This window comes from Patagioenas fasciata, chromosome 12 (assembly GCF_037038585.1).
Source record: "Patagioenas fasciata isolate bPatFas1 chromosome 12, bPatFas1.hap1, whole genome shotgun sequence".
Taxonomy (NCBI): Eukaryota; Metazoa; Chordata; class Aves; order Columbiformes; family Columbidae; genus Patagioenas; species Patagioenas fasciata.
Genome location: NC_092531.1, coordinates 5237542 through 5491253, shown reverse-complemented (window position 1 = coordinate 5491253; position 253712 = coordinate 5237542). Strand labels below are relative to the sequence as shown.

Below are 253712 nucleotides of genomic sequence, written 5' to 3'. Positions count from 1 at the left end.
GGCATTTCTCGGTATTTGAGTGAGGCTTCCTAGAAATTTCATGTGAAATAATTCAGAATTATGTCCTGGGGGAGCTTGTTTTGTATCATTTACATTAACCTATGGCTGTACTGTAAATGAAAAGTTTCGGAAGGGACATCTGGAGTCCCTGCAGATCTGAAATCCTCAAAGCGCCATCTCAAAACTCCCTTGTTGGAAACAAAGAGCCGAGAAGCTCAGGGACCTGTCCAGGCAAAACACCTCCTCCATTTGCTTTAATAATTGTGTTTTTCTCAATTCTACACCCCCATAATAATGTGTCTGGGCCTGTTTTAATGCACTGGATCGCTCAAAAGCTTAAGCTGAGGCCTGATAGCCGGATATTTCTAGAACCTGATCCTGCTTCTGTCCCATCCTCTGCAAAAAGGTGAAACATCACTCCTCTCTTTCCGTGTCACACGTGCAAACGCAGACTTGGCCGCCCGGGCTCGGGGATGTGCAAAAACCCCAGACGCGCGGGTTCGGATCCTTCTCTGTGCACACCAGGTCTCTGCTCAGCGCGGCTCTGTTCCCGTGCCCTTGGATTCGTGACGCTCGTCTTTTCTTGGCCCGCAGGAATTCGCCGGCTCGGTGGATCCGCCGGGGCTCCCCGCTGCGGTTGCAGGGTGTTCGCGCTCCGCGTCGCTTGCGGACGGAGGCAATGGAAGGAAGCTTTCCCTGCGGATCTGCCCGCCTTGCTCGCAGCCCGGGACTGCAGCGCGGTTTGAGGCTCCTCTCCGCAGCTTGTTAACCACAAGCCAGCCCTCAAGTGGCTGATTTTCTGAAGATGAGCTCCTTTATATTTTCCAGATACTGCTAGAACTGTTCTCTGGGTAGTTTTATTATGGATGTATGTATATATAGGTGCTTGTCTCCTAGAAGCCTGTGCTTTATGGATATTTTCCCAAGTGATGTCGGTCAATTATTTATTCACAATATGGATAGCTAAGTTGCTTCATACAAGATAACCTTGCGATCCTTTCCTGTTTCAAACCTGCCAAATAAACCTTCCTCTAGTGTTTCAAAGTTGGCTGTGTTCTGGTTTTTTTTAGGTGTGATTTAGTTTACTCTTACCAAATTACATTCTTTATTTGAACCAACCTCAGAAGTCACTTCTCGGGCATGGGGAGGGGGAGAAACGTATTGGATTCTGGAGGAGTTGCGAGTTTAACTTAGTGGATGTGATAAGAATGAGAAAAATGCCGTGAGCTCTTTTACAACCACTACCTTAGAAAGAGACTCCAAAGCTCCCGAGTTAGATCACCTCTAACTCCGGTAGCAAAATGGTGGAAGGAAAATAAAATCGGTGTATATCATGGAATTTCCTTTTAAGATAGATGCTGAATGGCTGTTGTGTTGCAAAGGAGACTGCAAACCCTTTTGGGGGTTGTCGCCGCGCGTCTGTAGCCCTGGGTGGGATGTGCACCCACGTGGGAGCGGGGACAGGGCCGGGAAGGCTTTGTGTGCCCATGAGGGGGGTGAGCAGGATCTCCAGTGCGTTCCGTCGGTTTCTGGGTGCCCAAGGTGCCGTTCCCCTCCCCTGCCCGCGTCTGCCCTGCGGCTCGGCTGCGGGGGTGTGTGCGGCACGTCGCTCGCCAGCATTGTTATAACAGCCGTGGAAAAACGGGGCGAGGGTTTGTCAGCTCAGAACACGTCCAGATGCCAAACCTTTTCATACCTCTTACCTCGCCGTTCGCCTCATTCCGGGGAATTTGTATTGAAACACAAAGAATGGAGAGGGGAAAGAGAGGAGATGGAGACAGGAAAAGGGCGTCCCCGGGCTCTGCGCGGCGGGGGACAAACACCTTTGTGTCGCAGGTGACTCCAGCTGGGTTCATCCGGCTGTGTTGGCCAGCGAGGGGAGTCCCCAAGAAAACAAATGCTTTGTTTTTCAGTACCCCCACAGCTAAAAATATTTCTGGAGACCTCGTTCCTTTGGGAGACCAAGGCGAGGTGCACAGCTGGGCTGTGTCCCTGGTGTCTTTATGGATGGAGCAGCCTGTCCTGGGGCTCCGGTTCCAGCCGCCAGGTGAGCCCAACCTCAGGAAAGCTCAGAATATTTCATGAGAAGGAACTTTAGAAGATGCCCGTCAAACAGCCGAGGAAGGGATTGATGTGCAGGTCATCTGTAACACTGACAAATGGATTCATGAGCTGCCCGCGTGGAGGATGTTCACGAATACAGCACCGAAAGCTGGGGGTACACGTGTTGCTGGGGCTCACCCATAGGTTTATAGTAATAGAATCATTTTGGTTGGAAGAGACCCTCAGGATCATCGAGTCCAACCTTAACCTGTTTAGGGTACGGATAAAGGTCTCACACCTGTGGGAAGTGACATAATGGCCTCACTGCAGCCCACAGCTCCCATGGGACGGACTCAGGAATCCTCTCAAAGGGAACCTGGCGCTTGGATAATTTGAATTTGAGTTTTTGGATAGCGTCCCCTTTGGCCGGCCCTTCGGGAGGGAGAGGAGGCGGTTTGGGGTGGAGCATTGTACAAAATGCCGTATAATGGCTCTGCTGGGCGCTCAGCCTTGCTCTGGACATTGAGAAATTACCCGAGACCCGCGGCATTGGCAGAGCAGTTCTGGCCAAGAGTGGGTCCCAGCGCGGGTGTCCGGCCGGGGAATGCTGCACAGGGGCTGTTCCCAGCCCGGACCTGCTCTCAGCTTCACCTTCCAGCCGCGGCACGGAAAGCACATCCACCCCCGCATCCCCGCGCCGCAGGAAGGGCAGCGGTCGTGGGAATGGCCCGGGACGGGAGGATGAGCCCTGCTGAGCACAGAGTGCGAAACAACAGCCAGCACTGGGCCCTTGTGGCCAGGAAGGCCAATGGTACCTGGGGTGGGTTAGAAGGGGGTGGTCAGTAGGTCAGAGAGGTTCTCCTGCCCCTCTGCTCTGCCCTGGGGAGACCACACCTGGAATATTGTGTCCAGTTGTGGCCCCTCAGCTCCAGAAGGACAGGGAACTGCTGCAGAGAGTCCAGCGCAGCCACCAAGATGCTGAAGGGAGTGGAGCATCTCCCGTGGGAGGAAAGGCTGAGGGAGCTGGGGCTCTGGAGCTGGAGAAGAGGAGACTGAGGGGGGACTCATTCCTGGGGATCAATATGGAAAGGGGCAGTGTCAGGAGGATGGAGCCAGGCTCTTCTGGGTGACAACCAGTGACAGGACAAGGGGCAATGGGTGCAAACTGGAACACAGGAGGTTCCACTTGAATATGAGAAGAAACTTGTTGGGGGTGAGGGTGTCAGAGCCTGGCCCAGGCTGCCCAGGGAGGTTGTGGAGTCTCCTTCTGTGCAGACATTCAAACCCGCCTGGACACCTTCCTGTGGAACCTCAGCTGGGTGTTCCTGCTCCATGGGGGAATTGCACTGGGTGAGCTTTCCAGGTCCCTTCAATCCCTGACACTCTGGGATTCTGTGTGACACCAGGCGCAGGGCTGTGGGGCACAGGTGTCACCAGCCCGGGCTCGCGGTCCCTCACAGGATGGCATCGTGTGTGGACACGTCCCGTGCCCGTGTTCCTGCCCCTCTCCAGGTGTGGCTGCTCTGCACCCCTCGTCACCCCTTCCCTGCTCAGCCGTTGCTCCCACCAGCTGTGTCCCCCTCTGAGCGGGCGCTGGGTGCTGCGTGAAGCAAAGAGGTGGATTGTTATGGGCCAGCTGAAATGTCCCGTGTGCCTTTTAATATTTTCCTCCTTTTTATTAAGTGAGGCACCTTCTCTGGCTACTAAAACCTCTGCGTACTTGGGAAATGATTAAAGTGCCACTTCTGGCTCTGCCAGCAGGATTTTTTTTAAGCATTTTAAAAACTATTTGCCAAGTTCTGCTCTCAGTTGATTGAAAAATGGCGTGTTTTGGAATTCCTCATCCCCCAAATCTCTCCCAGGACTTTCTGGGGCCATCACCGTGCTCTCAGAGCCCCGGAACGTGGGTGCAGCAGCATCCTGCCCTTGTCCCCAAGCACGGCCTTGTCAGGCACACTTGGCCCATGGCCCTGTGTTTTATTTTAGGGAATATTCAGCTCAGCCACCACCTCCCAGCTGTTTCGCTCAGTGCATTTCCAGCTCCCTTCTCTCTCAGTGGGCTGGATACGTGCAGGGAGGGGGAATTATTTGGGGCAGGAGTCCTTGGTGGGTTTCTGATTTTGCTCCTAGTCTGCTCGGTGTTTCCCCAGCTGGTACCGGTCACTGGGGGTGTCCAAACGCGGCTGCGATGGAGCAGATCCAGGCATGGGAGTGATGCTGAGGGGGCTGCACCCCATTGCCAGAGGCGAACAGTTCATGTTGGGGATGTCCCAGGACCAAACCCCATGGCCACCCTGCTCCCTCTGCGCCCCTTGGTGTCACTTGTCACCCCATCCGTTACCTGTTTTTTTGTCTCTCTTGCTCCTCCATTCCCTCCAAGTAGTGATTGCATTTTTACCACTTTCTGAGGTTCATATCAGCTCCCGTGGCCTCGCAGGGGCACAGACGGCAGGTGCGGAGCGGGACGTTTCCTTGTCCCAGGAAGGGGACACCAGGAACAGCGACACATCTCACTGCTGCTGGCGGTGAAAACAGAGATTGATCCATTTAAATCCCACCTGCTGACACCTCAAACTTTGGAGTCCCGGAAATATTTTCAAGCATTTAACACTAAAGCAGGTTCCTCTCCTCCCCACCCTCCTTCGCCCCCCCAGGCAAGCTCCCGTGGGAGGACAGGAGGCCGCGTCCCTCGCTGCGCTGTCGCTGTGCTGTGTCTCCCCGCAGCGGCTCCGCGCTCTGCCCTCGCCGTCGGACGCGGCGCAGCTTTCCTCGCGGCGCGACGGTTGGGGTCACTCTTTCACAACCAGCGGTTTCTCCTGAGCTCGGTGCTGAGCTCCGAGCGTTGCATCCCATTGATGTGCCAGCCGGGGTTTCAAGCTACATTCTCTGGAAGAAAGCGGGGTCAGCAATATCTTTAATTTTAAATAGCGCAGCCACGCAGGAATAAACTTTTTACATGGCCTCAAAAGCTTGAGAAATTAGTTTTCAAGCTCCATGGGCTTGTCTAGGTCTGCATCCAGCGAGGGAGGTGGGATGTGTTCGTCACCTGGCCTGTGGTCGGTGGGGCGGGGGCGATGTGGCTTAAGCTTGCAGTGTGATCCCCAGGTCTGGCACACGGGCTCACGCCGCCGTGTTTGTCACGGTCACCACAGCCTCCTGCTTGGCGCCCCAAAACTGCTGCGGTCCTGCGGCAGGGGGAGTGTGGGGTGAGGCCAGGACCGTGCCAGCATCCCCATGGGGAGGGCTCATGGTTTCTCCCCGTGACAGACTTATAGTTTATTCTTATAGGGCCAGTGGAAAACGTAATTAGAAAGCAGGAAAAAATAAAGTCATGGCTGTGCCCTGGCTGGCATGTGCTGGTGGCAGAGATGGGGGATCTCCCCACAGCTTGCTCCCCATCCCTTCCCTCACCTCTGCCCATCTCAGCCCCTTCCCCAGCTGCTTCCCCCACCCTGGCAGCCCCAAAAACACCTTCTTGGAGTGAGGGGGGCGCAGACCCACCAAACCCATCCCTGTGGCTCCCAGCCTGGCTGGGGAGAGGGGGCGATGCCACCGCAGTGCGTGCGTCTGGCTGTGGTGGGCACAGGGGGGCCGGGCTGAAGCCCGTGGGCTCTCCCCTGGCGGCGAGGGGCTGGGGCATCCTCAGGGGGTCTGTCCCGTGTGAACGTGGCCTCTCCCAGCCCGCCCGGGGCACGCGTGGCCACGTGGGAACGTCCTGTCCCGGCCGAGGAGCTGGGGGAGGCCGGCGGGGAAATGTGGGGGTGGGAGCGAAGCGTCACCCGGTGCTGGGAACCGACCGCAGCGAGGAGGGGTCTTCAGGGAGAGGTTTGGTGGTGGTGAGAGAGTCCAGCTCGCCGTGGCCGGCTGTGTGACCAGCCAGGCGTGCCAGGACCGTGCGTGGCTGCTGCTGGCGCTGGGTGGCAAAGCTCTGCTGGGAAGCACCGAGCAGCCGGTGGGGCAGGGAGATGGGGTGGGGGGATGGCACAGCCCCATGGGCCACCCTCTTGCATGGCTGTTATTGCTGGAGGAAGAGGAGCTTGGAGGAGACGTGCTGGGGCTGATTTGGGGAGCAGATCACCCAAGCGCGGGGTGCTTTGCAGTTTCAGGGTGTCTGGCTCGGGAGAGGACGTGCCAGTGCCGAGGAGCCAGCCGCAGCCTGGCACCGCGAGGGAGCTGTGAGAAGATGATTTGCTTTATTAACAGTGTGGCGGGGGTCCCATTGCTGAGCGTGGTCCCGGTGACACCCTGCCAGCACACCCCAGGGGACATGGCTCTGGCGATGCCCTGGGCCTCGCGGGATGGCCAGTGCAGGGTGGCACCGGCCGGACGCTCCTGGCCTCGCGATGTGGCAGGGAGGTGTGAAGTGCCCTATTTGCTTGGGCAAAAATGTTTCCCCGTTTGGATGTGACCCTTACACAGGGGCAGCCCTGACCAGTGCTGCCCTCTCCTCGCATCACACGCGTTCTATCAGCCGTGGAAAACCATCCTCTTCCAATGGTGCTGGCACGCGGGGCCTCGCTCCTTCCCTGCGTGGGTGCTGCCGCCTGGGGCTTTCATGGGCGACTTTCTGCTGGCCTCCTCGAGCCCAGCAAAATCATCCTGTGCTTCTTTCCTGCACCGGGCAAACACTTGCCATGTTATTCATTAACCCGGTTAGTCACATAGCCGTAGCGCTGGACTCGATACTGTTCACCCACTCCTGTCGGCTCCGAGGCACCGCAGCTCCATAGAAGAGAAGTTTGCGCTGTCGGCTGCCCCGGGACGAGCTGAAACGCGGAGGGCAGTGGCGGATTTGCGGGAGGTGAAGGAGCCTGGAACAAGCGCTCGGGGGCTGCAGGGCTGTGGGTATCCCCAAAGCCAGGGTTTGGTTTGGATGCGAACGTGGTCGGCTTTTGGTGGTGCCCTTTGCTGCCGCATGTGCCGGCATCACCGCCGTTCCTTCCGCCTCGCCGAACGGCAGCCGGCCCGACACGGAGCCTGTTTAATTCAGCAAGTCATAAATTCATAATGCTTATTTACCACGCAGGGCCATGAATATTTGATGGTGGACACCGGCCCGCTGCAGCGCGGCTCGGGGAGGAGAAGGGGCGGCTGGCGGGGGGCGGCGATGGGGCTGCCCGGGCCAGCGTGGTGGTGCCGAGATGGGGCTGGAGAAACGTGGGCTCCTCCTGCAGCCCCGCAGGCCGGGATGAAGCCGCGATGGCTCTGCCGAGAGATGCGTGGGGGCCGTTTCGGCAGCTGGAGGCTGTCAGGTTGCGGAGGAATGAAGCGGGGAGCTGGGCACCGAGCGGGCAACCCGGCCATGGGTGACGATGGGGGAAATTTGGAGACCTCGTGGGGGCCTTGGTTGTCCGGAGGGTGTCCCAGGGACGCGGGGGCTGCCCCATGCGCGCTGCTCGACGCCGGCTCCGCTCGGCAGTGGTTCAGCAATTAGCGCCGTGAACTCGGGAAGCCCCTTGACCCCCGACCCTGTCTCACTAATTGGCCGCGGGAGGAGCGAGGGTAGGGAGGAAGGCAAGGAGAAGGCACGGGCGGGGGAGTTTAGCCCTGCAAAGACAATATTTTGCAGTTCACTCCAAAAAAGCCTCTTCCTGCTTATGGATCTCGAGTGTTTTGCCCAGCGTAAGCAAAAGCCGTCACGGCTGTCAGCCGCCCCGCAGCTCCTGCCGGGCCCAGGGGCGCCGTTCTGGCTGTTCTGGGGGTCTGCTCTCTCCTGCCTTCCCTTGGCCCGAGCTCTGCCCGCCCTGCGGTGCACAGGGAGATGGAGGGAGCGGGCATGGGCTGGAAATGCTGGGACCCTATGAGCCAGTCCAGGCTCCCAGCAAAGGGCTGCGGTGGTGGGGGGAGAGTGTGTGGAGTGGGGACAGTGAGTGGAGTGGGGGGACAGTGTGAGGAGTGGGAACAGTGTGAGGAGTGGGGACAGAGTGTGGAGTGGGGGGACAGTGTGTGGAGTGGGAACAGTGTGAGGAGTCGGGGGACAGTGTGAGGAGTGGGAACAGTGTGAGGAGTGGGGACAGAGTGTGGAGTCGGGGGACAGTGTGTGGAGTGGGGACAGTGTGAGGAGTGGGGGACAGAGTGAGGAGTTGGGGACAGAGTGAGGAGTTGGGGGACAGCATCAGAAGTGGGGGGACAGTTGTGGAACAGTGTATGCAGTGGGGGACAGCATGTGGAGTGAGGGGACAGTGTGTGGAGTGAAGGGACAGTGTGAGGAGTGGGGGGACAGTTTGGGGAGTGGGGGGACAGTGTGTGGAGTGAGGGGGCAGTGTGTGGAGTGAAGGGACAGTGTGTGGAGTGGGGGGACAGTGTGTGGAGTGGGGACACTGTGTGGAGTGGGGACAGCATGAGGAGTGAGGGGACAATGTGTGGAGTGTGGACTGTGTGGAGTGGGGGGACAGTGTGTGGAGTGGGGGGACAGTGTGTGGAGTGGGAGGCCCCTGCTGCGATGTGGCAGCTCCAGCCGGGCGCGTGCCGCAGGTTGCCATTGCGGGGGTCGCAGCTCGGAGGTGCCCGGCGGGTCGGTGCCGTCCCGGTGTCACCCAGCGGGTGCTGCCGATAAGGTGCCCCCAGCGCGGGAGCCGCGGTGGCACCCTCTGGCTGAGTGGCTCAGCGCTCCCCGACCGCGCTGACACAAAGCAGGCCGGCCCTGTGACAGGTCTCCCCTTTTACGGCAGCTTTTATCTGCCCCTGGGGAATGTGGCTTCAGCGCCGGCTCAGCCCACGGCAGCTGTGCCGCCTTCCCTCCTGCCGCCCCGAGTTTCCCAGCAGCACATTTCCCGGCCCTGCCGCTGTTCCCCCCAGATGCAGCAGGAATTAAAGCCCCTTCCCATCACACAGGGGTCCTGTCCCGGGCGGCTTCGCTGGCAGTGAGGAGAGCACGTGTCTGGTGGTGGCTCGCAGCTCAGCTCGGGGACACCGGGTGCACCCCTGGGTGTTGCACCTCAAACCTTTCCTCTGCCCCGCAGGCTCCCCCAGCTCACACCTGAACTCTTCTCCCGGGACGTGACTCCGTGCACTCCCCTGGTTGTGACAACACCGGTGCCGGCAGAGCTGCCGGCGGGGCTGTGGCTTAGGGGATTGGGGAGCGTGACCCATGCGGGCAGCTCTGCTTTAATTTACAGTGATGGATGTCTGTGGGCCTCACGCTAGAGCCTGTTCTTCACCGTCCCTGTGGTCGGCTTCCTCCTGTTCCGCATGGAAAGGACCAGATTGCTGCGGCTGGTGTTGCGAGAGGGGTTTCCCATGGTGGTGTGCGCGTCCTGTGTGCCAAACGCTGTCACCTTCCCCCCATAGCCACCAAAATGTGGGCAGACAGGGCAGGAGCAGAGCTGCTTGGAGGACACAGGTGGCAGGGAGGTCAGCTGGGAGGAACTGGGAAGATGGGGTGTTTGCTGGGAGGCAGCTCCAAAGTGACGTGGAACGGATGGGTGGGCACGTGCGTGGGAGCAAGCTCTGGCTGCTGTCACACTGTGGGAAGACCCCAGACCCCTCCAGGACCGATGTCTTGTTGGTCACTGCTGTCCCACAGCTCTCTTCTGTTGGGCGTCCCCACTGGTGTCACCTGCTGTCCCCAGCAGCGTCCCTGCCCGACCGCACCGCAACCGCAGGGTGGCTGTTTGCTGAAGCGCTCAGCCGGCCCCCGGCCTCCTCCGCGTGCCTGTTCCTCTGAAATATTCATCGGCCTGTTCCGCGGGAGACACCGAATTGCTTTAAACCTCTCTGAATATTTCATCCCCCCCGCCCCGCAAATGGTTCTGCTGCTCTGCACGAGCTGGTGACGTCCCCGCGCTCAGATCCCCCGGAGATAAGCTGCAAAAAAGGGCAGGATGGTGTCCCAGGACCCTGCCCGCTTGCTGGGGTCGTGACACCACGACACAGCCGCCCTCTCCTCCTCCTCTCCCAGTTCAGGGCTGGGCAGGAGGAACTGGGATTACTGGGGCGCGGGTGGCGGGGCTTGACAAAGGCTGCCAGGCTTTGCACAACAGCTCTGCCTTGCAGTGTCTGACCGTTGCTTCGAGGCACCCGAGTTACTCATTATTCTGATTAATTTGTCAGCAATTTTGACCAAATAAGTCAAAAAACTGGAAAAGTATCTGAAGAGGTTCTTGCCCCTTGCTGTCCTGCCCGGAGCGGCGCTGGGAGCTGTTGCTGCTGTGCCAAGGCTGGTCGCCAGCCCCGCCGCTGATTTTGCTGTCTTGGGGACGGGGGACAGAGAGAAATTGGGGTTACCCACCCTGGGGGCAAAGAGAGACATGTCTGGCCCCATCCCATGGCCTCGCCCCACTTCTTGGGGGGCTCTTCTTCCACCTCCTGGCTCCAGGAGTTAAAACCTCCCTTCCAGCCTGGCGTCGCTCATGGAAAGTTTATATATAGCCTTTTGTTTTTGCCAGCATCCCCCTTGAGTTTAAATAGCTCTTCCCCGTCCCTGGTGTTGACCCCGGATGTATTTATAGACAGCAATCAGCTCTGTGCTCAGCACCAAGCAAACCAAGCTTGTGTTGTCCCCCCCGTGGGATGTCCCCCCCGGGATGCTCTTACATCAGCGTGGCCTGACGTTTATCCTCACACCTAAGGAGGAGGGCTCGGGGACCGGAGCGGGACTGCTCAGGGGGTTCAGAGCTGGAGTTGTGCCAGGCGGGCTGGCCGCACCAGTTCTAGCTGTGGAGCCATCATTAGGGTTCAGAGTGAACACCAGCTTGCATCATTAGGGTTCAGAGTGAACACTGGCTTGCAAGGACCGGCAGCGTTTCTCCTGAGACTGCTGTTTCATGTCTTTCATGTCGGGGAGGTGTGCACACAAAGCCATCCCGCGGGGTGGTTTAATTCCCTGGGGTTCATCAGGACACTCCTGCCACCTCCCCTCAGCAGCTCCCACCCCGGAGGTCCGGGCTGCCAGGCGGCCTCCCCTCCAACCTCGGCTCTTGACTATTTAAGGCAAATCTCCTCGCTGGACTTTTTAAACAAAACCCGGGCTCCTCTCGCTCTCCTCGTTTTAAATAACTCGCCTGGCGTAAACACAACGAGGCATAAGACGATAAATCAGGCATTCCCGGGAGCCGCCTGGCAGGGTGCGCGGGGGGCTCGCCAGACCCCCGAGCTTCGCGGGGAGCAATTTTTGGTGCCTGGAGGGGAGCGGACGTACGCGGGGAGTGATAAGAGGGCAAGAGGGGCTCTCGTGGGGCAGGCGTTCCCAAGGAGACTAATGAGATTACGGGACGAGAGGCGCTGCCGGGGCTGCCGGCGTTTGGGGTGAAATAATTAAAGATGCGAAGCAGTTTCCATCACAGCCCCTTGCTTGTTGTTCCCCACCAAAGCTGGAGTTTTCCCTTCTTGAAAATGAATTTTTCCTGGGAAGTTTGCGCTGGCGATGGGCAGTGATGCAATGGAATCGCAGGAATTCTGGGGCAAATGCCTGGACTGCAGGCACGAGCCCAGTGTGGTGGTCGTGGGGACACTTTGCACCACGGTGTGTCCCCTCCCGTCTCATCAGCCGAAGCCATCGGCAGCGACCACCTCTGGAAAATCAGTCATCGATCCTCGGTGTTTACGCGCTGTGGTTGAAGTAGAACATAAATAATTATAGCTCGTCCCAGGGACCGGTGCTTCCCATGATAAAACTCTTTGTTTTCTGTGGTTTCAAGGCTTTGCCAAACTTTAATCATGAGCTCAAGTCTTTCATGCTGGGTGTCTGACATACCAACGTACACAAATTCATCTAAACAGTCCCGTTTAAACAAGTCTGGCGCTTCTGCCACTGAGAAATGGGGAAGATCTATGGCTTTGGTTCGCTGCCAAGGCTTGAGGCTCCACGGGGTGAGACTTGGGGGTGCCCTGGGGATGGGGATGCTGTGTCCGGTGGGAACCCCACGCTCTGCCCAAGCCAAGGAGCCCTGGAAAACCCGGCAGGTCGTGCAGGCTGAGCTGCGGTGGGTGTCCCTGCGTGGGGATGGCACCGGGACGGGTGCTGCTGGGGTGCATTTCGTACCCTCAGCTCCTGGAGGGATGGCAGAGCCACGCTGCCTTCCCTTCTCCACCCAAAGACAGGATGGTCGGAGCCGCCTCTTGCGAGGCGACGCTTCACTGAGCTCTCATCCTCCCCTGACTTGCTAATCCCTCTCGTTATCCACATGACCGAGGAGCAGCCTTCGAAACGCCAGTTTTGCAGAGCAGGTTGCACCCTTGGCCAGCAACTGTCTCCAGGTGGAGACCATGGGTTCTCCTCGACCAGAGGAGACGGAAGGCTGGAGTCAGTGGGAGATCGTCTCCGTGCCACGCTTGGTAGGTTGGGATCTTCCCAGCATGCAGGGTCTGACGATGGAGAGACACAGGGTTGTTCCCTGCCCTTGAAGCCACCCATGGACACGTACCCCCAAGGTGGCCGAGGGGACCCTGTCTGAGCAGGGGAAGGGGTGATAAACGAGCTGATAAAGGGCTTTTCCAAGCTTGCGGCTGCCACAGAGAAAGCGCCGCATCCAGACCGGAGTGACGCTCGTCCCACACGTCCCCTCTCGCTCGCCGCTTGCTCCGTCAGGCTTTGGGGACCGCGGTGGCATCGGGGCCCGTTGCCGGCAGCTGCAGTGGCATCACGGGAGCCGGGCCGTGCCGTGGGAGGTGGGATTGCTCGCTTGGCTTTTGGGCCATTTGTTTTCCAAGTCAGAAGGTCATGTGTATGTTGGTCATGTTGCCAAAGATTCCCCCACAACAAGTCCTTTTGTTTTATTTGACAAGGTCTGCAGTGTGTAGAAGAGCTGGACATTAATAACCTTCGTGAAAATGGAGCGGTTTTTTTCTTGGGAGAGTTTGGGTAATGCTTTCTGTGGTGACCAGGGAACACATCACGCGGCAGGGCTCGAAGCTCCATTACAAAGGTGCCCGTTCTTGACTCTCTAAATGCTTAACAGCAAAGTTTGGGAGCATTTCTGCCCTCCAAATGATCCATAATGTCTGCTAAGTAGGTACAAAGATAACTTAGCAGAGGGTTAAGAGATACTGGGCTGGAGAAGCCACGTGGATGGTCAGAGATGGGTCTGCTGAGCAGGATGGGACATGGCTTCTCCACTTGGTAGCACCTGGTTGAGGGATCCTACGGTGGGCAACCTGGGTTTGCTGACACCCAGAGGTGCCTGGGCCGGGTCCTGGGCTCAGGGCACCGATGACATTGATCCTGTCTCAATGCCCCAGGTCAAGCCCCATCCCGTCCCTGCTGGTCCAGCCACCCCCATGGGCTGACGTTCTCACCGACCACCCTGCCAAAACCTCAGCCAAACAGCAGCAGAGGGTGGCAAGGGGCAGGATCTGGCCTGGCAAGGGCTCACCACGGCCACCGGGACAGATCTGGAGACCGTCGGTGCCACTTTGTCAGCGCCAGGTGCCAGATGCCAAAGCAGAGCTGCGCTCACTGACAGAGCGGGTGATAGCGGAGCTGGGGGAGCCTTCCCCCAAGGAGCTGAGAGCCCGTCCCTCCACCAGCACCAAACTCCTGTGCTTGGAGGGTGCCAGAGCACAGCAACAGGCTGCCCGGAGAGGTTTGGAGTCTCCTTGCTGAGCTCCAGCTGAACAATGCAGAGCATTTTGGCCCCCAAGAGCGCCACGATGGCTCGAGCCGCTCTCCTGGCTGAAGAGCCGTGGAAGGAGCTGCAGGGATGGACACGGAGGGAGCATCAGGATGGAGTCTGATGGAGTTGGAGTCTGTTGGAGTCTCCATCAGGGAGACCCTGATGCTCCAACGTGTCTGTAAGGTCTGTGCATGTTGCATGGCCCCGGCGCTGGGACCCGCTCGGCACAGCCGCGTTTCCGCCTCCATTAGGGACCGGCGATCGAGGTCCCTCGGGCAGCGGTTTGGTGCAGGAGGGTGCTGGAGCCAGGCGTGCAACCACGCGCTTGGCTTTCTCCGGGGGCTTTAACAAATTCCTGTATAAAACACTTACGCTGGTTTGCTCCCCTGTAATTAATACGCCCGGACAGTGCAAACGACACATTAATTATGAAACTAAAGAGATAGCAGCGCACTGTGCAAGCACTGCACAAGCAAGGCAGAGCGCTGCCCTTTTTTCCTCCGTATTTCATCTTCAAGGCGAAAAACCAAAGAGTTTCGGGGCAGACTAAAGTATTGTCTTCATTTCCTAGGTGAATAAACAGCAAAAGCCCTGCACGCAGCCGTTCTGCTTCCACCCGGAGGTTGCCAGCACGCTGCATCTGCAACCCATCAGGGGAAAGAAGCGCTTGGGTTTATTGTTCCCTCTCCTGGCTCCGACCAGGCTTTTCAGTTTGGCGGCTTTTTTTTCTTATTATTATTCAAATTTTATAAACACCATCTCTCCTCACCCCTTTTTGGTCCGAAGCCCAACTCAGTGGGTTCACGTCACGGGGCGCGGCGAAGTGTCCTCGGCGGCGCTGCCAGGAGCCGCTCGAAATGCCCATAAAAGCAGCTTTGCGGCGGTGCGATGCGTCTGAGCAAACATTTGCGCACCTCCGAGCCCTTGTCTCTCCCGGTTAGCTTCAGCTCGTCCTCCTGGGGGAAGGCCGAGCTGGAGAAGATGAGTGGTGACGTACGGAAAGGAATTAAAGTTTGAAAGCGCTCACCGCCGTCCTCCAAGCAGCTACTCCAGGCATGTGATGTTGGATGAGACCTGATGTTCCACCGCTCCTCGTCTCTGCCCAGCACCCACCGGGCCACCCGAAAACCCACGCAGTCCCCAGGATGGGGCTGTTTGCATCCCATCATTTGTTATTCAAATATCAGCGGTCCGTGGTGCTACTTTTCCTGCGAGGATTTCACCCTCTGCCCTTTAGCGGTGCTGCTGAATCAGTCCTGGGGATGTCCGGGTTTTGGAGGGGAAGGTTTTGGTTGATTTGGGGCAGGGAGTGGTTGCTCCGGGAGGTCGCTCTGGCCATGACATGGGGTGACCCGCTGCTCTCTCACCTCCGAGCATCCTCCCGTTGCTCTAGAGCCCTCACACCTCTTACCATGACATCGGTGACATGCTCCAGGGCTGCCCATCCGCTTCTCCAAGGAGCGACGTGTCCTGCAGCTATTGTGGTTAAATACAGCAAAAGAACTGGGACCAGCGGGAAGCTCAATGGTTTGGCTGGGCAGGAGCAGCTCTCCGCCCCCTGAACCTTTGCGGTGCTCAGGACCGGTGTAGCCATGCGGCATTTGGTCCAGCACAGGGAAGGGGTTGGGAGCTGCTCTTGAGCCTGGCCTTGGCCAAGTGCCATCCCTGCTGTTTGGCGACAGATGGGCCAAAGGAGGTTGTGGGTCTGGAAGGAATGGCTGGGTGGGCTCTGTGTTGGCACAGAAGAGAACCGGGAGGCAGGGGAACCACTGATGGGGACAGTGAGGGGTCACCAAGGAGGTGGGAGAACCACTGATGGGGACAGCAAGGGGTCACCAAGGAGATGGGAGAACCACTGATGGGGACACTGAGGGGTCACCAAGGAGGTGGGGGAGCCACTGACGGGGACAGCGAGGGGTCACAAAGGAGGTGTGAGAACCACTGATGGGGACACTGAGGGGTCACCAAGGGGCTGGGCTGGGTTAGTCTCATCACATGGAGGTTCAAAGGGGGTCTACTAGCAGCTTACAACTCCCAGAGGAGTAGTTACAAAGATGGTAGAGCTACACTTTCCATGACAGCAGCAGATGATAGAACATGGGGCAATAGCCATGGATGGTGGCTTGGGAGGGTCAGGTTGGGTGTCAGGGGTGGTGGGACAGACACCTGGAGAGGTGGGATTGCTCTGTCCTTGAGGCTTTTCAAGGCAGGACCAACCCAATCCAGTGCTGGTGGGAGTCCTGTGGGCTGTTGGATGGGAGACTCCAGAGGTGCCTTCCCACCACTGCTGGCTCTGACAAGCCTCCAGATGTTTGAGTGACGATCCATTCCAAAAGCAGCATCTCAGCCCTAAAGCCTTCTCCTCCCTGTGGCCAGAACGCTCTCTGAGAACTCATCTGAGGGCTTGCAAAGAGTCTTCAGTGACACTCACACGTGCCCATCACTCACCACAGCGGTGTCAGCCCCACGGCACAGGGGGGTCACCCGGCCTGCACAGCCTGCTTGGAAATCAGGGTTTCTCCACATCCCATGGTTAGCGACCTCTTTCCAACCAGCACTGCAAATCCCAGAATAATTAACCAGCAAGACCAAGGGCAGAGCAGCTGGGATGGACGGAGGGCTGTGCAGGGGGGTCTCAGGGAGGTGTGCGGCCTCCCGGGCAAGGACAAGAGGAGGAGAAGTTGGTGCGGGGGTGAGCAGAGGAAATCCTCCCTTTGCCGTACCTCAAACGTGTTGGACGTGGCACGGGAGCATCCTCACTGCCCTGGGACAGGCGCCAAGGCTCAGCTCTTGTCCCAGATCAGCAGCGAGAAACAGCAAAACAACCCAGCGCCTCATCCAGAGCATGGCACAGCCTGCGAGGGACCCACAGTACCCCCCACGACAACCACCATGAGTCCCAAAATGAAATTCACTGCCTCTATACAGATGGGTGAGTCCTGGGATCACAAAACAGACAGGCAGCAGATACAGGATGCAAGAATCCGACCAGAGAGAGACATCACTCCGTTATCACCTACATCCCATCTCCTGTGCCCGTGACCTGCTCGTTCCAGAGTGAGAAGGAGCCCTTGGAAAATGTGAAGCAACTGTGCGAAAACACAAGATTGCCTACAGGTGGTTGTTGTTTCAAGTCCCACCTTGATTTCTCAGCTGATGACAACCTGTTTCTATCTCAGGCACTTAAGTCACCCCCTCACTAGGACCTGCTTGATGGTTGTGAGCACCTCACAGCTTTTACTGCACTTTCTTGGTGAAATGTGGTCGTTTTTGTCATTTACAGACAGGACAGTGTGGCATCGGGGCAGGACAACTGAGGACAGGGACAGTCCCTACATGTGAAACAGCATCTTGGTGGATGTGGGGTGATAAGGACAGGGCCTCTGGTGCTTGGCCTGACTGCACAGGAAGATGCTGTTGGGTGAAAAGTGTTGGTGTAAAACACATTTCTGTAAAACCTGGATAAGCAGGGATCAAACCAGAGTGTCCCCTGGTCCTGCACTGGTTCCTCTGATGTGGTCGCAGATTGCAGCTGAGCATCTCCATGTGGAAGTGGAGAACCACCCAAAGTAAAAACCCACAGCCAAAACCACTGTGGAGACGTCCCAGTTTTCTAGCTCACCTGCACAAGCTGGTAGCAGTGGGTGTTTGTTTGTCCCACCGTCTGTCCACCCCGGGGGGCGGGAACCGTCTCCCTGTGCAGCTGGTTGGACCATCGAGGGCTCCATGTGTGAAGCACTCGCTGCTTTGGGAGGGGAGAGGCTGCCTGGGTGTGATGTTTATGGGGACATCAAAGGGACTTGCAAACCACAAGCTGCTCAGATGTAGAGATGCTGCCACCACGCACGGCCACACAAGCAGGACGCTTCTCCCTTGCCCAACAGCACCACAATGAACTCGCCTACGGAATAAACCACAGGTCGTGGCCACCGCTGTTGTCCCGGGGCGATGGATGCGGCAGCTCTTGGCTTGCGGCGGGGCTTTCCTGCCGCGGAGGAGGCAGGATGTTCCCCCCGTGCCGCTTCCCGGGCTCTGATGAAAACCCGCTGCTGCTCCCGACTTCCACCCTTTTGTGTCCTCCTCCGCAGGCTGCGCATCTTCTGACTCCCAGTCTATAGAAAGTACAAAAACCCCCCACTCTAAACACCCATCTTACGCAGGGTTTTGCTTAATTAACACAGGAAGCAAACAACCCTGGTCTTTGTCAGGGCGGGCTTGCTTCGAGTCTTTTCAGCACTTTCCTGGGAGTTATTACTGCGCAGGGACAGTTTTGGTGAAACGCAGCACCACCAAAGAGTGGAGAAAGCCCTCGCTCTGCTGAGGATCCGTCCGCGCTGGGCGCTGCGGGTGGATTGGGGGCTCTCGCTGTGGTTCAGCAGGGCTGGGTGGGTTCTTTGGGTGAAAATTCTCCCCAGAAAACACCCTGTAGGACAACATTGTCAATAAGTAAATTGGTTTATTAGTTAAAAAGGTGGGTTTTTTTTCCTCCTCTCTTGCAGGACCTGGCAGGGATTGGGCTTTCTCGCTTAGTGGCTTGTTACGCAGCCTTATAAAAAGGAATAGGCACTTTGCCGCTGTACGAGAACCTGACACACAGATCCACCGTGCCACACGCGAACGGCTGCTGCTGCTAAAAGCCCTAATGTAGAAAGCAAGGAAATGCAAAGCCAGTGCTCCTGGGAGGACGTTTCCTCCCCCCAAAACACCTCCTGCCATGAAACCCCGCAGCCCCACCGGCGCTTGCTTGAGCATAGGAACCACCTCTGGGATGGTGCCGCCTCCGTGTCCCCTCCAGTGCCGGACCCGCGGCTCCTTGGCTTGTGCCGGATGATGCTTGTGCACGGGTATGGCTGAGCTGAGGGTTAAATGTTCATGGGGAGGCTCTGCACAAGCAGGTGGCAAAGCAAATCAGAGGCTGGGGCTTGACCAGGGCGGCAAACCCAGGTGCTGGTGGAGAAATCAGCTGTGATTGCCCCAGGCAGGCTCACACCTCTTCAGGGCATGCACATGAGCAAAACGGTATCCCACAGCTGCAGGCAAATGGTCGCTCACAGCCAGTCGATTTTGAAGTGACATTTGGTGCAGCTGGGACAGCACAGGCTATGGGTGCGTTAGAGCAACTCCAGCCAGGAGGACACGTTGCTTTTGCAGCTCAGAGGGCTATGGAAGCATCAGGGCTGATGTTTCTCCTCCCTTTCACCCAGCTGTGGAGCTGGGGAAGCAGTGAGCACTGGGTACAAGCCACACTGGTGGAGCTGATGTGCCTCAGACCTCCTGAACATCTCCCAGTTGGTGGATTGACCCCAAACCCTTGAGGTTTTACACCTTTGCCTCACACAGAGAGCGAGCTGGGGGATGCATCGTGCAGGGACGAGCCACATACCCCATTTCTGCTCCTGTTACATATCCCCAACTGCAGGCTGCAGGAAGGCTTGGAACCTTTTTCATCCTCTCCAGCTGCCATAGTGGAGATGGGAATGGGTTGGGCTGCTCCCTGGGCATGGGGGGGATCTCTGTGTGATCCCTCCTGGGATCTGGAGACCCTGACCTGTGCCAACCTCCCTGCCAGCTTGGTTGGGATGAGGCTGGTTGGGCACCAGGGTGGGCAGGGGGAGGGGCAAGAAGATGGACATGCCTCAACCTCGCTCCTCTTCCCGGGCTCCTGGTACCCACTGGCTGGCTGCAGGGACATTGGGCAGCTGTCCCCAGGGAACCCCAGGCTGCTGTGCCTGGGCACTTGGGGCTGCGCTCCCGGGGGCTTAGGACCACTGTCCTGGGGTACACGGGGCTGTTGTCCTGGGGGATGTGGGACCACTGTCCTGGGCAATCTGGGCCATTGTCCTGGACTCATAGGGCCACTGTCCTGTGGGATGTGTGGCCACTGTCTCAGGCTTACAGGGCTACTTGTCTCTGGGGCTGTGAGGCCACTGTCCCAGGGTTATGTGACCCAAGTCCTGCGCTCCTGGGGCTGCTGTTCCTGGGGTTCAGGGGTTTCATCGGGGGTTACAGCTGTGCCGTCCCAGGGCTGTGAGGCCGCAGTCCCGGGGCGTTCGGACCCCCGCGGGGTTCAGCCGCGATCCCCCTGCCCCGGGGATGCCCGGGAAGGAGCAGCCCGGCCCCGCTGCGGGTGGAGAGGCCGGCGGCCCCTTTAAGAAAGTCGAAGCCCGAAAGTTCATCAAAGTTGAGAAAGTTTTTCGTGGAAAGGAGGAAAAAAAAATAAATTAAAATAACTCGAGCCCAACAGCAAAGAAAAAAAAAAGCCCCGCACCCCCTCGGGGGCCGGGCCGGGCCGGGATTGGCGGCGGGCGGCCCGGGGGCGGCCCCGGGCAGGCGGGGCGGGGGCGGGCGGGTCCCGGCCCCGCTGCTCGGTGCGCGGCGGCGGCGGCACCGGGAGCGGCGGCGGCGGCTGGGGCGCGTCGGCCCCGCAGCTGCGGCTCGTTGCGCTCCGCTCGGCCCCGCTCCGCCCGGCCCGGCCCTTAACAGCGGCGAGGTCCCGGGACGCCGCATGTGAGCCGGGAGGGCAGCGCCGCCCCGCACCGCCCCGCACCGCCCCCGCGCACCGGCACCGCACCGGCACCGCACCGGCACCCCCGGCCCGGCCCCGCGGAGCTCCGGAGCAGCCGGCACCACCCCCCCAACCGACCCCGGCACCCCCACCATGAGCAACCTCAACAAGGACACCGAGCACACCAACGGCAGCGGCAACGTCGAGGAGGAGGTGGGGACCGGACCGGAGCACGGCGGGGCTGGGGGCCGGGGATGGAGCGCGACACGGCGGGGAACTGGGGATGGGGCGGCGGGGACGCGGCACCGGGGACGGAGCGCAGCGCTGGGCTTGGGGAACCGAGGACGCAGCGTCGGGGCTGTGGCGTCGGGGCACCGGAGATGGGATGCCGGGGCTGGGTCGTGGGAGTCGGGGTGTGGAGCCGCCGGGGAGCCGGGACGTCGGGGCTGGAGCCCCGTGAATCTGGCCGGGAAGGGATCAGGCCTGGAGTGGGTAGGGCGAGCCCTGGCTGGGAGCCCCCTTGTCAGCCCGATGTCCCTCTAGCCTTGTGGGACAGGGGAATGGTGGATTTCTGCTTCCTCCAGCCTGGCCGAGGGGACAGTGTCCTGTCCCCAAGTCCTTGTGGCTGGAAGGCATCAGGCTCCCCCATCTAGGCACTGCTGTGCTAGGGACACGCTTGGACCATGGTGTGGGACACCTTGCCCTTCTCCCCATGTGCCAACAGCTTTGTTGGGCATGGAGGGCTGTTCCCAAAGTCCCTTCCCCTGGATGGCTGTTGTGAGCCAGAGCATGGACCCTATGCTGGGTGGGCTTGCGAGGGTCACTAGTCCACAACCGCATGCTGAAGCTGAGCTCGCAGTGCTGTGCGTTTGCCCTCGGAGGTGCTGGCTAGGTGCTGGCATCGCTGCCGGCACAGCGCCTTTCCCATCGCGCCCCTTGAGCAGTGGGTCACCAGCCGCTCTCCATCTTGGAGCTGGTGCTGGAAAACGCCCGGCCTCGGTAGCGTTTTGCTGCAGTCCTCCGCACCCGGCCCTTGGGACCGGGGAGGTGCTCTGCCCCCTCCCCTCGCTCTCCTCCAGAGCGCCGTGCGCTCGCACCGCCGCAACATGGCGCCTGGCTCCTTCCAACACCCACCGGGGCCGGATGGTCCCCGTGCACCAGCTGTCTCGGGGCCACTGTGGCCACTGGTCTCCGACCGTGGCATGGGGGGACCCGGCTAATGGGGTGGAATGGATCGGCGGGCAGCGGCCATAGTGTTTCTCTCCCTTGTGCAGATCAGGGCTTTGGTGATGCGATGGGACGTGGGTGTGATGCTGCTGGTGACACCTCCCAGCCTTACTGGGTGGCACTGGTGTGGGTGGGTGGAGAGGGAGCACCTGGGTCCCTGCACCACTTCCCCGGTGCGGGGAGGCTCGGTACCAAGGGGTTTCGCGGGCTGCGCACGCGTGCGCAGAAGACTCAATGCGGTTCCTTGATCCAATTATTCACTGGCCTGCAAAGCTCCCCGAGGTTGGTGCTGCTTGGCGCATCCTGGCTGCGTTGCTTTGGTGCATGGCGGGTGGTGGCTGGGGCAGAACTGGCCTGTTCTGCTGCCGGGTGGTGGTTTGGTGACGCGGGTGTTGGAAGTTGTTGCATTTTGGCAACCTGGAAATCCCAGCCCTTTGGGGAAGCTGGTCCTCCCTGGAGTGATGCCTGGTGGCTTGAAAACCAGATTAAAGATTGTATCCCTGGGGAATGGAGCAGGGGTTGAACAGAAGCAGCCCCTGCTCTCCATCTGGGCTGGGACTGGGGGGGTGTCGCCATCCCTGCTGGGGTTGCAGTTGGAAAGCCTCTCTGTGCCCAGATCCATCACAAATAATGCTGTGGGTGTTGAGCTGCTGGTTGGGCTCCACAGTGACCACTCTGAGCCCCCAGGAACTCTGTGAACGCTTGTTTTTCCTACACGTCCTCCCAGGTGACCGGGGGCCGTTTCTCACTGCAGAAGCAGCGAATGGTGGCACAAAGAGTGACCTTGTGTTCAGGGTCCCAGCATGATCTGGGGATCTTAACGCTACATCCCACCAAAATTCTGGTCTAGTGCTCCCCTCAATACAGAGCGATAAGTATGTTTGGTGCAAAGTTGAATCCTTCTGTCCCAGCAAACGCAGGGGGCTGCGCTGGAACATCTTCCCACACTGCGTGGATGACGCCGCCAGATCCTGGCGCTGCGGACACTCCTCCATTCCTCCCGCGAGGCTCCTTCGCCGCCTCCTCGAGTGTTTGCAGAAGGGCACGGTGTGCCCCAGATACGGCATGGCGAAGCTCCTAAATCCAGCCTTTCCCTTTATCTTATCTGCAAGCCCCTGGATCTCGCAGCCCCTTCCTGCCCGGTGACATGCGGAGGACAGGAATGCCTCTCGCTCCTCTTGAGGTCGTTAAGGGGAATGTTAAACAAACAGGGCCTAATGTCAGTCCCTGCTGTTCCTCACCAGACACCTCCCCAAACTCGATCCCTCCCCGCTCGCTGCTATCTTCTGTTTAGTTTTCCAGGCAGCTGCCGATCTGCGTGACAGCGAACGTCCCGGTGCTCCTGAGGGGTGCTGCCGAAGGTGCTGCGCACCCCCCGTTGCGGGCAGAGCTTTTTCCAGCAGCTGGAGGAGCTTCCTCGTTTACCACGAGCGCTGCGCGTTGTCTTCATGTCCTTGTTGCAATAAGGATGCCGTGCGTTCACCCTTCTGTCTTGGGTGTCTGATGCACAAGCGTTGCTTCTGCTGTGGAAGTTCATCCTTGTTCTCCCAGGAGGTCACTGGGAAGCTGAAGGTCTGTGGGGAGCGGGGGGCATCTGGAGCTGGCTGTGGTGAAGTCTGCAGTTGTCCTGTGTGTCCCCTTGGCCCCGTCCCTCTAGGCCAGTTTCAAGGGCACGTTTGCAGCTCCACAGGTGGTGGCGGCTGCTGTCGTGGTGGAGCTTGGACATCACGGACTGCTGGACGTGGACAGTGTCAAACATGAGGGTGTGCTGGGTGGGCAGAGCAGGAGACCAGGAGAAGCCACGGGGCTGAGCTCTGCTCAGGGAGGACCATCTTCCCCGTTGGCCCATGGTAAGGCTGCAGTGTTGCCCATCAGAGTTAGAAAACACCCCGTGAGGGGAGGCAGAAGCTCTTGGCTCCCAGACGGCCTCCTCGGTAGCAAGTACCTTGTCCCTGGCCTTTCTCAGCTGCCAGGACCGCCCAGGAATGGCAGTGGCGAGCAGCCCGTGTTACGTGCTGGATGTCTGTAGCACATCACGGACGGGTGCCAGGCATCTCTTGATTCCTGTAATCTCTGCTTGAGTGGACCTAGATACCTCTTGCATGCGTGGATTCTGGCTGTCTGACTTGAAACCAATAAGGTTAACATAATTTCTAAAGTCAAATGGCTCTGTGATGCCGCTCTTTGCTACAAAGAACTTGAGGGTGTAGTAGTTATGGCCACCACCTGCTAATCTGCTTGTACTTGGTCTGGTTGAACCAGGATGGTGCTTCAGAGCTGTTTTCATGCATGATACAAGTCCCCTCAATGTTAGGTGCATCTTTCTGCTAGTGATGGGTTGTTGGCTGAGCAAACACCCTGAAGCTGCCGTGCACGGAGGTTCTGGGAGCTGGTGTGTTCCCAGACCTCCTCTTGGTCCACCAATGAGTTGTTCGTACTAGAGGAAGGCTGTGGGAATTTCTTTTTGTCCTGGAGCCTCTGCAAATACCCTGCAAAGGAGCTTCCTTCTTTCTTGCCCTTTTGAATCTGAATTTCTTAGACATGAGTTTCAGTTGCTTTGAGCATCAAAACCCCATGATGGGGTAACTGTTCTTCCTCCTATAGCTGGTCTAGTAAATGAGACCCAGCTTCAGAAATTATTCTTCCTCCTTGGCTAATCTGAGGGGTTGCCAAGCAGAGCTTTCCCTACTCAAAATGAAGGGCTTTCTGGTGGTGCTTGCACAAGTTATGAAGGGCCAAACCCAAAGGCTCCCTTGCTAGCAAGGGACTCTGCTTTCCCCTCACCAAAATGGGAAGGATGCCCTCGAAGATGTCTGGAAGGCAGTTAAGAGTGGTTCAGGCTTTGCTGTCCTTCCTCGTGCCTCTGCTGGAGGAGCTGGTGCTGTGGGAAGTCGAGTACGGCTCTTGCTGGAGCTGGTAAGGAAAGCTTGTGGAGCCAGAAGATCCTTGGCCATGCCAAGTCAAGTAGACTTTGCCACTCTCTGATCATGGAGACTGTCTTGGACATCTGAGTGCCTGTAGTAAAGGCTTTGTCTTGAAGTTTCACCAGGGCATGAGTGTGGCCAGGACATCACTGACAGTGCTCAGCACCTTCTCTCCAGGAGCACCAGGCTGGGGTCCAGTAGTCTTCTCAGTTTTGAAGGTGAGCAATCTCAAAACCATGTTCCCAGAGATACCTGTACATCACAGGCCACCCCTGGAGCAGAAAAGCACCTTCTGCAGCAATAGCCACTGTTCCGTGAGGACCATCTGATGAGGAGGTGCCATGGGGCAGGCAATGACACCAGCACCATAAGGAGATGCGTGGCAGGTGACCCTGCCCTTGGTGTGGCAGAAGTGGATGCTGCAGGCTTGAAAAGGACACTTTGACCACTGCAGGGTCATGGCATGGTTGGGGTGTTGCCTGTCCCACCAGAGAGGAGTGTCTTGATGCTTTGGGTGGTGGCTGGATGGCAGGTGAGTGTGGAGCTCTTGGTGTCTCTGGGCTGGTGAGGCTTTCTGTGGTCCCAGGGCTCACCCTCTTGCTTGGACATGGGAGCAGGGATGGTGCTGAGGCTTCCTCTGTCTATCTGTCTAGTGAACATCATCTTCTGCACCCAGTCCTGTGGATGGGGACAAAGTGTTGACCTCTCCTGTGTGCCCTATGGGAAGGAACAGTTTCAAGCACAACTGGCCACTTGTTGTCCTGTGGAAGGGTGTGCATCTGAGACCCTGCCTCCAGCCTTGCCCCGGTGTGTCCAGTGGCTGCGGGGGTGGTTTTCTCTAGAGGACAGTTGTGTGGGACCTCACATGCTGGCCTTGCACATCGCTCTCCGTGGCCACTGAGCCCTGGATCACCTGGCTGCAGGCTGTGCTGGAAACCCAAAGACCCCGTAGGGCAGTCTGACCCACGCGGAGGATCTCTAGCCCTGCTGTGTTGCTCAGAACAGCCAATGGAAATGTTGCACCTCCTCGTTTGGGACGGTGCAGTCCCTCCTGCGCTGCAAAGGACGTGGTGATGAGTTCTTGTGTTGGTGTGGGGTCAGGTCTTGGTATGTGGCTATGTGTCAGAAGCTGTTGTCCTGGGGACCCATGACCCTCACATCTGCTTTCAGGGGCAGGAAACCAGTGTTTGTCTGAAAGTGGGACCCCCCTGGGTCACCTAGAGCAGTGATCTACGGACCTGGAGAGAGCAGCCAGCTCCGATGGGAGGTACTGGAGAGGGGAAGGAAGCTTCACCTCCTGGGGCTTCCCTGTCCTGGTGTCCTCCTGCTGTCCCCAAAGGTCCCTCTGTGAGGGAGGTGACACCACAATAACCACTGTCAAGGGCAGAGAGCTGCTGCAAGCTTTCAGCTCGCTGTCACTTGGGTTTTGTGGCAACCTTGTTTGCTGTTGGGCTCTGGAGGTGCCTGATGTGCTCTATGGGGCTGTGGCATGGCCAGTGGTGTGATGCCCCCAGTTGGGTTGGCTTGAGGAAAGATTCCTGTGTCCTGATGCTGTGGGTAGAGCAGGCAAAGGACTGAGAAGTGCCCAGGAATCGCCTTGTGGCAGGGCAAAGCGGAGACAGATGTACTTGCTGAAGGACGTGAGGTGGGAACGGACCTTGTGAGGATTCTGCATCCAGACTGATGCCCTTTGCTCAGGGCAGAGGCTGCCAGGAATTCATCTCATCTCTGTGTCTCCTGCCAGGAGGAGAAACGCTGGGCAGGAGGAGCTGTGCCGGGGCAGGATTCCCCGGTGTGAGAGCTGTCCCTGTGGGCGAGGTCCAGAGCTGCTGGTGCACGTCCCCAGCATCCCAAGGTCCCTGGAGCTGGGGGCTCAGCACAGCGGGCTGGGTGCTGCACACATGGATGCGAGTGTCCTTCAGCACGTTGGCTGGCATGCTCCTGTGTGTCTCTTCCAGCTCCAGAACCCCTAGTGAGGGGGGAAGCTGTGGTGGCATCTTCCTGTGCTGGGGACTTGATATCTGGGGAGTCATGCGGGTGGCCTCCTCATGTCCCAACAGCTCTGAACCCTTGCTGTGGCCCAACCCCCATGTGCCATCCTGTCCACAAGATCCCGCAGAGGCACGGGGACAGGACTCGATAGTGGGGAGTCTTTGGTGCAGAGCTTCCTCTGCCGGGACCATGGACTATTTTTGGGTGCTGCCCCGTTGCGCCCGGACTTATCGGTGCCCATGTGCTTCCTGGTGCCTCTTCCTGCCCCGACCGCAGGGGCAGCTGAGCCCCCTGACATCCCCCTGCTCAACACAGGGTCCCCGCCATGCTGGCAAGGGGCCGACCCTGATATAAGCGGTGTCACATGTGAAACGCTTCAGCCTTGGGGACGAAGTGTGTGTGTGCTTGGGCTGGTTGGTGGTCAGCCTGCCTTCCTCTGCTTTGGGCGAGCAGGATGTTGGTCCTTGGGTGCCTTTCATGCAAAAGACTGATTTTGGAATGAAATGCTTACGTGGGGGATCAGTGCTGCCCTGGGAGCTGCCTGGGGACATCAGAGCTCTGCCAGTGCTGGACTTGCAAGCTGCAGCCAGCTCTTCCAGCATCTCTGCTGGTGGAGGGGAAACCGAGGCACGGAGCAGTGAAGGAGCCTGTTAGCAAGCCCGTTCCCTTTGGGAGGCACATCGAGGCTGCCCTGTTCTCCTGCTGAGCTGTCCCCAGCGCAGATCAACCATCTCCCTCCCTCAGTTTTCCTCTTTATCTGTGTTTTCTGGGAGTTTGATGTGTAGAGAAGCAGAACAGCCCAGGGCTGGGTGCACGCAGCCCCGTGGCAGGAACCACGCTGGGTTGGTGACATGAGGGCACTGTCCAGTTTTTAAGACGCGCCATCGGGCCCCGGAGCATTTCCCTCCCCGCAGCTCTGTTTTGCAAGCTTGTCTCGCCGCTTTTCGCTGCCGTGCCTTATAAGTCCCGGCCGCTGGGGCCGTCGGCAGCCTCGCTGCATTCCAGCGGCCTCGCGTCAAGTGGCCTGGGCAGCATCGCGGTGGCCAGGGCTGGGGCTCTGTACTCCCCCACCATGGCTCTGGTGGCCCCGGGTGCTGGAGGGACACCCCCCTGGGATGCTGGGACCTCGGGGTGGCTGCCTTTGGTGGCTGCGGCAGAGCGTGTCCCCATCCTCGGCGGGATGGCGTGGGGTCCCTACTGCTGTGGCATAGGAAGAAGGCTCGGTGGGAGACGGCTTGTCCCCAGGGATAAATGGCACATAGCAGGGGGTGGCTTCTCCAAGAGGAGGGATGGCCAGTGGCACAACATGGATGAGGCTCCAGAGCACATTCCTGCTGTAGCTGTCCCCAGAGGTCCCCTAAGCAGTGGTGGTGAAGGCTGGTGTGCTCCTGGTGCGGGGAGCATGGCCCCAGGACACGGCTGGTTTTGGGGGGCTGTGGGTGATGCAGAAGGGGAGGCTCTGAAGCTGTGGATTGTGTCTTAAGCCCAGTGCTGGAGACCCACCGGAGCAGCCTTGTGCCAGGTGGGTGCTCATGCCTTCGGGTTTAACATTTCTGACATAACCTGAGCCTTGCTGGGCTGCAGGGCAGTATATGGCTCTACTTGAGACATTTCCAGAGCTCTTATTTAAAAGCAGACATGGCCGGGAGCAGTGGGTGTTGTAACAGCCATTGCTGACCTCCTGGCAGTGCTGGAGCTGTGGTGGGAAGTGGCAGGTGTTGCTGCTTGGTTTCTTTAAAGCCTTGGTGCTAAGTACCCGGCTGTGCTTGCAGTAGCGATGTCTCTTCTGGGAGACACAGCTGTGTAAGGACTGCTTGATAGCCACCAAGGACTTGAGCACTAAAGGAGTTTGTCCTTGTCCCTCCCCGCTGCTGCGTGGGAAGCTGTGCTGGGATCCTCCCTCCCTAAGCGATGGCCTGGATGGTCATGTCCCTCCTGGCACAAATCTTGTTTTCCATGGCTCTCCTCCATCTCTGCTGGGTGTTTGCAGCAGGGACATCCCCAGAGGGGGCAGGGACAGGAAAGGGAAAGTGTTTTCTGCAGGGCCCCCAGCAGCATCACCCAGCTGGGCTGTTGCAGCCCAGAGCAGCCCTGTCCTACTTCTCCCCATGTGTGCCTAGTGAAGATCTGTTGTCCTGGCTGAGATGCACTTGTTCTCACCTGGTACCTCACCTCAGGTGGCTGGTGGCAGAGTCTAAAGGTGACCATAAGAACAAGATATTCCTGGAGATCTGCTTCTGCACGATCTTCTCCAGGCTCCTGCTGGACATGCAGTTTGGCCCAGGCGGTTCCTGATCTAGCCCTGGATAGATTATTATTATTTTATATATATTGTTTTCTTTTGTCCTGTGGCTTTTCCAGCTGCTCTGTGGGGAGGCTGAATATTTACATGTCTTTGGTGGCAGGGAAAATATATTTAAACAAAACCTACCCCGTCTTGGCATGTTGGGTGCAGAGGCTGGGAACCTGGATTCATCAGCCCTGCAGGGTCCCCGTGGCCTCTTGGAGCCGGCAGGACTTGTCCTGCAAAGGGGTGGCTGGAGAGTCCCAGTTGAGTTAGCCCGCTGGAAGGTGCTTGTCCAGACCCGCTTGTCCTCACTTAGTTTCCTAATTCTGGGAGCAGAGGGAGGAGGCTGGACCAGGGTGGCCCACAGGGCATGAGATGCTCAGACCGGCAAGTTGCCTCCTACTTATCAGCCATGGCATAAGCCAGATCTCCTTTGCTTTCTGGTTGCTGCTGGTTACACCTGGTCTCAGACGCATTCTCCTTCTGGTTTACCCCACTCTGTCCCCCAAGTGTATTGCTCAGGACTCTCACCAGCCTCACCCTCACTTCCCTGAATAACCTGGTGTCACTTTCCCCTCTTCTAGATCCCTTATGGATGTGCTGAATTAGAGATCTCAGAAAACCAACCACTTGGTCTCATGGTTTCTAACAAACTCTTCTGAGCGGTGACCTTCCTTGGTCTGTCTAGAGACCCTTGGGGAAACTTCATTTGAAGACATTAGCTGGTGGCACGTGGTTGCTCTGGGGCAGTGCCAGCCCTCGGCAGGTGCTGTGGGTTGGCTGGGATCCCCTTTGCAATACGGTGTGTGGTGACAGGCTGGGCCTGGAGGCCAAGGGAGGCTTTTGGTCTGCGACAGAAGGTCTCTTGCTCTCGTCCTTGGCAGTGGCATGTGGGGCTGGTGTTAGGTGCTTGGTACGTCTGACAAAGGACTTTCCTGGGCGCCTGCGTTGTTCTGCTCAGGCGGTTGTAAATGCTCCAAGTAGCCGACTGCCCCTTCCCCGAGCAACCGTGCATCTTCCATTCTGCCACGCCTGTCGCAAGGACTTACCGAGTGACACATCACGGGACCACTTAGAGACCCAACAGGGATGCAGATTTCTATCTGCTTGGAAGAAACATCCATTCTGGGGGGCTGAGCGCACTCGGATCCTGAAATATTGAAAAGGGCCTGTGCTTTCACGTGGCTGAGGCACGTGCGTGCCGCCGCGCGTCCTCCCCTGCAAGACATGGCCGCGCGTCTTCTGGGAACGCGCTGCAGGCACCACTGCTCCGTGTAGCTCCTGCTGAAGCGCAAACGCTGAAGCCAGCAAGCTGAGAGACGGAGCCGTTGCGCGCTCGGTCCGGGTGTGAGGTGACCCTGGAGTGATGCATCAAATGAGGGGCTGGGTTGGGCAGGGAGGCTGTAGTGCTGAGCCTGGGAGATGTTTCTGGTGTGCTCCAGTGGGCATCCTGCTGCCCTGGATGGGGCAAAGTAAAAGCCGGGGTGTGTGGTAGGGCCAGCCATACCAAGGCATGACGGGATGGGACGGGAAGGGTGCCGGTGCTGGAGGGAAGGATGCTTGGTAGTTGCGTTGTGCAGCAGTCTTGAGATATGCCAGCAGTCTACCGTGTCTCAACATGCATGGAGAGCAAGAGGACCCCAAGATTTCCATGATCACTGTCCATCCTGGAGGGCTTTAAGCTGCCCCAAGTTGATGTGGAGGGTGTCTCTGCTCTAGCAGGACTGTGGTGGGCACAGCAGCACAAGGAGGTTTGTTTTCTCCTGTAAAGACGAGAAACTTCCCTACTTGGAGGAGTCTAAATCTGGCTGCCCCCAAAGAGCTACAGGGTGCAGAGGTTCTGCTGTGTGCTCTGTGTTTGCAGGTGCCCCCTGTCTCCAGCCCAGGAGCAGGGCAAGCATGTCCCGCTCACTTTGGTGGCAAAAGAGGCTGTCGGATACAACGCCCTTTGTCTGGGGAAGGGGAAACAGCCGAGCAAAAATTAAAATGTGGGAGCAGAGCGCTTCTGCCCAGCAAATGTGATGGGGTCACTCCAGACTGGGAACAGGCCAGGAGATGGGCTTGGCCTGTGGCTCCTGGTCCTGCTGCATGTTCTGCACCTCGGAAGCATCTGGCACTGTTTGGTGTCGTTCTGAGCACTGGGGCATCAGTGCTGTCCCATGACCTTCTTGTGGCTTCTTTGGGGCTGGCTCAGCAGGTGGCATCTCTGTGCAATGAAGAGTGAGAAACATAAAGCTCCAGCTCATAGTCTTCTGTCTTCTCTCTCCTGTCAGTACTGGCCGAGCTGTGGTTGCCATCTCCTGGTCCTCATTAACGATGACTAGTGTCTTGGTGACATCTGTTCCGCATAACTTCCCTTTCCAGCTCAGTGTTGATCTACAAGAAGTCTTGGCAGCTTCGTCATGCTGCTTGCTATGGAAATAGGCTGCTGGCCAACATCTCCCAGTGCTGGGAGAAGGTGACCACCATGGTCTCAGTGTTGAACAGAGTTGTCTCAGCCCATGAACCTTCAGCACTGTTTCTTCTTCCTGGATCCTTGTGTGAACTATTACAGATAGTCTGTAGAAGTTATCTGTTGAAATCTTCCTCCAATGCTGTATTTTTGCTTATTGCGCTGTGTGCATTTGGACTTGGTAGGTGACTTCTGCAGCTTGGAAAGAGCAGCAGCACTACATGGACTTGGTGTAGCACAGCTGGCTTTGGGCTGGCCACCATGGAACAAACTGCAAGAGCTGGTTTGGGAGCAACTTCTGAAGGGTCTGGTGTGTGGTGGTGAAGGAGCCTCCAAACAATATCCTGGGACTTTTGCAGAAGTCAAAAGATGTGAGGTATTTTTGAAAGTTGAGGGCTGTCTTTGAATGGGTAGCTGGAAGTGCCAGGTTGGGCTGGGAAAGGAGATCTAGTGCATGATCTGTAGAAAGAGTTAGAGAGACAACTGGGGTTTGTACTGGTCTCTTCTGGACCTTTGATATGTGTTAGTGCTCATGGCAGTCTATGGTCTTTGACTCATCAAAGTCCAGTCAGAGTGTGGGGCTGGTGTCCATGTCCTAATCAACCCAACCTAATCAATTTTTGTAAAGGTCTAAATCCTTTGTGGCAGGGAGGAAAGGACTGGGTGTGTTTCATCCTGGACAATGCTTCTAGATGTATAGATGAGGTTGCTAGGGACATTGTTTAGTGCTAGGCTTAGGTTATCATTGGACTCGATGCTATTGAGGGTCTCTTCCAACCCTAATGATTCTATGATTCTAGTGCAGGGAAGGGTGACCTGCAAGGCCACCTTTGGTGCAAGGTGGCCTACTCTTAATTGCACCTGGCTTCTCAACTGCGTTCCTTGGGCCTTTCAGTAGACCTCATTGACCTCTCTCCTAGGTCCGGACACTGTTTGTCAGTGGACTTCCTGTGGATATCAAGCCCAGAGAGCTCTACCTACTCTTCCGACCATTCAAGGTAAGAAGGTCTTCAGACTTGGTCTTTGGTGGGAAAGGTGCTGCCTTTTGGCCAACTTTGCGGCCAAGATCTCATCCAGAGGGAAGCACGAATGAAGTGGGAAGGTGGGTCTTCTGTGAGAGCTTGGGGAACCTGGTCTGAAACCAGTGTGGTTTCATGCTCAGCTGGTGAACTTCACCTGGAGCCTGTTGAAATCATGCTGTCTCCAAGCTTGGTGAAGGGCTAGAAAACAGGATTTGTTCCCAAAGGACTAGCTGAGATACCTCCTCTGCCCTTAGACGCTAATCTTAGTCTTCTGATGGGAAAGAGGAGACGTGTTAATGTACCTATTCCTGCTGCAAACCTTGCCTTGCAAAGGGTTTGGTGCTGCTGGAGCTCCTGGAGATGTCCCATCACATCTCGGTTGTAGCTCACCTCCTTCAGGAACCTGATGCTGACTTGCTTTCTTCCCTTCTGCAGGGTTATGAAGGGTCACTGATCAAGCTCACTTCAAAGCAGGTATCTCCTTCTTCCAGCTTGGGTATTCATGGCTTTGGTGTTGTGGGAGCAGATATGGAGCAGGAATCTTGGGCTGATGACCCAAGACTCTTCAAGCTCTGCTTGAAGGCCCTCTGCAGCTTTAGGTGGTCTCTTCTGCTTGCTGGGGACAGACGGGGGTGGCAGGGTAGTCATAGGAGCTGGAAGAGACGTCCAGACTGAAATTAGGGTTTTGTTTTGGTTTTAGCCCGTTGGTTTTGTGACCTTTGACAGCCGTGCTGGTGCTGAAGCAGCAAAGAATGCCTTGAATGTGAGTACCCAATGTGCTGGGAGGGCTGGGGGTCGTATGTCCTGCTGTGAGCTGGAGCGATGCTTGGCTTGTCCATAGCGTGGGAAGGGTCAGGGTGTTCCCGCTGTGCCCTTGAGTCTGGAAGCAAAATGGTCCTGGAGGATCCCCTCGGGGAAGCAGGAGACCTGTTTAAGGCTGACATCAGCCTGAGCAAGTGGATGTGAACTGTCCCGTGCTCAGTGTAGGTGAAGTTTCCAACCGCTGGAAGACTCCTCAGGGCCTCTGAGGGTGTAGGGAAAGAACAACTACTTATTTTTTCGAGTTGGTGTGCACCTCCTTACTCAGCAGCTGGCCCTTGATAACAGGACCCAGGCTGTCAATCCCGTTCCTTACCCATCAAGTGCTCCCACATGTACAGGGAAGAGTTGTGGGCTGAGCGATCCCCTTGTTCAAACGAGCGTGGATCCCCTGCATGTGCCAGACCTGTTCTTCAGGGAGCTTTTTCTCCGGTTGTCTGGGCTGAGCACCGTGGTGGGGGCTCATCCTACCTTGACTTGAGCTTGGAGCACCTGCAGCAGGCAGGTCTTCTCTGGGGAACCAACCCTTGGCAAATAGATGGGAAGAGGTGTTGTGGGCAGAGGTGGTTTCCAGGTGTAGGGTGAAACCCAACTGATGCTTTAATGAGGCATGTGGAGCTCAACTTGTGTTTGGCATCAGTTTTTTGAAGCTCTAGGTCAAGCTCACCAGGATACAAGGGTAGCGAAACAAGCTCATAGCAAAGCTGGTCTGTCATGAAGCCGTAGGACTTGCTTAGTGCTAGTGGCCTGGTTAAAGCTTCGCTTACCAAACGCCCTGATGTGTGGCAGTTGAGCAGAGCAGGTCCTTGTCCTGGACTCTGGCCTGCCACGACCTTTGCAGCCAGAAGGTACTTGTTTCAGACAGCAAACCAGCCTTCCCACGCTGCTGTTTCCATGGCAGGGCATGAGGCAGGGACAAAACTGTGTGGTACAGGCTCTTTAGCACGTTCACAATGTTTCCGAACTGCTGTGACTCAAGAAGAAGACTGGTCAGCATGACAGGCACACCCAAAACCATGTCCATCCCATGTGGCCCTGCAGAAGTCGGTGGGATCTATGCAGCAAGACAGGCTGAGCTGGTTTTGCTCTGCTGTGGACCTTGCCTTGGGCATTGGGGGACATCGTGGTGGCTCTGCCCAGCTGGCAATAGATGTTGCAGCTCCAGTATAGATGGGACCCCAGCAGACAGATCTTTCCTGACCAGTGCTGGTTGGTGAACTGCACATAAGGAGCAAAACTGTGTCTCATGTTGGAAGCAGTGACACTAGGCTAGCTAAACGTAGAAATACAAGCCTGTGGGAGCTTGAGTGTTGCAGTGAGGGGACAAAAATCTGAGCGTGTGACTGCAGCATGATGGTCTTGGTTCCCTGGTTGGGCTTTTCTCCATGAGTAGACACCACCTGTGCTTGGACTGGAAACCTCATCTCTGAGAGATTCGTGTGCTTTCTTCTGTGACAGGGCATCCGCTTTGACCCAGAGAACCCCCAGACCTTGCGGTTAGAGTTTGCTAAAGCCAACACAAAGATGGCCAAGAGCAAGCTGATGGCCACACCAAACCCCACCAACATCCACCCTGCCTTGGGTGCACACTTCATTGCACGGGACCCCTGTGAGTATGCTGCGAGGCAGGTGGAGGTCATGACTGGTCCAGCCTGGGAGATGCTGGGATGGGAAGGGCACTCTGAGTGCTCTGGCTGGAGTCTGCCCAGTGTGGGAGGACAAGCATGTTAGGGTTGCAGGAGAATGTTTGGCATCTGGTCAAACTTCTGGCCAACATTGGAAGTGTTGGGAGAGCAGGTTTAGGTTTGGTAGCTCAAGTGATACAAGTCTTTTAACTCCTCTGTAGGTGTGAAGTAGAAAGGATGAGTCTGGTGCTGTGCACCCTCAGCATAGCCTGGTGGGGCGAGTGTGCCCTGGTGGCACCAGCTTCATGCTCCGTGTGTCAACCAGCCTGCCCAAAGCCCATGTGGGGCGCTGAGCAGCGGTGGAGCGTGTTCCTGGCCTCTCTTGGCAGGGTGTTTAATTTTACACCTCACTGGAATGGCACTGCAGAGCTTTAGCTGGGGTTGGAAATGCAGAGCCTGTCCCTGAAGCAAGCTGAGCCGCTGCCACCTTGTCTCCTCCTGTCTAGATGACCTGACTGGAGCGGCTCTTATCCCAGCCTCCCCAGAAGCGTGGGCTCCCTACCCGCTCTACACCACGGAGCTGACCCCCGCCATCCCCCATGCCGCCTTCACCTACCCGGCGGCCGCCGCCGCGGCTGCTGCTCTTCACGCTCAGGTGAGTCGCTCCCCGCGGCCCGTGCCAGGAACCGGGCTGTCCCCTCTCCCCTGCCCCTGGTGCTCGCTCCTGCTGGTCTCTGCTTGGCTGGTTTGATCCTTGGCTCCTGGGCAAAGCCTCCTCCTGGCTGAAGTGCATGGGGGGCCCCCCAGCCCTGAGCAAACTGCAGGGGGGAGGTCGAAGTGGCAGAGAGCAGCTGGAGCTGGACAAGGATTTCTGACCCTGTGGGTCCAACCTGCTTCCCTGTGAGAGGCAGGCAGGTGGGGACAGGCAGGGCTCCATTTCTGGATGGCTTTGCTGGTCCCCATGGCTAGAGAGCCATGTTGTGGGACTGCTGGGAGGAAAACCAGCATGCCAGCAAGTAAAATAGCTGCAAAACATCCTCCTTGAAGCCAAAATAGGCTTAGCTTGGTGCTGGAGCTGTTGGGGTCAGCCAAAACCCACTTGGGCCAAGCGACTCCCAACACTTTTGAAGCTGGAGGGGGATGTCCTGCAGGAGATGAGTGACCAGAGCCTTGCCACAGTGAGGGACCATGATGGGATGGTGGTGTTAGCCACTGGGTGCAGGCTAGAGAGGGTCACTCTGTGTGCAAGCCAATGGAGATGCTGCTGGTGGTGCAGCCAGCTGCCTGGTGTCCCAGGGTGTGCTCGCTGACAGCTGGAGGTGTAGGGATGCCTGTACTGGTCTGAACTGGAATGTCCTGAGGCCAGCACTCCTGCTGAGGGTCCATGAAACCATGGAAGTGCAGAAGAAAAGGTAAACCAGAGAGGTGCCCTAATTCTGGGTTAAGGTGCTTGGTTTGGAGCACTGGTACAACAGGAGAACCTGGAGGCCCCGTCCCTGCCCTGCCAGGTGTTCCCAGCCAGCTGTGCTCTGCTTGCCTCGGTCTCTGCTCCTGCAGTAGCGCCAGGGGATGAGGGCACTGGGCCTCTGCACTCAGACCCCAGAGCATCAGGGCATAACCTCTGCTCTCTGCCCTGCCAGGCAGGGTGCTCAGCTCCGCTCTTTCCTGCTTAAATGGAAAGGAAGAAGAGCTGTGTCCCTTCACCTTGTCCGCTTGCCTGGTGGTCAGCTCAGTTGGCCCTTTGGTGTTTTCTTGCTTCTTGCAAGTGTCTTGACTGTAACTGTCCAGCTTTGACCCCAGCTTGTTTCCCAGAAGCAATATGGGTGTGAGCTCCTGGCCTACATAGGCTTGTTTGTCCTGCCCCTCATACGCTCAAAGGCCCCTGCTGCTTTTGCCCTTCTCCTGGTGAGCTCATGTTGGGCTGGAGCTCTTGCAGAGTAAGCAAGATGTACGTGGGGCCCAGGGCAGGACCAGGCACTGGCTGGCTCTTCCGGGGGCACCCAGAGCAAGGCTGCTTTTCCAGGTCAGCTGAGCCTCCACTGGGAGGGTTGTGGTTGCTGCTGTTCTCCAGAGGTTATCGATGATGTCCACACCTGAGCGTGCTCTTCTCCTGGGCAGCCCTGGAGAGCAGGTTCTTCCCATCCCTGTTATTTGTGTGCAGGGTGATGGAGCCAACAGCTGTTGCTGGTTGAATTGCCCCTGGCAGGGAGCACCAGGAAAAAACCTCTTCGGTCTGGCTGAGGTGGTTGAGGGAGGTGAAACCATCACTGCAGGTCCTTCAAGGATGGATCACCAGTGACATGGGGACCCTGAGCGTAAGGGTTAGATGCCAAAACTTATGTTGCATGGTAGGGGAGAAAACAGAGGGTATCAAGGATGGCTTCAGCCAGATCTTTTCCCTCTGGGGTCGTAGTTCCTGCCCTCCAGGTGGCAAGCTACTTGTTCTAGACAGACAGCTTAGCTTTCCAAGAGGTCTTCTGGTCTAAAGAAAGACCCTGAGGCTCCAGGGAGCTCTCTGCACGGGTAGGAATCCCTGCCCAAGGAGGTCTGTAAGTGGTGACATGTCCCTAAGCCAGTGTAGCCCCTCAGGCCGTGGCCATGGCTGGACCCAGCTCTCCTCTGAAGAAGAGCGCTTGGGCTGGCCAAGCAGTTAGAGCTGCTCCTTGCTGCCTTGTGCTTGAGCCGGCAGTGACCTCGCAGGAGAACTCCTGGTGCAGTATACATTACCAATAAACTTTTACGGGGTTAAACATTACTCGGGCTGGCAGCTCCGAGCTGCCTGATCTCTGGGCTGGAGCCCTGTCCCTCGCAGAGCCCAGGCAGGGTGGAGCGAGTCAGTGAGATGACTTTTGCTCACAAACTGCGCGAAAAGCTGTAACCTTGGTCTTGGTGTGCTGAGCCTTCTACTCTCACTGGTAGGGGCTGGTTTGCCTTGCTGGTGAGGTGGTGGGCACATGGGCTGTTCTCCAGGACAGCTACAGGTCTTCCTCCTGAGACTGGTGTCAGCTGGAAGATGTTCATGGAGATAGCCAGAGCTTTAGCAGCTCTGTATCCTTCAGTCCTGGGCTGGGTGTGAAGTTGGAGGTGGTAGCTAAGCCGAGAGCTTGTCACAAAAGACTTAAACCCGAAGTGCTCATCCCCTCATGGCTCTGTGTTCAAGTGGGAGAGGAGGTGGCCGCCCTCTGTGATGGACCTGTGCAACCTCCTGAAGAGCTGCCCGGAGGGGCAGGAGACGGTGCAAGGAGCTGTTGGTGAGCTGCTCGCCGATGAGACTGGTGGCACCGCCAAGCCATGGTGATGGTCCCTGCAGGCACCAGGCTGCTGTAGAAGTGACTGTGGCCTGACCCTGCACCCCTGGGAGCCTCTACCTGTGGGGACTCCACTGACTTTGACTGTCCCATCTGCCTTCCCTCCCTCCAACCCTCTCTCAAATCCCTCCTTTGATGTCCCTAGTGAACTCCAGCCATGATGCCAGCGCAGGCTAGCCCCGAAGCTCAGAGCTGTCCCTGGAGATGGGACACCCTAGTGATGCCTTATTGCAGCTAGTGGAGTGGCTGTCCCACAGCTCCATTCCTAGAAGTGTTAAGCATGATGGCAGCCACGTCTGGAAAGACTGGTAAGGTAACCATCTCTCCTCCAAGGTGCACCATGGGATTTGCAAGCTTCTGCCCATCTCTGTAGCCCGTATCTCCTTGGCAACCCAGTGCATGGGCCTCACGCTACCCACCCACCAGAGCCTGGGGAATGAGATACCAGGCCTTCTTTCTAACCCACGTCTCCAACTTGGCAGCACATGACATGGCGCACACAGCATGGCACCATCTTACATCAACTCCTCCCAGCTGAGCCAGGCTCAGCCAGGCCCCGCCGGTGGGAGGGGAGCAGCCCGGTTGAGCCGGGGCAGAGACAACCCTGCCGCTCGGCGTGAAAGAAACCCGGTTTCTCCCCAGCCACAACCCTTTGAGGGCAACCAGAAATACACCTTGACCTCACTCCTGGCACACGGTGGGGGAGGTGAGTGACGTGGTAGCGACAGCACACGACTAAATTCTAGCGGGCACGTTAGACAACAGCACTTGCCGGTCACTTTGTTCCAGAATTGCATACCGGGACAGACCCTGCCCTCAGTCATGGGTCTAATCTCACCTCTTTCCTCTCCAGTTACTGGAAACAGAGCAAGTTCCTACCTGGAGCTTGGCTTCTCTCTTTGCAGCCTGAAATGGCAGGCAGGACAGAGGTCTCGTGAGCTGTAATGGAGGGAATTGGCAGCCTGGGAGAAATGTGAGCGGTGTAGGGAACCGGGAGCTCGGGGAGAGGGAAGATGGTCTGGCTTAGGACTGGTTGGTGGGGGTATGGTGGCTGTGGTCAGCTCCAAAGGAACCGAGTCCTGGCTCACTTCTTGTGGTGGTTCTCAGTAGACAATTTTCCTCTGCGTGGTAGTCGTGGGGAAAGAAGCCACCAAAGGTGGGGGCCCAGGTCTGCCTGTGCCCTTGGAAGACTGTGAGTTGCAAAGATACGCAGAGCTGGTCTCCCAGGAAGATGGGGAGCACTTGATGGAAGGATAGAGACAATGATGTGGCTTGTCTTGTTCTCTTTGGGCTTGGTGAACAGTTCCATGTGTTGCCTGTGTGATGGAGTTGGGCTGCATTGTGTCTCTGATGTGAAACCTCTTGTTCTGGAGTGCAGGGGAGACACCAGGGACTACTGATGCTCCTGGGGCTCTTCTGCAATGAGATGCTTCCAGCTGTGGCAGCCCCCCTGAGAGCAGGACTTGCCCTGGAAAGCAGGGAGTAGATGCAGGATTGTTTCATAAGAACGTGGGTGAGGCTGGTGGTGGTTACCGCGTGGTGCTTGTAGGACACTAGGCTGACATGATGGGTACATAGAACCCAGGAGACCATCTGTGGTAGATGCTTCCCAGGCAGGGAGCAGGTGAGGGACTGAAAGCTGGCAGCTGCCTGTCTTTTTGGAGGTGGGATCCCCAAGGTGCCTTCAGAGCATCCACATTGCAGCTGTTGGCAGCAGCCTTGTCTGGAGGCTTTGAGGAGGTGGTGGAGGTGGACCTCTGAAGCTGGGACCTGTCCAAGTGAGTTGTGGATAGAAGGAGCCATTCTGGATCCATGGCTGTGGAAGAGCCCAGCAGGACCCTGAGGCTTCCCAGCAGAGCCCATCGATGGAAGGGGAGGTCAGTGCTCCAAAAAACCCCTTTCCCTCTTCTTTGCTGCTTGGGCTGGCTCAGAGCAAGCTGGATCTCCTAGGTGGTGGCTGTGGTTGTGGATGGGCATGAGGCGGATCCCAGTGGCTGTGGTCTGGTGCTGAGCCCGTGGAACTGGGGATGTGAGAAGATCTGCTGGGGCTGCAGTGCTGATAGACCCTTCTTGGGGTGGGAGGCTGAAGACAACGACAGATTTTCTGTACCCAGTGTCTCATTGCCTGTTTGGGGCTGTCCTGTAGGACTTGCCAGGATTATTTTTTATGGGCAATCTCTAGGCTTCTTGGAGATGTCAAGCACTCCTTGAGATCTTTGTGGCTATGATTTTGTCGTAAACTCTGGCGACTTGGTGCTGGCACAGGCTGGCCAAGCAGCCTGGAGCACGCTGTCCCCAAGCCAGCTGTGTCCCTCTGGCCAGAGAAAGGCAGGAGATGCTCTTAGGTCTTCCAGGTACCTGATGTGCAGCGATTCTCATTAAATCACACCCAGTGAGTGAATCAGACTGAGATGGTGTCGGAAGTGGCCAACACTGGTCCTCTCCGACTGGCTCAACCCAAATAAAAGCAGCACAAGCCACTTCCACTCTAGGAAAAGGAGAAGCACTTGTTCGTTGAGGTCTGTGAGATGGGTACATCTCCATGAGACACCTCAAGGCCCGGGGGCGCACAAGGCAAAGGGTGGACGCCTGTTGAAATGCTCCTTCTAAGCAACATGGTGGATCAGTGTCCATCATCTTCTGTGTGCCTTGCAACAGGGTGTGAGATGATGTGCTGATCCTGCAGCTCTCCCTCGCTGTAGTGGTATGAGGAGAGGAATCTGCTCCGAACACAGCAATGTTTCTTGGTGGTGGGCTGAGCTGCTTGGTTCTTACACAGATGCAAGTGTTTGGATGCTCATCTCAACCCAGACCCCTTGAAGGACCCTGGAGGTGGGTGGCTTGAAATGTGTGTCCAGAGAGCACTAATGGGTGATGTTGGTGCCTTTGGGTGCACCTTTGCAAGCTGTCCTTGCCGGCCCTGGGTTGTGTTCCTGCCAACTGTGTCTGCAGCTGGAGCAGAGCAGCTCTCGGTGGCCACCGCTGCACCTTGCCAGGGCTTGCACCTGGTGACCTGCAGTCTGGGGGATGTGGTGACCGTGAAGGGCTCATGGCTTTCAGGTACCCGGGGAGGTGGTTGGGTCCATCCCAGTTGTAGGGAGAGCTCTGAGCACCACCAGATGCTGGAGAGCAAAGACAAGCAGACCTAGAAGTGACTAAGGAGGAGAGGCAGGTCATCCAAGGTACAGGTGGCTTGACGATGGGTCTGTGTGCCTGGTCCTTCCTTCCTCTTTTTTTTCCTGCCAATGGAATTGCTCTCCATAAGGATGGTGGGCAAGATGGGATGCTTAAATTCTGAGGGTAACTGGGACAGTGGAGGCGGTGACAAGGAAAGTGGAGTGCCATTTATCTGCCCCATTTATCATTTCTGTGTGATTTTTGGGTAGTGCTGCAGCAAGGGAGAAGCTCTTCGCTTCCACGTTTCACCTGGCCCCTGGAAGGTGACAGGCAGAGGCATGAATTTCTCATTTCCAGCTGTTTTCTGGGCCAGATGTTGAGTGCGGCAGCATGAGGCTGGTGGTGCCCGTCTCATCCCTATGGGTGGGCCAGCAGGGCATGTTGGCCGTGGTGTGGCCAGACTCCTTTCCAACTGTGTCTCTTCCAGTAAAGGCCTCCCTTTCTCCACTTTCCTCACCCAGTGTTGGATGCCTCCATTCACTCTTTCTCAGCTCCCTCTCTGACAGATGTGGTATTTTGAGAGATAATGGATCTTCCAAAAGCCCCCTGAGAAACTTGCTTCCTACAGGAGCTCGCCCCGCTGGGTTGCGATCCCTCTTGGGACAACCCTACGCAGTCTCTCGTGGTGCTGGTCTCCTCCTCCAGGTGTCTCTGGGAGCTGCTCTGTTTGCAGAGCCTGGGGCAAAATAAGGTGTCTGAGACACTTTGAAGGATGCGAAGGGAAAAGTGTCCTGGCAGGTGCCGCTGTTTTAAAGAATGTGTCCTCTTGTCTGGCTGCTGCCTCCGACCTGGTTCTTCCCGTGGTTTCGGAAACTTTCCTCCTAGTGAGGGGTCATTCCTGCTTTGTCTCAACATGTCCTTAATCCTTCTGTGGGCTGGAAGCCCTGGCAGGTCAGCACGGCAGAGCATTGGCCTGTCCCCGGTCCATTGCATCTGCCCCTGCTCTGGGCTGAGCTGCTCTGGCTGCCACCAGCTGGAGGGGACATGGAGTCAGGCTGGTTGGGTTTGTGCATATGAGCGTCGGAGACCCACAGGAGGAAGGCAAGGGGAGGTGGCCCATCGGAAGTGGAGGTTTATTAGTGCCAGAGCTACAAATGGTGCGTGTTTGGGGAGAAAAGCAGGATTTCTGTTGCAACTCGAGGTTCTGGCCAGGTGTGGGGTGTGCATGTGGGGCAGGAGCTGGCTCAGATGCCCTGAGGAGGGGATGGAGACCCACCAGGCGGGGCAGCGGGTGGGGATGGCCGTATGGCGTGGGATGGAGGCAGCTCTCGGGTTAAGCCGGTGGCCCTGTGACCGCAGGGGGAGGTTCCTGCTGCTGCCGGGCAGGAGAAAAGGGCTTCCAGCTGCCGAGGTGCTGGAGCGGGGGAGCTGGCCAGGGAGGACAGCTGGCTGCGGAGTGTGGCTCTGCTGAGCAAGCACCTCCTGGTGACAGGGCTGGGGGGGAGTGTGTCACTCCCATCTGTGCCCTGGCAGCTGCTGGGGTGGCCCCGTGAGGTGTTGTGATGCTGGTGCCTGCACAGGGCAGTTTCCTGGGGGTGTCAGTGCAAGGAGGTCACGGTGCCCTGGGACAGCGTGGTGGGCGCAGGCTGGGGGGTTGAACTGGGTCCTCTCACAGGCCAAGGGAGAAGCGAAGACATGGTGTGTGTGGCACCAAGGTGGCACTTTGGGAAGCCGTATGAGGAGCGGCTGAGGTCTCTGGGTTTGTTCAGCTGGAGCAGAGCAGACTGAGGGCAGAGCTCATGGGCTGCAGGTTCAGCAGGGGAGCAGGAGGGGCAGGGCTGAGCTCTTCTCTGTGACAGTGACAGAGCCCAGGCAATGGCAGAAGATGTGCCAGGGAGGGTCAGTGGGACATGAGGAAAAGGTTCTTCACCCAGAGGTCCTGGACACTTAACAGGCTCCCAGGGATGTGTCACAGCCCAACCTGACGGTGTTCAAGAAGAGACTGGACAACGTCCTCAGACACACGGGGTGACCTGTGGGGTGTCCTGTGCAGGGACAGGAGTTGACTCAATGATCCTTGGGGATCCTTTCCTACTGAGGACATTCAGCAGATCTGCCCTGCTGAGGGGCTCCTGCTGGGACAGAGCTTCTGTGGACTTGTAGGGTTCATCCCTGGAGGAGCCATCATGAGAAGAGGGGCTCCAGGTCCCTGAGCTTGTGCTTGGAGCCGTTCAGTTACTGGCACCACAGCCCTTGTGCTGGAGGACTTGGCCACTACAGGTGGGTGGGGGCTTGTTGTCCTCTCCAGCTCCCGTAAGGAGGCTGCGCTGTCAAGGTCTTGGCAGTTTGCTGCGTGTCTCTGCGTGAAGGAGCGAATGTAAAGCTTCTGACTCTGCCCCTCTGTTAGGTGTTGGGCTTCTGCTTCTTGCAGTGGTAGAGTAGGGCTTGATGGGACCTGCTGAGGATGTGCCCAGCCTGGAGAGTAACCCGGGGGCTCTCGCTGAATTTCTAGATGTGCTGGTCTTCAGCGCTGTCTCTTCTGAAGACCTGTGTGCATCTTCTGGAGGTCTCCTGTAGTTGAGATTGGAAAATAGCCAGTGCTCCTCCTCCTCATTGCCAGCTGTCATCTCCACCTGGAGTGGCTTTCCTGATGTCCTTGCCCACTTATAGTCCGTGGGGGAGACCTGGCTCTGGCAAGAGCTCTGTTAGGAAGAGTCTGACAGAATCACCCTTGCTGGGCACAGCCATGTAGACTGAGATGAGCTGTAAAGCTCCTGCCAAACTGACCTGGGTTCTTGCTTCAAGAAACTCTGCCCGTCCTCATCCCAGGCTGGACGGGGCTCTGAGCACCCTGATCTGGGTGCTTATGGCAGGGGTTGGACTGGATGAGCTGTGGAGGTCTCTTCAACCCAAACCCACATGATGGTGAAGGGTACCTCTTAGTGCTGTGCACGGGGCTGGAGCTGCTCTGGGAATAGTGTTTTTTCCCTCTCCCCTGGACTGGTGCATGTGTTGGGAGGGGAACACCTGGCCAGACTCGTTCAGGGTGGTGTGGCAAGGGGGGCAGTTCATGTTGGGCTCTAAGGGGTTTTCTGTCTCTTTTCTATCCATCTTAAGAGTGAAGCCCATCACTCTGTGACCGTACCTGCCACCGGCTGGGCGGGAGGACGGGGGCGGCCGCGGTGTTTGAGCAGCTCTGGCTGCTCCTGCTGCTGGATCTGCGCTCAGCCAAGCGGCACAACCTCGTTTCCCATCCTCTCAGGCATGAAGCTGCTAACAGAGCCCGACCTGACGTCTGCCGGTCTTGGAGACCAAACAGGAGCATCTGCATGTCTGATGCTATTCTGCTGGATGCTGCCAGCTTGCTGCCTCTACTGATGGGCTGGGAAGTTTCTGTTCCCTCGTCTGCTCCTTTTGTCTCCATCTCGCAGGAGAAGGAGCAGTAGATGTGGCAGCAGCGACCTGCTGGGGAAGCCTCCCAGTCTTGCTGGTTGGCAGTTCTACCAAGTTCTTCCCATGATGTGATCTGCCTCAAGCCACTTCTGATGGCTGGATTGTGGCTCAGAAAACTCCATGGGTCTCTTGTGCCGTGGGAGCGCCAGTTCTTACCCCACGCGTGTCACGGAGAGGTTGTCTGGTTTAAATGCGCGGTCTTGAGATGCCTCCTCCTGCTGGCTGAGGATGGAGTGGCCACCACCTTGGGGTGCTACATGCCCAAAGGGACCTTTCTCCACCCTGCCCGAGCCTGCACAGGGGGAAGATGTAAATTTGGGGTGTGGGAGTGTGCTGGGGCTAACAGCCCCTCCTTGTGTGCACTTTGGCAGCGATAAATGTGATCGAGAGCTTGGTGGTGAGGAGCTTTCCTGGCTTGACCGGCGGTGTTCTGCGTGTAGTGAGCTGGGGCCAGGCATGGCAGTGAATTTGGGGTCTGTCATCTGGTTACACCAACAGGCAGAAAGTACTGGAGATGTTGGCAAGCCCTGAGATGGGTGTTAGCTCCCTCCTTGGATGTGTGGGATCCTGCTGTGCTCCGTAGGGCAGGACGTCCCGGTGCCGGGTGAACCTGCGCCTGTCCTTGCAGGGGCCACCAGTGCAACCCCAGGTTGGGGTGCTACTCAAGTAGTGTTTGGGGCTCACCATGGAGCCTCCCAATGCTGGAGACGTCTCTACTCCGTGTACCTCAGGTGTGGCCTGAAGGACCTGAAGGTTTGGGCTCTGCTTGACATAAACCTGGATCACGGATCTCTGGCGTGGCTTTCTCTTCCAGATGCGCTGGTATCCTCCCTCCGAAGCTACCCAGCAAGGATGGAAGTCTCGTCAGTTTTGTTAGTTTGTTAGTAAGTAAGTAATTATTCTTGGAGCTGGGTCCTTGTCTTGCTCATCCCTGGGTTCCTTGACCTCTTGTGGGAGGAGGGATGGGAGCTGGGGCTCAGCACCCAAGGATGCGGTTGGGTGACACTGGTGGGTGATGGGACTAAATCCACTGGGGAGCCCTCCAGGCCATGGGGTGGGGAAGTGGGGAGCAGATGGGGCCGGCCCTGCTCACCACCGCTCCTCTCCCGCAGCGTCTCCTCGGCTCGCGCTCCTCCTCCCTGCCCCTCGCCCGAGGGATGTGCCAGGGATGACGGCTCCAAGTCCTCTCGCTTCGGTTTGCGGACAAGGCGCCGGCCCCACCGCACTCCCCCTGGGGCTGCCGACGTCCCCCTCCCTGGACTGTGAAGCCGCCGCGGCCCAACGCCACGGGCTGTGCGCCGCCTCCACCCCTCCACCCCACATCCATCCCTACACCCCTCCATCCCCAGGACCTCCTCCCCGACCGAGCTTCGCCGTCCGGCTGCGCCGAAACCCGGCCGGGGGCGCTGGGTCCTGGGCTTCCCCGGGCTCGCCCTGCCCCAGCGGCTCGGCTGAAGGCAACGAAAGGCAAATGGGTTTTGCATGTTTTCTGGCATGAATTAAAACACTTAACTTGTGTCCGTGTGAGTGTAAGTTTGTTTGTTCTAGCGTTTGTGTAACCGTTAGCAACAGGTCTTGGCCCAACGGATTGATCCATCAAGGTTTTCATCTTGCTTCGGTGAAGACTTGGCTTTGAGAAATACTAACTGTCCTTGTCTCACCCCTTCTCCCACCTCCGCCCTCCCCTTCCCAGTACAACCAGAAGAATTTGAAAAATGGGTTTTTTTGTTGTTTTTTTAAGTATGATGCACTGGGTTTCTGTTCTCATCCATTCTTCTCCAGTTTTAAAGTCAGGGTTATTATATTAATTTTCTCTTCTTCTTCAGACTTCTATATATAGAACGGCTGTAAAATACCTAACTTTTTGTTCTTTTAATTTCCACCTCCTTCTGATTGGAGAGCATCCAGTCCTGCCAAATAATCAGCCATCCTTATGGGAATACCGAACAAAAAAAGAAGTACGAGTATTTTTGTACCATGTGTAATAAGGAAATATTTATGCATCATAAAGACTTTGTGTGTTTGTGTGCAATTAATTATTATTATTATTATTAAAGAGAAATTGTAATCCTGTAAGATAAGTTAATGTTTAGTTAAAAGCTTGAAAGAGAAGGGTTGTCTTCTGTACCAATGATTCAGTCAGGCATAGTAAATGAGAAATTGTGCAATTTTTGTTTTAGCATCTTATTGCTTGGTATTGAAGTGCTTTAAGTATTATATGACCATGGCTGTCTCGCTTGTATTAAAAGATTTGAGAATAAGTTGCTATATAATTGCTGATCCTATGAGAATGTGAAACTGGATAATATATGAAATGCAACAAAAAAAGAAAAAAAATATACCCAGAGGCTGCTGTGACTCTTTTTGTGTGGTGTGGTGTGTTTTCTTCTGGGGCTGGGCTGGGGTGGGATATTTTGGGTCTGGTGGTACCTGTGCCCCTTGTCCTGCTGCTGGTAGGGATGCAGGCGTGTGGGGGGCGATGCCGTGGGGTTGTGGCAGCTTCTTGTAGGAGGGCCCGTTGATGCCGAGCTCTTCTGGAGGCCCCTGAGAGGGCAAAAAGGAGCTTTATCTGGCTGTTTTTGTTTCCCCCTCCCCAGTGCCTGCGCAGGCTCAGGGCTTCTCCTCCGTGCCAGCGCCGCGGCGCGATGGCCATAGAAGGCAAAACGTCCTCGGCAGCATCGCCCCGCTCCTCCTCCGGCGCTGGGTGCCCTGCCTGCCCCTGCTTTTCTGGGCTTTATCGGTACCTGGTAAAGCGGCCGTGGGAACCGCAGCCCTGCGGCGGGGGGTGGTTGGAGCGGTGGGATGAAAACAGGGCTGGGTGTTAGCAGCGGGAGCTGCTTGTGGATGCGCTGGAGGCGGCTGAAATCCCAGCGGGGTGGCCTGGGGGGTATCCTGGCTGTGCCCTGCGGCTGGACTCGGCGTGTCCTTGTGATGGGGTGCTCCGAAAACCCTCCCACGCAGCTTCCCACCCACCCGGGGCTCAGTGTTTTCCTCTTTCCCCAGGGTTTTGAGGGCAGCACTGAGCAAAGGCAAAGAGCAGGAAAAAAAAGCAAAAGCCGGATCTAAAAATAGCCCCGCTGGCCACTGTGCCTGGGAACGGGCTCAGCTGAGCTCTGCTGCTCCGGGAAGTGACTCGCTGTGGGGCCACGGGCTGACCCAGCTGGAGCTGCGCTGCCAGCCCCTGCCCCACGGGACCCCCACCCACGGGCTGCAAAGCTCCTGCCTGGATCCCAGCTCCATCCCGCATCCCAGCTCCTGCCTCCATCCCAGCTCCATCCTGCATCCCAGCTCCTGCCTGCATCCCAGCTCCTGCCTCCATCCCAGCTCCATCCTGCATCCCAGCTCCTGCCTGCATCCCTTCTGCATCCTGCATCCTGTCTCCTGCCTGCATCCCAGCTCCATCCAGCATCCTAGCTCCTGCCTCCATCCCCTCTGCATCCTGTCTTCTGCCTGCGTCCCAGCTCCTGCCTGCATCCCATCTGCATCCTGCATCCCACCTCCTGCCTGCATCCCATCTGCACCCCACATCCCAGCTCCATCCAACATCCCAGCTCCTGCCTGCATCCCATCTGCATCCTGCATCCCATCTGCATCCTCATCCCAGCTCCTGTCTCCATCCCATCTGCATCCTGCATCCCACCTCCTGCCTGCATCCCAGCTCCTGCCTGCATCCCATCTGCATCCTGCATCCCAGCTCCATCCAACATCCCAGCTCCTGCCTCCATCCCATCTGCATCCTGCATCCCAGCTCCATCCAACATCCCAGCTCCTGCCTCCATCCCATCTGCATCCTGCATCCCAGCTCCATCCTGCATCCCAGCTCCATCCAGCATCCCAGCTCCTGCCTCCATCCCATCTGCATCCTGCATCCCAGCTCCATCCAGCATCCCAGCTCCTGCCTCCATCCCATCTGCATCCTGCATCCCAGCTCCTGCCTCCATCCCATCTCCACCCCACATCCCAGCTCCATCCTGCATCCTGTCTGCATCCTGCATCCCATCTCCATCCCACATCCCATCTCCATCCCGCATCCCAGCACCTGCCGGCTCCATCCGCATCTCACAGCTCTGCTCACCGAAGCGCAAACACCCCGGAGAGCAGCCGGGGCCTGGCGATGGGAGCGTGCAAGGCTTTAAATTATAGAGGAGATTTTTTTTATATATTAAAAAAAAGAAAAGCCTTTAGCACATGCATTAACATGGCCAGGCAATGAATAATTTATGCCCGGCTCTATTAAGCTTTTACACTGGGACCCGCGCAACACGGCTTGCCTCAGAGCTAAAGTAGGTCACGTCTGCTCCGAGGGTCCCCAGGCGTCCCCCCCGCCAGCCAGAGCGAGCGCTCCCCTTCTTCTTTCCCTCTTTTTGAAGGTGGGACAATAAATAAATCAATCTGGGAGCTTCCGGAGCATTTTCTCATGAAAATGCTGTGCTCCACCATGCCATGTGGTCCAAGTGCTGCAGGAATGAGCGCTTTGGAATCTGAGGGAAAAAGGCCTCTCGGCACGACCATGCTGGACAAACTGCCGTGGAGGGGGACAGGTCATCTAACACCTGTGGTCACCCATCCAGGGACCCGCTGGTCACGAGGGATCGCAGAGCTCCGGTCCTCGAGGTCGGGAGAGCCGACGCTCTCCTCATGGCCCTGCACACCCTTGCAGACGGTTAAGGGTACCCGGACGCAGCTCGGTCAGGCAGGTTGTGTGATCCTTTAACCCGTTTCTGTGGCTAACACCGGTGAGGGTTCAACTGGCTTCTGCAAAGGATCGAAATGGTTCCTGCAAACCCCAGCAACTTCCACCTGCTGGTCTGCACGGGCAGCACAGCCGCTGCCACCAGCTCCCCTCCCGAGGCATCCGTCCCCGCTCGGGCTGCAGGCTTTCCCCGTTGGATCCCATTCTGTCCTCTGGCTGGAGGACATCGGTCTCCAAGGACAGAAGCAGGGGTGTCTCCACACCTGAGCTCTGCCTTCAGTCCTGTTTGCCCATCTTGGATTTCATTGTTAAAGGACAAGTGAGAAACACGCCAAGGTACAACTGTACAGCTGCCAGCTGTTCCCCAAACGCCATCGCCTGTGGAACCAGTGTGACGCAACCGACATCACCTCGTCGCTGCAGCTCCAGCCTGACCTTCTGGATGAAGAGTTACACTGGTAGAAAACACTCACATCACGGCATTGGAGCTTCCCAAAAACTGTCTGTTCATCGCCAACATAATTAGAGGTGTGAATATCTAGTCTAAGATTGAATTTCAGCCACTCTGTAAAGGGTAATATTTAGAAATAGCTGGAATTTTACATAGACAAAAACTTCAATATATCATTAATCAGAAACAACGTCTGAAGACGAGAGTTAAACAATCACTCTGAACAACAATAAATAGTGTCTTGTATGATAAATTATCAGTTGGTTTCCTAGTCTGCGTATCAGGTACCACCTCCACTACCGGAGTAGCCAGCAAAACATTCTTAGAAACCCAAGTTCTGCAAGAACTTGCGCAGTACTCTAAAAACTGTGTTTAATATTGTGCTGTTCTGTTCTGAGTTTTATAGAGTAGCTACCGATTTAAGCAAGTCACCTACAAAATAATAAGATCGTTTTCTTCTTTTGTCCCCAGTACTTTTGGTAACAAATACTAAGCCTCTCTTTTGAGACTTTTAAAAAATCTCTCACCTTTAAAGGATACAAGACACAACCTCTATAAGAGCACAAGTTTGTTATTTATATTATCTCATCGTTTTTTTCAGCCAACAGAAAGACTTGCAAAAATCACTATTAAGATTTCACCTACACCTTGAAAAAGCATGACACTACTAATTCCCACACTGTACACCTTAAAAATCCATCCAGTATATTATTGGTTTTTATTTCTGGTGGCCTCCTTCCTCCAGCTAAACTCTACCCAGCTGCTCTGACCACTGATGTCCTCTCAGTTGTTGGCACCTTTGGCAGACATTAACAGCCACAACCAGGTTCCAGTGTAAGTTGGGGAATGACCTGTTAGGGAGCAGTGTAGGGGAAAGGGACCTGGGGGTCCTGGGGACAGCAGGGTGACCATGAGCCAGCACTGGGCCCTTGTGGCCAGGAAGCCAATGGGACCTGGGGTGGGTTAGAAGGGGGTGGTCAGTAGGTCAGAGAGGTTCTCCTGCCCCTCTGCTCTGCCCTGGGGAGACCACACCTGGAATATTGTGTCCAGTTGTGGCCCCTCAGTTCCAGAAGGACAGGGAACTGCTGCAGAGAGTCCAGCGCAGCCACCAAGATGCTGAAGGGAGTGGAGCATCTCCCGTGTGAGGAAAGGCTGAGGGAGCTGGGGCTCTGGAGCTGGAGGAGACTGAGGGGGGACTCATTCCTGGGGATCAATATGGAAAGGGGCAGTGTCAGGAGGATGGAGCCAGGCTCTTCTCGCTGACAACCAGTGACAGGACAAGGGGCAATGGGTGCAAACTGGAACACAGGAGGTTCCACTTGAATGTGAGAAGAAACTTGTTGGGGGTGAGGGTGTCAGAGCCTGGCCCAGGCTGCCCAGGGAGGTTGTGGAGTCTCCTTCTGTGCAGACATTCAAACCCGCCTGGACACCTTCCTGTGGAACCTCAGCTGGGTGTTCCTGCTCCATGGGGGGATTGCACTGGATGAGCTTTACAGGCCCTTCCAACCCCTCACATTCTGGGATTCTGTGAACCATGTCTCAGATGGCTCCAGAAACCACCGAAATTTCTGGCTCGAGCAGCTGCCACTCCCAGCTGACTTTCACGAAGCTGCAGCTCACGTCCTGTTGCTGGGATTTCCCTGGCAAATGTGCATGGACCAGACCAGCCCCGTGGGGTTGAAGAGCAGCTCTGCTGTGCTGGGGAGCATCACACGTCCCAGCTCTGTGGAGCCCCAGCCCAGTTGTGACTTGTAGCCAAATAAAATGAATGGCCAAGCATGGACTTGGTAACATAGCTCTGGAACAGGCCGGTTTGGCTGGCAGGTTCTGGCTTAACCAGGCCGGGAACATCACCGGGAGGGCAGAAAGAGCTGGGAAATGACGGAGAAGCAGCAGGGAGGAGAGAGCACGCTGCCGGTGCGTCATTGTGCATTTCCTTACCACACAGTGCCCCCTCGCAGGAGTTGTGCTTGGGTATTGCCACACTGACGGCTCCAAAAACACCTTTGCCATCCCCTGCCAACCACCCACTTCAGTTATTCCCCAACTGGGCAAGAAGACTGTAGGGACTTGGAAAGAGCATTCCCAAACCCCAAACAGCGAGCACAGAGGGACAAGGTGATATCGATACAACAGCACAGGGGGTCATATAAGTTTGGAGGGAAAAAATACTGATACAACCTGCACAATATCTGCTGGTGAAAAGGGAGAGGTATCTGGACCTGGACCAAAGTGATGGATCACAGCCCAGGGGGGCTTCAGGGGTCCAGGTGCTGCCGTGATGGATCCTGCACAAAAGCCTTTTATGTAACAGCGAGCGAATGACGGGAGGGTTATTAGTTACAGGAGTTACCTCCATTCTGATCCAAAAATACGTGGGATGGGGTCAGATCCTCAAAGAACAAAAGCTGCTCTGAACCCATAAAGGCTTCGCATGGCTTTGTTATCTTTCTGTAGTGTGATGGGGAAGGTGCTCCGGCTCTGTTGGGTCACGGCGCTTTGGAGATGCACAGTTCGGTGGGAAAGCCAGGAGGTGGCATCCGAGACCTGAGCACACGAAACCAGGACACTCTCCCGAGCTGAACGGGAGGCTGCCGCTTGGGACAGCGCAGAAAACATGCACAGATGTTGGCCTGCACCTTCCTCTCCTCCTTGGGCTCAGGTGCTTTAGTCAAAGAATCTCTGCATTAAGTTAATAAGAGGAAAACCTTTCTAATTTTTTTGGTCAGCTATAGCATTTTTAGCAAAAATACGCTGAATATAAGCGTGCTTGCTGAGGAGGGGGGTGTCCACAGCCCAGGCTGACCATGGTGGGACCGTCACCAGCACTGACTCTGGCCAGTCTTGGCTTGGTCCAGCTGAGCCGGGAAAACCCCCGAGGCTGGAGAAGTCCCTCTTCTGGGTGCCTCTGCCCAGGCATAGCTCCTGGTATGACTCATTTAACTAAAAAAGAAGAAAATTTATCACAGTCTTAGCTGATGACACAGTGATGACACATCCAGCTCTTCACCAGGGCAGGGAGGTCCATCCAGGCTTGACAGTGGCCTACCTGGTCCAGCTCTATTTTGCAAGTGAGGCTGAGGACTGTGATGGGTGGGAGCACCACCACAACCTACGGTGGTGTTGGGGCAGACAGCAGATGGCACTGGGACACCAGCTCGGGAGGCACGGAGCACGTTGGGGTGCCTGGATGGAGCAGAGGCCACCGCCAGAGTTGCCAATCTCAGGCCGGCATGGACTGTAGGGCAGTTGAGCAGACTGGGCAGGAGACCGGTTGGGCTCAATGATCCTTGTGGGTCCCATTCCAACTCAGGACATTTTATGAATCTATGACCAAGAAGAAAGAAACTGCTGCAGCAAACCAAACCCTTGGGACAGGGAAAGCAGGAGAACAACCACACCTCAAAAAAGTGAGAAGTGTCTCCAAATACACCCAAAATGCTCTACTCCCTTGGTCTGGGGCACTCTCAGAAGAAATCCCAGCTTCTCCTCTCTGATGCAGATAGTTTGGAGTCTCAAGGGTGTCTGTCCTGCTGCAGGAATCCACAGCTTTCCCCTTCCCACACTCGAGGCACAGCAGCCCAAGCACTCCTTATGTGGTGGGCTTCATCTCCTGGGCTTCATTTTGGTTGACACACTCCATCCATCCTCCTTGAAACCATAGTACCGAGTGGGAATTCCTGAAGCTCTCTGGGGGACCCAATCTCCATGCTGCTCACCCAGGAGTTTCCACGGGCAAGAGGAGGATGGTTGCTTGTGCCAACATGTGCCCTTTCTCCTTTGGCTTTCCTTGGCATCCTGCTGAGGACTGGGGTGGTTGCTCAAGGGTCTATAGGTGACAACATGGTCCCCCTCCTGCTCTCTTGGTGAGGTGGGTACCTGCTGTCCTCTGCAGGGGCTTTCCCTTCTCTGCTGGCAAAGAGAGCAAAGACAGTCTTCTGTCCACCACCAGTGGTGGGCTGAGCTCACATGGGTTGTGCTGGGGTTTCTCAGGAGATCTGCCAGCCCCACCAGAATGCAAACAGGGTCTGATCTGAGAGGGTGCTATGGGAGACCTCAGCGCCAGGGTGAGGGGCAACGGGCACAGACTGAAACACAGGAGGCTCCATGTGAACATGAGGAGAAGCTTCTTTACTCTGAGGGTGCCAGAGCCTGACCCAGGCTGCCCAGAGTGGGTGTGGAGTCTCCTTCTCTGAGACATTCAAACCCGCCTGGACTCACCTCTGTCATCTGCTCTGGTGACCCTGCGTGAGCAGGGCTGGGCTGGGGAATCTACAGAAGTCCCTTCAACCCCAACCAGCCTGTGATGCTGTGACCTGCTGGCCTCAGGGACTGGTGCCTTGGGTTTGTGACAAGGCCTCAGCTCACGCTACTGCCTGTTGGGTGTTTCCAGCTTGGAAATCACAGATACTTATAGCAAGTGCTGGAAATCTTCCTGCAGCCAGCTTTTCTGGATGTTTCCCCAAGGCACAGAGGTCTGGACCATGGTACTTCATGCTGCCTCCCTGGAAGTGGGACAGAGCTGCCCTGCATGGAGAAACAACTCACATCTTGTTGTCACTGACCTTCAGGTTACTGTGAGTTCTCAGCACCAGCGGCAGTGGTCGCGACTTGTATATGGCCTTCAGGGAGAGAAAGCTGCAGGGAACGCGTGAGCTTAGAGGGGCTCTGACAGAAGAACCTGAATGTTGCAGACGGCTGGGAGAGGCTGTCCGCTCTGCTCTCTCCACAATGGCCCCTGTTTCAGCCTGAGCTGGGTCATGTCCTGCTCCCCCAAGCAAGACGCATCACGGCTACCCAGCTCCAGGAAGACCAAGTAGCTGCCACCTCCTCCCTGCCAGGGACCAGGAGGTCCCTGTGCTGCAGGGTGGCCATGTTGGCGCAGGTGGATGCCAAGTGGTTCATCTCAGCGTCTGACCTTGGGAACAGGTCCTGCTCATGCAGACCAGCTGAGCCATGGGTGCCATCCTTGGCCAAAGTCAACACATCGAGCGCTGCTTCCGCGTGCTTGGCTCGGTGGGGCGCCGGAGGGGTTGATGGACAGCCTGATGAGGCATCCCTGCGTTGCAGGAAGCTTCATGCCTTCACCCGCCTTCCTGGCAGTCACCTGCAGCCAGTGCTTTTGCTTGCCAAACCCACACCATGAGGAAATATGGTTTCTGCACCAGAGGACCACTTCCAAAATACAGGAGTGAAGAGCAGGCAGTGGGACCTGAGTGGAGGCAGATCCCTGGGATCAGTTTTCCTTCCCGAGATGCTGCAGCACAAGGGTGTGAGCTTGTGGTCCTTGTGCTGTCCAGGAGATGTCTGTGGCTTTGGGAAGCAGCTGTCACCCCCACAGTCACCTCCATCTGGAGAAATGCACTCTGGGTCCCTGACCAGCTGGTGGGAACCCATCACCTCTGCAGAAGTACACTGCTCTGTCTGTGGGGCTACGACACTCAACAGAAACCTCTTGGTTTTTATCCTCATTCTTGGATGAATGAAAGATGAGAGGAAATGGCCTCAAGTTGCGCCACAGGAGGTTTAGATTTGATATCATGAGTGATTTCTTCCCGGAAAGGGTTTCTGGGCGTTGGAACAGGCTGCCCAGGGCAGTGCTGGAGTCACCATCCCTGGAGGGTTGGACAGACGGACATGAGGTTCTCAGGACATGGGGCAGTGCCAGGAGTGGGTAATGGTTGGACTCGATGACCTTGAGGGGCTTTTTCCAACCCAAATGATTCTATGATTCTAAGACCAGTTGCGATGAGGGCTTCACAGGGGAAGCAGCTGAGACCTTTGGGAATGGGAATCACCACCTGGCCTAATTGCCTAATGGCTCATTTCCGTAAGAAAACAAGTCCAGGACAAATCACTGACCACAGGTCAGGACTACCCTGTTCCTGAACCAGCCCTTGCACTTGTGTCCTGAGCACATCAAAATGCTGACAAGGACCAAATAAGATAAAATTCTATTAAAGTTTAATTAAATATGCACATTTTTGGGTTACTCCTCCGTTATAGGCGCTTAGATATGAGCTGTTACTCAGTAAGGAAATACTGCTTTTCCATGGAAGTTGCCACCTGTAGGTACATTGCCTGTAGGTTCATTGCCTTGAACTGAGCAGTTGGATATGGACTTCTTTTCTTAATATATACAAAAAAGGCTTACCTCCAAACCCTGGAGACCATTGGGCCTATTGCCTTGGTTTATTTTCTAAAAAAAAGAAAAATCTGAAAAATTTGTCTTTGTTACAGATTGAAAGGTTACAAGGGCATCTCTTTGGAAGACGTGCTGAGTTCATGTTATAGATTGGCTTTATTATACAGACACTGGAAACCTGCATCAAATATATGGAAAAACATCTTGCTGGCAGAATGTTAAAAACTGTTTTAGTATTTAACTAAGGCTAAAAATCCTTTATTAACATTCAACAGCTTAAAATGATGATTTTTTAATTTGTGATGCAGAGGTCCTGTGGCTGGGGAACAACCAACAGCCCCCTTGGGAAAATGGCTGAAATTCCAGCCAGATCCATGGGAAAAAATTGACATGGAGAGTGGTGGAGCTGCTGGAGACGGGACGGGACAGAGAACTGGGATCTCCATCCTTGGAGACCTTCACACACTCCTGGTGGGACGAGACCTCCAGAGCTCCCTCAAACCTCCTCTGATTCTTGCGATGTATGGGACATTGCAGAGGAGATGAGATGACTCTGGCTAAGTCTCTACCCACAATCAGTAGGAAGCAATTTATCACTTAATACATGTGGATAAGCACATTTTTTCCTTTAAAAAGTAAGTTTCTAGCTCAGAACAAAAAATACCTATTGTGTTCAGGATTACATTTATTATACTCACTGAATGCAACTGATGTTTTCCAGAGGGTTTAAGCATTTCTTAGTGTTCAAGCACGTCTTGGTGTTCACTTCTCATTGCACCTGCCCTTAGGAGAAAGCGCTGTATAAAAGAAAACTGGAAGCTAACAGCTTTTAAAACAGTTTATAATCTTAAAAAAGGTTATTACAAACACACACACAAATGAAAAGCCATTAAGTAAACCTTGGGTATCTAAAGAAAATACGCTGCGGTTAAGAGAAAGGCGATCTCCCAGAGGTGTGTGTTTGCGTACCGGATCAGCTGCGAAACGTGGGAGGTTCCTGAGCTGAAAGTGGCATCAAACGCTGGTGAGACTCACAGAGAACGGTGCTGGGTGAGCCCTGGAAAAACACAAAATGGGTTTTCTCGTGGTTTTCTGAGTGGGGTACTCAGAGCTATGGATCTTCCATTTCTGGACAAAGTCCGTGTCAGATCTGGAGTATCAGCAGATCCAAAGGACAGAGAGGAACTGGCCAAAGTCAAACTCAAGATGAGAAAGGGGAGAGTTGAGCCACCACATCTAATGCTTTTTTTGCAGTAAGCTGTGGAAAATCATATGGTTATAACTCCTTCCATTTAAATTCATGTTTTTTCCTGCCAGTATAACCTTACATGGACAAGGCAGGATGCAAGAAAGCATTTTGGGACAGTTGCAGGAGAAAACCCAAGTGATAGAGCACTGTTGAGGACTATGAGGAACATCATCTCCAGAGCCTGTGATAAAGGAGAGATTGTGGAGAGAAGACATTTCCCTTCCTGAGATAACGGAGCAGGGATGCGTGATTTTCCTTGGACAAGATGATCCACAAAACCATCCCAGATGGAACAGAGGAACCGACTGGGGGAAACCAGCTCCATGTCAACCCAACAAGCCATGTGTGGCCCGATTCTCACCTGGTAACTGATCTCAAGGGCAGACACTTCTCAGAAATGCAGAACTGGTATCAAGCAAGCATTTGCCTGTCTTTGTTTCCACCTGCAGAGATGTACCTTGAGGTGTCCTGACTTGCCCACAGGAATCCCACTGCTGCTTGAAGCAGAGCCTTAGAGCAAACACGAGCAAAACCAACCTGCTCTGTGGAGATTACAGGGCTAGAGAAATGTGCACACTCATCTCCAGCACCCAAAAGTGCTGTCATGTACCTCTCCCTCCCATGGATTTTGGACAGATCTCCATATCCCCTCTCCCCATCACATGCATCCCACTCTTTTGTTCTTTTTCTAGGATCTCCCGATACCGTGGATATTTCTGGTCACTATTAAAATGTGTATTAAATCTTTGTGGAGAAAAATGGTGAGCTGCCTTAAATAATTCTGAAAATGTTCTTTTAGGGAAGAGCAAATACAGACATTATAGCAGCACTGATGCTTGTGTGACTGCCATCGTTAGGAGCAAAGCTCAGGCTAACAAACGACAAAGCATTTTGGCAGGGAAATGCTACAGGGACAATTCAGTTCTAAATAAGGTCATTGAAATTAATCTTATAAGAAGATGAATATAGAAAAGTAAAATCGAATATGTGTTTTCCTCATTTTAGAACAAAACCCCCTCTCTGTGCCATGGTGTGTTGAAATCAAGTTTCTCTTAGTAACTGCACGAAGATCAGCAGCGGAGAGCAGAAGCCGTGCTGGTGAGTCAGGCGCATAGCGCAGGACCGAGGTCACGCTCCGCTCGCACATCGGTGGCCACTGGAGGTGCTTTCCAGCGTGAAAAAATGCAAAACTAAAGGACTGGGTTTCATTTGCCACAGATGAGCACTTTCAGAGCTCCGCGGGGAATTCAGCGTGTCTCTGTGATTCATGTTGTCCCTGGTCTTGCTCTCGTTCCTCCTTGCTTGCCTCAGCAGACCAAGCCCAACCCTTGTGGGTCAGCCTCAAGGACCACAGTGAAAGGCTTGCCCTGGAGATGCTCATCGTAGTGCCAACAGTGGCAACCTGCAGCAGCAGGAGGGTTTGGAAGAGCCGTGGGGACTCGAGGCGGTGGGACCTGAGGGAGGCTGAGCGCTTGGATGGTGACGTGGAGCAGCAGATACTCGTGTGGTCGGTGCTGCCTCCCATCCACCATCACCCCTGTCAGGCGTCTCAAATCAATCTTCAGTCCAACAAAAACAACCGGCAACTTGGCCCAGCTTACAGGAGCAACAAAAAATACCTGTGCTGCCTTCTTGGAGGGGAGAACATCCTCCACCCATGAAGCCGCACCGTGCCTTTCCCTTTGAGTCATCCTTGCCCACAGCAAGACCAGGATCCTCTCATCTTCTTTGGCTGAGGCCTTTTGGAGTTTTCCAGCAATGTGGGAGGGCCCCAGGATTGATTCACAGCTCCGTTTTCTTCCAACCACCAACTCTTTTGCATCCGGCTTCTCCCCAGCCTTGCTCCTCCAAAACCACAGGGTTCCCTTTCCCCATCGGCTGCTTCCCAGCTAAGAAACACAATCCTGGTCGCGTCCAGGTCAGGGTGGACTTCACCTCTGGCAGAGCTGCAGCTGCGCTGATGGGACAGGAGCCATCACGGGTGTCAGGGGTGTTTCCATGCTGCAGTAGGACACGGGGTCTGCAGGACTTCTCACTGGAGAAGCTGGTAGAGCAATCTCCATTTGTTAACTAGAGAATTGCCCCAAGGCTCGGGCAAGAAGCGTCTGTGTATGAAGAACTCTGATAAAGCCACGGACAAAAAACAAGGATTGTTCTATTGAGTGCCAGGTCCCGTGGTGACGAACATCTGTGAAATCATCTTTATTGTCCTGTTGAAATCTCCCGCCCCTCAGCTGGGGATGGGTGCGTTGGAACCCCTAGCAAAGCAGGGCTGGGGGAACAATGTTAGAAAAACTCAAGTTGCTTTTAAATCTGACTGCCGAAAGTGCTGCGTGGAAGGAGCCATCGCCAAGATCATGAAGGCTTTGGAGGACAGCTGAACGTGGCCACGTGCTCGCTTCGACTGAGATTTGAATCCTGCCGCACTCAAGACTGAAGTTACATTTTCTCAGTCACTAGTACATTATGGCTTTTGTGCAGTTCTAAATCACCAGCCACTCATAATTGAGAGAGAGGTTTGCACCTGAAAATAAGAAAATTGGTGTTGTCATACTTGCTGCTCCTTTTATGAGCTGAGCTAATTGTATTTTAACGCAGTGGTTTTCCCCGCCTCTGAGGCTACTTAGCACATCATTATCTTCACAAAGCCACCTGTAAATAACCAGTTCAAGGGAACCCAAAGTGCACTTTTAACCAGTCTTCTGAAAAATCTGACAACCATACTGACAAAAATGTCAGAAAAACAAATTCTCTGGCCCTGGGCTGTTGGCAGAGGCGATCATGGCTAACGCCGTAAGAACACCCGTGCGCAGAAACGAGCAGGTCATAGGAAGGAGTGGTGCGGCTCTGCCAAGGTGAGTCGGCAAAACAAACTCCGGGCAAGCGCTGAAGCGCCCTGTCGGGTTGGTTTTGTGCAGTAAGCGGTGAGCGGGCAAACAGAGGCACCCGGCGGCTCAGACCTCGCTGCCAGCGTGGGAGCGATGATCAGCTTTTTAACGCACGTGAGAAACGGGCAATGACTGCTGGGCCACGCAGATGTGATGGTGATAAGTGGGAGTGATGGACTCAGCCGCGGGAGCCACAATCTTGCAAGAGATGGGCTTAGTAATTTAAAAACCAGCTTCCCTAGGATCAGCAACTTCCAGCTCAGTCACTGCTTTGGAAGAGAAGAAAACACACGAGTGACTCAACCGTGAAGTCTCACGTGTAAGCCAACTGGTATGTTGGAAAGCAGAAGGGAATGAACAGGTTGTACTCTGCATCCTACAGACCAGTTAATTATCTGTAGCCTGCAAGTCAGGGCCAGACTTGGCACCTTGCTGGCCTCTGTCCATCTTACCCCAGGGCCGTACAGGATGGCCACCTGCCAAGGACTAAAAGAGCGGTTGCTGTCTGTGCCACCAATCCACCAAACAAGTCAAACGGAGCCTTTACGGGGTTTCTGAAGGCATCATCCTGTTTCTTTCTCAGCCCCAGGTTTTTACTTCTTGCCAGTGCATGTCCCCACCCTGAGTCAGCCAGACCCTCAGTGTGGGTCTCAGACTGCCCAATCCCCACAAAGACTGCTGGTGTAGCAAACCCAGTATAAACTACAACAGATCGCTTTTCATCTAAAAGGGACTCAAAGTAGCAAGGCTGGAATAGAAAAACAAGAAGTTTATACAAAGTTTCCTCCAGTTTTGTGGCCACGAGGCTGTCATTGCTTCCGGAGTTGGGTTTGGTCAGCTCTGTGGCTTTGAGCTCAACTCTGTGTGAGGTCGTTGATCCTTCTCAATCACCCCAACACCTGCGCATGCTCCTTCTTGCAGCTTCTTCTGGAGAGGCAGCTTCCCAGCTCCTTGTCGTGGCTCTTAGTCCTGGGCTTTCTCCCCAGCTGGGCTTGGCTGCTCCCCAGGGAAGGAGCCGATCACTCACTGCTATCCAAAAGGAACAGTGAGCGTGGTAAAACAGGTTGGCCAGAGAGGTGGTGGATGCCCTATCCCTGGAGACATCCCAGGCCAGGCTGGACAGGGCTCTGAGCAACCTGAGCTGGTGAAGATGTCCCTGCTCATGGCCGGGGGTTGGACTGGATGAGCTGTGAAGGTCCCTTCCAACCCAAACCATTCTATGATTCTACCACGTGCAAAATTAGGACAAGCAAATCACAGAGGGCTGAGAGTTGTCTGGGCAAACCTTGGAGATGATCCATTAGATTGATCTTCAGAGCAAGAGTAGGATGTATCACCATGCACATGCAGGTCACTTCAGCCATGCAGCAGCAGAGATGTGACAGCCGAGGAGTGTCTTCTGCCACTGGGAGAACATTTGTAGCCCACATGGTGAAATAATCTAAGCATTTATCAGTTGCAGTCCCATTGGTCTTCAGGTGGGTGCAGAAGATCTACCTCATATTCCAGCTGGCAGCCCAACACCTCTGGCTTGTGGCTCGATGGGTTGCAGCACACGCCCAGCCTTGGGAGGGCTCTTGCTCCCACATCCTGGCATGGCTTTCTCCTCAGCCCAACTCAAGCCAGATTTCCACGCTCAGCCTCCTCCTTTGGCGGCTGCTTTTCCATCGTATTTCTGAAGGAATGTCATTTGTACGTTGACAGTGGGCTGGTCAAGCCAAGCCCAGCGCGCTTTTCTAACCACACCCAGCTCTTAGTTATTTGGCCCCAAAAGGATGCTCCAGATCATTCCTGCTGCTCACAGTGTGAGGGTGAGTATGCAACTCCTACATACCTTTCTTAAAAGTAATGCATAGTCTCTGCCTCCTAATATCAACACCTTAGGAAAAAAGTCAGCGTCAGAGGGAACAAACGCATAATGAAGCCAATATGTGAGAATTCAGCAGCTTCTCACTTCCAGAGATGTCCAGAGAATGTGGGAACATTAGGAACATCAGAACACCTTGTCATGGTGGTTTCCAGAAACTGGAGATACTCCAAGACTGTTGAAAACATGTGGATGGAGAAAATCTAATCAATGGTCTCTACAGACTGGTAAAGAACCACCAAAGAGTGAAACAGCAGAGGGGTTTTTTGTAGCCCTCAGCCACACCGGGTAACATGAAAGAATCACTGAGGTCCGGGGATGCCCCAGCTCTTGCAGTGGAGCCAGGAAGCCCAGTGCTGTAGATGACAAGACCAGGAGGAACCAACGGGCAACTTGAGGGAGAAGAAGTCTGGCAGGAGTGGGGAATGAGGGAGCGGGTGATGTTTACTGGGTGGGTGTTAGCCTCGAGGGCAAGGAACTGCCTGTGACTCTGCAGAAGACCCTAAGCAGGCAAAAGAGTTGAGAGGAGAGAGAGGAGGAGGCCTTGAAGGAGAAGGGGACATTGCAAAGAAGAACATTTGAGGTTGACTGGAAAGGGTGAGATCTTCTCCAATGGTGAGATCTGAATGGTGCGATGTTCCTAGTGTTCCCATGTTCTTCTCCAGACAGCTCTTGAGGTAAGAAGCTGCTGAACTCTCACATATTTTCTTTGTTATGTGTTTGTTCCACCTAAAAATGACTTTTTTTTCTAGGGTTTTTGCATTAGAAAGTGACAGAAACTATGCATTACTTTTATGGAAGATAAGTAGGACAGGCTATTTCTGCCTCTAGGATATCATCTCAGGCTTATCAATGAGAACAGTCATTTAGCAGTAGACAAGAGAGGGACATGATGATTCTTGTTGGTCCCTTCCAACTCAGGACATTCTATGATTCTATGAATGGGAACCATGTTTCCTCTGTGGCTGAAGATGTCAAGGTGGACAGCGATGTTGTGATCTCCTTGGGTTGCTCCCTTCCCTTGGCAGAGCTGCTCCTCAAGTCGTTGGCAGTTTGGCCAGCAAGCAAACACCACACAAACATCTATTGTTAGATCCACAGCCTTTGGAAAGGAGTTTATTTGGCCTCAAATCCTGCCGTTCTCATCAGTAAGAGAGGCTTCTCCGAGTCCTTCTGATGCTTTGGGAACTGGGGGTTTGTACAGCAATCAGCCAGACATAAGGTGGCACCTGGGTTTGTCCATGTCTGTTTAATTTCAGAGCAATCTCTGGTTACTTTCTGCAGAAATGTGTGTCATGAGGGCTCTTTACTCCTGACATCCATCTGGCTCAGAGCACAGATTAGTGTTGCCGCAATCCACCCCGACGATTACCGTAGATGATGTGTAGTTGATCTTTTCCCTCCTTTGAGGAGAGCAGAGAAGGACAAGAGTGTCACACCTCTGTGTACTCAGGATGAGGTTAAACAAGGAAGAAAACCCTCCTGGGAGGATTCACTGCTAGGCTGTCCACCTTTCTGGCAGGACCACAGATCAGGGAACTGTTGTGCCGTCCAAGGCCTCCTTGGTGGCATTGAGCAAGATCTCCAGGTGTCTGGTGCTGCCAGAGGAAGGAAAAACCTGGATGCTGCGGTCATCACTTGACTCACAACTTGTCTTCTGTCTGTCTTTATGTTTTAGTCTCCAAGCAGGGCTCCTGATGGGTAGATTTTTACGTCCTACCCTCCCTGGATCCAGGAAACATTCAGGGGCCTGTCCCTGTTCCTGATGTACCCAAGTCCCTTCTGCTGGGGATGTTCACAGCATGCACCACCAACATCCATCTCATCTGCTCAGAGCTTGTTTCTTCTCTCAGTATTTTCCCCATGGGCCTTTACCCTGATGTCCTAAATAGTTTTTGTTTAAGTCTCAAACTTTTTTGCCCATATGGGCTATTAACACTATCCAAGGGCTGAGATTCCACTGGGGCCAGTACTTGCCCTCCCGTCTCAGAAATGTGGTCCCCATCGCATCAGAAACCAGAGCTTCACCCCCCAAGAAGAGGAAGTTATTCATTCCCCTGTCAGATGTAGCATTCATTTATAGCCCTGAGTGGCTGAATTTATTGTAAATAGGTGACCTTGTTTAACAAGAAATAATGTCAACACATTTTTATTAACTTGCCAAACAAACCTTGAGGGGTAGGGCAACAAACTCGTACCCAGCTTCCTTGCCGCACTTGATGTTTTTGTTTCCCCGTGTTTCCTCATCTTCAGAAGAAGTGTGGTTTATGCTTCATTCCAGAGTGCTTAGTTATTTGTGTTTTAAGATGTGTGTGGGTTATTTTTATAGTATTCCTTCGTACTGCTGGTGTTGAAGTTGGTGGTTGACGGCACGGGAATGTATTAGATACGGCTGCAAAGCAAAGCAAACAAATGACTGCAGCCGGTGCTAAAAAAGCCCAGGTGCTCCCAGGAAACAAACCCTGGGGAATAAAGCAACATGAGAGAGGGACAAAGTGCAGAAATCTCCCATCAACCAGAGCCTGGAGTATTGATTCCCGCTGAGAAGTAGCTGGACCTTCCGCATAGCCTGAGAGGCTGTAGCTTCCTCGTGCGTTGTGCAAGCTCTCCTGCTGTCTCTATCCCACCATGGTCCAGGGTCCCCTCTCTGTGGATCCACATCTCCCTCCAAGCCCCACTCGTTTTGTGCTCTGTTGTCCCGTTTCACAGAATCCCAGAATCCCAGGATGTCAGGGTTGGAAGGGACCTGGAAAGCTCATCCAGTGCAATCCCCCCATGGAGCAGGAACACCCAGCTGAGGTTCCACAGGAAGGGGTCCAGGCGGGTTTGAATGTCTGCACAGAAGGAGACTCCACAACTTCCCTGGGCAGCCTGGGCCAGGCTCTGACACCCTCACCAGGAACAAGTTGCTTCTCATATTCGAGTGGAACCTCCTGAGTTCCAGTTTGCACCCATTGCCCCTTGTCCTGTCACTGGTTGTCACCCAGAAGAGCCTGGCTCCATCCTCCTGACACTGCCCCTTTCCATATTGATCCCCAGGAATGAGTCCCCCCTCAGTCTCCTCTGCTCCAGCTCCAGAGCCCCAGCTCCCTCAGCCTTTCCTCACACAGGAGATGCTCCACAGCCTGTCCCCCAGGTATGAAACAGATCCCCCAAATCTGGCCTCACCTATCCTGCATGGACCTGTGAGGGCTCAAGCTGCCACCTTAATGATGATTTCAGAGAGGGCTTAAAAGACATGTAGATGAGGCTCTTAGGAACATGGTTTAGTGCTAGATTCAGGTTGTGGTTAGGCTTGATGATCTTGAGGGTCTCTTCCAACCAAGATGATTCTATGATTCTATGAACTTAGGAAAAGCTCTGAAAAGCATTCAGGCAGCTTCTCTGTCCTTCCTTCACCAAAAGTCACGGCCCATTCTTATGGAAAAATAAAAATATTAGAAGCCCAAAACATAGACGGTTGACTGCACTTGAATGACAGTCTCTGGGGTTGAACACGAGTACCATGGTGTGTGACAAGTAGCAGAAAAAAAAAAGAAAAAAAAGCCAGACACGAACAAGAAGGGCAACAAACATTATTAAGGGAGTGGAGCATCTCCCGTGTGAGGAAAGGCTGAGGGAGCTGGGGCTCTGGAGCTGGAGCAGAGGAGACTGAGGGGGGACTCATTCATGGGGATCAATATGGAAAGGGGCAGTGTCAGGAGGACGGAGCCAGGCTCTTCTGGGTGACAACCAGTGACAGGACAAGGGGCAATGGGTGCAAACTGGAACACAGGAGGTTCCACTGAAAGAGGAGAAGCAACTTGTTGGGGGTGAGGGTGTCAGAGCCTGGCCCAGGCTGCCCAGGGAAGTTGTGGAGTCTCCTTCTGTGCAGACATTCAAACCCGCCTGGACACCTTCCTGTGGAACCTCAGCTGGGTGTTCCTGCTCCATGGGGGGATTGCACTGGATGAGCTTTCCAGGTCCCTTCCAACCCAGACATCGTGTGATTCTGTGAAGATAATCATGTTTATGCAGATAGCTTGCGGGTGGTACACGGAGAAAGGGATGTTGCAATGGAGGGGAAGTAACATCACTGACCACTTGATTTCACCTGTGTTTGTAGCAGCGGGACTTTGTCCATATCCTTCCAGAGGGGTGTTGGAAGCCTTGGTTGACTGCGAAGTCCTGCAGAGCATCACTAAGATGGTTGAGACCGGACTACATGGCATCTGAGGAGATACTGAAGGAGCTGGACTTGTCCCACAGGAGAAGAGAAGGTTTCCAGGGAATATAATTGCTGCCTTCAGTTATGTAGAGGGACAATAAAGAGAAGGCAGATCCAGCCTTCTCTGAGATGTCCAAAGGATAAGAGGTAACAGGTCAAATTGCAGTAGGGACATTCCAGGAAAGGAAAGAATTCCTCATGGTGCAGCTGTGGGACAAGCCCAAAGACTTGGAAAGGGATTGCCAGCCATGGAAACATCACCACCAGTCTGGACAAGGCCCTGAACAACCTCAACATGGCTCTGAAGTTAACTCCGCTTTGGGGTTAGATCTTGGTGATTGTGTTTCTTTCTCCCACTTATCTTAATTCCATGAGTAAGGCTCCTGTGGGGCCAAAAAGGGTCAGACAGTTGGGTTTTATTTTGCTGCTTGATGCATTGCAGATTAGCCATGGGAGGACATTGGACTCTTATGGCCATTTAAAATGTGACTGCTGGTGTCTTTTGCTCATCTGTGCAGGGTGAATACCAGATTTTAATTCAGGCGGGAATTTCAGTAGGATATTGTATGGTTTAGGTTGCGGATTAAACATGAATGATTAATCCAGGTAAATCTCCTGAATTATACACCCAATTGCCATGTTGTGCTGGATCAGACCAAGAAGCAGATCTGGTTATAGTCCACACAGGCAGACTAACTAGTCTGGGGAACTGATACTAGTGCATGTCCCCCAGGAATGGTAGTAAGGGTGGAGAGGGAGCTGCCACAGATTTGGTAGTGTCTCGAGTAAAAGGTGGCCATAAAATCAGCAAAACTGTACTTGAAACCAAGGGGAATCAGAGCAGGCAACACTTAACAACGCCGTTGCATGGACGTGGTTGGGTGGGATTGACCTGGTCGTGGGGTGGCAATGTCAGAGCCAGCAAAGAAGCAGTACAGGAGACTTCAAAACACATCAGCAAGCAGGTCTTGCTGCTCCTAAACCTATTTTATAACCATATATGTCTGGGAGAACGTTTTGCTCCTGATAAGCTCTGGGGAGCAGGACCAGAGCCGAGGGCTCTCTGCTCCCACCAGCCCTGGATTCAGTCCCCTCTGTACGTGAATGTGAGCCAGTGTTTTAAGTCCTGGATGCTTATGTGGAGGTTTAGAGCTCTGCCACTGTGGCTTAGCAAATCTGGCTGACGTGGGGTGTTGTGGGTGTGTGAAGTGAGAGTTAATCATGGAGCAGAGCAAAGTTTCTGCAGGATGTGTCTTTGGCTTAGAAACCCTAAAACTCCACCAAATTGTCTTGGGTGACTACATGGCAGTTTGCACCTGGCGCAGCCTGCAAGGGTGGCTCACACCGCTGTGTGTCTCACAAATGCATTTCGGATTATTCCCTGAGCTGTACTCTTCCGGGGAAAATTAGGTTAAATATTAATTGATGGGATGATCCGAAGTGCAATGTCTTATCAGCATGTGAGGGTACAAGCAGGTGTGGACAAGGAAGTCAGCGGCTGAGGATGGCTTCTGATTAAGTTATAAATCTGAACTGTTCACATAACTACGTGTTTAGGAAATATGTGACTGATCAAATCATTCCATAGAAAAGGCTGGGTGAGTGGTGGCACATACACGCAGGGCTCTCTTGACCCAGAACAGAACAACAGCGCAAAAATTCATAACCAGGAGCCACAAAAACTCGCGGGATCGTCTCCTGCCCTCACCCAGCTGTCCGGGTGTTGGAAATGTTGTATCCCGATATATTCCTTGGTCTGCCTTCCCAGCAGAGCATCTTGTGACGTGCTCAGGGGACAAGGAGCAGGGGCAAGCTCTGTGGTGGTCACTCAAACCCCCCAAACAGCAAAGGAACTGCTTTGGCAGGGTATGAGTAAATATATTAAAATATGGATTGTTGATAGATATTTTGAGCTCTAGCCCTGTTACTATGTTCAGTAATAGAGACTCTTTATTTTGCGGGGGACAAAACTGATTCTTTTTCTAACTGTTGTGACAGGTGCTGGTGGGTCTGAACAGGCATCTTAGTATTTTCTGCATAAATCTGAGAGAAAACATTTGATCTAGCTGCTCAGAAATAGAATTGCTACACTGGGATGGGCAAGAAGCTTCAGAGGGACTTCAGGAAATCCTTTTTAGCGTAACTAAGGGTGTTTCATAACTTGCAAACAAGGAAAATACATGTTGAGTTTGACTGCTACAAGTGAACTGAGTTACAGTCACGTCAACAAAGCACCGGCTTCTTACCCAGCAAGGCAACAATGATCCCGATCACTGGCTAAAAAGGGAAACATATCTTTGTGGAGCTAATCCAAAGTAAAGCTGTTCTGGTGATAAGGATTTTTCTGCAAGGTCAACTTATGGTTATGGCACGATCTTGATGCGTGCTTGAAGGAATGTGAATGATCCCTGTGGTCAGTAAAACCTGGATGCCCATAAGCATAACTGGAAACGAAATGAATGCACCGCTAAGTCCTAAGTATGTTTTGTTTAGAGCTTTCTCTGGTTGGCAGGGAAGACAGCTTGCCAGACAGTCCTGAAGAAAAACAAAGAGAAATGGACCACGGGAAGAGCTTCAAAACTTGTTTTAAACAAAGATCTCTGAGGACTTGGAGCAGCTGGAGAAGGTCCTTGTGGTCTTGAAGCAAGAGCAGAGCCAGCCTGCACGCTGGAGAGAAAACACAGACGGACGTGGAGTGAATCTGATCCAGAAGGAAAGCGGGAAAGAGAAGGGGAGAAAACTGAAGACACAGCACTGATAGTCATGGCAGAGAGGAACGGGAGAGCTAGAGGAACTTGTTCTGCCCCAACAAAAAGCCACTTGCCTGCCCAAACGCTGGCAAGGAACCATCTTGCTGCAGGGCAGGAGCAGAAGCTGTGTGGCCACAGGGTCCTGTTGGCCGAGGACACAAAGAACCAGTCCCATCAGGTCCTCCTGGGAGAGAAGAGAACAGAACCAAAGCGCTTTAAATCACCAGCCCTCCCCGTCAGGGCACAGCAGCAGCCTGGGGGTGGGATGTTCAGTGCATCCTCTGCTGCGCAAAAGCAGATCGAAGCAGCACAGAAGCCACTTTCACAGCAAAGCCCATGGTAATTGCAACACACTTTTTTGGTTTGCCCAACACACCTGCCATTGGCCTGGTGTGTCCGATGCACACAGAGGAAATCTGGGCAACTGCAGAGCTTTGACTGAAGATCAGCAATATTGGGGAAGAGAGTTTATCATGAAAGTGAGATTTAGTGCTGCGGGAGCTGAAGATGACTCCTGTGACCCAAAGGAATTGCAGCAAGAGCCCCAAGTTCTCAGCTGAGCCCCACGTAGGTGCCTCCAGTGTTTCTTCCAATTTCGGGAGCCAAAGGGCCAGGCTGCACGTTGCTGCAGAGCTGTGGGGATTCACAGCGACTTCCAAGCTGGGATGCAGACAACGCAGACCGTTCGCACGGCAAGTCAGGCTTGGAGGCTGGCTGCAAATAAGCCCCAAAGAGGAGAGGTGCAAAGAGGTGCTTTGACTAAACAAGTGTGCCCAGCGGCCGGCATTGCACTGCTGTGTAAACCCTGAGTAAGGCGTTTCATCACGGTTTGAATCACACACATATTCCTGCCCTCAGAGTAACCGTGGGGGGGGCTCATGGCCACTAATTTGACCCTGGCTCAACTCAGATAAACCGGGAAAGACACCGACAGGCAGCAAAGAAATGCAGCAGCCCTTGGCTGCCCAGCAGATGGAACATCTTTGCAAGGAAAGCAAACACTCCCATTCATGCAAGCGGGAGGAAGCAATAATGTTAGAAGCACGGTTTATTTTTAGCTGGTTCTGGCAACTTTGCATGACATATCCTGTACTTTTTCTATTTTTCCAAGGAAGTCAAGCTTGGAAAGCTTTTGGCTTCAGACGGCTCTTAAGGAACACTGAAGAGGATAACCTCTTGAGATCTTTGCCAGCTCCATCTGCCGAGGATTCTGGGCAGAAAACCTCTTATCCCTGGAACCCAGAATCCTCGTTAATCTCAAGTGTTTCTCCTGATAAGCCGTTCTCCCTGCTGAGATATCCACATTCCAGCAATGCTGCGGCTGATGAGTCCAGGCAAGCCCATGGGCTTTCTTGAATCTTAGCCAAAGTGCACAGTGATGCATCGACTGCGGCTTCGCACCAGCGGCGGGATGACCCAAGACACTCCATTCTGCACAGAAACAGAGAAAACTAAGACATAAACTTCGCAGCAGAGTCAGTCATACAGCATTCTTTATTTTATCAGCGCTGGGGAGCTCTGGGAATCATTCTCCGTAAGTGCTCCAAGGACCGGATGCTCTTGCATTGCTTATATTCACATAATTTTTACATATGGATTACAATTTTTTGTAATTTTTACATACATCTATACTAAGAAATAATTGATCATAGTTGTAATTAATTTCTTACTTACATCTATTAATTGTTAAATATAAACTAAGCACTCTGCTTCTAAACGATATATTACTTGATCTTCTGTCTCCCTCTCATCCTGCAGAATGATCTAAAACTTGAAAAAAATATCCCCTCACTTTGCAGGTGGCCAGAAAGCATTTCTCTCATGCCAACTGGTTAATCGATGGGTACGTCTTTTATAACTTAACCACAGTATACGTTGATTTGGCGGCTTCTCTTCACTGTGTGCCCCGGGGGGAGGCCGGGCCAGCGTAGGGCCCGGGCCTGGAGTGTGAGCCGGGGCCTGGGGTAGGAGCCTGAGGTGGGGGCCTGGGCCAGGAGCCTGGGGCAGGGCCCAAGGCCTCGGGCCTGGAGTGGGGGCCTGGTGCCTGCGGCCTAAGGCCTGGGACTGGGGTAGCAGCCTGGACACGGGGCCGGTTCGTGGGTCCCGGCGTGCCCGCTCCGTGCGCGGGGGCGGCGCCGGGGCTGGCGCGGGGGCGGCCGGGGGCAGAGGGGCGGCCCCACCTTGGGAGGCCCCGCCGCCGGCCCTTGGACCCGGGCGCCGCGCCGAGCCCAGCCGAGCCGAGCTATGGCGGCGCCGGGGCAGAACCTGGCCGTGGTGGTGCACCGAGCCGGGGACCTGCGCCTGGTACGGGCCGGGGGGAGCGGGCCGGCCCGGGGCCGCCGCCGCTTGGCTGGGCTCGGGGCGGCGGCTGCGGGGCGGGTCCGGCGGCCGGGCTGGGTGATGACGGGGGTGGCTCCGCAGCGCGACCCGGGGTGGGGGCAGCCGAGCGGGGAGCGCCCCGGGAATGAGCCCCGGGGATGAGCCCCGGGGAGGGCGAGCGGGGCGCGTCCATCCCCCGGGTCGGTGAGCTCGGGGCGGGAAGGGCTGCGCCGCGCTGGGGTGGCCCGGGGGTGGAGTGGAGCCCGAAGGGCTGACGTGCCCCATGGCCAAGGGCCGCCCGGGCGCCGCCGGGGGTCACGCCGGGATGGAGGGGACGGGGAGCGGGTGCTGTTGGGCGCGCAGCCCGCGGAAAAGGCGTTCCCAGGAAGCAGGAGCGGAGGGTGACGCGTTGCCTCGCCCAGAGGCCAAGCGAGGAGCGGGGAGGATTCGGAGAGCGGCGTGTGCCCCAGCGCCCTCGCTGAGGGGGAAAGAGGAGGGGAGAACACTGCGGACACGGCACGGATGGTTGTAGGAAACAACTATTTTGCAAATACAATAGGCCCAGGCAGGATCTCTCGGCAAAGCATATTTTAATAATGGTTTTGCAAGACCGGGTGTTCTACCTGAAGGTCAGCACACCTAATAGGGCAAAAAGCCCCTGCTTATATCCCCCAAAATCCCGGCCGCAATTTCCCTGCCCCGTTCCCCACTGGTTGGTACTGCAGGGTTTACAGACTATCCCCATGTATACAACACCCTTCCCCTTATCCATCTATTTAAGATATGGATTCCTGGTGCTTTGGCTACACGTCCCCCTAAATTAACTTGTCAGTACAGGTATTGGTATGTATACAGGTATCAGTGTATATTGCAGGAAAAGACTGTGTTTTTCGTTAAGGATTCATAGTCCGATGTCTCTCGGTCCTTCCCCCCTGCTGGGGTCAGGCACCAGCTCCTCAGTTACGTAAAAACAAGAGTCCTTCGTTAAACCTTCCTTACAGTCCTGGCAGGGAGGAGCAGGAGAGCTGAAGGAACCTGTTCTGCCCCAACAAAAAGCCACTTGTCTGCCCAAACGCTGGCAAGGAACCACCTTCCTTCCCGTCTTGTTGTGGGGCCTTGGTTTTCGGTCGGTGCTTCAAACCATTTCTGCTTCTCGGATGTGCCCGGGTGCCGAATCGCTGCTGGAGACTGGTGGTGGTTTGGCAAGCGCTGGATGGGGGGAGGATGATTTACATAGGCAAACATTGACGGGCAGTTTTCCGTGCAAACAGTGCGGGCAGGAGGGCTCTGGGGAACGTGCAGACTTTGGATACCTCCCGCGGCTTGTTTGGGGGATGATTATCAGGGAAACTGTTGATTTTTTACCGTTCCTGCACAGATCAAGCGCCACGTGCCGAAGGCTGAGCAGTGTTCATGTGGTAATTCCCGTGTGGCTCCAGCCACCTTTGATACAACTGCGATTTCACTAGAAGCATGTGCAGCCCCACTTCTACTAGAAATAATGGGTGAGAATGGAGGTGGTCCCTCTAGTTCAAGAACACGTTTCCAGACCGCTGTGATTTACAAAGGCGTGTGGGATGTGAGGGTGGATTCTGGCTCCATTGCTGGTCTCTAAACCAACTTGCACCCAAATGTGTAAGTTTTCCTTGGGATATTCGTACTGCCGGAGACTTAGGAGGTGCCGTCGGTGCTCCCCTGGCATTACCCTCAGGCTGTCATCCTCCCCAGCTTCCCTAAAGTTTCTCTGCCACGCTGCAAATGGCACTCATTACATTGCCCTGCTGACCACATAAGGAGCTGAAACAGTGAACTCTGCACCTGTTATTTGAGTTATTGATTCCTAAAGATAGGTGAGATCATCTTCCCCGTAATTCCCACGCCCTTCTCCATTGCTGTGGACGTGCTGCCCATGGGGAGAGTCTCCATGACTTCAGTAGCCGACCCGCGTTAACGTGAAACTGCGTTGGCTTCATTGTTGACTCTTCTCTTGGTCTGAGGCGGTTGCCACGGGCTCACATTTGCTGCCTCTTGAGGATTTATTGTTTCTCATGCATGTACCGTATCCTCTCTTTACGTGTCTCCTTCCACAGAAAACAGTTGCTGCGTTTCCTTCACATCCTCCGTTCCGCCAGTTGCCGTCTCTGCGTTTCTCAGTGAGCAGCACACACATCCTGAAATGCTTTGGGGTCCAGTTTGGTCACCCCTTGTTTTCTGCAAATCGGTCCGGGGGATCCACTTTCCACCAAAACATCTGTTTTCCAGCGCAGCTGTTATTTAAAAACATAAAGGCATATTGCACGCTCATCGGACATTTTCTATGTATGAGGTTACATTTAGGTTGACTAATTTTAAAAAATGATGCTCTGGGCCGTGCCCTTGGTGGGACAAAACAAACACCCCAAAATACAGGTGCAGTTCTGAGCGCTGAGCTTTCAGTAGCTTGGGTTGTATTTTGATTTGCGCTCCAGCTGACACAGCGCGGGCCGTCCTGCCCGCTGATTATTCAGCAGGTGTTCTTTTTGTGCCGTTAAATTGCTGAAGTCCAAAGTGTGATTTGAGGAGTACTGCTGGGGTTAAGAATAGATTTAATTAGCTAAAACGCCAACCAGTGCTCCCCAAAAGTAGGAGGGGGTTCCCCGCTCTCGCTGCAGGAGGGAAATCTTGTGTTCTGTGTTGTGTAGCAGCTTCACCTGTGGCAGCGAATACGTGGAGGGCTCAAAGTGATTGTGCATCTCTCAAATCCAGAGATCAATTTTCTTGCTAAGTAGATGTTCTGGTGAGGAGAAATAATCCACCGTGGGCTCGTTAATGTGCGTGTAACAGATTTTTATTAAAGGAACTGTGTGAATAGGAGCTGCACTCAAAGGTCTCGCACTCGCTTTTGGGCTCTAAGATGCATGAAAATCTGTGCGGCAGATGGTTATGAAGAGTTCCTCGGTAGCTCTAATTAACTTTGGTGGGGACTCATTCCTGTAGGTGGGTGTTGTACTGTCCTGAGGTTGTAAAACCCAACGAAACTATGTCTTTATCTTTTGAGGCAGCTGCGAGAGTTCAGTGCAGGGTGACTCGGGGCCAAGTGACTGCTTTGATTCTGGTTTTACCCTTCATTCCGCAAGAGGATGTGCCTTTAAATGTGATTTACAGTAATATTTACAATTGATTTATACATTATTGCATAGTAAAATATTTCCTATTATTTATAATAATATAACACTTCAATACGAACATTTTCTAGAAACAGGTGGTTCAGAATCTTCCTGGTTACAGAAGGTGATTACGGATTTACCTGAGCCACCAGGTATTCCCATGGCCACACACAAACTGAATGCTTTTGTATCTTCTTTTTGTCCATAGGAAAACCGTCCGATCCCAGAACCGGGTCCCAATGGTAGGTCTGGCGATGACTGCTTCACTCTGCTTCTTTTAACAATCCCTTTGTTTTCTCAGTCTCTTTAGTCAGTCCCTGATGTTGTAAAGAGATACAATATTTCTGAGAAAGGATAAAATAATGCGAAAAAAGAATGTATGGTTGAAACAGGTAATGCTGCGTTTCCAGTTGAAAAGAAGAGCTGGAGCAGTGGCAGATATGCCCCTTAATCTGCCTCTTTCTGCTTTCTGTCTCATCAGTTCAGGTATTTCACATTAAATGGCTTTTGGGACATCTCACTGCAGGACTCAGTGTTAATAGACTGGGCATATGGGCTGATAACCTGTTTCCCTGAAAATAAGACAGAGTCTTATATTAATTTTTGCTTGAAAAGATGCATTAGGGCTTATTTTCAGGGGATGTCTTATTTTTCCATGAACAACAATCTAGATTTATTCTTGAACAAAAAAAATCCACATTTATTTAAACGTAGTCATGTGACATTCTGGAACATCATCATAACTCTCCAAACCTTGAACTCCATTGTGGATTTCTTGTGACTCTGTTTCCTTTAGAACCATCGGCCCCAATTTCTCATGTCCAGCAACAGCGCTTTCTTTAAATCAGCTCCTCTTGTCCATGTCACTTGCTTATAATGTCCAAATGTCAGTTATCTATCAGCTGTCTGCTTTTCTTGGCCAAGAGTCTATCTGTCCTGCTGTATTCTATTGCCAATTAATTTTACTTTATTCACATGTATAGCTATTTAAATTGACTTTTTAAACAAACCATAACTAGGGCTTATTTTTGGGGTAGGGCTTATTTTTGGGGTAGGGCTTATTTTTGGGGTAGGGCTTATTTTCGGGGAAACAGGGTAGGAATTCGATTCACTAACTGTCCAGGACTGAAATCGTAGCTTAGGAAAAGAAGAAAATTAAACAGACTTGCTCTTTTATTCTTGCTCCAGCAGTAGTCACGCCCCTCTGAGATTGTATAAGCTTTGCTGATGGGGGTCTTACCATATTTTAAGCTTTCCTGATTTGTATTTCAGCAGATGTCTCATGAACATACCACCCATCCTCACGCGTGCGTGTGCCGTTCCGCTACATTCATTTAATGCTAATAAATTCAAACGTTTCAGTGCCGCCTTGGCCTTTGCGCTGGGACACGGGGACAGCGCGCGTGTCGCTCTCCCGGGAAGGTAGGATCTTTGTAAGAACTGTGTTTCTGTTTTGCGGCAGAGGTGCTGCTGCGGATGCACTCTGTTGGGATCTGCGGGTCCGACGTTCACTACTGGCAGCACGGCCGCATCGGGGATTTTGTGGTGAAGAACCCCATGGTGCTGGGGCACGAAGCTTCTGGGACCGTCATCAAAGTGGGGTCGGGAGTGACTCATCTGAAACCAGGTACCTGGAACGAAAAGTGTCTTTCTATTTGTTTTCCTGCCGGTCGGTTCGTGAGAATGCGTTGATAACAGGTTGTGCTTTTTTGTTGGGTGAATTTATCTGATGTTCTGAGCTGCGAATTCCACAGCGTGACCGCCTCTGTTCAAAAGCTGTCACTGTGCTGGCCCCTGTAGTTTATGGTATTTCTTCAGTAGGCTTGATCCTGCGATATCTTGAGCTGCTCTCACTTGATTTTAATGCGAAGCAGAATGTCTACTGCTACGAGCTGCCTTTTAAAGTAGCTAGATAATGGGTCAGAACACACATACATTGCTTTTGCCAACAACCTGCTGTTAAGAGTTGCAGGGAGACCTTACAGATGCCCAGGTAATAAGATGTAGATCAATGTCAATGTAAATAAAGTGGTTTTCACTGCAGAAGAAACAAAACCAGCTTTGTATTTAAAATGATGGGCTGAGCATCACTGCTGAGGAGTGAAGCCTTTGGCTCTGACTCCAGCCATGGGAACATGGTGAAAAATTCCAATCGGTGTTAGGAAAGGGACAGAGGCTCAATCAGCGGCCGTTACCGCACGGCTGTGGGCAGGTCTGCTCTCCTTTCACAGAGAGATTAAAGAAGTGAAGTTTCCAAGGAGGAGGAGATCACAGAATCTCAGAACGTGAGGGGTTGGAAGGGACCTGGAAAGCTCACCCAGTGCAATCCCCCCATGGAGCAGGAACACCCAGCTGAGGTTCCACAGGAAGGGGTCCAGGCGGGTTTGAATGTCTGCACAGAAGGAGACTCCACAACCTCCCTGGGCAGCCTGGGCCAGGCTCTGACACCCTCACCAGAAACAAGTTTCTTCTCATATTCAAGTGGAACCTCCTGTGTTCCAGTTTGCACCCATTGCCCCTTGTCCTGTCACTGGTTGTCACCCAGAAGAGCCTGGCTCCATCCTCCTGACACTGCCCCTTTCCATATTGATCCCCAGGAATGAGTCCCCCCTCAGTCTCCTCTTCTCCAGCTCCAGAGCCCCAGCTCCCTCAGCCTTTCCTCCCACGGGAGATGCTCCACTCCCTTCAGCATCTTGGTGGCTGCGCTGGACTCTCTCCAGCAGTTCCCTGTCCTTCTGGAGCTGAGGGGCCACAACTGGACACAATATTCCAGGTGTGGTCTCCCCAGGGCAGAGCAGAGGGGCAGGAGAACCTCTCTGACCTACTGACCACCCCCTTCTAACCCACCCCAGGTCCCATTGGCCTTCCTGGCCACAAGGGCCCAGTGCTGGCTCATGGTCACCCTGCTGTCCTCAGGACCCCCAGGTCCCTTTCCCCTACACTGCTCTCTAATAGGTCATTCCCCAACTTACACTGGAACCTGGGGTTGTTCCTGCCCACATTCAAGACTCTACACTTGCCCTTGTTCTATTTCATTACATTTTTCCTGCCCAGCTCTCCAGCCTGTCCAGGTCTCTGATGGCAGCACAGCTTCCAGTGTCAGCCACTCCTCCCAGCCTGGTGTCACCAGCAAACTTACTGATAGTGTACTCTATTCCCTCGTCCAAATTGTTGGTGAATTTATTGACAAATGATGAGATAAGATGTGTATCACCGTCTCTGTGACAAGTGACTAAGCTGGGAAGTTGAGGAGCAGTGGGCTAGATGGCTTTTTGCTTCAGTCTGTCCTCCCAATGACTGAACATCTGTTGGTGGAGAGATTTGGCTTTGTTGGCTTCCTCTGCTGAATAAAAAGGGCTGTCTTGTATTCTTTGTGTACTTGCAAGTTTAACGTGGTCATACATTCGTTTCTTTAGTCCATCCTGCCTCGTGATTGCAAATGAATAAGTAATTTTTATCCTGTCTGGGCAGCTCCGTCGTAGGAAATTTGTGTAGGAACAATTTCTTCCCCAAAGGGCTGTGGGGCATTGGAACAGGCTGCCCAGGGCAGTGCTGGAGTCACCATCCCTGGAGGGGTTTAAAAGGCTTTTAAATGAGGTTCTCAAGGACATGCGGTAGTGCCAGGGTTGAGTTATGGTTGGACTCAATGATCTTGAGGGTCTCTTCCAACCAAAATGATTCTTGAACAAAAAAAATCAACATTTATTCAAATATAGTCATGTCATCACATTCTGGAACATCATCATAACTCTCCAAGCCCTGAATTCCATTGTGAATTTCTTCTGGGGGTGTCTGCATTTCTTGGTGAAGGGTCTGTCTGTCCCTGCTGCATTCCATTGCCAATTAATTTTACTTTTTTACATGTATAGCTGCCTGGACACTTTTTAAATTGACTTTATAATGAACTGTAACTAGGGCTTATATTTGGAGTAAGGCTTATATTTTGAGCATCCTTGGAAATCCTGAAAAATCATGCTAGGGCTTATTTTTGGGGTAGGGCTTATTTTCGGGGAAAAAGGCTAATTATTTACTGTTCCAGTTACTACAGATTTGGGAAAAAACCTGATCACCTGAGACGAGGGCTGCGTTTTTGCTGAGCACAAGGCAGCTGGGGAGCTTTGTGTGTGACTGAGCTTTCCTCTGTGTCTGTGCCTCAAACAGCGGCTCTTTTCAGTTAGTGGTGAAGATCTTGGTAATGAAGCCACCGTGAAGGGAGTGTTGGGAGCTTGGCTGGTGCGGCGGCATCACCTTTCTCAGCAGACGTCCCTCGTGTTTGTCTCGTGCCGGGGTTTCACACCATCTTCCCCGGTTTTATGTGACTCGTACCTATGTGCCCACCTTCTTCACTCTGTTTTTGCCCCGGCAGGTGACCGAGTGGCCATCGAGCCCGGCGTCCCAAGAGAAATGGACGAGTTCTGCAAAACCGGCCGCTACAACCTGTCTCCAACCATCTTCTTCTGCGCGACGCCCCCCGACGACGGCAACTTGTGCCGCTACTACAAGCACAACGCCAGCTACTGCTACAAGTCAGTCGGTGCCCCCTCTGCGGAGAAATATAGACTCCCCGGGAGGGATTAGCTGAAGGAATTGCCTCTTGGCCCTTTTGAGTGTTGCAGGGAGCTCTCTACCTGAACACAATGGGTTTTATTGCTTTCTGATGCATACATAACATGTTCAAGGCTTGAACGGCAGCCACTTTGCAAAGGGTTTGTCAGGCAGGTATAGTTTATCCCCTCTGCTGCCAGACATAAATAAACATTTCTCGTGTGTTTCCTGGGATGTCACCACTGCTTTACCCTCTAATTATTTTCCTTTTCCTATTTGCTCCCTCCTCTTGGTTTCTTTTCTGCTGTCCTTTTATATCTTCGCCTTCTTAGGACAGTGCCTGGAGGTCTTTGATTCTCTGAGCCGAGCGAGCTTTACTGCGGCTTTTCAGGAGGCACCGCGCTGACGGCTCACACCGCGCTGACGGCTCACACCTCGCTGTGTCACCTACAACAAAGTCATCCTGCTCAGAGCAGAGCAGGAACAGAAAGCTGTGTCCCTGCTACGCTGCTGTTTTGTGCGGCGCTGAGTGGCCCCGCTAAGCTGCTGGCGTTATGCGTCTGTTTTCATATCCAGCTCAGCAAACTGGAATCTCCTCTTAATTGTGGCAGGACTGACGCATTTGCTTAAAAGCAAGTCTGTGCTTAAGTACTTTGGCAAATACTCTAGAAACCTAAACAAACCTCTGCGATGTTATACTTGCATAAATGCGTTTACACAATGAGTTAAAAATAGTCCCAGGTCGTGGCCTCCTGAGACTGATCTACCTGTGGAGCTTGATCTTTCTCAGTCTGTGTGGAGCTGGTGCTTCCATCCTCAGGGTTGATCTTTGGTGTCTGCAGAGGGTCGGGAGGAGACACCTGAGTGCCCTTCTCCTGAGAGTTCTCGAGCAGGAGGCTCCTTTCAAAGCAAACCCCGAGCAACCGCTATCAAGAGGAGACGTTGGTCCGGATGGGACAAACTGCTCCCAGTCCAGACCCGCTGTCACTGATGTCCTGTGTGCTGTTAAAACAGCATCACAAGTTTTTGCTTGGGAGGAAGCGGCTGGTTTGTAGCTGTCTTCTTCCAGGGAGAGATCTGCTTTGAGAGATTGCTTTCTTCGATTTGAGCAAATATGACTTGGGCTATATTTTGTTTTCTTAAGCTGTGAAATGCAAAGCCTGAATTTGGTGCCCCTGGGTTTGAATCCGCAGGGCCGTGCCCATCTCATGCAGAGCTCATTCCCTGGCACGAAGTCACTGCCAGCGCGGATTTGCCGAGAAAAGATGATGTCTGAGCTCCGTGGGTTCTCACGCATTTGGGCGGGTGTTGTCTGTCCTTCTGCAGGCAGACAGACTGTGCTGGGCACTCCGAGCAGAGTGCTGGGGGTGGGATCGTGCCGCAAAGCTGCTCTCCCCATTGATGGGAGACCCAGTAGGGGCAAATGTGATGCCAAATGTGATGCCAAATGTGATGCCAAACTCTCAGGCAACTGAATGTTTGGAATCAGCCCTTCGGTGCCTCGTGGAGATAAGGGACGTACAGACATCTTACAGCTGCCTTCCCACAACTGTCATTTCCCTTATTTTGTGTTGGCCTGGCTGAGATCTGACCTCAGGCTTCCCAGGGCTGTCACAAAGACTTTCCTCGCAGACACAGCTCCCGGCACCGCGTGAGAGCCCACGCTGGTGGCTTTGTGGAGGGCTGGGTTTTCTTTCTGGCAGCAGTTCAGATGGCTTTTGCCCCACTCTGCTTTTTTCCACTGCTGCATTACGGTGCTGTTTGTGTCCAGAAGGTGTTAAACACGCACTGTACACATTTTCCTGACTGCTGGGATGCTTCGTGCTGGGACCAGATTGAAGCACTTGGTGCATCAAGGGAGGACATCCAGGGGGTGATGGGGAGACCTTTGCTCTCCATGGCATCACTATTGCCAGCAAGATGTTTTCAAAAAGCACGGAGCTGAGTGATTGAACCCAGATGAGGGGTCTGGGAGCTCAGTGGTGGGTCCCAGCCGCAGGGCAGCCTTCCAGGTGGTACATACACAACTGTGGGGTTTATTCCAAGGGTGGCAAAGGAGTTTTAGGGTTGACTCACCAAGTGCTAGAGAGATGGGGTGGGGAAGTTTGTCTTTGGTGCTTGGGCAAACCTCGCTGGTAAATGATTTAGGTGTCCTGGCTGCTGCTTCAGGGGGATATAACCACTTGAAATGCCTTCCAACCCTGCATTTCTCAGACCATACAATGAGAGTGTATTTCGCCGCTGTGGTTTAGACGTATGTTTGGGGTTTCAGTGTTTCAAATGTCATGGCTTTCCTCATCACCCCCCATAAACCTCTTTGGTGACTGTTGCTTGTGTCTGGTTCTTTCAGGCTTCCAGATAACGTCACCTTTGAAGAAGGAGCCCTTATCGAGCCGCTTTCAGTGGGAATCCACACCTGCAAAAGAGCGGGAGTCACTCTGGGAAGCAAAGTCTTTGTGTCTGGCTCCGGTACGGTGAGCATTTTCAGTCCCCGGGGGATGGACGGGGTGCTGCGCTCCAGCGCTGCGTTTTGCGCAGCCCAGACGCAACACGCGGGGTCTGGGCGTGCTGAGGGGGCAGAGCAGCAGGCACTGGTTTCCTTGCGGAGTTTCTCATGCAGCAGCAGCTCCTCCGGTCTCGCTGCCCTGGGCTCGTGGTGCTGCTGCAATCCCAGACACCTGGAGCCGGAGCCTCCTGCTGCCCGGGAACACGCTGAGCCCGCGGCTGCTGCTCTCCGCCACTTCATGTGTTCTCCCTTTGTACCCAGGACCAATTGGCCTCGTCAACGTGCTTGTTGCTAAAATGATGGGCGCAGCGGCTGTGGTAATTACGGGTAAGTCCTTTTAATCTATAAGAGTGTGCCTGTTTCCCAAAATACAACACTTAGACTAGTTCCACGTTATTCCTTCAAGGTAACCGCTGGGGGAGGCAGCCCATGCACAACGGAAAGTCTGTTCATGAATGGAGTATAACGTGCCTTTCTGGAGGGAATCCTAATTAACACCTTGTTCCCCAGGACAAGACTTTAATCCCCACTAATTGGGGTCTGTGAGAAGGTGCAGGTCACAGCTGATGCTTCTCTGTGAGGTTAGCGGACCAGGGTAATAACTTCTGCTTCCCGACACAGACAAGTTGTGCGGGCGGAGTAACCACAGTACTTCAAGGACAATAAACCAGCGGCTCACGAGTGGCCCTTGGATCAAGCCTAGAGACCTTTTTCAGACTCTGAGCGGATCTTTTGGGAAGAGACAGCAGTGTGTGACAAAGGTCCAAGTTACAGAAGCTCTGTTTGCTCCTGGCGCCTCTGATCACTGCCTCTTTGTTTGTTTGGGGTTTGGTTTGGTTTGGGTTTTTTCCATTTTGAGCTCTTCTAACCGCAGCTTTGTGTTTTGCCTTTGGCTCATAAGCCTTAAGGATCAGGTTTCATCTTCCCTGTAGTGCTTATAAACCTTGATTGTATTTGCTTCTGGTCTTCACCTAGGCATGCAGACCAGGCAACACAGCATATTTTACACCCTGTTTGGACCTATTCTTGGGAGGTTTGCTCTGAGCAGGTGTTTTCCTTCCTCTGGAAGTCCCAGGTGATGGCCTGGACGTGTTTTCACAGTCCTTGCTGTGTCCCGACACATTGTCCCTCTTTAATTCTTCTGCCCTTCTTCCTGCTGGGGTTCAATTCCCCTTCTCTTTGCCCTCCTACCGCAGCCCAGCTCCCTCCGGCTCTCCTCGAAGGTCAGGCTCTTCTTGGTGTACCTCGTCCAGAGGAACTGAGAGCTGGAGGAACCTGAGGAGGTTCCCAGGTTGAAGTTTCCACCTGGGGCTTGGGCAGGGACTGGAAGTGGCGTTTCCACCACTCTGATCCTTCTGAGCGGTGGTGACCCGGGAGGTGGTTACAGGTGGGACTAGACAACAAACTCAGGTTGTTGGGGCTTTTTTGAGCCAAAAACCCAACGTGGACCTTTCAGAAGGCTGTCTCTCCACCTCCCACGCTTCGGGCCAGGTCTGTTTTTGACCTCTCTTGCCGTTTTCAGGTTGAGAGACCACGTTCAGGTCGCACCCTCTTGCCTTGGCGGAAGCACTCTTCAGGAGTAGCTCACGTCAGAACCAAAGGCAGGTGGTTGCCTTCTCCTCCCTAAATCCTCTTGCTTTTGAGTCCAGGGCACTTCTCACTCCGCTCACCCCACCCTGCAGGCGTGTCCTTGGTGGACGTGATCAGTCCGGGCCTCGGATTGCGCGAAGCGTCGTCATTTGGGGATGATGGTTGCTGTAGCAGGAGGAGCAGCTCTGCCTCTTGAATCACACACGAGCTGAGCTGGTGCAGGGGCTGCTGTGAGCCCATGGGTGGGTGGGGAAGGGCTGGGTGAGCTGGCAGGGCTTGGTGGCGCTGAGGCAGCTGCTTCAGGGCTCCAGGTGATGGTAGGAAGCTCTTGGTACCTGGTTTGTAGGGTCAGCAAGCTCAGTGACACGGAATTAACCCCTTCTGATCTTTACGCCTTGGCCTAGGTAACAATCCTGACTCATAGACATCTCCCACCTGAGAGGTGCTTGGCGGAGATGCTCAGAGACACCCGTGGAGGTGCTGGCCCTGGTCAAATATTTGTACGTGACGCGAGCCAAGGAAAGGGTTTAGTTTGGCTCGTTGCCGCGGGGGATTTTGCTGCCCTTCTCAAGGAACTGCTTTTTGCCTCGGCTTTAGGAGCCAACACCCGCCAGGTGACTGTCTGCCCACAAAGGCCCCTCTTGTGCTTTGCTACCAGATTCTTTGGGTTTTTATGATGCGTTTTGTCTGTGAAGAGCTTTGGGCAGCACTTAAAGCTTGAACTGTTTGAGTTTGTTTTGACAAGCCGCACACAAATACAGGAATACCTACGGGAGCTTTTTCCTGACCAGGGGAAGACTCGCCTCCTGCAGCTTCTGCGGCAATTGTCTTTGTCAAGGAGTTTAGGAAAGTTACATCTCTGCCGAGGGGTTGGGTCCCTTCCCTGGGACCCCCAGAGAGCAGTTGACACCATAATTAGACGCTGATTTCTCAGCCCTACCCTTCCAAAGGCGGGTCTGTGCCAGAGCTTGGTGGTAAAAGCTGTTGACACTCCTGGTAACCTTTGCTCTTCTCCCTGGCAGGCTGGTGTTCTCCCTTTTGGGGGGTGTGTGTTGTATCTAACGGCCTGCAGTTGGGTGGCAGAAGATCAGTTTGTTCCGTGAGTCCTCATCTTCTCTTCCCTAAGGCCCGTGGCTTTCTCTGCTCCTCCTCCACTCCTGGTTGATTTTTATGGGCAACCTTCTCCTGTCCTTCTGCCTTCCTGTGGACATCGCTTAAAAGCTACTTTTCTCCTTAAAAGCCCGTAAAAGAGCAGCCTTAATCCCCAGCAAGTGAAGGGGCAGTTTGGGCGTTCATATGGCGGTGTTGGGATGTCTTGCCTCACTCTGTCACTAAAGGTGCTTAGTAATTCCTACCTAAGGGAAATTTCACCTTGTGTTGTCTCAGTGTGAAGTCCTGGGTGCTGGTGTCTCCAGAAACCCTGGAAGTGAAGGTCAGGGAAGATGAATCACTGGACATAGTTCAGCTCCTTTGTGGAAAAAGATCAACATAGAAAGTATGAGAGCTTCCAGAGTATTTGCCTGTTAAGTTGGCTTATAAACCATCACGAGAAGCTTAAGTGCAATTTAATAACTTCCATGGGAGCAGAGATAGAAGAACTCTTAATCTGGCAGCCAAAACTTTAATTAGCTCCAAGCAGCCAGGAAGTGAAAACAAATTTCTGCCTAGAGGTGAGATGCAACCTTTAATTGTATAACAGACCAGTTTCCCAAGAGCTGTGTGGGGTTCAGCCACGGGGAGGGTGCAGATCCAAACAACTCGGTCCTTCTTGAGACTCACAAGTGTCTGGAGCTCTAAACAACGTGGTGACCTTCTCATTTGATAACGTGCAGATCTGTCCGCTTCGTTAAGTGATTCATTAGGCCAGGTGTGCCAGGGTGGTAGCAGAGTTGGTGTTGCTGCCGTGTCCTGTGTGCCTCTCCAACCCCAGGACGTCCTTCCCGAGCAGGTCAGCGAACCAAAGGCCGACTATAGGTGAGATGTGGAGTTCTGCTGCCTGAGAGCAGCTTTTGTGGCCTGGCAGGACAGCCTGTCTCTCCTGTTGCTCCAACACACTTGTCTCTGGATGTATTTCTGCCAGAGAGCACAGAATACATTAGTGAGTGGGCAGATAGTACCGACGGCTGGATCCAGTGGTATCTGCTGCGCACGGGTGTTGTGAGCAGGGGACGTGGCAGGGAGTTTGGTGCGCGGTGGGAGCGCTGTGGTCTCCTCGCTGCACATGGAGATTTGGGAGACAGCAGCCACCAGACAGAAGTGCTTCTGAGCTCTTCAGGTGCTTCAGAAATAGCAGCTCTTGTGCCTTCCAGGGTCTCTGCGTGCAACTCTGCCAGCAAAGACCTTGAAACAGCAACCTGAGGCTCAGAGCTCTGCAGGGACAGAAGTGACTCACATCTCCTGCAGCCACAGGGAGCAGGACCCACCTCGAGGCTTCCCGGGTGACGCTGCCCTCAACTTTTCACCCTTGGCTTTTTCTCCTTCGCCTGCATTTTATGACTCTTTGTTCTCACTTCTTGAAGCTCCCTCCGCAGACCTCCTGGGTGCTCATCTTGCTGCGTGTCCCCTCCCCCGGCATCCCAACCGCTCCTGCTGCTGGCGGGGCCCTTCCACCGCCCATCCATCGCCCGTCCATCGCCTGTCCCGGTGGTGAGGAACGTCGCATTCACAGAGCAATGGGCAGGGCAGGTCCTCTGGCCTGGCTTCCTCCTGGCGCTGAGTCAGAGCGGCTCATGGCGGAGCATTGCCCTCTTCCTCTTTTCCCTTAATATTTCCCCCTACACCCACCTTTAATTTCCCTGAAGACCGTGGGAGCAGTATTTTCTTTGTGGTGAGTATGCTGTGCATCCTGGAGACAAATATGGCCTTGGCAAAGCATGATTTTCCAAGTCTTCAAGCCTAAGAGACATTGCCCGCCCTTCAGTCTTGGTTCTAGTAAATCTTGGCTGTTATTATACATGTTCCTTCAATCTGAACATCTTTTTGAATGCCAACACACTGTAGACCAGACAGCTCATGATCTGCTCTCATCTGGTACCATTAGAAGCAAAATGGGCATGTTAACGATCCTCTGAGCCCGACGTCTCTGGTCTGAAAGGCTCCTTGGTCCTGTGCTGTGTGTAGCCAGGTGATTTCTGAGCATCAGGGCGTAAAATCAAAGCAACTTTGTCTCTGCCTGGTGCCCTTTGAATCATAAAATAATTTCAGTTGGAAGAGACCCTTAAGATCATCAAGTCCAACCATAACTTGGGGAAATGCATGACCCGATGTTCTCATAGAAGACACCGCTTGGGTCTAGCGGTGATGGTTGTTCCTCTCCTTGGACGTTGCTTTGCATGGTGTGGGTTTTGTCTGTGAGTTTAAGCTCTTTGAATTGCACCCCCGAGCTTCGGCATCTCCCAAGTCTTTGTGTTGTCCTCATCACTTGTCCTTTTCTGCCTGTCGGGAAAAGCAGGCAGGTCTCCTCCCTGCCTTGTGTGTATTTGAGGGAGGGAGTGTAGGCCCTTTCTTTCCTCTCCTGGTTGTAGCTGTGAACGCATGTTCAGACCCCAGATCAATGTGCTTCCATCAGGGCCCCTCGATGGTGTCCTGCGTACTTTGGTCTGGGTGGTCTAGAGAAAGTTTTGAGCATGTACTGGTGGTCTGGAGCTTTCCATCTTCTCCTACCATGTAACAAATGCTCTCTTCTCTCCTGACATAGGTGAGAACTGGTCACCCAAGGAGGTGGCTCTGTTGAGACGGGAAGCAGATTGCAGGCTCAAGTCCTTGCTCCTGTCCTGCTTCATGAAGCACTCCAGCTCTTGCCTTGTTCTGTCTTTCCCCAGATTTATCCGCCTCTCGCCTGGAAAAAGCCAAGGAGGTGGGGGCGGATTTCACCATCCAGGTGACGACCGAGACCCCGCAGGAGGTGGCCTCCAAGGTGGAGGCTCTGCTGGGCTGCATGCCCGAGATAACGGTGGAGTGCACCGGGGTGCAGGCCTGCATCCAGGCTGGCATCTACGTGAGTACCGCTGGGCCCCGGGGCGCAGCAGCCATGCGCGTCCTCTTTCTGCAGCAAACAGCAGGTTATCTCCCTCCCCTAGCGTTTCGTTTCACTGAGCTTGGTGGGGGGGAGAGAAGGTGCTTGTTAGACAACAAGCAAAGGGAGGGAATTAAAGAGTTCACGCCTTTGCAGACAGCGTGGACATAACTGTCTGAATTGATGCTCAAGTGCTTTACCCCTTAGCAGCGACCACAGTGAGACCGAAGCACGCTGCACAGCCGTGTCAGGCAGCTGGAACAGGTAGGGCAGCAGCTTCCGTTACATTGAAGTTACTTCCAAATAAAGAGAATAATTAAGAAAATTAATGCCAGCAGGTGATGCAAGCAATTAAGGAGGGGGTGTTTTGCTGTCATGGAGGATGTGGAGAAGGTAGTGCAGAGTTTCACCGTGAAAGGACAGGAGACAAATGGGACAAGCTGCAAAAAGAGACATTCCAGTGGAGCATCGGGCTCTTGGTTTTAAATCTCTCCCGCTGAAATCTGGAAGTACTTTTTGTACTCCTGAGTGCGAGTCATTTATCAGAATGAGCTTTAGATACCAAAATCCTTCAGGGACTTGCGAAAGATTGCTTTTTAAGCCTTATTTATTGCATGTTTCAGGCTTAGGGCCTCCTGACAACATCCTGCCTCTCCCCAGCTTCTCCGCTGTGCCCTGGACAGCCCGTTACAGCCTCAAAGCGCGGCTAGATTTTATTGCAAAATAAAACACATATCTGTGTGTTTGTTCTCCAGGCCACTCGTTCCGGTGGGACCTTGGTGCTGGTGGGGCTGGGGCCTGGGATGGTGACGGTGCCCATGGTGAACGCGGCCGTGCGGGAGGTTGACATCCGGGGGATCTTCCGCTACTGCAACACGTGAGTCTCCTGCGGGGTGGCCTGATGTGTATTCTTGGGGTATTCTTGCTCTCCACAAGGAGAGAGGGCGCGGAAGAGGCTGGTTTTCCGTACAGTGGGTTGACCCCCATGTCACTCTGTGATCCCAGCACTGCGGTGCAGGCAGCGTGACAGATCCATCTTGCGTTTTTTCCTGGAAGAGCCTTGACCACCACAGAACTGTCCAGTTGGGTTGTCCCACTGTCCTATTTCACACAGCATTTGGTGCAAACAAAGGAAAAAGCCCAACAAACCCTTAATCTGCTGTAAGCAAGCGGGCCAAAATTATTTTTAAAATTATCATTAGTATTTGGGCCTTCAACTCATGTCCCGTAGAACGGGCAGGCCGGGTGCTGGGGGGTTTTGGAGGAGACATCTCTGGATACATCCGGAGCCGGTGTGAAGGTGTGTGTGCTCTGTGCGGATTGCTGAGCCGCACGGCTCGTGCACAGGTGGGTGTTTTAGTGTAATGAGAGCTGACCTGGCCTGAAGGCAGGAAAAGCTCAGCTGTTCTCTCCTTGGTCTTGCTCTCCGTGGGCAGAGCCAGCGTTGCGCCCTCGCAGCCTGGTTCCTGCCATCTTCAGAGCTGTAGTTTCTCCCTTGCGAGGCAGGAATCTCTGCTTAGTACGTAGAGGTTGTTTTCCAGTGAGGATTTATGAGGCGCAGTCAGGCTCCTTCTTAAGGAAGTGCTGGAGTCACCGTCCCTGGAGGGTTGGACAGACGGACATGAGGTTCTCAGGACATGGGGCAGTGCCAGGGGTGGGTTATGGTTGGACTCGATGATCTCGAGGGTCATTTCCAACCAAAATAATTTTGTTCTATTCTGCTTTAAAATGACAAATGTCTTTAAGTAGGTGGTTTGGGAGTTAGATTAACTGCTGCATCCCTTTGTATCCCCATCATCCCTCTAATTTGGCCCATTCAAACGGAACGACGAGGCAACCAAATCACATGAGTCTCAGCCCAAGCTGAGACTGGAAGCTGATTGAGGTTTTTCCTTTCATCTCCCTGCACCGAGGTGGTGAGTTTGGACTCCAAGCGATCAGTCTGCAAAGGAGGGGGCAGGGCAAGAGCAGCCCAGCAGTTTTGTTCATTCGCTGATTTGGTTGTTTCCCATGATTTTCACTCATTTGGAGGGTGAAGCAACTCCAGATCTCTGCATGTGGTAGTGCCTCCTGCCTCGGTGCCCAGCAGCACAAAGCAGTTGGCTTGTCCCACCTCCCACACAGAATCCCAGGATGTCAGGGGTTGGAAGGGACCTGGAAAGCTCATCCAGTGCAATCCCCCCATGGAGCGGGAACACCCAGCTGAGGTTCCACAGGAAGGTGTCCAGGCGGGTTTGAATGTCTGCACAGAAGGAGACTCCACAACCTCCCTGGGCAGCCTGGGCCAGGCTCTGCCACCCTCACCCCCAACAAGTTGCTTCTCATCTTTCAGTGGAACCTCCTGTGTTCCAGTTTGCACCCATTGCCCCTTGTCCTGTCACTGGTTGTCACCCAGCAGAGCCTGGCTCCATCCTCCTGACACTGCCCCTTTCCATATTGATCCCCAGGAATGAGTCCCCCCTCAGTCTCCTCTTCTCCAGCTCCAGAGCCCCAGCTCCCTCAGCCTTTCCTCACACGGGAGATGCTCCACTCCCTTCAGCATCTTGGTGGCTGCGCTGGACTCTCTGCAGCAGTTCCCTGTCCTTCTGGAGCTGAGGGGCCACAACTGGACACAATATTCCAGGTGTGGTCTCCCCAGGGCAGAGCAGAGGGGCAGGAGAACCTCTCTGACCTACTGACCACCCCCTTCTAACCCACCCCAGGTACCATTGGCTTCCTGGCTACAAGGGCCCAGTGCTGGCTGATGGTCACCCTGCTGACGCATAAGGCTCCCCCTCTAAAAGCTTGTGGGCAAAACTCCCCTTGGTTTCCCTCGCTGTGGAGATCACTGTTACAAAGCCAGGCTCCTCTGTGCTCTTTCCTTGGCGTGCCAAACTGGCAACTTCTCTCACCTCCTGCTCTGTTCCCCTGGCAGGTGGCCGGTGGCCATCGCTCTGCTGGCGTCCAAACAGATCAACGTCAAGCCCTTGGTCACCCACCGCTTCCCCCTGGAAAAGGCTCTGGAGGCCTTCGAGACCACCAGGAGGGGCGAGGGGATCAAAGTCATGCTGAAGTGTGACCCCACCGACCACAACCCCTGAGCCACCACCATCCCGGCCCCGGCCCTGCCACGCCGCCTGCATGGGACGCCAAACATGAGGCCGCCAGGTGCCAATGTCTGGCTGTTGCGTGTTTACACTGTCACATTATGCAGGCACTGCTTTGTAATAGAGCTAGAAAATCAAACCATAATGAGGGTGAATGGCACTGAGGGGTAGATACATCGTTAGGGTATTAACAGGTAACTGCAAACCAGAAGATTTAAATCAAAGTGCTGCTGTTTGTTTAGACAATGGTTCACACCGTTGGCTCTCCTCCAGCGGACCCAGAAGAGCCTGGTTCTCTGTGCATCAGGCAGAGCCGCCTGTGTGTCCGTGTGTCCGTGCTGCGGGAGGCGTCACCGGGCGCGGGGTGACGGGAGGACGGAGCTGCTGGCACTCCGCCTCCCCCCAGCTCTGGGGAGCCCAGTGTGAACACTGCACTTTCCAGTCGCCCCGTCCCTCGGGGGTGCTCAGTGGCTGCACAGCCCATGGAACAAAGCCCTGCACGTTCAGGTCGTTCTCTCCCTGCTCTTGGCAAACAGCAGAGTGTGAGCCCAGAGCTTTTTTGGAGAAGACATCTGGAGGCCAGCTAGGACCGTATCTGCTCCATGCGGGGCAGCGAGGATCTGCAGAGCCTCAATGGGGTGTGTGGGGGGGTAAACTGAGGCAGAGAGCCCTGTCCCGTGTGGCTCCCTGTGGGGCTGGGGGCACAGCTCGCCAGTGAGAAGTTAAGGGACAGCATCACTCAAAGGTTTTACCACTGCAAACGAATTATAACTCTGGGGGGATATCGGGCCTTCCTGCTGAGTTTGTGAGCCAAGAACCAGGTACTAGTGAAGTAGCAGGTTGCAGATAACAAAATCTCATCTTTAATTATGGTTAATTATAACACCAGGAGATCAGTCCCTTTCTTGGGCCGGTACTGAACTTTCCTCAATAAATGCTGCCTACCTGCCCTGTTTGTGTTTGTTCAAGTGTGGGTGGGTGGTTTGAAGGGGTCTCTGACTTTAGGGACCCTGCGGACCCCTGGGCTGAGTGTTGCAGATGAGCTCAATGCTGGCAGCACCGTGAATCCTTAAATGACCCAACTGCTTGTAAATCAAAGCCTGTGTTTATTGCAGACGTGACTAAGTTCATCTTGGCAGAGGTAGGGCCCTGCGAGTCTGTGCTCAGACATAACCCAGGGGAACTCGCCGCAGCAGCAAAGTGGAGTAAACAGGGTTGTGAGCGTGTCAGCCCGAGCAGGTAAAACCGACTGGGAGCAAGGCCAGCACTGTGCCACAAGGCTTGCAAGGCTCCAGGTCACCAAAACACAACCGCCAGAAGCGAGAAAATGTTTTAAAACTTCAATCAGCTTTATTTGAGCTCAATCACAGCCTGCGAGAGCAGCAGCCTGGCAATGCAAAGCCAAGCCTTGGTCAAACAAGCACCAGTGATCCCTGATCAAAGGGTGATGCTGCTGAAAGAAGCCAACGACGAGCTGTGCAAAGCCAGGGAAGGCTTGGAGCGCTAACGAGCGGGCACTAGTGAGCGCAGTGGTGAAGCTGAGTTTCAAAACAAGGGATGGTGGGGAGCTCTCTGGCTCCTCACCCCAAGTGCACGTCCCCTAGATTGCTGTGAATTGGGGGGGTGCAGGCACCAGGCTGTTCCCCAAAGCTGCTCAGAGCTGTTCCCCGTGTAACCCAGGCTCTGACTTGGGATTGATGTGCCAGAGCCAGGCTTGACTCAAACACCGGCTTTTCCAGACTGGGACGTGTCAGCCCAACCCCGGCATGGAGCTGCAGGGGTGCGTGGGGGCAGCAGGATGCTTGGGGTCACACCATGGCCGTGCGGGGTGATGCTGGGATGGCAGCACTGTGCTGGTGCACCCTGAGCTGGTCTCAGCATCCCAGCTCAGCCATGGGTGGGTTTCTCCTGGGGGTGGGAGCCCAGGGCCGTGACCACCTGGAGAACTGTCACAGGCGCTGGGGATGAACACGCGTTTTCAATGACTGCAGCCCGGGGGGTGAAACAGCACAGGGCAGGATCAGAAATTCTCATAGTGATGCGCAAAGTAGGTCTGGTCCTTCTTGTTCAGCTGCCGACAAGCCTTCTCCACGCTCTTGGTCATCCCGGGTGGGCCGCAGCTGAACACCCCGATCTTCTGCACCTGGGGAAGAAGGGACCAAAGGGCTCAAACCCCACAGCACCAGCTTCCCCCCAGCCCAGTTCCCCTTGGCCCTGTGCCCTCCAGCAGCTTTGGGCACAGATGATGACTCTGGCCTGGTCTGAGGAGGCTTTTGGGGAGATGGTCACCTCCCCATGGAGCTGCTGGGGCTATGGAGGAAGGATGGGACCACCCAGGGTCCCTGCCAGCACCAGTGTCTCGCTGGTACAGGGCATTGCTGACTTTGCAGCTCATCCCAGCTCTGCAGGCAAAGTGGCGTTCATGCCTCTCCTGACCTACCCTTGGTGTAGATGCCACCAAGGTCTCCAGGGCTGGGAGGACAGGTTGGGACCAGCTCCAGTCCTCCAGACTGGTGGGTGAGTGCCCCCCCCCCATCCCCAGCCAGGCACTGACCTCGGGGTGCACCTCCTGCAGCGAGTCGAAGAAGGGGACGAAGGGAGGGCGCCCGAAATGGGTGATGGAGCGCAGCCCCGTGAACAGGCTCTTGTTCAGCACCTTCTGGAAGTGCCGCTCGCAGATGTACTGCAAGAGACCAGTGCATGTCAGGTGGCCCAGCATGGCCCAGTATGGCCCAGCATGGCCCAGTATGACCCAGTATGGCAGCCTCCCCGATGGGTGTCCAGGCTCACCAGCATGGTGGTGCGCAGGTCGAACTTCTCGGCCAGCTGCGTGATGTAGATGTGCACGGAGACCAGGTCATTCCCGTCCGCCTCCTCCACCTCGCGGATGATGTCCGCCAGCCACTCGAACTGCCGCTGCGTGCGCGTCACCCAGATGAAGTAGATCTGCGGCACACGGGGACGAGGCTCAGCATGGAGCTGGCACGTCCATGGGGCTCCTTCCCAGCTGGGTCATGGGGGATTTTGCCCCCAACAAGGCCACAGCAGCAGGAGGCAACTGGGGAGGGCTCTTGTTCTCCAGATGCTTCCTCTTACCTTCTTACACAGCAGCTTGGAGCTGATGGATGACTTGAAGACCAGGTCCTTGAGGATGGATGCAAAGGGCGTCACCCCGATGCCTCCTCCCACCAGCACCGACACCTCGAACTTGTTCCACTCCTGGTGGCCCTCGCCAAAGGGCCCATCCAGATAGAGCTGGAAGGGGGACAGCCGTCAGTAGAGCATCTCCCTCCTCCACCTGCCCACATCTTGGCCACTTTCAAGGCTGGAGAAGCGCCACGAGCTGGACACAACCCATTGCTCTTGGGCTTGGGTCACAGAATCACAGACTGGTTGGGGTTGGAAGGGGCCTCTGGAGATCACCCAGTCCAACCCACCATTTTCACCCAGAACAGATGTCCCCGGAGGAGCAGCGTGGGGCTCACCTTGGGCATGTTGCCGATGAGCGCCAGGCTCTCCGGGGAGTAGAGCTCCCGCAGGCGGGTGGTCCAGGGCCCCGCGGCTCGGATGTGCAGGCTCAGCGTGTCCTCGTGCGGCGCCGAGGTCAGGGTGAAGGGGTGGTACTCGGTGGTGCCCAGGGCCACGCAGGCGATGCGCACCCACTGCCCCGACTTGTACTCAAAGTCCTGTGGCCGCTGGAACTGCAGGTGAGTGACGCCTGGGGGGACGGGGATGGGGACGTTGTTAAGGTGGAGAGGAAAAGCTGGGGAGATGAGCGGGCTCAAGGAAAGATGGAGCTGTGCACAGGGCAGGTGGGATGGGGCTTGGGGACAAGGCATGGGGATGGGCACAGGGCTCAGGGTGCTGGAGAAGCCGTGATGGGGCACAGCCCTGGGGCCAACCAAGTCTTCTGGGCAGCTAACCAATCCCCGTGGGTGATGGCCCAAGCTCCGTGCCTCAGTTTCCCTGTCTGGGGGGGAAAGGGTGGCACAGGGCACAGAAGATTCCTGCCATGCAGAGGTGCTGCAAAGGCATTGGGGCAACATACAGCCTGACCCACCAGCATGTGTGGGGACATTTCCTGGTGCCAGGGTCACCCACTTGCCACCCGGTTTGGGATCCGCTGCCACCCCGTGCTGGCAGGGCCGGCCGCTGCGTTCCCTGCACGGCTGCGGCCCCGCGCGGAGGACGCGGTACCTGAGGGCAGCAGCTCGGCTTTCACCACGCTGATCTCCACCTTCTTCCTGCTCAGGCTGAGCAGCTTGTCCGCACCGTAAATGAGTGCCGGGATGATGAAGTAGACGTGGAAGCGGGGCTGCTGGATCAGTGCGTAGCTGCCGTGGATGATGACCTGGGCGGGGAGCAGCTGCCATCAGCACCACACTCAGCCCAACAAGCCATCGCTCTGTGTCTGACTTGGTGGTGGCTCAGCAGCATCCAGGACTGCGGCCACCAGCTCCTTTGGTGACCAGGCTGCCCCACAGTCTCGTGATGCATCGGCCACCACCCCACCCTCCCAGCCCAAAGGCTTTACCAGGACGTAGAGCAGCACATAGAGATGGTGGGTGATCCAGAAGCCCTGGAAGCTGACGCGTCGGAAGTGGTGGGTGGCGAACACGTACATCACGGCCAGGATGACCAGCAGCAGCACTCCCGTCATGCCTGCGAGGGAAGAGGTTGGGAGGTCTCAGTAGGGATCAGGACAGCCCCACATGGGCTCCATCTGGAGCCCAGGGCAGGTGGTCTCACCTGGAATAGTTTGGAAGAACCACCAGTAATACTTCTGTGGGAGCTGTGACCTGGAGAAGGACAAGAGGCTGCAGCATGGAGTGGCCAGAGAAAACTCCTGGTTTCCACTTCCATTCCCATCCATGCTCAGGACACTCTGGATGGTGTTTAGAAGTCACCTACCCATCGTCTGTAAAGACACTGGAAAAGAGGCAGGACAACACGCTGAGGGGCGTGACTGAGAAGATGTAGACGTTCACTACGTGACCTGCGGTGTGGAGCACTGGAAGAGAAAAGCAGGAGAGAAAAGCATCACTGTTGCTGTGGGTGGAAATGTGGCAGATCCTGCTGATGCATTTGTCTCTTCTCCCAAGTAGCAAGTGACAGGATGAGAGGAAATGGCCTCAAATTGCGCCAGGGGAGGTTGAGGTTGGATCTGGGAACAATCTCTTCCCCAAAGGGCTGTGGGGCATTGGAACAGGCTGCCCAGGGCAGTGCTGGAGTCACCATCCCTGGAGGGCTGGACAGATGGAGATGAAGCTCTCAGGGACATGGGTTAGTGCTAGAGTTAGGCTGTGGATGGGCTATATGATCTTGAGGGTCCCTTCCGAGCAAAACGATTCTATGTGCCAGGGACCTGGCAATTCCTCCTCCTCTCTGGTGCAAAACTTCTGTGTCTCTCTGCACTCCATATGGGTCTTCAAGAGTCTGCCTGGTCCTGCTGTGCCATGATGGGCTGGTCCCCCTGCTTCAGCTGTGGTTCATGGGCCATGCATCCCCCAGCAGCCCACCTACCTGAGAAGATCAGGGCGGCCATGGCAATCCAGCGGTGGAAGTCCACGGCGGCGTCAAAGGGGATGTAGTGGTTGAGGAAGGTCTCCCGCAGGATGGTGATGAGGTTGCGGCACATGGTGAGCAGGATGTAGGAGTACATGAAGGAGATGCAGGCGGCCGATCCCCGGGAGATGATGATCCCCACAAAGGTGGTCTGTGCGATGCCAGTGCTGGGGGACGCGAAGGCGTAGTCTGGGGAAAGAGAGAGGAGAAGATGTCAACGTGGTCGGTGTCGAAGGCCATGACCCTTCCTGCAACAAGGGGACAGCCACCTGTGCCGCTCTACCAAGAAAAGGTCACCAGGGATAGGGCTATGTGGGGACAGGGGCATGATTCCCGGTGTCAGACACCCCAGAGCTGCTGGTGACAGAGTCTCCTTGGAGGTCAAGGGAAGTGATTGTCCTCCTCTGTGAAACTGCATCTTGGTACAGTGTCCTCAGTTGGGCATCCCAGTATGAGATGTGTCAAATGGGAACAAGTTCAGTGGAGGCCACCAGGATGGGTGGGAGCTGGAGGACATCACATAAGGGAAAGGCTGAAGGAAATGGGCTTGTTCAGGCTGCAGGAGATGGCTCGGGGAAGACCCTGTCACTGTCTGCAACAACTTAACAGGTGTTCCAGAGAGGAGAGAGCCAAATTCTTCCTCAGAAATGCACAGCAAAAGGATGAGAGGCAACAGCATGAGTTTCACTGAAGGAAATTCAGGTTTGGAGGATGGTCAAAAACTAGCACAAGCCCAACGAGGTGCGATGGGATCTCCAACCTCAGACCTCTTCAAACCTTCTCTAAATACGGCCTTCAGCAGCCTGATTCAGCTGTGAAATTGGGCTTGCATTGGACCAGAGCCTTCCAGAGGTCCCTTCCGACCTCAGCAACCCTTTGGTTATTCCAGGGAGGACCAGCCCTGTTGCCCAAAGCTGAGCCGGGACCTTTCACAGCCCAGCATGCCCTGTGCAACCAGCAGCTTTGAGGAGCCAGGCCTGCCCTGGCTCTCACTCACAGTAGGCTCTCTCCACGAACACGCCGGCGGTGATGGCCGAGAAGAGGACCACGCAGACAATATGGCGCCGGTAATTCTCAATGAAGCGCTTGAACTCCTGGATCTTCTGCTGGATTTTGTTCCGCTCGTACTTCTTCCGTTGCGCTTCGGTGTATAAATGCAGTTGGTACTGGTTCACCCTGGGAAAAAGAGGAGGGATGGTGTCATCTCAAAGTTACGGCCCAGGCCACACTGCCCAGGTTTGGGTCTTCATCCCGGTGGCCACCTCTGCAGACCGGTGACAGCGGTGACATGCAGGGCACGGTCTCAGCGGGTGATCTCAGTTCATCCTGCAGTCTTGAATGCTTTTGAAAGCCAATAGCAAACATGCAGATAGTGACTCATAAATGAAACGGTAGATAAGAACTATAAAAGATAATTTTCATAGTGATATTGAACTGATTGCAGGTTAGGGAAAGGTCCTTGGAGCTATTAAGGCAAACCAGGATGTTCTGGCCATGGGTAACAAGCACTTCACTGTTTCCTTCCTGCACATCACCCAGACTCATCACCCCACAGCACCGTCCTCGCTGAGGTGACATGGGGATATGAGGAACAGCAACCAGGCTGGACCGAACCCGAGCAGCGTGCCCGGCGAGGAGAGGACATTACTCACTTCCTGCCTGGTCTCCTCCTCAGCTCTTGCCCTTCTCGCTCCACGTAGTGGCTCACGTTGTCCAGGTTTGGGTCTTTCTCCTCTGAGACGGTCCTGTTGGGAACAGAGCTACATCTAGCCTGAAGCTGTACCTGCAGGAAGGGCTTTGGCAGCGTTGTCCCCATTTCCCTATAGCAGCAGCAGCAAAAGGAGAGCTTACTCTTTCTTTTTTATGAAGGAGACGCGGTTGTGCAGGTTTTGCTTGAGCTCCTCGGGGACACCTTTCAGGAGCCAAAAGGACAAAGAGCCATTTTATTTAAAGCCTGTGAGATGCGGTGGACGATGTTTAGGCATTTCACTGGGCAGGAGTGGGGTGGGGAGAGGCTTGGAGACCACCCAAACACGTTGTACATGGAGCGACAGCTGCTGCCCCATTACTGCGGTTGGGCTGGAGAGATTGATGGGACACGATTTGGGTGCTGCCCATCACGTCCAGCCCCGCAGGGCCCGGGCTGACCCTGTGCTCCTGACCTTTGAGACAGAGATGGGTGAGACGAAGCTCCCTGTCGTGGTCCCGCAGCATGTAGTGGAAATCCTCCCATGTCAGCTCATCCCTGTCCTCAAAGCCTGAGGCCCGAAACATGGACTCGGTCACCTGCTCCGCCTGCTCTCTTGTCAGGCAGTTGTTGGAGATCTCAATGAAGGACCTGGAGCGAAGAGGGGAGATGGGAACTGCAGGGGACCACAGCTTGAGTCCTTCACATCACAGAATCACAGAATCCCAGACTGGTTGGGATTGGAGGGGTCTGGAGACCATCCAGTCCAACCCCTCTGCTAAAGCAGGTTCATCAGAGCAGATCACACAGGTGGGTCCAGGCGGGTGTGAATGTCTCAGAGAAGGAGACTCCACACCCGCTCTGGGCAGCCTGGGCCAGGCTCTGGCACCTCCCAGCAAAGAAGTTTCTGCTCATGTTCACATGGAGCCTCCTGTGTTTCAGTCTGTGCCCGTTGCCCCTCACCCTGGCGTTGGGCACCACTGAACAGAGTCTGCTCCATCCTCTGACACACACCCTTGAGATATTTATAAGCAAAATAACCCAGGGCATAGCCCTAGACCAATTTCGTAGGAGAAATGGTCTCTTGGTTGCGCATGTTGAGCCTGTGGGCTCTCCCACAGCACCCTTGGGGAGCTAAGCACAGAATCTGGAGCTGCTTCTGGAGACATCTCTGTTTACAGACATTGTGAAAGCATCTCGAGAGATGAGGAGAAGTACCTGAGCATCCTCAGGAACTCCTTCTTGGAGAGGAACCCGTTCTCATCAATGTCATACATCCTGAACATCACCTTGGACTTCTCCTCTGGGGACCCTGGCGGGGAGGGAAAGAGGTGAAGTAAGAACAAGATCCTATTTTCATTGGCAAAAGTGCTTTCAAACATTGCCTTTGAGAGTCTGGGCCTGCAGCAAAGTCTCACCCAGCTCTGTGAAGACTGAGATCACACGGCTGAGCGCACTGTGAACAGTGGGAACAGGCTCTGCTCGGCCTCCTCAAGTGCAAGGTGAAAAATCAGGTAGATACTGATGCTTTCTTGTGCATTATTTTGCACACTCAAAATGGGGTTTTGCACAGTGATGATTTTTCTGGGAGCTCCTTCGATAAAATCTGGCATTCACCACTTCTATATATGAACCTGCTTTCCCAGTGGTCATTTAGGGGGAATCAGATGTGATGTCTGATACAGTTGTTTTGTCTTTCAAGGACAGGGTGCATGGTCCATTCAGAAGACTTGTCCATGGTGGTGACAGATCAGTAAATCACTGCTCTGAGATGGCTCCCCTCATGGACAGTCTTACAGAAAACATAATTACATTGTCACTGCCCCATAATTCAAGTTGAAGCTGTCCTAAGTGAAGGCAATTTTAATCTGTAGAAGTGTCTACAGATTGGATGTATCTTGTCTTTCACTCTGCTGGTGGCATTGCCAGGACTTGGGGCAAGAGATGAAGGCCAGCTCCAGCTCTCACCTTTCATGAAGACCACCAAGATGTCCAAGAACTCCCGGAAGGAGATGTAGCCGTTGCCATCTTTGTCGGCCAGGGAGAACATGGAGTCCACAAACATGGAGTGGGCTTTGAGGCCCAGGGCCTCGGCAAACTCAGCCCTGCTCAGCTCACACGTCAGGGACTCCTTGGCCTTCTGTGAAGATTCGAAGTTGAGGTCCCCGGCATCGGACCTATCGATTTCCAGCACCTGCAGGTTGTGTCCCACAAAAGAAGTCCCGTGAGTGCTGGCAGAGCAGAAGGCTGGTGTCCACTTGCCCAACCTACCGCACAGACACCGGTGCCTCCCCCAGCACAAACCCCATGGCAAATACCACGGGGAAGTTCCGTGCCGCTCCTACACGACTTGACTTCCACACTAAACACCACTGACCATTACGGAGACTTCAGTTATGTCATCTAAAAGTCTCTTTTCAACTTCAGACACTTATTCCACCACAGCCTTTTGTCTTCTGCAGGGGGAAATGCCCCTTGGTCCTGAAGCTTCCTTGTGTGTGGCTTACCAGCTCTTACGGTGAGCAGCAGCAGCAATGTTCGCTGCTTAATCAATACCGAAATGCCTTCCTCCATGCAGAGCCGGCCACACCTCTACATACCTGAGCAAACAGGTGCCTGAAGAAAGTCTCCAGAATTTGTTTTCTCTGCTCCTGGGTGACTGCCCGTTTCATCAGGCTCTGCTCCTTCATCTCAGACATGTGCAGGTCGAGGCCACTCTCCTCCAAGTAGCTTTGTAGCTTCCCCATGAAGTTACTCCTCTCTGCCTCCTCGCTGAAGAGCAGCACCTGCAGAACACCCCACCAAATGGCTGTGGGCAGCAGACGCTCCATCGGGATGCGTGTGCTGCTCCTCTTCACCACAGTGGTCGCCCCATGGTCGGAGTTGGACCTGGTGGTTCTCAGGAGGCCACTGACACCCTTTGGTTACCCACGCTGGTCCCAGTGCCCAGGACTGGGTGGTACAGGGTGTATGTGACCAGTGGTAGAGGATGGTGGAGAGTCCAGGGGAAGGTATTGTACCCCAGGCACCATGGTACTCACCAGGTCATACTCCTTGGGGCTCTTCAGGAGCAGAGCTTTGTTCCCTCTGTTGCTAGAGAGGATCACCTCCACGCTTTGATGGGCTTTCAGGCTGATGTTCCTCAGCGCACACCCTCTCCTATCCAGCACTTTGAGGACTTTGTCAGCTTGGAACTGAATGTAGACAGGAGAGCTGTCTGTCTTGGGACCGTGCCACTCCATGGCTGGTGGGAGAGAGGACACGGCTCAGCTGGAAGGTGCACCTGGCCTCCTGCTCATCCCAGCACTTCCTTTAACAGTGTTCAGCTTGGGAGTGATTGTATGAGCAGACACATTTTAAAGGAAAAAGGATGATCTCCCACCCAGAGAATACAAGCACATGATCGGGGATGAGTACAGACCGTGGAGCAGGGAGGTCGGATTTTTCCATTGTCCAGGACAAGGAGATAATAGAATCATAGAATGTGCAGCCCTGCCTGAGTGTGTCCCCTGACTCCAGCAGCGTCACCAGCCACCATGGTGGGACCAGCAGAGCCGCCTCACCCTGTATCGCCTCGCCGGTCACCTCCCATCGCACGCTGGAGCTCTGCTTCTTCTGCAGCTTCTTGAAGTCTCGCTTGCGGAGAACGGCCACAATCCAGGCAACAAACAGAGTCACTGGGGACACGTGGGAGAAGAATCATGGACTCACAGACTGGCTGAGGTTGGAAGGGACCTCAGTAGATCCCCCAGCCCTCCTGCTCACGCAGGGTCACAGAGCAGATCACACAGGATCCCAGGGGGTTTGAATGTCTCAGAGAAGGAGACTCCACACCCGCTCTGGGCAGCCTGGGCCAGGCTCTGGCACCTCACAGCAAAGAAGTTTCTCCTCATGTTCACATGGAGCCTCCTGTGTTTCAGTCTGTGCCCGTTGCCCCTCACGCTGGCGCTGGGCACCGCTGAACAGAGTCTGCTCCATCCTCTGACACCCACCCTTGAGATACTTATCACATTGATAAGGTCCCACCTCATCCTTCTCCAGACTGAACAGCCCCAGCTCCCCCAGCCTTTCCTCACAAGAAAGATGCTCCAGACCCCTCGTCATCTTCATAGCCCAGAAAGCATGTGGTATCACAAAGCTCCTCCTGCTTTGGCAGCATCACCTGTATGACTGGGGCAGCCAAGGGCTTTATTTCTTCCCCATCACTCTACGGTTTTATTTAACACAAGGCTGCCGCATGAAAGCCCTGCTCCCACCTGCTGCCTGAGGACCCTGCCACCCCAAGGACCTCAAGAGTGGCCAAGACTCAGCAGCTCCTGCTGGGAGGTGCTCAGTCCACTGGCACTGAGTCCCTTTCTCTGGTGGAAGAGGAGATGGGTAAAGAAAGGGAGCAGCAAACCTAAAGGCAGACAGCAGAGGACAACGATGATGATCCCGAAGCCTGCGCCGCTGCCTTCGAAGTAGTCCAGCACGGTCATGGGCGTGCAGTTGGCCAGGTGCTGAGCTGTCAGCTGCTGGGGCTGGGGACACGGGTCCCCTGCACGGGGGAGAAAGGCTGTGAGTGTCACGGACCTTCTACCCCTCTCATCATCCCCAGGAACCTCGGCATTCAGATGTTGGTGGGTTTCGTTGTTGAGTGACCCAGGGAGCTCTGCAGAACTGGGAGGTTGGAGATAAACTCCAGATGTTAGGGGACAACCCCAGTTTTTGGGTTGAAACTTTTCCTGCCACAGCAAACCAAGCACAGAACTGGACCCTTGGAACTTGGCACCATCATCTCTCCTGATAGGATGGGCTGAGCAAGAAGTACCTTGGGTCATGGTAAATTTGGGCTCTGAGCCTCTGCTCATCCATGTGCTGCACATCCAGGGAGTTCTCCTGGTGCAACCGCATGGAGCGCACACCAAGGGAAGCAAAACATTCAGGGGTTGTTGCCATTAAAGGCAAAAGCTGGCAAAGATTAATTCATCTGCAAACTTCATCACTTCTCGGGTCACTCGTCAGTTTAACCTGCAGAGCTGTGTGTTTATATCAAAAGAGCAGGAGAACACATCAGTGCGGAGCGTGACACAGCCTGGGGTGGGCAGAGGATGAGTTCCAACCCCAGCATGACCTTCCAGGGCATCAACTGCATTTTTGTGCCCAGAGATCTTTCCAAGACTCATGCAATGCACACCTGGACTTCAGCCCACCTTCCACACCAGCGCTGTTTGCCTTGCTGACAAGCAAACCTTGCATTTTGCAGACGTTTTGCTGGCTTAGGGCCACCGCAGGTGTCAGGCTGGAGAAACTGCCCATCTGATGCTTCCCCTGTGTCACTGAGTCACCGGCTGTGTCACCGAGATGGGTTTGCTTCCCTCCCCAACTCCCTGCTGTTGCACAAAGGACTCACCCTCGCTCCAGTTGAACACGTGGGGCTGGAGGCCTTCAGGGCCTGCAGAGATGACGGCGGTCAGGACATCATGGAAGGTGGTGTCACGGATCTTCTTGGCTTGCTCCACCGTGAACAGCCTGTGGAAAAGATGTGGGGCCAAGCAGTGGCCTTGGGTGTCACTGGTGGCAGGAGGGATTCACTCCCCACACTGGCTTAGGAACTTAGGAAGCTGGAGGATGGTTTTTCCTCCAGCCCCAGTTGTTATGTCTTACTGGGGCTGGCAAAGCAGTGGGCAGCTGCTCTGTGGGCCAGACAGGGAAGAGGTATTTACCCATTCCTGGTGTTTTCGAACCAAAATCTGTCACCATCACGCAGGCGCACGAACTGGTCCAGGATGATGGCGCTGAAGAGAGAGCTGCCAGCCTCCAGCATGGCCCCGGGGAGCAGCTCCAGCCTGGCAGTGTCATTGGCGTACAGCGAAGCCACCATCTCCGGGACCTGGCCAGAAACCCACACCGCACACGTGAGGAGAGGGAACTCTGCCAGCACCTCCAAGTCCTGGCAGGAGGAGTGAGGAATGTGCCTTTCCAGGCATCGTCACTCGTCCATGGGCTGCGAGGATGCTCAGCCCCACATGGCCCTGAGGTCATGGCTGGGACTTGAGCAACTCAGCATCACCCCAGAGCATGCAGATCACAGCAGTGCAGGAGCAGAGGAAATGGCCCCAAGTTGTGCCAAGGGAGGTTTGGACTGGATATTAGGAAAACATTCTTCACAGAAAGGGCTGTGGGGCATTGGAACAGGCTGCCCAGGGCAGTGCTGGAGTCACCATCCCTGGAGGGGTTTAAAAGGCATTTAGACGAGGTTCTCAGGGACATGGGTTAGTGCTCGAGTTGCATTAGGTTATGGCTGGAGTCACCAAAATGGTTCTATGATTTTTATGATACTATGGGGCAGGATATAGTTATTCACGCCATTTAATTACAATTACCCCAATGCAACAGCCCCGCAGGCATGAAAATGTGCTAGGGCAGGGTGTGACCTTATGTCCCTCTTCCTACTTTGCTGGAGAAGCCAGTGAGCGCCTGGGCGGCCCCAACGTCCTTCGAGCCACATGCTTTCTGTGGCCAGACCAGTTCCCTGTTACCTGTTGATCCAGGTGTGGGGCAAGGGCCGACCAGTTCTGGAGAGGCTCCAACCCGAATCGCTCCCGGGCTTGGTTGTAGGTGGGCAGGCCCAGGTCTCGCCCGCGCTGGAGCCAGCTGGCCACGTAGTCGGTGCGGGAGTACTTCAGGGGCCCGTACCAGTAATCTGCGGGGGGGTTGAAGCTGTTGTGATGGCAAAGCAGAGCTGGAGGAGCAACCACAGCTGCCGGACCAGCCTAGTCCCACTGCCATGGTCCCTGCTGAACATGGAGGACATCTCCATGGCCTTGTCAAGGTAGTCCCACTAACACGCTTAACACGCCCTGCACCTTCTGTGCACCTCCATTAACAAGGCTCAAGTTGGTCTTACGAGGAGCAGCTGAGGGACCTGGGGGAGGTCAACCTGGAGAACAGGAGGCTGAGGGGAGACCTTATCACTGTCTACAACTACCTGAAAGGAGGTTGGAGCATAAATGGTGTTGATCTCTTCTCCCAGGTAACAAGTGATTGGACAAGAGGAAATGGCCTCAAGTTGCGCCAGGGGAGGTTTAGATTGGATATTAGGAAAAAATTCTTCATGGAAAGGGCTGTGGGGCATTGGAACAGGCTGCCCAGGGCAGTGCTGGAGTCACCATCCCCGGAGGGGTTGAACAGACGTGGAAATGAGGTTCTCAGGGACATGGGATAGTGCTAGAGTTACATTTGGTTATGGTTGGACTTGATGATCCTGACGGTCTTTTCCAACCAAAGTGACTCTGTAATCTGAGGGTGTGGCTGGGTGCTGATGGTGGTGGATTGGGACCTGCCTCCCCACCTTGGCCCCTGCACAGCCCCACGAGAGACAGTCCCACACCGACGTGCCAGCCAGGGGGCAGGGGAGTGCAGACCTTGGAGATCTTCCACCACAATGTTGTCCTCCCGCTCTGCAATCTGCGAGATCATCCCTAGCAGGAGGTTGTCCACGTCCACATCATCTGTCTGCCCAGTGCTCTGAGGGGAGATGGGAACAGGAGGTGATTGCTCACAGGACCGAGGACATGGGGCAGCCCCACGCCCCTGAACTGGTGCCCATGAGGGTGCAGACTCTGGGCGTAGGGACATCAGGGGCTTTTTCCAGGTTCATTTTCTCCACATCAGGCCAACCGTGCATCAGGTCAACCCCTGGTGCAGCTGGAGGCGGTGTCTGGGGATGATTTCACATCCCTCGGTTGGCTGTCAAGCTCTGCACCTCGTTTCCCTCTCAGACCCCTGTGAGCTCCTCCAGAACACAAATTAAGGAATGAAGCCCCCCCAACCAGCCTGCCATGTCCTCAGGACCCCACACTCCCTTCCCTGTACCTTTCTGCTCCAGTAGCTGTTGCAGAGCCGAACTGCTGGGAACGAGCCGCCAGGGCTGGGCACTTGCTGGAACTGGCACTGGGGGTTTCTGGAACAGCAGAGAGGGGCTGGACCCACAGCTGCTGGCCGGGAATGGACAAGGACCATCCCCAGCTCAGGTATCCTCATCCTGGGCACAGGCACCACTCTCCCGCAGTCCCACCAAGCCCATCCTACCTCACGTAAACACCTGGTGGCAACATGGTGGCCAGGAACTGTGCCGCGGCTGCCACGAACTCCGGTGAGATGCTGGGGTCCAGGTGCTGCTGGTACCCTGCGAGGCAGCGGCCGCGGTCCAGCAGTCAGGATGGGGTGAAAGGGGCTGAGCCCCCCCCTCCCACCCCGTTCTTCATTTCCCCTGGTCCCCCCACCCTGCCCCCCGCAGCTCCGCTGTGCCCCTCACCATTGTACTCTGGGACAGTTGTCCCCAGCAAGGTCGGCAGCCACTCGTACAGCACGATGCTCTAGGACATGCAAATCAGGTCAAGGACAGAGATGGGAGGTTACTGGGGGCCTTGGCAGAGCCAGAGTGTCCCAGCGCTCACCTGGAAGGTGGCGATGACCTGCTTGCGAGCGTGCTGGAAGATGTCCTCGTCCGACCAGGTGGAGTGGTTGTTGGCCAGCTCCGCGGCAAGGTGGTTGTGGTAGCGAAACCAGACGATGCTCTCGGCCTGCAGGAAGAGGTTCTCGTTCCCCCAGGCGCTGCCCAGGTCTGCAAGAGCCACCAGGATCAACAGTGGGGTTGTCACCACTGGAGGAACATCTCAAGCCTTGTGGCTGCAGCCCAGCATCCCCTCACCCTTCCTTCCTCCCTGGGAAGATGAGCAGCCCAAGCGAGTGAGAAGCAGAACCCCAGCAGGGACAAAAGGTGAGGATTCCAAGCAAGCTGAGCAGGTTTTTATCAGCGGCAGCCCATTTCCCCACAGGAGATATTGCCTGAGATCAGAGAGAGCAGCACCCGCCAGTCTGTATGTGTTGGTTGGGAAATGACCCGCTGCCTGAAGTTCACAGCGTGTCTGTGCTGGGAGGCCTTTGCTGGGGCACACATCTTCCTATCCCTGGGGCTGGGAAACCACCTGGTCTACCACGGGACTCCTGACCCCCGTGTCACCACATCCCCCACCCCTTCCTGGGGTCCCCTCTGGGCTCAGCTCCTCCTGCTCCCCCTGCTCGCAGTCACATGAAAAGCCATTGAAGATGCCACCGTTACCGTAGATCCCCTGGGGACCACCCTGTCCTGTGGAGGGGTCCAGCGCCTTCCACATGGGGACCCTCCCATCCGTCTCCCTGGGGACGCGCCCGTCGGGCCCCGTGGCCAGTTGTCCCCCTGAGAAGCTCCTCAGGGCATCGCTCCAGGAGTGCGAGGGGCCGTAGATGGAGCTGCCGTCCAGCCAGCCCGTCACCTCGTTGGTCTGGGGCAGGAAAAGGGGTCTTACAGGAAGGTGCAAAACATCTGAAAAGCCCCAAATTGGCCCTTTTTGTCTTGCGAGGCAGGCACCCCATCCCGCTTTAACAAGAGGTGTATTCCAATACATAGATGCAAGCTATATTTATGGTTGGACTTGATGATCTTAAAGGTCTCTTCCAGCCAAAATGATTCTATGATTCCAACTACAGGAATGAGTTCCAGGTGCAAGAAAAGACCAGGTACAGCTTCTTCAAAAGTACATTTTGTTTGTTTTTCCCCCATTGATTTCAGCTATACCCAGAAGCAGACGCTCATGGACCCCTACTTAGGCAAGACCAAGCTGGAAGGGGACTACACCTGTCTCTGGGGAAACTGGAAACAACTGGGGAGCCCTGTCCTGGCAGCATGTTGAATATGTCCACTGCCAAATGTGTTCAGGAAAACCACCTTTTAGTCTGAAAACATGCTGGAGTTTCCATTTTTCCAAGGTTTGAAATACCGCTAAAACCATGACTCGCTAATCTGGTCTCATCGTGGTTTATCATGTGAAAGGTTCAGGAGGGGATTTTGCTTCAGCGATTTTGATCGGGGAGTTTTCCGTCAGGAAAGGAAGAGCACATGGGCTTGGGAACGCATCCAGCCTCACCACAGCAAAACAGAGAGGAAGTCTGGGGAAAATCTGGACTTTTTTCCCAAAATGACTGAAATTAAGAGAAGCTTTACAAGTTTACAACTTTATGACAGTACCGGCTCAGTTTTGTGATACGTTGTTAAGAGTTGATGATTAAAAAAAACATGTCATAATTACTGACCTTCTAGAGCGGCACACGTATAAATTAGTGATGGAAGTTCATTACACTTTCCAAAATGCTCCAGTTATCACTTGTTTTACCACAGACAGCCCTACCTTTGCTCATTTTAATTGAAGTGATAAAAACTTTGGCAGCCAAGCAAAACTGTGAATTGCTCCTGCTTTCCCGTTTCCTCTTCTGTTTCTCATAGACCATGCAAGATACTCAACCTTGCATTAAAATACATGACACAGATCTAGAGTAACTATGTTTTCTGCGGCCAAGAAATGCACCGACCTTGAGCAACCACAAATGTTGCTCTGCATGAACCAGAAACTTGGAGATTGTACTTTGTGTTCATTTGAAATTGGTTCAGACACTTGAAAGACATATTTTTAAGGAAATGGTGGTGCTTTCCTTTCTTTTTTCATTTGCAAACGCTATCTTTGGCTGCTACAGACCCTGGTGTTAGGTGAAGAGGAATTGAGCCAAAGAGCAACAGAAACGCAATGTCCTACCTGTTCCCGGGGGCTGTTGGGGCTCTGCCCTGTCCCCGTCGCCCAGTGGATGCGCTGGAAGGGCAGGACCACATCTCCAGTGCCCGCGGGGTCAAACACAAGGTCTCCGCGCGGGATGTGAATGTTCAGAAACTCAGCGGGGCAGCCGGGTTTCTCTGTCCCCAGGATGTCTGAGAGCACATGGAAACCTGCCAGAGAGCCAGGGGTGGTCAGCAGCTGCGAGGAGAGTCACCGGCACCCGGAACGGGACGTGGTGGTGGCCGGTGGAGCCGTATGCGATTTCCTTCCCTGCCTTCACCGCTGGTCTGCTCCACGACTTTGAAAAAGTCACTTTGGGCTGGAGCCCAGAGGTGTTGAGCTCCAGTCAACTCAAGCAGGGCTCTAGGAGCCCCTGGCCAGACCTCACGAGTAGGGTAGGGTCATTCAGGGACCCGCATGGAGAAACTTAGCCAACAGATGTATAGAGACCACCGGCAGCTGGACCTTCTGCTGGCCACCACTTCACCAGGATCAAGGCTCTCCATTTAGCCATTATTTCCCTGAGCTCTTCCTTGCCCATGGCCTTCAAGGACAAGGGTTGCTGCTGATGCTGAGCTTGGTGGCTGCTGTTGCTCTTGGCCTATTAGAACTTCAGTGTGATGGGAAAAAGTGCCTCCAGGGAGAAGCTAAATGGAACTGCACTAGTGTCTGCCCCGCCTGTGGCACATCTCAGAATCTGGGGTTGGAAGAGACCCTTAAGATCATTGAGTCCAACCATTACCCCACCCCTGGCACTGCCCCATGTCCCTGAGAACCTCATGTCCGTCTGTCCAGCCCTCCAGGGATGGTGACTCCAGCACACCCTGAGCAGCCTGTTCCAATGCCCCACAGCCCTTTGGGGAAGAAATTGTTCCCCACATCCAACCTCAACCTCCCCTGGCGCAACTTGAGGCCGTTTCCTCTGGTCCTGGCGCTTGTTCCTGGGGAGCAGAGCCCGACCCCCCTGGCTCCAAGCTCCTTTCAGGCAGTTCAGAGATCAGAAGGTCTCCCCTCAGCTCCTGTTCTCCAGGCTTGGGTGTCAGGGGATGTATATGAACCTCAGGCTGTACAAGGAGATAATTATCTCCACCTTGACAAGTTCAGCCAGTTTTCTCGATGAGCTGGGAGTATTGCCCAAAGACAGACACAACTGGGTTTGGAGACCCAAGACCCCATCGACCTCCTGAGAAACAGCAAAAACTGATCCAACTTGCAGGAATTCTGCCCAGCAATCACTCACCACATGGCTCTTATTGCATCTCTCAGATGTTTTGCAACAAGATAACTCTACCGCTAAAACAAATGAGGAAGTTCTCAAATGACAAATATCAGTATTTAGGGCAACTGCCGAAGGTCAATGAAAATTCACGCAGACTCTCTCGGCTGGACAGCACCTTGGCATGGCCATATCCAAGGCTTTGTCTTTTGGGTGTGGGTTTGCTCTGAGCACTGGGTCAGGAACGCTCAGATACATTGCCTTCAGGTGCAAGAAACCAACATTTTTCCACCCGAACCAACATTCATCTGCCCGTTGCCAGGTCCCAGCTCTTACCGAAGAAGACGGCCAGCACGGTTGTGTTCCTGTGGGAGGGCAGCCCGGATGGTCCCCGTGCCACTGCGTTGCTGAGCTGGCGAGCGTTGGGCACGTGGGGCTCCTGCAGCGCCTGGTAGACACCGTCTGCGTAGTTGGCCGGCAGCAGACGCAGCAGCCGGGAACCTGTGGCAACCAAGCAACACAGTGTGGGTCTGGTGGCACCCAACAGATGGGAGACATAGCGAGAGCGGGGTATGCCGATGTGTGTGAGGGACCCAGAATGGACCGATAGGTCAGCACAGACAATTACTAGGTTGATAGAGGTTCTCCTGCCCCTCTGCTCTGCCCTGGGGAGACCACACCTGGAATATTGTGTCCAGTTGTGGCCCCTCAGCTCCAGAAGGACAGGGAACTGCTGGAGAGAGTCCAGCGCAGCCACCAAGATGCTGAAGGGAGTGGAGCATCTCCCGTGTGAGGAAAGGCTGAGGGAGCTGGGGCTCTGGAGCTGGAGAAGAGGAGACTGAGGGGGGACTCATTCATGGGGATCAATATGGAAAGGGGCAGTGTCAGGAGGATGGAGCCAGGCTCTTCTGGGTGACAACCAGTGACAGGACAAGGGGCAATGGGTGCAAACTGGAACACAGGAGGTTCCACTGAAAGGGGAGAAGAAACTTGTTGGGGTGAGGGTGTCAGAGCCTGGCCCAGGCTGCCCAGGGAGGTTGTGGAGTCTCCTTCTGTGCAGACATTCAAACCCGCCTGGACACCTTCCTGTGGAACCTCAGCTGGGTGTTCCTGCTCCATGGGGGGATTGCACTGGATGAGCTTTCCAGGTCCCTTCCAACCCCTGACATTCTGGGATTCTGTGAATTACAGTGGCCAAAACAACGCAAGTTTTGGTACCAACACCCAAATCTTCTTGCAAGATTGGGATCAGTGCTGTTGACACTAGGAGGGATCCTCCATGGGCATGTTCCCTTCCAGTTGTCCTTCTCTGGTCCGTGTGCATCCCCGTTGCCTCCTGGGGCTCTGGGGTGGCTTGGTCCAGTGGGTAACTGGAGTGATGTTAAGCTGCCCATGTTTACTATGTAATCCTGCATAAACACGGTGATTGCCAACACCATAGGAAACAGGAATCATAGAATCGTTTTGGTTGGAAGAGAGCCTTAAGATCATCGAGTCCAACCATAACCTAACTCTAGCACTAGCCCATGGCCCTAAGAACCTCATCTAGGAGAGGGAACAGCCAGAGAGGCAGAGAGACAAGGTGGAAGATGAGAGAGAAACACCCTGACTTTGTACCCACCACCTGTCCTGGAACTGAGCATCCAGGAGGCGGGAGGTCATTTCTCACTGATGAGGAAGTTCATTTTGAAAGGCTCTTCACTGTAGTGGGCTCCATTTGCTGGAGAAAATCCTACATTACAGGCTTAGTTTCAGGCTTGGTTTCCATAGGTTTGTTTCCAAATTTAAGGCTTGATCTGTCTTCTCTGAAAGGGGGAGGGACACGCTGGATGTCCCTGGCAGCCTTTGGTGTAACCAAAGGGCTGATGACACACGTCATGTTGGAGAGCCAACTGGGCTCAGAAGAAGCTGTCTAATTACCACCACACCTTGTGTTACCATGAAGGCAACTGACGTGTGCTGCAGGAAACAGGAGGATTCATAATATTTAATGTTTCAGATAAGACCCTGCCTGCTCTGCCCTGGTGCGTGGCTCAGGGACATCTCCTGGAGGTGGTCCCATGGGCTGGTTGTAGGCATGGGAAAGCAGCTCACCAGTGGCACAGGGAAATCCCACATGTTCATCCCAGTGCACACCAACCAGTACATGTTGCATATCGGCCCAACAGCGCAATATCTGCTTTGTGTGGAGCACAAAAGCGGTAGGTCCAGTGTGCCTGGAACTCTCACGTCTCTGGCCCTGTGTTGAATGCTGCTGGAACTACATGCTGATTTTTGGCTAAAAACACCTTTTTCCCAGCTCTGGGATCCCTGACAGTCACTGAAACACCTGCTGGGAAGAGCTGGGTCCTCCTACCTGTGCAACCAGGGACATCAGTTGAGCTCAAACAGCCGCCTGTCAGGGCCACGGGAGGTGGCATCGCCTGGTCACCTCTGCGCTCAGCTCAGAAGGGGTTTCCCGCTCAGTCACAAAGTGAGCCAGACACCAACGTGCCAGCTCGCCCCGTCCCACCGTCCCCGTCCCCGGCACTCACCCACCGCGCCGCGGCTGTGGTGCAGCAGGTTGTTGTACCAGCCGTCGTAGCGCTGGACCTCCCAAGAGATGCTCTCCTGGGCTCCTGCAAGAGATCAGACTCATTTGGTGAGCAGCACAAACACACAAAATGAGCATCTCCATTACAGAACTATATTTATATTGTGATATTTTCCCATATTCTTTCTTAAACTATCTATACACACAGTTCTTTAGACAAGGCGTGCTCTAAGATTTGTCTAAAATCAGAAATTCATGCTTGAGATCCTGATGTCCCCAAAGCAATTTCTGGCCCCCACCAGTCTACTCCAAAGGATCTTCATTTCCTCCTTCTCTCTCAGGGTATCAGAAGAAGTCTCTCCTTACTTCTGATGCCCACAGTGTTCATGTGAGTCAAGAAAAGACCTTGACACTGGACTTTGCTCTGCATTGTGTATCGGCATCAGCCCTTGTCAATAAATATGTACTTTGTTTCCTTTGCATTAATTTTATTGTTTTTATTATAGTATTAGCAAGAAGCTCCAGGTCCTTGTTACAAGCTGTTTACATAAACAGCAGCAGGTGTGTCTCCACCTGCAGGATCTGCAAGTTCAGTGTTTCGCTCCATTTTTTTCTTATCACAAACTGAATCATCCCCATTTCTGATACGATGTCTTAGGAGTCTGAGGAAGGTCCTCGGAGGGGACCCCTTTGGATCCTCTTCCCTGAAATCACGCTTACTTCCCCAGGTCCACGTCAGCAGCAGAGCCACCGCCAAACTCAACATCATCTCTGCGGGTCGCGGCGGCCGCTGGGTCTTTGGAAGAAGGAACCTGCAAAGGGAGAGAAGGAGGGAGCTGGAGCTGGGAAGATGCTCAGACCATCATCTCAGCTCCCTCTGGTGGTTTTTCTGCCTGGTAAAACCCCGCTGCCATCGTCATCCACCTGGATGGTGTTCTCTCATGACCAGCCTTTCTCACGACGTTTTACCACCTTGCTTTCCAAAAAGGCCCTGGATCCAGAGCAAATTTCATCAGTGGGACATAAACCTTTAAAACCCCGGCCAACACCTGACTGAGGAGAGGGAATCCCAGACATGAACAGCAAAAACTATAAAGCATCATAAACGCTACAATGCTTCCGCTGGCTTTGCACGCACAGGAACACCAAGCTTGGATTTAATTCCAAGAGAGGGTTTTCTGTTAAATCTGTCTGTCTGTCCCTTGTTGCAGTGCTGCGGGTGTGTGCCCAAAGAGCAGCATCACTTCAGAGCCAAGAGATGCACGGTGCACAGCTTTCAGCTTTTCCTGCAGCACCCCATTGCAAGTGAAAGCGATGCTGTTAGTTTCTTGTTTTCATTGTTTTAATCAAAACTCGAAGAAATGATGGTTTCAGAGAGGCTTCCATGCTGCCAGCAGCTCTGTAGCCCTAATACACCAACCGGTTGGCAAACAAAGTGGTTTGAGATTTAGATGCTGTCATTTGCAGTCACGTTAATTGTGTTCATAAACTGAACACTAGTTGCCAGGTTGCGAGTGCAGCATATAACCCGCGCTAACTCCCTTCTGACAGATTTCTGTATTATGACCTTTGCAACACGCAGTTTCTCAAGAAATTACGTCTCCATGTTCCTCCTCTGTCACAACAGCTCCTCTGCGATCCACACCTCACTAAATATTATTACATGCAAATCTCGTTATCAGGTTCCGATAGCGTGGATTTAACATTAAATCACTGCTGAAATGCCTCTGCGCTGACAGCGTTTTTGGTTCGGATCTCACCTCCATGGACAGAGCTGCAACCCCCACCTAGAGCTGAGGGCTGAAGGCGTCCCCAGATTTACCCACATTGCTCAGGAGACACGGGGCAAAGCCGAAGCTCAAAGCACATCAGCACAGGCACGGTGCAGCAGGTTTCCCCCTTCCCCTTGGGTCTTCTCGAAGGGCTCCAGCAGAAAACATGAGTTAAGGTTCCTTCTGATGCTGAGCAAACCTCCCATGTCCTCAGCTCCCGGAATCACTCTTGACCCAAGCCATAGGATGACATGGTGGCTCTCAGTCACTTTTCATCTCCCCATGGCCCAGCACCGAAAGCCTACATATTGCCCAGTCAATCCAAGACCGCGTGGGGGGTCTCTGGACCTTGACCATGGACAACATGATACAGTGACAGTGGTGGTCTCGCTCCAAGCAGTATTTTGGACCACAGACTTCTGAGGCCTTTCCCACCAAACATGGAATTTCTCTCCCATGCCTCCACACCACCTTTATGTCTATCTACAAGTTACTGGTAACATTTGTCTCTCCCAACCAAACCTCAAGAAGCAAATCCCTTCCCCAGGAGCAGCTCTCCCTGGCAGAACTTGGTCTGTAAAGGCGTGAGGAGACATTGACACCATCAAGTCTTCTCCAGCTATTGCTGGGAACGTCCTCTCGGGCAGGGCTGAGTCACAGCAGTCCGTACAGGATGCACTTAAGAAGAGGGACGTGCAGATCTGGGCTGGGGACCTCATGCCAGTGGCACCCAGCTGTCCCACAATCTTTCCCATGCTGCAGCACTCCCCAATGTGCTCTCCCAAAGTTGAGGACCAGTTGCCAAGCTTCTCCAGAAAGAGACCCCTTGCCCTCACATCTGCCTCACAAATCTCACAAACCACCCTGGGGGTTCCTTGACATTAGGAAACCAGATTGACCTCGGAAGCCCATGGTGCAGGAAAGCTTTGCAAGCTTGGATTAGCTCCACAGACTTGTGAAGCGTCAGGAAGCTTGTAAAATTTGATGAGCCCTCCGGGCTCCGCTGTTCCACAGACTCCCTGTGACACCTTTGGGAAGTCACTCCTTTACTCTGCATCTAATGAAACCAAGCACTCGCTTCCCTCATCTTTTTTTCTCCCATCAGAGAGGATCCCTGTGCCCTGGAGTTTCATACTCCTCCAAAAACTACGGTGCACAGAGTGCAAACACACGGGTTCCCCCAGAGCAAGGATCTGCTGCTCCACCTGATCTCAGCAGATGGACCGGGCGACTGTCACCTTCCTGGGTCTGGGAGCAAGCTGCATCTCCCCAGCCTCAGATGCCCACCAGAAAATCCCAGACCTGCGTGCACGCACACAGGGACCAATGGGAGGTGTCCACCTCGGGACACCCCTAGGGCCAGATGCCACAGTGCCACCAGACTGCACAGCAGGGGCTGCCTCCCCTGGTGGGACAGAAGGTCCCTGCCTGTCCCCATGGTGTCCTGTGCCCACACCGCAGGGACATGCACAGTCCCAACCTGCTGTCCTGCCACCCTGCTCCCTCCCAGGCAGGGTGTGCGTGGCTCCATCACACCCTGCGGGTGAGGACACTCCATCCCATCTGTCCCCACACGTGACCCAGAACCCCAAGTCCACGTAGGCAGGGACACAGGTATCCCCAACCTCCTAGTGCTGCACGCAGGTGTGTCCACCAGTCAGGCTGGGACACAGTGGCCCTGACCCCTTGGTCCCCCGTGCAGATGGGGACATGACCCCCACCTCACTCTGTGTCCTGTCCCCCAAGCAGGCAGGGACACCAGTAGCCCAGCACCCATGCAGGTGGGGGGAACACATGGCCTCATCCTACCCTGTCCATCACCCAGGAAAGAAATGTGTAGCCCCATCTTTTTCACCCCGCAATGCATGACCCCTTCCCAACTTGTCCCCCATGCAGGAGGAGTCGAAAGCAGCACAATCCCCCCCGCAGGCAGCAAGTGCGTGGCTCTAGCTCCCAGTTCCCCACGCAGGAGAAGGAGGGACACGCGTGGACCCGATTCCCCAAACTCCCCCCGTATCCGCAGCCCCCGGTCCCGGCGCTCACCTCGGCGGCGGTGCGGCGGGCAGTGCTGCGGGGCGGCCCGCCCCAGCATTTACATAGGGCTCCGCGCCCGCCGCCGTCTATAAGAGCCGGTGCGGGACGGTGCCGCCCGATCCCCGCCGCCGCCGCCACCGCCCGCAGGTAGGTACCTGGAAAAGGGCCGCCACCCCCCGCGCCGCCCCGCCCGCGCCCCGCTGACCGCCCACCCCTGCCCCCCGCCGGGGCGCCTCACCCCCGCCCGGGCCCTTCGGGCGCTCCGAGGAGCAGCCCCCGGACGCTGCTAGAGGGGTCCTGGTTAGGCGAGGGTAGGGAGGGGAGGATGAATTCCCATCCTGAGCTAGCCCGGCGGTTTTTGCTATCCCAGTTTGACCCTCTTAAAGGGGCAGGTAAATGCAGTCCCCCCATTGCGGAACTGCAGCTCTGGTCATTCGGTTTCCAGGGGACAGGATTTTCCTTGTTTCAATGGAAAATACCCATCTGCAGCCCCGGGCAACCCCATCTAGAATTGCTGTTGACTCTACTGTGAAGATGTTTTATCTGGGCACTTTAGAAAGATCCTTGATACATTGTGGGGCAGGAAAACTGGGTTTCTGTAAGGAGGAGCTCCTGGGTTTTGGGCAAATTTTCTGCCTCCTTTACCTTTTTCCCCTGCCAGTCCAGAATACTTTAAACAGAAAAGTTGTCCATTTATGCCGAATTACTGATCTTTCCTTGAAGATGTCTCTAGTCGTTTCCCTGTCCACACACTGTGACAGAGGAAAGCACAGAGACTCCAGGGCCAGGGCCGTGCTTCTGCGTGGAGGATGCTTTCCAGGGTGTGACAGCTTCAGTTTCTCCTGCCCTGAGCTGCAGGCACCAGTTTTCCACTTCAAAGCTGCAAAAATGCCAAGGAGCTGGTCCCCCGTGCAGGGTAATGAAGTGAGAAAGACTGGGCGGACAGCAACAGAAAGAATTGTTTCCCTGGAAATCCTCTACAAAACCATTCCCAGAAGTTCTAAAGTATAGAAGAAATGCAAATCTCCCTTTATATAGCTTGAAATTTAAATTTTGATTTAACAAGGCAACACTTTGCATGTTATGTTTTGGGGTTTCAGTTGTTCCGTATCTGCTTTAAGCTATGAAGAGCTGTGTTTCAGTGAGTACACACTTGGAATCTTTCCTTCCCTCTCTGCATCTCATATGAAATTTGAGCAAAGATATAATGAAAATGGTGGAATTCAAGCATCAAGATTTAACTTGTCCTAGGCTAAACTCTTCATTTATTTCTTCTCTTATAGCTGCTCAGACTGTTTTGTGGGTACATAGGTTGGATCTTACCTAAAAATATGGTCAATACTGTTTTCAGAAAATGAGAATAAAATCAACTCCTCCATGCAGGAACAGAATGAAATTGTATTTGGTTGTGAGTCATATTAACGCCGGCATTCCCTGACTTTAGGAGACTTCTCGGGGTAGTTACTTGCAGAGATGCTATTAAATAAGCAAAATAAAAGGACTAAGCATGTAATCAGTTTTGGTAGAAAAGCTCTAAGCCAGGAACGGGGGAAGCTCTGTAATTGCTAGAACTAAAGTGCCAGCAGGAGTTCAAAGCCGTCTGTGGGAATTACACACTTGGTTGTCTCATGTAACTCATGTTCCTTTAGCCTTGAGATGAGCTCCTGATGCTCGTGGGCTCCTTGGACACACATCCCAGCTCTGGGGGTTGCTTCTGGTCCCTCTGGACCAAGCACGGGAACAGTCCTGCCTCCCCAGATTGTACTTTTTAGGGGGAAAAGCTTCATCAAGAAGATGGGGCTGGTGGGCTTTGTTCTACTTGGAGGTGGTGGCCCCTGGCTGGGAGTAATTTTGCTGCTTAGAGATCAATGTATCAGTGGTTCCGTGTAGTTTTGGAGGAAGGCTGCACCTGCTGGTGGTTGCCGGCTCATGGGCTTCCTCTAAGGGTGCTCCACAAAGCGGAAAGCCCTGGCCAATTAAGGGAATGGAGCATCTCCCGTGTGAGGAAAGGCTGAGGGAGCTGGGGCTCTGGAGCTGGAGAAGAGGAGACTGAGGGGGGACTCATTCCTGGGGATCAATATGGAAAGGGGCAGTGTCAGGAGGATGGAGCCAGGCTCTTCTGGGTGACAACCAGTGACAGGACAAGGGGCAATGGGTGCAAACTGGAACACAGGAGGTTCCACTGAAAGGGGAGAAGAAACTTGTTGGGGGTGAGGGTGTCAGAGCCTGGCCCAGGCTGCCCAGGGAGGTTGTGGAGTCTCCTTCTGTGCAGACATTCAAACCCGCCTGGACACCTTCCTGTGGAACCTCAGCTGGGTGTTCCTGCTCCATGGGGGGATTGCACTGGATGAGCTTTCCAGGGCCCTTCAACCCCTGACACTCTGTGGTTCTGTTGGTGCTGGCAGGAAGGACCCGGCTCTGTCTAGGGAGGAGCTGCTCGACAGGTTTCTGGGCTCATGCTGCTCCTCAAGCTGCAGCAGGACAGCAGCTGGTGGCTCCCTGGGCTGCCACAAACCCTCCAGGCTGGCGGAGCCCTGCCCCAGGCACCTCCTCTCCACTGAGAGCTTTTGGGTGGTGTGTTTCTCTGCTGGGAAGTATTTCACCTGCTTGTTTCCTTGCAGCATCACATTTCCTTGTCCCTCCGGGGAGTTTTGAGGTGGACCTGCTGCAGCTGGTTATTCCGGAGCTGAGCCGGGACTGGCCACCACCACCACTGTGACCGGCCCTCTCACGGAGGTGCAGCATGACTCTCTTTGATGGCATCTACCCCTTCTACCCGCAGCCGAGGAAGGCCTTCGTGTTCAATGTCAGCACCATCATAGTCATCGTGGTCTTCCTCACCTTTGCTTGCAGCTTCCTGCTCATCACCCCGGGCATCCGTGGACGGGCGGTGCGTGACCCCTCTCCCCATATCTTCTCCCCACGTTTGGGATGCTGGGACAGTCCTGGCCGGTTCAGGGTGAGGCGGGAGGACAGCTAGGGCTGATGTCCCACCTGATGTCCCTCCTCTCTCCCCGCAGAGGCTGTACTGGATGCTGCGGGTTCTCCTCAGCCTCATCGTGGGAGTGGTGATTGTCAGTAAGTGCTGCTCAGCTCTCGGAGGGGGAATCTGGGGGCAGGATTAAACCCCGGGGCAGGGTCTGTGTTGGGAAACACCAGCTGGTGGTCACAGCCATGGCCTGGCCGGGCTTGGCTTCATGGTCTTCCCAACCCCTGCTCTGCAAAGCAGTCCCACAGCTTCCCAAAAGGGCTTCCCCCTCCCTGGCGTCCAGAGGTGCCTGTGGTTACTGTTGAGTCAAGAAGGAGCTTTGCTGGCTGTGACTGCACAGCAGAGGTTGAATACGTGGTTCCTCTGGCCATGCAAACTCTCTTGAGCTGCCCAAGGCCAAGGCTGTAGGTCAAAATAAAACACAGGCAGGGCAGAAGTGTGGTGGGAGGGAGGGTAAAGACCTCTGAAGGAGCAAGGCAGAAGGAGATGAAGGATTTGGTTTAGCAGAAACCAGGAAATCACAGAATCATGAAATCATTTTGGTTGGAAAAGACCCTCGAGATCATCGAGTCCAACCATAACCCACCCCATGTCCCTGAGAGCCTCATCTCCATCTGTTCAACCCCTCCAGGGATGGTGACTCCACCACCGCCCTGGGCAGCCTGTTCCACTGCTTCACAACCCTTTCTAGGAAGAACCTTGTGTAATAAATTGAACTGGTGGTAGAAACCAGGCTGTGGGATTTCCAACCCGGACAGGGTGACAGAACGTGTAAGCGAAAGATGTACTGAGGGGATAGAAGGTGCCAGATGGGGAGAGCAACCAGCCCTGACCCCAAATCTAAGAGATTTTGATTACAAGACTGCCTGGAGAGGGATGGTGAAGCACAACCTAAATGACACAACCCCGAGTTCACCCAGGTGATAGCAGATATCGAGGCTGTGACCAACCGTGGGGCTCTGCCAGCTGACACGTGGTGGTCACCCTCTGCCTGGGGACATCCAGGTACTGGGAGATGCCATCAGAGCTGCCCGGGAGTGTGGTGTCAGGATGGAGGTGGCAGAGGGGCGGAGGTCAGGGCTTGCTCCACCAGCGCAGCCCTGGGGAGCCGTCCAGTGCCTCTCTCTTTACAAGGACGCAGCCAGGCGGAATTGATTGTTTTGAAGCCAGCGTCAGTGTTTCTGTCTGGCGGCAGCAGGGCACACTCAACCCCGCAGCTGGGAAACGTTCCTGCAGAGCTGCTACTGGATCAGTGCCCTCACAAGTTGATTCAGCAGCTGAGCTTATTTTCAGGCATGTTTAAAAGGTCTTGTTCAGCCTGGGAGTAAATTGTCACCTTCTTTTTCTTTCAAAAGAAATTGTTTACACTGAGGGTGGTGAGAGCCTGGCCCAGGGTGCCCAGAGAGGTGGTGGATGAACCATCCCTGGAGACATCCCAGGCCAGGCTGGACGGGGCTCTGAGCAACCTGAGCTGCTGAAGATGTCCCTGCTCATGGCTGGGGTGGCACTGGGGGAGCTGGGAACGTCCCTCCAACCCAAACTATCTGTGATTCACTTTCAGCTTGTCTCAGCATCAGAAAATCAAGCCAACCACAATGTGAAAGTATATCAGAAAAAAGATATTCTGTTCCAAAAAGAACATATAGTAGAAATGTTTCAACATTTTCCCCCAGTTGAAGTGTCTGACAGAGCTGTGATGGCACTTGCCACCCCGGTTTGACAGTGATCTTCACTATTCACTAACCGTGCGATCTAGGGAGCTTAATATTTGGCAGTGAAACTCACCCGTGTTCCCAAGGCTGAGGAACGGGCTCATTTCCCAGCCCTGTCCCCGGGGGCTGCGGTGCTTGCCGTGCTGGGCAGCTTGCAGGGAGGTCCTGGAGAGGATGTCCAAGGAGGAATCAGGTCGTGGGGTTCATCCCTGGGGATCTGAGCTCCCTGCTCCAGGATGGAGGGAGGAGATGCAGAGCGCGGGGCGGACACGAGCTCTGCCAGGGTGTGGGAGCTGGTTGAGGCACGTCCTGGGCCTGAGTCAGCTCTCCTGCCCTCCTTCCCCTCCCTGGCAGCGCCGCGGTGCCAACGCCGCCCTTGCTGCTCGCCGGTCATCCCCCTCGAGCACAGCAAAGCCCAGGACCAGCCCCTCTTTAACCCCAGCTTTACTCTTCCTGGCAGCTGTCCAGTTCACGGGGGACTGGGAGACCGGTTGGGTGACGGCAAACACCTCCTACAAGTCCTTCAGCCAGGCCCTGGTCAACGTGGACATCGGGCTGCATGTCGGCCTGGCGGGGGTGAATGTCACGCTGGTGGGTGAGTCTGTTGTCCTTGTCTGCAGCTCTAGAGCAGCCGTGGCTCCAGGAGATCTCCAAGCGCTCTGTGGGTGGCCTTGGTCTGCACGGAGGCTCCTGGGACCCTGCTGTCCACCCCAGCTACTGGGACACAGCAGGACCTCAATCTTCTCCCTCTGGCAGGAAACCCAGTGAATCAGGTCAACGAGACCATCAACTACAACGAGCACTTTGACTGGAGCTTCGGTGCAGACTACGACCACAGCTATGGTGAAGGACTGGAGAAAGGGCTGCCCAACCCCATCCTTTATGTGGCGGAGAAGTTCGCCACACGAAGCCCCTGCAACCTGCACAGGCAGTACCGCATCTCCGGCCACTACGCATCGGCCACTCTCTGGTGAGCCTTGCTCTCCTGGTCCAAGCAGGGGAGATGCAGAGATGTGGGAAAGGCTCTGCTGCCCTTCCCAGGAGGAAATCCATGTGCGTGACGGGGCCTCTGCAAGGGCGCCTTGGGGTGAGCAGATAAGAGGGATGGTCCTGGTTCTCTGCTGATCAGTTTCACCGGGGCTGGGCACAGGAGAGAGGAACGTGGTGCAGATCCCTGCTGTGATGTGGTGATGTCAGGGGCCCATCCCTGTGGACCTGCTGCCCTCAGTGGCCCCAAGAGGCCCAAGGGCATGTGCAGAATTCTTCCATCCCCATTTCTGAGGGTGTTTAATGTTTGAGAGCGGGATCAGATGAGGAGAAACTGGTGGTGCTGTTGTTACGGGGTTGACGTCAGCTCTTCAATTGGCTGTGCTGGGCAATGATGTGTTGCTGCTCATCTGGGCCGAGGGAGAGCTGGTCCACGACTGTCAGGAGATGCTCCTCTCTACCATGGGTTGTGGAGGGTGAGGACCATTGCACTGGATTTGAGAGCAGGGATGCAGGAGAGGGATCTGGTGGTACCATGGAGTGAGAGGCCCTGGTCCATCGCAGCAGTTATCTCAGTGCTGTGTACTACTCTTTGCCCCACATGTGGAAGGGCAGGGGGCTGAGATAGTCCACATACACTACCATGACCTCCTTGAGGCTGGTACAGTCTGTGGGCTGAGCAATGGGAGGAGGAAATCCAGGCTTCTGCCTTCGGGATGCAGCAGTGTGAGCGTTGCACGTCTGCTTGCTCAGCCTGGGGTCACTCCAGCCTGCCCACAGAGCTTCTTGGCCTCATGCAATGCAACCTGGACTCCAGTTTCCTTCTCCCACCTGGAAATCCTCACAGAGCATCCTAGTGTCTGGCACTTGCACAACTCATTTGTCTGTTTTCTCTTATCTCCAGGGTGGCCTTCTGCACTTGGCTCATCTCCAACATGCTCTTCTCCATGCCTGTCCTAGTCTATGGAGGCTACATGCTGCTGATCACAGGGGCCTTCATGATCTTCTCGCTGATCTCATTCTCCACTGTGAGGAACTCCCTGATGTGCCCGATCCACTTTGGGACCGCAGTCCTGCACACAGGCTATGGGGGATCTTTCTGGCTCACTCTAGCGATTGGTAAGGACACTGAGCTACACTGGGCTCGAGAAGTGGGCCCGTGCAAGCCTCCTGAGGTTCAACAAGGCTATGTGCAGGGTCGGGGCACCTGGGTCGGGGCAGCCCCGGTGTCAATCCAAGCTGGGATGCAGGATGGAGAGCAGCCCCAGGAGAAGGACTTGGGGTGCTGGGGTGAGAGATTGGACAGGACACACATGGACCTGCTGGAGAGGGGCCAGAGGAGCCCCAGAAATGATCCAAGGCTGGAACAGCTCTGCTGGGGGACAGGCTGAGAGAGCTGGGGTGTTCAGCTGGAGAAGAGAAGCTCCGGGAGACCTTAGGGCGGCCTTTCTGGACTTAAAAGGGGCCGATAAGAAAGATGGGGACGGACTTTTGAGCAGGGCCTGTTGTGATAGGACAAGAGGTGATGGTTTTAAACTAAAGGAGGGAGATTCAGGCTGGGCATGAGGAAGGAATTGTTGTCCCTGAGGGTGGTGAGAGGCTGGCCCAGGTTGGCCAGAGGTGGTGGATGAACCATCCCTGGAGACATCCCAGGCCAGGCTGGACGGGGCTCTGAGCAACCTGAGCTGGTGAAGATGTCCCTGCTCATGGCTGGGGTGGCACTGGGGGAGCTTTGAAGGTCCCTTCAACCCAAACTTTTCTATGACCTTCCATAATAGAAGTCATTTTCCCCTGGCAGGGGGACACCAGAAGAGGGGTGGCAGTGTGCTGATGGTTACAGGGATGCTCACAGAGAGCACGTTGTCTTGCAGGCTTGCTCTGTCTTGTGGCCGGGATCGCTGTTGTCGCACTGCACTACTTCAGCCTGGACTTGCTGAAAACTTTCTTCGATCTCCGTGAGGACAAAGCAGAGGAGCACCAGGAGATGACTCAAGTGTACATCAACTCTCATTGTGCAAACAAAGGACCGTGTCCTTCTCAGCCCTCCAAACTCAACAGCATCTAGAAGAAAGTTTTTCCTGCACTTTCCCTGAAGGTGGGTTTGAAAGTGCAGGACACAAACCCTTCTTGATGTCCCCAGGGACCCATTTCCCCATTCAACTGCCTTTGAAGAGCACACGAGCGCACCGTGGGATGACGTGATGTACCTTTGCAGGCTGTATCTCCCAGACCGTGCCCTCTGGAAAAGGACAGGCTTTGCAGAGAGCTGCAAAGGGAGCAGCTCCCAGCTCTGGTGACTTGAGCTGGGCCCTCCCCTGGGGATCTCTGTCCCAGGAGAAATGTCCCTCCTGCCCTGTGCCCTGGTACAGCGTGGTGCAGCGAGTCTCTGATGACCAGTTCCCACAGCAGAAACTGAGCTCGCTGCTCACGTTCTCATGAGGAGGACCCCCGACTCCAAAAGACAGTGATTAAACCTGCTCATCTCTTTCTCAAGCACTTGAGAGGTTTGCAAGGAATGAGACAGAAGGCTGAAGTCATCCCCATCCAGCTGGAGCACACTTGGGCTGGTTGGGCTCACCACGAAATGCAAACCGGAGGCCAGACCCAGCCAAGGTGAGAAACGACACACACCAAGCTGTGTTATTACAAACAGAAGATGGGCTCTGGCACCAAACCCACAGCCCGAGGGAATCTCCATGCACCCGCATAAGGACATCACCGTATCTGAATGCTGGAGACCCGGGCAGCTTCAGCCCAATTAATTGTAAAGGACATAATTTCAGTATTTGGGCTCTTTTCTATCTGAGAAAACTCTCGCTGTTAAGTTACTTACTTCTTTCACATCATATTTGTGTTGCACTAATGTGATTTGTTATGGGCAATAATTATCATTTTTGATAAAACTTCATTAAAGCCCTGCTCCTTTGAAGTGCTTTGGGCATTTTGGGGGGCTGGTTTCTTAAGCAGGGGCTCTTGCAAACCCCCAGCTGCCCTGGCAGAGGTGTCCCAAAGGAAAGGCGAGGCTTGTTGACATGTGTCAAGGTGAAAACCCCTTGTCACGGGGAGCAGCACCCTGCAGGGATGCAGGAGAGCATCAAAAGGACTTTAGTGAGTCAAGTAGTGGAACAAAAGCCATAAGATCAGACCAACAAGACTCCCTCGGGAAAAGGAGGAGCCTTTCTCGAGTCTTTCTTGCATCCAGACATGTCAGATCTGGAAGCATCATGGGAAGATGCTACAACCAACCACAAATTATTGAGCTGAGGTGGGACAGACCCCATGACCTGAAAGCACAGGGTGCTGTGGGGTTTCCCATCCTTTCTGCCAATGCATCTGCCCCTCTCCAGCCCCATCTCCTGCTTCTAGACATGATTTTCCCCCATTGCATCCTCAGCAGAAGAAAAGCTTTGCCCTGTTGCACCAGACATCCAGAGGCATGAACCCAAATAAACAAAATTTGATCCGTTTGAAGCACAAAGACACCAGATCTGTGTCTTGCTTGCTTCCCAGCAAACACCAGATGTCCAGGATTTCTGCAGAAGGGCTTGCCTGGGGCCAGTGACGTGATGGGGGATGCAGGGACTCCTTTGTGCACCGTGTCTCCTGCAGAGCAGGCGGTCAGCACACCAGGGTTCACCACCTGCATGGAGGTTTGCAGGTGGAGGATTTCTTCCCTCGCCACCATGGGGACGTGCACACACAAGGGCCATCGCTCAGGGATGATTGTTTTCCTCACTACATGTTGTCACAGCAGCTTCTTCACGTGCTCTGTAAGACCTGCGGTGGTGCAGCTCCTGGGTTGTGTTGCTGCAGGTCCTACCTCTGTCCACCACAGCTCCTGGCTCAGTTTCCTTGCTAGACCGAGTCATTGTGGGACAACAAGACGTAAAATAATTGCCATTAAATCCTTACCTCTGGGGCCAGGCTGCTTCTGCCCCTTGCTTTCCAGGGGATCTCGCATCTAATCAGAGAGACAATGCCAGCAGTGGAGCAAACACTGTAAGTATCTTGGAGAGCACAGCTCTGCAAGGGGCGTCTTCAAGGACCGTGGTCCCCATGCCTGGAGGAACTCCTTGCACCAAGACCTGCAGCCACCGTGCCATCAAACAGGCAGCAGAGCCGTCCCCTCCCCTGTCCCCACGCTGGGCTGCAGAGGGGAACATGCCAGTGAAAGGCAGAGGTTTATGAGAGCTGAATTTCAATCCAATAAATACAAGGGGTTTGTTGTACTTTGGATCTAGTCCAGCTGTAAGGTGAAGCACCTTCTGGTAGATGCCACTGGGGACATCCTGGCTGGGGTCTCTCAAGCCAAAGGAGTTCAGCTCCAACCTATTTTTAAATGCCTGTTGGGTCCTCTAGGTCCTCGCTGAAGGCTCTTGCATCTGGAGTGGGATGGGGATGCCGCGTCTGAGCACCCCCTCCCCGTGGGGGTCCCTCTGCAAACCTCTCTGCTGGGCTGAGACCTGCTCCTGTCAAACCTTCCACAGGCCCAGGGTCACTCCAGCAGCTGAAATCCCCCCATATCTCCCCTTCTCGTTTGCCTGGGGATGCCCCAACACCCTATCTACTGCATGTGGACTCCATTACCTGCACTGACCAGCCATGGTGAGACGCCCCATACAGGTCCACAAAACGTCTCTGCCTTTGCCTCCTTCCCTTCTCTACAGCTGACACGTCCCAGCGGCAGAGCACCCCCTGCCAGCCCGCCCTGAGGGACACCCCTATCAACAGACAAGGGAAACACCAAGTCCAACTTGTTTTATTGAGATAGAGGGGAAGATAAGTGAGCACAAAACAGAAAAAAAAAATAAGTTGCAAAACATGCACAGAGTTAAAGGGGTGAAAACCTGAAACGTGCTCCCTCCCTGCATGGACAAGGTACCTGCTATATGTTGGTGGCTGGCTGCACCCGCCTTGGGTGTGCAGGGTTTTGGTGTCACCTGTCCCATGACACATGTATCTCCACGGTTGAACAGGAGGAAGACAAAACCCCCAGACCGGGTGCGATGCTCACCTCTTGCTAACTGATTACAGCCGCTCTCCAGGGCACTGTGGCACCTCCATTCCCACCTTCTCCTCTGCTTCTCTCCCACCAAAACGTTCTGTCTTCCTTTCAGAGGGCTGTGAGAGCACCGATAGCTCACAGGCTGGTGGCTGTGGCTTGAGGTCTTCATAAGCACTGTGAAAAGAAGGAGCCAACCAACCAGCTCCTAACTGCAACATTTCCAACCCAATGTACAGCCCAGTGCATCTCAGACCCACAACAAAGCTGGGCTGTGCAGTGCCAGGTTGGATCTGAAATCCAAGATGTCTTCAAGGTCTGGTATCTCCAGCAATCACGGACCTCCTTGCCAATCTACTCTTCAAGAGAAGGTGTGGGATATGGGGCACCCTGGTGACCACAGCTCTGCTTGCTCTTCCTGACCACTGATGGGACGAGCATCCTTGGGCAGAGGGGACTCCTGAGAGGTCTTTGGGGTAAAGGTGAAGCTGGGGGGGCTCTGCTTCTCCTTCGGTTCACATTTATTCTGTGTTTATTTGATTTATCTCCAGTTTGTTCTGGTTTACTCTCTGCATCTTAAGGAGGACTCTTGAGGTTTGTTGGGGATGGACTAAGGGGCAGGGCAGTAGCCCAGCACCTGCAACTGGGCAGCCAGGGATGAGGCAGAAGCTCTTCCAGCTGCTGGTGAGTACAACAACTGCAAAGAAAAATGGGGGCAAACTGTCATGTTTGAGACACCTTTACAAGACTTGTCACCAAGCTCTTGATGTGACACATCCCTCCTGGGGGAACTGGACCAGAGCATGAATTTGGGGGTGTCCTTTGGCTTTGCCAGTGCCTTACAGCCAGGTGGCTGTCACCTCGCAGAGCTCGCCCAGAGGCACCATCAGCACATCCTGCGCAGAGGAGCTGGGCTCGGCTGGCCGGCAGGACTTGTCCCACACCTCCTCTTCTTCTCGCTTGCCCTCATCCATGTTAAAGACCAGCTTCAGCTTCTCCGGCCGCAGGGAGTTGAGGATGAGGACGCCCAGCCCCAGCACCAAGCACAGCAGCCCTGCAATGCACAGCATGTGGAGACACATCAGCACGTCCTCCCCATGTGTCCCAGCGCCATCCAGATGCAGATCTGGGCTTGGAGGCCAACAGCACATGGCATCATGCAGGAGGTTAAGGGAAGGTGTTATTCCCCTCTTCACATCTGGACTCTGCCACCAGTTCGGGGTCCCCAGAACAAAAGAGAAGTCAAGGAACTGGGGCAGATCATAGAATCACAGAATCATTTTGGTTGGAACAGACCCTCAAGGTCATAATTCCAATTGTTAACCACCCCTGGCACTGCCCCATATCCCTGAGAACCTCATGTCCGTCTGTCCAACCCTCCAGGGATGGTGACTCCAGCACTGCCCTGGGCAGCCTGTTCCAATGCCCCACAGCCCTTTGGGGAAGAAATTGTTCCCCACATCCAACCTCAACCTCCCCTTGAGGCCATTTCCACTTGTTCCCTGGGAGCAGAGCGCAACCCTGCAGGGACGGAGAACAAAAGCCCCAGGAGTAACCTGAGCACTCACCTGTTGCTAATGTCAGCCAAAAAGATCCACCGTAGTCTGTTTTCAAGGCAGCTAGACCAAACTGGATGGGGCACTTCGGGGTGTTCCTCGCAGTGAAGAAGAAGAGCAGCGAGAAGAGCATCAGCACAGCAGTGAGCAGGAGCATGTAGCCCCCGTAGAGCAGGATGGGCATGGAGAACAACAGGATGGAAATGAGCCACGTGCAAAAGGCCATCCTGCGAAAGGACCACAAAACTGAGCAGAAAGAATCAGGTTTGGAGCCTCTTCTCAGGTTGTTCTCTCCACATCCCAATGGAGGGATATGGCCCTGGGCAACCTGCTCTAGCTGACCTCGCTTGAGCAGGCAGGCTGGACAGGCTGATATAAGGACATCCGTTCCAACCCAAATGATTCCATAACTTCATGAATGGTGGAGCCATGGGACAGGTCCTGCGGTGGTGGAGGGGGGTCTCCACACCTGGGGACACTCAGTGTTGAACTTCACGAAGCCCTGAACACCTCAATATGGCTTTGATGCCAGCCCTGCTCTGGGCGGGGGACTGGAGTGGAAACCTCTGGAGGTCCCTCCAGATCAACTCTGACTCTTGTGGTCCTCCACACCTGGCCGTGCCCAGGCGGTTCCCACCTGATCTAAGCCAACAAGGGAGACCTTTGTTTGGAGAACGGCACAAGGAGTCATGCCTGCGTCTGATTCAGCTCTTGGAGTGAACCCAGCTGCCAGCCCTGCCCAGCTTTGGGCTCAGCTCACCGGGGAGCTGCGCACAGCAAATTGTTCTCGTTCCAATAATAATGATGAAAAATAAGTTTGTGTCAACATCCCTGCCTTGAAATATTCCTTCTCAACAGCAGGAAGGTTTGAGCAGGGCTTGTTATTTTTCATGAAACTCGAAGAGGAGATGTGGGCAGGGATCTGGAGGGGGAATCGCAAGACTCTTCCCCACAGTGCCTCTTCCATGACCTCTGAGACATGTGGGGATGCTCTGGGACTCCATGATCGCAACACACACAAGGGCCCTCAGCTTTACACCTCAAGGCAGCCTCTGAGCACTCTCACGATGGCCCTTCCTGCTCCTCACCAGTGTGTCTCATGCCCTGTTGGGCACGCAAGAGGAACCCCACCACAACTGGGCTCGTCAGGGCTCCACATCTTGCCTGGGAGAGGACCTTGCACCATAAACCCCACAGAGCTGTATCTGCTTTCCTTTAACTGAAAAATAATTTTCCTTCACCTGCAGTATTGCACATCAGGGGAGAGGACACAGAAGAGGGCTCAGGGGACACAGTCAGGAATCATCAGCACCCCCGGTTCTGCACAGGGCTTGGTACCAGCGACCAGCCAAAGCCTTACAGGGACAGGGTGGCTCCTTCAAGCTTCCTCTGCTCTACCTGGTTCTGGTCAGCAGAGACAGGGCTGACCTCTTGTTCTAACTCACCACAGCGTGAGGGACGCGTAGTGGCCGGAGATGCGGTACTGCCCGTGCAGGTTGCAGGGGCTTGGCATGGTGAACTTCTCTGCCACATAAAGGATGGGGTTGGGCAGCCCCTTCTCCAGTCCTTCACCATAGCTGTGGTCGTAGTCTGCACCAAAGCTCCAGGCAAAGTGCTCATTGTAGTTGATGGTCTCGTTGACCTGATTGACTGGGTTTCCTGTCAGATGATGAAGACTAAGGACCTTTCTCAGCCTTGAAGGCAGCTCCAAGACTCCCTGGTGTGGGGCTCGAGGGTCCACAGCCCAAGTACCCAGGTGTACGGCTGCCAAACTTGCACCCAGTCCCGTCCTGTTGTGATGTGCACTCACCCACCAGCGTGACGTTCACCCCCGCCAGCCCGATGTGCAGCCCGATGTCCACCTTCACAAGGGCCCGGCTGAAGGACTTGTAGGAGGTGTTTGCCACCACCCAGCCTGTCTCCCAGTCCCTGCTGAACTGTACGCCTGTGAAGGCTTCAAAGGTTAGTCATGGCCTGGCAGCGAGACATCTAGTGCTGGAAGCACCTGCCGTGATAGTCACCACGGCCTGAGCATCATCCACCCCATCCCAATGGCAAGGCCTGGGTTGTGAGCCCCAAGGAGCAGAAGCCTTGTATGATCCTCCCCAAGGCCAATCCCAACCCATGACCCTGAGAGCCCCACTTGGGTTGGTTTCTCCCCAGACTCAGCGCAGTCCCCAGCCCTAGAGGCAATGGAGATTTTGTGAGGGCACCATCCAGGCACTGCTCCTCACCCGAGCCCCTGCCAGTTTGTCTGTCCCCTGGCAGCTGGCATTGGGCTTTTGCTGACTGCCCAGGAGGTGTCTGTGCATACAACCACCGGCCTTTGGAGAGGAGACAGAAGACCGCTTGCGTCTCCCGCCACTTGCTGGAGCCAGGTCCAAGGCACAGACAGGCGCTGGTCTCCCCCATAACCTTATCCTGCAAGCTGGACTTGGCGCTTGGCTGCTTCATCCACCCTCCCTTCCTTTGCTCTTCTGTCTCCTGTGTCTTGGGCATCCTTGAGCTTCCCCCCAGGACCCTGGTACTCACTGAGGACCACTGCTCCCACGAAGAGACCCGTCAGCACCCGCAGGAACCAGAAGAGTCGCTGTGAGGGGTGAGCAGAGGAGGGGAACAGGTCTCAGGTTTTGCCCGGGGGATCTCGGCACCAAGCATTTCACCAGCTGCTGAGAAGTGGGCCTGTCCCTCCCTGGGACATGAGTTCTGCAGGCGGATGGCACGGTGGGGACGTGTGGCTGGAGCATCCCTGCCATGGTGGCGGGGAGGCAGCAGGGAGATGCCTGCAGAGCAACAAGGGGCAAACAACCCGCCTGGGAAAGCCGTGAGGTCCCGTCTCTGGGAAGGAGGATGGAGATGCTCCCTTTAACAGTTCTGAGCCGGGGTGTCCACACCTCGCGTGTTTGGACGTGCTGGCAGCTGGCCACAGCTGGCCACAGCTGGCCACAGCTGGCCACAGGAGCAGCGGCCAGGGGTGTCCCTGGGGGGCGGCTCTCGGCCAGCCCCACTGCAGAGCTCAGCGTGGGACAGGCGCTGGGGCACGCACAGCGCACACAGCGCACACCTCAGCTTCGAGTGGAGTTTCGGGGAAGGTGGAGCGAAGTCTTTGAGCCTCACCCTGTTTTTCCGCTCCTGTGAAATCACCAGGGCCTGCTGACAGGGAAATCCAGCCACGCTCAGATCTGGGCACCTCCTAAATTTGGGATGGGGGAGTTTGGTGTCTCTGGCATGGGGGTGCATGGTGGGTTGGGCTGGAGCTCATCCCCATGGCTCGCTCGATGTCCCAGAGCCCTGGCTATAACCCTGTGGGCACATTTGCTCCCCAAGTCTGTTTTTGAGGCTGGGAAGAAGGAGATGTGGGGTGCACAGGGCAGGGACCAGAGGCCTGAGCTCCCTTGTCCCTCCACTTACCGCCCTGCCCCGGATCCCCGGCAAGATGATGATGGAAGTGGCCAAGACAGAGAGGAAGATGGAGACAATGACGGCCCAGGCCGTGTCGATGGGGAAGCAGGCATTGGTGCCAGGGTAGAAGGGGAAGGAGCCGTTCCACAGCGTCATCCTGCTGCCTGGGAGGGCTGGAAATCGGTACCCAGAGAGACATCATGGAGAAAATCACCTCCACACTTCCGTTCCACCCAGCCTTCTCCACAGAGCCACCTCCTGCCTACTTGCCAGCGTGTCCCTTGTCCCGGGCATGGTTGTGTGAGCATCCCAGCACCCATGGACATCACAGTCCCGCATTTGGGTGTACACCCAGGAATCTCCTGCCTGAGCCCTCCATCTCCCCAGGGCACAGCCCAGGACAAAGTAGGTTTGGAGACACCGGGACTCCTGGTGCAATGCTCAGATTGTTCCCAAGATGGGACAGCAAGATGTGCACACATCTCCAGGCCTCTTGCTCCCCTCCTTTGCCTGTCCGTGACCCCGGTCTCCTGCCCGTGCTCCCACCCTCCCCGCTCAGGGCACCCGGTGAATCACTGCACAAACACAGCTGCACCCAGCCCGGCTGCTCCTCGCTGAGCCTGCAAACAGAAAACTCGCTTCCCACTGTCCACAGAAACAGGAGTAACCCAGAGGGGACAGAAGAACCGCCTGTCACTGCTGCCAGTCACCACCCTCTGACCCTGGAGCCGCTGGAGGAACACGGTGCGGGATGCTGCTGGGGAAGCTGCCGCAGTTTGGGGCAAGGCACCTCCCTGCTCTGAAAGGGGAAAGGGCTGCTCAGCATCCCTGTGAGTGGGGACTGTCCCAGCAGAAACACCCATGTCCCCTTCCCCGGACGAGCCTACCTCTGCCGGGCCGGTCCTGAGGGCTGGATGCACGCAGAGCTCCGGGCGCTGTCTGTTCGCTGCCCGCACAGGCTGTAGGCGAGGAGCCAGCCCGGCGTGGCACGGCTGTGCTTGTCCCAGCGTTTTCCACAGTTCCCGCCTCCAGAGGCGGCTGGATGGAGCAGCCGTGCCCACGGCAGGTCAGTGCCCACGGCAGGTCGGTCCCCACGACAGGTCGGTCCCCACGGCAGGTCGGTCCCCATGGCAGGTCAGTGCCCACGGCAGGTCAGTGCCCATGGCAGGTCGGTCCCCATGGCAGGTTAGTCCCCGCTGTCAGCCCCGCTGAGCCCCAGGGTGGGCAGGGGAGCCACAGCCAGCACGGTGCTGTGTAGCATCGCAGGGTGAGTGATCCCAGGAGGGCTTTGCCACCTTCTTCTTGACTTTTCCTGCAGAGCAGTGAAAAGTCCATCTGTTCCTTATGGGATGGGGACGCAGGGGCTCCTCAGGAGCCCTGACCAGCACTGCCCGGTGCAGCATCCCAGCCGAGGTCACTTAGCACGGGTTGTGGCTGCACCACCCCACTGACCCTGCTCCTGACTCCATCCCTGGGGCAGGTTCCCTGGGAAGGTCCCAGCTGACCTGTGGGTCACTCGGCAAGGTGACACAGTGGTTGGTGACGGGGACCAGAGGAGATGCACAGGTCTAGAGGGGCCCCCAGCAGAAGATGCTGAGGTTACTAACCTGGCCACAATCTGGAGATCACAGAAATTCAAGCTTTTGGGGTTTGCTCTCATTCTTGGGCATTTTGGTTGGTTGAAGCAGATTGCATGGATGCAGAGAGGTCCTGGTGTGGCAGAAACACCCTCCTCACCCACGTTTTGGGGCTTCCCTCCAAAGCTGGCACAGTTACTGCCATTCCCTGGGCACTTCTTGCTTTGTCCTGGGTGATGGCCTGGCTGGGTGCCTTGAGAAGCTCTGCTTCCCTCCCTGGGCAGAGGGAGGTAAAGCCAAGCTTTAATTCATGCCCAGCAGGAAATAATGGCATTTCTGGGCAAAGACTTTGCCATTTCCCCTCAAGTCCCAGACTGGTGCAACGCAGTCCGAACACTGAATCCTTTCCCAAGGGAGGGATTAAATGAAATTAAATGAAACACAGGGTGGCAAGGGTGACGTGGCTGGGAAATGTGTGCGCAGAGCTGCGCTCAGGGTGTCTGACGGTGCCGGGATGTGGCGTCAGCTCCAGCTCTGGCAGCGTCTGCAAAGCGCAGGGAGATGTGGACTTCACAGCAAATGGCACAGACCCAGAGTGAGGACACGCGTGGGGCTTTGGAACGCTTGGAAAGGTGGAAAGACCTCCCCAGTGTGGGAGAGGGATAACTGGGGGGTGCCTGGTGATCGGCATTAATTGGAATTAATTGAGGTGGGGAAGAAGCAACCGTGTGAGGTGGTACTGAGGTGAGTGGTCTGGGGTTAGACCATCACTGGTTGCACTCCCTGTGGCCAAAATGAAAGCTGGGGGGAGGTAGTTTTCCTTTTTCTCTAAAGGAGATGCCCAGAAACACAGCGTTTGCATGCAAGGACATCAGGGCAGCTCACAGGGCTGCTCTGCTTCCCTTGTCTGTCCCCAGTGGTGATGGAAACGGGGTGTGATGGTCAAGGGGGGAATGCTACTGGGGGACTGATGGGCTTGTGGGCTGCCAAGTATCGGAAAACTGCTGGATTCACCTCACCCAGTGCTCTGCATCCATGGAGGCGTCCTGCAGAAAGCCTGAGGCCATGATGATAACTGGATTTTGAGATTTATTTTTTTCTGCTCTGTTTTTTAATTTTCTGGGTATTTCTGTAGGTGGTAAAGGTGTGTGGTTCATCGAACTGGTCTGGGGACTTGTTCTTGCTCACCAGGAGCTCACAGGCTCACGCTCCGGGCACCGCTCCCGCCCGGGCAGCCCTGCTTAACTGGGCAGCTCCTGCTTCAGCCGTGTGCGAGCGGCGGACAGGGCGGTTCGGGATGAATCACCCCATCCGGATCACCCCAGGGAGCCGGGGCCAAGGGGAGTAGCACCCATCACCTCTTGCACAAGCAACCGCGTTAGGTCAGCCGCCGTCTCTCGTGGTGTGGGGAGGTGGATTGGGGACTGAGCAGGAACCCCGAGGGGCTGCCCCTTGCTCAGGGGATTGCTGTGGGACAGATGTGTCCAGGTGTCACCCTGCCCTGCTGTCTGTCCCCACGGCCCCTTTATCCTGGTCCCCAGCATGGAGGATGCTGCAGCTGGGGTCAGGCTGGGGCTCTGTCGCATTGGAGCCGGTGCAATGTCCCATCCCTGGATGGGGCTCTGAGCAACCTGAGCTGGTGAAGATGTCCCTGCTCATGGCAGGGGTGGCACTGGATGAGCTGTGAAGATCCCTTCCAGCCCAAACTACCCTGTGATTCTGTTACCCTGACACATGGATGCGGCTCCTTGCCTGGGATCCTTTGCAGCAGTCGAATGACACACGATGGAGCAGCCTGAAGTAGGGACAGAAGGAAGGACGGAGGGACCTCCTCTGGCCAGTGTCCACCTGGTTGAGCAGGAAGGTTCACAGTGCCTTCGCCACAGTTTGGCTCTGGAAATATTTGCAAGAAGGATCTATTTTTCCAGGTTTGCGTGGAAGTTACTGAAAGACTTAGAGAAGGTGTCACTGTCCACCATGCTGGCCAGCAAGCTGGGGTTTGTATCTCACGATGGAGACAGCTCTGGGCCAACTGGGAGGGCTCCCAGGAGGTGGAAGAAGAGCTCAGCAGGAGCCACCCATCCTCTGATGGAGGGGCTTCAACCACATTTTGAGGCCAGAAATTGTGCTGGGTGTCCAAGCCTCTGCTCCTTCCAAGAGCCATCGCCATCACGCAGGAGAGGAAATAGTTACCTGCAGCCACGTGTTGTTGCAGGTTTCCACATGCTCTCAGAGACCCAGGGGACAGAAACACAGCTGCCCCATCGCCTCCTGAATATGTCCATCCCACCCAGAGACCCCACGTTTGATCCCATCATCACAAAGAGGTGTTGCCTCTCCACTCGAGCAAGTGCGGGTGCCCGATCTCCTCTCTCACCTCATCCTTGTGGACCCCAGTCATCCAGCACATCCCTGCTGCCCTGTTATGAGCGTCAGGAAGGACATCAGCCTTTGGGACACATCTCATCGGGGTTTCACCATCCCAGCTCGGGGAACCCTGTCCCCACAGATAACAACCACTCCAACACAACTATCAGCAAGTCGAACTTTTCCAGGATCTGCTGGGGCTTGCTAATGATGCACTCGGTGGTAATTAGCCCTTTTGTCCCAGGTTGCACCATAGAAAGAAGCTTTCTTTTGTAATCCCTGTTGTTAGAGGTGTCATTAAAGAGATAGACGTTTTTTCCACAGAACTCCTGCATCTGGTGTCTCCCCGCCAGCCTTGAGATTAACGCACAAAGCAACGCTACCGCGCCTCGGTCCGGAGCAGGTCTGTGCCTGCACGCACGCCCTGCGCCCGTGTCCCGGCTGCGGGCAGGGGATTATTCACATACCTGCTCCTTCCAGCCGGGCAGAAGCGCCGATAGCACACGGTGTAATAAGAAACCCTGCGTCTGTCGGAAAACCTGTGCAAAGATCCAAAGGCTGCTCCGCAGTGTGTGGGCAGAAATAGCGTAAGACAAATTAAAATCAGCCGCTTGCTTAATATTAAAAGAAAGAAATAAATAATAATCCGGATAGTCAATGCAGTCTGCAAGCAGAGGTGGGATTGCCTTATGTGCAATAAATACTGCAATCCGGCTGCAACTAGCACAGATTTTTGTAGGGCTTGTGGGACAATCTGCCAACCGGTTTTGATCCTGCAAGACCCTGTCACTGTCCCAGAGCCCCCAAGGACCTGTGATTGAGCAGAGTCCCTCCACGTGGCTTTAGCCTCTGGAGCTCAGAGGGCTTGGACAACTTCCTGCTGGGGCTGAGCTTGCAGATGTTGGAACAGGAGGACAAACGTTGTGGTGGAAGATACCTGAAGAAGATCTGAGGTTGGGCAGGTCTCCTGTGCATGTTATCTCTCAGTTTTGTGGCTTGGGGTGCAGAGCTCTTCCCACCCACTGGTCCTGTTCCACCACCCTGGGATAGTGTCTTGCGGTTGGTGACAATCCTGCTGTGAAAGGTTGAACTAGAGACCTTCAGAGGTCATCCCACCAGCATTTATATGAATCTGGTAGTCCTGCTCCTCCCACCACAGTCTCACAGACCTCCCAGCAGAGCTGGTTCCCCAAAACCTTTCTGGGCATGTGAGTCCCATCCTTCCAGAGAAAGCGGCCATGGCAGGTGAGGAAGCTGGGAAGAAAGGACGTGGCCACCTGGATGTTTCCAGGCAAGGGGAGCAGAGTCCACCTTGGCCCAAGGCCCAGATCTGAATTCCCACAAGTCCTCCAACCAGAGGATGGGGGATGCCAAGACCATGGACACACCAAGAGATGGAAATGGGAAGAAAGGAGCATCCTACGTTCACTCTTTCCAGATCCTTCCTGTGCCCACCTCTGCCCACTGCTTCAGGAAGGGGACGTGCCTGAATTACAGCTTTGATTGGCTTCCCACACTGGGAAAACGCCTCAGTGTTGCATTTCATAAACTGCATGTAGGTTTTATAAACCCACATGCATTTTATAAAAGCCATCAATTTACAAAATGCATCAATTACGCAGCACCACAGCTCCCGGTACGGTCTCAGCGCCGTATGAGGAGTCCCGAGGTTGGCAGGTGGACTCGGGAGCACCTTCCACCCCGCAGCTCCAGGAGCTGCCACCGGTGCAAAGCAGTTTCCCTGCGCTATGTCACGTTTAGCCCAATCGCTATATTTTATACACCTGAAGAACCTATTAATGTATTATTCTTCTTCTTATAGTCCTTGGCTGGTTCTCAGCACCACATGGAGGTTATAAATGCCTCATAACTAACAGAAAACGGAAGGGACATTGTGTTAGACCTCCTCTCCCTGCGCTCCATCTCCCTGATGGAGTCCGCTGTAGATGTCCTCTCTAGCCTGAGTTATCCTGCGCGTCTAGGATGGTGTCCAAGGCAGGTGCTGGACATGCTGCTTCTCAAAGTGCACGGCTCAGGGGGTCACCATTGCTCCAGAAGCCTACAGAACAGTTCAGAGGAGAAGAACGAAGCGGCTGCTTCACCAAGGGGACCAAATGTCACCTGCGGTGGTAACAAGGAGGAGAAGAGGTGCTGGAAGCCTGGCAAAGGGCAGGGGAGGCGCTTTCCCCAAGGTTGAAAATGCTCAGTGGCTTTAGTTTGTTTGCAAAACCTGAATCAGTACTCAAATGTTTATATTCTATCAACTGACAGTAAATTAAATTCCCCAAGCTGAGTCTGTTTTGCTGGTGACAGTAATTGCCAAGTCACCTCCCCATCTTTATCTCAACCCGTAATACAGTGATGGGGGGAGATGGAGGACAGACAGACAGTTGGACAGGTCTCGCTGGGTGGGTGTGAGAACAAGGATCTCACCCGGGTGTCTCGTGGCAGGTTTCTGCTGGGATGCTCAGGAACCTGCTCGCCCGCCCATGAACCTGCCTGTGCGTGGCATGAGCTGGTGGTCCCATGACGTGACATCAGGTCAGGAATCCCATCAGGCTGCCAGTCCATCCCGCTGCCGGATGAGAGGCATCTGGTCTGCTCCAGCGTCAAACGCGATATGCTCTGTCATTATTTTCCTTGCTTATAATTAGTTTTAAGCCAAGGCTTTGCTACAGCTAATGAAAGGCAAGCTGGGGGTCACCCACGTCCCAGCGCACAGCAGAAAGCCTGGGTGAAAACACACAGGTTGGAGAAAAACCTCCTGCATCCCTGGGTGTGAGTGACCACAGAAGGACAGTGGGACAGCTCTGGAGAGAAGCTGGTGGGTAGGAACTGTGGAGTCACCACCCCTGGAGGAGTGTAAAAGACATAAATGAGGCTCTTATGGACATGGATTAGTGCTGGAGTTAGGTTGTGGTTGGACTTGATGATCTTAAGGGTCTCTTCCAATCAAAATAATTCTATGGTGCACAGGTTGGAGAACCTGGGAGGGCTCCAGTTGGTAGCAAGGTGACACTTTCCCTGGGGTCATGAAACTGCTCCAGCGAGGCAGGGGAAGTTTGGCACGACCTGAACCATCATCACATACCTCCTGGAAAACTCCCTCCCTGCTTGGCCCCATCCTCCTGAAGGACACAGGGCAGTGGGACATTCGATGGGGAGCACCAGGTTTTGAAGGCAATATCTGGGGTAAACTAGCTGTAGGATATTTGGGGTTTACCCAGCAAAACCAACCTTTGAATTGGTGAAAAACCACTGACTCTGAAGGCTCAACAGCCAGGCTGTAGGTGGAAAACAAATTCTCATTTATTGGGCTAAGATCTGCAGGTTTTGGGGGCCAACATGTGGGGCTTGTGTTCGCTGCACGGGGGGACACTGGGGCATCTGGGCAGGTGCTGCCAGCAAACGCCAGAGTGGCACAGGGGACAAGAAGGGGACAGGGGAGCAATGGGGCAGACGGGCAACTCCGCAAATAAGGCTGGTTTTGTTGCAAATGAGCAACGTGAGCGCTGGTTGTGCCCACAACAGGGTCTGCACCCCAAGGTTAAGGCCACAGGAGTGTTGACCCCTTCACACAACATTTCTGCAGCACCTGAGTCTCTTTTTCCCCTCCCAGAGCTGCCAGCCAGCCCTAAGCACGACCCTGTGATGTCCCCAGCTGTCCCCTGCACTGGTGCCTCCAGCTCTCACCTGGCTTGGGACATCTTGTGACACTGGCAGTGGCCCTGCAACACAATGTCATCTCCTGAGAAGCATCTCCAGGCCTGGGGCTGGGCGGGAGGCAGCGCTGTGCCGTGATGTGAATGGACCAGGACATCTGTGCCTGCATGTCCCCAGCTCCCCAGGAAAGGGCTTAGGGCTGTCGCTGCCTTTCCCTTGCTCATCAGTAAGTTCCTGCGGGAGCAATACATTCGTAAATATATATTTACGATGAGAGGAAATGGCCTCGAGTTGCACCAGGGGAGGTTGAGGTTGGATCTGGGAACAATTCCTTCCCCAAAGGGCTGTGGGGCATTGGAACAGGCTGCCCAGGGCAGTGCTGGAGTCACCATCCCTGGAGGGTTGGACAGACGGACATGAGGTTCTCAGGGACATGGGGCAGTGCCGGGGGTGGGTTATGGTTGGACTCAATGACCTTAAGGATCATTTCCAACCAAAATTATTTTGTCATTCTGTGATAAATACCGCCTGGGCTTCAAGCCACCCTTGAAGCAACAGGGAGCAAGGTGGGAAGGTCTCCTACTGCAGCTTTCTCCTCTCTACTGGTCGCCAGCATGTTCAGATGCTGGATTGTGCCTTGGCTTGGCGTGACGTGGCTCTGGGTTCCCATCACTCTTTAGAAGGGCTCTCCTCCCTGCAGGAGCTCAAAGGTTCAGGGTGAATTTCACATCAGAGGTGGAGGAAAAGCTTATGGCTTCATTTACAGCATCGCCCTGGGATCTGCTGCCAGGTTTAGCTCTGCCTGGGTGTACCTGTGAGCAGCAGTTTGAGAAGGGACACATCCAGAGCCTGTTCACAGGACTGTGCTCCATCACCATTTTGGGCAGCCCTGTTTGAACCCAAAACCCCAGCAAAGCCTCGAACAAGATCCTTTTTGTTTTCAGGAGGGTTTGTTGGTGATGCCCCCAGCAAAGAGGGTTATAAAGACGCTCCGGTAGTGAGTGGTGTCATCAGCTCATCCAAGCTTGTAATTTCGTCACGCAGCAGTTCAGGTCTCCCTCAGTGAGCAGGGACTGAATCCAACCCCCTCCCAGCTCCTACGGAGAACCAGGAGCTTCCTCCCCCCCAATCTGCCCCCATTCCCCTCTTCCCACACCAGCCCTGGGGTTCTGCCTGCTCACGCCCACAGAAAACTGAGCTGGTGTGCGCAGAGCCGGCTTTATTCACAGGGGCACGTCAGACACCGAGAAAGCAGAAAACATACAGGAAATATAGAGGGAGGCTCTGCTTTTCATACAAGCAATCATTATTGACAAGATTAAAGGAATAATAAATAAAAGTGACGTTGCCACAGTAACCCACAAAGACAATGCTCTCCTCCGTGTGCCGCGCGTGGCCGAGCCTGCAGAGCTCATCCTCCAGCGCTGGGCTCCGTCAGTTTGAAAAGTACTTCTCCAGCACCTTTGCTAAAAGCCCTGTCTCCTACAAGAAAAGGCACAAGGGTGAGACGCCGGTCCCGTGCGCAGCCGACATCCCCGTCTGGAACCACGGGGCGGGAGAGCAGACAAAACTGGAGCACAGCGGCACTTTCAGGGGTGGTTTGGGACAGCAGAGGCCGGGGGGCAGCACTGGAGAGGGAACGAACCAGGAGCCTGGATCTTTTCTGCCACCCACTGCTCCAACAGCTGGACCACAGCTGGCAGACAGCAGAGTCAAACCTCACCAGCACCCTGGGTTTGGGATTCAGGACCAAGAGCAGCCTCAGGGTCCGATTCAACAGATACAAAATGACACAGAACAGAGCAGGGAAGGGTTAATAGAGGGATTATGTACTGGCCAGAGGTGCCGGAGCAATGCAGGGCAGCGAGTCACCGCTCGCCCAGCGTCACCCCGTCTGTCTCCAGCAGAAACACTGCCACGGACTCAAGGTGACAAGGGATGGGGACGATCCTCCTCTGCCGGTCAAACCCTGGTCATACCCAGCAGCACCGGGAGCCCCAGCCCTGCCCGCCCCTGCGGTTAAAACTCCAACACAGAAACCCCCGCTCGCAAGCCCCGTCTGCTCCGCAGTAAAGGCTGGGAAACATCGAGACCAAACCCACCAACAGCTGGCGGGACTCAGCCACGGGAAGGGACAACGAGCAAAAAGAGCAAGCCCTGGGGTTTATTTAGTGCTCATCCGCAGAAAGGAAGAACCTGCTTGTGAATGATCAGCGACACCCTCTGAAAAGGAAAAGCCCACCAGGTTTTTCAATAAAAGTCAAATTCCCTCGATATTTATCCTGCCACATGTGTCCCGCAGGAGCAGAGCAACACTTAGAGAGCGCGTTAACTCCCGACTTGCTGAACAGGAGTCTCCAAGGAACAAAAAAGCTTGTTTGCTTTCCTAAACCGAGTTGAAATGGGAGTGACGGATCCTAAGCAAGGGGTGGACTGAGAGTTTCACGGAGCAGAGTTATTCAACAGCTTATTAGGCAGGTGCTGAACACAGCAGAGATCAGCTAAGCAGGGGCTGGGAGCTGAGCCCAGGTGTCCAGCAACAGTGACAGCGAGGGGGAACACAGGGATGCACATCGGCACCGTGTCACCCACAAAAGCAGGAAAACACTTAAGGTCCCACAGAAAAGTCTGACACAGACAGCGCTCCAAGGCACCGGCGAGGAGCAGTGCTGCAGCATCCACCGCAGCTCGGGGAAAAGGGCGGTGAAGAAAGGAGCGAGAGTTGAGTTTAGTGAGGTGCTCAGAGGTGCCTGAAGGGCAGGACCAGCCCTGTCACCCAGCAGGGTCCCCAGTGCCACCGAGGGGACAGCTGGCACAGCGGGACAGCGGCCACGGAGAGGTGAGAGGCTCCGGGAGGACACGAGCGGCCAGGCACACGTCAGGCAGCTCAGCCGCGACGGGGCGTGTGTGCAGGACACCCCAGCTCCCAGCACAGCCAACGCGGGGCGAGCAGCAACCGTGCGCCTTGGCTACACAAGGATCACTTCAACCCCGCTCACACCTCCGCAGACAAGGCAGGGCAGCACACCCACCGGCCCTCCCATCGCCGCAGGGGTTAATGCAGCAAATCTCCCCCTCAAAAGCTCCCAGGGGAGGACGCTGAAGGGTCCAAGACCTTCACAGCCCTCTCCTCCCTTTTAGCTGCACCCCAGAAGCCAAAGTCACAGCAGTGCTCACAGCACCATGAGGGGAGCAGGGTGGGCTCAGCCGTATCTTCGCGGTGGAAATCCCTCTGTCCCGACAGGACCAGCTTTCTAGCAACGCCTCAGTTTACCTTAGTCTGCCGAAACCAAGCCAAGAAGGCGCCTGAACAACCAGTGCCACGCAGGTTCACATCCCTGCAACTCTGCTGCACCTGTGTCTTCTCAAAAAAAGCCAAGGACAGGAGCCAGCGCTGCCGGACCTGGACCACAGGAGCAGCTTTACCTGTGTGCAGTCACTGGTAGCTCTGCAAGTCCAGCAGCTCAGTGCGACAGCACAAGCAGGACCCACCTAAGCAGATTTCATCCCTTTTAGGCTCTGTGTTACCTCCTGCAGAGACTCGAAAGGGCAGAACACCCAGGAATCGCACCATGAGGTGACCAAGCGGTTCCATCGCCACGTCCTGCGCGAGGATCCGTGTGTGCGCATTGCTCCCAGGGGCAGGTTTGCCGCCTGGAGCCGGGTGACTCGGACAGAAAAAGCCACAGCAGGAGGCTGAGGGTCTGCTGAAGCACAGTGAGACCACCGGACCTCCCCCGCTGCCAGGCAAGCAAACAAAGTACCAAAGACAGTGACACAGACCCAGGTCGGGGGCATGAGAAGCCCAAGATGGAGTTGTGTCCCTCTTGGCCTCTCTCCACAGAAAGAAAAGGTAAAAAAGGATTTCCATGGCCCTGCAGTGGCTGGAAAAGGGGACATTTCCTCGCGGCAGCCACAGTTCCCAGCCACTTCTGCATCTGGCTGAGGAAGACCCCGATGCTTATTAACAACCCCTGGGCTGGAGATCACTGCCACAGCTCTATCACAGCACCCCTTGCTCGTCCTCACGCCCTTCCCCAGCATTTGGGACTAGTAGTCACCGCCCAGCTAGACACAAGCCTTCCTCTCAGCCCCTTAATTGTTGGTGTAAGGAGGGTTAACAGGAGGAGAAGCGGGGAAATAGCCGCATCAGCACGGTTGCTAGAGGGGTATCTCCAGCAAAGCTGGCTGCTGTAGCTTAACACAACCACCACCTCCCTGCTCCGAGCATCTCCCTCCAGCTTAGTCAATATTCACCTGGTCAGCGAGGTCATATTTCCCCTGGTTCTCATCCAAAAGTCTCTCCTGCAAGAGGATTTTGAAGAGCTCCCGGGTAAGCAGTTCCACCATGTCCTCCAGCAAGGCTCGCAGAGAGGGGCCGAAGGCCACGGGCAGCGCGGGCTTCTCGGGCGGCTCCAGGCGCGGGGAGCCCGGGACACTCTTCTTCCCCATGAAGTGACCTGCAACAAAGCACACGGAGCATCTGCACCAGCGGTGTCCTCACCCAACACAAGTGAACGAGAAGTACCGAGCAAACGTAACGCCTGAATCAGCGAGCACGGCAAAGCGACACCCAGAAATCCCAGATCCTCGTTCCACACGGGACTTCAGGAAACTTCCCTCCCTGGCTGACGGGTTAAAGAGATGCTGGACCCATCGCCGAGGGATGTGGGATGATGCTGCCCCATCCCTGCCCGGCTCTTTGCCGCCCACCGCGGGTTCCCGCAGGGTGCTGAGGGGTGTGGGAGCGTCCCCACACACGCGTGTCCGTGCCCTCCCGCCCCGCGGTACCTGTGGCCCACAGGTTGCCGCGGGGGTTGACCTTGATCTTGGCCGCCTGGCTGCGGTGCTCGGCGAAGTCCAGGTGCACGGCGGGTCCCAGCGCGGCCCCGCACAGCAGCAGCAGGAGGCAGCGCAGCGCCGCCATGGCCGCCCGGGACCCGCCGCGGCCAACGCCGCCTTATAGAGCGCGGGTGGGCGGGACTGCGGTGGGACCCGCCCCCTTCAGCGCTGGGGACCCGCCCCCCGCAGCCTCAGCCCGGGCCGGCCGCGCAGCCCCCGGCACCACCTCAGCCCCACCTCAGGGGGCGGGCGGCACTTGCCGCCCACAGCCCGTGGGGGGTGACCCCTTAACCACAACCCTCAGAGGCCACAGGCTTCTCAGGGTTGAAGGAACCTCTGTAGATCCCCAGCCCAGCCCTGCTCACCAGGGTCACAGAGCAGATCACACAGGATCCCAGGGGGTTTGAATGTCTCAGAGAAGGAGACTCCACACCTGCTCTGGGCAGCCTGGGCCAGGCGCTGGCACCTCCCAGCAAAGAAGTTTCTGCTCATGTTCACATGGAGCCTCCTGTGTTTCAGTCTGTGCCCGTTGCCCCTCACCCTGGCGCTGGGCACCACTGAACAGAGTCTGCTCCATCCTCTGACACCCACCCTAAGACACTGATCAGCATCAATAAGATCCCTCTCAGGTTCTCTTCTTCACGCTGAACAGCCCAGCTCTCTCAGCCTTTCCTCACCATAAAGATGCTCCAGCATCTTCGTAGCTCTCCCTGGGCTCTCTCCTCACCCCTCAGCCTGTCCCTGTGGCAGTGGTGGGAGATGGTGCCAGACCCACCCCAGAGGTGGACAGCATCACTGCTCTGCCCTCACCCACAAACCCCAGGGTTCCACCACAGGAGGTGACCAGGGTGGGTTTACCCCTCCTCAACCCCAGGCTGCTCAGTCACCTCCTGCTTGTACATCTGCCCAGGAATGTGCTCCATGATGTTACAAGTGGCCTTGTGAGGACATCAACCAGCACCCATGGCCAGCTCTTGGCACCCTTGGACATGGCCTCTCAGCTTTTTATGGGTCAAGTTCTCCAAGTAATAACCACCCTGACCCTCATCCACTGCTGTTATTCTCTTTGAACCCTGTCTCCAGGTGTGTGGCCTGGGAGACCTTGTTGGTGAACACTGAGGCAAAGATGGCACTTGTCTTTGTCCGCTACCATTTGCGGTGGTGCCTTTGTGAACACTTTCCTTCTTTAGCCTTGACTTTGTTGAGATGTTCCTTGCACATCTGAAGCTGAGTTTTGGCTTTCCTAGTGTTCCTACATGCCCTGGTAACATTTCCAAACTTCTCCTTCACGGTGTCTCCATGCTTCCATGTCCTTCGTGCTGCTTTTTCACACCGGAGCTCAGTCATGATTTTCATTCCCAGTTCAGCCAAACCCACCTCCCAGTACACCCACCCGTGTACTGATCATTGGAGTGTACTTGGAAGATCCCGTCCTGGAAGACCTGCCAGCTCTGCTGAGCTCCTTTCCCATTGAGAGCAGCCTCCCACGGGATCCCACTTACCAGCTCCCTGCAGACCAGCGCCCGGGCATCACCACTCACCTTTTCCACTCCCTTGAGGGCCCTGCAGACCATTTCCTGGTCACTACACCCAAACCCACCACCAGTTATCCCATTCCCCACCATTTCCTCCTTTTCCGTCAATGGGATGGAGCTCTACGTGCCCAGGAACAGCACAGATGGAGCTGGGCTCAGCGATAGTGTGGGCCTGGGACACAGGCTGTTTATACCCAGCGCTCAAGTGAAGTGAAGTCCATGTAAAAATGGATTCTTCTTGTGTTCTTCTGCTCCTTCAGCCTGCCGGGGCTTTCAGGCTCCACATTTACACAAGGGGTGCTCCAAGGGTTGGAACACTGCAGGAGAAACCTGTGTGTCTGAAACAATGAAGACAAGATGAGTAAGAATGGCCAGAAATCTCCTGCCGGGCTTTAAATTCTCTCAATTTTGTGTTATATACACAGGCCGCTCTCGGGAAGCTGAAGGTCTGAAGAGTTTGGGGCTGACCAGCACAGGTGGGCAGCAGTGCAGCTCTCAGCAGCCACAGGACCTCAGACCCAAGCAGAGCAGAGTCAGAGACCATCACCAAGGTCAAGAGAGCCCAGATCATCACGCACTTCATGGTGACGGGGCAGGCCCCGCAGGTCTGGTGAGGGTCACCATGGTCAGACACATCCAGACAGGTCCATATTGATGAGGCAGGTCTGAGGCCAAGTCAGGCTCTGCTAAGCTGGACACCAGCATTCCTACAACACAGATCAATGAGAGATTAAAAGCCCAGGGCTGAGTTTAAATGGGTTCCTGGGCCCATGAGGCCCCAGGTGAGACCAATTAATGCCTATTAGTGTCCTCAGAGCCCTGACGGCTTCTGCCAAATTTACAGGTCCATAACGTAGCAAGGAGGCGCTGGCTGGTGGGGGAGGAAGTGCCTGAGATGACCCAGTTCTCCTGGGAAGATTTATTAGTGATGCCCTTCCTAGAACATCCTGCTACCCCAGAGGAGATTATTTCCTCCTCAACAGCAAAGGGTTGGAGTCTGAACTGCAAACACAGCTCTAATGTTACATTATCACAGAATCCCAGAATGTCAGGGATTGAAGGGACCTGGAAAGCTCACCCAGTGCAATCCCCCCATGGAGCAGGAACACCCAGCTGAGGTTCCACAGGAAGGTGTCCAGGCGGGTTTGAATGTCTGCACAGAAGGAGACTCCACAACCTCCCTGGGCAGCCTGGGCCAGGCTCTGACACCCTCACCCCCAACAAGTTTCTTCTCCTCTTTCAGTGGAACCTCCTGTGTTCCAGTTTGCACCCATTGCCCCTTGTCCTGTCACTGGTTGTCACCCAGAAGAGCCTGGCTCCATCCTCCTGACACTGCCCCTTTCCATATTGATCCCCAGGAATGAGTCCCCCCTCAGTCTCCTCTTCTCCAGCTCCAGAGCCCCAGCTCCCTCAGCCTTTCCTCACACGGGAGATGCTCCACTCCCTTCAGCATCTTGGTGGCTGCGCTGGACTCTCTCCAGCAGTTCCCTGTCCTTCTGGAGCTGAGGGGCCACAATTGGACACAATGCAGCATCCCAGGTAATGACCCTTCCCCAGCGCCAGGAGAAACCTGCCCCCCTGACATTCTGTGATTCCTCCACTGCACATGCAGGTGATTTATTCACTGCTTTTCCCCCACAAATTCCAGGGTTTCGCTCAGGGAGCTGCAGTGCCGGCCAGGGGGAACCTCTCGCCGTGTCAGGGTCCCAGCTCTGCCTGGTCGCCCAGGACCGGGTCTGCTACAGCCACCATGTCCCGCACACCCGCGGCCAGAGGCCGAGAACAGCAAGGCATGGGGCTACCTGTAGGATTAGGGAGGATGAAGCCAGGGATATAGTGATACCAGTTACAGAGAGAGCAGAGAAAAGAGCCCTGAGCAATTACGGCACCTACCGAAGCGTGACGGGGGTTAAGCCCTGCTGTGTCGGGGCAGCACAGAGCTCCTGGAAGATTAACTGAGAGGGACAGGGGACGAGCACCGGGAACCAGCATTTCAAACAGGGTGAAGGCTTCTGTGCTGATGTCTTTTAGACTAGACACAAAACAGAACTGACACACATCTTTTTTGTTCAGCTGGTGGCTGCAAGCATTACCTGGCTTGGGAGGAACGGGTATTTCTGATCCCAGAGGTGCCGATGACAAGGAAGGAGTGGGAGAGGCTGGAAAATGGAGAGCAGGGCGTTCCTGCCCTGTTGCACTGTCACAACAAATGCTCAGAACCTGAGGTGACACGGGGTTAATCACTGAGGACTGAGGCTAGATGTGCGTGTGTGGGAGCTCCGAGCCCTGATTTCCAGCCTGGGAAGAGCGAAGGAAGAGCTGCTGGGGGCTCGGCGGAGGCTGAAGCGGGAACACAGCTCAGGGCAGCCTGTGGGGTTTTACCGAAAACACCTTGCGCGAGCGACCCGAGCTGCTCGGCGTCGGCGCTGACCTGCGGAGCTGTAACCCAGCCAGGCGTGAGAACTGAGCGCACCCTCCGCTGCAGCCTCGGCACAAACCGGCCCCAGATGCCAACCGATCCTGCACAGCTCACACCCGCTTCAGCAGCACAATTACAGCCAAGCCAGCTTTCCGATGAACATCGTGCTGGTGCTGAGCAGCCCCTGGGCAGGTCTGATGCTTGACAAGCTGGGTCCACCCGGAGAGTGTTTTACGGCACCTGGAAATAAGGTTGTAGGGGGCCAGAGTGGCCAAATTCCTCCGTTCCTGGGAAGGCAAGAGAGCTGCCACCTCCCTCGTCACCCTGAGCCTGAGCAAATGCAGCCTGAGGGGTGGCTGTGACAAAAGTGGCCTTGCTTACAAATGGTGACCAGGTTTTCTCTGGATTTTCTAGTCTGGATCTTCTCCAAAAAGAGGCGATGTTGTTCCTAATTTGGGAAGAATAACTGGTAGCCAGGACCCACCTGGGAGCAACACAACCGGAACCCCAGGTCACCAGGCTGGCAGGGTTTGTGATGGATCTTCTGCCGTGCTCCTCCACTGCTTGCGCTCTTCAGCTCGGCAGAGGTTCCCACCTGTGCCAGACACTGAAGGAATCTTATAGAATCATAGAATCATTTTGGTTGAAAGAGACCCTCAAGGTCATAATTCCAACTGTTAACCCAACTCTAGCACTAAACAATGTCCTGAGAACCTCATGTCCGTCTGTCCAGCCCTCCAGGGCTGGTGACTCCAGCACTGCCCTGGGCAGCCTGTTCCAATGCCCCACAGCCCTTTGGGGAAGAAATTGTTCCCCAGATCCAACCTCAACCTCCCCTGGCGCAACTTGAGGCCGTTTCCTCTGCTCCTGGCGCTTGTTCCTGGGGAGCAGAGCCCGACCCCCCTGGCTCCAAGCTCCTTTCAGGCAGTTCAGAGATCAGAAGGTCTCCCCTCAGCTCCTGTTCTCCAGCTGGACCCCCAGGTCCCTCAGCCGCTCCCATCACACTTGTGCTCCAGCCCCTCACCAGCTTCGTCACCTCCTCTGCACTCTCTCCAGTACCTCGATGTCCTTCTTGTGATGAGGGGCCCAAAACCGAACACAGGATTCAAGGCGGGGCCAGCTTACATATTAAAAAAAGCAGGGAAAATTCTATTTTAGAAACCAGTTTTGCTGGTAAACGTCACCACGCTGGCTTCTACAGGTGACGCCACCAGGTTGCTGCCAGGGTCACCCAATGCAGCCAGGGAAGGATGGAGGTGACCCAGCAAACACCGACGGTCACATCTGCACCAAGACAAACGTCCCCTTTCCTGGTGGGACTGGCCCTGCAGCCCCCTCTGCACAGACCCACAGGCGCCACGAACGGCCCCTGGTCACCCCCAGCAGCCTCCGAGCCCCAGGATCCCCAGCTCGCCCCGCTGGTTCCTCCCGATACCCCAGCTGGAGGAAGCACGATTGTCTGTTTTGCTCTGTTTTCCCCCGGTAATTCCCACATGCCGTTTATTTTCTTGATGGGTACTGACCACTGAACTGACATTTCCATCGCACAATCCGTTACAACCCCGACGTTCCGGATGGTAACACTTAACTCAGAACCCGTTGCTTTATAAATAGAGTTTAAATTGTTTTTTTCCCCCTGTGCACCATTTTATATTTATGTACATTTGAATTCCATCTTTTTTATTGCCCAGTCTCTTTCCACAGTTTGCCTTCACCCGCACAACCCTGTGTATCAGCAGCGAACTGCACTATTTACCAGCTTTTGCTGATCAGTTTTGAATATCCGGAGCACGGTCCCTGCTCAGCTCCCTGCTGTTTTCTGCTACGGATTGTTGACTCCTACCTTTTGTTCCTTACCTTTCAGCAAATGATTTCTCCTCTTATCACCTCTTTAGGAGCCTTTGCTGAGAGACCTTCCCAAATAGCTTTGGAAAAGCCAGGTGGGTTCTTCTCTTGGTCCCTGAACTCTCCTGCAGGTTCTGCCAGGGCTGGTGTCCCAGAGCTGGTGGCAGCACATTGGGGTGCCCCGGTCCCTGTCAAAAAGCAGCTCTTGGCTAATATGGGTAGCATGAGAGCTCTGAAACGGGCACCATTAGCAAATCCTTCTAAGGTACCTAAAGATGAAGCTACATTTCACCACGTAAAGAAAGATCTTTCCGTAACCACCTGGAATATTGTGTCCAGTTGTGGCCCCTCAGCTCCAGAAGGACAGGGAACTGCTGCAGAGAGTCCAGCGCAGCCACCAAGATGCTGAAGGGAGTGGAGCATCTCCCGTGTGAGGAAAGGCTGAGGGAGCTGGGGCTCTGGAGCTGGAGAAGAGGAGACTGAGGGGGGACTCATTCCTGGGGATCAATATGGAAAGGGGCAGTGTCAGGAGGATGGAGCCAGGCTCTTCTGGGTCACAACCAGTGACAGGACAAGGGGCAATGGGTGCAAACTGCAACACAGGAGGTTCCACTGAAAGAGGAGAAGAAACTTGTTGGGGGTGAGGGTGTCAGAGCCTGGCCCAGGCTGCCCAGGGAGGTTGTGGAGTCTCCTTCTGTGCAGCCATTCAAACCCGCCTGGACCCCTTCCTGTGGAACCTCAGCTGGGTGTTCCTGCTCCATGGGGGGATTGCACTGGGTGAGCTTTCCAGGGCCCTTCAACCCCTGACACTCTGGGATTCTGTTTTTGTGCAACGATGCAAAATAAACATATCTACAAACCAAAGAGCTGAGCCAGCCTTGCTAACCCCGAGCTAAACATGAACAGACATCACAGACTAACCTGGAAATACCCCGTTTCGTAGCATTTAAAGCCAGGTCTGTGTTGTTTCTTCTGGACTGGGACAGACTGCGAGCTGCGGAGCTCCCGAAACACAGTGCAGGCTCCCAGGCCCCGCAAACACCCAGCCGGGCAGGCACACACACACACACGCTCAAAACCGATGGCTCTAATAAAACACAAAGAGCAAAGGCCTCAAATCCCCCTATTTGTCTCTTCCACAGAGCTCCTGGTGCCAACAAAACTCTTAGCAGTGGTTAAGCCTTTGCAGGCTCTTCAGCGCTCACCAAAGCCAGGTCGAATTTAAAGTCCTGCCGTATGCCCCAAGGTCTATTTTGATGTTTTTGTCTCTTGTTTACAAAGATTAAATCCCCCTGTTACATTCATTCGTCCACAGGCAACAACCGCTGTTTATAAAAGATGAAATTTGAAATCTCGCACATCTTGTTTTCAACTCTTTTCCAATTTCCATTTAAGCCGTAAATGAGCTGTGGTTTTCCCTGAGGTTTCCCGCTCGCTCCACACCCGCTGGCCATAGCACAAATAACTGCTCTGCAACAAGACTTAGTGAACAAAACCTTGTTTTCTTGCAGGCAAAGCCAGGCCTAACTCAGAAGCGTCCCGACCAGAATTACGTGGCAGAAATCTGACATCCCAGCCTGAGTGAACTGAGGTTCCGAGAAATTAAATTACAGTTCATTTTCTCCACATTATTTTTACTTCTGTCTTGCTGGAAACTGAAACCCTGCAAGGCTGGTTTCTACAAGGAGAGATTGAGAAGGAAAGATGCTCAGAAGAGAGAGCTCTGGGAAGTGTTTTTATATTATTAAAGAGAAGCAGCAAAAAGAGTCAAAAGATGAGGAGCCAGGCAGCAAGAACAAGAGACTGAGAGTACTGAGTTGCACAGGGTGCGTTTCTAGTCCGTCCCTAATTCATCCGTTCTTGTCTCTGGAGACCCATGATTTCCCCCAAGGTTTGGGGAGCTCAAGCATTCAAAGGACCTGCTGGAACTGCGTAGGGATCGCCCCGCGAGCAGGACCCGCCGTGGTGGGGAGGAGCTGGTGGCTTCCTACAGACGCAGCAGCAAAGCCACCGATCACTACCCAGCGGAGAATCCACCCGATGGTGGCTCGGTAGATGCCACCAGGAAAGCCACCGTGTTCCTTCGCATGGGGGGAATGAGCTGAAGCAGCGGGTGCAGATGATGAAGGTGAAGGTGAAGATGAAGAACATGAAGATGAAGATGAAGAAGAAGAAGATGAAAAATGAATATTGCAAGGGAGGGGAGAAGGGAAAGGGGGCAGGAAGTGATTAAATCAGCTCAAAATGCAATGTGGAAGTGCAAATGGATTAGGAAAGACTTTCATTCTTGTCTGCTTCCTTTACTGATGGATGACTTTTTGTCTTCTCCATTTTTTCCCTAAAATTTCTGTCAGACAAGAGAACCTCTCATTACTTTTGTTTATAGTTTCCTATTCTCATGAATCCTGGCACAAAGCAAACATCTCCTCAGCTACCTGAAATTATCCTGATAACTAAAATCTCTTAAGTGTCTCTCAAATATAAAGTAAATATGCCAAAGGTCACCTCAGATGTATATTCCTCTGGAGCAGGGGATTTTTAATAGCCTCTGTAGGTAAGTTGCTCTATAACACTTGTGTTAGCAACACATGCCATCCAGTGCAATCCCCCCATGGAGCAGGAACACCCAGCTGAGGTTCCACAGGAAGGTGTCCAGGCGGGTTTGAATGTCTGCACAGAAGGAGACTCCACAACCTCCCTGGGCAGCCTGGGCCAGGCTCTGACACCCTCACCCCCAACAAGTTTCTTCTCCTCTTTCAGTGGAACCTCCTGTGTTCCAGTTTGCACCCATTGCCCCTTGTCCTGTCACTGGTTGTCACCCAGAAGAGCCTGGCTCCATCCTCCTGACACTGCCCCTTTCCATATTGATCCCCAGGAATGAGTCCCCCCTCAGTCTCCTCTTCTCCAGCTCCAGAGCCCCAGCTCCCTCAGCCTTTCCTCACACGGGAGATGCTCCACTCCCTTCAGCATCTTGGTGGCTGCGCTGGACTCTCTCCAGCAGTTCCCTGTCCTTCTGGAGCTGAGGGGCCACAACTGGACACAAGATTCCAGGTGTGGTCTCCCCAGGGCAGAGCAGAGGGGCAGGAGAACCTCTCTGACCTACTGACCACCCCCTTCTAACCCACCCCAGGTACCATTGGCTTCCTGGCCACAAGGGCCCAGTGCTGGCTCATGCTCACCCTGCTGTCCCCAGGACCCCCAGGTCCCTTTCCCCTACACTGCTCTCTAATAGGTCATTCCCCAACTTACACTGGAACCTGGGGTTGTTCCTGCCCAGACGTCGGACTCTACACTTGCTCGAGTGTTCCCTCCTTCTCTTGGCCACCACACACAGCCCATTCCAGGAGCTGGTGTTGCCTTCACACATTTCTCCAGCAGCAAGACGTCTTAGAACCACGCATGGACAAGACTTCATCCTGCAGGTTCTCCTCAGAAAAAATAATGTTGACTGCTCTGATATTAAGGGCAAGAAAACCACCGTAAGATTACCCGGTCTCACGAAATAAAGCAGGCAACCAATCATCTTAGAAACCCAAGCCCTGGCAACCCCTGCTAGCCACAGATCGGGGTGAAGCAGTGTAATGTGTATTATTGTTTAACCGGCAACCGCGCGTTCAAGCGGCGTAAACACACACACAGAGCCTGGTCTGAAGGAGCCTCAGCTCTCAGCACGTTACACCTCACCGCTCGCCCCCTGTCCAGCGTGCTTGCGCTTGTGCGTTGGCGTGATAGGAATACAAGTCACCCAACACAACTCCAGCGAGGACGAGGAGCCGTGCGGAACAGTCCTGCCCACGGAGGAATCTGCGCCCTGCGCTGCGGATGTGACTGAACGGTAATTAAACAATAAATCGCCTCCCAGAGAACCTGCTGCGTTTGGCTGTAACCACAACAGAGGCAACAGCAACCTTAGCCCTGGCAGGCTTTTTTTTCTCCTTTTGCCTCTATAAACCAGACCGTTCAACACCCACACGCTTTACAAACAAATCCCCTTCCCGCAGCGACACGGAGATCTCCATCTTTCCCACCTCCATCTTCTCTAAGCCTCACGTCTCAAAGGCTCTGTTGGAGCTTCACCTTTAACAACACAGAGAAACCTGAAATGAAAAACAAAGACACATCAAGTTCTAACAGCAAAACCCCCAGCCCTGCAGGAGCACAGCAGCGCTCGCCAAACCCTCAGCGTTAGCACCCAGAGCCTGCATGCTCTGGGGCTTTTCTGCTCAGCAAAGCAGAATAAAGCTGGGGGGACAGAGGCAGCGACAACCCTTTGTCATCCTGTCCCCATGTTCTCGGTTCCCAGGCTGTGCAGCCTCGTCCCCGGCTCCTCCCGCTGCAAAAGGTGTCGCGGGGACACGGGGGTGATGGGGCTGCGGGAGCTGCTGATTTATCCTCGCTCTAATTAGAGCCAACACCTCGTTTCGCGACTGCGGGTAACGCAGAACCACGTTCTCGGCTGCATCGAGCTGAAAATAAACAGAACACGGGCCACAGAGACGACTTCCCAAACCTCATGCTACAGCCCCTGATTTAGGGCAAGTGTTTCTGTCCTCAAAGCGTCTGCAAATGCAGAAGAGTGGCCACCCAGTGACACCTTCCTGCCACCAGCAGGATGGGCACGTTATTCCCCACACCTCAAAAACGACCATTTCTTTTCTCTCGGAACCAGGGTTCTGCAGGTGCCCTTTAAGAGCTAATCCTTGCATCCCCTACAATCAGAAATCCTTTGTGGTTTAGCCTTTTTTTTTATGTTAAATTGACTCAGCGACAGTAACACAGCCACTGCACGCTCAGGTTTTCACAAAAGGTGTGAAAGCGAGAGGCCGGGGAGAACAGCAACAGCTCTGGGCGAGTTTGCAGTGAGAGGTGTTGATCAGCACATTTCAGAAGAGCTCGGCTCAGTCCCAAGTTAAAACCCAATTTATGCACCAAAAGAGTTGAAGCTCAAGGCAAAGTAGGGAACAGACCCGGGCTCGGCGTGTCCTGCAAAAGTGGAAACGCTGCGACAGCAGCTCCCAAAGGGAGATTTTGTGTTCCCTCACTGCTGCCCAGGTTCGGCTTTTAACAAAACATCCCGTTCGTGTTGGAGAAATTCTGTATCCAAATCCTCGAGGTCTCCAACACTGGGAGTGGGAGGCAGGGATTTTATTCCCACTTTTTATTACTCAGTGATGATTACTCCAAGAGCCTCAGGCCCTTAGCGCCGCGGGCTGGACCTGGACAGAGACCTTTTGCAGCGTCCCAAACATAAGATGATTTGTTTTCCTTCATCCTACGCTGGGAACAAACCCCCCGGTTAAACTGTGCGACCCTGGAGCAGCCATGAAGATGAGGGAATAGAGGATACAGTGAAACGCACCTGAAGTCACGCTCTGTAGGTTTGAACTGTCTGCAGATTCTGCAAGATTGAGGAGAGCTAAGCCTGCCAAATAGTTATAGGTACTAGCTGTAAGTATTAGATATAGCTACAGGTACTTCCCACCCCAACTCTGCTACCCAGGGCCACAGTGACAGCTCATGTGCAAAATAATCCTTTGCCACCTTGAGCACAGAACACCTCGCAGTCTTTAAACGATTTCAGTGTGATATTGAGCGGATCTACAGCTCGGGAACTGCTCAGTCTCCAAAAAGCAGCGAGAGCAGCAGCCGCTGTTGCTCTGTAAAGAGGCCAAGTGAGTTTGCCCCGCTCTATGAGCGCCCACAGCGGCAAAGCGCGCGCACCCCCGGGGAAGCGGGCGACGGGGCTGCACTCAGCAGCAATGACGAAGAACGTGTCAGGGCTCATACCGGGCGAGATGTAAAACCTTTATTCCAAACGGGAATTGGAACAAACATCACGTCTGCGGCTCGCGGTGTGACAGCGCTCGCCCGACGCGGAGGACACGGTCCTGCAGGCACTTGGAGAGGAAGCTCAGCTCCAAAGTACAAACACTGAACGGTTTGGCTTAAATTTTTAATATAAAAACTCACTAAAAATGCTAAAATGTGACAAACCATTGGAAATACTGTGACAAACATCCGCCCTTGCGCAGTAAAAAACAAGACAAACCCAAACTGGCAAGCAGCTTTGAAATGCATGTTTTCTTCTTCCTCCCGGCACACCGGACGATCGTCTACTTCAAACGTTCAGCTAAAAAAATCCTTGGCACCTTCAGCTTGTGTTTCAGTGCAAGAGGCTACTCTCGATGGACCAGCACAAATAAACCCAGTAAAAAGAGGACTGCGTACTGTAGGAGAAAGAAGAGAAGACACAAGAGCGCACACCCACATCTAAAGATGCAGCAGCAGCAGCGAACACGCAGGGCAAATGGTTCTGCCCGTGCATATAAGGTTCTCAAGAAGGAATTTTAGCTGGGGTGGGAGAAGCAGGCAGAAAATGAAAGAGCTCTTACCTTGAATTTCGGATAATCGTTCATTAAGATAGTCACTATTCCAATGTACGGCACAAATCTACAAGAGTAGAGGTTTTATGGAATCAAACAGGGTCGGAGGGCGCAGGCGGGGAAGCCCTGCCCTGGTTCTCGTGCCAAGGAAAAGCCACTCGAGCACGCGAGGGTGACGGTCGACAGGCTTGGAACGTCCTTCCCCGAGCAGGGTGCTGTGGCTGCGCGGAACGAGCGACAAACAGCCCCAGAGAGTGTTTGAGCCTCGGCCTTTTTCAGACCTCGCTTCCCTGCAAAGCCGGTGCCTCGCAGAATGATTTCGAAGGAAACTCCCATCACGCCCGAGCGTGCGCTGCCCTCACACCGCTGTCCGCCCGGCACCAGAGCCCTGTGCTCAGCTCACAGCTTGACGCCTTCGCTTAAGCCAAGCTCAGAACTGAGCGGCCTTTGTCTTTTAACTCCCCGCAGCACTCTTTGAAACGCTTTCCCACAGAGAGAGATCCAGAGGATTAACAGACGGCGTTGGGGGAGGGCAGCGTGAGAAGCCGCAGCTCTTTCACCGTCACTTACCCTCTCGCTCGTCCCACGACGTCCTTTTTCTCCAACCAGTGCTGCCCCCGTTTGTACAGCCCTCGGTCATCCACGGCGTTATTGTCTCCCTTTGTCAGAAATTTGATGTCCCCGTTTTGCCTGGCAAAGACAAGACAGCCGGTAAGGCAGGGAACAGGAACTTAATAAGAGCTGCTCTGGAACGAGCGCATCGAGACTAACACAAAGATATTAGAAGCAATCGTGTGCTGCAGGACTCTGCAGCCTGGAAAAGGCAGAACTGATGGAGATAAAACAGTCGTCCAACAGAAATGGCACAGACAGCAACAACCAAACTGCTTTTGCTGCCTCTTCCAACGCAAGACCCAGAGGGCAGCGAACGAGAGGCGGCGGTAACGGGTTAACTCACGGCAGACGAGGTGCCGTGCGGAACTAACGGCGGTGCACCCGACCCCGGCTCCCCAAGAGGACGGTTTGGATGCCAAAAAATGGCACCGGTTCAAAAAGCGACCAGTGTGAGAAAGGAAAAGGAGGAGGCTCTTAATAAAGAACTGAGGATTTGTGCTCAAAATCATTTGTGGAAAGCAGGGAAATGATTGCTATGTGCTGCCTTTAATTTGTTGTGAGATGAATTAGCGAGTTTGTCAGCAACAGGATCGTGGGGCAGAGGAGCCTTTGCTGCTGTTGTGCTCCACGTTACGCACCTTTCCCAGGCGGCTCATCCCGCTCGCTGGGCCGCTTCCACTGCGCCCGAACGGCTGAGCGTGCTGGGCAGGACAAGCTCGCGAGGATAAAAGGGGAACAAGCAAAAAAAGGAAAGAAAAAGGAAAACGGGGGGGGGGAAAAAAGGGGGAAAAGAAGAAAAAAGGGTGAAGGATAAAAGGGTAGAAAAGGGGGGGAAAAGGGGGTAGAAAGGGAGGGAAAAGGGAAAAAGTGGGGGAATGAAGGAAAGGAGGGATAACGGAGGGGAACCGGGAGGGGAAGAAGGAAGTGGGGGGAGGAACAGAGGGGGAAACAAAGAGGAGGGAAAGGGGGGGGAAGGGAAAAAGGGGGAAAGAGGGGTAAAAGGTGTGGAAAAGGGGGAGAGAAGGGGGGAAAAGGGGAGAAAAGTGGAGAAAGGGGGAAAAGGGGGAAAACGGGGAAAAGGAGGGGGAAAAGGAGGGGGAAAGGAAAAAGAGAAAACAGAGAAAAGCGAGAAAAGAGGGGTAAAAAAGGAGAGAAAAGACAAAACCAGAAGGGGGGAGATAATGAAATAAAAGGAAAAAAGGGGGAAAAAAATCTATGTTTTAAGACCAGATCTTTCTTCAAAGCACATTTTGCTCAGTGTGGAAACAACCACCACCCTGGGAGCTCAGGGACAGTCCGGCAGACGCTGCCGTCCCGATAACACGGGTTGAGCCCCCAGATGATGCTGGAGGCAGCAGCTCCAGGAACAGCTCCAGCTCCCGGCACCAGCGCCACTGGGCACAGTTTGAGCGCAGAGTCCGTTTAGCGATAAAGAATGAACTCAATTTCCTTCTGCACACAGGCTAGTGAGGAAAAACCATTTTCTCACTGGAACGATACTGGTGTGATGATGGAGTGGAGCATCTCCTGTGTGAGGAAAGGCTGAGGGAGCTGGGGCTCTGGAGCTGGAGGAGACTGAGGGGGGACTCATTCCTGGGGATCAATATGGAAAGGGGCAGTGTCAGGAGGATGGAGCCAGGCTCTTCTGGGTGACAACCAGTGACAGGACAAGGGGCAATGGGTGCAAACTGGAACACAGGAGGTTCCACTGAAAGAGGAGAAGAAACTTGTTGGGGGTGAGGGTGTCAGAGCCTGGCCCAGGCTGCCCAGGGAGGTTGTGGAGTCTCCTTCTGTGCAGACATTCAAACCCGCCTGGACACCTTCCTGTGGAACCTCAGCTGGGTGTTCCTGCTCCATGGGGGGATTGCACTGGATGAGCTTTCCAGGGCCCTTCCAACCCCTGACATTATTTTGGGATTCTGGGTGATTCTGAGTTACCACAAAACCCTGAAGAACAGGATTTCAGTTTTCCTGCACTTTGACACTCCTGTTGGCTTTTGCGGAGACTTTTCAGTTTTCCTATTCATTCCGTAGCTACAGGAAGAAACGGGAATCTCCAGCCACTCAGAGGACACTCCTGAATTCCAAACCAGTACCAGCAAAATATTCTTTAAATAGTGAAAGAAAAAAATACCCTTTAACCAGCAAAAGAAGCAGCCAATACCACCGAGTCCGATACCTTCAGCGCCTCACCTCAGGGCACAGTAAGGGTTTTTCAGTTGTATCTTTCTTAACCTAAAGATGTGTTTGGTTGTTTCATTTAAATGAAACCTAAAATAGCAGAGAATCTAGGACTGACACTATGGTCCTGTCATATTAAAAACAATGTGCTGGACACCTTAATACCTCCTGCTGAGACAGAGACAGGCAAAAGAAGAAGGGTGGGTAATATTTGGAGACCAGCTGCCACACAAAATGTACAGTTGTGCTTCTCCTTCCCGTACACCGGCTGAGAGCGGAGACCCTGACTCTTCAATAATCAGACCCAGCAGCAGCACTGGAGCAACAGTGAGTTCCCGACACATCACCAAAAGCGCACGTGCAAGGTTTAGACAGCAAAGTCACCACATCTATCGACTTTCCCTTTAAATTAGTGGTCTCATGGAACTCACGCTGGTCAAAGTTTTGGGTGCAGAACACACCTGAACAGCAAACAACCTGCTGGGTCACCCTGTGCCGCTCGCACAGACGGGGTTTCTGCTGCACTGCTGATGCCCACAAAGCTGCTCCACCTTGACCTTGGACCACACACATGGTCTCCATGTCCAACGGCTGTGGCTGCTACAAATGTGCTCTCAGAGCTGCCTTGAAGAACAAGGGTTCAGTTCAAGATTTAGTTTTGGCTCAAATGCCTCATGGGCCTGGCGCGTGTCCCCCCAGACTGTGTTTTGAGTGTTGTGTCTGGTTTAAGAAGGACAAAGAATTACTGGAGAGAGTCCAGAAAGAGCTACAAAGATAGATGCTGAGGAGACACTGAGAGAGCTGGGGCTGTTGAGCTGGAGAAGAGAAGCTGAGAGGGATCTGATCAATGGGATCAACATCTTAGGGTGTGTGTCAGAGGATGGAGCAGACTCTGTCCAATGGTGCCCAACGCCAGGGTGAGGGGCAATGGGCACAGACTGAAACACAGGAGGCTCCATCTGAACATGAGCAGAAACTTCTTTGCTGGGAGGTGCCAGAGCCTGGCCCAGGCTGCCCAGAGCGGGTGTGGAGTCTGAGACATTCTAACCTGCCTGGACCCACCTGTGTGATCTGCTCTGGTGACCCTGCATTAGTCAGGGGAATCTACAGAGGTCCCTGCAGCCCACACCAGCCTGGGATTCTCCAACCAGGAAGGCTCATGGCTCCAGAAGAAGCTTTGCTTGGAAAACGAAGCCCCATTCAGCAATCAAACCCGAGTGGCTGCATGTCAGACATGCAACCTGTGAAATGTAAGAGAACCGACAGTACGTGGAGAGCACAGCGCATGAAACAGCACAAACTTCTGACAGGGAAGAAAAGGAACAAGGAAATGGCCTTGAGTGGCCTAGGAAGAGGAGAAACGGCCTCAGGTTGTGCCAGGGAACATTTAGATTGGATATTAGGAAACATTTCTTCCCCAAAGGGCTGTGGGGCATTGGAACAGGCTGCCCAGGGCAGTGCTGGAGTCACCATCCCTGGAGGGTTGGACATGGAGATGAGGTTCTCAGGACATGGGGCAGTGCCAGGGGTGGGTTATGGTTGGACTCCATGATCTTAAGGGTCTCTTCCAACCAAAATGATTCTGTGATTCTATGAACACTCTGCCTCTGCATGAGAGCAGAACCATAAAGGCAACTTTAAAAATAACACATGCTACACACAAGACACCTTCTCCGTAAGTTCTACCTCTACCAACAAAACTCACTTCACACACACAAATGCAGCCACAGCTCCAAGGGACAACACAGCAACATGATGCAGCAGCTTGGGATGGAAATGATGGCACCGGCGACATTCAGTGATGTGGGGAGCCCAGGATTCCGGCACGGACTCCCCACTTCGTGCATTCAGCTGGGCGATCCTCACACATAAGCCCAGGAGGGCAGATTCTGTGTGTCTGAAACTTCTGCGTCATGTCCTACAGCACCTGGACACCTGTTACTGACATCCCGCCCATTCATTTACCCAACGAAATGAGGAAAATTACAACTTAGCTCAACATTTGCAGTACAACCCCCCCCCAGATTCTCAACATACTTCTCATGAATTTTCAGGACGCGATGGACTATGGGAATTTCCCGTCCTTCTATCCTAAAGACGACGATTTCTCCCACTCTGATGGGATCCTCGATTCGGTTCGTGAGGAACAGCAGGTCTCCTCTGTGAAACGCAGGCTCCATGCTTCCGCTGCAAAAGAGAAGAGGAGTGGTTGAACAAGATTTCAACACTCAGTCGGTAGGGCTACACTGGCAGCACCACAATGGTGCAAAGTTTTTGTCATTTATTTTTTATCTTCCATTTTTTGCAGGTAGATAGATCATCCTCACGAACAAAGCACTGAAAACACACAGCGCTCTTGTATTCCCATCTGGAACAGACGGACAGATGCACTAAAAATTTGTTACTGTGATTCATCGCTTCGCTTAACTATCTCATTTCAGGCACCGCTATTCAAGTTATTTTTCTCCTGTCTTGTAAATGGCAATTGTTACAAAATACTTAACCTTCTTAATTCCAAATACATAATGCAGCAGAAGACAAAATGATGAACTTTCGGCACCTCATATATTTGTGTTTTATCTCGAGACAGCTGCTATTCAGCACAGGAGATCCCATCGCTGCAGCAGGGACAGGACTCAATGGCCCCGTCTCGCTCCCTGACTGCCCTGGACTTCACAGCCACATCAGGACGGAGCTTTGTTAAATGACACGCAGTAATGAACACTGACGTAAAAAGACACAGACAAGGCCCCACGTGGTGTCCACACCAGCGTCCAGTGGCTGCCCCACAGCTGCGGCCGCAGGTTGGTTGGTTAGCAGGTCAAGAGAGGTTCTCCCACCCCTCTATTCTGCCCTGGGGAGACCACACCTGGAATATTGTGTCCAGCTGTGGCCCCTCAGCTCCAGAAGGACAGGGAACTGCTGGAGAGAGTCCAGCGCAGCCACCAAGATGCTGAAGGGAGTGGAGCATCTCCCGTGTGAGGAAAGGCTGAGGGAGCTGGGGCTCTGGAGCTGGAGAAGAGGAGACTGAGGGGGGACTCATTCCTGGGGATCAATATGGAAAGGGGCAGTGTCAGGAGGATGGAGCCAGGCTCTTCTGGGTGACAACCAATGACAGGACAAGGGGCAATGGGTGCAAACTGGAGCACAGGAGGTTCCACTGAAAGAGGAGAAGAAACTTGTTCCTGGTGAGGGTGGCAGAGCCTGGCCCAGGCTGCCCAGGGAGGTTGTGGAGTCTCCTTCTCTGCAGACATTCAAACCCGCCTGGACACCTTCCTGTGGAACCTCAGCTGGGTGTTCCTGCTCCATGGGGGGATTGCACTGGGTGAGCTTTCCAGGTCCTTTCCAACCCCTCACATTCTGTGGTTCTGTGAACTGGTCTCAGGCAGTAGGGTGTGGGGGACACGCGGGTGCTGCCTCCTGCACAGCCCTTCCCTGAGGGAAACACGTGAAATATATTTTATCACATGCAGTTACAGGGGAATAGTCCTTGTATAAAAGGGTACAGATGAGGCTCCCCTTTTCCTGGTCAGGCTATGGCTCACCAGAAGGCTAGGAAAAAACCAAACAGCTGCAGAAGCAGCATTAATGGATCCTTTTAAGGATGTAACATAACACATAATAGAGTTCACTGCGGCCAGTTCCCATTTAAAGTACACTTTTCACTATATGAGTTTATTCTCTGGTGGCTCAAAGATTACAGGTTCCTCTTCACTGACCAAGAGTCATCCCACCAGACAACTATTTGGGCAGTAGCAGCGACACGGGGGCAGGGCAGGAGGTGCCGCTGTATTCTGCTGCTGCAGCTGCCACTGTGGGAGGTGCCATTGGCTTTGAGGAGAATCACAGAATCATCTGGGTTTGAAAAGACCCTCAAGATCATCAAGTCCAACCATAATCTAACTCTCGGACTAACCCATGTCCCTGAGAACCTCATCTCTATGTCTTTTAAACCCTTCCAGGGATGGTGACTCCATTACTGCCCTGAGAAGTCGAGCTCTGCCACAAACGTTGCATTGACACAGGGATGACGCCCAAACAAGGGGCCTGTCGCTTCTGTCAGGCTCTGTGCTTCAAGACTTTGGTTTTGCAAACCTCTCCTGCTCAGAGCTGTGGCTGAGCGTTTCTCCAAGGGGAAATGCCTGCGTTGCGCTCTCACCATATTCCTTGGAAGTCCTTTCTCCTCTTGTTTCCTCCCTCAGGGCCACCTCTCAGGTACGCTCCAGGGAGCTGACAGACGCTATTGTTACCTGAGCCCATCAGCCTCACAGAATCACTTTGGTTAGAACAGGCCCTCAAGATCACGGCGTCCAACCATAACCCCGCCCTGGCCCTGCCCCATGTCCCTGAGAACCTCATGTCCACCTGTCCAACTCTCCAGGGATGGTGACTCCAGTACTGTCCTGGGCAGCCTGTTCCAATGCCCCACAGCCCTTTGGGGAAGAAATTCACAGAATCCCAGAATGTGAGGGGTTGAAGGGACCTGGAAAGCTCATCCAGTGCAATCCCCCCATGGAGCAGGAACACCCAGCTGAGGTTCCACAGGAAGGTGTCCAGGCGGGTTTGAATGGCTGCACAGAAGGAGACTCCACAACCTCCCTGGGCAGCCTGGGCCAGGCTCTGACACCCTCACCCCCAACAAGTTTCTTCTCCTCTTTCAGTGGAACCTCCTGAGTTCCAGTTTGCACCCATTGCCCCTTGACCTGTCACTGGTTGTCACCGAGAAGAGCCTGGCTGCATTCTCCTGACACTCACCCTTTATATATTTGTAAACATTAATTAGGTCACCAATTGTTCCCCAGATCCAACCTCCACCTCCCCTGGTGCAACTTGAAGCCGTTTCCTCTCATCCCATTGCCCGTTCCTTGGGAGCAGAGACATTTACAGTGGATCAACCACAGTCTGACGATGCTGGTGTAGAAAGATCTCTGCAGATCACACTGATATTAAAACATAACCCGCTGGTTGAGCAGCAGGGCGCTAAATCAGCGTAACCCCCCGGGGTGGCCTCGCTCCCCTCATTTCCCGCCTGTCCCTGCCCCACAGCAGCCCCAGGGCTCTCACCCCATAGCCGGGAAGCCCCTCGGTTCCGGCCCAGATCCCGAACGAGCCCCCACGTCCCGCCGGGGCGGGATTTACCTCAGCACCACCACGATGGGGCTCTCGCTGCCCGTCACCACCATCAGCCCCTTCCAGATCATGAGCGCGGACGAGACGATCATCCCGAAGTTCAGCACCTGGTAGTACAGCTGCGGGGGGGTCAGGAACCGGGGCCGCGCAGGGCACGCCCGGCCCGATCTCCCCAAAACACGCACCCTCCCCGCTCCCCCCGGTCCCCCCAGCACCTGCCGCTTGTTCATGCGCCGAACATCGTCCAGAAAATCCAGCGACAGCATCGCCGGCGCCGCCACCACCGCCCGCCCGGCCGGCCGCGCTTCCGCTTCCGGTGCCGCTGCCGCCCGCGTCACCGCCGCTTCCGCCCGCACCCCCCCGAGGGCGGCGGCCATGGCGGCCCGAGGGAAGAACGAGGCCCAGCCCGGCACCTTGGATGCGTTTATTGGCGATACTTCGAAGTAAACATCAGAGCAAAGGCACAGACGCCGCTGCGGGGTAAATAGAGACGTGACGGCTCGGGAGCGGCCCCTGCAGCCCGCCCTGCGCGCTCGGGCGGGCCTGGGCCGCCCACAGGTATCAAAAGTACAAAGAGTCCAAAGTGTTCGTATCAAAACACGTCGAGGAGGTGAGCGGGCCGAATGCGACAAGATAAATAGTTCTTAAATTAGTTAAACATCGTCATAGTAAACAATAACGAGCAGGGATCTGGCTCAATGTAATAAAAATAATGGCGGAGGAGATAATTATATTACACGAAGCGGGTGTGAGGCGGGGGAGTGAGTGAGAAATGAGTCAATATGACCACACGGAAAGAAACGGCTCCCAGGGCAGGAGTCACACTGGGCCGCGGCGGGAGGAGAGCTGAGGGCACCAACGCCAGAGCGGGTGATGGGCACCAGAGCTCCTGAGACACCAGAGTGGGTGATGGGCACCAGAGCTCCTGAGACACCAGAGTGGGTGATGGGCACCAGAGCTCCTGAGACACCAGAGCGTGTGATGGACATCAGAGCGTGTGATGGACACCAAAGCTCCTGAGACACCAGAGCGTGTGATGGACACCAGAGCTTGTGATGGACGCCAGAGCTTGTGATGGACACCAGAGCTTGTGATGGACATCAGAGCATGTGATGGACACCAGAGCTTGTGATGGACATCAGAGCGTGTGATGGACACCAGAGCTTGTGATGGACACCAGAGCTCCTGACCAAATGCCCTTGTGATGGACACCAGAGCTCCTGACAGACACCGGAGCTCCCGACGGAATGATTAGCCTCATGATGGACACCAGAGCTGGCGATGGACATGAGCTCCTGAGAGACCAGAGTTCCTGACCAGATGCCCTCGTGATGGGCACCAGAGCTCCTGAGAGACCAGAGTTCCTGACCAAATGCCCTCGTGATGGGCACCAGAGCTCCTGAGAGACCAGTGCTCCTGACCAAACACCCTCGCGATCAACACCAGAGCTTGCAATGGACACCAGAGCTCTTGACCAAACACCCTCGTGATGGACACCAGAACTCCCAACAGACACTGGAGCTCCTGATGGAACAAATGCTCTCGTGATGTACACCAGGGCTCCTGAGAGACACCAGGGGTCCCGACCAAATGCCCTTGTGATGGACACCAGAGCTCCCAATGGAACAAACACCAGAGCTCCCGCCAGATGCCAGCCCTGGTGATGGAACTCCAGGCCTCATGGTGCTGCAGGACGGCAGCTCCCACCATCCTCTCAGCGGCCGCGCTCCCCTCCTCACCACAGCAGCTCAATACCCGCCCACCGGGGAGCCCTGACACCGGCTGACACGGTCAGGGATGTTTTGGCTCCAGCCAGCACCACGAATGGGACGGGAGATGTTTTCCCCTTCCGGGGATGGCGCCAACCTGCCCCTCAGCTCTGCCCACCCCGGGACAGCGTCCAGCAGCACAACCCCACCGACAGGCGACACGTGGCTTTGAGCTGTGCTCACCCGAGAGGACGGGGGCTACAAAATTCTCTTTCAGGATGATTCAGGTCCAAGATATTTCATTAAATTGCCTTTTGGAAAACAAGGTGGTTATCTAGGCAATTAAAGAAAAATCAGCACAGCTCACAGCTCGAACCCATCCTGAGTCACGCAGGAGGCCCCGGATGGGCCAGCACGGTCCCGACAAGCGAGTTTTGCTGAGACGGCATCATGAGTGAAAATGAATAAAACAAAGACAGGATGGGAAGAGAGGAAAGCCATAAATAGAAGGAGAAAGAAAGCGAGATGGGGAAGGCGAGGCCGGGCCCCGGGCAGGGCTGAGGCGGCGCGCAGAGGAACAGAGCTCGTCTGAAGGGAACGGCAGCTGCAGAAAGTGCTCCTCGGTCCTCAGGAGCTGGACGAGCTCCAGCGAGGATTCTCGCCCTGCTTTCCCTTTTCACCTCTCTGGGCTGGCAGAGAGTTACCACTTAGGATGCAATGGCAGGGTTTGGTTGGTTTTGTTTTGTTTTTTTTCCTTTTTTAAATTTCCCTTACAAATAGAAGTTAACGGAAAGCCATGTCCACCCCAAGAAATCAACAGAATATTTCAAAGATTCGCCCCATCCCCACCCCGTCTTTTGAGTAAAAACCCCCCAACAAAACCCCCCCGACCAATCAAAAGGGGTTCTTTTTTAAGTCTTAAGAGACTTCGAATGATTGTTCTGCGAGGTGCTGTTGGGCCCCTCCACGCCGCACGTCTGACTGTGCTCACAAAGAGCTGAGTCACTTTTGCACTCTTTGTCTTTCGGGTTTTCTTCTTCCGCCGTAGTGTTCGTCTCGCCATTGTACCCCTTGTGTCCGTTCTCACCCCTCTCCCTTTGTAACTTCTGCCTTTCGTCTTCCTCCTCCTCTTCATCCTCTTCCTCCTCCTCCTCCTCATCTTTTACTTTATGGACGATGAAGAGGTGTCTGTTGAGGGAGATGTGCGAGGTGTAGCACAAGCCGCAGAACAAGCACTGGTAGGTGGAGCTGTCTGTCTTGTGCCGCGGGATGTGCTCCTGAAACTCGGCGCTGACGTCGGTGGCAAAGCCACATTTCGCGCATTTCCAGTGCGCTTTCAGTTTTTTGGCCGGCGGCGCGTCCGAACCCGCAACAGTCTGTGCCTGACCCAGCTCGTCCGCTGCCGTCTTCTTTGGAGATTTTGCCTTAAAAAAACACAAGATTCAAAAGTTACTTTATCGTTTGAGCCCGTGGAAGAACAAGTGCTAAATTCCACACCCTAAGGGTGAATGCGCGTTGTTTTTTTGATACAAACTACACAAAGAGACTCCAGGTTCCCTTACGGCATAAACGGGGGAGTCAGTCTGGGCTGGGATCCCTCAGTGCCAGGGTACAGCTGAATGATAAATTGTGGTGATAACAAAACCTCACATCTATTTTTTAAGTAAATGGAGTGATGAAGTGCAATCAGCCAACCCTCCAAACCAACTCAAAAGTAGCCGAACAGTTATATTTGCTGAAAAATGTGCTACTTGGGAGGAATGTGGTTCTCGTAGGTAGTGGATCTAATAAGTAATTTAAAACAGAAATCTTTGGTAACTAGCAGAAAAAACCCGGGAGAAACAGGAAAACTCTACCAGGCTCATGAACTGAGTGGCAGCGAAAACAGAGGTAAAACCAAACCTACGTTAGACCTGGTTACAAAGCAGACTGAGAAAAGGCCGGTAAAATACCGGGTTACACGTTCACGAATGTCTTGAATAATGCAAAATACGTTGCCCTGGTGCTGCTGCAGCTTCAGCTGCACTTTTGGTTCTGGCCCTGACGCTGACAGAGAAGCAACGTGGATGGAGCTGAGAGGAGGGGAAGGATCTGCCAGGGCTCGACGTGACACCCCCAGGGAACAGCTACTTGCCAGGTACGGTTATTTTGCAATGAAAATATATCAGTTACTTCTGCTGTGTCTCTCTCTGGAACTTTTGCTTTGGCCATCTGGGATAAGTCTGGGTTTTTGATGCCGTGCATGAGGCTGATGTGATTCTCCAGCATGAACGGCTGAGGAAACGTCTGATGTTCATCTGTGCAGTACCTGGGAAATACAAAAAGGAAAAGGAATCGTTAAAGCCCAGCTGTTCATTTCCATCCAAACAACAATTTGTTACGTGCCAAACCAACGGGTGTCACTGGAGACGGACGCCGGTGAGTGATGTACTGTTAGATTACCAAAATATGCAGCAAAACATCGTTTTAATAGTAAAATATTACCCCTGAGAGAAATCTAGAACGATTCAGAGATTATGGATGAATAAGAATGAAAGCAAGGCACGTCTTCTTGTAGTACGGCTCTCAATTTTAATAAATACGGGGCCTAGAGGAGATCAGGCCCACTGTAACACATGCTACGCAAGCACAAGATAAATAACCATGATGGGAAAAGCATGGGGGGGAAAATGACTACTGGATGAGAGACCTACACGGAGATGGACCCTACGGCTCGTCCAAAACCGAGGAGCCTGCAGCACAAGGCCACGTGTATCGTAACAGACTCAAAATCCTTACTAAACTGCTGGACTTCCAACTTTAATAACAATAATCTATGCAGAGGCCCTCACGAACGTATCATTTATATGTAATTATTCACGGTCAAACTAGGTAGGACTCAAGAGCTGCCAGAGAGCATGGTTGATGTTTCAAAAGACAAGAAGGGGACGTGCCAGCTGTCAACCTTCTCTCCCGATGACCGACGTCTACTGGAAATAAATGCCAGGTCTTGTAGAGATGTAACCCCCCGTGCAGCATGGTGAGGTACACAGAGGTGTCTGTGAGCAACGTGGAAACCCAAAATCGCCTTTGGGTCACATGGGATGGTCCAGCAGCTCCGCATCAACCCCAGCGATGAGGCTTCTCCGAGACGCGCAAATGGCAGCTGAAATGTGGGATGACAAGCAGGCGAGAGGAGACAAAGCATCTCTGGGCAACAAAGACTCCGTTTGAAAGGAGAGAAGAAGATTCCTATTGATCTTCCAGTAAAGAGATGGAAATTAAGCAACAGTCGGTAACGATGTAAAAATGTAGATGTGCTCATGGAATACTTCTGGTTTTGAACAGGAACCTCTTAGATGATGAATCAATATTTAATCGTGATGGAATTTTTCTTCCTTGTGGAGGAAAGATTAGAGCTTATTAAGGGGTATTTATCAAAAATAAACATGTTGAAAATCAGGCGTGCCAGGCAGTTTGTACTTAAGGCTTGGGAAATAAAAGCGAGTCCTCATCACAATGAATTATGAAAGAAAACACACAACACATGAGACTATTTTGCAATTTGTCCTAATTTAGAATTCTTTTCATGTGAGCAGGCGAAGACGCTTTCCTATCCTGAATTTCTTCAGTGAGAAGCTTGGTAGGGGGTGTTCAAGCAAGTCCCTCATCCCGCTCTCTCCCTACACACTTAGCAGAAGGCAGATAAGGGGAAATCACAGCTTGAAATGGTAGAAGCCAGAGGGAGGTCACCTACAAGACTGTGTCCTGGAGTCACAAAAATACTCGGTTGTCAGAAAAATGGCAGATTTTCCTCCCACCTCACTTGGAAATCCAGGAGAAGAGGGTGAGACAGAGTTAAAGCATCAAAACCCCTGAAAGAAATAACAGGTGAGACTGATATAAACTGTCTGGTGGGATGAAAAACAAGAGACCAGCAACTGAGGGAAAAGAAAAGGAGCAGCGGAGATGTGATGAGGGCAGAAAGGAGCCGAGATGTTGAGAGGGATGGGAGGAGAAGAGGAGGCTTAGAGGTGAGCTCAGCACTCTCTAGAACGACCTGAAGGGCAGTTCTAGCCAGGGGGGATTGGGCTCTTCTCCCAGGCAGTCAGCAATAGGACAAGGGGGCAGGGGCTTCAACTCTGCCAGGGGAAATTGAGGCTGGAGATGAGAAAGCAATTCTGTGCAGAGAGAGTGGTCAGCATTGGAATGGCTGCCCAGGGAGGTGCTGGACTCACCGGCCATGGAGGTTTGTAAACTGAGATTGGCCATGGCACTTAGTGCCGTGATCTGGTCAATGGACTGGAGTTGGACCAAGGGTTGGACTGGATGATCTCTGAGGGCTCTTCCAACCCAGTCCATTCTGTGATTCTGTGATTTGTGAGCAATGGTCACAGAGAATGTCTGGACAATCAAAGAGGGATCAGAGAGAAGACCTTGGATCCAAAGAAACAGCAGCTGCTGGAGACGCTGGGACGAGTATTTCAAGGAAGAAGAGCGCTGTGATTTCAGGAGTGATTAAAGAGAGCGTAACTGCTGCCCAATTAAGACTTCATCAACAGATTTCGAGAAGGAGCAACTGCAAGCTTGAGAACTGAACACAAACCCAATTCACTTGAATTTCTAGCTGGGTCTTCTCTGCTGTAAACATGAACCACAGACCCGTGGGTGAAGCTGCGGATCCACAACTCTGTGTTCTAAAAAATCATAGAAAAACGGGGCCCTGGGGCCTGCACAAGCTGGTGAGTCCTTGGGTGTTTCTATAGAAATCCTTCTTCCCAGCGAGGCCTTGTGTTCATTTTGATTTTGAAAACAGCTGGTTCAGAGAGAACAGATTTATACAAATCACCTGCACATAACTCCAAAGACCAACACCCACAAACTTAAAACAGAATGAAGCATCCTGGGAGTCAATATTTCATCCTCTCCAGAGGTTCCACGGCAGAGCTCAGATACAAGAAATTGAATGTTTAGACGTCCTGGCCAAAAAATGTGTCAGGAATGCATTCCTGTCATGCCCCAGTGGTGATGCCAATACTCTATCCATTTACTAAAAGCTATTGTGGCTCACGTGGCAGTGCAAAGAAATAAAGCACATGAGGGTTGCACTCTTCAGGACAGGCTTTTAGTAACTGAAGTGCAGTGAAGTGAGAGCACTCTCCTCAGAAACACTTGCATTAAACCAAAATTTGAGTGAAACGAAAAAATATCCCCCAGCATACAACCCTGCAAACTTCCAACGCAAATGTGCTGTAATTCTGTCTCAGAATGAGGTGGGAAACAAGTCTGCACGGTCACCTGTTGTACCATCTTTTCATGGGGAAGCTACAAGAGTGATGCATCACTACATCAACCACGAAGCAGCAAAGACTGGCCCAATATTCTATTGGCTGTTCCACAAGGGTGCGTGATACAAATCTCATCTGCACCTGCGGATCTCAAATCAAACCTTCCCCTAAGCTTCCAAAGTCAAAAGCAAGGACTTATTGTAGCCACCAGGTCTCTCACGTTTAACATCTCGTTCTCCCTTAGTAACTTGCAGCCCGGAGTGGACAGGAGCAGACAGGATCTATTACAAAGCGCTTCCAAAATTGAAGGATTAGCCTGTCCTTGAAAACAAAGTGGAAAAGTGGCGTTTGGTACGTACCAGCAAGTATAAACTTTCTTTGCTGTGTCGTGATTATTGCGGATGTGTCTGCGCAGGCTATTGGAGGCGTTAAACGAGCGTTCGCACTGTCGACAGGGATATCTCTTCATAGCCTGGCAGGAGAACAGAAAGATCCTTTAGCAACAGGGAGATGGATTCTAACGTTCCCATGCTCTTCATCTCAACCTCACCTCTCAGGTGCAAAAAAACCCACTGAGAATTTTGGGCTCCCACTTAGACTCAGCCCAACATTTGGCTAATATCAGCACTGGTCTTATAAAAACCAGGACTAGTTAAAGTATATGATTTTTTTGGTTTGTTTTTAATAGGAATTGCATTAGCTGCTTGACCTGTGCGTTCATTTCCCCACAGGCCCCTCTGCAGAATTAATTCACCCCGGTGTGAAGTACAAGCCAAATTACCTGTTTCTCTCCTCATAATTCAGCACAATAAAAGGGTGAGATGTTAAAAAGCATCACACAGTCCCACTTGTCATCCACATACGACATCCACGTCCCCCCACGCAGTTCTGCCCCATAACCAGCCTCCTCCTTTTCCTGCTGCCCTTCGTATAACCTCCGTGCATTCCATTTAAAATCTTCTGGGATTTGTTTAATGAATACATATATGTACTGAACTTAATTATTTGGCACATTTCCTGCTTCTATAGAACTTAAATGGGAAAATTCAGCATTCCCTCACCCCTGCCCCCATCTTCTCTTGGTACTTATTGAGTGGGACAATCCAGCCTTCCCCAATCAAGCTGGAAGGAATCAAAGACCACGATCCAGACTTCCACAGCCTCTGCCCATGGGACTCGAGAAGGGCGACTCAGTGTATCAAACAGGAAGTCCTGATGCCAAAGGACTAAGGAATCTGGCTGCGCGCATCACCTTGGCCTATGTTCTGCCAGTGAGCAAGGATTCGCTTGACAGAAGTAGGTCAATGCAACGCAACAAAATTGAGATGTACAGTTCTTACAACGGTCACTCTGTGTGCCGCATGAGTCTTTCACTCTTCCCTAGTTAGATGCAGCGGTATCTACCAAACAACAAAACATCAGTCGAGGAACTGTATGTCCCTTCTGTAACTGAGTGCAGGTAGTGAGATCAGACTGTTGAACCGGCAACTGGAAAGACACGACTTTCCATCCACTTACCGATGAGCCGAAGAAGCAGCCTGAGATGAGACGCAGTGCAAGAAGGAACAGCAAAGAGGATAAGGTGCGCAGGTTTAAAGCATACAACCAAGAACAGAAAATGTGCTTATAACAGGCTACATCATTTTGGTTTCGTTCAGGCCCTGAGCTCACTCCTCAGCGAGCCAGCCATCAGATTCTCATCTTCTTTTTGCCCCAAATATTAACGATTATCTGGCTCTTTTGCTAAAAATAACTTGTTACCCAGTTGAAGCGTTTCACCCGAGACCTTACCCTTCCGTGGTTTCTCTTCATGTGGGACACGTAGGTTTCCCGATCAGGGATCCACTGGGAACATTCCTTGCAAATCCAACCAGTTCTTCTCAGTCTGGACTTGGATTCGGGGTTGTGTCCTTCCACCCTCATGTCCTTCCTCGGCACAGGGGGGCGGGAAGTCCCGTTGGCGACCGACAGCTCCTTTGGTGGGGTATGAACCTGGTTCCTTGACGCCTTCTCAGATTTCTGGCGGAAATTGGAGAGCTCCTCAGGATTTTGGGGGACTCCGTGAACACCCTGGATAACAATAGAATCACACATAATATTTACATGTAATTCATATGATACAGCTTTATTTATAAATTAATAACATTCATTATTTAAATACATACTTCAAGCCCCCCACCCCTCAAAACAATGAGCTGATGTCTTGCTCCTGCAGGTTTTCCCATTTCCCCTTGAAGCGCTTTCCCCAAGAAACATGAAGCTTCTATTTATGTTTCCTGCACGACAACAGCAGCTCCTCGTGCTTCCTGTTTAACATTTTGGAGGAGCTCTGGTTCAACGGGGAAGATGTCATGGGAGAGAAATGTTAATTGTCATTATTTCAAGATCCAAAGCTCTAAAAACACAGAGTTTGGTGAGCTCTGAATGAAACGATTGCTGTTATCTCAGGGGCTCCAAAGCTGCTTCACCTTTTCTCAAGGGATGGCAAGAGACAACCTCTTGGCTTCTCCAAGTCTACGTTCTTCAATTCCACACCGTTTATTGCTATTTACATTTTCCGAGTTCAAAACTTGGCTCCTCACAAATACCAGCGAGCCTAAAGCCAGAAACCAGCCTTATAAGGAATATGTCTCCGGGCTCTTTGGTTGTTCAACAGGCTAAAATCCAAAGTCCCCCCAAAAAAGTTATTTTAACAAAGAAAATTGAACATAAGGAAAATAATCCATAAACTAAGAGCTGTGGGAAAGCAAAAGCAAGCAAAACAGCAACATACCAAAGAAACCTCAAGAAACTCTCCTAGGGACACCACCAGTGCATGCACACAAAAGGATAATTTAGAGGTTTAATTGTGTGCAATAATTAATAACGGGTAAAGTTTCAACACACGAAGGCCCCGGGCCTCGGGAAGCCTTTCTGTGGGTTACACACCAACCAAACTCAAAAACACGAGGTCCCGTCTGAGCAGCCCGTGCACTCTGCACCTGATGGGCCGGTGCGCGCGGCTCCGTCGCAGCATCGCCGGCTGTGGAGGGCGACACGAGCGCCGTGTTTTCTGTGCGCAGCCCGCGTCAGAACGCGTTACTCCAGCTCTCCCCTTCTCACACCGCGGGGAGTTGGGGGAAAAAGGAGCGGAGAAAAATAAACCGACTTCTCCGCAGAATCAGTAACAGGAACCAGACCTTCCAACTCCTACTCTTACGCTTTAACAACGGGAAGATGAGAAGGCATGTGGTTTCTTTATTTTGCACATCAGACAGCACCTCCTATAGTCTCTATATTGCAGAAAGGAGCAGGATCTGATAGGAGACGAGAGGGGTGCAATTATTAGAGCAAAAATTAGTGCAGTTCCTACCCTGCCACAGCCCAAACATCTGCTTCCCTTACCATCTCAAAGACCCGTTGATAGCCCAATACAGCCAAAATACACAAAATCCAGAAGTTTTGTAGTGGAGATGTCAGGGCACTGGGGCACAAACTGCTCCCTGGGGCTGGGAGCTGGAAATCAGCTGCAGCCAGTTGTGTATCTCAACTAAGCCTTGTCTTTGAGCATGGGGGTTGAATTCCGGTTTGAGGGTCCCAGCCTTAATCTCAGCTCAATTTTCCAAGCTATAATACAGGAAGATGAGCGTTCATCAACTTCACAGGAGCGTTTCGCATTTTCATGCATTACCACACCAAAGCATTTCCAGATTTGCAAGCTAAAGGGCAGTAAGACTTTGCAAGCCCTTGCTTTAGAACACCACCAAGAACCGTTCTGAGAGGATTTCCACGGTAGAGCTGTTAGATGCTGTACAGAGAACATACTGACTGAGAGAAAGGTGCGGCGCTCGCACACTGACGGGATAATCAGACCTGCAAGTCCTCACACGCATCCAGCTAAAAACCACCACCAAATGGACAATAACCGGCTTTTCATGTGTCTAAAAGAGCGATTTTTGCAGTGCTGATTGCAATATGAGCTGTTGCTGAGGGCGGAGAATACTTCTCCGTGTTTCCCAGTCGAAGATCAATCTCCCGCCCTGATTTAATCAGACCCTTGGGTTTAATATAGAACAGCTAAAAATCAAAAAGATTTACTCCTTGTCATAATGTAAAATTACATATAGATGAACGTAACCACCTGAATTACTACCAACTAACACAAAATACTCCACTGATGTTTCCAGATAATACTGCAAACCACTGTAATCCATTTTTCTACTAACGTGTTGCTCAAGAACCTTCCAATTCTTCAACCAATTTCCTCACGCAGCTGATGCGAACTGCGAGCTCCAAAAACAGGAGCTCGTACCAACAGGCGGCGGGAGTTACGTACCTTAACGTGCTGCATTAGCTGCTGTTTCTGCATATAGACCAGCTGACACTGCGGGCACTTAAACACCCCTACTAACAACTTGCTGGTGTTCTGCTCGAAGTGCTCTTGGAGCAGCTTCTTCTTGTTAAAGACCGTCTCGCAAGAGCATTTGTAGATCACCCTGGAATGATTCAAAACAAGGGAAACTCAGTCTCTCTGTGTTATCTCAAGAAGACAGCGGAAAAAGTTACCTCGGCAATTTCGGGAGGGCTGCACTCTCCGTGTGTTGTCAACACGCACCCAAGGACAGCTGAACCACCAGCGCAACTGGGAAGAACAACACAACGCCTCGGGGACATACCACAGCTTTCTAAATATAAGTTTACTTCTATGCATACGCTTAACTACCTACGTGTGCGTGTCGCTAAGCGCGGACAGACGGGAGCAAACTCGAAGTATCTTCACTTTCCATCCCACCTTTCCCCCGTTCCTCTCTTAACACACATATTTTCAGCACTAGATCAAACCTTGGAGGGGAAAGTGAAGGGTGGAAAAACCAGGAGGTTCCTCTCTAGTGATTTTTGGGAGTAACGCTCTGTGAGTGCCAGAGGCTGCGGCTGCTCTGGAACCATCTGCCAAGAGGTGCCAGGGTGGGCACTGCTGGATAAACAGGCGACTATTAAGAACCTTTTAGGGATCTGCTTTATCTGCTCTGGTGACCCTACTTTAGCAGGTGGGTTGGACTGGATGATCTCCAGAGGTTCCTTACAACCCCAACTGTTCTGTGATTCTGTGAAGAGCTGAATAGCTCTTCCCTGCCCAAGCTCTTCTCCTCCTACCCGGGAGACCACGTTCGTAGCGGGCAGAGCACGCTGTGGCTCGGAACGGACCCCCCAGCAGACAGATCTTCTCATAGGAGGAAAGAAACCAAAACCAGAAAAAAATATATACTCAGTATGTTCATCAGTGATTTGGGCGAGGGAATAGAGTGACTGTCAGCAAGTTACTGATGACACCAGGCTGGGAGGAGTGGCTGACACTGGAAGCTGTGCTGCCATAAGAGACCTGGACAGGCTGGAGAGTTGGGCAGGGAAAAATGTAATGAAATAGAACAAGGGCAAGTGTAGAGTCTTGAATGTGGGCAGGAACAACCCCAGGTTCCAGTGTAAGTTGGGGAATGACCTATTAGAGAGCAGTGTAGGGGAAAGGGACCTGGGGGTCCTGGGGACAGCAGGGTGAGCGTGAGCCAGCACTGGGCCCTTGTGGCCAGGAAGGCCAATGGGACCTGGGGTGGGTTAGAAGGGGGTGGTCAGTAGGTCAGAGAGGTTCTCCTGCCCCTCTGCTCTGCCCTGGGGAGACCACACCTGGAATACTGTGTCCAGTTGTGGCCCCTCAGTTCCAGAAGGACAGGGAACTGCTGCAGAGAGTCCAGCGCAGCCACCAAGATGCTGAAGGGAGTGGAGCATCTCCCGTGTGAGGAAAGGCTGAGGGAGCTGGGGCTCTGGAGCTGGAGAAGAGGAGACTGAGGGGGGACTCATTCCTGGGGATCAATATGGAAAGGGGCAGTGTCAAGAGGATGGAGCCAGGCTCTTCTGGGTGACAACCAGTGACAGGACAAGGGGCAATGGGTGCAAACTGGAACACAGGAGGTTCCACTGAAAGAGGAGAAGAAACTTGTTGGGGGTGAGGGTGTCAGAGCCTGGCCCAGGCTGCCCAGGGAGGTTGTGGAGTCTCCTTCTGTGCAGACATTCAAACCCGCCTGGACACCTTCCTGTGGAACCTCAGCTGGGTGTTCCTGCTCCATGGGGGGATTGCACTGGATGAGCTTTCCAGGTCCCCTCCCATCCCTGACATCCTGTGGTTCTGTGAAAATCATGAGGGAAAGGGGGAATCCTGGAGCTACCCAGCAAAGGAGAAGAAAAGCGAAAGCCACAGTACTTACTGAGTAGTCTTGTGAGGCTCTGCCGGGTGCTGGCTGCTCATGTGGGCCGTGGTGCTGTCAGCCGACTTGAAGGCCATGGGGCAGAAGGAACACTTGTGGAAGACTTCGCAGTGCTTCTCGTGGATGTGGACTTTGAGCAGGGCGAGGGTCATGAAGACGACTCCGCAATGGATGCACCTGGGGACACAGCAAGAAAGAGCCAAGTTACAGAGGTGAGCACCAGGTGGGACCTCTTTAGTCTCTTCAATAGCAACGTGGAAGAGTGAATGGGGGACACAATACAGGAATTCACAAACTGGGCAGATCCCAGAACTAGATGGCAGCGCCAAGCAAACAAGATCTATAGAAGAAGCCTTCCAAGATTAAAACAACCCAGAAAGAAGAAAGGAAGAGGCAGTTCAGCAAAATGCCATCTGTGAAAGCCAATTCCACCACAGGTACAAGTGAAGAACTAAAGTAAAGGTTTTTGTTAAGATCTCTGCATAGCAAGAAGAAGGAGAAATGCCAGTTGGTCCCCAGTACAAACCAAACAGGAAATCTTCAGTTACCATGTACTATTGCTTCTCTTACTCCACTAAGCGCTAGAAAATAACGACAGTGACAGCAAAGATACTCAAAACAGCAACAGAATCACCCAAGGAACTGATTAAGCTCATTAAAATCATTAAGACACAGGTGTTGCCTGGAAAGCGCTTGTCTGGGATCTGGGGGGATGCTCCGGGAGGAGAAATAAAGAGCAGCAGAAGTTGCGTGTGGAGCCAGGAGGATGCGGGACGCTCCAGGGATCTCCCCCTCGGTGAGCCCGCAGCTAAGCCGCCCTGAAAACACCGTTTTCCTTCTTGCTGAGGTTTGCCCTTTGCCTGTGGCGCTAATTAGGGCTTGTGCCGCGGCGCGGACGCCGCCGTGGCAGATGGAGCGCAGCTATGGAGCTGCTGGAAGAGCTCCAAGCCCGTATCAAAACCAAAGAAGCCGTCGGACGATCCTTCCCTCCGACCCGGCCTCCCGACGGCGCTGAGGAAACGAGCCTGTGCTTTGAAGTTACACTTCAAAAGACGTTCGGCAGAAGCCAACCTCGAGGAGCCAAACCCCCAAAATATACACAGAAATGCTGTTTTGTGAAATGGAGAGAGGGAAGCGCTGGTGACAGCTGCTGTTGTCTTTGGGGACGCAGGAAAATACTCTGTTCAGGTGGCTCTGCCTTTGAGCCTTGTTCACGTGAGACAGGGAGAGATTTTCTATTACAGTAACACCGGGAACAGTGTTATTATGGAGGAATAAATTCCCAGGTAAAGATGAAAGAACAAATGCTAATCCTGTCAGTAAAGCCTGGCTGGTATATCCAGGAATATCCAACAAGCTTCTTCCAGAAACACCCCTCAAACTTCCTAGAGCTGGTTCTGCGTTACGTTCAGTGAGTACTTCTTATACACTTAGGGATGAATTAAGTAGTAATTCAGGGTCAAATGATCACGAGTTAATTTGATTTACAGTAAACGGAAGTTTAACCAACAGCCACTTTTAATCAAGAATCCCAGTGCCAGGAGGATGGTTTTGATGAAGTAAACTAATTAGCAGAACAAAGTGGATGGAGGATGTCAGAAGCTTGCCATCTAACTCCTGCAAACTGCGAATTCCGCTGTGGTCTCCCTGGCACCAGGGAATCATTTGCCGGAGCAGCCTCTTGGCAGCCCCAGGGCAAGGAGGAGCAGAGTCAAAGTCCTGGAAAGCTCTTGTGAGAGAAGATAAAGCTACAAGATGTTGACTTAACCCTCGGAATGTTTCTTTTGCCGTCACCTTCCAGCCCCTCAGCTCTCCAGAGCAGGAAAACGGGAAAACAGCAGCGGGACAGCCAGAAGGTGCTCGGTCACACTTGGGAAGGAGCGTTTAGGACACGCTTGTTGATTTTAATTTTTACCTGCAGAACACCTTTCTCATTTTCAGTGTAAAATGGTGACAACCAATGATAGGACAAGGGGCAATGCGTACAAACTGGAACACAGGAGGTTCCACTTAAATCTGAGAAGAAACTTGTTGGGGGTGAGGGTGTCAGAGCCTGGCCCAGGCTGCCCAGGGAGGTTGTGGAGTCTCCTTCTGTGCAGACATTCAAACCCGCCTGGACACCTTCCTGTGGAACCTCAGCTGGGTGTTCCTGCTCCATGGGGGGATTGCACTGGATGAGCTTTCCAGGGCCCTTCCAACCCCTCACATTCTGGGATTCTGGGATTCTATGTAACTCAAAACAATCTTACTCCGAACGTCATTGAATGCATGGGGGTATCAGCAGAAAAGGACACAGAATAAGGACTGCTCACAAAACCAAACCCAAACCTATGCATCAGAAATTCAAGGAGAACAGGGATATAGTGAGAAGCGGCAAAAGTCGAGCTGATCCTGGGAAGGATTTAAAAGAACTCCTCGGCTTTTCAGCTCTTCGAGTAACAAAAGTGAAAGAAAAGAAGCCTCTCCGTGGCCGCAGGGCAGATGCCACGGATTATCTAGATATGGTTCTACAGTTCAGATTTATCTCTTTGGTTTTCGGCGATGCCGATGACATCGGCAGGACAAGGATGGCACGTTCACCCGTCTGCTGGACTCGCTTTTCACAGATGAGCCGGAGCAGATGCCAATTAGAGGAGAAGTTAAAGAAATTCAGCTTCTAGAGAAGCCTAAAAGATCCGTAAGTATCATTCTTGAGCTCTTAGTTTGGATCTTAGTAATGTCTCTGGCACAGAAAGCAGATATTTGCTAATGACACCGGTAGATGGATGGAAGCTCCTGTTGCTGACAAGGATTAAGGCATCGTGAAGATATTCCTGTCATACCCCTGCAATGAATAATGTGTTTAAAAATACCAGTAAAGAGTCAGGACCAAATTCTCGGTGAAGTCCAAAGAACTGCACTAAACCTGTGGTTAGTTTCTGACATCTACTCCATTCCCATTTTTCCATCTCAGGGAAAACATGTTTGTTTCTTTTTCCAGCTTTCCCCCTTCTCTCATTTTCAAACAGCCCGAGTATCGCAGCCACTTCATTTGCAATGGAATTAATTCTTTGTTGTGGGCTGTGCCCCCTCAAATCACATCCCACATCAAATAAACAATCTTATCTGTATATAATTAAATTCAGAATCAGTTTGTTATGCGTCTCTTGTCTTCACGGCTGAAAGAAAAAGCCCTTGAAAACCTAAGTGGGATTTCAGACCAAACCGCACAGCGGAGCTTCCTGAATTTGCAGACACCTCAACAGAACAGCTTCGAGAGCAGAAACTGCCCCGTTAATTTGAAATTTCAAAGTATCTAATGGCAATCAGAGAAAAACCAGAACTTCAAGGCATCTTAAAGGGCCAGCTCGTCTGTCACTCATCTCCCAAGCAAACCATATTAAGAGCTGTGCTGGGGCTGAGGTGACCTCAACACGCCGAGGAGGAAAGGTTTGTAGGGAAAAGTGATGTCTTTGATTAAAGCAACCAATTTGGTTGGAAAAAAGATGATGAACGTATATCCAGAACCTCAGGAGCCTTCCTCGGTCTGTCTGTCTCAGCTAACGAGGACTGTTTGGAGACTTGTAGGGGCACACGAGAAAATAATGTATGGCCTTGTGAATGCACACATCCCTCAGTCCATTAGAACTGACGCAGATCTTACAGAGATTTAGAGGATTAAGGTCTGCAATCTGTTTGCTGAAAATAAAAGCAGTGTAGGGGAAAGGGACCTGGGGACAGCAGGGTGACCATGAGCCAGCACTGGGCCCTTGTGGCCAGGAAGCCAATGGTACCTGGGGTGGGTTAGAAGGGGGTGGTCAGTAGGTCAGAGAGGTTCTCCTGCCCCTCTGCTCTGCCCTGGGGAGACCACACCTGGAATCTTGTGTCCAGTTGTGGCCCCTCAGTTCCAGAAGGACAGGGAACTGCTGCAGAGAGTCCAGCGCAGCCACCAAGATGCTGAAGGGAGTGGAGCATCTGCCGTGTGAGGAAAGGCTGAGGGAGCTGGGGCTCTGGAGCTGGACAAGAGGAGACTGACGGGGGACTCATTCATGGGGATCAATATGGAAAGGGGCAGTGTCAGGAGGATGGAGCCAGGCTCTTCTGGGTGACAACCAGTGACAGGACAAGGGGCAATGGGTGCAAACTGGAACACAGGAGGTTCCACTGAAAGAGGAGAAGAAACTTGTTGGGGGTGAGGGTGTCAGAGCCTGGCCCAGGCTGCCCAGGGAGGTTGTGGAGTCTCCTTCTGTGCAGCCATTCAAACCCGCCTGGACACCTTCCTGTGGAACCTCAGCTGGGTGTTCCTGCTCCATGGGGGGATTGCACTGGATGAGCTTTCCAGGGCCCTTCCAACCCCTCACATTCTGTGAAAATATCAAGACTGAGATACCCGTCTGCAACTTGAAGTCAACACGAGCACCTTCCAGCTGAAACCTGCCCGAAAATAATTTCCACTCTCAGAAACCTCTGAAATCCACTTAGCCGTTCCTCTTTGGTTTCTCCGGAGCCGCACGAACCTGAATCCAACCTTGCGTGAGTAGTGCAGGCAGTTCTCCCTGACGTGCGTCTGGAAGTACGCGGAGCGGCAGACGGCGCCGCACTCGGGGCAGCAGTACGGGGACTTGTGCGCGTGGATCCGCTGGTGAGCGCAGAAACTGCACTGGTTGGGCAGCATCATCTGGCACACCTGGCACGTCTGATGGAAAAAAGGGTTTATTTGTTATTTATGCTTTTTTTGCCTTTTCCCCACTCCCCGGCCCCCAGTTCAGCCCAGAAAACTTGCAGGTTACATAGAACAGAATCACATTTCAGTGAAGAGACCCTCAGGATTGTCGAGTCCAACCACAACCCAACTCTAGCACCAACCCACGTCCTGAGAACCTCATCTAAACGCCTTTTCAACCCCTCCAGGGATGGTGACTCCAGCACACCCTGGGCAGCCTGTTCCAATGCCCCACAGCCCTTTGGGGAAGAAATTGTTCCTAATATCCAATCTGAACCTCCCCTGGCACAACCAGAGGCTGTTTCCATTTCTCTAGGATTAGTGTTAACTCTACAAAGCACCTCAGCTTGTCTCCTTTACGCCTTTTCCCCCAAAACCCCCAACAACTTCCACAATTAGCCACTCCCAATGCCAGCAGCCGTTCCTAGACCTCTGTGGTTTATTTCCCTGTTTTCCCCTAAGAAAGGAAAACAAAATCTTTCACCTCTTATCTCTGAAGGTTTTTCGCTTGGTCTCTGCTTGCATTACAGCATTAGGGCACTTCAGGAGGAAAGCGCTTTTCTCAACAAGCCCCCACCCCGCACCAAAATCACCCCCCGAAAAGCAGAAAGAACTCCATTCTACCCCGTTCCCGCCGCAGGCAGCGCAGCCCCAGCGCGCAGCAGCGACCCCAAAACCAGCTGTGCCTCCTCTGAAACCTCCTTGGACCAGATGAAATCTCAGCTTCCAAAGGCCGCAAAGCATGTGTGCCACGACACCCTCGTAGGAACTTCCCGATGACTACAAGTGACTCAAAGACTTTTCTCCCCCTGTTTCTGCAACCTTTATAAAATACGCATTTTTACCCCACTCTTAGAAGGGCCACACTTACTATTAATGCAGCTTTGCACAAGAAGCACCATTTATTTGGCATGTAAGCAAATCCAACCGCTTCATTCTATAAATACAACAGCCTGGATGAGCCACTTTGAGCTCTCCCCACTATATAAGTGAGCTGTATGGCAACGGTTTTACTACTCACAGGTCAGTGGATGAGCCCAATTCAAGTTCAATATTAATAATTCAGCTTAAGCAGATACACACCGAATGTAATGGATTATTCAGAGATATAAGGTTCTATGATTTTTAATATACTCTTTGCTTTATGTTACTTGGTAAGCTGGATTTGCTAAAATTTTAAGCTATAAAGTCCTGCTCGTATTTAACAAAAGAAACTACACCGAACACTTATAAGATAAGGCCTATTTTGTGCTGACCGGGAAAACAACGACCCAAGGCTAATGCAGAGACAGCACAGACATCTGCAAAACGGGGCCTGTTTCACACTTTGCTGAGAAGAAAGGATTTATTTATATCAAACAGTACCTGCAAGGCCACGGACCAGAAACAACGTCTGCAGCTGAACAAAACAACGGCCTGTGTGGAGTCAGAGAAAAAAGGCCGGACGGGGAGCAAAGGGATCTAGTGGTGAAACGTTGCTATTGGACGGGGTGGTGGTGCGAATGGCCTCTAAAGATATAAAGGTCTGCGGTTTCCTGCGCTCAGGCTGCGCCTCTGCGCAGGTACCAGCTCCAGCCGGCCCTCCTGCTGCTCTACTCCCTCACATTATTTTCCTGAGGATTTGTTTCCAGAAAGACTGAAAATTCCCAAAGTCTGCTGTGCATACGGGTACCAGGCCCTGGAGCTCTAAACAGAGCCCGGAGCACACGTATCTCAGGAGGGAAGGCCTGGGCGCCGCTGTGTGAGCAGGCACAGGCCTCATGGCCGCTGCCTCCGGAGCTGCGGGCCACAGACTCCGCACTCCGCGGTTATCGGGGGATGACGCCCCAAAGTTGCTCCATGAGGGGGTCAGGCTGCTGGAGGGAAGGTCACAGCACTCGGCTTGGCACGTTTGGGGTGTGTGGGGGGGAAGAGAAGTTGGGCTTTTGAAGGAGGAAACCACAGAAAGTGCCAAACGCATCAAAAGCCTCGGACAAGTAATTTGGGACGTGTTGCAACTTAAGCTTAGGGAAAAGGTTTCCCCAGGAAAGAAACTGGATTGTAGGACCCATGAATGCACCCAAACGCAATTCAAATAAACGGGGACGCGAAAGCGGGGAACACAAATGTGAGAAGCCAAGCGGGGCCTTAAATCCTCCAGAGCTCTCCCAAATCTTCAAGTAAGAGCTACAAGAGCAAATTAAGGTTCAGGGCAGTTTACTGTGGTTTATGGTATTTTTTTTCTAACCAGGTTTCAATTTGTGCTGGGAAATTTAACTTCTTGGGGTTGTTAAAACAGGACTCACTTTGATCCCGCCCTGGGATTTAAGGCGGACTCAGCAAAACCACAAGTTAAAAGCACCTTTGCCCTTTTAGCTTGGCGAGAAACATTTTCTCTCCAGATCCTGCCTTGTCAAAGCCAATTTAGTTTGGATTTTAAGTCTGCAAAGAGGCAGTTTGGGACTGAGCATGTGGTACCCAAAGGCAACCGGCACATGCTAAAAGCTTGAATTTTCACTGCCGCGTAGGCCCAAATTGCCCGATATTTAATGGGCTCCACGGCTGAGGAGCAGCGACTCCCGTCACTACATGAAAGGCTCAGCACGGACCAAAAATGAGCTAAAATACAGCAAAAATGCTTAGGGGGATGAAATCTAGCGGTTGTCTTCTTCAGGCTCGGCAAGATGAGGATGCCAGCCAGAGACTGCATGCGCACGACAATAAAAATAATACAAATAAAAAGCAAGACTGAGTGAGGAGAAGGCGAAGTGAATTTATTGCGGGCGGAGGAGCTGGAAGGTTCTGCAGGGGGGGCACAAAACAACAGCCCAGGGCTCCAAGTTCAGGTTGTCTCGTGGAAGAGACAAGGAGTGAGGGAGTGAACTATAACAAAGAGCGATGAGTCACGGGGATAAATCAGGAAGAATAAGGAAAAGCGGCGTCTTTAAGCAGCGTTACCGCTGTACTTGGGAAAAGCCAACGTGGCTTCGCTCTTCTTGGCTCACAAACCTGTCCGAGCGCTTCAGGAGTCAAAAACTGTGGGGGTAACGAAGAGCTGAAATGGTTTTGTGACGCCCTTTTGCTAAGGGACGTTAAGGAAACGAAGGCGCAGTGGTGGAAGAGAGGATGGTTAAATAAGTAGAAGGAAGGAAAAAGCGGTTGGTATTTGATGGTGGAAGGTCCCAGGAATTTCTGCTGGGGTTTGGGCGCTTCAAAATAGCCTCAAAATATCTGGGAAAGGGAAACGAGCAGCGAAACGGCGAAGATTGGTGATGATAACCCAGTCATTCAGTGTTACAGATAAGGGCCAACCGCGAAGAACCCAATGAGTGACAACACAACGGGCTGTGTCGCTCCATCGAATCGGCCACGAAACGCAACAGAGCTGGAAAAGGTTCAGCGGATGGAAAAAATTACAACCAGCATTTTTATGCTCATCCTTTTCTTAAGAGGAGGCCAGCAAATCCTGCCCGGGGGGTTGAGGAGGGTCGGCTCGGCTGTTTTAGGGCAGAAACTGCTGCGTTTATCAGGAAAAAGGGCTCCCCACGGGCAGCTTCGTCTTGGATTTTCTTTCTGCAACTCTTGTGCTTAGCAGGGGAAATTGTAACTTGGTTCCAGATGTCACATTTTTATCTCTCTCCCAGTTTTCCGTGACTTTTCAAAGGAGTCTGGCAGCAATTTCAGACATTCATTAGTCAGTTATTTCTCAAGCGTGTTACCAGGATATGATTTTGAGTTGTGTAATGTCTGTGTTTTTCATATACTCCCATAACCTACACTTTAATCAAGAGTTATTTATTACAAGTTTTCTTTCATTCTGGGTTGCCTGCCACATTTCATTGGGGCTTTTCTTCCAGAAGTCACATTCGCACACACAAAAATGCTCAGAAGCTCAGCTGCTCCAGAACACTTGATTTTCCTCCCATTTTTACTCATTAGCTTCTTCAGAAGAGGAAAAAGAAATACTCACTGAAGTAGAGTGAAGGCTAAAAAAACATAAAAGTTCATCTATTAAACCCAACCCTGTAGCCACAGAGGTGTTTGCAAATGAGGGAGTTGATCGTTAACACAGTTTTGCTCTGGGAGGAACCTGCAGATCACAGAATGGACTGGGTTGGAAGAGCCCTCAGAGATCATCCAGTCCAACCCTTGGTCCAACTCCAGTCCATTGACCAGATCACGGCACTAAGTGCCATGGCCAATTTCAGTTTACAAACCTCCATGGCCGGTGAGTCCAGCACCTCCCTGGGCAGCCATTCCAATGCTGACCACTCTCTCTGCACAGAATTGCTTTCTCATCTCCAGCCTCAATTTCCCCTGGCAGAGTTGAAGCCCCTGCCCCCTTGTCCTATTGCTGACTGCCTGGGAGAAGAGCCCAATCCCCCCTGGCTAGAACTGCCCTTCAGGTCGTTCTAGAGAGTGCTGAGCTCACCTCTAAGCCTCCTCTGCTCCAGACTGAACAAGCCCAGCTCCCTCAGCCTCTCCCCATAGGGCTTGTGCTCAAGTCCCTTCCCCAGTCTTGTTGCTCTTCTCTGGACCCGCTCCAGCACTTCCATCTCTTTCCTGAGCTGAGGGGCCCAGAACTGAACACAATACTCCAGGTGTGGCCTCCCCAATGCAGAGCACAGGGGAAGGATCACTGCCCTTGTCCCGCTGACCACGCTGGTTTGGATACAGGACAGGACACCATTGGCCTTCTTGGCCACCTGGGCACACTGTTGGCTCCTGTTGAGCTTCCTGTCCATTAGTCCCCCCAGGTCCCTTTCTGCCTGACTGCTCTCCAGCCACTCTGTGTCAGCCTGGAGCGCTGCAGGGGGTTGTTGTGGCCAAAGCACAGGACCCGGCCCTTGGCCTTGGTGAACTTCATCCCATTGGAATCGGCCCATTTTTCCAGTCTATCCAGATCCCTCTGCAGAGCCCTCCTGCCTTCCAGCAGGGCCACACTCCCTCCCAGCTTGGTGTCATCAGCAAATTTGCTGATGATGGTCTCAATCCCCTCATCTAAATCATCAATGAAGATGTTAAACAGGACTGGACCCAGCACTGACCCTGGGAACACCACTACTGAGTTGCCACCAGCTGGACGCAGCCCCATTCACCAGCACTCCCTGGGCCCGGCCCTCCAGCCAGATGCTGCATCGTTAACTTTGCCGTTTCATTGCAAGGATTGATGACGCAACTCGGCGTCAAATTTGATCCGTTTGTGATGGATTTTCTCCTGAATGCTGGCAGTGCACAGCACCCCCGATCTAGGACGGGCTCCCACCTTCCGCACTGGTGTCACCGCAGAATTCCCATTTTCTCACCCCGATACAGCCCCTGAGCAGCGAGGACACGATCCCATCACCGAAAGACGAACCCGCAGCACAAAACTTCACTTTCGGCACAAGCAAAGAAACTTTCCGTCAGTTTTAGAGTCTCCACCATTACAGAGAGTTCAGTGATGCTGATGAAGTTCACGTCTATTAATGAGATGCCCCCAGACTACAAGGGTCCTTGATATGATCATCATGTAGTTTCTGCTTAAAACACGGAGCTACACCGACCGACCCTAAGGCTAGGAAAAAGACTCATAAGCCTAATAATCACTAAATTAAAAAGAACTCTAAGGACTCAAAGTGAAACAGAAATTACATTTTTGGAATGTAAAGGTTTTAAAGAGCACTTGTCCTTTACATCTTCAAACCAAAAATCCCCCCACAAGCGATGCCCCAACCTCCCAATTCTGCTCAAATCCAGCCTGGTGGGAGCTTTAATTTGAGGCAAAGCTGCAGGTTTGGGGTTAGCAGGATGCTTCTGCTATTAAAAAAACCAATCAGTAGCAAATTCCTACTTAAAGTTAACGTTCAACTTCACATTAGCTCCACCAGAGCCGAGATGCAGCCGGTCAGAGGATTATTTTTCATTTGGTTCATTTCAACGCTCCGCTTGACAACGCGGCGACACAAAACCTGACCCGTGTGAGCAGAACTTTTCCTCTGTGTCATCGTGATAACTAAACTACGCTCCTCAAATGAACTGGCATCATCGCTTTAGCTTGTTTGAATTATAGATGAAAAAATTCCCACAATAAACACTTGAGATTATTAATTTTAAGAAGAACAATCTTACTCAACACTGAAACCGGAACGCACTGGTTGGGGTAGCAGTTAAGTACAACCCTAATGTAGACATTTTATCCTAATTAACTCCTATACACTTACCCAACTTAGACAATGTCGCATCAAGTGAGCTTAACCCTGAAGTTTCTGTCTGCAGCTCTTTTCTCTTTAGGAGCTGCAATTTCTTTATCAGTTGTCATTTTGAGAATTTCAGTTTCCACATCTTTTCTTCTAACCCACTTGATTAGGTTTACAGGGCAAGGTTTTGGGGATAGGGGCTGCAGGGGTGGCCTCTGGGAGAAGACACCAGAAGCTGCCCCCATGTCAGATAGAACCAGCTCCAGCCACCTCCAAAGAGGTCCATGGTGGAGGAGAGACCCACCTGCAGCCCATGGAGATCCATGCAGAACAGAGATCCACCTGCAGCCCATGGAGATCCATGCAGAACAGAGATCCACCTGCAGCTCATGGAGATCCAGGGTGGAACAGAGACCCACCTGCAGCCCATGGAGACCCACCTGCAGCCCACGGAGGTCCATGGTGGAGCAGAGACTCACCTGCAGCCCATGGAGATCCATGGTGGAGCAGAGACCCACCCACAGCCCGTGGCCTGCAGCCCATGGAGACCCATAGCGGAACAGAGATCCACCCGCAGCCCATGGAGATCCATGCGGAACAGAGACCCACCTGCAGCCCATGGATGTCCATGGTGGAGCAGAGATCCACCTGCAGCCCATGGAGATCCATGGTGGAACAGAGACCCACCTGCAGCCCATGGAGATCCATGGTGGAGCAGAGACCCACCCACAGCCCATGGCCTGCAGCACATGGAGACCCATGGCGGAACAGAGATCCACCCGCAGCCCATGGAGATCCATGGGGAACAGAGACCCACCTGCAGCCCATGGAGACCCACCTGCAGCCCACGGAGGTCCATGGTGGAGCAGAGACTCACCTGCAGCCCATGGAGATCCATGGTGGAGCAGAGACCCACCCACAGCCCGTGGCCTGCAGCCCATGGAGACCCATAGCGGAACAGAGATCCACCCGCAGCCCATGGAGATCCATGCGGAACAGAGACCCACCTGCAGCCCATGGATGTCCATGGTGGAGCAGAGATCCACCTGCAGCCCATGGAGATCCATGGTGGAACAGAGACCCACCTGCAGCCCATGGAGATCCATGGTGGAGCAGAGACCCACCTGCAGCCCATGGCCTGCAGCACATGGAGACCCATGGCGGAACAGAGATCCACCCGCAGCCCATGGAGATCCATGGGGAACAGAGACCCACCTGCAGCCCATGGAGACCCACCTGCAGCCCACGGAGGTCCATGGTGGAGCAGAGACTCACCTGCAGCCCATGGAGATCCATGGTGGAGCAGAGACCCACCCACAGCCCGTGGCCTGCAGCACATGGAGACCCATGGCGGAACAGAGATCCACCCGCAGCCCATGGAGATCCATGCGGAACAGAGATCCACCTGCAGCTCATGGAGATCCAGGGTGGAACAGAGACCCACCTGCAGCCCATGGAGACCCACCTGCAGCCCATGGACATCCATGGTGGAGCAGAGAGCCACCTGCAGCCCATGGAGATCCATGCAGAACAGAGATCCACCTGCAGCCCATGGAGATCCATGGTGGAACAGAGACCCACCTGCAGCCCATGGAGATCCATGGTGGAACAGAGACCCACCCACAGCCCATGGCCTGCAGCCCATGGAGGTCAATGGTGGAGCAGAGATACACCTGCAGCCCATGGAGGTCAATGGTGGAGCAGAGATACACCTGCAGCCCATGGAGGTCCATGGTGGAGCAGAGATACACCTGCAGCCCATGGAGGTCCATGCAGAACAGAGATCCACCCGCAGCCCATGGAGGTCCATGGTGGAGCAGAGATCCACCCACAGCCCATGGAGGTTCATGGTGGAGCAGAGATCCACCCACAGCCCATGGAGGTTCATGGTGGAGCAGAGATCAACCCACAGCCCATGGAGGTTCATGGTGGAGCAGAGATCCACCCACAGCCCATGGAGGTCCATGGTGGAGCAGAGATCCACCCGCAGCCCATGGAGGTTCATGGTGGAGCAGAGATCCACCCACAGCCCATGGAGGTTCATGGTGGAGCAGAGATCCACCTGCAGCCCATGGACATCCATGGTGGAACAGAGATCCACCCACAGCCCATGGAGGTCCATGGTGGAGCAGAGATCCACCTGCAGCCCATGGAGGTCCATGGTGGAGCAGAGATCCACCCACAGCCCATGAAGGTTCATGGTGGAGCAGAGACCCACTCGCAGCCCATGGAGGTCCATGGTGGAGCAGAGACCCACTCGCAGCCCATGGAGGTTCATGGTGGAGCAGAGACCCACCTGCAGCCCATGGAGCTCCACGTCAGAACTGAGATCCACTTGCAGCCCATGGAGACCCATGGCAGAAGAGAGATCCACCCGCAGCCCATGGAGGTCCATGGGGAACAGAGACCCACCTGCAGCCCACGGAGGTCCATGGTGAAGCAGAGATCCACCTGCAGCCCATGGAGGTCCATGCAGAACAGAGATCCACCTGCAGCCCACGGAAGTCAACCTGCAGCCCACAGAGGTTCATGGTGGAGCAGAGACCCACCTGCAGCCCATGGAGATCCACCTGCAGCCCATGGAGATCCATGGTAGAGCACAGATCCACCCACAGCCCACGGAGGTCCACAGTGGAGTAGAGATTCCCCTTGCAGCCCATGGAGGTCCATGATGGACCCAACTCACCACACTCACCAATGAGTTGCTCTACCTCCCATGTTGCGACTTAACATCTAAGCTCCCAGCTGCTGGAATTTACTCACTGGATTACGCCGAGTTTTCACATCCCCACTTTCTGGTCACCAGTACAGCGCCTCAGGCTCCACCGCACGTGTCCCCTCTTGTGATGGCAACACTCCAGCCTCTGCTCCTCCCTCCACCCTGCAGAGCTGATTCCTGCCCACCCAGCTAACCCCAGCTCAAAGATTTCACCTCTCACTCCAGAAGGAAGATACACAGATACTCATCCACTCTCTCCTTCCAACAGCCTCTCTCAGACCCCATCACTATCTTCTTGCTTCATGACTGGTTTATGCCAAACTAATGAGCGGCTGCCACCCACAGGGCAGTCACAGAGTGGTTGAGGTTGGAAGGGACCTCTGGGGTCCATCTGGTCCAACCTTAAGTAGGGTCACCCAGAGCCAGTTGCTCAGGACCATGTTTAATACATCCAAGGATGGTGACTCCAGAACCTCCCTGGGCAACCTGGTCAACATCATAGTCAAAATATGTTCAGAGGGAACCTCCTGTGTTTCAGTTTGTGCCCATGGCCTCTGGTCCTGGCACTGGGCACCCCTGAACAGAGCCTGGCTCCATCCTCTTCACACCCGCTCTATTTATATACACCGATGAGATGCAGTGCTGAGGAGAAGGATCACGTCCCCAGATCTGCCAACACTCCCCCTAACACAGCTGGAGACTATTTGCCACCTTTGCAGCAAGGCCACACTGCTGGCGCATGGTCAGCCTGGTGGTCACCAGAACCCCAGGGCCTTTTCTGTAACCCTGCCTCCCAGTGTGGTGGCCCCCAGCAGACATTGTTCCTCCCCAGAGGCAGAACTTCACGCTTCCCCTGCTGAACTTCATGAGGTTCCTGCTGGCCCATTTCTCCAGCCTGTCCATGTCTCTCTGGACATCAGCACAACCTTCTGGTGCATCAGCCGCTCCTCCCAGCTTCATGTGAGCAGCACACCTGCCTAGCGGACGTACCGCCCCATCATCTGGAGTATTAAGAAGATGCTGAAGAGGACTGGACCCAGTGATGACCCCTGAGGTACACCACTGATTACCAGCCTCTAAATCACACCACTGATCACCACCCCGGGGCCGATCATTTCAACCGGTTTCCAACCCACCTCGCTGTCTGCTGACCAGCCCACACCTTATCAGCTTCTCTAGGAGGATCCTGTGGAAGACAGCACCAAAAGCCATACTGAAGTCAAGGCAGACAATATCACAGAATCACAGGATGCCAGGGATGGGAGGGGACCTGGAAAGCTCATCCAGTGCAATCCCCCCATGGAGCAGGAACACCCAGCTGAGGTTCCACAGGAAGGTGTCCAGGCGGGTTTGAATGTCTGCACAGAAGGAGACTCCACAACCTCCCTGGGCAGCCTGGGCTAGGCTCTGACACCCTCACCCCCAACAAGTTTCTTCTCCTCTTTCAGTGGAACCTCCTGTGTTCCAGTTTGCACCCATTGCCCCTTGTCCTGTCACTGGTTGTCACCCAGAAGAGCCTGGCTCCATCCTCCTGACACTGCCCCTTTCCATATTGATCCCCAGGAATGAGTCCCCCCTCAGTCTCCTCTTCTCCAGCTCCAGAGCCCCAGCTCCCTCAGCCTTTCCTCACACGGGAGATGCTCCACTCCCTTCAGCATCTTGGTGGCTGCGCTGGACTCTCTCCAGCAGTTCCCTGTCCTTCTGGAACCGAGGGGCCACAACTGGGCACAATACTCCAGATTCTGCTGCTCTCCCCCACCTACCAAGGCAAGCCTTTCAGCACGGAGGGTTATTGTCTCAGTCAAGCATCACCTCCCCTTATTGATCCGTCCTGATCACCTTCATGTCCTTCATGTGTTTGGAAATGGTCTCCAGGATTAGTTGATCCATCACCTGGGGACTGAGGTGAGGATGACCAGCGAGTACTTCCCTGGATCCAGCTTTTTGTCCCTTTTCAAAGACAGGGGTGACACTGGCTCTCCTGTTCTCCAAGACCCTTCAAAGATGATGGAGAGCAGCTCAGCAACAACACCTGCTGGCTCCCTCAGCCCTCGTGCGTCCCACCAGGGTCCATGGACTGGTGTACCTCCAGTTTAAGTATTCTCTGACCAGTCCCTATGTTCCCAAAGACCGGTCCTGCTAGTAAAGGCTGATGTGAGGAAGTATTCAGGACCTCAAGCCTCTTCCATGCCCTGTGCCACCAGGTCCCCCATCCTGCTCAGCAATGGGCCCATTCTCCTTAGTCTGCCTTTTGTTCCTTGGCTGCTTACAAAAGCCCTTCCTGTCACCTTTGACATTCCCTACCAGGTCTCATTCCACGTAGGCTCTGGCTTTCCTACATCACCCCTGTATACTCAGATGGTGCCTCCACTTTCCTCCCAGGTTACTCTTCCCTGCTTCCACCTTCTGTACATTCCTTTTTTAAGTCTGAGCTCCGCCAAGAGCTCCTTGTTCATCCATGCAGCATCGTGGTATTTGTACGCGATTCACTGTTTGGTGGGATGGGCAACATGTGAGCATGGAGGAGATGGCCCTTTAGTATCAACCCCCTTACTTGGACCTCTCATCCCTCCAGGGCCTTATCCCATGGGCCTGTTTGGAGCAGACCTCTAAAGAGACCCAAGTCCACCCTCCTGAAGTCCAATGAAACCTTGACTTTTGTCCTCAGGATCCTGAACTCTACTATCTCACCGTCACTGCATTTGACCTTCACATCCCCAACAGGCTCCTCCTTGTTGGTGGGTCTGAGGTCCAGCAGAACACCTCTCCTGTTGGTTCCCCTATTACTTGAGTCAGGGAGTTGTCATTGATGTTCTCCTGGGACCTCCTGCACTGTTTACACCCTGCTGGGTTGTCCTACCAGCACGTATCAGGGTGGCTGAAGTCACCCATGAGGAGAACGAGGGTCCGTGAAAGTGAGGCCATTTCTAGCCATCTGCAGAAGGCCTCATTCACTTGTTCTTTGGGATCAGGTGACCTACAATGGACAGACACTATAATGCCACCAAGACTGGTCAGCTCTTTAATCCCGACCCATACACTCTCAGGTAGCTCCTCACCGCTCCCAGCAGAGCTCCAGGTACCCGGAACTGCCTCACATGAAGGACAACTCCAGCTCCCTGTCACCCCACCCTCTCCTTCCCAAAATGTCCCTCCATGGCACCACTCCACCCTGTGAGCCATCCCACCACATCTTCGTTATGTCAATGAGATCAGGGCCCTGCAACCACACACAGATCTCCGGGTCCTCACGCTTAGTCCCTGTGCATTAGCATTAGACATTAGAGGCGTCTTCTCCTCCCATCCTTTCCCCTCACCAGCAGGACTGAGCAGACCACCCCCCAGGCCCCCACGTCCCTACCCATGGCCTCCAGAGCTCTCTGGTCACTTCTGGTCCTCTCCCAGTTGCCCTTGGCAGAATAACAGGGGAGCAGAAGCACTGGTGCCAGAAGACACCAGCTCTCAGCTTCGGTTTCCATCCCACCTGGAACAGACTCTCAGGTTGTCCCCTCCACATCTTGGCCCCCAGTTTGTACCCACCTCATTCTCCTCTTCCCCCAAGCTGGTCCCCGTCTCCCGGGGGCTGTGGAATCACCAGGGCCAGGCAAGCAAGCGTGGCTGGGGAAGGAGTTGGTGGGAACATCCTCTTACGTGGCAGCGGATCACACATTGATTTAAGCAGACCATGGAGTTTCACCTTTTCTTCCTCCCCAGCCCCTCCTCCTCCTCATCCCACACTCCGTTCTGGCCTCAGGGTTCAGGATCTCCCTTCTTCGCCAGCACTCATCTCTGTCCAGCAATCCCTGCCTGGAGCTCCGCTCCCTCAATGTGCTTCCATCAAAACATCCTCCAGCCCTTTGCTTCTACGAAATCCAGCAGGAAAATCTCCATACAAACCAAAATCCGTCCTCTCTGGTACCCAAGGACACCATCAAGCACCCTTGGGTGGGAGAGGTGGAAAGCAGAGCTTGACAGGGCCAAGGGAATTTCGGTGATATTCAGTCCTCTTTTTTCTAAGTTAAAATATGAACACAGAGAAGGAGGTAGGGAAGAGGGGGGAAGGGGCAGGAAGAGGAAAGGCGGGGGGAGGGGGCAGGAAGAGGAAAGGCGGGGGGAGGGGGCAGGAAGAGGAAAGGCGGGGGGAGGGGGCAGGAAGAGGAAAGGCGGGGGGAGGGGGCAGGAAGAGGAAAGGCGGGGGGAGGGGGCAGGAAGAGGAAAGGCGGGGGGAGGGGGCAGGAAGAGGAAAGGCGGGGGGAGGGGGCAGGAAGAGGAAAGGCGGGGGGAGGGGGCAGGAAGAGGAAAGGCGGGGGGAGGGGGCAGGAAGAGGAAAGGCGGGGGGAGGGGCAGGAAGAGGAAAGGCGGGGGGAGGGGGCAGGAAGAGGAAAGGCGGGGGGAGGGGGCAGGAAGAGGAAAGGCGGGGGGAGGGGGCAGGAAGAGGAAAGGCGGGGGGAGGGGGCAGGAAGAGGAAAGGCGGGGGGAAGGGGCAGGAAGAGGAAAGGGGGGGGAAGGGGCAGGAAGAGGAAAGGGGGGGGAAGGGGCAGGAAGAGGAAAGCGGGCGGAAGGGGCAGGAAGAGGAAAGCGGGCGGAAGGGGCAGGAAGAGGAAAGCGGGCGGAAGGGGCAGGAAGAGGAAAGCGGGCGGAAGGGGCAGGAAGAGGAAAGCGGGCGGAAGGGGCAGGAAGAGGGGGGGGGGGAAGGGGCAGGAAGTGGGGAGGGGAAGGGAAGGGGCAGGAAGTGGGGAGGGGAAGGGAAGGGGCAGGAAGGGGGGGGGGAAGGGAAGGGGCAGGAAGGGGGGGGGGGAAGGGAAGGGGCAGGAAGGGGGGGGGGGAAGGGAAGGGGCAGGAAAGGGGGGGGGGAAGGGAAGGGGCAGGAAGGGGGGGGGGGGAAGGGAAGGGGCAGGAAGGGGGGGGGGGAAGGGAAGGGGCAGGAAGGGGGGGGGGGAAGGGAAGGGGCAGGAAGGGGGGGGGGAAGGGAAGGGGCAGGAAGGGGGGGGGGGGGGAAGGGAAGGGGCAGGAAGTGGGGGGGGAAGGGAAGGGGCAGGAAGGGGTGGGGAGGGAAGGGGCAGGAAGAGGCCGGGGGGTCGAAGGGGCAGGAGTAGCAAAGACAGAGCTGCTGTCCTTCTTGCTCCTTGGCTGTTGGGAAATGACCAGTGCAGCAGGTGGTCCCATTGGCTTCTGGCAAGTTTTAGGCAAGAAATTATAAAGCATTGATTTAAGAGGGGGAAGGAAGAAGAAGAAGAAAAGGCAGCACCAAAACTGCTTTTAAGTAAATCCAGCATAGGCGGCGTGTAAACGGGATACGTCGCAACTCATTGGAAAATTCTTACTGGACAAATAAAGCGCGACAGAAGAAAAAAAAGAGGGAGGAGAACAAAAACACAAAAGCGCAAGAAAATGCAGAGGTTTACATTCAGTACTTTATTCAAGTTCCTGGCTACCTCAAGTGGATTTTGGGTGGTCAAGTCAAAGAACACTGAAAAAGAGAACCATGAAACATCTCTGGTTAACGGTAGATGGGCAATGATGGCCAAGAGGGTCAGGAAGTACTGTGAATTCCTGCACGTTACTGCGCGCTGCTCTGTCCTGGCCAATCAAACAAACTCGCTCCGTCTCAACACCGCTTTGTGCCTTTTGTTCGTCACTCCTGCTGCAAACCTCCTCCAGAATTCACTCGCTGGTGATTACTGACCATCCTTTAATTATCCACGTAAATCTATGTCAGTCTGCTCTCGCATCACTGTTGTCCCTAAATTTAAGAGAGTCGTTTTCTATAAGCATCACAGTGGATACACTCGTCTGTAGCTGTTCTTTAAGGATAAAGAACATCTCAAATGAAGGCACCAGGAGCTCCGCGGGTTTTGTTCATCTGCAATTTGAGCCCAGCCCTGAAACAGCTACAAAAACCTGATGCTGATGAACCACCCTGCAAGTACAGCTAACGCTTATTTTTTTACAGATTTAGTTTCTAGGGGTAAAAAATGTCCCACAACCCTCACCTTAATGTAATACTTTATCTACTAAAGGAGACCCACCCTGAATTACCAGGTCTTTGCCATGCTAAACTCCAAGGTTTTTTAATTCCCCCCCCCGCCGCTTTCCATTCCTCTGACTGTTCTTCCCTCACTTATTCCAGTTTATCCCCGATAAACTCCACATTTATTCCAGTTTATCCCCGATAAACTCCACAGCCCACTTCTCCAGCGAGGGTATTTCCAGCAGGTTCCACAGATGAACACCTCGGTCATCCAGAGCCTCCTCCTGACCCAACACACACGTCCTGCTCTTCGTTGACTCATCCCATTTCCACCCGCTCTTCAGGACGCTCTGTGTCCTCCTGTAAAATACCCGCTGTTTCCCAGCATTTCTTACCCTGTTGGTTCGGCAAATTTTATCGACACGTTCATCCTCCAAGGTCCTTCATACAAATACAGCTGTATCCTAAAGCCGGGAAGTCCTACAAGCAACCTGGTGCCGTCACCTCATCATTCAAGTTCTTCAGAACATGGGACATTACCAACCTTCCCGCGGACACCAAGATTAGGATCTACCTATTTCTCCACTCCAAAAATAGATGCGTATCAGATTAATTTGGTGTACACTGCACCTATTTTATCATCCCCTTTTTTTTCACCCCAAAAAGTCTTGCTCTAGAACATAACGCGGCTGTAGTCAGACCAAACGCACCTGAAGTTACACAAAACATCTGCTGCCACCTTTTGAACATCTGGATGAGCATCACGCCTAACGCAGCACAGCTTCTAGTTTGAACAGCATCCAATCTGCTGATATTCAAATTCGCTTCTTGTGCTTCTGCGCTTGAAAAGTCCCATCCAGTGACCTGATTCACAGGCTTGCAAAAATTGCAAAATTGGCCTGACTAGTCTCCAAAAAAGTACCTGTGATCTGTTAAGGTGATCACTCAAAACACACATCCCCTAAACCCAGTTCTTTCTGTTTCTGAAGCGGATTAGCTCCCACTTCGCACAGCCACGGAGATCCCCGCGGTATTTGGTGAGCCACCTTCATCTGACGCACGTTCCGTACAAAAACAAGCCCAGGGGGACATCCCCACTGTACTTTGGACACCTGCAATCACGCAGCCACCGCAGGGTCAAACAGACCATTAAGGTCATGCACTCAATCAGCTTTCTAAAGGTCTTTCTCGACCCCATCGTACCCTCTCTTCCTCCAGATCTCCTCCTCTCCCTGCTGCCCAGGCCACGTCCGGACTGTCCGTCCATCCTCCGAAACACAGTGACCCAGCCGTCCCATCCTCATCTTGGCCGCCCCGAGGAAACTCGCTGACCCCTTATCAGCTCTCTGGACTTTACCCAGGGCCATTCGCCAAGATAAGCCCAAGTATTTCCCAAGCCACCAACTGGAACGCACAAACAGAAAAGCCCCGAATCACCTTATTTTCCTTTTAAAGGGATACAGGAGATGTGAAGATGTCAGAGTCATTCACAAAGTCACGGTAAGAAATCCCAATTAAAGTGAGAAGCATTAAGTACCGACACAGGATAAGTTTTCTCATGGAGAATCCCCGCTCCAATCCAATCATTCCTGCCTCTTACCGCAGCCTCCTCAGCTCTACCGCTTATAAAATAAGCCTTTTTCCTGCTATTTCTTCTCCCTGTTGACCAACCCTTCCTCCCTAGCACAGCAACATCCCAATTCCACACCAGGTCTGAAGCGGTTTTTGAGTTAAAAGCACTTCAAAGCCCGCTCAGTTTCTCAAATTACATTCACATCAGGTGCGCGAGTCATGGTTAATAATCCAGATTTGGTGTCATTTCACAGAAGAGCTTCTAAGAACATCAATCAAAAATCCACCTGGCTTATTATCAATATTTTCCATAGCACAAATCCAGATAAATCACTTCCACCCTTTGTCTTCAGCCAAAGATGCTCCTTCCCTTCTACACGTATCCCTCCCAGGAATTCTAATTTGGGCACAATCTGGTACCGGGCACCTGAATAGTCCGAAATTAAAAGCTTTGGGCCCTAACACAGTGGGGGCCTGCACTGCTATTTCTTGAAGCTCTTTAAAACGTCTAAGTCAAGCCATAGCTTTATGCAGAAAATATCAAGCGCGATCTTTTGTTAGCTTTAAGAGATCATGACGACGTCTGCACCACTCCCCATACAGTTGCTTCTAAACCACCGTTTCAATACAGCGAGAACAACATCAGGTATGGAGGAAGAAATACACAGTTTTTTGCACGAATGCGCAAAATGATAACTAGTATTTGATTAAATTTGGGGATGTGGATCATGCCTGAGCTTGCCCACAACTCTGTGTACCACCTCTGCATCCCAGCAGATCATCCCACAGGAGCTCTGGACCAAGCTCGGATACACGACTATCGCTCCTGTACCGGTTTTAATTGGAAGCACCAGCAGGTAAACTCCTTCTGCCAAGTGGTTTTGATCCACTGCTGGGGGCACTGAAAGATCTGTTATGTTGATCACAGGTGTTACATCAATATCCCCCTCAGCAACGCGACTTCTGCCACTGCCCCAAAACACAAGCGACCTGGTGCAAGTCCGGAGATGGAAACCAGAGCGAGCGCAAGAGAAGGACGGGAATGTTTTCCAAGTGCTGTTACCACATAAGAAAGTGTTTGTAAAATCAGCTGCTCAATCCAAGATTCCTCTCATTTATCACCAAAATAAAAATAGCAACCCAAGAAACGAGCTTCATTGCTGCAGAGTCAGCCACGTCCACAGCATCTTCAACAGACGCATTGGGTTGTTCCACATCTTCCTATTTTGGGAGTTTATGATGGATCCTCCAACAGTCCCACCTACACCCTTCTCACACCACGCTTAGTACCAAACTCACTCATGTTCATGAAGAATTATTATGGTCATAATAAGAACTATTATTTCCTTCAGAGATGTGAGTGGTTTTGGTGAAGCAGATGTTCCATGAACACCTGGAGAGCAGCAGATCCCATGGAGCGAGAGGACGAGCAGACACAGCCCGTGGGGCATAAGCACAGGAAGATCAAACAGGGAGGAGGTCGTTCGACAAGCTCTGATGTCACCTCTTTTCTCCAGTTTTTCAACGCTTCTATTTAAGAAATGCTACAAAAATCATCTCATATCTAGCAGACCTAACTGGAAGTGAGAGGCTTCTTGGTTAAGTAACAAAATAAATCATTTGATTACAGCTTAAAAATACTTACTAATAAGTTCTGGTGCAGACAGAACGCAGCACTCGCTGGGCCGTCACAGGCAAGAAACCCGACCAAGCGGCCGAGCCGATCCCTTCTGGCCTCACCATTTTCCACAACACAAGAACCAATCAGCCATCATCTATTTTTTTTCCAAAGATGACTTTAAGAGAAAGATAAAGCATCTAAACAGGACCACAGCGACCTCAATACTCCTGGAAGCCACTGAACAAGCAAAGGGAGGCTCTGGAACATGCAGGTGCTGTGACCGGCGGTCACATCCCTGACTGTCTCGTGGTGGCATCAAGTCCTCATTCATGGAGCTCAAGGAGACAACCAGACTGGGAGCTTGTCAGATCTGCTGGCAGCCAGATGGACGCCGAAAGCTTTTATCTCATCTAAAGAGATCAACAGAGAGGATTCCTCCTCCTGTTCACCTGCAGGTTGGTTTATATTTAAACAGGACTGATCAAATCCTCTGCCCTGCTCCCCTCTCAGCCAGTCCCGGCCCGTAGCAAAAGTTAAACCAGCAGCCAATGTTCAAGGCATTACACGCGAGGTTTTGGCACGATCTCAAGTAAAGGTAAAATTAAATGGTATCAGATCTCCTCTAGCCATGCTCAGAGCACAAAAGCCTGCTGCAGGTAACGCTCCGCCGATCCTCCCCGCGGCATTCCTGTGATCCAAGCGATCGTTCACCTCCAACACCTTCCTTTGATGCTCAAGGATCTCCACAGTCTCCTCATTACCCTCTTTTTGTTGGCAAAGGGTAGGAAGAGGGCAAGCAAGTGATGCTAATCATGCGCACACATCCAGGCACACGCGTACCCAAAACCCTCCCCAAGAGCAACTTTTTAGGCAAAGCGACTCATTTGCCACTACAACACCTATTTTTTTACCCTAGGGGACAATCTCTTTAAACTCCGAGAGGTTTAACTACTAACATTAAAATGATGACTTACCAGTCTCTCATTATCTTCTGAGATTCTCTGGTAATGAGCTGCTAAAGCGACGTAATCCTGCGCCTGCTTGTTGCACTCCAGACACTTCAGTCCGTGCCGGATCAGACTCAGCGGGTCCGTGTAGAGCGGCAGGGCCGGCTGAGCGCCCGCCGAAGTTCCTCCCCCGCCGCCCGAAGCGGCGCTGGACTTACGTGAAGGAGACAGCGAGTGCAACGTCTGCGGAGCCAGAGAGGCCGAAGAGCTCGTAGGAGAAGGTGAAAACATTTGGTCTAAGGAAATGGGCTTCATCAGCAGCTGAGAACACTGCATGATGAACCCTTTGCTCTTGTGATCTCGCGCGTGTTTAAGCAAGCTGCACTTATTAAAAAAAAGCAGCGTCGTTGAACACTGAGTGCACATGACTTCGATATGAACGCTTCGTCGACTATAGTGTTGAGTCAGGCTTTTCTCTAAGGCAAACGAGTCCCCACATTCCAGGCAACAATACCCAGAGGCAGGTAAATTAATACTGGTGTCAGGCGGAGGACTAAGGTTTGGAGTATAGACGGGCACCGGGTTGGCGCTCTGCAGTACTTTATTAAACGCCTCCACGACGACGGGAGCGGCTTTCTTGACCTGGTGCACCAGCGGCACAGACATCTGCGTCACCTGCGCCTGGTTTCGCCGCTGCGTGGACGACTTGGCCGTGACGGACGCGGCGACGCTGTGCGGAACCAAGTTGAGATTGGCCAAGTGCACGGCTTTGGGCAGGAGGCTGGAGGCGCTGGACGGCTGCTGCTGCTGCCTCTTCACACCCACCTTTATGGCCCCGCCGCCGCAGCTGGGCAGCGGAGATAAGGACACGGCACACGCGCTGTTTGCGGCGAGATCTGTTTTCATATCCTCCCCGTAAGGACTCGTGTTTGACAGCTGGATAGCCACGGCAGCCCTGGTTTTGCTTGAATTCTTGCTAGTCTCGCTCTCCATAACCGCGCTGGTGTCAGGGGACGGGAAAGATTTGATAAACTCTTCGGCAGACGAGGTTTCTGCAGGCGACTCTTCCGAAGATTTGCCCAACTCGTCGTTTTCTGGCAAAATTCTTGTTACAGTTCTTTTAATTTCACCAGAGGACGTCTTGATGGTCTTGATCCGAACTTTGGGAATAGCTGGCGGAGAGCCAGCAGCCATGGAAGGAGAGCCCTTCCCGCTGCTGTCGCTGCACACACTTCGAGGACTCTCGGGCTGCTTGCCAGCCTTCCTCACCACCTCCAGGGGACTTCGGGGACTCTTTGGTGACTTGGGCATTTTTGGACTTCCTTTCGTCCCGTCTTTAAAAGGACCAGGTTCCTTGGTAAGGTTTGGCTGGTCGCCTTTTGGAATACACGCGACCTTTTTGGCCTGAAGAGCTACCAACGCCGCCACGCAGGACGACAACTTGGAATGAGTTGGCTTTAACCGCTGGCGAGGTGGAACAGACGAAGACACGTTTAGCTCGGGCACAGAGCCCTTGCTTTCTCCTAAATTATTGTGAGGGAGGTCTCCAAACACTAAGCCTTCTCCAAGAAAGCTGTTGGTATCTACCAAGTCCTTGCTTGACTCCACAAACCTCTCTGCTGCTTTGTTGTGGTCTCTCCTGCTCATCTCCAGCCTGTTCTCCGGCTGGCAGTGGATTTCCATCTTTTGTTCCTTTTTACAGTATTGATCAAACATGCTTAATTCAGGCTCTGGTACCTTCCTAAGATTATCCAGTACTGAAGCTCCTGTCGGTATATACATTGAAGGCGGCAGAAAATACGGAGTTTGGGCATGTTTGGGTTTCTCACCAATACTGTTCTCTTTGAACGCGTCCTCTGGTTCGGGGCTGGAAATGGGGCTAAACTGACTAAACGTTGGCAAAGGCTCTGACTTGGACTGGTCCAGTTTATCAGAGTAACTTCTCGAGCTGTCGCCATTAATAAAAGTTGACTCAAACTTGCCATAATTATGCACTAAAGCGTGAGCCTCCGACGGCAGATCAGAGCCGCGGAAGCCGTTGTGTAGCAGACCAGTCCCAAGGTGATTCCCTTCCTTTTCTGCTTCGAAGGACTCCTGGCGACTCGTGTTCTTCACTATCACACTCACGACGGGCGCATCAGAGGGAGGCAAAGAGTGGGACAAGGACACGTTCTCATCTATGCAGATGCCCGAGGACTTGAGGTGATTCTCGTTCTCCTCCCCGGCTGATGGGATGGTCTCCTTGGCATCCAGGCTTGTGGGATCGGGGATGTCAAAAGCAGCCAAGAGGTCATCAAAATCTGGGGTTTTCATGTCCCCCATGGTGAAAGCTACAATTAAAAGCAAATACTTCGTCAGGTACGTCTCCCTCAAGGACAAGCTTTGCAAGACTCATTTGCTTAAACATCTCATGTGACAAAAACCAACAACTGCCCCAAATGCCACTGCAGCAGGGTACAACGGCTGGAAACATCTGCAGCAGACACCTCGGCTTCCATTCTAACTATTCCAAGACTGATCGTTTATACACACATAAATTAGCTTTTTCAGCACAGCTTTGGACACCACAGCGCTGTTTGACCAGGAAGGAACCTCTCCTGCAGTAGCTGTGCCTGAAGTATCCGCGAAATCTTGGGTCCCATCCACTCAGGCGACAACAGGAGAGATTCACTCCTGTCCTGCAACACAACCCATCCCTCCTCCCTGCGTCCCTGCTAACAGAGCTGGATCACACACGACACTGTAAATGGCACCAGGCTCACGCAGGGGACATCTTTTCAACCTGTCAGACACATCGCTACTGCAAAACCAGATTCAGAAGTACATTAGCACAGGGTTTCTCTTTTGTTTGGTTGGGGTTTTTTTTAGGGCTAATAGGCAAAAATTGCTGGTGCTTTCTCAATGGATTGTCACATCTGCAGAATTCCATCCTCCTTCAAGGAAAATAGGCAGGAGCAAAGAGGTGGCCCAAGAGCAATAGGCCTGAAAAGTGAGATGACTCCCTGCCCAGAGCAATTTAAATAATACACGTCTTCATTAAATATTTCAACACGGCAGCTCGAAGCACGGTAAACCACACAGGGTTTATGTGAAACCAGGGCAATCCTCAATTAGGTAACGACATGAGGCAAAAGTGCCCAAAGACAGAATGAAAGATCACATCCAAACCATGACAAAAATGGTGCTCCCAGCCAGCTCTTCATACGCCCTCCAGAAGGGAAGGGAGGACTCAGATGCCACAGAGACCCACGACAGCGCTAATCGAGCTCTGATGAGACGCATAATGAAAACTGACAACGTAGAATTACTTGAACTTGCGTTCGCTACCATCAGGGACACCGTTTTCCCCCTGTTCGATCACAGTATTTTCAAGCTGGCGCAACATATAACTTCTTAAATATTTAATAAGCTGTTCTTTTAATACGTGTTCCATTTAACCCCCAAATTTATGTGAACCGACATATGGAGGGGAGGTAAAAAAACTCAAAGAACGTCAGCTGAACTCACAGAGCACTTGGCAAGGAGCACCCATGGGTGCTGTGGATCCTGCCACGCTCACTCGACCCAGCGCTGCCAAAGCCAGCAGTGACAGAGGGACAGGGTGGCAGGAGCCCAGGAGAAGGGGACAACCGTGGGACACGCGGAGGGAGGGGGAGAAGCCGACACCTTCCCAGAAGGCGACTGGCTTAAGGCTGCTTTCATTATTTCCAATCAGGTTTAGAAGTCCGTCAAGCATCGCGTTAAAACCAAACAAACCAGACTGCTGGTGCGGGGAACAATCTACAGATAAATCACTTTGGCGTGGAACGAGAGGACGTGGTGGTCTTTGAGCCTGAGCTCAACCGTGCCTGCACACGAGCCCCGGAGCTGCCGCTTTGCTTAAATCTGCTCCAAAAGGCCCTGCGGAGATTTACTTGGCTTAAGAGTGGCTCACCACGGTTCAGCTTAAACTTGTTCTCGTTCTTAAATTAAACCACAAATATGAACGTCCGCAGAGGGCCGTGCAATAATTCAAGCAGCACATCAAGGTACGGCAGCTGTGCGTTAAGCCCCTGGAAGCACAGATCATCCACACGCTTCACATCACCAGCGCTCGATAAGGACTCGGGTGGGAAACAGCGCAGATTAGCGCAGTTGGCAAAGAACCTGGACCTGGAAGCTCCCCTTCCTTCGGGTAGGAAGGAGGATGGCGCTGGGCACCCAGTCGCTCCACTCTTCCATTCTTGCTCTCGAACACCCATCCGCATCCTCAGATGCAGCAGTGTTCTAAAATTCAAGACAAAATAAACCCGAGGTACCTGCAGCGCTACAAAAAACGCTTTTCTTGGAGGAAACCTTGTTTTTCCAGAAGCTTTTGTGCACATCTTTGAGTCCTATAACAGGCTGGTTTATGTTATTTGCTACTATGAGAGCACAAGTCTCTACTCAAGCATTTGCATCTTAAAACTTGTCACACGTGAAGCTGCAATTTCCTGAAATAAAGCAAAATTGAACCCAGATTCTTCTGGGCCCAAGTAACTATCTTGCCAACAGAAGTGATTTTTAAATGTCACAAACTTAAAATATTGACTAAACGCCTTTTATTTCTGTTCCCAGACAACAAACAGAAAAAGTATCATTAAAGAAAATTAGGTCAAAGTCTCGGCAAACTGGCTCGTGAGGAAAGCTGGAAATCAAGTCCTTACTCCATCCCTCTTGTGCAAAGGACTTAGAACCCAAGCTCGGAATCCAGTTTTCTCCCTCTGCTTCCGATGAACCCATGGAGGCTGAGACTCGCAACGCAATAGAAGAGGTGACTAAAATGAGCAAAGAAGGATTTGCGGAGTAGAACGCACGTATCCGAATGCGCAAAACCACCCTCCCCAGAGCAGCTTTCTGCAGGTGGCAGGGAACGTCAGGCTCCCAGCCACCCAAAAAACCCCATGAGCTGGCCTGAGGCAGCATCTAAGCCTCAGAAGCATAGACCCGCGTCCCCCACGCAGCACACAGACCTTTCACTGGCCGTGCTATTCCCGGGGGCCGTGGGGGATCCACGGCAGCTCCTGCGCAGCTCCTGAACCAGCGCGTACCATAGTGCTCAGCCAGGGAGTTCCAGGTTGCACCTAACAGGAAAGCACAAAAAACACAATTACACCCGGGTTAAATAAGAAAGGGAAAGAATGATAAGAAGTATTGATGAATCTGCAAAATAACAGCAAGGCAGAAGGGCAGGCACCTGCCAGGGCTGCTGCGCGGTGCAGGGGGGCGGGCAGGGGTGTGCGGGATGCGGGCGCAGGGCAGACCGCGGGTGCCCCGGGGCTGTCAGGCTGCGGGGAGGGGGCGGGACCGGAGGCTTCCAGCGGGACCCGCTGCTCCAACACCCGCTGAAGTTCCGGCAGCCCCGCGTGGGGAAGCGGCGCGGGCCCGACTAACGGTGCGGGGGGCCCGGGGTGACCCTCCCGGCGCCGCCGCCGCCCCCACCCGGGACCCACCCGAGACAAAGGCCCGCGGCCTCCCCCGGTGACAGCCCCGCGGCCCCGCCACACGTGGGCCGGCCCCGCAACTTAGTTTGTCCCGCCGGGCCGGGCCGGGCCGGGCTGGGCCGCCGGGGGGGCCGGGGCCGCCGGCGGGGCGCGGGGACCGGCGGCGGCGGGCGGCGGCGGGCGGCGGCTGCGGGCGCCCCGCGGGCCGGAAGAGCCGGTGCGGCGGGCGGGAGCGCTGCGCTCCGGCTGCCGGCGGCGGGGCCGCCCGCCCTGCCCGCGGGGCGGCAGCACCCGCCCGGGCGGGAGGGCGCGGAGAGGGCGGAGGGCGAGCGGCAGGGGCGGGCCCCGGCGCGGCCGAGCACTCACCCACGCAAGGCGGCTTCTCCTCGGAGGGCCCCGCCGCCGCCGGGCCCCGCGCAGGCCTCACCCCGCACCGGGCACCAACGGCCGCAACATGGCGGCGGCGGCGGCGGGCGGGGCCGGGGGCGGAGCGGGGCCGGGCCGGGCACGGCGGAACCGCCTCCCCGCAGCCAGCGCCGGGAGCCAGGCCGGGGCCTGAGCGTGTGCCGGCCGCACAGCCGCAGGACCGCAGGACCACGCACCGGCTGGGGCTGCAGGACCTCTGTAGATCCCCCGGCCCTGCTCACCAGGGTCACAGAGCAGATCACACAGGATCCCAGGGGGTTTGAATGGCTCAGAGAAGGAGACTCCACACCCGCTCTGGGCAGCCTGGGCCAGGCGCTGGCACCTCCCAGCAAACAAGGTTCTCCTCATGTTCACATGGAGCCTCCTGTGTTTCAATCTGTGCCCGTTGCCCCTCACCCTGGCGCTGGGCACCGCTGAACAGAGTCTGCTCCATCCTCTGACACCCACCCTGAGACACTGACCAGCATCAATAAGATCCCTCTCAGCTTCTCTTCAGCTGAACATCAGGAAACACTTTTCCACTGTTACGTTGACCAAGCACTGGCACAAGTTGCCAGAGAGGTTGTGGAATCTCCATCCTTAGAATCATAGAATCATTTCAGTTGGAAAAGCCCCTCAGGATCATGGAGTCCAACCATAACCCACCCCTGGCACTGCCCCATGTCCTGAGAACCTCATGTCCGTCTGTCCAACCCTCCAGGGATGGTGACTCCAGCACTGCCCTGGGCAGCCTGTTCCAATGCCCCACAGCCCTTTGGGGAAGAAATTGTTCCCCACATCCAACCTCAACCTCCCCTGGTGCAACTTGAGGCCGTTTCCTCTGCTCCTGGCGCTTGTTCCTGGGGAGCAGAGCCCGACCCCCCTGGCTCCAAGCTCCTTTCAGGCAGCTCAGAGATCAGAAGGTCTCCCCTCAGCTCCTGTTCTCCAGCTGAACCCCCAGGTCCCTCAGCTGCTCCCATCACACTTGTGCTCCAGCCCCTCACCAGCTCCGTTCCCTTCTCTCCACTCGCTCCAGCACCTCAATATCTTCCTTATGATGAGGGGCCTAAAACAACCCTTGGAGGTATCAAAAGCCACCTGGGCATGGTCCTGGGCAACTGGCTCTGGGTGAGCCTTCTTGAGGCTGGACCAGATGGACCCCAGGGGTCCCTTCCGACCTCAACCACTCTGCGATGCCATGGAGCATTTTGTGCTCAGGTATAAACACCCTCCTTCCACCTCAGTAAAAGACAAATATTCATCAAGTTTGCAATTCCTGTGACATTACAGTTTCACCATCTACACCTGGTAGCAAACAACCAACACTGTACGTACTGTGCTTGTTTCTCATCTAGCTAAATAATATTTTTTTCCTTATCATCAGTCATATGGGCAAAATATTTTCTTTTAATTGACACACATAGCTTCACTTCCTTCATTTCCGAATGGTTGTCATCACCTTTCTACCTTTGGAGGTGATATCCTGCCCCTCAAGACCAAGAAAAGAGCAACGACACACAAACACTTTCCATATCGCAGCTGCTACTGGTATTTCAGCACACCCCGGTGAAAAGCTGCTCAGCACCTGTAAGCTCTGTCTAGTAAGAGAGCTGACATTTCTTACACGGTTTGTAAAGATCTGCCACAGTCCTGAGCGAGCTGAGGCTTGCAGGAAAGCCACTGGAAGCTGAAGGATTGTGCTAATTAGGAAATATAATGCCAAAGGGAATGTAGCTCCAGCCCAGATGGCCAGGGAGTGAGACAGCGGTGCGGTGGAAACTCCATCCCCTCCTCAGGAGAGCAGACACAACAAGGGCTATGAGGAATCTATATTCTGTACGATCTAAAATCACTTTTTTTTTTTTATTATTATTTTTAATCCAATGTGGTAACTTGACAAATCTGGAAATAAAAAAAATCTTCCTCTTATTTTTTTTGGAGGTATAAATTTATCCCTTCAGGCTTGTTTTGTGATCCAAGCTGAGGGATTTGATGCAGAAGCCGTGGATCTGCAGGAGATGCCGTTCCACCGCTCCCGCTGCTCTGGGGCTGTGCCAAGGCCAGAGGGGGACCGGTGCCACCTCGCTCTGGGAAGCTCCTGGATGACACAGTCCAGCTGCAGCTGAGACCCTCAGTTTTAATTCTTCCTCCTGTTTGGGGTTGTTTGTGCGTCCTTTTTGGCGCTTTGGCTGGGGGAAGCCGGTTGTGCCCAGGCGCTGGCCGTATCAGGGTGTGCATGTGCATACGTAGGCGGGCGGACTGGCAAGTGCAGTGAGACCCATTTTATTTATACATAAACGTAATAAAGTCTTGAGCGCTCATGCCTAGGCAACTGTCAGTTCTCCAACCAGCAATTAATTTGTTTCCGTCAGAGCTCAGTGTTACAGAGAATTACCTTGAGCTGGTTGCAAAACTCGCACTTTACAAACCTATAATTAATGTTTCAGAAACTCCGGGGAAGGTTTATTATTGGCAGGGTGAGAATGAATCTCCAGACACAAACATTACCCTGAGATAACGGCATAGCCTTTGGCGTTATCTACACACACAAAAAAATCGGTGTAACTTAAGTCAGGGTGATTAATTACACAGATGTCATCTGTATGCATTTAAAACCATTTACACCTTGTGCTCTGGCTTTCTGGTCTCCCTGGGCATGCCCTCTGCGTTGCCCCAAACTGATTTTCCCCCCACTTTTTTACTTCTTCACACAAATGCCAGCGAGCTGAGGTCTCTTCAATGAAGATCCCTCTGTACGACCACGGATCCACCGCGAACACAGAGAAAACTTGCCCTCGCTCCACATCTGTGCTTACGGCAGCTTGTGCTCAGTGGCCATGGTGCTTCCAATGATGGAGACTTGACCTTAAATTCCCACGTCAAATTAAAAAAGCACAAAGCGGGTATCCCAGTGAGGTTGAGACTGGGAGTAAGAACCCTAATTCGGCAGAATCCTGTTAAGAAAGAACTGGTTTGTGCTTCTGTTTCCCGTTTAGTGGAGGCGTGACGAGACAGACCGATTGCTTGTGGGAGGCTGCTGTCCAAGGCTGCTGGGATGGATCCACACGTCCCGTATCGACTTTTGCCCGCGCAGCAGCAAACCCGTTTTATGACTGGGAGAATGACTTTCAGACAGCCAATTTTCTTGGCCCAGGAGAACTGCAGGCGACGCAACCACTCGCAGGCCTCTGCAGCAGAACATGAGACAGGTTCACGGTGACCCCTTCTCAGGTTGGCTCCAGATGGGCTCACTTCCATAGAATCACAGAATCACTGACTGGCTGGGGTTGCAGGGCCCTCTGTAGATCCCCCAGACTAACGCGGCGTCACCAGAGCAGATCACACAGGTGGGTCCAGTGGGTTTGAATGTCTCAGAGAAGGAGACTCCACACCCACTCTGGGCAGCCTGGGCCAGGCTCTGGCACCTCCCAGCAAAGAAGTTTCTGCTCATGTTCACATGGAGCCTCCTGTGTTTCAGTCTGTGCCCGTTGCCCCTCACCCTGGCGCTGGGCACCGCTGAACAGAGTCTGCTCCATCCTCTGACACCCATCCACCCGTCCTCCGAGCGATGGCCAGAGGACCTTCTCAAGACGGCTCTCCTGCTGGAGCGATGTTTGATGTGACTGCAGCCCCGGGCCTGGCCTTAGGACCGAAGTGGCCGTGGGACACTGTGGTTTCCCCATACGTTTCCCAAGGTGACAAGACTGGTTTGAGCTGTTCTTTGTGCTTTCAGTCACCCCATGTGATGGCAGCAGGACCGCTCTGTGAACCGGAGAGCACTCATCCAGGCTTTTTAAACCTCTTTGGGAAAGAAATTGAACTTCATACGCTTACACGCAGGCCCACAAGCGGTTGTGTGGGTGAAAATGCAGAATGGGACGGTTGCATCCCAGAGGAAAAGCTGCTGGGACAGACAGAGCAGAGGCATCAACCCACAGCCCACGTCACTCCCAGAAATTCACCTGAACTTTGCAAGAAAGTTTAACCAAAGCTTGAGAAAACTGTGAGAAGAATCATCCTGTGAGGGTTCTCTGTCCTAAGGTGCCCCTAGCACCCTCCTAGTGATTGCTGTAGCTTGCAAAGCCTCCCCAAGAGAGCTTGAGAAGTTGCTCTGCACATTGACAAAAACAGAGATGGTAATGTAGATGTGGGCACAGCGTTGGCCTGAGTTGCTGGCAGAGCCGAGGGGCAAGCGGGATGTTCTGCATTCGGTGGCCGCCGTTGTGTCGTCCCGTCGTTTGGCCAGCACATTGAACTGCAACAGGGTGGTCCAGCTCAGCCCGAGGCTGGGCTTTCTGCACAAAGCCTTTTCTTTAGTTAATTTATAGACTTAAGCTTAACAGTCAAACGTTCACATCAGAGATACCCCAGAAGCCCTAAGAGTCTGCCCTTTCGCTCCAACCTTCCTCTCTCAAGACGGGTCTCTTGGGGAAGCAGAGCTTGTGCCCATATGGTACAACAGCCTTTGGATATAATAAGCTGTTTTCTTTTCCATAAGAAGAACAAGCAGTCTATACGACCATGTTTGAAGGTAAGGTATGAAAGAGGTGAGCAGATGAAATCGCACTGCACACAAATTATCTCGTATGGCTAGGAGAGGCATTTAGGAGAACGTACGAATGTTTCCAGGTGTCAAACAGGGATTTAAGTGAAATGTAGCCCCGAAACGAGGTGTAAGATTTTTGCTTTCTGTGCAAATACATCTAGAATGCTAAAGCGAATCTGACACTTCTGGAATCATGTACAGAAGCTCATTTCAGCACTATGGTAAGAATAAAACAGCTCAGAAACGAGGACTTGTGGTGCACAGCCCCGCCGACTGTGCCGCTCCTGCCCTGGCCCGTGTGTGCTTGAACACTTTTCACTTGATTGAAAATTAAAAACTCAGTAGATTTTTGTTTTCAGAGCTGTACACTGCTATTTTGTCTGTTGGGACAATACTGAGAAAACACAGCTGAACCTCTACATTGCAAAAAGTGTATCCATTTTTTTCGTCACACCATTGATCTCCAAGTATTTGTTATCACAGAATCACAGAATGGACTGGGTTGGAAAAGCCCTCAGAGATCATCCAGTCCAGCCCTTGATCCAACTCCAGTCCATTGACCAGATCACGGCACTAAGCGCCATGGCCAATCTCAGTTTACAAACCTCCAGGGCCGGTGAGTCCAGCACCTCCCTGGGCAGCCATTCCAATGCTGACCACTCTCTCTGCACAGAGTTGCTTTCTCATCTCCAGCCTCAATTTCCCCTGGCAGAGTTGAAGCCCCTGCCCCCTTGTCCTATTGCTGACTGCCTGGGAGAAGAGCCCAATCCCCCCTGGCTAGAACTGCCCTTCAGGTCGTTCTAGAGAGTGCTGAGCTCAGCTCTAAGCCTCCTCTGCTCCAGACTGAACAAGCCCAGCTCCCTCAGCCTCTCCCCACAGGGCTTGTGCTCAAGTCCCTTCCCCAGTCCTGTTGCTCTTCTCTGGACCCGCTCCAGCACTTCCATCTCTTTCCTGACCTGAGGAGCCCAGAACTGAACACAACACTCCAGGTGTTATCATGCCATTATTGAAGCTCACAGCTCTAGTTAGTCCTCCCGTCAAGCTCTCAGTCAAAGGAAAGACCAACACCTTGGAAAAACATACAAGATTTTCAGTCTGGTTTGGATTTCAGTAAATTGAATTTGTCTCGCCTTCGTCTCTGTGTCTCTTTATTTCTCAGGGGAGGGCAGAGCCCCCACATTCCTGCGTCGGGGGATCCTTCGGGAACATCTCTCAGTGCTGCAGCTCCCGAGAAGCAATTTGAGGTGCAAAACCTATTTCCTAAAAGCTGGTCTTTCCTTGCCAATGGCTTTCTCTCTCTTCTTTTCCAGACCTTTGGATTTTTACCCCCCAAGGGAAGGACCTTGGGAGTTTATACACGATACCCTTCTTTCCTCTCTCCTCTTTGTTCTTAAATTCAAACCTGGCTTTAACTGATACAACTGGTGCTGTGTCCTGTGGGAGGGTTCTGCCTCCAAAATGCGCCACCTTGTTTGTTTTGTTTTATTTAACAGTAGAAACTGTCTCGTCTGATCACCAGTCCATAAGGATGACTGAGGTGTGGAGAAAGGGAAGAAAAATACCACTGTGTGTCAGACACAGCATCTCGTACAAGGCGCAGGATGCTGAATGCTGCTTGTTCAAACCAAGCTTGGGAAGAAAGATGAAGAAAGGTAGGAAACTGTAAGGGGTGTGACAAACAGGCTTTTCAGAAAAAGAAATTATAGGATTTGTGATTGAGAAATTGGTTTTATGCCTTAAAAACACTAGGGACTATGATGATAAGAAAGCACTGTACTAGCACAGTCAAGAATCATCTGAAAATTAAGTTTTCCATAGTAGGCCTCCTTTGACCCCATTACCTGCGGACATTATAATATTTCCATGTTCTTTTTCATCCTGTTAGACATTCATTGGGCCCTCGGTTGTGCCAGGCTGTCACTCAGCCGTGGGCTGTGGTTGCTCTGATGTGTCACTGAAAGGCATTTAAGTACAGGACTAACAAATGTTTCTGGCCTTCAAGAAACAATTTGCCAAAGGTTGGGCTCGCGTTGACTCACAGCAGCGATGTGCTCAGCACCCTTCGCGCCGCTACCGGGGAGCGGACGTGTGTCCTGCGAGAGAAAACAGCGCAGGGGAGCCAGGAGTGAATAAGCAGCTCTATTGCGTTGTGGATTACAAACCCGCTTCCTATGAAAGGGATGAGTTGGGCTCGTTAAAGCATTGATGAAGACAAAGAGTAAAATTACAATGAAGTAGGTAGGGTAAGGTTATAACCCACAGCTTTGAGGTAGGAAGGAAATGAGCAATAAAGGAATTGGGTTGTGTGGGAGGCAGCAGGTTCCGCGTCTTCTGGAACGTCTTGTCGTGTCACACTGCTGGAGGTGACGTCCTGCGCTGAAGGGGCTTCTGGTGAACGTCCTTGTCCTCAGAGACCTTTGTGGGCATTGGCACGTCACTCTCCAGTGTCATCATCACCTGCAAACCCCAGACTTCAAGGTGCTTTTCAAAGACAGGATTTGATCTTGGAGATCCCATGTTCAGGATCAGCACCTGCACATCATCCCCAAACCACTCTCGAATTCGAAGCATGGTGGAGTGATCTGGAGGGGATGACGGTCTCTTTTCCAACCCAGCCTTCTGCATTTCTCTTCAGCCATCCCAGGACAGCGAGCAGGAGCGATGCTTTGCTCTACAGCCAGGTTTAGACCCCGATTTTGTAGCCAGGCCCAGTGAATAGGGATGCACATCACACCAAGTACTTCTTGCAGAGCTGCCGTGCTTCTGCCAGCTGTGCAGGGACTTTATGTGCCCGACACGGTCCTTGTGATCCGGACCTGCCCTAAGGAGTTTGCTGATGCCAAAGGCCAGTTACCCACGGGAGGAGCAGCTTGGCTGGGCTGATGTCGAAGGGAAGAGCGTTAAACCTGCTTCATCTCACTGAGTGATGAGCATCCATCACCCGAGGAACTTCAAAGCCTGACAGACACAGCATGCAGACCACTTAGAAGGATCGATTTTATTCTTTCCATCAATCTTCTGCCCACGAGCCTTACATTTTTCCTCCCAGATTGACTGTACTTTTCAGCATCTTTCTTGTATGCTCAGCAGGACTGGCCCAAATCAGTGGCAGGACTGGATCCTCCAGATGAGATCGCACCTTTCATGCAAAGCCATCAGCTTTGGCGTTACCATTTCACAGGCAGGAGATGCTTCATTCAAGGGCTACATACACAGAGAGCTGAAGACGTGGATGGATCCAAAATTCAGCTCCAGGCAGCTGCTGGAGCTCGATCCATGATACAGTTGTGGATCATCTTGCTGCTTCTTATGGGTTTGGTCACCAGGGTGGGTCCCTGGCTGCAGGAGAGGGGGCCATGGGTGCCTGACCCAGCGTGATGGGGGGCCCCATAGCAATGACGATGCGCCGGGTGACTGCAGACCCTCACCCTAACCCTGTGAGACTGCAGTGGGACACAAAAGTCTCAGGAGGGAATTAATGGTGTGAGTTTTTGGGTTGTCCTGTGCAGGGACAGGGGTTGGACTCTGTGATCCTTGTGGTCCCTTCCAGCTCGGGACATTCTATGATTCTGTGATCCAGCGGCTCTGTTATGCCAGCAGTGCGCTGGGAAAGAGGATCCCAAAGCTGGAAACGTCGTGTTAGCAATTAAATTTCAGATTTTCCCTAATTAACACAGGTGCTAGGGAGATTCTCTTGAAAGGCGTAGAGAAAGTGCAAGGATGAGAGTAATTCAGCAGCAGTGGGACTTTGGGGAGCAGCACAGAGAGTGAAAGTATCAATTCAGCGGTCGCAATAGGGGTCTAAGGACATAACTTGGAAAGAGCTGTAGAGAGATGCATAAATCTCATTAAACCAGCTGATAAAAGGTGCTTCCCTGTTGCAGCTCCACTGCTTGTCCCATAGCACCTTTGACTGGGAGATCTCCAGCAAAACATGACAAAATGACACTTATATAGGAAAAGCAACTGTCCCCTGAAGTCTTTTCCCTCTTCACCCTTCAAATGCTCCCATAATGACCATCCAGACCAAACGGGAGCACTCCGGGCCGGAGCACCACATGCTAATCCCGTCTGTAATCCCAGCTGTCCCAGCAAAAGGCCCCCTCTGCTCTCCAGGAACCACCTCTTGTTCCTCTCAAGTTAATCTATTAACACAGTCAAGCTCTGCCCAGAACCGCTCCCAAGACACCATTCCCCTCCCGCAGGTTCATAAAGTGTGAATCCCCATCCTACTACTCCGGGCACACAGGCCCGTCCTCTGCCACCAACGGGATGAATGAGCCAGGACCATGTGAAGCTTCAGCCGGGGTGGGTGTCCTCGTGTTGGCCACATTCCTGGTTTCGTCATCAAAAACAAGCTTCAGGAGAGTGTGAGAAGGCAGAAAACCACAGTTAAACAGAATTTCACGGCAATTTTTCTAGTCCTAGAAGGACTTAGTGTGGAAGGACACCCTGGAGGTCTCCAGGTCAACGTCCTGCTCAAAGCGAGGCGGCTCAAACAGCCAGATGGACTTGCTCAGAGCTTCCTCGGGCCACTCTTAATGCGTCCCTTCAATGTATAAATGGGGTTTATAAGAAAGATGGAGAAAGATCTTTTTACTGGGGCCTGTAGTGACAAGGGGCAATTGTTTTAAATTGAAAGATCATAGATTTAGATTGGCTATAAGGAAGAATTTTTTCATGATGAGGGTGGTGAGGCATGGGAAGAGGTTTCCCAGAGAAGCTATGGATGTTCCCTCCTGGGCAGTGTTCAGGGTCAGGTTGGACGGGGCTTTGAGCAGCCTGGTCGCGTGGAGGGTGTCCCTGCCCATGGAAGGGGTTGGACTAGATCTTTAGAATGTCCCTTCCAACCCAAACCATTCCATGATGCTGTGATTCTGATGCCCAGGATGTCTGTGGCTCTAATGCTCGTGACAGTGCCAGTTTAAAGAAATGTATCATCAGCCCACGTGGAGACATGGACATGGCCGGTCTGCGCTGAGCGCCAATTCTTTCCTGAGGTTTCCGGTGTTAGAAGTGATGACAGGCTGTCTCAGTGCTTTGCTTCTCACAGAATCAGAATCACAGGCTGGTTGGTGTTGAAGGCACATCTGTAGATCCTCCAGACTAACGCAGGGTCACAGAGCAGATCACACAGGATCCCAGGGGGTTTGAATGGCTCAGAGAAGGAGACTCCACACCCGCTCTGGGCAGCCTGGGCCAGGCTCTGGCACCTCCCAGCGAACAAGTTTCTGCTCATGTTCACATGGAGCCTCCTGTGTTTCAGTCTGTGCCCGTTGCCCCTCACCCTGGCACTGGGCACCACTGAACAGAGTCTGCTCCATCCTCTGACACCCACCCTGAGACACTGATCAGCATCAATAAGGTTCTTTGGAAAACAGCAGGGTTCTCGGACCATCAGACGCTCCTGCACAACACTGGGGCTGTTTTGGGGTGCATCCTCACAGGCTGCAGACAGAGGCCTCAAAGAAGGAAAACCAGGAGAGGCAGCGGTGTGGACGTCACCGTGCAGATGTGCCGCGGGAGCACGTTGGACCCTGGCGTGCACGTTCGTGCTGCAAAATGCCGAAGGGCACACACCCACAGGTATCAGGACACCGATCAAATCCTTTCCCAGCTCCCAGAGCTCTCCACCGTCCCATCTCTCCTCCAGATCTCTAATATGACATCTTGGATGCAAGCTCTGAAAGGCAGATGATGCTGGGGCAGGATTGGCAGCTGATCATGCGAGGAGAAGCCATCAGCAGTGCCAACAATTACAGCTGAAGTGGAAAACGCATGAGGCGTTTGGAGTGGCACCTGGAGTTCCTTTTAGGAAGCCTTTGCAAAGGACCGTGAGCGGTCAGGGCCGTTGTGGAGGGCCAAGCGAAACCATTCGCAAAATTCTGGTCACATTCAACAAGTCATCTCGGCTGGGGAAAGCCACCCAGAACCTGTGTGGGATTAGAGCTTCAGTCATTTCCAACTTTTGTTAAAAGAAAATTCCTCAAGTTTTCATTTTGAATTTCATTAAGAAATTTATCTGGCCGACATGTTTTTAACTGCACAAAAGTTTCTCAAACCAAAACCATGCACATTTTCTTTTGGGTTGGCCGGTCTGTGCCCTTGCTTCTGAAAAATGCACAGAAGGGTCGGGCTCTGCTCCCAAGTGACAGGGACAGGAGCAGAGGAAACGGCCTCAAGTTGCGCCAGGGGAGGTTGAGGTTGGATTTGGGAACAATTTCTTCCCCAAAGGGCTGTGGGGCATTGGAACAGGCTGCCCAGGGCAGTGCTGGAGTCACCAGCCCTGGAGGGGTTGAAAAGGCGTTTAGACGAGGTTCTCAGGACATGGGGCGGTGCTAGAGTTGGGTTAGGTTGGACTCAATGATCCTGAGGGTCTCTTCCAAATAAAATGATTTTATGATTCTATGATTTATATTCCCCAGGAAGTTTCTCCACAAAAGCAGCCCAAGGACCACACAGCGAGCACCTGAGGAGATGCGGAGCTCTCAGCTACCTGGAGATAAAAGCAGTCATTAAAAGGCATAAACAAAGGGCATTGTGATTGTTTCGCCACATCTCCAGGCTTGAGAGGAGGCTGAAATAACCTTTACATAATCCCATTAGCATTTCCAGTGAAAACAACGGCATTTTAGGAGGCAGAACAATGTATTTTCTTATCATCCAGAAAGGTCAAAGGTATTTATCTGATTTAATATTTTATAATTGATATTAAGCAACAGAGAAGAATAAGGCAGGCGAGCGAGAGATGTCTGCAGTGACATAGCAGAAGCTCCCTCTGCTTTTGCAGCCGTGTATCGTCCAACAGGCTGGGCGGCAGCAACAGCCCTTGTCCACCGACTCCGCAGAAAGTGGGACCTTGTCGTGGTGAGCACCCCAGGGGCAAGGGCTCCACCACGCTCACAGCGCTGTCACTTCACGCTGCTTCCCTGTCACATCACGGCAGGAGCTGATGCTCCGAGCGTCGCAGCCCTGGGGGGTGAAGCATCCTCATCCTGTCTGTCATCTTCCGTCCTTCTGTCCATCCAGCGCCGGCCAAACCGCCACATCGCGCGGTGGGAAGGGGTGAGACAAAGAAAGCTGAGGAGAAGAGCCCACTGGGGAAGGGGCTCAGACATGGTCGTGATGCGCAGCAGGAACTGAGGCAGTCAGCATGTGTGGACACGTGGCGATGTCCCCACGGCGATGTCCCCATGGCGATGTCCCCACAGTGATGGCACATCCAAAGCTGCAGCAGGTGAGGGCCAGCACCCCTTCCCCGGCTCCACGAATTGCCCCGACTCACGTGGGTCAGGCAGGGACCAGCTGTTGGCTCAGGGGACCCGTGGTGGCCCCACTGTGCGCAGGATCCATGACCGTGCATCGCCTGAGTACCGCGTACTGCTCATCTCTGGTAGGGAATGGGAATGAGGAGGTTATTCTTTGCTGAAACACTCTGGAAAGTCACAGCTGAAATCTCTCACTTGTCTCTCCCATCTGTTTATTTTTACCACTTAATAACACGTCTGTCTTGTCAACTCTTCCTGACACCGCAGTAAGAACATCCAGCTCAGTGCAGGCAGCTTTATCAAAGAGACATTAGCTCTTCGTTACTGTGTGACACCACGTCAGTGCTTTTCGTGCGTGTGAAGTCTGGGTTGTAATATCAAAGAGTGTCTTCCGTCTCTCTGAGGGGGCGATATGACCAATATATTTGAAATTGTTGATTAATATGCAAAAGGTTATCCAAGCTGTGAAGATAACAAGCAACTTCAAGCACTTCAGGGAGTCTCACTTGTTTGGCGTTACACTTTTCACTGCCACATGATGCCACGGGCCTAATTTCAAGTGATTAGTGACAATGGCTAAACAGCCATTGAAATCATCTTTGATAGAGGAGAGAACTCTGGGACCATACGAAGAGACCGTCTTATCAATAATTTCTCACTACTAACAAGTCTTTGCACCAAACCCGCTGCCCTCTCTCTTTCCAAAGCGGTGCCAGCTCTCTGCAGAGGCAGCTGAATGCAGATCAATGGGCTTTATCTTCTTTTTCATCTGAGCAATCTCGGTTTATGGTCTCCACAGTGGACAACTTCATTCACCCCTTATATTTAAAACCGTTCTCCTTGTTTCATTAATAAACTATCTGCTCTTTGGGGAAACCTGGAAGAACCGAGTCTGAACCATCTTATATTTTCAATGAACTGTTTTATCACCTTTCCCTAATTTTCTAGACCTGTTTTTGTTTTAGAAGTTTTGGAAGCAACCAATGTCCTCATTTCCTTTTTGCGCAGGGTCATTTCACTGAACAAACAGCCTTGCATCTCCCATTCTCCTCGCTGTTCAGAACACACATTCTCATTTGGGCCTATGTTCTGGGAGCAGAACCACAGAAGTGCTGGCTGGAAGGGACCCGGTCCAACCTGCTGTTGGAAGCAGGACGATTGCCAGCACTGGGAGAGGGGAGGGGAGGGGAGGGGAGGGGAGGGGAGCCGTGGGTGTGTGTCTCCGTGTGCCAGGCGCGATGGATGAGGCCATCTGTGACACACAGCTGCGGGGAGAACCACCTGGGTTTGACGACTCGAGACCTCCTTGCTGGTCCTGAGTCTGGCGTCACCTGTACCGTCCTGTTGTGCCTGTGAGGAGACTGGGACTGTCTGGTGTTTCAGAGGCGATCATCAGCTCATGACGTAATACGTGCATTTTAGAGAAAAAGCAACTTCTCTGTTCTGTCCTTGTCTGCGAGAAAAGTGGTGGAACTGCTAAAGGACACACAACCTGCGCTTTGAAAGCTCCTTCCTTCCCTGAGAAGGCATGGCCATGGAATTCCTTCAGGATCAATCCTGCCTGCCTGAGAGGCTGCTTCCAAAAACTAGGCAAAAAGGACCAAAACAGCATTCTCAAGTGTTGCAGTTTCCCCTTATGTACCTCTATATGTTGTGCTATACCGCACACGTCCTTCCCATAGGAGTCCATCCAGGCATCAGGAGGCTCTTCAGACCCCGCTGTCCCGGAATAAAGTCTTGTGTGAGGGAGAAGGGTTTGTTCCAGAAAGCTGGAAGGAGATAAACGAGCTGGTGAGTGAAATGGCTCAACACTCCCCCAGGTTGACTTTCGTTTTTCCCCTGGAAACAACTCCTTCAATTAAACGATGCTTTAGGCAGTGCCCCAGGTGTGCTGCCACACCGCTGCATTGCTTCGTGACGCCGACCTCGGGTCACACCTCTGGGATGCTCCTTTGTCCCCAACAGCAGCCAGACCCGCACCATAGGTAACGTAACCCTGAGAAAACAAACGATGAGCTGCTGCTCTGCATGCAGGAGGCATTTTCCACTCACCAAGCACCTGCGTATTGCTGGATTTCACCAGGTAAGCTGCAGAACTCGATGGCTGGGTGATGCTGATGGGATGAAAGTTCATTATGTCCTTACTCACTAATGTGACGATGGTGAGAGACCCGGGAGCTGCTGGAGGCGTTTCTGCCCCTCTTGCACACTCTGGACAGGTAAGGAGGACAACATGCCTACGGAGGATGGAGATGTTCATAGGTACCCACCAGGAGGCCCCAGTTCTGCTCTGTACCTCTGGTGAGAACAACAAGCAGCAGCTCTGTGCCCAGGGGGAGGCTCAGGGCCCAGCAAACCAAGAGCCATCCCATGAACAGGCTGCCCAGGGCAGTGGTGGAGCCACCGTCCCTGGAGGGGTCCAAAAGGCATATAGACGAGGTTCTTAGGGACATGGTTTAGTGCCAGAGTTGGGTTATGGTTGGACTTGGTGATCCTGAGGTTCTTTTCCAACCAAACGATTCTATGATTCCTGTCCTGCCTCCACGCCGCTCCTCAGACACGTGGGAACATGGCAGTGATGCCCCAGCGGTGCCTGAAACACCCACAGAGGCCTTGGTGACCCAAAGGTGCCGGGAGGATTCTCTTGGCATGAGGACACACTTTGGTGTCACCTGCCTCCATAGCTGTGTCCCGGCCTGGCCCGAGATGTGACCCATCGCTTCTGCTGCCTTCTTAGCCCCAACTTGCTGGTTTCCTTGTGTGGTCAGTTCTTCAGGTGCAGAAAGAATCATGGAACAGTTTGGGTTGGAAGAGACTTATAAGCTCCCCCAGTGCCCCCCTGCCATGACAGGGACATCTTCACCAGCTCAGGTTGCTCAGAGCCCCGTCCAGCCTGGCCTGGGATGTCTCCAGGGATGGTTCATCCACCACCTCTCTGGCCAACCTGGGCCAGGCTCTCACCACCCTCAGGGGCAAAAATGACAATTGATGAGGCTGGAGAGTGGCTCATCTGGGACAAATTGACCTTCTCCTTGGTCACAAAAAAGCCAAACCTCGAGGAAGCTGCTGCCAGCAGAAGGGCGCTGGGCTCAGGTACGTGTGCCAGTGTAATGCGCTTCTTCCCTGTATGCTGGGCCGGTGATTTCCCAGTAACTCAACAAGCCAGACAGAAATGTCATTTCACTGCCTTGTTCTCTCCTCCTTTTAGGCACACTTGCCTTGTTTCGCCAGAAACTGCCAAACATCAGCAAACAAGCAGAGAACCACATCCCAACGAACTCTGTAGCTGAAGAGGAGCGCATCAGGCTGTCGGCCAAGGTCCTTCCCTCCAACCCGCGAGCAGCGACGAGAAATAGGGGCATCTATCTAAAAATAGAATCATTGCCGTTTTCATCAGAGATTAATGAATGTTTTAAAGCTTCGGTTCACGTGGTGCTTCTCAAAGAAAACACAGCAGACCTGGGCGAAGGGAGGGCAGCTGTATCACCTACAGAAAAGCTTTTAAATCCCCATCAGCTGTTTGTAGCCCCCAGGCACGGCCTGGCCCAGAAACAGGGGAGGCTGAGGGCAACGGCCGCGCTTATGGACGCGTGAGCGAGGGAGGCGGAGAGGGAACGTGAATCGGAGCTGAGTTCTTGCTCCCGCTTTGCCTGCAGTTGTGCAGCTAATGAAGGAGTCCCAGCCTTTCATGGGTCTTGTAGATCTTCTGGGAGAAGCAGACTAAGTAATGACGGGTTTTCTTACTAAAGGGAGCGTGAAGGGGACACAGGGAGCCCACCCATACTGCCCAGGCTATGATCCTGCAGAGAAATGCAATGGGATAGCATCGAATTCCCAGGGTTTTAGAGTTGGAGACACCACCTGCTACTTCAGAACATGTGGGAAAAGGCATGGAGATCCACTCAGAATCGCTGACATAACAAGACGGGTGGGGTTCGCGTGGTCAGGCGAGAAAGGGAAGCGGTAAGAACAGCCGCTTGCTGCCAGGTCGGTACCGCGGCAGAAGAGGACGAGAGGTGAGGTCGGGTCACACAAAGGTGGGTGAAAACAGCATCATCCGTGGGGCAACGGCTGGGGGGAGCAGCAATGAAGAGAGAAACCAAGCGCTGAGTGGGCAGAAGCTGCTGGGACACGGGCACGGCGTGAGCAGAGCCTGGATCGCTGCTGCCCGGCCCGGGGTGCTGCCTCCTTCCCTCCAGCGCTCGGGCTGCAGAGCGGGAAGGACGGGGTCAGGAGAAGCACAGTAACCACAGTCATAGAAAAACAGGCTGGAAGGGACCACAAGGATCACCTGGTGCAACCTTTCTGGGCACAAGCCCGGTCTAGACAAGCCGGCCCAGTCCCATGTGCAGGTGAATCTTAAACATGCCCAGTGTTGGGGTTTCCCCCATCTCGAGGCTGCTGCTGAGCCCTTTGGGATCAGTGTCCCTGCGCACCAGGGCCTGGATCCGCTTGGGCACCTTTCTGTCAGACCTTCTCGCTCCAGGGCACATTTCGGACACAGCAATGAAAGATCAAATCTGTCATCCACCTTATTTGCAATGCGCTTTTCTCACTGCTTCGTTTTACGTTGTGACCCTTTGCTGTTTTGTAGCTCCTGCTAAAAATGGTGATGTAGCTCCTGCTAAAAATGGACTCACGGCACCCCAGACTACTTCTTGTAAAGAGACTTTAGACCTGTACAGTATTGCCATGAACCATATGTTGACCTACAGAAAATGGGAAGAGCAACAGTAACTCCAAAGTGTTAGAAAATATTTACCATTCAAACATGTTTCACATGGACCAAAAAAGGAGCCATATCCAAATACAAAGCTTCTTGTCGTCAGCAGCTGTGACCTTCTAGAATGAACCAGTCCATCGCATGCTGAAGCAACGCTGTTGGTCAAGAAACGGGTTTCTGGCATAGCGCTATTTGTAGGTACTTTTGCTTTCTCTGAGAGACTGCAAATAATGAGATGTAGACATTAACACCTCGTGAATACATTTAACTTTCCATTTAGCTATAGCTACAGCATGACTGTAGATAAGGGTAGCAGCAAACAATCATTGGAGCTTAAAGAACATTTTTAAAGTAAGTACCAAGGCCTCATATTTGTTCTGAAACTGTTTCTTTTATTTTCAGGGAATACTGTTTAATTTAATTGTCTTGATTAAATTGTCTTGGTAGATCTACCATCACAGATAAAAGTCACGGATCCCTGTGCTACGGTCTCAGAGAACCAAGTCGAAGCACACAGACACCCCAGCGCGGGGAAGTCTGCATATCCCGCGTAAGGGGACGGGGCAGACACGGCCTCACCCGTCCCGAGTCACCCGGCTGGTGGCCAAAGGGCCAACATTCCATCCAAACCCACCTCTGCAAGCGCCCGTGTTCTCAGTTATCACACGCGGTGCTGGCCCTGGGCTCGGCTGCTGCAGCTCCTGGAGGGAGTGGGGGAGCTGGTGACAGGGACAAGTCCTACGGGTGGCACGAGGACAGGAGGCCGCCTAATCTCTTCATCAATAACCTGGACAAGGGGATCGAGGGCACCCTCAGGCAATTTGTAGATGACACCAAGTTGAGTGTTGATCTGCTGGAGGGTGGGAAGGCCACACAGAGGGATCTAAACCAGCTGAGTCAATGGGCTGAGGCCAAGGGCAGGTGTCAGGTCCTGCACTTGGGTCTCAACAACCCCATGAACGCTGCAGGCTGGGGAAGAGCGGCTGGAAAAGGACCTGGGGGTGTTGGTGACAGCGGCTGAACATGAGCCAGCGGGTGCCCAGGTGGCCAATAGGCCAGAGGATCCTGTCTGGGACCAGCACTGGTGTGGCCAGCAGGCCCAGGGCAGTGACCGAACCTGTGCTGGGACCTGGGGAGGACAAACCGTGAATCCTGGGGGCAGTTCTGGCTCCCTCACGCCAAGAAAGACCTTGAGGTGCTGGAGTGAGTGGAGAGAAGGGAACGGAGCTGGTGAGGGGCTGGAGCACAAGTGTGATGGGAGCGGCTGAGGGACCTGGGGGTTCAGCTGGAGAACAGGAGCTGAGGGGAGACCTTCTGATCTCTGAACTGCCTGAAAGGAGCTTGGAGCCAGGGGGGTCGGGCTCTGCTCCCCAGGAACAAGCGCCAGGAGCAGAGGAAACGGCCTCAAGTTGCGCCAGGGGAGGTTGAGGTTGGATGTGGGGAACAATTTCTTCCCCAAAGGGCTGTGGGGCATTGGAACAGGCTGCCCAGGGCAGTGCTGGAGTCACCATCCCTGGAGGGCTGGACAGACGGACATGAGGTTCTCAGGACATGGGGCAGTGCCAGGGGTGGGTTATGGTTGGACTCCATGATCCTGAGGGTCTCTTCCAACCAAAATGATTCTGTGATTCTATGATTCTAACCCTGGCAACAACAGAAAAATAAGGACAGTTACTCTGAACCATAGGAAGTTTTATGCATTCAAAACCACCAATAGTGTTTTATTCAGAAAAAATAAACAGCCTCGCTTCGAATGAGAGTACCATTCACATGAGATGATATTTGCTGTGATTATGTGAGCCTGAAACGTATGGTGCCCCAACAGCACAGGAGGGTGCGTGTCATCCTCATAGAGGCAACAGGACCCCAAACACCCGCACAGCCATTCCCACCCACCTCGCTTCGGTTTCCGCTGGTGTTGATCATTGGTTGTCCCTTCGATTCACTCATTATTTCCTGGTTTAGCTTCTCCATCAGTCCCTCTTATTCAAACTACATCCTGTAATTTCCTTCTTTTAGCTTTACATTTTTTCCTAGGAGACTTTCTCGACTTCAGCCAGATGGGGCCTCTCCTCTTTCCCTTGGCTCTGCTCGCGGTGAGGATAAAGCCTCCTCTGTTCTCCCCGGACAGGCTGCCAGCGCGGGTAGGACGGTTTATCTGGAAGGAACATTTCATATTTTTCCGCACTGCAACAGACACAATAAATGGATACGGAAGCACCTTCACTGCTGAAGAACCAAAGCTTAGAAAATGCCCTCTGCATCCCTCTTTCAGAGCAAGAAGACATTGTCACCACCCTGCCACCCTTGACATTGGTCTCCAAGCTCACAGGACCACAGCAGGGACCTCCGGTGGTCTCTGCTCGAGCACCCCAACTCGGATCAGCTCATCGGCACCTTCTCCACTCCAAACTGTCCCCAAGGATGCAGCTCCCGCACCTCACCAGGGTCGTCAGCCCCTGCTGAACTATTTGAATCCCCCGCTGAGCAACCACCGGGAGCGATGCTGAAACCTCCATGAAACCAGCACTGGAGAAGCAGGAGGCGGCTGCAGCCCCTCGGGGTGCCCTTGGGGTTCCCTCCGGACAGCTGGCTCTCCACAAAACGTAGTGCTGGAGGCTGCCCAGAGACAGGCACTTCGAAATAGCATCTGCGCTAATAATGACTTGTTTGAGGTTCCTCCTCCCCCATCCTGCTCTTTCCCACCTCCCACATGGGGAAAACTGCATCTGAGAGGAACTCAGGACTGCAGAGGACCTGACGCCCTTTTACGCCCCGTGTACCACGCTAGAAGGTGTAAGTGCAATCGCCTCGCAGCTACTACTGATGGAAAACCAGCATTCATTGTAAACATACACCTGATATAAAATTGGACCTTCATTTTCTGAGCAAGCAACTGTCTTGCCCAAGTATAAATACATTATTTAGAAATATTAATATATAAATGCATAACTTAAAACCTGCTTTGACACAGGCAGGACTCGCAAGGAAAGAAAACCACGCTGTGAGCCCAGGGCAGAGCTTATACATTCAGTTTTGTCTGGGTCCTTTGGTCAAGCCGCGTGTCCCTGGCATGAGCACGGTGAGGGTCAGCAGCCGCGGTGGGTGCGGAGGCCGTGCCGCTGCCGTAGCACAGCTCTGTAGTGTTTGTGTGTTCCTCACCGCATTTAATGCTGTCACATTCGCTTTCAGGCAAAGCCTAACACGCAGAGAACGTCAGCCGGTGCCCCTGAGTGCCAGTGACGCTGGGTTTTGGCTGGAAACGTTACGAGTGTTGGGTGGTCCCGTCCTGTGCCAGACACGACGGTGACTCCTCGCGGATCCCTGATGCTCCCCAGGACAGGGGGTATTTCCAGCAGCCTTTGAGGGCAGAAGCCTCCTTTGGACAGTGTGATTGCTGAGGCTGGGGAGCAGCTGACGGACTCTGATGTATTTAGCGCTCGAATGACTGCCACCTCTGTAAAAACGGTGTCCCAGGGCTGGGGACAGCAGCCGCGGGTCAGGGGTGGTTGTGCCCCGGGCCAGCGCGCAGCAGAGCCAAGCAGAGCTGGCTCAGGTCACTCTCGTCGTTCTCTTCGGGCTCGCTGGCCTGCGAGGGGTGGCTGCAGGGCCAGCTGCGGCCCGAGCCCGTCCCCAGGGACGCGGGTCCCCGCGGGTCCCCGCACAGGCTGCCCGCGCGGGATGGAGTCCGGGGGTGGCCGGGCTGGGGGTGACTCCTCTGCCCGAAGAACGGCCCCAGCAGGGATTTCTGGAGGGTGGTCTGCAGGCTCTCGCAAGCCTTCTGCCCTGTGCCCTGCGGGGTGTAGTGCAAATCCAAGCGCAGGACCACGTCCGCCTGGGAAAGCAAAGGATGCAAAGTGAATCGGAGACAAAGACTCAAGGCAGAGTCTTTTGGGGCTGCAGCTGTGAGCAGAAGCAGGCGGGCCGGCAGCTCCGCGGGCTCGCAGCCCCATGCTGTGGCACGACGGAGCAGCGCCGCTGCCAGAGGAAAACAGCTCTGGCGCCACGCTCGCGGGCATGAGCCGCTGTTTCTGGATTCCAGGACTTCTCCTGAAATTGGGCCACCTCACTTGGGACCCGGCCAGCCCAGTCGTCACCGCGAGCATCGCCCGCGGAGCGGGAGGGGACAGGGGCTGCGGCCACGGCAGCGACACCGCGGTGTCCGTCCGGCCACGGCTCGGGACCGCTGCACACACCGGAGGAAAGCAGGCACGGGGAGGGATATGAACCACTTAAATAAAACACACCGTGCAGCAAAAGCCAACAGCTTTAAACAGCAGTGCTCTGCGGGGACCCATTCACAGTGTAACGCTATTTTAGATTTTTATGAAAGATGGTGAATAAATCAGAAAATAACCATATTTATGGGAGCCAAATCCTTGAATACGAAGCCCCAGCATGGGGCTGTGCCTGAGATGCTTGGTTGTGCAAAGCAGGGAGATGGATAACGGAGCAAGGAGAAGATTTTGGCAGGCAAAGCAGGGTCCTGGTCTCATGTCTGCACTTAAAATCAACGCTGAACTCTTGGGAAGGGTTCAGAAAAGAACTCCAGGAACAATCAAGGACTGGAAGAGCTGCCATATGCCGAGGCACGTCACGCACTCAGCAAACGGAGCTCGTGTGGGCAGATCCAGGCAGCACGTCGAGCGCAACACGGGGCGCGAGTCTGCGCGGAGCAGAGAACGGCAGCTGGCACGAGGTGTGAGGGGGGAAAATTCAAACGAGAAACAAGGTGCACACTGCTATTTGGGGAGAGATAATCTGCTGGAGACACAAGCCAGGGGAATGGCAACTCTGCCTTTCTCGTGGTCCTTAAATACTTCAAGAGCCTTTGAAGTGGCAGAGAGGCCCAGCTTGGATCAGGCTGGTGGTGTCACTGATGGCAGCGGATAAACCCCCTGCTGCTCGAGATCCCGGGCAGCCCCTGAGCCCATCGCTCAGGCTGGCGAGACATCATCTGAAATATTTGGGTTAGTTTGATCTCCCCTGGGACGACACAGGCTCAGAACAGCCTCCCTGGCTGGGCAGCACAGAAAAATGGAGTGAACAGGAACAACCCCAGGTTCCAGTGTAAGCTGGGGGATGACCTATTAGAGAGCAGTGTAGGGGAAAGGGACCTGGGGGTCCTGGGGACAGCAGGGTGACCATGAGCCAGCACTGGGCCCTTGTGGCCAGGAAGCCAATGGTACCTGGGGTGGGTTAGAAGGGGGTGGTCAGTAGGTCAGAGAGGTTCTCCTGCCCCTCTGCTCTGCCCTGGGGAGACCACACCTGGAATATTGTGTCCAGTTGTGGCCCCTCAGCTCCAGAAGGACAGGGAACTGCTGGAGAGAGTCCAGCGCAGCCACCAAGATGCTGAAGGGAGTGGAGCATCTCCCGTGTGAGGAAAGGCTGAGGGAGCTGGGGCTCTGGAGCTGGAGAAGAGGAGACTGAGGGGGGACTCATTCATGGGGATCAATATGGAAAGCAGCAGTGTCAGGAGGATGGAGCCAGGCTCTTCTGGGTGACAACCAAGGGGCAATGGGTGCAAACTGGAACACAGGAGGTTCCACTGAAAGAGGAGAAGAAACTTGTTGGGGGTGAGGGTGTCAGAGCCTGGCCCAGGCTGCCCAGGGAGGTTGTGGAGTCTCCTTCTGTGCAGACATTCAAACCCGCCTGGACACCTTCCTGTGGAACCTCAGCTGGGTGTTCCTGCTCCATGGGGGATTGCACTGGATGAGCTTTCCAGGGCCCTTCCAACCCCTGACACTATTCTGTGATTCTGTGAACCAAGAGGAAGAGGATGGCTTTTGTGCCTTGAAGGTCAACCAGCTCCTGTACCATCCACCTGGGTGTCACAGTGACACAGACATGTCAGGCATTGCATGGAGACACAGTCAGAGGGACACATCCAGCAGGGACGGGGGGTACCGGCGACATGGGGCTGCTGCAGAACCATGGAGATTTGCAGCTCGCAGCTCCCCACCTGAATTCTCTGCAGTCCGCAGAGCTGGAAGACGCAGTCCAGCTCCTCCCGCTTGTACACGGAGGCGAGCAGCGACTCGGCTGGCTCCGGGCGGTTCTCTTCCAGAACAGCCGCATCATCCACCTCCTGCGTCAGGAACAGAAAAAACAGAGGAAATGTAAGGAAATTGGAGCATCAGCCCTGGTGTGGACAGTCGATCGCCCACGGGACACACTGCTGCTCCCCACAGCAGCGCCCTTCACACTTTGGCTGGGGGCAATGCTGTGTACCCTCATGGAAGTACAGAAATACAGGGGTTTCACACACCGGCCTTGTGCGTGGCAGCTCGAAATCCTAGTTAATCATCCCCTGAGGGCATCTACCAGGAAAACCGGGGTGCAGCGGGACTTCCAGCCCAGCCGACAGCAGCAACAGCTGGTGTCACAACCCACTGCAGCGCAGGGGTGTGCTGGGGGCAGTGAGCTTTCCCACGGCACAGGTTCCAGTTAACCCCCTGCCACCTACAAATCAGTCAATTCTGTCTGAATTACTCAAACTTTCCCAAAACAGCCCTGTGTCTATTAGATCTCCAGTAACGAACGTGCCACTAATGGCACAAGAAGAGACAAGGGAATAAGGGCCTCATGAAACAGCAGTTCGCTCTGGATTTGAGCCCCCTGGGCTGGGTGACAGCCCATGGTGCACCAGCGTGTCCCACGAGAAGGTGTTTCCCGCTGCCAGCAGCCAGCAGGGCCCGATGCTGTCAACGTGGCATCGCCAACAGCGGGACGTGCCGGCGGCGTCGGGCAGGTCAGCGCAGCCACACGTGGCACATCGGGAGGGGCCGACCCACGCAAGACTCCCGTGCTGTTGGCAGAAGCAGCACGGGGTGTGTTGATGAAGGATGTCAGGATGCTGCGGGCAGGCACAGGTTGGAGAAGCACAGGGAGGTGTCGCGAGGCTTAGCAGACCTTGCATAAACTGTTGCCTGCAAGTGGCCACAGCAATTTGTTTCTGGTGAGGAAAATAGTGGGGGTAGAAACTAAAATCACAGAAACACAGAATCATTTTGGTTGGAAGAGACCCTCAAGATCATCGAGTCCAACGTTACCCCAACCCTGGCACTGCCCCATGTTTCTGAGAACCTAGTTTCCACATCTGTTCAACCCTCCAGGCAGCTGCAGAGAGTGAGAAGGTCTCCCCTTCATCCCTTGGGATGATCCCAAAGCGAAGGGGTGAATGCTCGACACTGGGGGCAAATGCCTGAAGTCCCTTCAGCATCCACACAGGGAGGACGTTGTTTGGCCCGGACCCTCACCACGGGGACACGGACCAGAAGGGACCAAAGGCACCACGCGGCCCAAACTCCACAGATTTGGTGACGCACGTCATGCCCAACAGACGCTCCAAGGGATCCACATGGGTGCTGACTTTGCAACACCCTCAGGCAAAACCCCTCCCAGACATTCACTCTTTTTACCATGAAAATGTCACGGTCACCCTGGATCTCCCTCACTGCAATTCAAACCACGACTTCCTTCCACGCTGGAAAAAACTTTTGTATATTTTTGCTTTTCTCACCTAAACCACACTTCTCTTGCTCCTTCTTTATTCCTTTGGATGCCCTTTAGTTGGTCCCCATGCAGCACAGCCCCAGAACTGGACGCCGGGCTGCAGCCTCAGCAGCAGCGAGAAGAGCCAGAGAGGATCTCACACAGACCTCAGAGCTCTGGTTTACAACTTCGGCTCAGTTTTCTGCCCTGGTTTTGTTGCACCAGCTGCTGTGGATTTCGACCAGGATTTGCACACCAGCCGTTTCCCATTCAGGAACCTGCATCTGCTGGATCACAGCCTTGGCCTCAGATCGCATCTCCAGTTCATCCAAAGCCTTCTCAAATCTAACCCAGGCTTTTGGCACCTTGCAGAGATACCCAGTGTTACGGCATCTCTGTATTTAATCAGCGCGTGCTACGGCACATCACTGAGGTCGTTAGTGAAAACAGAAAACAAGCCCGCAGTGTGGGGGACTCATGAATTCACCAACTGGGGCTGCGGCGTCAGGGAATCCACAGACCCACTGTAGTCCCCCAGTTTTCCAAAAGAAACAACATATTCAATCATCCTCAGAGCAGGAAAGGTTTAGTTTTAATTTAATGCCTTTACACGGGGTTTTCCTTCTCAGATGCGGGACTTTGCGCTTCCCCTTGTTGAATTCATGAGGTTCCTGTTGGCCCATTTCTCCAGCCTGCTCATGTCCCTCTACAGCAGCAGAACCATTGGCCACCCCTCCCAGTCAGTGTGAGCAGCAAACCTGCCGAGCGCACGCTCTGCCCCACCATCCAGAGCAACAGCAACGACACAAACTGCTGGTGACACCAGGCTGGGAGGAGTGGTGACACTGGAAGCTGTGCTGCCATCCAGAGACCTGGACAGGCTGGAGAGTTGGGTGGGGAAAATGTAATGAAATAGAACAAGGGCAAGTGTGGAGTCTTGAATGTGGGCAGGAACAACCCCAGGCTCCAGTGTAAGTTGGGGAATGACCTATTAGAGAGCAGCGTAGGGGAAAGGGACCTGGGGGTCCTGGGGACAGCAGGGTCACCATGAGCCAGCACTGGGCCCTTGTGGCCAGGAAGGCCAGTGGTACCTGGGGTGGGTTAGAAGGGGGTGGTCAGTAGGTCAGAGAGGTTCTCCTGCCCCTCTGCTCTGCCCTGGGGAGACCACACCTGGAATATTGTGTCCAGTTGTGGCCCCTCAGCTCCAGAAGGACAGGGAACTGCTGGAGAGAGTCCAGCGCAGCCACCAAGATGCTGAAGGGAGTGGAGCATCTCCCGTGTGAGGAAAGGCTGAGGGAGCTGGGGCTCTGGAGCTGGAGAAGAGGAGACTGAGGGGGGACTCATTCCTGGGGATCAATATGGAAAGGGGCAGTGTCAGGAGGATGGAGCCAGGCTCTTCTGGGTGACAACCAGTGACAGGACAAGGGGTAATGGGTGCAAACTGGAACACAGGAGGTTCCATTTCAATATGAGAAGTAACTTCTTCATGGTGAGAGTGGTAGAGCCTGGCCCAGGCTGCCCAGGGAGTTTGTGGAGTCTCCTTCTCTGCAGACATTCAAACCCGCCTGGACACCTTCCTGTGGAACCTCAGCTGGGTGTTCCTGCTCCATGGGGGGATTGCACTGGATGAGCTTTCCAGGTCCCTTCCAACCCCCCACATTCTGGGATTCAGGGATTATTGGCTCTACCACCTTTCCATGGATCAAGGTGAGGCTGACCAGCCCTGTGACTCCTCAGATCTTCGCCCTTGCCCCGCTGAAGCAGGGGTGACACCAGCTTTCTTCCAGGCCCCAGGAAGATCACCATGAGCTGATGGAAAGTGGCCTCACAGTCTCATCTCCAGCTCTCTCAGCTCCGGTGGGTGCATCCCACCAGGTCTCAGAGATTTGTACACGTTCACTTTGTTGACATACTCCTTGACCTGGTCCTCCACCAGGTCTAAGTCTTCCTTGCTCCAGACCTGGTCTCAGGGGCCTGGGAGTCCTGGAGACTGAAATGAAGCAGACATCAAGCACCTTGGCCTTTTCCACATTCAGTGTCACCTTGTAGAAACCCTTCTTGTTCCTACTTTGACTTTCCTAACCCCAAGCCTACATGCTTGAACCACATGTCTATAGCCCTTCTACACCACCCACCCTTGCTTCTACCTCTTGCACACCTCCTTTCCACGTGTGAGCTCAGTTAGGAGCCCTGGCACGTCCATGGCCTCCTGCCACCTCTGCTCCCCTTCCTGTTCATCAGCATCCTCGATAATCCACCAGCTCCCCACGACCTCTCATATCTCCAGGGCCACGTCCCACAAGCACGCAGCTCTCCAGCCTGATGACCTTCAAGATATTCACCTGGATGAGGACCGAGCCAGTCTCAAGGGATCAATTAAAGCCCTGACATGTGAGATTCAAAGCAAGTACTTCCTTCCATTAGTCTCCTTTATCATTTCTGGCTGAATAGGAGTCAGGAAATGGAAAAAAGGTATTTTCTAAATTAATTTTTTAGCCCACTCATAATTATTTATAAACATTTCCCCATGGTGGAGTGCATTATTTAATACAGATGATGCCCAGTAAGTGGCAAGGCCAGAGTTTTAGCTGGCCCAGAGTTTCAGATATTCTAAATAAATTGCAGAAATGGTGACTGGAGAGGCCATAGGTCAAACAGCTCCAGAAGAAGTGACTTGGAAACAAGGAGATCAAACATAAAAGTTTAAAAGAAGTGGACACTGGAACAGCACAGAGTATAAAATGGGAACGTCTTAGATCTCAGCATCAGATGTCAGGATGTGCTGCCACCACTGCAGACACCACTGGAGGTCAGTGTGAGCTCGCAGAGGACAGGGACAGGGATCCCACCGCCCTGGCTCTCCTGGGGTCCCTTTCTGGTCTTCCCAGCTCCTCCTGAGGCAGCTCCGGATGCAGGAGCAAGCAGCTGGGTCCCCCTTTCCCCGCCATGAGGGGTGGATACACACAAACACACAGACAACACGCGACGTTCACGTGTGCTTAGGGAGCTCACGAGGGGAAGTGATGCTCCGGCTTGGTCCTGGGCAGGATCAGGCTCCAAACCTCCCGCTGCATCAGCAACCACAACGGACCTGGGGTCAGCGTCCCTCCATGAGCAACAAGGGTAAAAATCCACCAGAGTCACGCTACGCTTCAGCAAAATGGCTACGGAAAATGAGGAAGATGGTTAGCAAAAAGGAGCAGCGAGTTAAATCCATAGTGGGGGCACAGAAACCACCAGGAAAGACCACGCTGGGCATGTGGTCTGTTAAGAAAGGTGTGAGAAACGGTGCGAGGAAACTGCTCCGGCTCGACTGGGAGCAAGTACAGGAGGATATATTGTTGCATTAAGATATATCACAGAACCACAGAATGTGAGGGGTTGAAGGGCCCTGGAAAGCTCATCCAGGTCAATCCCCCCATGGAGCAGGAACACCCAGCTGAGGTTCCACAGGAAGGGGTCCAGGCGGGTTTGAATGTCTGCACAGAAGGAGACTCCACAACCTCCCTGGGCAGCCTGGGCCAGGCTCTGACACCCTCACCCCCAACAAGTTTCTTCTCCTCTTTCAGTGGAACCTCCTGTGTTCCAGTTTGCACCCATTGCCCCTTGTCCTGTCACTGGTTGTCACCCAGAAGAGCCTGGCTCCATCCTCCTGACACTGCCCCTTTCCATATTGATCCCCAGGAATGAGTCCCCCCTCAGTCTCCTCTTCTCCAGCTCCAGAGCCCCAGCTCCCTCAGCCTTTCCTCACACGGGAGATGCTCCACTCCCTTCAGCATTGTATTAGCACAGTGGACTATGAAGGCACAATTCAAAAAGCCAGATCTGCTTCCAAATGCAGAAAACAGAAAGCCTGTTCACCTCGATCAGATTAACTGCAATAATTTAATCAGGCAGGGTAGAAATTGATCTGAGGAGTAACTGGCTAAAGGCATCAAAAGTGGCAGCCAACCTAGTTTTTGATGCATTAGGAGCAAGGCGCAGGGGGTGTGCAGGGCACCAGTACGTGGGAGAACACTCAGAGGTGTCTGCAAGGAGGATTGTTTGCACCAGAGACAGCACAGAAGATCCTTGTCCATGTGGGTTCAGCCTTTTCCAGCCCTCAGAACCCCATAACACTCCTCCCACCCCTGCCCCAGTGGGAACTGGGGGGACGGGACCAGCATGGGGACTCACGGTGGGTCTGCAGAGCAGGACACGGGCGTCAGCGACGTGGGCCGGGGGCGGCTGCAGCTTGGCGCACACGTACATCATGTTGGAGAAGAGCCGGTGGAAGCAAAGCTCCACCTGTGCACCGCAGGGGAAGGTCAGCGTCCTGCTCAGTGGGTCTGGAAGGAAAAGCCCCGCATGGTCAGCAGCTGGTGGCTCTCAGCTCCTCGGGGGTCCCACCAGCACCCCCCGGCAGACACAGGGATCCCCAGCTCTCCCCTCTCACCGTGGCCGCGGCCCCACTGCTCGGCAGCTGCTCCCGAGGGGCAGATGGGGTCCGTCAGGGACCGGGCTTCCTTCAGGGTGTGTTTGATCTCCATCACCTGCTTCCCAGTGACCAAGGGATCCCGGCCGATGTCTGAGGAAGAGTTTGGAGGAACAAAGGTCACTCCAGGTTCCTTATTTATCATCCTGCCTTTCAGACCCTGCACGAACATCTCCGTACCACTGCCAGGTCATTAAAAGCTCGCATGGGTCATGGCCTGCAGTTTGGTTTATATGGAGGGGGATCAGAGGTGCTGATCCTCACCCTTGCTGGGATGGCTGGGGTGCCAAAGAGCCACTCGGTTTCTGCTAATACCTCTTCTCACCCTTCTACTGAAGGAAGCGGTTTCTAGCCTGGATTAAAAACACTTCTTTACCTTCTAACACGTCCTCCAGCATATGTGTAACCTTCTTCTCCTGCAGAATATGTTTCTTCAGATATTTCATGAAGATCCCAGAGCTGAACTCCCCATCCTGCAACTCATAGGCTTCTGCATCTTCACACCTGCAAGGGTAAGGACTCATCCTCACGTTTCTGCAACGCGCACAAAGCCCCTGGGGTGAGTCAGGGCTTGTCAGCTCCATCTAGAGTCTGTTGGCTGAGATCAAGGTAGCAAAGTGCTTGGTTTTGCCCCAGGAGAGGATAGGAAGGGCACAGGACAGGAAAAGGGAGGGAGGGAGGGAGGGTGACGGGAGAGGGGAGCGCAGCCTCTTCTCCAGCCTGGGTGGGTGACAGCAGATGCAAAGCCAGCGGAACTGACACTGGGGCAGCCAGCAACACTCATCCTCATCTAAGGAGGCTTCAGCCTGAGGCACGTGTGCTTTGGGCATCAGGCTGTGGCACGGAAGGGTGGGTTACAGGAGCTGACGCCACATATACCCTGTAACTGATGCACATGCTGCCACTAGTGATGTCAGGAGGAAGAAAAACAGCGTCTGAACGGGGAACGCTAGAGATGGAGGGTGAGAACCAGAGGAAACACGAGCAAAGCCTTCAGAGCCACCACGCGCGAAGGGCTGGGAGATGTGTCTGTCCTGCGGCGCGGCGTGGGCACAGCAAAGTGTACTCACGTGGCGTAGCCGTACACGGTATTGCCCCAGGGCTCCAGCGCCTGCACCTGGGAGAGGGGACACTCCGGGTTGTACCTGGAAGAGGAGACGGAGGCGCCTGTTGGTGTTGAGGACACCTGACAGCACGTGGCGGGAGGGGACAGAGCCCACGTGCTCCACCAAGTCCACCTCCTACGGATGGCCAGAGATCAAAATCAACCCTCACATCAAATAAAACCACCCATGTTACCTGGGCAGCAACAGAGGTTGAAGCTCGGAGTCCTACAAAGATCTTAAACCACAGGAAAATGAGTGGATAAGACCAGCTGTGACCCTGTTATTTTCAATATCAAATCCAGGGTGATAGTCCTGGTTTCCACCAAAAACAAGCTATCCTGGTTGCACTTAATGGCCAAGTCTTGCCCATCTGACTGCAGGAGGCTGAAGAGCGTGAGGACCAGCTGCCTCCAGCTGACACCAGTGCCTCGGAGCCGTTCCCCGCCGCGCAGGGACAGGAGCCAGGCACGGCGGCAGCGTTACGCGGTGCTATTCGGTTCCAGGGCTGTTTCCTGGGGCTGAAGCTGGCACAGCGAGGAGAGCAGAAGGGAGGATGTAGCACCAGCAGCTAGCACAGTATTAATACCTACTGCTGGTGGCCTGGTCTGGAGATGTTTAATAGTGGCATTCATCTGGCCTGTGTAAGTTTTCTAAAGATGATCAGAAGAGAAAATGTGGAGAGGGAGATACACTTCTAAATACAAACACTGAACAGATTTATCTGCCCCTCGGCTGCTCCTAAATGATCGCAGAAATCTGAGATTCCAGGTCTGAGGAGAAATGAGACACGGGATCCCAAAATAAGCTGAGGTCCTGTTGTCCCCCAGTTGGGGACACCCATCCGAGGTTGTGCAGACATGGGTTGATGCAAAGCTTTTGAAGCTTCAGCTTCAAGCTTGAATTTCCAGGGCCGTTTCCAGATGGTGACCAAACATGGGAAGAGACTCAACAGCAGAGAAGGTGGCAGCGCTCCCTCCTCCTTCACACCCCCAAAAAGCCTCATTTATACAGCACATCTCATGCAACCTGGTTGTGATCTGCATCTGAGACAGGCGACGGCGTCCTTCTGCCCTAAGTGAGGCACACTAGAAACCCTCATAAATCAGGGAGTTCCTGGAAGAGAAAATCGTATCCGCCCCGAATCAGCACATAAATGCAGGAGGCTGCGCACAGGCTGCGTGTTCCTGGTTCCTCTGCTCAAGCTGAACATCTGCTACCACTTGGCAAAGGAGGATGTGTTTCTCATCGCCTTGGCATTTCTGCTGCCGACATTCGGGGTGAGGAGATGCTCTCAGCACAGACACGGCTCAAGCACGGCCGAGTGAACCGTTGACACACTCACAGCATCAGCCCCACCAAAAGGGTGCGGGGAAAGGAGGCCCCTGATTTAAGGAGTGGTGTAAACACACACACTCCAGACTCTTTCGTGAGCTGGAATGGTGACTTCTCAGGAAGAATGAGCTCAGGAGAGAGCTCCTAGAACGCCCTGCGAGGCCGCGGATAACAGCTGGGGATGACGCTAAGCACTGTGCTTGCTGTGGGAAAGAGAAGGGGGAGATCTTGGGGTGGGAGAGAGAAATAGAGCTGCACAACCGTGTGTGAATGCCACAGCAGATATCACAGCGCATCCTTTTGCCAAAGCACCGTTAAGACTCCACAAAGCCCAGAAATCGCTGGTGATGCCAAGAAAGGAGACATCAGCTTGAAAGCTGTTTCACAGATCAGTGCCATTCATGTTGGACAAGAAACTACTGGAGAGAGTCCAGAAAGAGCTACGAAGACACTGAGGGGTCTGGAGCATCTTTGTGATGAGGAGACACTGAGAGAGCTGGGGCTGTTGAGCTGGAGAAGAGAAGCTGAGAGTGATGCGATCAATGAGATCAATAGCTCAGGGTGGGTGTCAGAGGATGGAGCAGACTCTGTTCAGTGGTGCCCAGCACCAGGGTGAGGGGCAACGGGCACAGACCGAAACACGGGAGGCTCCATCTGAACATGAGGAGAAACTTGTTTGCTGTGACGGCAGGTCCTAGCTCAGCCAGCTTGTGAGCTGCTCCTACCTCTGCAGACAAGGGGCATCAAAGATCTCACATCTTTCCAGTGACTGGCAGCTCCTTCAGGGCAGCAGCACCAAAATCCCTGTCAGCTTTCTGAGTCTTGGTGCAGGAACCGCAGAAGGAAGGAGGAGACTTTTCTGCATTTGTCCTCCAGGTCTTTTCTGACCTGTAAGTCTGGAGACCAAAATAAATGAAATACTGACAGCTTCAACTGGAACAGTCTACCTTTCTCTGCTGAAAATGGCAAGCAGTAATTTTCTGCAGCCGCAAGCTGCAGGATGCAGATCTGCAGGCCAAGAGAGGCTGATGGGCTTTTCACTGACAGCGGGAAAGAGCTGATCCCCAACCTCAGCAGCACCAGTTCAGGATGTGACCACTTCAGAAGCATTTAAGGCCACTAGAAACCAAGTAGCAAGGCTTAAAATATTTCCCCCATCATATTGCACTCTTCTGACTGAGATGTTGACAAAAACGCAGCCAGGAGAAGAGAGGGGAGCTGAACAGTCCCAGCCGGAGCACATGGGGAAACACACACTGTGAAAAACCGATGTCTGTGAGATGCTGGCAGGGCTGGGGGGTTTGGGGCAAGGGTTGAGACACAGAAAGACAAACCCTATGCTGAGCTTCAGCCAACAATTTACACCAGGGCAGAGCCGGAGCTCAGCGGGGCTTTAGGCAAATTGCCTGTATTTGCCAGGCTTCTTCACCCTGAAAAATCATAGAATCATTTTGGTTGGAAAAGATGCTCAAGATGATCAAGTCCAACTGTTCCCCCACGCCTGGCACTGACCCATGTCCTGAGAACCTCATCTAAATGCTTTTTAAACCCCTCCAGGGCTGGTGACTCCAGCACTGCCCTGGGCAGCCTGTTCCAATGCCCCACAGCCCTTTGGGGAAGAAATTGTTCCCCACATCCAACCTCAACCTCCCCTGGCGCAACTTGAGGCCGTTTCCTCTGCTCCTGGCGCTTGTTCCTGGGGAGCAGAGCCCGACCCCCCTGGCTCCAAGCTCCTTTCAGGCAGTTCAGAGATCAGAAGGTCTCCCCTCAGCTCCTGTTCTCCAGCTGAACCCCCAGGTCCCTCAGCCGCTCCCATCACACTTGTGCTCCAGCCCCTCACCAGCTCCGTTCCCTTCTCTCAACTCGCTCCAGCACCTCAAGCCTTTCTTGGCGTGAGGGGCCCAGCACTGAAACTCCCTTAACAGTGAATAGAAACGGTGGTACATCAACAATTGACATCTAGAAAATGAAAATTTAATAAATGAAACAAACGTGCTTTCCCCACCAGTTCACCAAGAAGCAACACTAGCAGGGTCTCCAGCAGATCACAGAATCCCAGAATGTCAGGGGTTGGAGGGACCTGGAAAGCTCACCCAGTGCAATCCCCCCATGGAGCAGGAACACCCAGCTGAGGTTCCACAGGAAGGTGTCCAGGCGGGTTTGAATGTCTGCACAGAAGGAGACTCCACAACCTCCCTGGGCAGCCTGGGCCAGGCTCTGACACCCTCACCCCCAACAAGTTTCTTCTCCTCTTTCAGTGGAACCTCCTGTGTTCCAGTTTGCACCCATTGCCCCTTGTCCTGTCACTGGGTGTCACCCAGAAGAGCCTGGCTCCATCCTCCTGACGCTGCCCCTTTCCATATTGATCCCCAGGAATGAGTCCCCCCTCAGTCTCCTCTTCTCCAGCTCCAGAGCCCCAGCTCCCTCAGCCTTTCCTCACACGGGAGATGCTCCACTCCCTTCAGCATCTTGGTGGCTGCGCTGGACTCTCTGCAGCAGTTCCCTGTCCTTCTGGAGCTGAGGGGCCACAACTGGACACAATATTCCAGGTGTGGTCTCCCCAGGGCAGAGCAGAGGGGCAGGAGAACCTCTCTGACCTACTGACCACCCCCTTCTAACCCACCCCAGGTACCATTGGCTTCCTGGCCACAAGGGCCCAGTGCTGGCTCAAGGCACACAGTGCTCAGGCAGCATCTGATGCTCTTTGCACCTAATATGCGACTGACTGAGCTTCCCAGGAGATCCTGAAAGATCTGGCAGTCCTGCTCATTTTATGACACAGCCCGATAAGCTTTGACAGAGGCCTGAGCTCAGCAGCACAACGGGGGATCTGGCCCCAGTAATCCAGGGGAAGGCCCCACCGGGTTGTGCAGAAGCAAGGGCTGAGGCAATCAGCTGTTTCCCCCAACCCTCAAAACACCACACTCTGCCCACCCCACGTGGCGAAGGAGGACCAGCACCCTACCATTTTCGGCAGGTGTCCAGCAGGATGAGGTTCAGGGCCGTGTGCTGCTGCTGCATCTTCTGCAGGATCCTCTGCACACTGATGCAGTTCGCAGGGGTGTAGGGTTGTGGAGCATCAACAGGGACCATGTAGTTCCTCCCCGAATGTTCATACCCATGGCCAGCATAGTAGAAAATAGCTATGGACAGGGAAAGGAGATGAATCGTGCTGAGAATCTGCAGGCCTGTCACCAGCGCCCCACAGCCGTGTCCCACCTGCTGTCCTGAAGGGACACTGGTGCAGGGCAGACATGGACCAGTAGCACCTATGAAACTGGAGCTATGCTGACTACAGAATCCCAGGATGTGAGGGGTTGGAAGGGCCCTGGAAAGCTCATCCAGTGCAATCCCCCCATGGAGCAGGAACACCCAGCTGAGGTTCCACAGGAAGGGGTCCAGGCGGGTTTGAATGTCTGCACAGAAGGAGACTCCACAACCCCCATGGGCAGCCTGGGCCAGGCTCTGACACCCTCACCCCCAACAAGTTTCTTCTCCTCTTTCAGGGGAACCTCCTGTGTTTCAGTTTGCACCCATTACCCCTTGTCTTGTTGGTTCTCATCGAGAAGAGCCTGCTTTCCCTTAAGCATGTGAAACTCAGTAATGGTTTTCTCAGGAGAGACGCAATGTGGGGACACCCAGCTTGGGAAGGCAGCTCGGGGAACCGAAACGGGTTAAAAACAGCTCTGTGAGGTGACACAAAGAGACTGCAGCTGAGGGACGGTGGAGAACAAGAGGTCAGAAACAGGAACAAGCGGCCAAGAGGCAAAGGCAGGAGAAATTCTCCAGGCAGATTCACCGCCGAAGCCCCCGGTGCGCTGAGTGACCTGTCCCACGTCCCCTCCGCCGCTCCTGTCCCCATTCGCTTTGATCTCCGACGCTGCAGGGACCTGAAGGACCAAAAGCCTGAGCTCATTGTTGGGAGGGTGGAAACCATGAGCTCATCGTCAAAAAGGCCTCGAGTCACCTTTGGTTTCCATTCTCGGGGGACAATGGAAAGTTACTCAACCAGCTGTTTCCACAGGTGCCCGCATGGTTTGGGTTCCCCTTCTTGAGGATCACCCGCCAGAGAGAGCAGGCTCCGATTTGCAGAAGTTTTGAACTTTCATAACTTGCAAATTGAAGCCACAAAAACCTCCCCTGAGACTATAAAAGAGTGTAAATTAGGAAGAGTTCTGGAAAAATCACATGCAGAGGTTTGCCCCCCAAGTCACCGAGGACTGATGGCTTCGGTTCCTCTGCCTCTACTCCTGTGCGGGAAAGGGAGGTGACAACATCTACCACCAGGTAGTGTCACTGACACATGGAAAAGCACTGAAATGCTACAGACAAGCCTGTGAAGAATCATCCAATCATTAAATCTTCTCACTTTTTAGGTCATGTTGTACACCCTGAATGCACCGCCAAGGGCTCCCCACACCATATAAACACAAAGACTCGCGTTCAGATCCAAAAAGATGCGAGTTTCACATCAGCTGCGCAACTTTGCAAACCCCTCCTGGGCTTCATCTCTCCTCCTGAACAGGAAAGTCAACAATTTGCCTAGAGAAGAAGAGGGGTTTTTATTCTAAGCTAACATTCCAGTGCTTTTCACACATCTCGCCAGTCAAAACTGTGAATCAGAGACAAGCTTCCGAGTACCAAATTAAAAAGGGGAAGCTCCAGGCACTGCTAATAATACAGGAAATGTCAGCACACAGCTTAATTAAGGCATGACGGCACATTCCTAGTATTTCATTCGCAACTTTCTGCTCTCGTTGCATTTCCGACACCGTTTTGTTGACTCAGGACTTTTTAGGACTCCTGAAATAACACGCAGGGGGGATTCCTCGTTTGCCCGAGGGCTGCACAATGAGACCATTCAGGGGGTGTCTGAGGCTTTCAAAACGCCTCTGCAGCCTTTCTGAGAGGAGATCTGGAGGAAGAGCAGCCAGAGGAGCCACCGATTCCATACGGTGAATTAGAGAAGCCTTTGGGTCATCTCAAATGTGCAGCCGTACGAGATCCCTGTGCCTGATAATGAAGCTGGGTTTTGCTCCGGGCTTGAGGAACCTCAGAGAAGGTTCAATAAGAAGGAGGATGAGGTCAGATAACCCCAGGCAGCGTTTTGGCTGGGGCTGAGCACTGGTTGAGCAGCAAGGCTGGGTCACGGTGGACACCATCCTGAAGATGAGCCAGCACTGACATGTGGGATCCTGTGTCCAGTTTTAGGGACTCCAGGTCAAGAAGAAGGTGGGGAAGCTGGAGAAAGCAGAAGCAACCAAGGTGTTGGGGCGCAGGGCCTGGGACAAGAGGGGCAAGGAACTGGGCTGGGGTGGCCTGGAGACGTGGAGGTAACGGAAGGTCTAACAACAGCCTCCAGTTCCTGCAGCAGCAGCTCCAGAGACAACGAAGCCCAACTCTCCTGGTTGGTGTGGACAATACAAGATGGGACCATGAGCACCAACCACGGAGGGTCGTGTTTGACAGGAGGAATCACAGAATCATTTCAGTTGGAAGAGACCCTCAGGATCATCGAGTCCAACCAAAACCCAACTCGAGCACTAACCCATGTCCCTGCGAACTTTGACTAAATGCCTTTTAAACCCCTCCAGGGATGGTGACTCCAGCATTGCCCTGGAAGAGGGAAGGACTTTCCTGGGGGATGGTGCAGCCCTGGGGGGCTCCATGCCTGGAAGGCTTCAAGACCTGATAAGGAGCAACACAACCAACCCCAACCTTGTGTTGATGACTCCAAAGTCCCTTCCCTGTAGAAGTGTAAATCACAGATGGGTCAGTTAAGGACATGCAAGGGAAGGCCAGATGTCCAGAGAGCCCCACGGTGAGGTCTAGGGAGGTCAGATGTGTCCTTCAGCTCTTATCAGCATCCTGAAGCTAAATCATAGAATCATTTCAGTTGGAAGTGACCCTCAGGATCATCCAAGTCCAACCATAACCCAACTCTAGTACTAAACCATGTCCCTAAGAACCTCACATCTCCATCTTTTAAACAGCTCCAGGGATGGTGACTCAGATAAATAAAACTCTCGAAGCAACAAGCACCAACCCAATCGGCTGCGTCCTCCCTTCTGATCTGCACCAGCAGAAAGATGCACGAATCTCAGCAGCACCTCTGCCACTCGAGTCACACTTGACAGCTGTGTCTGTGTCACACCGGTCTCCCGGTCCAGCCCGGTGACAGTCCTGCACCAGACTCTGCTCCCAGCTCCCTGCGTCGCTCTGGACACCAACACAAAAGCTCTCCTGACTTCAGCCACAGTGGCTGATACACAGGGGGTGGCACCTCCAGGTTCCTTCAGCAAGAAAAACCTCTGTGATCCAGTTTTCATAGGCTGCCCAGGTTTTTCTTGGGGCTGCTGTCTCACCACTCTCTTCCCATGCACATGGGCTCTGTGAACCATAAACCTCCCAGTCAGCTCTAGATGTTTATCATGGAGCCTTCAAAAATTGACACATAGGGTTTAGGAGGAGTTGTTAGCTTCTTGAAAGGCTGAGGGAGCTGGGGCTCTCGAGCTTGGAGGAGAGGAGACTGAGGGGGGACTCATTCATGGGGATCAATACGGAATGGGTGATGGAACCAGGCTCTTCTTGGTGACAACCAGTGACAGGACAAGGGGTAATGGGTGCAAACTGGAACACAGGAGGTTCCACTTGAATATGAGAAGAAACTTGTTCCTGGTGAGGGTGGCAGAGCCTGGCCCAGGCTGCCCAGGGAGGTTGTGGAGTCTCCTTCTCTGCAGACATTCAAACCCGCCTGGACCCCTTCCTGTGGAACCTCAGCTGGGTGTTCCTGCTCCATGGGGGGATTGACCTGGATGAGCTTTCCAGGTCCCTTCCAACCCCTGACATTATTCTGTGATTCTAAATGTGCGGTTTTATTAGCAAGACAAGTGAATTTCAATGATATAAACTTCACCTGGTTCTTCTATGCCAGGAAAAACAGCTGAAGAAATGCTGGAAGACACATGGCAGCGAGAGGCAGCGGCACATGTGGGATGGAGAAACCCTGGGGCAGGCTGACCGCGGGCCCCACTGTTACATGTGGATGCCACCGATTACGGCAAGAGCCCTCAGCTCCAGCAGCCCGCAACGGTTCACTGCCTCCAAATAACAGTGACCGCCCGGCTTAGAAAGCTGTAAAGAAAAGCACCATCCGGAGCAGGCTGTGCCCAGCAAGCACTTGAGGCTTATCAAGGTTCAGTAACTCAGCTGTTCACGTTTTCCCTGCCGGTGCACAAAATCAATTTGGCCAGGAAGGATCAGCAGCCACGAAGGCAGAAGAGCACTCAAAGTTTAACTAAGGCACGACAGCATGAAAGGTTTGCTGTTTCCAGATCTTTTTTCTCTTCAGTGCTCATGAAAACAAGGGAAATGCTCTGGACAAAATGCCATTTTGTCTTCACATGGTATGGATGGAGGGCAGGAACGGCAGTGCCCTGAGAAAGGCAGGGAAGCCCCCCAGGGATGGCTGTGGGCAGGGAGAGCAGGTAAAGCCCGAGATGCCAGAGGATTCCAGAGAGCAGCCACAAAGGGAAGCTGCAAATGAAGTCACAGGAATACGCCGTCATCAGATGACGCGCCCAACCGGAGCGGCGACAACCGCATCCCGTCCTTCCCCAGCGGCTCAGCCTCCCCGGTGAGTCAGGGCTTACCGGAACAAGGCGGCTCTGCAGCGTGGGGCTGCGTCCTTATCCATTGCACAACCTCAAACCGAGCGCCGGGCGGGAACTGCGCTGACTTTGACTGTCTGAGTGCCCTGGTATGACACGCAGCTGGGTGAAGATAAACCTCACACTAAGGTTTGGAAGCAAAAAAAAACATCTCCCAGGTGTTTTCAGGGTATCCTGAGAACCTCAGAAACCCCAGAGAAGCTACTTTCAGTCCCAGATCTGAACACCTGCATAAAGATCCACAAGATCTGCCGGTTTGGTGTTTGAGGAACACTCAGCGTGCGATTAGCTCGAAGTCAAACCTCTAAGTCATCTGCAGCTGGGAATGCGCTTCTGCAAAAAGGCTGTCAAGGGCTCAAATTAGACCATCAGGAAAGAGAAACAAGGAAATTGTGGCCGGCTGTAGCAGACCTGGGTCAAAAGGGGCTCCTCTCCTCACCAAGGAGTGCAGTGGGGACAACTAATGAGTACATCTCCTCAATATGCCATCCAGAGACCTGGACAGGCTGGAGAGTTGGGCGGGGAAAAATTTAATGAAATAGAACAAGGGCAAGTGTAGAGACTTGAATCTGGGCAGGAACAACCCCAGGTTCCAGTGTAAGTTGGGGAATGACCTATTAGAGAGCAGGGTAGGGGAAAGGGACCTGGGGGTCCTGGGGACAGCAGGGTGAGCATGAGCCAGCACTGGGCCCTTGTGGCCAGGAAGCCAATGGGACCTGGGGTGGGTTAGAAGGGGGTGGTCAGTAGGTCAGAGAGGTTCTCCTGCCCCTCTGCTCTGCCCTGGGGAGACCACACCTGGAATATTGTGTCCAGTTGTGGCCCCTCAGCTCCAGAAGGACAGGGAACTGCTGGAGAGAGTCCAGCGCAGCCACCAAGATGCTGAAGGGAGTGGAGCATCTGCCGTGTGAGGAAAGGCTGAGGGAGCTGGGGCTCTGGAGCTGGAGAAGAGGAGACTGAGGGGGGACTTATTCATGGGGATCAATATGGAAAGGGGCAGTGTCAGGAGGATGGAGCCAGGCTCTTCTGGGTGACAACCAGGGACAGGACAAGGGGCAATGGGTGCAAACTGGAACACAGGAGGTTCCACTGAAAGAGGAGAAGAAACTTGTTGGGGGTGAGGGTGTCAGAGCCTGGCCCAGGCTGCCCAGGGAGGTTGTGGAGTCTCCTTCTGTGCAGACATTCAAACCCGCCTGGACCCCTTCCTGTGGAACCTCAGCTGGGTGTTCCTGCTCCACGGGGGGATTGACCTGGATGAGCTTTCCAGGTCCCTTCCAACCCCTGACATTATTCTGGGATTCTGGGATTCTGTAAGGAAAAATCAAAAGACTGGCCTTACCGTAGACTCCCTTCCCCAGGAGCTGCAGGAACCGACTGACTGCTGCCGCCATCTCAGCCTTGTTCAGGTCCAGAAGGGAGACGACCTGGAAGCCCAGCTGCTCCAGAAGGAGTCTCAGCTCAAACACATCCGTGAGGGGAGCCAGCAGGTTGGGGTGATGCTGGTAGCGGTTGTTGCCCACTAAAAGCGCTATTTTGCCTGTAGCTGCCAAAACCAGCAAATGACAAAGCTGTAAATGCTCAGCAGGGAACAAGGTCTCACCTACTGCTGCTGAGGGAGGACACAGGAAATCTTTTCTCCCATCCCAGCAGGAAGGGTAGACCCTGCGCTGCTTCAAACCTGGTGCACTCTCCAGGAAGCCTGCAGCTTTCTGAACGCTTTGCCAAAATACACAAACCAACATTTTGAAAGAATTCCACTAGGCAACCAAAATCCAGGAGGATCTGTGCTAGTGAGGTTATTGGGCATCTGCCCTAACCAGCCCCCCAGGGCTAAAGGAGGGAAACCCTGGGCTGTGCTTTCATTTCATTCCCACCTTCCATCGCAGGAAAACCAGATTTATTGTACTCGGGAGTGGTGGGAGCAAGGAGCCTGGCCCTGCACCACGGAGGTATTGCAAGGAAGGGAAAAGGTGTCACAGGAACTTTTAAACTCGTTTGGCAGGTGTGGAGGTCAAGACTCATTAGGAATAATCTGACTGCATCTGCTGAGACTGCTGAGGGCTTGGCAGGTGATGGGACTCATCCTGTGCCTTGCAGCTCCGATCCCAAAAGCAGAGACCATGACAGTGTGGGAACAAAGGCTTGAAGCAGCCTCTGCAGAAAAAGCACTCCCAGTCCTCCCATCCACCCTGCAGCCTGGCTTTTAATTAAGAGAATAATCACTCCGGAAGAAAAAATGACAGCACTCACCGAAAAACTTTTCTGGATGACACGTGCCTGGAAACGAGAGAGGGAAATGATAAGCCCGTGCACAGCACCTCTGTGCCAGCTCCCATCTCAGGTCTGAAACCTGCTCCGACATCCCCCGGCAATGCAAAACCGGAGCAAACACCGCGGAACATCCGCATGAGCAGCACTGATTGCTAACCTTAAAGACACTGTTCTGGTGATTTGGGGAGGATTTATAAAATCCTGCTTGATTTCTGAAATCCTGAGTGGCTGGGAAGCAAAGCTGGAGAAGGGGAAGGCCAGGGGAAGGAGGCCCAGCACAGAGATCGCACCCATCTGCACTTCCTGAGTTCCCTGCTCCCTCGCTGCAGCAAAAGCAAAGGAAACAAGACCAAAATAAGCTCCAGAACAGAGAGCTGCTCCCCATGAGCGGTCAGCGCAGAGGAGGCCGACTGTTTGCTTTTGGTTGCGATAATATTCCCTGAGCCTTTCACCACCCTGCATTGCCATTCCCTGCCCTTCAGCAGCTCCAGCTCAGAAAAGCCACCCCAAACGTGACTCACTCTCATGAGCTCCACCAGCTCCCCTGCCCTAGCGCTCTCAGCCTCTTTGAATTGCCATTACCCTAACAACTCCAGCTTTTCCTATATAAATTAAAAATAATTTTTTAAAAATCCAGCTTAGGAGAAAACCCTACAGCCCTAAGGGCTCTAAAATTCAAGGTATATTTTTAATCGCATAAATTTTACAGGTCTGAAAGACCTTTAGCACCGTAACCAGAGTTGCTAATGCTCCAGGGATGTCTGGAAAGGCATCAGAACAAGCCCCTTCATCCTTTTCTGCCTCTGATAGAGCTGCCTGTTGCACCTTAAAGCTACCCAGACATACCGTTCTGAACACAACCTAATCCTGTGTCCCTTTCTCACTGCCTGTCCCCCCAGATGCTGTTTTGCCAGCTGTGAGGAGGCACAGAGGGTTCTCTCTGATCCAGGATCAATTTGCCTTCTGAAGCAATTTTAAAGCCAGCCTAAAAGGTGAGATGAGAAGCTTATGGCATAGAAAAATCTCTAGGTGGAGTAAAGAGCCAGCAAAGCCAGGCTGTGCTATTCCTGTCTCACCCAGGCGCAGCGTCCCCGAGGCTCTGGGGACCCAAATTCTCCCTGGGATCCGTCAGCTCACGCTGCATCAGGCCTGGGCTGCCAGCCTGAGCCGCCTGAACCCTCCCAAATAAACACCGTCCTTTCCAGCTCCCTGTGTCCGAGCACATCGCTTCATCTCAGCAGGGCTGTACATGAGCTTTAGCAAAGGACTCCGCTGCGATTTGGCCGGGGAACCATTGAACCGGCAACTCAGCAAAGCAAAAAAGACACAGCCCGGAGTTTCCAGGTGAGAGCACTACATTCCTGTCTGCCCTCTAATTGCTTTTCAGGCTCGAAGGTCACCTGCAGCAAAGCAGCCACGGGTTGGTTCTGCTCACCTATGTGAACATCCACGGCGTTGGTCCAGTGCTCGCCATGGCTGTTGGAGGCACAGCACAGGTACGTGCCGGAGTCGCTGACCTTTGCGTGGGCGATCTAGACAGACCAAAAGTGAAATCGCATTATTTACGGTGAAAGTTTGTGGCCCCCTGTCGGTATCTGCCAAAGGCACCTGTGCTCCTGGAATAAAAAGCCTTTTATCTTGCTGTTTGCTGAGGCCTCATTCTTTGCTTCGCAAAGCTAAAAGACTTCCCAGGACTTTTGCCTTTCTAAGAAGCTCAGTAAGGCCACATGCTAAGGTTTGCTGCTGACCCCAGCCTCTAGAGTGCAAGAATCCCCTGCCCGAACACCAGACCCTGTGTCATAGCCATACTCTGCCCCAGGCGTCACGCTGAGAGGACAGTGCACGGCCATCATCAGAAGGTTCCATGGTTTTCCTCTTAGGTGACATTTCCTAGATTTCTGATCATGCCCATTGCTCTTTTCTGGCAAATTTTCGAGTCCTACCCATCTCTCTTGATGCAGGACAAGGACCAAGCAGAACAGGCGGGCAGGACCTATGCGGTTCTCCAGCCCAGGCTCACGCTGAGTCAGGCTGGCCACGGCTTTGTCCAGTCGAGCACTGAAAACCTCCAAGGACAGAGATCTCGCTGCCCTTCTGGCTCCAGTGCACCACCACCCACGTCCAAATGAAGAACATCTTCCTGATCCCCAGCCTGCACTTTCAGTGCAATTTGAGGCCACTGTCCCCTATAATATCATCTCCCACTACCAAGACTGGATCTCTCATCTTCGTTCCCCTTCATGTGATGCCCCCGAAGGAAAACTGCCTTTCTTGCATCAAGAAGACAGACGCTGATTTACATCCAGCCAGTGACCCGAAAGAACCCCAGACCTTTTGCTGTCTCCCTGACTCTTCTCTGCCAGGACTAACCACTTTTCCTCCTAGCTCTCCTGCAGACAGCACTCCCGCAGCTCCGGCACTCCACAGTCCCCTGCGCAGACTTACAATAGCTGTTGTTGTGCCACTGCTGCAAAAAGAGACGTGCTGAGAGCCCTTGAGATGCCCTGAGCATCTATGAATCAGTTACTTCTTAGAGAAAGGGCCTGTAGACACCCCAAGCGTCTATGAATTGGTTATTTCTTAGAGAAACATCTGCAGCTTTGAAAGAAGGACATAAAATGTATTCCCTCTTCACCCCAAGTCCTTCAGTCATCTCTCAAAGCAGCGGGGGTGATACGTGGAGTGATTTCTCACAACCCCGCAACGCAGCAGGGAAAGAGAACTGAGTATGCGGCTGCTTCTAGAGAAAAAGGGAGGACAGGCAAGGAGAGACGCGCAGGTATGAGCCAGGCTTAAGGACTGCCACCTGTCACATCCAGGATGCCAACGACACCATTTTCAGCAGCCTCCCCGAGGCTCCTGTGGCTCCAGCAAGGAGCTCCTCCCACCACCCGCCTCGGCAGCCAGAGTTTCTGAACTATCCCAAGGCAACGTTACCCAGAGTTTTTTTCTCCTCTGGTGCTCCAGCGGGTTCCCATTCCGGTACCACTGGTAGGCGGGCGCGGGGACACCCATGGCAGCGCACTGCAGCTGGAGCGGCTTCCCCACCTCCACCCGCTGCTCCGTGGGGTTGAGGACGACCACCGGCTCTCCTCGCCAGCGCTGAGTGGGCAGCCCTGCAAAGCAGCAACACAGAATTGGTCCTCCCTCCGCAAGGACAGAAAACAATACATCGCCAGAAAAGCAAGCTTCTTCCATCTGCACCAAGAGATGCCGTCCCACGGGAAGTCACCGCTGCGCCTTTCTGCTCTGGGAGCAGGGAATCCTTGAAAGCAACACCCACGACAGCAAACGACACACCAAACCCTGCCTACGGCTTCCCAGCTCGCCCTTTCCTGCCAAGGGCGCAGTCAACATGCTGAGGTCAACCACACCCACAGCTATTTTTGCCTGGCTTCCAAATAGCCAGATTGCCTCTTCCAGTCCTTCTGCCCAAAGCAAATGGGCAAACAGTCGGTATAACTCTGGGAAACTCATGATGTGTGGTCAGCAGGTACATACAGATGGGGTTATTGGGACAGTGACAACAACCTGAACCACCCAGCAGATGGACACAGAGGTCTGGCTTAGACCTGCGGGCTCACATTGCCGGAGCAATCCTTCTGTACTATGATTTTTGAGCTGGAAGGGGACACAGCCCCGGGAACCACCAACAGTCACCACTGCAAGGGAATACAATGTCTACACAAAGCATAAAACAGAGAAAAGCTGCAAGACACACTTGTACCTCTGGCAACGCACTGATGGACCTCCACCTTCACCCAGTCGGAGAAGACGGCATTTCTGTGGAGGTCGTTGACTCTGCAGGTGTAGAGCTGGGTCTGCTGTGCAGTGATGGGCAAGTCTGGATCGGTGGCACCAGGAATCTGGCGGCAGTGAGACTAAAGGGAAAACACAACCAGTGGGCAGAGAGTCTCCCCTCATTGCTGGTAGCAGAAAGCACCAGCAGGCCCTTTGTAAGAGCAGGAAAAGTGGAAAACCCCAGGTTCCTCCCTTCCTCAAGCCATAAGGACGCAGGAGAATGGGCTTTTCCATCGCATGTCCCTTCCCAGCATCTGCAGAAGCCCTTGGTATGCACACACATCCTATACCACCTCTCCTTCTCACACCCTGGTCCCCACCAGGACTGCCCACACGGGGCTGGCTCCATAGAATCACAGAATCATTTAGGTTGGAAAAGCTCCTCAAGATCAAGTACAGCTATAACCTAACTCTGGCACTACCCCATGTCCCTGAGAACCTTGTCTATACATCTGTTCAACCCCTTCAGGGATGGCGACTCCACCACTGCCCTGGACAGCCTGTTCCAATGCTTTACAACCCTTCCCATGAAGAAATGTTTTCTAATATCCAATCTGAACCTCCCCTGGCGCAACTTGAGGCCATTTCCTCTCGTCCTGCCGACCCATCTCTGTGGGCAGGGACCGCAGAATCACACAACAATGTCAGGGGTTGGAAGGGACCTGGAAAGCTCATCCAGGTCAATCCCCCATGGAGCAGGAACACCCAGCTGAGGTTCCACAGGAAGGTGTCCAGGCGGGTTTGAATGTCTGCACAGAAGGAGACTCCACAACCTCCCTGGGCAGCCTGGGCCAGGCTCTGACACCCTTACTGAGAAGAAGTTTCTTCTCCTCTTTCAGTGGAACCTCCTGTGTTCCAGTTTGCACCCATTGCCCCTTGTCCTGTCACTGGTTGTCACCCAGAAGAGCCTGGCTCCATCCTCCTGACACTGCCCCTTTCCATATTGATCCCCAGGAATGAGTCCCCCCTCAGTCTCCTCTTCTCCAGCTCCAGAGACCCAGCTCCCTCAGCCTTTCCTCACACGGGAGATGCTCCACTCCCTTCAGCATCTTGGTGGCTGCGCTGGACTCTCTCCAGCAGTTCCCTGTCCTTCTGGAGCTGAGGGGCCACAACTGGACACAATATTCCAGGTGTGGTCTCCCCAGGGCAGAGCAGAGGGGCAGGAGAACCTCTCTGACCTACTGACCACCCCCTTCTAACCCACCCCAGGTCCCATTGGCCTTCCTGGCCACAAGGGCCCAGTGCTGGCTCATGGTCACCCTGCTGTCCCCAGGACCCCCAGCTCCCTTTCCCCTACACTGCTCTCTCATAGGCCATTCCCCAACTTACACTGGAACCTGGGGTTGTTCCTGCCCAGATGTCAAACCCTACACTTGCCCCATCCTGCGCTCCCACCGTTACCTGCTGCTGACAGAACCACTGGTACCGCAGCGCCGTGCGGCCCTGGGCTCTGCACCGCAGAGTGAACGAGTGTCCCACGGGGACCGACATGGACACGGGCTGCTCAGTGATCACGATGGCTGCGGAGAAACGGGGCACGGCGGTGGGAATCACCCGGGGGGTTCGCTCCCTCCCGCCGTGCTGCAAGAGGGGACCCGTGTGGGCGGAAGGGGATGTGGAACAACAGGGATGCCCGGGGCTGTTCGGGTGGTCCCTGAGGGATCGTCCGGGCCGAGCTCCCCACAGCGCTCACCTTCCTGCATCGCTTCTCCGGCGGCTCCTCCCCGGCCCCAGCGGCCGCCGGCGGGGCCCGCGGCGGCTCCTCTCCCGGGGCAGCGGCAGCAGCACCTGCGGCGGGCGGGAAAGCGGCGCCGGGAGTTCGGGGGCGGCTCGGGGCCGGCCGGCGGGGCCGCTCACCCGGCGCGGCGGCGGGCGGGCATGGCGGCCTCGGGGGCGGGGAAGGCCGGGCGGCGGGGCGGGGTAAGCCGGGTTCCGGCCGGCAGGGTCGGGGCCTCGCCGGGCTCCCCCCGCTCTCACCCGCCGCCGGCTCCGCGGGGCCCGACAAACCCGCGGGGCGGCGCTGGGGGTCGCCGGGGCTGCCCCTCTGCCCGGGACAGCCCTGCACGGCCCGGTCCAACCCTTTACAGCACAGCCCGGCACGACGGGGCGGCGGCGGGAGGCGCCTCTCGCCCGGGCACCGCGGCTGCCCGTGCCGTCCCTGCTCACGGGTGCCCTCGCTGCCATCCCCGTCCCCCTCCCTCTCCCTACAGGTGTCATTGCCCCTTCCACGTTCGTGTCCTCACCCCATTCTCAAGTGTGCCCTTGCCCCTTCCCCACAGGTGAGCTCACCCCTGTCCCGCAGCTGTGTTCACCCACATCCCTACAGGTGTCGTCGCCCCATGCCCATGGCCATCCCTCTCCCTGCAGGTATCCTCACCCCACCCCCAAATGTGTCCTTGCCCCTTCCCCACAGGTGAGCTCACCCCCCTCCTCACAGGTGTCTTCACCCCCTCCCCACGGGTGTCTCTGCCCCTGTCCCCACTCCGGCCCCTGCTCTCGTCCCCACGGCCGCCCTCACCTCTCTCCCGGGGGCTGCAGCCCCAAGGCTCATGGTGGAGCCACAGCCGTGCCTGCTCCGCTCCGCGGGGCGGGGGGAAACCCCACGGTGCTGCTTCCTCTGAGAAATCCCCGCCAGCGGGGCCGGCATCACGAGGCCCTGGGGGAAGCGGCGCTGGGCCAGCCGGAGGTTGCACAAGCCCCGCTGGGCCGGGGCAGAGCTGGGCTGACCTGTCCCGTGGGGAAACGACGCGGCAGCGAGCGTCAGGACTCGGCGCTGCTGGGCCGTGACTTTCGTGTACAAAGTTCTAGCAAGTAAGATCAGATGCAAGAAACTAA

The 253712-nt window shown here is 53.8% G+C and overlaps 10 protein-coding genes across 15 annotated transcripts; 4 read left to right on the top strand and 6 right to left on the bottom strand.

Annotated features, from left to right (window-relative positions):
* Nucleotides 1-19995: 19995 nt before the first annotated feature.
* RBPMS2 (RNA binding protein, mRNA processing factor 2) lies at nt 19996-46689 on the top strand. Of its 4 annotated transcripts, none has more exons than XR_011740975.1 (9): nt 19996-20313; nt 31903-31980; nt 32440-32478; nt 32705-32767; nt 34282-34432; nt 34955-35103; nt 37902-38064; nt 45141-45210; nt 45439-46689. XR_011740975.1 is itself a non-coding variant. In XM_065847219.2 (8 exons), exons 1-7 carry the CDS (start codon nt 20254-20256, stop codon nt 45201-45203), a joined length of 603 nt encoding a protein of 200 aa, XP_065703291.1. In that variant the 5' UTR covers nt 19998-20253; the 3' UTR covers nt 45204-45210; nt 45439-46689. The 4 variants fall into 4 exon arrangements, 2 of the variants coding, with proteins under 2 accessions (XP_065703291.1, XP_065703289.1); XR_010652182.2 differs by having other exon boundaries at nt 45141-45214; XM_065847219.2 differs by lacking the exon at nt 37902-38064 and having other exon boundaries at nt 19998-20313.
* On the bottom strand, nt 28153-163766 carry SEC11A (SEC11 homolog A, signal peptidase complex subunit). 2 transcript variants are annotated; one of them, XM_065847366.2, is made up of 6 exons: nt 163642-163765; nt 163436-163545; nt 160334-160483; nt 156071-156190; nt 155510-155567; nt 154910-155344 (listed from the first exon to the last, which is right to left on the bottom strand). In XM_065847366.2, the coding sequence occupies exons 1-6, from the start codon at nt 163690-163692 to the stop codon at nt 155294-155296; spliced, it is 540 nt and encodes a 179-aa protein (XP_065703438.1). In that variant the 5' UTR covers nt 163693-163765; the 3' UTR covers nt 154910-155293. The 2 variants fall into 2 exon arrangements, with proteins under 2 accessions (XP_071669802.1, XP_065703438.1); XM_071813701.1 differs by lacking the exons at nt 154910-155344; nt 155510-155567 and adding an exon at nt 28153-28189 and having other exon boundaries at nt 163642-163766.
* Nucleotides 45495-48587, top strand: LOC139828980 (uncharacterized). The gene is made up of 3 exons (XM_071814133.1): nt 45495-45783; nt 46924-47066; nt 47482-48587. The coding sequence occupies exons 1-3, from the start codon at nt 45495-45497 to the stop codon at nt 48460-48462; spliced, it is 1413 nt and encodes a 470-aa protein (XP_071670234.1). The 3' UTR covers nt 48463-48587.
* On the top strand, nt 70728-90732 carry SORD (sorbitol dehydrogenase). 2 transcript variants are annotated; one of them, XM_065847270.2, is made up of 9 exons: nt 70728-70880; nt 74250-74283; nt 75504-75668; nt 78408-78567; nt 80937-81055; nt 81354-81419; nt 86504-86679; nt 87453-87574; nt 89612-90732. In XM_065847270.2, exons 1-9 carry the CDS (start codon nt 70821-70823, stop codon nt 89775-89777), a joined length of 1068 nt encoding a protein of 355 aa, XP_065703342.1. In that variant the 5' UTR covers nt 70728-70820; the 3' UTR covers nt 89778-90732. The 2 variants fall into 2 exon arrangements, with proteins under 2 accessions (XP_065703342.1, XP_071669801.1); XM_071813700.1 differs by lacking the exon at nt 70728-70880 and adding an exon at nt 71039-71095.
* DUOX2 (dual oxidase 2) lies at nt 91804-112184 on the bottom strand. The gene is made up of 33 exons (XM_065847269.2): nt 112136-112184; nt 111417-111500; nt 109219-109383; nt 107649-107836; nt 106142-106343; nt 105477-105643; nt 105335-105395; nt 105109-105205; nt 104893-104980; nt 104442-104544; nt 103557-103720; nt 102741-102907; nt 102428-102546; nt 101435-101572; nt 100599-100712; nt 100077-100279; nt 99636-99821; nt 99004-99229; nt 98254-98347; nt 97511-97686; nt 97200-97260; nt 97001-97093; nt 96346-96524; nt 95307-95537; nt 94695-94794; nt 94533-94582; nt 94318-94445; nt 93981-94134; nt 93269-93501; nt 92880-93038; nt 92574-92729; nt 92338-92466; nt 91804-91926 (listed from the first exon to the last, which is right to left on the bottom strand). Exons 1-33 carry the CDS (start codon nt 112182-112184, stop codon nt 91804-91806), a joined length of 4587 nt encoding a protein of 1528 aa, XP_065703341.2.
* Nucleotides 117922-122974, top strand: DUOXA2 (dual oxidase maturation factor 2). Its single transcript, XM_065847725.2, has 6 exons — nt 117922-118111; nt 118242-118299; nt 120383-120517; nt 120679-120892; nt 121814-122028; nt 122781-122974. The coding sequence occupies exons 1-6, from the start codon at nt 117965-117967 to the stop codon at nt 122972-122974; spliced, it is 963 nt and encodes a 320-aa protein (XP_065703797.1). The 5' UTR covers nt 117922-117964.
* On the bottom strand, nt 126242-131031 carry LOC136106959 (dual oxidase maturation factor 1-like). The gene is made up of 6 exons (XM_065847699.2): nt 130879-131031; nt 130000-130057; nt 129278-129412; nt 128913-129126; nt 127480-127694; nt 126242-126965 (listed from the first exon to the last, which is right to left on the bottom strand). The coding sequence occupies exons 1-6, from the start codon at nt 131023-131025 to the stop codon at nt 126751-126753; spliced, it is 984 nt and encodes a 327-aa protein (XP_065703771.2). The 5' UTR covers nt 131026-131031; the 3' UTR covers nt 126242-126750.
* NMB (neuromedin B) lies at nt 139681-143432 on the bottom strand. Its single transcript, XM_065847701.2, has 3 exons — nt 143268-143432; nt 142734-142936; nt 139681-139958 (listed from the first exon to the last, which is right to left on the bottom strand). The coding sequence occupies exons 1-3, from the start codon at nt 143401-143403 to the stop codon at nt 139911-139913; spliced, it is 387 nt and encodes a 128-aa protein (XP_065703773.1). The 5' UTR covers nt 143404-143432; the 3' UTR covers nt 139681-139910.
* A 66-nt stretch (nt 163767-163832) lies between the features above and the next one.
* Nucleotides 163833-206258, bottom strand: ZNF592 (zinc finger protein 592). The gene is made up of 10 exons (XM_065847080.2): nt 206157-206258; nt 205320-205430; nt 200356-202658; nt 181135-181313; nt 176639-176815; nt 174718-174877; nt 172194-172472; nt 170762-170874; nt 167308-167443; nt 163833-166559 (listed from the first exon to the last, which is right to left on the bottom strand). Exons 3-10 carry the CDS (start codon nt 202648-202650, stop codon nt 166047-166049), a joined length of 3852 nt encoding a protein of 1283 aa, XP_065703152.2. The 5' UTR covers nt 202651-202658; nt 205320-205430; nt 206157-206258; the 3' UTR covers nt 163833-166046.
* Nucleotides 206259-224420: 18162 nt separating this feature from the next.
* Nucleotides 224421-253094, bottom strand: LOC136106781 (mucosa-associated lymphoid tissue lymphoma translocation protein 1-like). Its single transcript, XM_071813699.1, is given in 16 exon segments — nt 224421-226567; nt 228695-228820; nt 234403-234554; nt 234662-234793; nt 235077-235204; nt 235771-235845; nt 240104-240281; nt 246145-246348; nt 247056-247082; nt 248512-248608; nt 250014-250192; nt 250804-250957; nt 252571-252815; nt 252818-252879; nt 252881-253061; nt 253064-253094. Coding segments are annotated over 16 exon segments (2307 nt in total). The 3' UTR covers nt 224421-226231.
* Nucleotides 253095-253712: the final 618 nt, after the last annotated feature.

Bases quoted from the DNA above. Each gene is read 5' to 3' on its own strand.
- RBPMS2 (XM_065847219.2), top strand. From the start codon at position 20,254: ATGAGCAACCTCAACAAGGACACCGAGCACACCAACGGCAGCGGCAAC. The intron at 32,768-34,281 runs GTGAGTACCCAA...CTTCTGTGACAG, and splicing joins CAGCAAAGAATGCCTTGAAT to GGCATCCGCTTTGACCCAGA. The intron at 34,433-34,954 runs GTGAGTATGCTG...CCTCCTGTCTAG, and splicing joins CTTCATTGCACGGGACCCCT to ATGACCTGACTGGAGCGGCT.
- LOC139828980 (XM_071814133.1), top strand. From the start codon at position 45,495: ATGACGGCTCCAAGTCCTCTCGCTTCGGTTTGCGGACAAGGCGCCGGC. The intron at 45,784-46,923 runs GCAACGAAAGGC...CCCCCTCCCCAG, and splicing joins CCCCAGCGGCTCGGCTGAAG to TGCCTGCGCAGGCTCAGGGC. The intron at 47,067-47,481 runs GTACCTGGTAAA...GCCACGGGCTGA, and splicing joins TGCTTTTCTGGGCTTTATCG to CCCAGCTGGAGCTGCGCTGC.
- SORD (XM_065847270.2), top strand. From the start codon at position 70,821: ATGGCGGCGCCGGGGCAGAACCTGGCCGTGGTGGTGCACCGAGCCGGG. The intron at 70,881-74,249 runs GTACGGGCCGGG...TTTTGTCCATAG, and splicing joins GAGCCGGGGACCTGCGCCTG to GAAAACCGTCCGATCCCAGA. The intron at 78,568-80,936 runs GTCAGTCGGTGC...TGGTTCTTTCAG, and splicing joins AACGCCAGCTACTGCTACAA to GCTTCCAGATAACGTCACCT.
- DUOX2 (XM_065847269.2), bottom strand. From the start codon at position 112,184: ATGATGTTGAGTTTGGCGGTGGCTCTGCTGCTGACGTGGACCTGGGGA. The intron at 105,644-106,141 runs GTAACGGTGGCA...TGGCTCTTGCAG, and splicing joins TGGTCCCCAGGGGATCTACG to ACCTGGGCAGCGCCTGGGGG. The intron at 93,502-93,980 runs GTACCGCGTCCT...CCGTCCCCCCAG, and splicing joins AGCCGAGCTGCTGCCCTCAG to GCGTCACTCACCTGCAGTTC.
- DUOXA2 (XM_065847725.2), top strand. From the start codon at position 117,965: ATGACTCTCTTTGATGGCATCTACCCCTTCTACCCGCAGCCGAGGAAG. The intron at 120,518-120,678 runs GTGAGTCTGTTG...TCCCTCTGGCAG, and splicing joins GGTGAATGTCACGCTGGTGG to GAAACCCAGTGAATCAGGTC. The intron at 120,893-121,813 runs GTGAGCCTTGCT...TCTTATCTCCAG, and splicing joins TACGCATCGGCCACTCTCTG to GGTGGCCTTCTGCACTTGGC.
- LOC136106959 (XM_065847699.2), bottom strand. From the start codon at position 131,025: ATGACGCTGTGGAACGGCTCCTTCCCCTTCTACCCTGGCACCAATGCC. The intron at 129,127-129,277 runs GTGAGTGCACAT...ATCATCTGACAG, and splicing joins GGTGAACGTCACGCTGGTGG to GAAACCCAGTCAATCAGGTC. The intron at 127,695-128,912 runs GTGAGTTAGAAC...GTCCTTTCGCAG, and splicing joins TACGCGTCCCTCACGCTGTG to GATGGCCTTTTGCACGTGGC.
- NMB (XM_065847701.2), bottom strand. From the start codon at position 143,403: ATGGCGGCGCTGCGCTGCCTCCTGCTGCTGCTGTGCGGGGCCGCGCTG. The intron at 142,937-143,267 runs GTACCGCGGGGC...GCTTTGTTGCAG, and splicing joins CGGCAACCTGTGGGCCACAG to GTCACTTCATGGGGAAGAAG. The intron at 139,959-142,733 runs GTGAATATTGAC...CTTTTCTTGTAG, and splicing joins AATATGACCTCGCTGACCAG to GAGACAGGGCTTTTAGCAAA.
- SEC11A (XM_065847366.2), bottom strand. From the start codon at position 163,692: ATGCTGTCGCTGGATTTTCTGGACGATGTTCGGCGCATGAACAAGCGG. The intron at 156,191-160,333 runs GTATGTTGAGAA...TGTCTTTGCCAG, and splicing joins GTCCTGAAAATTCATGAGAA to GCAAAACGGGGACATCAAAT. The intron at 155,345-155,509 runs GTAAGAGCTCTT...TTTCTCCTACAG, and splicing joins ACGATTATCCGAAATTCAAG to TACGCAGTCCTCTTTTTACT.
- ZNF592 (XM_065847080.2), bottom strand. From the start codon at position 202,650: ATGGGGGACATGAAAACCCCAGATTTTGATGACCTCTTGGCTGCTTTT. The intron at 176,816-181,134 runs GTTCGTGCGGCT...CTGTGTCCCCAG, and splicing joins TCACGCAAGGTTGGATTCAG to GTGCATCCATTGCGGAGTCG. The intron at 172,473-174,717 runs GTACGTAACTCC...ATTGTTATCCAG, and splicing joins AGCTAATGCAGCACGTTAAG to GGTGTTCACGGAGTCCCCCA.